Genomic DNA, 288,358 nt, shown 5'->3' with positions numbered 1-288,358 from the left:
ATCGAATAATTCTTTATGATGAAAATACTAGCTCACACCAACCGGATTCATTAATTTTATAAGGAAAGCAGATTATGCTTTACGGAGAGTTTTGAAAAGATTTTATCTTATTTAAGCAACGAGTGATTACATCAGCCGAGTTAACACTGTTAAAGACTGAAAATATATAAACGGCAGGGATCATATTTTTTTCGATTTTGTCGGTCCTAGACCGATTGGGGTCATGAAAGACCGATTGAAAATCCCAAATAGTCGGTCCGAATCTGTTTGCTAAAATTCCCATAAAATCGATTGCAAGTTACACAATATACACGTCAACGCACACCCTAATGACAGTCTTATCTCGATTAGGTGTGATAAACTGATAAATCAATCGCTGCAGTCCAGTCTCTAAACCGGTCTGGACCGGTTTATTGCACGTCCGACCAAGAATAACAAACTTGTGAATAGGGTATTAAAGACGCGTCCGAAATTAATGAGGGTGTTTGAAAATTTCTCAAACTGTAAAAACCGCAAAACAATTAAAGATACTAAAGGCCTGTGATGTACATATCGATCGATTATCGGTATCATTGTGCGTCTATTGATAGTTATTATTGGTATAGAGGCTAAGGTGACAGCGCGCACTGGTATATAATCGGTCTTTGATGTTAATTGACGTGAATGTGAAACAAAACAATTTGTTACGATTGTAATTGCATTAAAAAGAAATGTTTGTAGCTCATATGCGCGAATAAGTAATCTATTTGTTTACTGATGTGTATGTTTATCACACCAAGATATTTCTTATAGACCTTAAATCTTAGATTTATCGTCATTTTCATTGTAAAATGGCACAACGCAAGATTGTTGCGTGGTTACAAACTCAATTGAAACCGAATGAAAACCGGAGTAGCGAACCGGTGTAACGTGCATATTCAGTGACTGGGAGTAGCGACCCAAGTTCACATGAGAACCGGTCTGGCAAACCGGATTCTCAAACAGACTGTCGGCTTGAGCAACCGATTAGTCTGCAACTAAGAAATGAAAGTTGCATAAACGAGACTAGAATTGTCGATTCGAATTCCGAAATTATCTCTAGCGGGTGTGGCAATGGTACAGATTCGGCTGTTGTAAGTGCCAACCCATTATCAAAGCGCAAGCGGGACAAGTCCCCTGCGCATGGTTCCAAAAAGGCAAGGCATGACAGTAGTAGTGAAAGTAAAAATTTCACATCTAGTTGGCTGGGCAAATTTAGTTGGCTACAGTATGACAATGGAGCCATGTTGTGCACTATGTGCGTCAAACACAACAACCTGTCCAAATTTACGTCAGGTTCTACCAACTTTCGCAAATCTACATTGAAAGACCACGAGAATAGTAGTGGTCACAAAACGTCCATGCAAATGGAATCAGACATGTTAGCACAAAGGATGTCGTCTGTTGACAAAAGTATGTGCAAAAATGCTGACAACATAAGACTGGCGGTATGTAGATTGATTCGCACAGCGTTTACAGTAGCTAAGTCAAACATGCCTATCGAAAAGTATCCAATACTTTGCGATTTACAAGTCAGCAACGACACGCCTCTTACAAGATCTTTGTACCATGATGCAAATGCTTGCGTGGAGTTCATACAGATAATATCAAACCACATAGACGACACCTTGTTACAAAAAGTGAAAAGTAGCCCTGCTCTCGGTATCATGATTGACGAGAGCACAGACATTGGTTTGGAGAAACACTTGATTGTGTATGTGAACTATTTGCACGATGGAGACATGCACACTAGTTTCCTTACGTTGATAAAACTCAGTGCTGCAGATTCTGGCGTGGTATACAACTCGCGTGTGGGTGTTCTCAAGGCCCGTGGCATAAACCTAGAACGTGTGTATGGGTTTAGCTCTGACGGGGCCGCAGTCATGACCGGAAAACAAAATGGTGTGTCTGTTCGCTTGAAATCGGACAACCCATTCATGCTTGACATGCATTGTGCTGCCCACAGACTGGCATTGAGTAGCCTTGATGCAGCGAAGTCTATAAACGGTATAGAAGTACCTCCTTTCGCTTTTAAACTTAATTACTCACTATGACTTGCTTCCCAAATTTAGGAATTTTTTTTAGTTGTGTGTAATTACTGAATTGTAACATGTACTGCTCAGTTTACACACAATGATGTGATCTAGATCGCAATCGTTAATGTGCTGTCATACTAGGGAACGTCTAGTTATTGAAAGTGGATTATATACTAACAATTTATGAAATGGTATTTTTTAAACAAATTAACTAGGTATTTGGCTGAATATTTTCTAAATTATAAAACTATACTCATACAGGTGTTCTGTGCTGCCAACAGTCTACAAACGCTTTCAGCTTTTGTTTTATATATATAACTGTACTGTGAAATGTACATACGTCAATTGTGTCTCAATTGTTAAAGGGGCCTTTTCACAGATTTCGGCATGTTTTGAAGTTTATCATTAAATGCTTTATATTGATAAATGTAAACATGGGATCTAAAAAGCTCCAGTTAGACATCAAGAATAAAATTTAAAAAAGGAAAAAAGTAGCCCGCAGCAGGGCTCGAACCAGTGACCCCCGGAGTCTGAAGTAAAAACAAATTAGACCGCTCGGCCATCCTGCCAAGTATGTGTGAGAGACGTATTTTATAGTTTATATAAGCAATCTTTGTAATTTCACTAAATTAAACGACAACAACAGAACTCTCCAAATTATTCAATCGTTTCGCGTTGCAACGCTTTATAATTTTCAGGTTTCAATCGTCAAAATATGCATATAATGGCTATATTAGACCATGGTAAATTTTCAGTATTACCGTTTCCTCACAAATATCATAACTTAAACAAAAACTTGATGTTCTAAAACAACTTTTTGTCAATTTTGTCAATTTACCAAAACGTGAAAAGATCCCTTTAATTGGGAGTTCAATATAAACTTATAATACAAAAATAATGTATACTACAGGTTCACGAGTTGGCTACTTTTTAGTGAAGACATTCAACCCTGTTTACGTGATAAAGCTTGTCAGTTCGTTGTTTGCTTATTTGTTGTATGATACGTTTTAAACCAAACACAGTCCTGCGTACTCACGTGTTATATCAGTTACATACGCACATATACGGTTAATGACTTTGCATTAAACTCGTCAAACTTAAAAGTACTGGGGTAAAACGGTTTTAGGTTTAAATAGTGATGCATCATTTGAAACAATGGTGCTGAAGGCAAGACAAAACGTTTAGAACATTAGAAAGCCATACAGTAACTCTTGTGTTAGACGGCAAAATCAATTACTCATTTCGTTTAGCTTATCACAGATCATGTACGAACAATCAAAATAGTGCCATAAATTTAGTAATAATATTGTTACTTTTCGAACCGACAGAAAATATTTTTAATCAGAATTGACAAGTAATCCAAACATTATTCCAGCTCCGATTTAAACCAATTGTTCAAAAGATTTTTTAATCATAGTATTGTGTTAACCGTGCTTAGTAACGTTTTCACATTATAGTGATGTTGATACTAAAAATTATAAAGATTTTTTAAATCATAGTATTGTGTTAACCGTGCTCTGTTACGTATTCACAGTATTGTGATGTTGGTAGTGATGATGGAGGTAGTCTTAAGTAGCTTACTTATAAAAGGTTATGGAGATCCGGATATATTCGGATACTGGATGCGGTTATCCGAATACCAATTTAGGATACGATTCCCATCCCTAATTTTAATGCATTGAAAGCTATGCAAAAGCATATATGAGTACCCATCAACGAGCCTCATCATCCAAGAATATGTCTAGTGACGTTTTCTGCCAGCGCAACTCCAGACCAGCCTGTGCAATGGGGCAGTCTGGTAAGCAGCTAGGCTTACTGCTATTTAGTAACTAAAGATTTCGAAGATTTGCAGGCTGGTCTGAAACTACTATATGGCATAAAACCCATTTTTGCACAACACGAGTAATTGAATATGCTTATCTTTTAAACTGTTTGTGCTTAAGGTTTCCAACACTTTGTCAGATACCAGCCCAGTAAGCGTTGGAGAACGTATGATCATTGACCCCAAAGGTAGGTCTTTTAATTGTGATTTGTTCTGAGAAATGTATTGTCTATAATTTTGCACAGGCTAATCAGGAACGACCCTTTCTGCCCAGACTGGATTTTCGTTTAGAGGAATTCTCTTTTAAACAAAAAAGTGTAGAGAGAAAGTATTGTCCCTGATTAGCCTGTGCGGACTGCACAAGCTAATCTGAGACAACACTTTACGCACATGCATTAGACCCAGTTTTCCAAGAGTGAGACTCATATTGTGCACCTTGTGTTCCGTTGGCCGTAATTAATGTGCAAAGTATTAATGTACCTGTAGATGAACATATAGCACTCTTCTTTTATGTTTTAATTATTTGTTTGTGGCGAAAACCTTGAACAAAAATATTGAAATTTGAAACAATTTTTAAGTCGACTCAATCCTTAATTTTACAACATATACTGATGCGTTAATGTTTGAGATCTATGAAATTTTGAATATTGTGTTAAAGCGCAACACATGATATGAGGTGAATAATCAGGCTAATCAGGGACGACATTTTCCGCGTAAACTGGATTATTGTTTAGAAGGGACTTCTTTTAAACGAAAAATTTCACAAAGGCGGAAAGTGTCGTTTCTGATAAGCCTGCGCCGACTGCATAGGTTTATCATGGACGACACTTTTTGCAAACGTATTATTTCCTTTTTTCGCATTACTGGCTTATTGATTGTTATCATACTTCAGCTTCCCTACACTTCCTGTGGGTAGAGATGACAGACAACGGCTATGTCTACATCTGTGAAACAAAGAACGAGATCACATTGGTTGATTTGAGGAATACACACACCATGAATCTCAATGTGCAGTCAGGTATTGGAAAACTTTCGGTAAACATGAGATATCGGCTTGCTTGCATACATGTTTAAGCACGAGACTAAAATGCGAGGAGTTTGGGTTCTATTCCTACTCCGGGCACATAATGTAAACTAATTATTCTTGTAGGGACATTAAAAATCGTCGTATTAGTGGGTTAACCGATCCATGAATTTAACACAAACAAATTGGAAAATGACCAATGCAATGTTCTATTTTGTTTCTCCCAAAATCAGAAATCCGCAAATTAACATGTCCCCTAAATAGTTATTTAGAGGAATACAAAATTTGCATGCTTGCGAATATAAATGATTTTATAGTATATAATGTAAAAATCCTCCTCCCTGAAATGCAAGTACGGCAGTTGTCAGTTATAAGCATTTGTTCTTGCAATTGGCACTGGTAAAAGAAGTTTATGCAAAAAGTGTGAGAAAGTTAATTGACCGCCACGATGCGATAAAAGTACTGTTGAATTGGCAAAAACTCCAAATAACCAAGAAAAAAATGGTTTGGTGTTATATGTAGCATCTTACAACTTACAAATACTCTGAAACTAAATGTGAAGTTAGTTATGGGTTTGCTATAAGAAAACCCTAAACATGTTAGTGTTTAAATTTTAGCTCCGATTTTATTTCGAGCTACCTTGTCAAATGCTTCGCATAGCAGTGACAATGGTCTTGGGCATGTTTATTCATCCGAGCTTGTCTTGCCTGCAACTTAGTAATTCATTGTGAAATCTTTAAATTGCTTACCTTCATGAGACGTGTGGTGTGTACAGTCTCCCTAGCTCAAAATGCAAGGTCGTTATTAGAGGTTAACGTTAAATTTTGCCATAAAACATCTTGTCTGGACTTAAACGTATCATTCATCATGCAATTGTAAATTCATACACCACAAATCTTCCACGCGAGAGGACGATGCTAAGCATGAAAAATTCGTCTCACTACCTCAAAGGTCACAGTGAAACTTACAAACCAAAGGTTACATTTCACCATATAACAGCTTGTCATCACTTAAACTTAAGTTTTCTGGTTTACCAAATGCCCCGTTCACACTGGTTTGCACTTTGTTCTACCATATTTATTGTTACAAGGAAATGCACGAGACCGGCCTCCAGAGCTCAAGTACAGCAGTGATGTGACAATGATGGCAGGGGACACTGCCGAACTTACCTGCATCTTCACATACTACTCCTCTAGAAGGTACACATCATGCCGTTCTCTATATTACTATTAGTTAAATTTTATGTTAAGTCTTTTGACAAAAATAAGTAAGTTTAATGTTACGATCATTGATAGATCTTAACATAGTATTTTGGTGATTGTTATCAGTGAAAAGCTGGACATTACTTGGATTTTCAAGAACAAAGAAGTGGGTCACGGTTCAACGCTGAGGTTGCCCAAAATCAAGGTTCCTGATCAGAACCAGAACAGAGAAGGGGAATATGTGTGTGAGGCAAAACTGGGTCTACTCCAGACAGTGAGGGGAAAGGTCAATTTGAAATTCATAGGTAAGAGTGTAGGTTGCATACCATTATGTTTCCGAGGCAAAACTGGGTTTGTTGCAACCTGTGAGGGAAAAAGTGAACTTAAAAATCACCGGTAAGAATGTAGGTTACATACCACAATGTGTGTGAGGTAAAACTGGGTCTTCTGAAGTCAGTGAGGGAATGGTCACCTAAAAAATAACAAACAGTGTTGCAGGTAACTCCAGTTTGTGCTTAGGGCAGGACTCGGTCGGATGCTGTGTTGCAAATCAAACAACATATTCCTTGTTATAAATATAACATATTTAGGTATCAGGGACAAAAATAGTTTAAGACAATTTTCATTTTCCCCGACAACGCATGCACTCGTTCTTTAAATATATGTGAAATACAGATTACAAAGTGGCTTATACCACTTAAAATTTATGTTTCAATGATGATATGTTGTTTACTCAGATTATTTATGCCAGTTATCACAAATATGTCATTTTTGTCTCTTGGTGAAATAGCATTTGAATAAGTTGTTGGTAAATGCCCGTGTAATCTCCATTTTAAAAAGAAAGATACGTTCCTTTTTTAGCAAAACAATATGCGTTTGTCTGACATTTTGTGAAGAAATTAAGACTTGTTTAAAAATAAAAATCGCGGAAGAATATGCTCTCAAAATCAATACTAACTGTTTATGCAGTATGGCGGTTTACTGTCATAATCCACGCGCAAAGTTTACAGTGAAAAAAACAACAGTTTTTTTGGGGGACAATGTCTCGTATGAAATTAAAAATTAAATTTCCTTTTTTTCTAGCTTTGCAAATGGAAAAGATATGCTTTTAATGAGAAAGATCCTTACTGTTCAGAAAATACATGTTTTAAGATCACATTAGGACGAGAACTTTTAGAGGAAATGCATTCGTCCTTTCGAGATTTCACTTATAAATAAGAGCGGAAGATGAAAATGTGTGTCTCCTGAATATGTCATTTTTTAAAAACAAAAATCGAATAGAACCATACCAACAAATGAAAATCAACATATAAAAATTTAAATGATATTTGCTTAAAGTGATGTTAGAGCAAGGAAAAGCCCTTATGTATTCTATCCAGTTATCAGAACCCCTAATGCACTGTACTCATTTCAGCTCCCCCGGACTTCCTGCGTTACAAAGCCCCTGTCCTAACGTCTGTCCCCGCGGGTCAAAACGCAGTCTTCCACTGCGGGGCCAACTCTCATGAAGCCTATATGAAGCCACCAGTGTGGATGGTGAACAGCAAACCACTTATAGGTAAGAAAAAATGTGTCGTTTTTTGTTCGCATTTTAGCCGGTTTGCCCTTATCAATGCGAAGATTGTTACGAAATTTCATGTAAGGATTTTGTTAGCTAAAGTGAATACAACATGATAATGATGAGCTTTTGATATCATCTTTCGTCCGTCATTGCGTGTACCTTGTGAACACCAAAGGGGTCACATTTATTGCCTTATCTATATGAAACTTGATCAAAACATGTGTCCGTATGATGTCTGGGCCGAGTGTTTACTTGTGTCACTTTGGGTAAAAAACAACGTCAGTGCTTCTGCAATATATTTTTATTCCCAGTGATGAACACTTTCTTCATCTTAGCATTTTGAAGCCAGAAAGCATCAACTGTTCTTTATGTGTGGGGCCATCTACTTCTAAATTTCTCCAGCGATTGAATAAAAACTTGAAATACTTTAGTACGCCATCAGCTAGAATGGTTCCAGACACAGTTTGCCTTGCCCAGGGATCCATACTTTCCTCAGTCAAAAGCCTCTCAACATGGCATTGGGTTTGGCTGCTTTGCCTGTGGTAAAGAAATTCGGGGTAATTTTCGTCACTTTTGTAAAAAAGCTCCAGTTAAAAACGTCAAAAGCTTTGGTGAACCCAGCGAGTGGAGATGTTTTTTTCCTACTGAGTTATGTTGCTTAAATAGTATGTTCATACGTGGGCATTTTTAAAATAAATAAACATTGTTATGTTGTGACCTTTTGAACTGAAAAACAATGACACTATCTTACATCATAGATGATTCTGTGAATACAGTGTTAGAAATACTTATAGCATTTAGTTTGCTCAGAGTGGCGACAACCGCTGTATTTATAATAAGTACGAGGAGTTGTTAGTTGGAGTGTTTGTTTGACAGCTGCATGCATAGTTTCCAAACGTGTATTGTCAATTATTGACAGTCGTATTCACACACCATTTCTGTTTTGACAAATTGGACATGAAGCTATTTTCCTCATGTAGAAATGCTCATCCAAGTCAACTTGTCTATTGATCTAAAACTTGTTTTTTACTCTCTGTTTTAACATTCCTATATTTCTTGTTAAAGAACCAAGTGATATTATTATGTCACAGGATGCCTTCCCAACTACTTCGACTGTGGTGTAACTCTCCCGGACGGCTATTCCACCTGTATCTCGGACAAGCATGTGTGTGATTCCAATCCGGACTGCCCTAACCAGCAGGACGAATGGACCTGTGGTGGTATGTGCAATGCTCTTTTTGAGCCTTGATTTGGGAATAGTTTGTTTACTATATACGCGTAAAGTGTCATCCCATAAAAGCGAATAAAGTCAACCCAGATTAGTCCATACTGACTGCAAAGGCAAAGCTGGGATTACACTTTACGCACATTATTAAGCGATGTGTCCCCACTCAGCGAGTTTTGAAGGGCTGGTAGCAAGTCCTTATATTACGGAAATTGAAGGTTTAATGAAGGAATTTTCTGAAAATGTATGAAACCAAAAATTATTACTGTGTATTACTGTTTTAAATCTAGCATATACTATAAAATGTTTAATAACATTTTGTCAAATGCAGCCAAGTATATTTTCGCAATAAATGATGTTTATTTAATAGGCACACTATTTTATATGAAGAATAATGTTGCTAGGCCGTTACCCCACCCAGTTGATATTGTACAGCGTAATTTAAACAAAGACTCATTGCCTATGAACTATCTTAATAACGTTAAGTATTTATATTAAACATTAAAGATAAATATCTTATTAATTGATTTAAAGTCATACTCATTGTTTAACCTGTGTATTTGTCAGCTATTTTAACTTATTATTATTGTTCACGCTTGCATCTCATTCACTCAGTAAATCCGCCATTTCGTATTACATTAATTGGTAGATATTGTTATAATAACTGTCGTCTCGTGTCATTGACGTCACGCCCAAAACAGTAAAAGACTTTCAGCTTCGAATACAGATTTTAAGACTTAACATCGGGTTTCAATAGAATAGTTAATTTAATACAAGAATAAGATGCATGTACGAATATTTTATTATTGATTGTATATGCAATTTTGTATATATGATTTTGTTACAACGAAAATAATTATGAAAATGAAATTGAAAGTAAAAGTAGAAATTTTGAATGAACCCTTTGTTTTATTTTGTTATACGGCATTGCAAAGTAATTTAAGGTGTCAAATGTCAAATGAGACTCAACAATATAGAATAGTTAAACAATAAAGTTTTAAGTTTAATAATTATGTTTAAGTACTGAATGGGGGTCCTAGACAGGACATAAACGGCAGATCGTATATATGTGCATGTTTTTCTTTCAGAACCAATAATATGTATTGAGGGTACTAAACTCTGCAAGGGTTGGTGTATCTCTGTGGACAGTGAGTGTCTAGCGGTCAAGCCAACATGTACATACCCAGGATTCCTGTGCAACAACAACAAGTCGTGTCTTCAGGAAAACCAGGTCTGCGATGGCAAAAACAACTGTGGAGATGGCTCGGACGAGTTGGGATGTCGTAAGTGGATTTGTTATGTTGTTGATCATATAAGCCTCGTTCTGGGAAAACCGTGCTTAATGAATGTGCGTATTGTCCCGGAGGTGCCTGTGCTGTCTCCATAGAAAAATCAGGGAAGATACTTTCTGCTTTTATGGAAATTTTTGTTTCAAAGAAGTATCTTCTAAATGAATATTCAGCTAATGTGGAAAGTGTTGACCATGATAAGCATGTGTGGATTGAACAGGCTCATCTGGAACGACACTTTAAGGACATGCAATAAGTCCCGATTTTTAAGAGCGATCTGCATAAATGTAGCCAGCAATGCAAATTTTTGTAAATTGACAGATTTACCAAAAATTGGATGGTTAATGTTTTATTGTGTAGATTAGGATAGTATTGTTCATTTGTTATTTGAAAATTATAAATGGTATGTTTAATCATTGTTTAATGGTTACCATAACAGCGATGTGCTACTGTTTTTAACATTCTTGCATTTATACAACTTAACAATATAAATTAACCAAGACTGTGCTAACTTTGGAAGTTTCGTTATTAACCCATGAAGCTGGCGCGGTCGGTTCCGGTTGAACAGTGAGCGTACAGAGTTGATCATCCCAAACGTGATGATACAGGATATCATGTGTTTCCAGTGCCTCGTACAGAATGAGAATGGTGTGCTCTTTGGGGACGGATGTCTCACTCCTATTGGTTAGTGTATAACTTTGTTATCAACAGTCACCATTGCGTAGAGGCCGGTGGGTCACGGGTTTGATCCCAACTGTTGGAGCGTTATTTAGATCTTCCTTACAGACACCAAAGTACTGGTTCTTCCAACAAAACTTGACTCGAGAGTGTTTCAATAAGCCTTAAGCTTAAGCCACCAAGTGAGTTGCTTTATCTTGTTGTTGTGAAGATTGTTTCTTATCTCACAAGTGAAAATTCTATTGTGTATTCTATGTGTATTGAGCAATTAGAATGCTTGTTTCATTTGAAATTGACGCTGGTTTAACAGACTTAAAGACGAACGGAAGAACAGGACACTTACTGTAGGCCGTCATAATAAAACTTTTAGGCGTACAGAAATAATAAGTGGACTCTTTGGTGGAAATTAAAACATGTTCAAGCTACCTAGAACAAGGCTTTTTTGTTTTGTCTCATCTTAGTGTTTCTAGACTCCCTTTTTACACGTGCTACATTTGGATATGGAACGTGTTTATATTAATTGTTAAGCTAATCTGTATTTTAAAAATCGTTTTAAAATACTGTCAATATGCTTTATTGGTTGCAAAAATGTTAAGGCACAACAATTATATTTGCATGCAAAATAATATATCAAATGTTAAAACATGAACCAAATGAGCATTTTGGTTATTTATTATTGTTCTCTTATCCAATTGACCATGGGTTAATATGAATAGATGTACATAAACAATATCATTGATATTTAATTCACGTACTTAATTTTATATCGGTGCAAATAGCCATTCCTGCGAAGATATAATATGTTCCAACAGATGTTGCTAAGAACGGACGGTGCTAGTATAGACAGCTCTTGTGTATTTTATGTGATTTATTCTAAGGTCAGTGTTCGTCATGACTTAAATCTGGTAAACCTCTCCGATTGTTTATATTAACCGGTTTAAGCCGGTGACACGAGTAGTTTTTTTTATAGATATTTTCATGTTTGGTACGTCTTTATTTTGTAATCGTTGTGATGTTAATACATGTGTCAATAAGGATTTCTATTAGTGATTATACAGTAATAGCGCTCTTAAAACCAAACGTCTAATTGTAGTAATCCGTATAGTTTGTGAGAGTTTGTGAATGTTTAAAATGGTATGCATTGTTTTATTATTTGCTTTTGACTGCTTTATGGATAATGTGTCATGCTTTGGTACGCTATATTTCAACCATAAATGAACCATTGACTTGTAGAGTATCACATATAAACGACGTGTCGCCGGGCAGAGAAAAGTGTGTAGCAAGTCCGGGACTCGAACCTGGGACCTCGCGCTTACAAGGCGAGTGCTCTACCGAGTGAGCTAACCGGACCGCTTACACGCCTCATCACCAATCCCGCCTAAGTTCGGTACCATGACATGCTCCCCTGCAAAGTCTTAATTTGTTCTCGAATTCGAGTCACGGGGAACAGGGTATTACTGAACCCGACGAACCCACGAGTATTTGATTGACATCTTCCATTTAAAACTTACAAAACATACATTTAACATTGTATTTAACATTCCGGCTTTTGTTGTTTTATTCTTAGACACGATTAATATTTCGTAGATTAAACGTACTATGAATTAAGTTTAACGACATATTGTGCAATTTAGTTTGCACTCTCAGCTTGTAATAGTTACTATAGTTACTATCCGATAGCGAAAGCTTTGTTTCTAGTTAATTACAACAGTTTTCGTCAGGTCATGTGGCAACCTTACTCTCCTAAGACTTATTTCAAAGAAATAATCAACTAGACTATTCAATTACTGTACACTATGTTTGGGTTGTTTGCTATTGTAGGAAATCTTCCTCCCTCACTTGGGATGATCGCTGGAGTCTGTGTTGCAGTCCTAGCTGTTTTAGGAGGCATCTTTGCGATTGGAGGCATTTATCGGAAACGGTGCAAGTAAGTAAACTGAACATGAATATTGTGATTGATGAAATTAATAAAAACTTATTATTGATATTATTTATCCCATTAGCATTTCGAACATTTCTTGGGAGCTTCCTGAGAATTAATATTCATAGTATTTGTTAAAATCTTGACAAAACATTAAATACTTCTTATTAATGTAATTCATCAGGGATGTCACCAATGAACCTAGAGTGCAGGTTATTGACGAAGACCATTACAGCGCCATACAAGGTAAATTCAATGCAAAACGAGTTTGGTAAAGCACTGCAGTAGAAATACTTTTTTTATTAGAACTTACTGATGAAATATAGAACACTATTGGGGATATCATCTTAGTGTTCTAAGTATTTAAAATTATGAAAAGTTTCTATGAACATTTTTTCCAAGTAAAGCATCATAAAGAAGTAAAATTTATTTTTAGCATAGGTTAATTGTATAGTTACTAGTTACAACTGCCTATATATCCTACAATCATTATTGATTTCAAAGATATGAACAAGATGAAATAACGACCCTCATACATCAAATTGCGTTGTGTCGTCACACGTCTTACTATGCAAATGCGACGAACAGACAATGCCTCAAGAGGGCAGAGTAATCCGGCTAGATATTGCACTTTGTCATCTTGGTAAAAACTTTAAAGATCACCGGCAGAATTCTGACGTAAATATAACATTTTATAAAGGAATACCATATAATAACATTGAAATTAAAACAAAAAAGTAAAAAAAAATATTAAGAGCTAAAAAACGATGATTCTGATGATCGGTGATTTCCGTAATGCATTCGGCAATTTACGCCGCAAATTTCCCCCGATGACGTAATCGAACACCACTGCGCATGACCCAGAACGACCTCCATTGTTATTTACAGTAACAAAAATTTCGCGAAAACGTCACTGTATACAGGACTCTGTTCATCATTTACTCGCATTTTTTTAATGTTCAATCTACGTTGAGTTTATTACGATTCGAATTGTTACGTGACATTGCGGATCTATATATAATACGTTGGTGCAGTGTGCAGCATTTGAATGCAATGCACGTCTTGAAATGGGAAGAAAGGATTCTTGGCTTCCCAATGAACGATAGTATCAGGCGCAAATGGATTCTAGACGTTAATTTACGACGCATAATTGACGGGACGGTGGTGGACTTTACAACCAGCAAATATTGAAAGTTTTGCATAAAACATTTTAAATAACACGCCTTATTTTATAACAAATTGTCTTAAATAAAACTTCAATTAATAATCACCTCCTGTACGTCGATAATCCAAACTGAGTAGGATAATTCAAACTGAAGAAAAAATGGCGACATAAATAAATACTCCAGTAATTTATTTCTAAGAACACGTTTATTTAAGGTAAGTTGTGACATAATAAACGTTTCTTTTTGAAAAAAAAAGTTATTTGCCAGATACAATGCGCTAATAAACCCATAACAATTAAAAACAATTACGTCGAAATAAAATGAATATGTTTGAAAATTATTGTACAGAGTCCTTTGAATGCCCGAAAGAAATACTAATCCATAACACAACTAACCATTACGTAGAAAAAAATAAACATTGGAGAACTTACCTTAGATGAAACAACCGGCAAATTAGGTTATCGGACAAAAATATATGCTGATATAATTCCACAAAACATAGATGAACAACATCAGCAACTCACTTATGATAATGGCGTTATCAAAGTAATATATAAGTATAATATATAATGAATCAGATCAGTAATGCCTCAAATAATATTCGAAACATCTAATGTGGTGACAAATAAATGAATCAGCGGGGCAAGTGCCAGTTTAACCTGAAGCTTCAACTCGAATCCCTTTAAATCATGTGATTAAATCAAAAAGTACGTGGAATGCAAATTTCGCATGCTTATTTTGCTTCTAATCTCAATTGTATATATATGCAAGTTCCGTTGAAATTGTTTTCATTATAACAAATAAATGAATGTTCATGTTCGTTGAAAGTATTTTTTATATTCCATTAAACACATCGTGTGAGTTTTTGGTTATAAATAGTTTTTTTCAAAGAATAATATCCAACCTGTCTTTGGAAAACATGTTCAATATATCGCAGTTAGTGAATTATCCATTTTGAGTTATTATCCACAGAAATTTTCATATCAGTTTGGATTTATCCATAAACTTTTATAACCGTCCTGCAAACACATGATTTTAACACAGAAACACACTAGGTGTTAAAAGTTAAATTGTAGAGGACATTCATGATATAATTTGGCATATCTCTGTAACAGTTTCGTTCGATCCTTTGTCAATTAACGTGTAAATATTTCAACACATAGGTCGCATTTCATGAAAATTAGCATTTTCCGAAGACAAACTTATCGTTTCTATACAGAAAACTATTAAATCATTGCAAAACTCAAAACGCATGTGTGTGTCAGACATTCATTATCACACGTGTAGAACAATAACGTCCTTATAGTTACTAAATTAGCAGAAATGATAAAATTATCACCTACCTTTCAGTTTCAGTTTCAGTTTCGGCCGACATTTTATTCTTCAGTTTGAATTATCCAACTCAGTTTGGATTATCGACGTACAGGGATGATAATGTGTTGCTTACCTTTTTATTTTGTTAAATGTGCAAAAAAATGGCTCTTTGCTGTTTATTATTCTGCTGTTGCTGATATTGCCCTACTGAAAACAAGTTCATATTAAGAACCGCAAAAGGATAATTTTACCAAATCCATTCAGACGATTTGAAATTGCTTGTTTTGAAATAGAGATGACAAGCTAGAAAAAGTGTTAACACGCACCCCACCCCCCCCCCCAAAAAAAAAAATGATCCAAAATAGATTTAGGATATAATATGATATGTAGTTTGTAAGTATAGATCATAGATAATATGTCTTATTTTAATTATTTTAATATACGGTTGTTACAATTAAAGTCTCTTACACTTGTGGTCGGTGTTTTTCACGGGTTATAGTATGTTTGTAAGAGGTGTGAAATGTGTTATATAAAACGAACACTAATTAAAATGGCCAAACATTAATCCATTAAAGTTAATTGGTATGATAATTAATCGGTTGTACTTTGATGTTTGTCACTGCACTGATAATGGTGTAAAAGATGTTGACGTATTGCGAGGATCAACATAAAAACATGTTTTATTGCTATTATGACAACAAAGTTATATTTATCATACAAGTTTGTGTTTCAATTTTTATTAAAGTAGACAATTCGTGGATGTTAACTGTCATCTTATGACAGCATAATAATGAGTGCAACATTAAATCAGCCAATTTCATGTATTAAGTTCATTCAATTTGGTGGTTTCTTGACAAAATAAGTAGGTCACTAAAGTGCCTGTACTGGTGCAAATCACCATGTCAACAAGGCATGGAAGTTGCACCAAATTGGTAGAATTTGGTGTATTACCACCTTACAGCTGCCATAAATCAAGCTGGTGTAATAAAATAGTCGGTCTTGTTTGTATCTGAAGTCATGTTATCAGTGATCTGCTGTTATCAATTTCATCTGCACAGACAGTAATAAAACAAGCAGATACTCTGTCTGCAGTAATCATTGTAACAGAATATACAACATACTGCACCAGCAGGAAAGTATTGACAACTAGATTTGAAATGAAATGCAAAATAAATATATTTTGACATGGTATTTGTTATGTATTTTTCATGAATCTGATTGGTTAATGTTCAATCATGTGTATAATAGCCACGCCCTCTATGTACTTCTGCATGCTCACCACTAGTCATACGATGTAGTATTAAAATAGCCACCAAACGTTCTGCGTTGTTCTCTGTTTATGTTAACCGACAAACACAACGAATTGGCGACGAGGATTATTGATTGAAAACCAGCGTGATTAATATTTCAGGATTTTATCCCTTTCTCAGTAAATGTGCGTAAAAGACTAGTATTATCATAGAATGGCTGGACTCATCGGGAACGTTAACGCATACGCTAGTAATGTTGAGTCATGGCAGAGTTATCAAGAAAGACTCGAACAATATTTCTTAGTAAATGACATTGCTAATGAAAGGAAGGTGGCAGCATTGTTGACGCTAGTTGGAGAAAAAACATACGGATTACTTCGTAACCTTACCGCTCCGAAGAAGCCATCTGAAGAAACCTATAAAACACTGTGTGATCTATTAAGGAATCCCCACTTATCCCCGAAGCCATTGCTTATAGCAGAATGGTTTCGCTTTCATAGAAGGAACCAAGCCATTGGCGAGAGTGTAACAGAAAAAATAAATATGTCGCCGAACTTCGGAAGCTGTCCGAATATTGTGACTTCGGTCCGACATTGAATGATGCTCTTAGGGACAGGTTCGTGTGCGGTATCAAAGACTAAGCAACCCAAAGAAAGCTGTTGTCAATAGAAGAATTGACACTCAACAGGGCAATTGACATCTCCATAGCGATGAAAACCGCAACAAGGGACGCACCTGAGTTGCAAACATCAAACGCCGGAAGCAACGTCAACCGCGTAAAGAAAGCTGCAACCAGACTGCCGAAGAACAAGAAATACACGCACAAATCACGTTCCAGGTCGACCTGTGTTCACTGTGGCAGAACGAACTATCATTCGGCGGATTGCAGGTATAAAAATCCATCCTGTCATAAATGTAATGCCTAAGGACACATAAAGCGCGTATGCCCTGTAACGAAGAATGTCAACGCATTGGAAAATAATGACATTGAGGATGAAAGCAGCGACGTTGAATGCGTGCATTATATGAATTTTGTGAAGAGTGGTGACAAAGGAAGAATCACCATAAAACCGGAAATAAACAACGTAAGCGTGACAATGGAGGTAGACATCGGATCTGCCGTCACGCTGATGTCAAACACTGAATTCCGGAAGTTGTTCGGTCAAATTAAGATGCGACGACCACAGGCAATCCTCAAGACGTATTCTGGAGAAGTTCTCGAGCAGGAGGGGACTGTAATGGTGTCAGTCTCATACAATGGCCAACACAAACATCTGCAGTTGTGTGCTGTGAAAGGTGACGGTCCGAGTTAAAATTGGTTAAAAGAAATACGATTAGACTGGGACAAAATCGTATCCGTCAATCATTTTTCAACGAATGTGCGTCTACAATTTATGCTCAAGAAATACGCCGCTGTCTTCAGTGATGGCATCGGAAAGGTAAAAGACATCAAGGCTTTGTTAACGCTAAAGGAAAATTCCAGACCTAGATTTATGAAAGTCAGAACAGTACAATACTCGCTCAAACCAAAAATTGAAAAAGAATTGGATAACCTTGAGCGCACAACAGTATTTGTTCTTTATGATATAAATCCACCTCGCTTATCACGGCTAATTGTTAAGACCAATTATATACATATATATCAAATAACAGAAATGAGATAATTTTCACTTGGAAGTAAATGGCGATAAAAACGAGATCAATTAAGCATAAATGCAAAATCGGGTTTCAACAAAATGGCCCTGTCCGGATAATAGCAAAAGAAATTTAACAAATAGTATAGACATTCTGGAATAAATGACGCGACATTTGCGTAAGATTCATTCATTTCAAATCAACATTATTTGTTTTGACTACGTTGTTGAAGTGTTAAATTTGAATGGTTAGTTTAGACTTGCAATCGAACATCGATCAATTTCTGGTGATAATTGTATCTGTTTATTATGTGTCATTAATAATTGTCTGATTAAATCATAATTCAATACTTAAAACAATCAAGATAAACCGTCATGAGTGTGTACTAAGGAAACCTACGATATATATGTCGAACTTTACAATGAAAACAGCTGATATAAATTCTTTTGTTATGAACTCAAGAGTGGTGTTTTCATACGTCACTTCCGGTCTGAACAAAAATGTCGACTCGATCGCGAAGCGCAAAAATTCGGCATAGTTATTGGCTGTATACCCGCTAGTTTTAATCGAATAATGACATGGATAAGCATTAAAACATTTTATTTAATGCTTTCCGGTGGTTTATAGAGAAATATCAGTGAATTAAAACTGATAATTTCACTGTTAAAACAGTGAAAATTATCATTGAAAATTATCGATAATTTTCACTGTTTTACCGGAACTATTTTTTTACCCCTTTTAGACCCCCACGCATTCTTCCACCAAGAGCGAGAACTCTTCAATTAATATTTATATCAACATACGGAGTAACTTCCCTTGAACATACATGTACACACTGTCGTCTGTTTTTTAAGCCTTTACCCTGAAACTTAACAATGAATGAAATGCAAAACGATGAAATTAATTTAATGTTCTCGGATATTTTTGATTTGAAGATTATTTTAATGAAAATACAGAACAACTTAATGAGACGTCAAGTTTAGCAGAATAAACAACAGCAACAGTACCAGCAGCAACAAAAGTATCAGCAACACTGTTATCCATAACAGAAACAAACCAAACATATGGGAGGGCTTCAGAAACAATTCCTGCTGGGATACAGTCATCAACAGCCACTGCAGCAGTAACGGCCACAGCAACAACCATGAAACGGCAGTTCCGAGATGTTAATATTGACAATTTACTGAATGAAAATATGAACACCAAAAAGAAAACAGTAAGTGACATGAAACTCTTCACCCAATTTGTTCTTTACAAACAAGACTCAAGAAATGTTGAAAATATTCATGCGCATGAGTTGAACATTTTGATTTGTGAATTCTTGTTGGGTGTCACCAAAAAAGATGGATGTGAGTACGAGCCCACAACGCTGCGAGGCATCATCGACTCATTTGACCGCTATTTAAAACATAATAACAGTAACTTATAACTCATGAATGACAAAGAATTTGCAAATGTCTGGGAAGTGATGAAAAGTAAACAAGAGGCATTAAAAAAACAAGGCTATGGGAATAAACCCAGAGAGGCTGTGGCACTTACAAAAGTGCACATCGAGGCAATGTATTCAGCCCAGACACTAGGAGATTCTAGTCCCAGAGCCTTGATTCATTCGTTGTGGATGATCTGCACAACCCATTTCGGCATGAAGATGGGAAATGAAATACATAAACTCTGCTGGGGGGACGTTACACTTGGTGTTGATTTTGAGTGAGGCGAGGAGTACATCACACTCGATACCGAGCGCCAGACCAAGACCAGAACAGGGGAAAATCCAAGAAATACCATGTAAATTTCTATGTCTGAAACATTGAACTAAATTCATTAAATTATGTATTGCCTTTTAATTCAAGAATTTAATTTAATAGTCATAATTATTAGTGGCTTATAAAATTTAAATGGCGAAATTAATGTAAATGTTACATTCTTATATTTATAAATTATTTTAAATCAACAAAATGGTTAACTTATTATTGATATAATAATTTTTTATGTATTTAAAAAATTATTGCTGACTCATAAGTAACAGAAGAGCAATAAATTAATGATTAATAAATGAACTTAATGATTAATTGTCAAACAAAAGCCATTGATATCATGTTTGTATATGGTTTAAAGCCACTAAGTGGAAACTTTTGAATTCAGTATTACTATTTTATACACAAATAAAGTTTAATTGTGTTAGGTCAGTCAAACCAAGGGCTTATGCAGTCCCCGAAGAGCCCAACAGAGACCCCGTTCATCTGTATAAGCTGTATGCAGACAAACGGCCGGTGGAAATGAGAGGAGATGACAGTTCGTTCTTCCTCACACCGTGCAACAGCACACAGCTAGGCTGGTTCAGGAGGTCAGCAATTGGTATAAACAAGCTGTGCGGCATCATGGCAGAGATGAAGGCGGACGCTGGGATAACAGAGCCCAGAATCACCCCATACAGGTAGAATTAATTAACATTTAACTCATTTGCATATGTATGGTGGCACTAAGCTTACATTAAAACTAAAAAAAATAACTCGTGAAAACAGACTTATTTTGTGTTTCCCCGACTTAATTTTTTGGAGCGCTGATATCACCTTAGTGCCACCGTACATATCTCAAAAAATGAGAAAGTGATCACTTACCTTTAAATTAGCAATTATCACCATTTGTTCAAGATTCCTTATTTTCAGCAGGATGCCTTTCTCCGATTTTCCAGATCCTTGCACTGTATTCTTTTTTGGATGAAGTTTTTTAAAGGGACACAAAGCAATTACAAAAGCTTTATTTTAATTGTAATATGCAATGTTTCCTTTTGATTTTTTTCCAAATGTATAGCCAAGACTATCAATAAAATTACTTTTTTTACAGTGCAAGAAAACACTTTATCCAGACATTAAATGATGAGAACATCCTAGCTCACCAGATCGTACAAAGTTCAGGCCACAAAAATGTCAATAGTCAATAGTCTAAATAACTATAGTGAGAAAAACAAGGATCAATCACAACAGATTTCAAAGATTGTCTTACATTCAAACCAAACTGCTGTTGCAAAGCAGAGTCTTCCTCCGTCTGCAACTGCAACCACGTCAATGAGTGATTTACCGATGGGAAGAGGATTCTTTGTAAACTCAAATTGCCACGACAACGTTACTTTCAATTTTCACAGCTCTGAAATGGGTCTGTCCCACAAGAATGTGTTTAATCGACAAGTGAAATCTCCAACACCAACACCGGATGTTTCGCCTGATTTTCCTGATCAACCACGCTACAAGCGTATTCGCATGATTCCAGACAGTAATAGCGATTAACTAGTTTGTGATAAATTGGCACGAACACTTACTGTTGAATTTTCCTGTTGATTCCATTTAATTGTTAACACTCCTTTCATGTGCATTTTGTTAAAAATGGCGAAGACATTGGTAGCGTTATTTTCGCTATACAAAGACTCCGCCTATTAATACGCCAACATGACATAAACAAATTGTGTCATCATATGATTATTTATTTTTTAAATGATGTTATGGGTGTTTTTTTCTGTTCACTTGATATGTGTTGCATTGTTAATACAAAAAAGTTATTGTTTAACGTTTGTTTTCTTGTGAACTATTTGCAACGCTTATTGTAAAAGCGGTAATGATATTTTGGGGCGCCCAATGGGAAATTGGTTTGAACGGATTGGCAAACGAATAAAAATATTAATTTGTGAGCATAAAATAAAAAGAAAATTTGTTGGATTGGGTGGAATATCCATTTTAATTCGCTCGAGATCATAGAAAAATATATTTTCTATGACCACTCGTGAATGAAAATCGATATTCCACCCAATCCAACAAATATCTCTATATAATCTCACATAAAATTGGTATATTTAAGGTTTTTAAAACTGCTGCCGGTGATCTTTAAATCCAAAATTCTTATCAAAATTCATATGAAAGATATTTTATTTGTTTTCCCGACCAAATTGCCAATCCAATTCCGTTAACATTACAGAGTAAATACGATTCCGTTAACATAACAGAGTAAATAGATAAAACATGAAAAACCTATAGGCATTCATTTAAGAGCATTTATTTTTCACCGTGCATGTTCAGTTTAACGAACATGATCATCCTTGATTAAGTTTACCTAAACACATCTGCTGCGTGTCTTATTCTAATGTATGAGACGTTTGTAAGTCGTTTTCATTAAGTGCTACCTATATAAGGGGTTACATACGGTTGTACTAGATGTGACTCTGTCGTGTGTGTTTTTAATTATGTCGTTACAATGGCTTGGTGAGTGGTGGGAAGTTGTCAACAAATATCGACAATTTTTAGTTACCACGACTTATTAAGTTGTTCTCATGAGTAAATAAGTCGTGGGAAATAGTAACTTGGTCCGTGTAATGGCGTAAATTAAATCATGTCAATATCGCATCTGTGCCAACGTAGCTACTTTCGATGAAAAGTATAGTAAGAAAAGGAACAACTTTAGTAGTAGAAATCTAAAGATTTTCAAATACCATTATAATGGACAGGTCCTAGCCATGCTATTTCAAGAGATTGTACTGAAAAAAAACCATATATTGTCTTTCTATTTCTACCCAGTTTTTACAGAAAGGGTATATGTTGGTTTTTTTATTTGGATGTTTCTTAAATGGAAGTGTTATTGAAAAAATACAATATAGGAGCATTAAGTATAAATGGAGTAACTGTGTATCTGTATGCCGTAAATCGTTAAGCTTATCAGTAGAGGCTGGAGTCGATAACAACACATTAATTTTGAATTTCACGGCCCATTATGATTGTTATCCAACAAGGCGCTGATGTGCTAATTTCTATACCAAATGACTACGCATCAATTGGACAATAGTACGGGCATAAGCGTCTTACAAAAAAAAAATATTTAAAGCGATTGTATGATCATTGAAAAAAAAGAAGAAAATCATAACGTAAATGAGGGAGTTTTCCATATTTTAAAATTATAACATATGTATGATGCATCTGTACTACCCCTTAATAAAAGCTTTATTTTCTTTATGTTTGAGGTCAAAGTCTTTTATAAGATTTTATATATAAATTTTTGATTTCTAGTTTACTCTGTAATACCACGAATATACTCCCGTATTTAACCTATTGTGCAATCACGTGTGTAAGTTATTTGTTCCATTGATTTATTTTTTCAGACGCTTCTTTTGTGGTAGAGCAAGCCGAAGGAAGGCCGGCATATACGTCGTTGGGTGAAAGGCACGACGGTAGTCGTCCATATGCAGAGGCATCTTTCAATGACGTTGAAATATAAGTGTTCATACATGCTTAGTAAACATAAAGCAGAGAACAATTTAGAACTTATGATAAATTGACATTTACAATTATTTGTTATACATTTAAAGAGTCAGGGAATCCAGTACAATCACCAAAATAAATATTATCCATGTTTCGCACTGTCCCATATGATTTCAGAAGAATATAAAATTATGCATGCTTGAAAGCAAAAACAGTGCACACAGCAGCAAGTGGAAGGATATCATCAGCCACTCTACGACCAAGGGTGCACATATCAGCGAAACTGACGTGCTTCGAAACATTTCTTGTTCATACTTCAAACCGTTTGTTTAATGGATTCTGTCTACCATTTTAATACATGATACATGCAGGCGAATGACCATCGGTTCTAGAGATCAAGGAGATCAATGAAAACTACATGTGCACTTTTCAAATGTATCATTTGAATATATTAATATATTCATAAAACTTACCATTGGGGATAAAAGTTTAGTTACATTAAGATAAAAATGCAAGGCGAATAAGTTTACAATTTAAAATGATTAAAAAATCGCCTGTTAACAAAACATATATATTAACGATTTTGTATTCGTACATCTGCTTTTTATGCCCCCGGATCGAATGATCGGGGTTATATTGTTTTTGGCCTGCCTGTCTGTCATTGTGTGTGTCTTCGTGTCTGTGACAAAACTTTAACCTTGGTCATAACTTTTTCAATATTGAAGATATCAACTTGATATTTGGCATGCATGTGTATCTCATGGAGCTGAACATTTAGAGTGGTTTAAGGTCAATGTGAAGGTCATCCGTCAAGGTCAAAGGTCAAATATATGGCTTCAAAGCGGGAAATAGGGGGCATTGTATTTCATAATCACAGCTATTGTTTAAACTAAAATAAAACATATTTTGTTTTAAATAACGAACTTAATGAATTAAAATGTTTAAACGTCGAACAACAATGCGTAGCCTATGCCTTTTTATTAGATATACTATGATTTAAATTTATATAGCGTTTCGATAATTTTGAATAATATTATTATTTGTTTACATACGATTACAAGAATTGAATATGGTATTTAATAAACTTTATATATCACTTTATTATATTATTGTGGTTCTTTTCTGAAATCGCATGACATTGACCTCAATGATTAACGTTATGATCTATGACGAGAATGTAAGGTAAACATTTCTTTTTGTTTCACCTTAGCTCAGAGTATTACAATTGTATTGCTTTTGCTTGCAATCAGTAAGTTGTTAAATGGGAGTTTCATTTAAATGTTTTCCTGAATTATTTTTTATTTAAATTATGGTGCTATGGAATTATTATTCATTTGAACGTTAGTACTTGGCCAAGATCGATAGATGTTTGGTTTAATCCATAATTCATTGAAGTAAACGTTACAATGCGTTTCTATTAAAGTCGTTGAGGTTATCGCAATTATGTGTCCTATCTCAATAAAATACTTATGGCAGTGTGTTTATAGACATACAAATGACACCAGATATGATAAGATTTCTGACTAGCGGGAGCACTGAAGTTTCACATAAAACAAGCCAACGTATATGATATTACTCTGACGGAAATATGTTTACATGTTGTTCATGTTCAAGGGTATACATTTTGTTAACTAATTTTCTTTAATGGGTCCTTCAGGTTAAAACAGATAATTAAACTGAATATTTTACCTGAAGTCCGCTACTTGGTTAGATAACTGGAACAAGTGGAACCCAAGATTTTATCAGAACAAGTATTATAATGCTAGCAGGTCACTGCTCGTTTATTCTTTGTGCGCTCATTCAATATATTGTACCATAAACATCTTAGTTATCCCGAACGGAAATATGTTCTCTGTCAAAATCTGTGGACCCTAAGCACCTTTGTATGTTTACCTAAGTTTATGTTTATATGGGCTCCTTTTGTATCTTGTCAAGCCCATAAACGATGCAGTCAATGCATGTTCAGACCTATTAAGCTGTGTACATGATTTCCATTCCATAAAAAACATATCTAGACAGTCGTACGCTCGACTATCCTGGCTGGGAAAAAAATATGTTTTCGTTGTTGTAATTAGCAGATAAGGATGTAAAAGTATATATTCTTAAAACAAATTTCACATTCCTTTCTGTACCCCGATTTTACATTTTATAAAATGGAAATTTAGAAAACCGTCCATGAAAATAGTTTATACTAGAACAATCAATATTTAATAATATCAACTATAAACCTAACGTTTTAGTACGTACAAGTCTACATCACCTGAATGCGCGTTAGCCCTGCTGAAAACTGCAGTTTTAGTTATCTGAATTATATGTATGATATTATTATATCACCATTCTCTATGAGCACGGATGGCCGAGTGGTCTAATCGTTAGACTTTGACTCCAGGGGTCAGTGGTTCAAGCCCAGTTGAGTGTTGTTCTCTGTCTTGAATTTTATTCTTGTTTTTTACTAGAGCTTTTTAAATCCTATGTTTACATTTATGAATTTAAAGCATTAAATGACAAACTTCAATACATAACAAAATCTATGAAAATGTCCGTTAAGAAATGATGGATATACGCTCAAATCAAATATTTGTGTGTTTTATATCTGATCGATGATTAAACTGAAGCTTACTCATTAAATACTTATTACATACTAATTAAATACTAGCCAAACTTTACAAAAGAAAACACGAGCAAATTCAGACCCTTAAAAACATAAAGAAAATCGTTACATGATCCAGATATAAACACACAATCAAGAATACTCCTGCTTCGCTGTAATGTTTTTATATTTAATATTTTATGCACCCATAAAAAAGATCGATTAAACTGCATCAAATTCACTGTATACCACTAACTAAGACTTCAACTGATTAATTTGCACAATTGGTCTTTATTCAAACCGATGAATCATATAATTCAAACATCTTTAGTTCATACATTGACATCAATATATGTATCGAACTGTTATGGCAATTGGTCATTGGCATTGAAGAAAGGACCTACTAATTGTATATTATGAGAATACATACTGCTCCAGCAGTTGGAGTTTCACCTCTTTATACTGATATTATTCTAAGTTATTCTTTATTTAATCATAGAGTAGGAGTAATACAGCTAGGTTTATAATTTAATGAAATATAGTTAAGACAACACGATTTTGTGTTATTAAACATATTACAAATCACATTATAATCACAGTGATGTACGCATATGACCGGTTTCACTGTTTGAACATTATCGCGTCAGTCACAAACACGTTTTTATATCTCAAACACGTCTTTACCTTGAAAAGCTTTTGTTTTGTGACACTATCAATACTACTAGCACGATTCCGGAACTGGTCAGAAGAGATGGGAGCGCTATTCATCGTCAGAGCATGAACCAGAGCCGCATGAAGAAACTGGTAATACTCCTGAAGAGCGATAACAATAACAATTACTATTTATAATTGATGAAAGAATAGACCTAAAACATGTGTATTCACTTTAATAACTATACACACGTTAATGAATGCACAGTCCAAACAAACAAAGGGGACATTAATTATACATTGATAATGAAAGAAACTATTATAAATTCAAGGAGAAAGAAAAAAAGCAAAATTATTTTTCAATTGTAGAATGACAAATGTGTTTCACTGCGTCCCCCTACCGCGGTCTGGACCCAGTTAACCCTGTTCCTCCTCATATTCAGTACACATCCGTGTATCTACACGGCTCCCTCCGCCTTGCCCTCGTGTATCAGAATGTCCAGTGCTATGTACGTACCTGTACGGTCTATACCGGCTATGAGTGAGATCAAACATGAATGACTAAGCATTTGTTCATAAATACTTTTTAATTATTTTATGTTGTAAGTTCTATCAATATTTGTCGTTGCCAATTTGTAACTGGATCCTTAATAGTCTTGTAAACAATTCACAAATCCAAAATCCAAATTTTTTAATTTTTTTTTAATTTTTTTTTGCAATTTTTTTCCGTAGAATATTACATTCATATGTAGACAATACAATACATACATACAAAGCTTTTCAGGTAGTAGTGTACAGCTACTTGATGGGTACATTCATATTACTGGCGTACATTCAACATACATTCATATACAAATCTAGTTGTGTTATACTAGAAGTAGTTTACAACAGCAAAAAACACACGCAACAACAAAACAAGCTTGTTACATATAACATTACTTAATGTTGATTATATGTATGTATATTAATTATAATAAAAAGTATTGCACATTAGAAAATTTATTTGTAAGTGCTGAATTGTATTATATAAGAATATTGATTATGCAGATATTAGTACAAAACTTGCAGGATAAATATTTTTATATTATCAGTTATTTAACTATTTGTAATGTCGTTATATGAGATGTCAGTAAATATTTTAACAAGGGACCAGATTCTAAATTCTTATTCTGATTTAATTGTATTTTTGTAAATTTCAAAAGCGTGCTTCATACTATTTACGAGTCCATACTTTGAAGGGATTCTGTTTTTTCTCTGACAATGAAAAATATATCGTTTAAACTCTAGGCATACTATGTTTAAATCGTTCATTTTTGGATTAATAATTCCAAGGACTAGATTCTGACATGTGATATAAATAGGTATGCTTGGTCTACTTTACGAATAATCTCAGCAACAAATTTAATAATTTCTTGGGTAAATGGACAGTACCAGAACAAGTGCGTTATATCTTCAACTTCAGTGTTACAAACAGTACATAGATTATTTGCTACAATTTTCATTTTGAACATAAGGGATTTTGTCCCCAATATTCTGTGGACTATTCTGCATTGGAGCCATCTGACATATACTTCCTTAGTTAGATTGAATACGAGTGGATGTACTTTTTTCCATTCAATATTAAAAAATTCTGTGTTCCATTTTGTATGACAAGTTGGAATCTCATTGTTTTGAATTAATATTTTATAAATATGTTTCTTTTCTTTTGGGCTGGTTATTTTTTTTAATGTAAGTTTGTAATATAGGTCCTTGAGATTTTTTGTTAAAATGTTGCAGGTCTTCAAATTTGTCAATATATTTCTTTATTGTATTTTTTAATCCTTGGTACAGCAGGAAATTTACATTTGTTCCAACCTGTGTATCCAAAGATTCTTTGGAAATATAGTTTCTTTCTACCATAATATCTCTTACAAATCGGTTGCCTCTTTCATATAGACATTTAATATAGATATAGCTTTTGTTTATTGTAAAATTATGATTATAAAATAGAGGCATATCCAGAATATTGGCAGCTTTTCAACGTACAATATATAGTTTTTTAAAACATCGAGCCAAAATTTATTTTTCAGGTGTAGACATATTTTGTCGGCATACATTTTACCAGTGTTGGATATTGTCCTAAGATCTATTAACGATTTTGCCAATGAATAGCAATTTCCTTCGCCTGACATTATTCTCTTAATCCATGTTATTTTCATGTATTTTTCAAAGGAACATATATCAATCATATTTAATCCACCTTCGTTATAGATTGTCTTTGATTTTATTTGTAATACAGTTTAAGTAATTATATTAACTGAACGACACAATCTAAAAAACTACTACACAGCTTATGTAATGTTACTACCTTCATACTCCTCGTTGATATTAACCAAACACAATATGTATCCCCCACCAATTTGTTCGCGTCTCAGATTTCGAAAACAATACAACTCGTTCATCTTAAGCATTGGTGTATAAAGTATTATACGAATAAAATGTTAGATTAAGCGTTTTTCAATTTTGTAAATAATCTCTTAAGTAATATAAATATATCTTTCTTTCTGCGAATAACACGATTTGTTCTCAAAATGTTAATATCGGATACGAAAACGTCCTAAAAAAATTGCCAGATAAGTTTAAACTATATTTGAACGCAACAACTTCACGTTTGAATGGCATTTTATAGATAAATACATGCCCGTGTACGAAGCGGATATTTTGAATAGAGGATCATTTACTACACGGAAGTTTATATTCAACCACGCATTGTAATACTGATTTTCTTTTGACCCGTGGTACAAATTTAGCTTTGTATAATAAATTGAGAAATTTTTAATGTGTCATATTTCAACAGATCTCACACCAATTAAACATTTAAACACTCATGCATTTTATATTTTATTGTACGGGTTAATGAACTACAGTAACAACACAACTTTTAACAGATAGCATCTTGTTGTTTGTGGTTTGGGTGTATTATGTATATGGTCCAGTTGGACATGTTATAACTGAGGACCTTAATTTCATTCAAAATTAAAACCTAAGAAATGTTATTTCACTTCGCAAGGGCCCTAAGTATAGACTGCCTATTCCTGTTGATTTTGATGACTGCTTTAAGAAAATCTCAACATCTTTGCAGGAATATTGTACTAAATGGTGCAGGTATGAATTTTTTGAAATTACTGCACTCAATGAATGGAGACCAAAGTATTATGTTTGTCCACGAATAAGATACATGTTTTTAATACAAATCCTTTGGCATTACCACATTCACCTAAATTTAATTAACAAAGTCTCTGTAAATTGCTTGACGACTAACAATCTAAATTCATCATAGTTCCTGCAGATAAGGCAGCTAATAATGTTATAAAAACGAGTGTTTTATGTTCAAACTATTTCACAAGATTTTTCACAAACTACATCATATTGTGATTACAATAAGCAACCTAATGAAATTATTGCCGACCATATTATCGAATGCAAAAAATAAATGTAATAGTTAATATTACAGACAAGAAATTGTATTACTTTAAAGGTTACCTAACTTACATAAAACGCCATATAAAAGTCGTTTTATCGCTGATTCAGTGTCTTGAACCACCAAGCAATTATCAGTGTATCTAACATCTGCATTGAGTGTAATTAGTTATCATATAGCTAAATAGTGTGATAAAGGTTATGAAAATAGTAATATTAACCTAGTTGGGTCAATAAAAACTCCTTAAAACTTATTGATAATATTAAAAAGAAAAAATATAAGGTGTCACAAGTAGGCACTTATGATTTTTCTACACTATATAAAACGCTTCCTCACACTTTAATAAATTCCAAACTTCTTTCTTTGATTGAAAAAAACAATTGCTAGAGAGAAGTGATTGTTTCTTTCTTTTAACACTAAAAAGCCTTTGTTAACTAATCAGATATTAGATAAATACAACATTTGGACTTGTCTTGACATTTGTGCAGCACTTACTTTTCTTCTGGATAACTTGTTCGTTTAATTTAATTGTAAAATATTAAAACAAATCATCGGCGTTCCTATAGGTACTAATTGTGCGCCACTTATAATTGATCTTTTTTATATTTTTATGAAAGCGATTTTATGTTAGAATTATCTAAAACTCAGCAACTAGATTTGATTCAACGTTTTAACCTAACTTGTAGGTACATTGATGACATACTTAATTTAGATAACCCATTCTTTGACAAATATATTCACATAATCTACCCGAACGAACTAGTCTTAAATAGATCGTGTCAATCCAATACAGATTCTGCGTATTTAGACTTACATCTTACTATTAATAATAATATGATTAAGACAAGTTTATACGACAAACGAGACGACTTTGACTTTGAAATTGTGAATGTTCAGTTCATAAATGGTAACATCCCTAAAGGCCCATCCAAATGGTATTTACGTTTCGCAGTTGGTACGTTATGCAAGAGCATGTTCGTGTATTAAAGATTTTAATGATCGTGATCGTATATTGACGAGGAAATTGCTAAAACAAGTTTTTTTGTAGCATAACCTACGAAGTGAATTCGTTAAATTTCACTCAAAGTATGGTGATTTAATTTCAAAATATAATGCTTCTTTAAAATGGCATCTAACTAATGGAATTTCCCAACCATCATTGTATGGTGATGTTTTGAAGCGTATTCGCAAATTAAAATATCTGAAAGAAAAATGTTTATATTAAACTTTTCAATTTAATTAACTCAAAGGATATGATGTAAAAGTATTTAAAAACAAATGCTTGTTGGTTTTCAATTTACTATATCGTTCTCCTCTTAAAATTTGGAATAATTAATCGAATGACCATTTTATATGCTTGATTCTTATATATTTAATCACCTAAGCTGGTTTTATTGGTAATTCGATTTTACAGTACTACCCCGTGCATATTGTTATTTTCTATTTTAAAGTACTGCCCCTGGATTGTTTTCACGTCATCGTGTCATCGCTTCTCAATTGCGTAATACGATACACTTGCACTGTTCTTGGCTACATTGATTTTTTTGACGTCATCGCTTCTATATTGCTTCATACGACACACTTTCAATGTTTTAGTCTATATGCATAGGTCATCGGGTTTTAAGCGTTAAATGTTATTAATAGTTTATCTCTGAAGGGCGTTGTTTGTTTATTTTTTTTTATTTTTTAGCAGTCACATAAACTGTACAATACAGTCAACACCCGATTACTCGAAGTCGCGGGGACCTACAAGAAGACTTTAAGCAAACCGAAAAAGTTTCCTAATACACTTTTGTTACATTCAATTGTCTGCAGTTTTCGAATCTTTAGTGGCTAACCTCCGTACTACTTACTACATTTACATGAATTTTATATATATATTTAATATATTTATTAATAAATAATTAAAACAGTTATACCATCAACAGACACATGTAACACTAGTCATAAATACTAAATAGAATTAAAATTAAAATACGTGTCACAAAATATGAAATGGATCGCCATATTTTTACGAAACATAATTACAGGTAAGAATCAGAGCAAAGACATAAACATGCATACGCTCTTTCAATTTAATTATAAAACGCGATTTTGCACAATAAATATAACATGTAAAACATGTTCACATCGCGCAAAGATCACACCGTGCAATTATTGGTTACTTGTTCATGAATGATAAGGTATTATATATGTACCTGTATTGTAATACGCGTTTATGTAGTACATTACATGTATTTTACTCCAAGTGATTAACGTTCTCAACAACTGTAAACTCGATTTACGCGTGACACTAATCAAACTCACCTTATTGTTTAACAAATTTAAACAAAGCTCACAATAAAATAATATGTGGAGATTGTTAAAGGGACTTAAAACATTTCAATCCATCGAAAAATCCGACCCTCGCGAATTAGAGCAAAAACGACACGAAATAATATGAGCATACTCAAAAATGAAAATTGGTCTTTCAGTGAGACTTTGAGCCAAGCAAGTTCGTAAGAAGTTATTTTACAGGTAAGACAGACATTTTCGTGTTGTGACTTTTGTGTTTAAAAACATTTTTCTTGTCGTTATCTATACAAACTGTTTGTGTCAAATTAAGGATTGTGTTAGTTCTTCAAACATAAAAGTAATATTGTGATTGCAAGGGACTTGTTCATAGTTTTGTCAAATTACGATTTTTATTATCATCGTCGTATATTATATTCAACATATTTTGTAGTCTATGCATTATGTTTAAACAAGCGAATTAACACTACTGACTAAGAATATTGTTAAATATATTGGTTCATTAACTCATAATCATAATTCGAAAATAATGAAGAAGTTGTATTGCTTTCCCTCGATTACTTGGCTAACCCTTGAAATACTAACTGAGCGTTTGTTATTCGCCAATAAATATTAAATTCAGCGCGGCGCAGTGGTTGCTCGATCGCTTTTGATTCAATAGCTTATACTACTTATAACGTCATAGATTTGTCAGTAAACGTATTTAATGATTTTTTTTCTAAAGACAATCTGTTAACAGGTCACTTTAATTTACAAATTGTTAAGTTTCCGTTTATCACATACAATAACACATTACGAAGCTGTCAGCGCCAGATACTGTGTTTCAATTTTCAGAAAATGAAACGCTCTTTTGCAAAACTATGTCATTTATTACACAGCTTGGGAAGCCAATTCTAAAAATAGCATGTAAAAAGAAATACTAACAAAAGTATACTGCATTTATAGTGAATTTAGAAACTCAATATTTGCTGTAGCAATGTGAGCTTTATGTCACTGCGAAGAGATCTTCACGAACGTGTTTGATCTTCGCAACAATTGATGATCCAAATATTTCAGAGTCTATTTTTAGATAACTCATTGGAAAAACCCAGTAATTTCCCCACGGATTTAATCGACATTCTCAGTTCGCTTCTGAATACATTAGTCAATGTGCGTTTCTGCATGCAGAAAAATCGGTTGAAGGTTAGTAATTATTTAGAGTTTAATTTTGAATTTTACATCATTTTATTAAATACCAAGTTGTATTTGTGAAAATGAACGTCATACTAGCCATAATAAACAATTCATCTGAATTTAATAACCTGATGTCAGTTTACTTGTTTATGTAGTTGTGAATGTATACTTTGTTTATTGAATATGTTTTATATGAACTATTTACTAGAAATATCTATGTTTCAAATCTTACATTACATAATAAGCGTCTGCAAGAAAACGCGTTGAGTCGAAAATATACTAAGCATATAAAACGATTGTATTTGTATATAACGGAAACGAGATATGCTAAAGTGGTTTCGATTTCAACTAATATCTTTAAGCATATGTATTTCTTTTGAAATGCGTATTCATTAAAAGAGAATAGATTCTTTGCGGTTGAATGCGTATATAGGTAATCATACATGCAGATAAAGTTTATGCTTGTAGAGATATACATTTTTCATTTGAAGTGTATGTTATAGATATGTTCATAAAAAGTGTAATGTCATTTGATATGCATGTTTTCACAGGAAGTGAATGCTTCTAAAGATACACCTACAAACACACCTACAAAGATATGGGCTATATTATTATGCATGCACACTCTTGAATGCCAAAATGTGTATTCATCTAAAGATACTTATGTTTTCATATGATATCAATACATAAATATGCACTGTATTCATATAATACGTTTGATTACATATATATTCACTTGTATATACTAGGAATTGTATGCTTATAATAAAGCTTTACCTATATTCATAGCAAGGTAAATTGTAATCAAATATTCATGCACTCAAAAAATGTATAACTATCAAATGTGGCCTTTCTAAGATTTTTGGCCAAAGTGGGAAACTTGTCAAAATGGAGTTATTCACATTTGCATAACCCTCAAACCCGTACAAAAGTATGTGTGCAATATTAATCAATTTAAGGTGACACCGAAGGCTTCTTAAAACCCACCAAAACACAAACGAGTGAATGTTCACGACCTTTTACATGTTAATAAGCTAAGAAACTTAATTTCAGTGATCTGAACTTGCATACATGAACCAATAATGTATTGTTTTGTTTAAGTGCTACAGTGTATATAACTTATAAATTATGAAACAATATTTAAATGATAAATTTACTATTGGTTTCCTTGGAAACATAATGCAAAGCATAGATCAATTACATTCTAGGTTTAAATGGATTTCAATCTTTAAAACAGAACATCGTCCAATAGCATCAAGACAAAAATAATCTCATTTTTAGCAAACTTGTTGCAGATGTAAACATTGAAGGAAAACCTTTAAAAATATATAGGTTTTTTTTGCTGAAAGAAAGATAATTTGGAGTACAATGGGATCAGAGATAACAGTTGAAATTCAAAAACTAAGAACACATTAACAAAAATTTAACATCTAACTTCCAAACTCTTACAAGATATGTCAAAGCATGTATCTTATTTTACAAATCATAATCAGTGATCGATACAAGTTTACCGCATGTGTTAATTTGTTAACCTATTTAAATTAAATAATTCTCAATAATATTATTAAAAACAATACCAAATTATTCAAAATTAATATTAGCATCCTCCAAAAGCTTAGATAGAAAAGTCGATTCGTTTCGAAACAGTTAAATGGAACAAAGAAATACAGAATTCCAAAACAAAAAGTGTAAGCCTATTTTAAACTCCATGTTTTGAAAAAAAAATTTTTTTCCATGTTATGATCTTATTGTCAGCTTTTCATGTATGTTAAGGTAGTGTGTATAAGAGTTATTAATCTTAAACACTAATTTACATGACAATCACAACAACATGACAAAACTTAATCTTTGAGTTTCCAGGGTAAACTTTAAAAAAAATAGAAAAAGTAGTTTATAGCATAATGTGAAAATTTTGATTATGTAATGGAATTAAACATAGTTGGTAATGAATAACAATGTGTAGAAATAACAATTATACCTGTGATTGTCCGTGATTGGTCTTGAAAATACTGATAATGAATGTTAAGCTGTTAATACATATAGTAGTTATCAGTCACATATTGGTTGTTGCTTTAGTACATTGGTAATGTGATGGGACTTGCGTAGTTAGCTTTTGTTATCTAATTCTTCATGTCGATATCACTTGAATCGAGCAGGTACGCGAAACTTTTCCCTGCGGTCTGGTATAAAGTGACCCATTAAAACTTCCCCTTAACTAAGTCGCAGATGACTAAAACTCTGTTTCACTAAGATTATGCTTGGACTGCCTAATATTATTTTGTTTTTGAACATATAAAAATAATCAGGTATTAAATTGTCATGAAAATAAACAAAATACAAAAACAGTATACTGCAATTATTATATTAAAAGGTGATCAACAAGATGGACAAACTAAAAGTTTAAATCATGGGGGTTTATTTCGTCAATGAACAAATTGTGTAACAGCTAAAAACACAGTTTTTATATTGTCAAAAGTAGAAACATGTTAACAATTTAAAAATCTTAATAAGTTCAAGTAAAACATACGCAACGACGATTTCTCGAGGTTTGTTTGCAAACTAATTAACCAATAACTTAAAATGAAGGTTCTGTATATAATACAGTAAACTATCATTTATAACGCAAATTTGGGCTCCTTATATAGAGATGATTGCCGATTATGTCATTGAATGGATTGAATGCATAATACATAATGCATTGTGATATTGGCAAGATGAACTAGTTTACCTCGAGAGCCAAAGGACGTGCCTACTGAAACGTACTAGCGGGTTTAAATGTGCACCAAATAAAATATGTGTTTACAGTGCGAGTTCACGGTACACTTATTCAGCCATTAACTGACAATCGGCTTATGGGACCACCTGTGTCAAGTGCTAAGGGGTATCTCAAGCCATCTCAACACAGTTTATAGTGCCATTAAGTCTTACGCCGTGTACTCATTTTGGTATTGCAATAAATTAAATCTCATCATCATCAAAAGAATTGATTGTTGTTTAAATAATTTAAGTCAAATCGCAAACAAACATGCAGAAATTACAATATAAAGAAGTGAAACCCCGGCTGCTGGAGCAAGCATTGCAAATCAAACCAATCGACACATACATATCGATTGTTTAAAATCACTTTATACCTATTGCTACCTTTTGCGTTTTAACATATTGTTGCAAACATAGATAAATAGTGTGCAGTGTTTTTTTTTTAAAGGAAGAAATATAATATAATGAATTTTAAATCTAGGCACAACACTCATGATCTAGCAAGCCGTGTCTTTTCAATTTCCTATTTAACATTGAGAACACCGTTTAAAATGTATTTTAAACAGTTATTTAGCCTTACAGAAGCCCTTTATTACAATTTCATATCATTAAAAACATTTAATGTGGTTTCCTTTTAAATCATACATGTTTTCAATGCGTAATATTTTTGAGGTATTAAATCAAATGTTTACGCACTAAAATGAAATACAAAAAAATCATGCAGACCAATACAAACCACTGATACATGTAAACAAGTGTGTGTGTGTTATTACTTAAGCTATCAATACGAAATCGTGTTGTATTAAGAAAATCAGCACAATAGCAAGAATCATCTACATTGTATCATTTTACTTCCATTGCCATCATATCTTTTCTTCATTTTAAAAAAGAATTTGAACTACTTCATAGTAAACATATACAGTGTCATTGACACCTACACTGAGTGTATCAATTGCAATATCATCAAACTTTCTCATTATAATTTGTGATTTCATTGTTAACAAATTAGGTGGTAGAGTGGAACAACACGCCGATGAACACATGCTGTACGTCTCAACAAATTAGTGGAATGTCAAAAAAATAACCTTCATTTAGAGGATTTACGTATACAATTTTTTTTATCTAACGTGTGTTTTCGTTTTGAAAATACTTTCGATTTAAACGAAAATTTTGCTAAACTACTATTACAAAGTAATTCTGATTAAAAGCAAAACATTAACTTGTTCAAAGATGAGAAGATTCCAAATTAAATGATAGAGCTCCAGATAAGGGTTTGTGAAATAGTAACGGTAGTGCCACTGACAGAAAGGAAAAGAGTAACGCTTAAAATCAATAAGTACCTGTACTATCATATCCAAAAATGCAGGTAGTACTGTACTACCCGTGTTCTTTGATATTGAAGGGTGTATAACTGTTTATGAAAATATTGTATAATTCAAACCTTCATAGGCCCAAACTGTGTTTAATTTACAAGGTTTAGCAGCAATACGGCAAATTTCACAATTTAACCGTAAAACGTCTTATTTTTTCTCGGTGACAAGCCAATCATATTTGGTTTTTCAATATTCCACAGTTTTTGTTTGGATCCGTTTCCCATCGTGTTTTCTAACGTTTTTAGCCACCGATGCAATCAAATCGTTTAATATCGGGGCAACAATGTATTTTTCTGGGTTTACAGATTGAATGTCAGAATGTTTAGACGACCGTATGTAGCCATTATATGACAACAAAGTGTTTTTTAACCGCTTTCGGCTAAGCGAGCCTTCCCTTGCAGCGCAAACATTTTGTTTTTGGTGGGTTTACGAGTTATCGGAAATCACGTGACAGAATAGACAATAAGACCGGAACCAGTCTACAACTTTTCGGTAATTTAAATTAACAAAAAGCGCCGTAAGGTAAGATACCAACAAATCGCGACGCGCTGACGCGGACGTTTCGGTACGGCCAGATTTGTTTTCGTAAATGCGTAAAAGGGATATTAAAGTCGTAATTGTACGTCCAGTTTATAAAAATAAACGCGTAAAACTACATTAAAAAGCCATACTTACGGCTGTACGGCCCTTATCTGGAGCTCTGCTAAAATGATTAAAATATTTAAATCGGTATCAACAGGTGTCATAGAAATGAGTTTGGATAAATACTAACAGTGGCTTACTTCGGTTACAGTGATCATACACTCTTCTTTAAAAGGGCCGTTTTAACTTTACGTGCTAACTTCCCTCAACTAGGATGCAATTATTTAAACTTAATTGAGTGTAGATAATTTTACATTATTTCAAGTGACGTTCTCTCAGAAAGAGTCATGACGAAATTCTCAACAAACGACACAGGCTGACTTTTAATTGTCAGTGCTGTATTTTCAACTTGCAAAATGGTTAGTATTTACATGTGTGCAAGAAGTCACATCGATGGTTCGTAATAGAAGTTTTTTATGCATTTGATTCTATCACAATATTGGATAAAACAAAAAGTCTGTATTTACCATCACTTATATATCCCATCGTATAAATAACCTTAGCTTAAGTATACGTTACGCATATTCCAATTTACTTGCTAACATTATTCAAATATGGCCAATAATTTATTTATATGTACTGTGTAACATAGTTAAATAGACAACCCTTATAGACTGTCTGTTCGTAATAGCGTCTTTTCGAAATAGGACAAACATCCAGGTATTAAAGACTTCTTTTAAACCATTGTGCAAGTCTTCTATTTTTCTTATAGTAGTTGTTCATAATGATTTTAAAATTAACTGTTAACTGTATAGATATATGATCTGACTTGTTTAAAGAGCTTGTAAAATATTGAAGTCGACAAAGCTGTTCAGTCATTTATTTGTTAAAATATAACAATAGCATGATTATTAATTCCCAGATGATTTCAAGTACAGTCGGTTGATATGGCACTGCATCAAGTTACCAACTCCGAAGTGAGGCACTGGACGAAAGGATGTCTGGCAATTCGCCTTTTAAAAGATGGATTAACATCATATGTGAAATCTGAAATTGAACACCAATATGCTGTTGTGGTCAAGACAATCAAAACAAGAAGCAAAATATCAGCGTTTTCTTGTTCGAGTTGCAATATCCAAAACCTTTTGCCATACCATGCTTGCTCAGAAAGAGAAACTCAGTCGTGTTTTCAAAAACCTTCAAATATGTGCAATTGCGCTAAGAAACATGGCAAGCGCAAATGCCCACAAGGAGGTGCGTGCAGCCTTATGTATGATTATACTATTAAGGAGCACTTTCATTCATCACCAACATTTCAAAACTCCGACTTGAGGAAGTGGTCCACCAATAATTGGGAGTATGCAAAGTGCTTCATATCTGGATCTGGTAAATTTGGAGTCACAGATGTGTTCGATACTGACTCTGCAGGGTTGCTTAGCATTTGCTTGAACAACCATTCAATACGCTCACAGTTTGAAGTTAGTATTCTAGAACAGGTAGGTAAAGTTGAAACACGATTATATTCTTGAATTTATTTTAATACATATGAATCAATATTCAAACTCATTGCACCATAATATGTCAAAGTTATGACAATAAAACAACAGTTGTTTTAAGCAAATAAATACAAAGACAAAAAAGCAATACACAGTCATCAAAAGGAAAAAAAAACTCATTATAGTTTAACATTCGTTATCAGATATGTAAGGGATCTATGTACATGCCTAAATAGTGAATAATCGATTTTTAAGACGAATTCTTGACCGCCATTCGACCTTTATAACAGTTAAGGTGATAATATAGTATTTATTAATGTAAATTTTGATTGCATTTTGTGGTGTCCTGTTTAAGATTTCATTATCAGTCTCAGTGTTGGCGTTTAACATCTGTGTATTATACGATATTGTCTCATATTGCTATAAGCGCAATTTTCAACTCACGTGTTTTGCAGGCTATACAAGTAAGAAATGACATATTCCATTCGGGCTCACATCAGCTGCAAAATGACGTTGTACAGGGATACATAGACATGTTTTTGGCAGTACTGAGACAGCCACCACTACTATGTAACCATGAAGCAAAAGACGCTGTTATGAAGCTTGCTTCGGTACCCATTTTACAAATAAATAATTTAACCTCATACTGTATTATACAATGACATATAAAAACAACAAAACACACTGTGCATTCAACATTGTAATGGCATTTTGGTAAATTAGACATGCCTTACACAATATTTGTTTCGATATTTATTTTATTATTCTTAATTAAAACAAAATTCAGTCACAATGATCTTAATTTGTTGCGATTTTATACTAAAAAAGGAAGTTGTAATTATAGTCTAACCATCCGTTAGTAGGTGGGTATCTTGGATGCGTATGTCCTTTGGCCAGTTTTTGTACCACTCTTTGACTTTTAAATGTTTGGTAGGGTATTAGTAGGATTCTGGTTATGTCACAATAGCTTAACTATATGTCGTGAATAATTTCTATGCTCCTTGGTGGAAGGTAAGCTTTTTAATTAAAGAGCAGGGGTTATGTAACTTATCTATGCCTTTGATGATTATTTCGAATTACTATTCACCATTAAATGAATATTTAAAGAGTTGATGTCTTACGCTCTTACGTGAAATTTCAAGGTCAACATTTTAATTCCTGATCCGAGTTTTGTTTATTTCCGCTTTAAATTAAAGTTATCATTATTTGCCTTCATCCCGATGTATTACATTTAAGCAATAGGTTCGTTAAATAAGGCATTTATATCAGTCTTTATCCGGCGTTCGTTATCGTATGTCGTGCGGTTTTAGTTGTCAACTTTTAGCTTATTGCAACTCAAGAGATCAATGTTTCGTCTGAATCTCAATGACACTTCATTCAGAATAGGTTGTACGATATGAGTGGTTTAAAACTAGGGCGCCAATGCAAATATTAGATAAACCTTGTTATCACATTTACGGCTAAATCACGATGGCAATTTTACGTAATGCATTATCAAGGCTAAGTTAGAATTGGGTTTAGTTAAGTTGTTCATAAGGCCACGCTGTAAAATCTTGTCAACACTACAGAACGCACATTGATGGCACGTTGATACAATGTTTATACCTACTATCTAGTACAATTTCGAATCTGGGTCTCAGTTAAATAAATATAAGGTCACCATGTCAAAAACACTCTGGAGACTGGCGATTTGGCTATATCTTAATGCAACTTGTTCAGCATTTTTCTTCACAGTTTCAATGTATATTTTGACACTCGGTCAGATAACAAACTTGGTCATCAGGTCAAATCTTTGAACAACCTGATACATAATGTAAATGTCTGATTGTGTCCCTAAGTACGATGAACTAAATTCTGCTTGCATTTCGTGATAATTACTAAGCAAAGTTAAAAACTGGATCAGGTTGGGTCATAAACAAGGTCGCCAAGCCTAATATTCAACACTCTATTTACCACTTTAACTCTGAATAAGTATTATCATGGCCTTCGTGTTTATTCTATAAATTGTTATTTTTGTATTTGAAAAATACTTTTGAGGTACGACTGTTGTATTGGATTTGACGTTCGTTTTTTTTACATATTCGAGCTTTACCTAGAAGAGACAGGAGTTATGTGATGTTAACCGCTCATCACGATATATTGTAATTACATGTGAAATATCGGGTGAATGTGTTATTATCCCAGTATTACTAAATATATAGCTATTTACATTCATTTCAAGACTATCGGATTGGAAAAAAATGATTTATATCCTTGTAATTATACTGTTTGTTCTAGAGTTGCTGTATTCTTTAATTAATTTGCTTTTGTACACAGATGCGCGAACCAAGATTTTGTGATTGCTTTGAGGGACACCGTGCTTATGCACAAAGAAACTTTGACAATAGTCGTTGCCGAAATAAATGAAATTATCAAATCGTTGGATGAGATTGGACAAGGTCCACAACCCTCCATAACAGTGTCAAATGATAAGGTTTTGTGCCATGAAGACCAGAAAACAATGAAATCTTTTAACGACAGACTTGCGATACTATATGCCATTGAACAGAAGCATACCAAAATGTTGGAAGAGCATCGAAGCCATGCTGCCGAAATTCAGGCTAGCGTAGACAGTATAACCACTGAAATTCAACATCTTCACAAAAAGCTCGAAGATCAAGGCGCAACCCTGACATCTGTTAATCAAGTGAGTGTTTTAGTTGGTATTGCGATTTAACTTTAATAAGTGATAATTATTTATAGATTCTTACTTCATTGTATAATATATGTCCATATTCCAGTTGTAGCTTTTCTAGAATATTCAAACGTCCGTCTGTATGTGTCTGGAGATTAGAACTAAACAATAGTGTCACAACAATTGACAGTTATAACTACATGATTACGTGCGTCTTGTCATGTTAAATGACGCTTATTTAAAAAAAATATACCTACAACTTCAAGCAAAGATAGTTGTTTTGTCCATTGGAATTCAAGAGATTCATTACTCTCTAGCTACACATTAATTGGTGTTATTTCCTTTCTCCAACTTAACATAAACGTGTCTGTTTTTATCGGTGTTTTATTTTCATGACGTATAGATGGCTATGACGCCGGACTCAATTTTCTGTCATTTGAGATTTGTTTTTCAGACGGAATGCATAGCACAAGATATTACTGTAACCACATACTGTTTGGAATAAGTTACGTTTGTTGGTTTTCTTTTAACGGTCATATCATTAGTTAACAAAGCACATTCTTTCTAACATTTAAACTATAATAATCAATAAAACTAATAAAACTATATATCAGCTTTGCTTCGTATAATGAATATTTCTGATCGACAGAAATTACATAATGTGTACGTGTCATATTACCATTACAACTAGTAGTAATACTTTTTTACTGTTTAAAATAATACGAATGATAGTGATACAAATTCAAATTAAAGTATAGTGAACTATTGCAACTGTTATATGGGTTTTAAGCAGAATGAATCTTTTTCACTTCTGTAAATGTTTATAATTGTTATATAAACGGGCATTATAATGTTGATATATAATACCTTCTGTACAGGTTACAAAGTAAAGTTCTCATAACACAAATTTATAAATACGTCTGTGTAACAAAATTAAGTTATTACATATTAGTAAAATAGGTACATAAATTAGTTAGTTTATATCTGATAATGAGACTATGACATGCTTTCCAATACTAAGGATAACACAAAAAGCAAGCCCTTATTTCAAATGTTGTCGATTGTGATGCAATTACTGCCAACAAAAACCTGTTTTTATTTTAATAATTGAAAAAGTGTTTTTTTCATCTATTGAAGAAGAGCTCCAAATTAACTGGCTGTGCATAGACATATGTGGAAGTATATTAGGCAATATTGATACAACTTTGCTTTGGTTAACAGGAAAGGTTACATAATTGAACATGGGGATAAATTTACGATCCCATGACATTTTATATGTTTAATAAATTCACATTGATCAATTCGTTGCAAAACGGAGCATTGTTGTAGAATATCGGAATGTATCAATATGAACAATTATTACATTTTTATAAAAAGTATATTTTTGTATTATATAGATGTTCACAATCGTGACAAATTTAACTGTATGTATTTGATTAAATGATCAGTTAAAGATTTGTTAAATAAGCCTGTTGTTTCTTTTACTTATATAAGTTTCTACCATAGATAGTGCAGCTTTTATCAAAATATTAACAAACGATACTTGCATTTAACATTAAATTTCAATGTCTCATTTCTCGTCTAATACAATTTGAGAAATTCGATTGTTATTCGGGATTTATACTATAATGTCATCGTTATAAAATACTTATTTGGCATAAATTTTTATAAACCAAAATTGTATTAACACAGTTTGAATAACAAACCTATATAGTATATCCAATAACAAATTGGATTTCTAATTTTAACTGGTTTATGTTGTGTGAATACACAATGATATCTAAATTATACCTTTTTTGTCTTATGTTGGTTTCTATCTGTATTTTCCTTATTATTTAATGGTATCTGTGATCTTGTTACTTAGCTATCTTTGTATTGTGTCATCTTTGAAAATTGAATATCGGTTAAAGATCCATAAACACTGCCCAATTATATTATGCTATATAGAAACTTCCATAAAAAAGTGTCATACGAATGATAATTACAATTGGAAGCCCCTAAAATAAGTAACATTTGTGTAAAAACGTTTAACATACCAACATTCAGTAACTTTTTAGCATCTCAAAATCATTTCACGATTTCATTTGTTTCGTTTTACGGATTATCTCAAGTCAGCGTCGGATTCGTTCGGTTTGCATTAATTTGTATAATTTATTTTTTGGAAGTCAGGTATAATTAAATATACAAAGCAATACATTAAACGCTGTTCTTACTGATAAACATATGAAAAATAATAATTGTAATCGAAAGAATGACCTTTGAAATGTTAAAGGGACCGTCAACCGCGTTTGACGAAACAATAAAAGTTTCAAAATACCGTATTTTTTAACAATCATTAGTTTATATTGATTAAAATATCACTTCTGGTGTATTACATTACTTGAAAAAAGTTCATATTTTCAGTATATTCGGTAATAAAATTTCGCGATGTGAAATCGAAAGTACATCGGGAAAATAGGTTGCATAACGATATACACACTATAAATAACGCAAGTAGATTCATCATTTTATATATAAAATATATACAATTCACTACGCATGCACAATTTGCATTCCTGGGTTTGCCACGTGACGATAATGCTCGTAAATGTTCGGATATCGTCGCGGGAAATTGAATTGGAATATATTATCAATAAAAAAATGCATTTTTTATTTCGTTAAGCCAATATAACCAGGCCACTTGGCTTTGAAATTTTAGTTATTGCTTCAAGGCACAGTGATTTATATTGGTTTGCTTTATTTTACGACGTTTTCGTTGATTGTGAGTGTTAATGGATCTATAACAATGTTCAATTGTGAATTTACTTGGTATATTAAATGAACTGTACTATTGTTATAACGTAAGCTTCGTTATCAATAACCGTTTTTTTGTTTTAACTAACAAATTGTAACGCCTTAATATCCATTTACAATATATTGTTTGAAGTATGTATCGTTCTTTATCGTTATGTTAAAGCTAAATGTGTTGATTCTATCTAAAATTAATTTCTTAAATGGATATTTTAACTTCCGCAGGTGCCTTAAAAAACTTATGTTGTCATTATTGCTTTCCTGTTCAACAAAACATTACGCTTTGTTATAATGAAATATTTTGCGGTTGTTTGTTATATATAACTATATTGTGTAATTATATGACTACACATTTCACAATATTTCAACATTAATGACAATCAATTAGTATTTATTGCTCATCGCTAAATAAATTAGGAAATATATTTAATATTTTGCGTATAACGGCATTAAAATGAATAAAGTTAACCGCTGAATAGACATCTGTTTTATGTTTCAGAACACAACAGAAACAAATGCAAACGTAAAAATTATCGCACAAGGTTTGTTTATTTTCTACTGGTCGTGTTGAGAAAAAACACAACCAAACTTCACACTCATTACTCTCCAAAAGGCGCATGCTGTATAATATTTAATATTTTGTGTTTTGAACCAAGTCACAATTGCTTGAGACTTTCATTATATTTGATGTATTTTTCTTATCGCAAAGAGGACATTTTAATTAATATTTTTCAAACAAAATAACATAGAACAACATAAAAGTAATGTTTAAGAATGATACCTGCTTAAGATACTAGAATCTACTAAAGTAATTATGCATCTGTCTTTAAATTACGTGTATGCATTTTTTAGATTTAAAAGATTTGAAAGACCTTATGGAACAAATAAATGCACGGGAGAGGAATACGGTACCTATTCCAGGTATTGTTGCTACACCTTAACAAAGCTACGTTGATTGGCATAGGTTTTATCTATAAGAAAAAGAAGCGATAATAAAGATGTTGTGAGTAACGCAATGCAGTTTACGATATCAAAATATTGACGTTTGTGAAAATATGTGGTTTACTGTTTTAGTCCTTCGAATGGAAGTTTCCTCACAGAATATCAGCAACGACGACGCCAGGAAGTTTCATCAAATTGTTGTAGATGGCTCAAATATAAATGTAGGTGATGAGCAATGGAGGAGAATCGTGAAAGAATTTCAGATCGCAAAAAATGGCATCGCAAATGGTATATATTTACATTACTAATGAATGAAATTACGGAACAGTTGAAAATCTGTGTTAATACAATTATGTTTTAAGGCTCAGGTTAAGTGGTATCCGTATAAAAGAGTCAGAATGATGTATCATTATGACTGTTGACTTATATGTTTCAATCATTTTTTCAACCATATGAAAGAGAGTGGTGTCAATTCACGGGAAGTTACCGAAACGAGATTCGAGTGCATTGCTATGTATATTCAATGTTGGACATTGAATGGCATCTTGAAACTGTGCGAAGACTGTCTTTCGGGAAAGCTTTCCGAGATCTTCAAGCCTGTCGAAAGAGAGCTCAGAAAAATAGAAGGGTTCCGTTTCGTTACTCTTGACGCAATTATATACAAGAACGACCTTGTTCGTTGTATGCAAATAATAGGTAAGTTATATGAACTGTATGTTTTTAAAATGCACAGTTTCAAAGCATGTACAAAAGAAATACGTTTAACGAGTAGAAGACAGTTCAATTTAGCAATCACATAGCATAGTCAAGTCCATTTTTTGAAAACCCGGCATACTCCTTGAAATATATCACATGGTTAACCATATTATCAACTGAATTACCGTGTTTCGCGGATACTTCCTTCATTACGGATATTGTTATCGAAGACAACGCGCTGGTAATATACATGATTTCAGAACTAGTTTTATAACACATTTAATGAAATGTCAACTCTTCTCATAAAAGAATAATATTATTGTAACAAATGTATTTTTGTGTTCTATAGACGATAAAGAAAACAAAGTGTAAAATATTTTGGAAGAATTGTAGATTGTGCCTAAAACGCCTAAATCGTTACATACAAACCTTGAGTAACAAAAACATATTGTGATACGATCTATAATTGCATATACAAACCGCGAAAACGTTATTTATGTTTCGGCGTAGATTACAAGCGATAATTGTATGCAAAGGGGTTATTTACTGCCAGTCGAAATCTGTAAATAATAAAGCGTCATGGAACGCAAACTTACAACAGCGGTTTAATATAAAGCAATAGCTCTTTGAAATAAAAATTTGCATATATACTAAGTTGATAGAAAGTTAAGGGCACATGTCTTTGAGACCATTTCTGAGGCTTTATTAGTTCTATGTATTGGTTGAAGCGAGATAACACGTAGTCAATCTTCTTTGTCACGTAACTGTACGTTAAAGAAGCGTATTAGATCAATTTTAACTTCGACGCCTAGTGTCTTCTTTCAAAAACAAATTTGTGTTTGTAAGCATGTCACACTCACTGATACTACATAATTTCTGAGATATGTAGAATGATGTAAAACCATCTGAATGTGTTTTTTAATTACAGTAAGACGGATACAGCGCGTTTCTAAAGAGCAGTACGATTCTGATGATACGCATCTACAATTTACCAAATTTGAATCATCAGACACGAAAATATCGTCGAATGAAAACAAAGGTATGCTTTCGATTGATTTGTAAACATAAGAATCATGATTAAATTATGCACATATCGTTTTGAAGTATTATTTGCCCTTTTATTATCGTCGTTTAATCGCATGTTGATATTTTAAATCCATTGTGTTATACAGACGGGGATGAAAACCATGACAAATATAGTAATACAAAAGTAACTTATAGTAACCGAAACACACGAAGAAGAGTTATATTCCGCCGATGGCAAAGATGCGCTACTAGAAATGGCATCGGATGCAGAATTTAAAACTCAAAAGACGCCGTCAGATAATAAAGATAATAAAGATATCAGATGTAACTTTTCAATGAGATAAATGTCATGTTTATAAAATAAAACAACATCCACTATGCAGATAGCCGTAAACTTGTCTGAAGATACCCTAACTCGAGCTGGTGCAAATATAGAAGCAATAAAATTATTTTAATTATTTCGGGTTGTGTAAACCACTATTTGATTTGATTTTTCTGCATTTTATCTGAACGAATGCAATTTCAGTTAGTCGCAGTTCTGTGCACAGCTCTTTTGACGACTCGCTGTCATGGGCCCCCACGAGTACAACTGCGCGTACTTCCACAGACAGGTAGTTACTGAGAATACAGAAAACGCAAATTGTATCATTTAGTGTGTGTTTGAACAATTTTGACTTTAAAAGTCATTGTGTATATAGTTTATTGTAATGTATAAGGTACTGATATTTTTACTACAACAAAATACTAGCGGGACATAATTTCTCCCATAATATTTTTTTGGGAGTCTCTTTATTGCTTTAGATTGACCGATGGTTTATATCAGTGAATCCGTTCTGATAATCATTCAAAAATATTTATAAAAAAAACAATCTGAACATTTATGTCAACATGAAGTAGGGGTTTTATTGCAAATATAGTTTTATTTCATAATATTATTTCATTTTTTAACTGCTCTCGATTTATTCTGTTTAATTTGTAGAATCGTATCGATCATCAACCACGTTGCCTTTATATAGTTTTAAACGTTTTCTTGTTTAAAAAATTAAGTTGTATATACACGTCAATGTGTATATGTTTAATTTTCAAAGTATAACATTTGAACGATCTAACAAATCAACAACCAAATGTAATTTAATTTTTTACTTGACTGAATGGCAAATGTTGATTTTGTTGACAACATAACGTAGTTTTATTTCCGATTTTCAATTAACCATTTGTAGCATTCGGCTGTTTTGTGTTTGTAGACAACAGGCAATCACAAGCGATGTGAATGATGACAACTGTTTGCAATCAGTGGTAGAAAACCTCGGACACGAGTTTGAGGTATTTTTTCTCATGGTTTTAAAAGAATGAAAGTCGATTGGTTGCATGGTTTGTTATAGATGTGTTATTATGTATCACACTTGCCGTTTCTACATAATGTGGATATTAACTATTGACGAAACAACCATTTAGAATACATTTTGCTGATCAGTATGGAATAGTCTATTAATATTGTTTGTTAGCCTGCAACCTTTACATGAACGTATTTAACATATTGTACAAGAAATAACTATGTTAAAAGCAGAATGTAGAGCTCGGTTGGAACCAATTTCAATAAATTAATTGTTTGTAGGTGTTTTCGGATGAGAACACGTGCATAGTTTTGAAGACGCCGCATACTGTTGAGTCGTCCGGGAAAATATTTTGTCCACACATCGGTTTTCGAAATTCGCACCCAGGTAAAACAAAGTTCAGCGCGCGAATTTAAAGGGATTGTACAATCTTGTGCTAAGACTATTATTTTTATGACCATTTCTTGCCAGTGAATTCAAAAAATTATAATTGTTGAAAAATGTACATTTTCCGAAAAAAGTTATAAGCCAGAAACGTTTAACAATATTAATACGTTCCTATGCAGAGCAGTAGTTCATACATTACGCCTAAAAAATTCGATAGAAAAGAAAGAATACATGTACAAATGTTCACGTTTTATGCAACCGCGGTATTTGAACATACAATGCATGTCTATGTTCGTACGTACATAATTTTCCTCTTTATTCAGGCGTTTAAAAAAGATAAGTATCGTGTGGTGACGGTGTGTTGAATCAGACAACCGCACACCTTACATATAGGCAAACTTTAGTTGAGCCGGGCTGTTTTTTTGATCAGTTGTTAAAACTTTCAAAAGGATCTCCTAGATGGACCCATTGTATACGGTGTTTTGAGGGTCAAACGTCGATCATATGACTCAAAAAGCCTGGCAAATACTTTAAGCCATGTAAGCATACAATATATTTCGTGTTTTAGTTGAAGTTTGGCGAAACACAATTATTAAAACGTGCATGTAGTTGACATGTCTGAAGCACATATCAAATATACATGTTATTTGGCATGTAAAGCAAGTCCATTTTCTTCAAATTGACGTGGTCAAAAGAATGCTGCCACTTGTAATTTGTTAAGTCTGCTTGGAAGTCAGTTAGTCTGTTATTTTTATGTCTAGGTTGACATGAGGTCGATTCGCTTACGGAATAAAGACACTGGTACAAACTTCCGACTGATCAACGTTCATAAGGAGACATGGGCCACTGAAAAACCATTGACGAATGCCTTTGAATGGGTCAATGCCAGTGTAATCAACAACCCAGTAGACTGGAATACGTATAACGTTATGGTACGTGCTGCTTGATACATTTATAAGAACATGCATCTCTAAATAAATGGTAAATGCATGTTATTCTGATCTTATTACACGAACGGATGTAATTTCAGGTTGAGTTCAACACGGATGTTTATGGTAATTATTTTGTGGACATTGACTTTGACCTCGGTTACTACTGTGCGCATCAACGTATAACAGTCGAACCGCCAAGAGCTGCTACCATTCATGATATTAAAGAGTCATTTGAAAAGTTGAATTGTGAACGGTGGCAAAGAGGAAATACAGATCTTGTGGAATTATCTCCCAGGTGATGTCTTAAGAATATTAACCTGTATCGTACTGTCGATTATTTTTTTCTTGATTCTTCGTATTTGAGAAAATTCTTCATGACTCGAAAACAGTAGGAACATGAAAAATTGTTAAAACACTGCTGTGGGACAAAGTGTCATTAGAATGTAACTAAGGTTGTCGTTACGTTGCTCTTTAGTCTGTTATATGAGAACCAATAAATTCGGCAAAATATCATTCAATCGGGTGAAGCAAACTGCTCTAGAGTTATGCTGTGTAAACTGGTGATTTTTTTAAATAATACACACTCAACTCAGAGTCCATATAAATCACGATTTGTTTTAAGTGCTGGCCATACCAAGAAAAACAATTCTACAGCAAACTAGAAGTTGCAAAAATAAAACGTGTGTACACGTGAAACACAAGATTTGTTTCCTTTCCATTTTACTCTGTCAAGCTGGATGTCCACAAAATTGTTTTTTGCGATTTATCGTAAATTACTGAAGATACTTTAATGGTAATTGCTACATTTGTTAAATTTATTTTTATTATGATGCATGCATTTTTTCAACAAGGGAAGAATAAGTCGCTGTTTCTTAAATTAATTTGAAGTTGTTATCACTATAACATTGCATAGGGTCCAGAAACTTGTTAGAGGTTGTTAGTCTGACTGTCTGTGTGTCAATCCTATTCTTTGTTTAGCAGTCCATCCGCAAAAGTGTAATTACTTGAAAAGGACAAGAAATTTAAACATGAAACATACATATTAAAAGAAAGTAACTCGAGAGCGCTTATATAAGCCGTAGGCTTTCGATGCAATCGAGCTAAAATAAATAGGTTTAAACTAAAAGAAAGTAACGAATTATACAGGATCCTTCCTATCCGTATATATCAAATGTCAGGTTAGGTTCATAACATGTATTCAAGAAACAGTAAAATCAAAGCCATGCTAGAAGAAAAAAACATTTTGCACTAAGAGTTCAATCGTCCGATGAATATTAAAACGAAATCATAATATTGATGTGCCTATTGGATATTGGTTGAAATATTACAAGTGTAGACAAAGGCCAATATTAAGGTTATGCACAATTTGATAAGGTTTTTCTCATGGCAGGTAGGGAACTATTGCTTTGCGGCAAATGATGTCAAAGAGTTGTGTAAAATAATTTTACCATATTTACCTTAATTCCCCTTTTTCACTTGCTCATTCCACCGGAAAGAATAATGCTATTTTATACGTAAGGTACATATTCCTTGATTATAATGATCGAATCGTCTTGTTTCATTTACAGCTCAGATGAAGAGAAATTGAACCGAAGATTGCTTGAGTCCTACCCTTTACGCAATGTAATGACGTTGCAGACAGACGTGTGGTATCGTCCGCAAGATTCGCACAATATCCAGTCTTACAAAGATAGGATGCACACTTTTCTATATGCGGAGGAAGTAGCCCAGATGAAAATTGTGTCCAGGTATAACATTTTAGCATTTAGTCATTATAATAGTCCGTTTTACTGCAGAAACATTATATGCGAATACAGTTACCATACATTAAATATAAAGTTCAACTGGCAACATTTTGTAATTGTGCTTATTATACCAAAAACAAACTCAATGATGTAAAATATGCAGATGCAAATATTATTTGAAGTAAAAAAACATTATATGAATTGTTCGAAATGCTTATGTAAGAGAAAAAGAAAGAAAACGTATATTTTTGCCACAGAATGAACGTTATTTGCAACATGACACCGACAGACCTGCTTGAAAGTATTGGCAATTTTCCAACAATGCACGCTACAGAAGGACAGCTGTTTGCAAGAATTCATCTGGAAAATGATCTGTCGATTGATTCAGCAGTCGGTCGGTTGGTTTTGCAAATAGAATCCGTCTGGTTGAAGGGCCTGAATGAAAGTAGTGGGATTGATACAAAACGGGTCTGTTAAATATTAGCGTGTTTGTACAGAATTCGCATGATCATTTATTTTACAAATGTGCATCGTACATGGATTACCCATCAAATATTGCGTCTGACTTTACAAAAAAAAGCAGCTTAGATTACGTTATGTGCTCAACTGTTTCATAGTATGATTTGCCAGACTAACTTTTAACAATCCATGCAGAAATTGTGAATATCCTATAAAAACAAATAGCATCAAAGTGGTTATATATATTTAATTAATCATTTTAGAATTATTTTCAGTTATGTATGTATTTATCAATTATGTTTTTAATCATTTATGTATTCATTTATTTCCGACTATTTATGAAATGTCATAATGTTCTGCTTCTCATCACTTATTTGTCTTAACATATACATGTTTATCGATGAAATCACTGTTGCGAACCATCTTAAAGATTTATCAAGCTCGTCTTCCTGCAAAACACTTTCAAATTAACAAATAGAAGATACATTAACTTGCTTGAATACAGGTGTACGAATCATCAATCAGTCACATTGAACATGATGTTATTACTGTTCGACTGTCACAGACATGCGTTCGTGAATTAAAGCTGTTAAATGGCAGAAAGTGTCGTGTTGAGGTTTGCAAATTTGATATTATTTTCAGTTGTAATGGTATAATTACAATTGATTTTCATGATGTTTTAGAAAAGGCAATTGACCTAAGAACATTTCTTACATTATCTGAATTTGCGGAAATGTTAAATATAAGTGTTAAAATACTCATGTAACGTTTGGGTTGTGTACAAGTTGCCTGTAATATTTCATAATAAAGAGTTTGTTCATTGATTTAGTATGTTTCCAGTAGCGTGGTTGCTTCTTGAAGCTTAAACTTAATTTACTTTAGATACAAATGCAGCTGAATCGACAGGCATTTTGCGAAATGCACCATGCTGTGGACAACATGGAGTCCGCGTCCTTTGTTTACCCACTGGAACTGGAGCCCGTGTTACCAGACGAGTGTGATGGGCAAGTCATTTTCGTCGTTTTTTGCTTAAATCCTAATTTAGAAAAACTTTAGTGTTTACGTTATTTTTGCATATGTAACAATTTTTAATCATAGTATTGTGTAGTGTTTCACTGTATGTTTCGTTCGATCTGTGACATTTAAAATGCATCTTCTTTCAATACGAACAACGAACTCCTGTCGTAAGCAATTGTGCTTTAATTGAAAAATGGGCTAACCCAACTGTTTCACTTGCCTTATATTTTAAACAGTCATGTCGTTTATTTATCCCGTTGCGAATTTATTTGGGTCTTGAAGAATTTCCTTTTTTTTTGCTTTTTGAGTAACTTCAACATTCGGTTATCTTTATTTAGTTTAAGGAAATTGTCAATTGACGGCTATGGGATTAAGCCTTGCAACGAATATCAATTCGCCACCATCAGAACAATTGCCAGACCAAAAATTGAAGGTGAACCACCGATATTAATCGTCGGACCATTTGGAACGGGAAAAACCTATACGATCGCTCAAGCAGCCATATTCACGTTGCAACAACCAAATACCCGGATATTGATATGCACACATTCCAACAGGTGTTTTTTATTGGTTTTTGCTGGTTTTCTTTATTGTTACGATTAACGATCCAATATATCCACAGACTTTAAGATTTAAATAGGAATAAACTATTGACATACTTTTGGGTATATTTTTAGTTAAGGTATTTTAATCTAATTATTCAACCTTTATATACGTGCAGGTTTCAGCAGGAAAGGGACTAATTTCAATGTGTTTTCTCTTGCTATGTATTTGATTTCGTTTCAGTGAGGCCGATTTGTACGTTACTAAATACTTCCATCCTTTGTATATGGAGGGTAATAAAGATACCAAACCTCTCAGAGTATACTATGAGAAACGATGGCCAGAAAGCGTCTCCCAAATTGTGCAAAAATACTGCTTAATGAAATATAAAGCATTCCGGTAAGAAAAACACTGAACAAGTTGTAAGATTTCTGACAGATTTACGAAGTTAATATAATCGGATTGCAAATAAAGTGAATGCCAACGTTCCCGATTTGTTGTATCTATACAAATCGGAGTATTAGCTCAGAAACCATTAGAATGTTTGAACAATCATGCACATGAACTTGAAAAGTATCGTGTTTTATTTTTATATTGTGCAACCATATACATCACCCTCACACCATTTGTACAAATGTATAGCCGGCCTGCGAGTTATTCGACTGATTGTTAAAGAGCTAGCATGCTCAGTATTCATTGCGATTATCTCTAAGCAGTTCGTAATACAAAGTTTGTAAGTGCTTTGGAGATAACTGCATCTGATCATGTGTTTTCAACTTTGATTTTTAGTCAACCCACAAAAGAGGAAATTGACGAACACCGTATAATTATCACAACACTTAGATCGTCAAAACTAGTATCCAGACTTGCTTCCAAGGGTTAGTTATACACGTGTATTATGTAGCATAAAATATTGTATTTGTTTTGACTCTTTTCCTCACCATATATTTAAAATAATTTCATCTCCTTTGCATCAAAAGCCTAAGGCTTATTGAAACGCTCTAGCGTTTGTTCCCTGAGAAGAGTCAGTAATTTATGTCTTTTGAGCAGATCTTAAGAATGCTTCCACAGATGGGATCGAACCTATGAACTCTCGGTCGCCTGGCGGACACATTATTCACAACGCTACATAATCGTATCATCACTTTTAGTAGAATACTGAATACACAGAGTTTGCGGTAACGCTGCCGATATATTAAGCGATTCTAAATGACAATTATGCCAGCTGAATACTATATAAGTAAGTACGTGCTACACGTAGGCGATATCATCATTTAAAAAAATGAGAAACCCCACTTGAGCATTACATTGTTTTGATACGATGTGTTCACCTGGGTACATTTAAAAACAATGCCCGTTGTATAGAAATATCTTATGCGCACTCGTTCAGTTTTATGATTTATAAACATTTTTCTTCAATTTGCTTAATAACTGTTGACTATGATAGGTATATTCACTCACATCATGCTAGACGAAGCGGCTCAAGTTCTCGAAACGGAGCTTCTGATACCATTGTCGCTTGCCGGTCCGGGTACCAAAGTTGTATTAGCCGGAGACCCGATGCAGGTACCTTACCCTTGAAAATTAGTATTTATATTTAAAATAGTGGTCGTTTCAAGTTTAAGGTTTTATTATACTGGTATTTGTTGCAACAGTAATACACTTTGTTTTTCTCATGTGTTACTAGCAAACAGTTTTTTTATAACAAATTGCACGAAGATCTCAAAAGAACAACAAAAGTCAAGGGCGCTGTCCTCAGAAAGTTCTGGTTCCAATCACAGACTACTGTAACTGCACCGGATACATATATGTCAAAAACTCGAAATCAAAAACACATTTAAAAATGAAATAAATGTAATTGAAATTTTAATATTTGGAAAGGCTTCTGGCCCGAACGAATGAAAGTCAAGTTCTGAAACCAAATGTAGTTAAGATATCGAGTTCAACAAATATTTGCAATACTTTTTAGTAGGGGGCATACGAAAGACTCTTGAGGAACACCAGTTGTCAGATATGATTTTGTGTTAACTTACAAAACACATTCATTAACAATAAAGCTTTTACAATATAATTGCCTACATATAATACTATATAAATAAAGGTATACATGTACAAGTTGCGGTTAGAAAGGTCTCATCGTGATTGATGAATTAAATTATTATTTGTTTATAACTTTTACTTACTATAGAGGAGGAAATAAAACTATATAAAAATAATGCCAATCCCAAGTATATAGTGCATAACAATACCGGATATGTGCACTGTACAGTCGCACCCTCCGTGCAAAGGCTGTTATACTAGAACAGTAACATGATGCAGTATGCAACAAGGGAATGCTGATAAAAGAACGTATACAGTTTTTTACTCTTGAGCATTGGTCTTATTCACCCCCTTATTTAAAAAACCTTATTTATCAATAAGTCTAGTTTTGATTAGTATATGTATGGCCGCTATTTTCATCTTGTTATATGTTTGACCGTCACTCGCATAATTCGTCAACAGTTGTGATATTTTATTTATTACGCCGATTTTAATTGATGAAAGAAGATAAAATCTGTACTGAAAATGTTAATCTTGTGTATTTCTTTAAAACGTTATCGACCTAGTTATCTATACAACGGACACAGATTTGTTGATTAATTTAGGCACATAATATTTCTTTGTAATGCCGTGTCTATGGATTTTTTTATCGTTTTCTCGTGTAGTTCCCCATTTATAAAATTAAGACTTTAATACGGACGCAACAAGAATATCCAACCGTTTGAGTCTGCTTTTTGTTCTGTCTTTATACATATTGAATAATGAGCAGTGTCGTTTCATTAATTTCGAAGCGTTGTCTACTTCACAGTGTGTTTTCTATTAAAAATATCCCGTGTAAAGAAGTTGATTCCAAGGTACTTGTTTTTTGTTGTATAGAAATATATATTTGCATTTGCGAAGCATGTTCCTTTTTCATGAGTTACTTGTATTGAGGTTTATTTATATGTGAATCTATGAATAAAGCCAGTTGTGAGTTACCCACCGACGAGTTCAGAGTTATTACATGGTGTCAGAAATCTATTAAAAATCGGCGCAATCAGGCGATTGCATGACAATAGTACGTTGCAAATCTGTTGTTAAAGGTTCATTTTATACAACAGCGAAATGGCTTCGAAGGGAATCACGCCATTACCGGAATTTAACCCGTCAGAAAGGGCATCAAGTTGGGAAGACTACAAACGGGACTTCATAATTCATTTGGTCGCGCTAGGTCTGGACGACAAGCCTGGAAAAAGAAAGGTTGGTGTCCTACTTGCCAACATGGGAGAGAGAGTGCGTAAAAATTTACGATTCGTTCTCGTGGGCGCCGGAAAGTTGTTGCCAATCAGAATGCTAGAATCGCGGCAGTGCCAGCCGAGGATAAATATCATCTTGAAACAGTTTTCACAAAATTTGACAGACATTTCGGAGTGCATAATTACCGTAACATTAAAAGACAAGATGTTCCTCAACACAAAGCGTGGTAACCTGTCAATAATGGATTACATTTCAGAATTAAAAAGAAAAGCCGAACACTGTCAATATGGGGAACAAAAAGAAGGGTTAATATTAGACATGATCATTGATGGCGTGAATGACACAAAGTGTAGTGAAAAGCTAATGGAGATACCGGCTACACAACTTACCATCGAACGTGTCGTGCAGGTTTGTAGGCAAATAGAATTGACCACATCTCACATCAAATCACTGGGCGAAAGCCCTCACGTAAACATCGCTAGAACGCATCAAAACCATCATAAGCAACAAAAATACTGTGCCAAGTGTTGCAGAAAACATGAAGTAAGGAAATGTCTCGCTATCAAAAACAGTGTGACAATTGCGGTGAGTTTGGCCATTTCAAGGCATCCAAATTATGTCATGCAGTCGGTGGGGCATCGCATCAACAAAAGGGGATATCACACAGAGGGGCACGTGGCTATGGACGCAGACTGCGTCATCGCGGAAGTGATCGGGGAATCCACCGTGGATATCGGGGCCGTGGAGGTCAACGACGTGTCAACTACACAGAAGCCCAGGAAGACCAGGTCGAGGGAAATGTTTAACCAGTTTGAACATGCGGATGAGAACGACATATTTATCGCAACATCGAGTGAAGATAATCATGAATGGTCCGCTAACTTGAAAATAGGGTGTAAAACGGTAAAATTTGAAATCGACAGTGGCGCAATGTGCAGTGTCATGTCATATGGAACAGCGAAGCTATTTGAAAAGGTTGCACCAATCACAAGGAGTGATGTTATTATTAACGGTGTCAATGGACCAGCAGTGAAGGCGCTAGGAATGATTACATTGCTGTGCGAGCATACAAATATCAAGCGTTCGGTTAATTTCCAGCTTATGAACACTCCAAGGGGCATAAACTTGCTTATATGGGGATGTTTCAGTTGATTGTGGGCTGATCATGAGAATACACACCGCAAGACTTGAAATAGAATCTATCATTGAGAAATATAGTGACGTCCTTGGGGAAGAGATTGGGTGTATACCGGGCGAGTACGAGATTAAAATCGATAAGTCAATAGAACCAGTAGTTCATGCACCAAGACCGGTTCCAGTCGCGATTCGTGAACAATTTCAAGCTGAACTAAAACACTTAGAGAAATGCAACATTATTGCTAAAGTAACAGAACCTACGCAATTGGTCAGAAGTTTATATGCATATGCATTGACCCCACAGATTTAAACCGCGCAATCCGAAGAGATCATTATCCAATGAACAGTTTTGATGATGTTGCCACAAGATTGAATGGGAGTAAATACTTTACAACGCTAGACGCAAAATGGGTTATTACTAAATAAAATTAACTGCAAAGAGCTCGAAGCTCACAGCGTTTAATACTCCGTTCGGCAGGTACCGATACTTGCGCATGCCGATGAGCGTGAAGTGTTCAAGTGAAGTGTTCCAACGGTCCATGGAACAGAACTTTGGTAACATTGACGGGGTAGAAATAATTGTTGACGACATTTTTGATTCATGGTAGAACACTGGAAGAACATAACAGGCGTTTGGAAACGGTGCTTCAAAAGGCACGTTCAATTAATCTGAAGATCAATAAGAAAAAGTGTATGTTTGCACAGCCGGAGGTGGACTATGTAGGTCACAAACTGACTGGAGACGGAATTGAACCGACAGATCAAAGAGTGAAGGCGATAGCAGACAGAGAGAGCCAGAAAGCTTCAGTGAGCTGGAAACTAAGTTAGGCATGTTATCGTATGTGTCTAAGTTAATCCCAAATCTCAATGAGTTGAATGCACCACTGCGCGATATGAAAAGGCTAGAAACGTGGAGTTGGGATGACGAAGCGAAGCGCGCGTTCAATAAAATAAATGAAGCTCTTGTTTCAACAAAAGTACTTCAATACTACGACTTGAAAAAACCTGTCACACTCACAGTAAACGCATCAATTAGAGGCCTGGGAGCCGCGATAATCCAACAGGACCGTGTTGCGGAATATGCGTCACGTGCGCTCACACCGATAGAGCAACGGTACGCTCAAATCGAAAAAGAAATGCTAGCCGTTGTATATGGCTGTGAAAAATTTCACAAACTGCTATATGGCCGAAATACTTTCCTAGTGGAATCTGATCACATACCGTTGGAGTCGATTCTAAAGAAAGAAATACATACAGCTCCGCTAAGGATTCAACGAATGATTTTGAAGCTTTAACCATATGACTTCAACCTCGTGAACAAAAGCGGCAAGGACATGGGTCTAGCAGACTGCCTCAGCAAGATGAGAAAATCAAGATGAGAAAACTATCGATGAAAGAGCTGATGGTTTTGAAGCTCGACACGCTGTCGTGTTCAAACCATGACAAATTTGCACGCGCAACACAAGCGGATGAACAATTCCAAGTACTGGCAAAGGTTATCATTCGAGGATGGCCAGAAACGAAGTGCGAAGCTCCAGTTGAAGCCGTTCCATTTTGGGATTACCGCGATGAAATATCAATCTACAATAGAGTTGGCGTGTTTAATGCATCGCAAGATGAGCTAAAAGGAGCCAATGATCATCCAACCAGTACCTGAGCTACCCTGGAGCAAAGTTGGAATGGACTTATGCGAACTAGAGGGTAACAATTACCTAATCATTGTAGACTACTTCTCGAACTTCATTGAAGTAGCACCATTGCAAAGAGACACTCGAACGAGCACCATCTTAAAACACATTAAGCAAAACGTGGCTCGTTATGGAATCATGGACTCAATCATCTCGGACAACGGTCCACAGTTCACCAGTGCTGAATTCCGAGAATTCATCGAAAAATATGGCATCACCCATATTACGTCGTCGCCTTTGCACCAATAAACAAACGGCCTTGCTGAAAAGGCTGTACAAACCGTGAAAAATCTAATTAAATTGTGTAGCAAAACAGGGGACGATATCTACTTAGCCCTGTTAGAACTAAGAAACACACCACGCGATAACATCGGATCACCAATGCAATGTTTGATGGGTCGACGCGCAAAAACACTAATACATATGAAACAAACATTGCGACAACCAGAAACAACCAGTGAAAATGTCGCACCGAAGTTGTTAGAATTTCGTGAAAAGCAAAAATTCTACTACGACCAACATGCGAAGAGCAAGGACAATCTTCAGCCAGGAGACGCAGTAAGAATTAAAACCACATCTGGCTGAAAACCGGCAGAGTATGTGAAACCGTCCGAATACCCGCGATCACATATCGTTAAGGCAGGCAAATCGGGGCGCGAATATCGCCGAAACACGGACATGCTAATGAAAACCAAGGAAAAACCACACATTATCACCACAAACAATAACGTGTACATTACCGGCACCCACAGCGCCAACAGAGACGGTAGCAGAACAACCATCAACCACTCCAAATCACAAAAACAGTGCTAGTGCGAGATCGAGCGAAACTCGAGACAAACCGGGGAAAGAGAGTGTACAAGACACTGTTAGAAAGAAAACGAGGTCAGGAAGAGAAGTTCACAAACCGATACGGTTAAATGACTATGTTTAAGATGTGAAGTGCAAAACATGTGTCATATGACTGCCTTATTGTAGTGCATAATAAACTTATTAATAAACTGTTTAATAACTATCATTCGGTAATATTGGTATTTGTATAAGTAAGATATATCGTGGTAGTAAATGCATAATGTTCTTGGAACTGTACTATCATAACGAGAAAGAAACAGTTTGTACACATTTATTTTTATCATATCAAACTCTTGGTTAATGTTTAAAGATTCAGTGCCTTCAGCGCTTTGATTTTTCTCCAAACAACAAAATGTTCATGAAATGTTCACAAAAATCCAATACTTAATTATTTTTGGGTGTATCTACTTTCTAGTTTGTTTTGGGTGTAAACATAGTTTGTTATCATATCCCAGTTGAAACCCGACATTCACTGTATCTGGCATTTGTCATTTTGTCCTGAACAAGCTTGAATCCGAGATAACAGATACAATTTTTTGGAAAGTTAGCAAACATGTATTTTAGTGAATAATTTTGTCGTACATGTTGTTTTATTGTTAATTTGATTTTATGAAGTTCAATTGCATATTTAATATAAAAGAAGTTCTTCATTACTTAAAATGCATTTTATTCATACGGAATATTCTATTTTCAATAACTATTTAACACTCACAGGTTTGAAAGAAATTCCCACTATAATTTTATAAAAAAAAGAGTTTATAATGTGTTACTACAGGTTATGTAATTTGCTTTCTTTCATAAACCTATTCGCATATGTAACGATAGAGTAGTTGATGTATCATGTGTTTATAATCTAAAAAAAAAGAAAAAAGAAAAGGGGATGTCATGTATTGTAATGTAAGGGACACAACTCGTATTGTCTTGTTAAAGCATGCAGTCATGAGTTACTTGTATTGAGGTTTATATATATATGTGAATCTATGAATAAAGCCAGGTGTGAGTTATCCACCGACGAGTTCAGAGTTATTACAATAGCCTTGGTTTGGTTTAATTCATTTTTAAATTTCCGCGTGTTTTAGTAAGTATTTTTGAAAAATTGTTTGTAGCGCTGTTTTAGAGTTTGCGAAAAGTGTTTTTATCATAGGCATATATTATAGGAAATTGCTGTAGTTCGTCAAGAGTTAATAAGTCGTTATTGTCTTCGTTGATGTGTGCATTATGCAATTTACGAACATAATACAGCCATTTTGAACTAGAGTCTTTTACACTTTGTTTTCTAAGGATGGGTTCGGACAATTTTAGATACATTTAAGAATTGATTGCAGAACGCTATACATTTTTTTAGACGTTTATCCCTATTAATGGTACTTGTAATGGCATTAATGGTACTTTTCGGACATTAAAATAAATAAACAACATTGTATTTTAGTACTTCTGATCATTTAAAAATTACTTGAAAGATTGTAAGTAAGCATTGTTTTCTTGAATATACCGTTAAGCCTTTGGTACCGTTTAATTTCTCCCTGCGCTTAGTGTTGAGTTTAAGCTTTCTGTCGTATCCCCTTCTTCGACCAGGAAACGGTTTCTGCGAAATTAATGGACTACGTAACTTTTCTTTTTACAATGTGCTTCAATTTTCTATTTTACCGTTCATCAACGGGAAAGTTGCATTTTAAGTAACTCACTGTTCTAATATACTTTATGGCAATCTTAGACGCATTTTCCAAATATTATGAAACTGTATTTTTTTACCGCATCAGTACGCCCGTATAAAAACAGAAAGACAAAATGCTTAGCATGAGCGTTTGGCAAAAGTCTCGATGTTTACCTTTAAAGCATACTCAACATGTAAAATGTGTGTATATAAATAATGTTTAAACAAATACCAGAATGTTTTATTCGCCCACAATGAAGACGTATAATGGAGGACCTTATTCGGTCTAGCGCGGTCAGTTTGTCGCTTGGTGGATCTGTCTGCCCGAATGAAACAGTATACTTTTGTGGAGCGGTGTATTTAAACATTACTTTAATAAAACACATATTATTAGCAGATGTGTAACACACTTGAGCCGTTCCAAACCATTTCAGTTATTCGCTCTTGAATATATCCAATATTGCGATACATATGTATACGTTCTAGATATAAACGTTCTAAGTGATAAAAGAATATGTGTTTAATACATTTAAACAAATAATTACAGATTGGACCTGAAGTTTATTCGAAGCTTGGGAGAAAGGAGAACTTCAATGTGTCGATGCTGGAAAGACTTGATTTGACATATGCCTTTAACACGCAATATAAAGTCAAACTGTGTCAAAACTACAGAACAACTAGTGCTATTATCGACTTCATGTCTGAGTTGTTTTATGACTGTCAACTTGAGGCTACTGAAAATCCACCACCTCATCCGGACGTACATGCGTTGGCGTTCTACGTAGCGAGAGGAGAGGATGCCTCTCTGGAGATTATGAACGACGGTTACTATAATGTTGCAGAGGTAACAGTTTCTACCTATATGAGCAAAATGTAAAAAAGTTATATGTGTTTAACGTATTGCCACTTGACAGGAAATTAGTACATATTGCTGAATCGCGGACATAAAAATGCTTTTTATGAAGAATAGTTGTTCAGATAGTTCGAAAACATAAACAATCTTGTATGTAATATATATTACGGATATAACAATGCGACGGAGGAAAGCATAACAACATAATTCAACTAAAGATGTTATGCGTTGCCTACTTTTCACGAATGAACACAAATGTTTTAGATTATGTAATGTCGTAATTGGATCACTTTAAATCAATACATAAATGATATAATAAACATATAGTAGTTCATTAACGATTACGTTAAATCTCATCGGTGGAAATCATTGATTGTCAAAACAATTCATATTTAAGGTGAAGGAAATTGTAGAAAGAGTGGAGGAACTAAAACGGACTTGGCCGGAACGTCACTGGGGTCGCTATGATCAAAGCAAGATATGTGTTATAGCTCCTTACCGTGCCCAGGTACACATTGCAGATTCTATGGTCATATCTCGAACATTTTGTATTTGTTTCGCCGTAACATATGAAGAACATATGAAACAGAAAAGTGCGCTAAATAGAAAAAAGGCGATATATAAAGGTCACTTTCTGACCTTGTGTGAAAACAAGGATTTTCTTCAGACGTAGAGGAATTTTCACTTTGATCTCATTTGAGTATTTGGTTTTGATAATTGCAATTGATGGTCATGATTAATAGTATTCGAAATAAGATCTTGTACTATGAAAATGTAACATTCAATTTGTACTTAAACATATTTCAGATTTTGTATTTACGAAGCGAATTGAAGGAGAGAGGTTTTTCTAAAGTGAACGTAGAGCGCGTAAACAACGTTCAAGGCAAGTATATGTATGCCTCGTATCGGGAAAACGTATGGGATTACAGTGGCGTCTCAGATGTATCTTTGCTGTCCGGATATCCCAGTCTAATTTGAGTCGATATTTTATACAGATGCATAAAACTCCGTTTTCGCATTGACAATAAAGTAACGCCGACAGTTGTTTATATATAGATGTTTGTATAGCAATGTTATATGAAAACGAGAGAAAACATCCAGTGTCTATATTTATTAGGCAAGGAGTTTAAAGTCACTATCATCAGCACGGTACGGACTCGAAAGGAGGGTATGGAAGATGTTGAACATGTAGACCTTGCATTCCTTTCAAACCCGAAGTTCTTGGTCACTGCAATGACACGAGCTCAGTCCCAAGTGATCGTTGTTGGGGAACCCGTAACATTGAGTGTGATAGGAGAATGCAGGTTTGATATACTGTTTTATGTCCATGTTTATTTTGCGAGTTACGTGGGTTAATAGTGTATATTTTTGTATTCCGATAATATTCTTTTAATAAATTAAGTAACCTAAAAATGTATTTTGTAATCGATATCATACCAAATGATCATTATAGTAATAGAAATCCTTTGACTGATATACTGGCGTATACCTCTTATATCACATGATAATGATGTTAATACAATACATTTCATAATACAAGAACGCAACTATTTATAAACAACAAAGACTGTTATATGCATGTATTTGCATTGTTTATGATGTACAATATTATAGTGTGTGTATATGTGTGTTTCATTAAGGGACATTTGGAAGAGATTTATTGAAGTGTGTCACGAACATGGCAGTTTCCATGGTCTGGAATGGGAAGAGTATCGTCGACAATGTTTCAGTGCAGAATCGAAGTTAAACCCAGAAGCTCCGGAGTTTGTTCCACGAGTTTGTATTGATTAAGATTCACAATAACATATAAAGAAGTGAAACTCCAGCTGCTGGAGCAGTATTGAATTTTCATTAAAAACAATTAGTTGGTCCTTTATTTAAGGCAAGTGACCGATTGCCCAAACAGTACAAAACAGCACAATACAGCACAATACAAACCAACAAAAAATAATAAAAACACAATTCCGCTACCAGCCTCTGAAGGCTGAAAATATAACAACATCGACGATATGTACGGGGATACACGCTACTGCGTCCACGCAGCACACATCAAACTGTTGTGCAATGCAATATAAAGAAGTGAAACTCCAGCTGCTGGACCAGTATTGAATTTTCATTAAAAACAATAGGTTGGTCCTTTATTTAAGGCAAGTGACCGATTGCCCAAACAGTACAAAACAGCACAATACAGCACAATACAAACCAACAAAAAATAATTAAAACACAATACCGCTACCGGCCTCTGAAGACTGAAAATATAACAACATCGAATATATGTACGGGGATACACGCTACTGCATCCACGCAGCACACATCAAACTGTTGTGCAATGCATTATAAAGAAGTGAAACTTTAACCTGTAATTCGGAAAAAAAAGAAACATTATCTAATGCGCAGTTTAAGAAACAAATGTTGCGTTTCCCAGTGCCCAGCTTTAATTCTTGCGAAAAAGCGAATAGTGTCAAGCCTAACCATGTATGTTTTTAAGTCAAGGCCACAGTGGACACTTGCGCATAAATCCATACATGGGTATAGTGAAAGATTCCATTTGATGATATTATCGTCACTTTGACATCATAAAATTAAAAGTTGGAATCAACTTAATATATCATAATCTGTAAAAGAGCACCTTTAATTATAAAACTAACACACTTTCATTCATGCAATTCTGAACATATTTTTATTCTCGAACGTGTCAATCTAAACCAGCGGGAATTTCTTAAAGCAATGAGATAACTCTCAATTGCGCATATTGAAATTTAATAATAATTTTAAAACGTTATTAATCGCAATCGTCTTGAATCAAATGTTTTCAAATAGAAATCAAATCGATGCAATTAAATTTCAAATATCTTTGAACAATGAAATGTTCCTTTCAAGATACACAACACGGGCCTATTGGATAACTCATGTAACTCACTAGTTTCCCAAAATCATGTGTGCGTGTGTGTTTTGAAATTATTTGTCATGTCTACTAATGAAACATAAGCCCTAATCATAAAGTGACTAGTTTCCTAATCAAAACCCCTCAAACATGTTTTGTGCGAAAGTTGTGAAGTCTTGGATGTCCGGTTTCAGTTAATATAAATGCTGTAACTACCAGTTACATTAAGTTACAGACACACATACGTACATATACAAGTCAAGGTCAGAAATGTCACATTTTACAGTGTACGTAGGCATACAGTCAAATAAAGTGTGGTTTAGTTAGATAGAGAGTGGTCATAAATTACTGGTATAAGCTAAATGAATTAGACTTGCTGGTATAAATCAACTTCTTATTGTATTCAATATAATATTTCTTTAAGTATATGTTCTCCCAAGATATGTAAACTATGAACTTAAAATGTATACGAAGATACTCATTTTAAACGTCCTAACCTGCAAACATTTACAGGATGCTGTTCATGTATATATGTGAAATGATTTGTCACTGTTCATTATCATTTGAAGTAAACACTGCGATTCTATAAACTTGCTTCGTGTTTTTTCTGTTACTGTGTTGTCTGTGTCAATAGTATTCATTCAAAATTGTGTTTCTACATTGACCTATAATAATGCAATGTATTTTGCATATGGGAACATGAATATCACAAGGTATAGCATAACGTTTTTTGTGCTATAAGAAATATTTAAATTTATGTAACCTGTGTGGAAGGTTTTAATAAGTATAGAGTAGCGCTTTTTATCGTCAAACGCAACAATTGGTTAAGTATGCAACAGTTGTAGCGACAGATGTTGGTGCTAGATGTAATGGTAAAATCAAACCAAGAATGAGCATAGGTTTAGTAGGAATGTTATGAAATTGTCCCGTATTGAAGATGACCCTACGCAACAAAGCAAGTATAATCCTATAACTATGGGTTTCAATGTAGAACAAATTGCCGGTCATGCAGTTTAAAATCTGGATGGACTGAACATGGACATAGGTTCAAGTTTTTTAGAAAATATAGGAAAAAAGGAAACAGAACAATCAAGTTATCCAAACACTTGTCAGTTTATATTTAAAGGTTAAGTCAATTTAGGTCAAGGTCAAACAAGGTTGGGCTAATATTTGAACGCTGTCTAAAACAAATAAGCAAATAGTACAAACAATTGAAACACTGTAAAAGGTACATGTATACATTAGGAAAAGGCCTTGCTCAGTTAAACAATCACCATCTTAGCGCTACTGTAAACATTAGTTTTGTAACATTCATTTTTTTCAATGAATAATGAAGAATTATGCCGACATTAAATCTAATCTACAATAATACGCTGTGATAAAGGGTCAATCATGTTTTAGATTTTTTTGTTTGTGCAACAAAAACCAGTCCTGATTATTGTTTTCAATCAGTATTAAGTAATAACAGATGGAGAAGTATTTATAACATACTCCTTTAATATGTTATTGGGCCAATGTATGTATAGGCAGTGTAATAAAAATAAAGTCATGGGATTTAATTTGTTCTATAACATCAAAAAACTTACTCCGCACATGAAGTAAATTTCGACTACCGATACCGCTCTATGTTGACGTCTATTTTAGTTTAAACATATTTATTGGTTCAGACCAATACATTACAATAGTCATGTGAATATCAAGAAGTAATTAAACCGCTTATTTAAGTCCTCATCCATGCTGTAGAAAATGCAATATGGATTGTTAAGGATGCTATTGTAAATCTAAACCATTAGTATATACAAAAGAAGGAAGTTCATATTATCACACACTTATGTAGGGTCAAAACCACTGTCAATATGTCAAGCGTTTAGTTGCTGCAATGAAGCCTTGGACACGCTGAAATATGGGTTGTGTTCAGGTGATAGCCAGTCATCCCCAAATAATAGATTGTTTAGCGTCAATGGGCATGGCAGATTTTTAAGACATCAAAATTTTGGCACTGCAATAAATAGTGGGGTGGCGTTTCTTCTGTATCATCGTAGCAAAGAGGACTATTAGAGATGTTTCTAAGGTGGTACTCATAATTTAATGTGCTACAACCTTGAAGTAGTCGGCAGTGGTGGAATTGCGATTTTCGATGGCCGATATTATAAAGATTTGGCAATCTTGTGTATTGTCTGTGTGTGAGTTTATGTTTAAATGCAGTTACCACAGTGGCGTTTCGTGTAGGCGATGGAAGAGAATTCTATAACCGGATAATTGTGGGCAAAAATGACGACCCGTACAGCTGAGTCTTCGTGAATATTGCCGGTTTATCGTAATTACCAAGAAGCGAATATGCGCGATCGGACTGTACGGGTATAAGGTTGAAAAGGTATGATGGGGTCGGATTGTTCTTCATTTTAAAAAGGAGAATTTACTTATGTTTTGTTCTTCTGTCAGCAAGGGATTCAAATTTAAGATCCACTTGGAGACGGTCAAGGCTACACAATGTGGTAAAGCCAGTTACGATCCTTGCAGCCTCGTTTTGGAAAGCTTTTATTTCGTTACTCAGTTCATTAGAGACATTGTTCCACAAGACATCGACATACTCCAAGAGGATAAATGAAAGATACATGCGCTCTAGACTTTTGCGAGAAAAAATACTTTAAGGATCGGAGGATGCCGATTCGCTTCCAATATAAAAAAGTGAAACTCCAGCTGCTGGAGCAGTATTGAATTCTTATTATAAACAATTAGTTGGTCCTTTATTTAAGGCAAGTGACCGATTGCCCAAACAGTACCAAAAAGGACAATACAAAACAACATAAACACATATAAGAATAAAGCTGGGGACACCGCCATGGGACGGTTAATGCAAAGCATTGGGGGTTTAAACCGGTTGTAGAGCGCTAAATCCACACTTGGCTCAGCAATATTCATGATGCATTTACGTGTAAATAAAATTTAACCTCATAGCATTGTAACTCAAATTAAACACTTATTAAACGGAATTAAAACGCATTCAATTTAATTACCATTTAATTACTCAATAGTATGAAAGATACCAGAGTAACAGAGTTAAAACTTTTTGAGGAACCATGAAATGAAACTACGAACAAGTATCAACTACACTCCTTCTTTATAGAAAAAGATTTTAGAAAATAGCGTCATGAAGTTAATTTTTCAGATCATCATCGCGCACATACGGGAAGAAGCAGCAATAATGGGTGTAAAAGATCCATATTTCATAGCTTGGTTGTTTATGTGACTGCAAATAAATTAATCAAACAAGAAACGCCTGTTAGAGAGAAAATATAATTAAAATTGAACGTTTTAAACTCAATGACCTATGCATGTAGATTAAAAAAGTTAAACTATGTGGTATGAAGCATTATAAAAGCGATGACGTCACAAAAATCAATGTAGCCAGGAACAGAGAGAGAGTATCATATGAAGTAATTGACAAGCGAAGACACGATGACGTGAACAAAATCCAGGGGCAGATGCGTCAAAGATGCGTTTGGGACCTGACTTGCGTGACTGGAACGTCGTTCATAAAAAGGTCAGGGTGCTGGTGTATATTGCGTTTTCTTGAACATAGGAGAGATCCTGTTTTTATGCCCCCGGTATGGTGGCATATAGCAGTTGAACTGTCCGTCAGTCCGTCTGTCAGTCTGTCGGTCTGTCTGTCAGTATGTGCGTCCGTCCGAAAACTTTAACATTAGCCATAACTTTTGCAATATTGAAGCAACTTGATATTTGGCATACATATGTATCTCATGAAGCTGCACATTTTGAGTGGTGAAAGGTCAAGGTCAGGATCAGCCTAAAAGGTCTAGGATCGAAAATACAAATCCAAGGGAAGTAATAAGCTTTAAATGGAGATAATTATCTGACCTATCAAATTATATTTGTTTTAATAAATCAAAGCGGCGCAGTAGGGGGAATTGTGTTTCTGACAAACACATCGTGGTAAAAAGTCAAGGTCATCCTCAAATGTCTAAGGTAAAAATTACAAATCCAAGGGAAGCTTTTAAGGGAGATAATGATAATATATAATGATATGAAACCAGACAACAGAAGCATAATCAAATGACATTTTATGGTCAAGCCAAGCACACAATGATACTTTTGGCATAAATTATCTTAGGTACTTTAAGGTTACCGTTGAATCTACAGTCATGGTAGTGGCTTAAAAGTATTTGCTACTAAAATAGAGATTTGTTAGAGACAATTATTTTCAAGGGAAGTAATTTATATAATTATAAATCTCAGAGTATATATTTCCTTACGAAGAATTTAAGTCCTTTTCACGGTTACTGAACAGATTTTTTATTTTGATTATTTATAACTTAAATGATTGATTAGTCAAATTATTTTTTTAAATGATATAACTATCATTTCTTGCCTGTACTAATTTGTGATTGTAAGGTTTCATTACTAACCTGTGGACTTATGTCCATAGATACATGATGAACCACATGCCTTGGTAGTCAGTGATGTCTGACTTGGTAAATTTTTACTGTCTACAACTCTGTCAGTCCTTCTGTCAGTGGTCCGTCCGAAAACTTTAACATTGGCCATAACTTTTGCAATATTGAAGATAGCTACTTGATATTTGGCATGCATGTGTATCTCATGAAGCTCCACATTTTCAGTGGTGAAAGGTTAAGGTCATCCTTCAATGTCAAGGGGAAAAAAGCAAAATCCAAGGAAAGTAATAAGTTTTAAAGGGAGATGATTTCTATACCAAATGATAAATAGAAATTTTATTTCAAAGCGGCGCAGTAGATGGGAATTGTGTTTCTGACGAACACATCTCTTGTTGATGGATTAAAAGAGACCAACCAGGTATTGGACCGGAAATAATTCGCGACAGATCGGTGTTCAAATCGTGAGCAGACATTTAAGGATTTTCAACAATTATATAAAGACTCGTGTCGTTAGCAAACAAGCGTATGTTGGCTCTGATATCATTAACGATGTCGTTGATATATATCAAAAAGAGCAGTGAACCTAAAATGGATACTTGTGAGACACCGACATTAACAGACGACCAGGAAGAGGATCTATTCGCAAAGACAACCCGTTGTTTCCAGCCGGAGAGGTAGGAAGAAAACCAGCCAAGAAGAGAGCCACTTATGCCGAATGCTTTCGATATATCGCAAAAAACTGCTCGGACCTCTTTACATCATCCACAGCCTTAGCGATGTCGTCATACAGATACGTTAGCTGGTTAATGGTTAAGTTGGCCTTCACAAATTCGGATTGGAAGGGTGTGATATTGTTGTTTGTGATACGGTAGTTGTAAATGTGTTTGTTGACACAACGCCCCTTGAGTATTCCTATGCAACTCAGAAGGGAGATTGGCAGATACTTTGACGGTTGGGAGGGGTCAGCTTTCTTAAATATGGGCGTGACATTAGCAAGTTTCCAAGATGAAGGGAAATTTGAGTTGACTAAAAGCTTGTTGAAAAGTATACATAGTGGGGTAGCAAATTCGTTGCATCCCACTTTTAATAGTTTTGGGCTGATTAAATCCGGACCACTGGTCTAAGATGGGTCGAAGACAGAAATCACATCTTTAACATCTTGTTTAGAAATTATTGTTAAAGAAAACATACATATATTATTGGACGAGTATAGCACACGTTGGTGCAGAAATTAAAATACGGATGTTCGTGCGCTTAACCATGGGAGCAATCAATTTTGCTTATGGCAGTAAACAGGATTTTTTATATCAGTACTCTTATTTCTTCATTGCATAAATCTAATTCTGTATTTTTGTCGTTGCTGTAAAACTACACAGTATAATTAGCCTCTTTCTGCGAAACACACCAATCGCAGGAGCTTTAAGAATACTTACGAGAAAGTCATATTTCTTGCACTCTGAACTTACGCACAATGTTCCCTTAATATCTACACAGTTTGATCTTAAAGAGACAGGAATGGTGCATTTTATCTGACCTTACTTTGTATATCCTTTATAAATGAACAAAGTTTCGTTAAACAAACACTGATTAAGCTATACGCAGTTAAATACAATATTTTCTGCGCAAACAAAAAGGCATTACCAATAACTCCAAACATATAAAAAAAAGAGACCGGCTCATCGACCTTTAACTTTCTCTTAGTGTTCTCTGTTAGAATTGTAATCCTTTAAATAGGTGTGAATTTATTCTTTACACATACAATATAACAAAAGGCAATACCTATATAAATACTGAGGAGAAAGTTATCACCCTTTTTTCGGTATTTTTGCTTAAATCAATAATCATAAGAAGGATCATTTGTACCTTAAAACTATAAACAACGTACATGTGTATTAAGTTCAAATAAAAACAACAATATCGACCATTATCTTCTATCTGACTGGCATAATCCATCAAGCATGGAATGAGACTTTAAGGACAAACCTTATGTCATAAAAGTTAGACTAGATCTTATTAAATCTGCGTACTATTGATGCAGTTCTGATACAAATAAAACAATGATGCTGTCTCTTAAAAAAGGTTCTATTCAGACATATGGATAATAGTTAATTCCGGCATTGACAGTAATTGTGGTAACATCAATAAAGAAATAATTTCCTTCTCTAAGTTATATACGTAGTCTTTTCCATAAAGCGAACTCAGTACTTTTGATATCTGATTTATTATATTATATTTGATGATATAATGAAATTTAAATATTACGTTTTTGTGTTTTGTGTGGGTTTTATGCAGTTTAGTGTTGAAAACAAGTAAAAGTTGTTCATAAATAGAAATCATACAGAGATTTATACAGAGAAAATTGGTAAAGATAGTGAGTATTTAGTTGCTTGTAAATTTCTGTTTTAGTATTCCTATTGTTTAAAAAAAACGTTTTCATTTACATAAAAGAGGCAATGCAAAGAAAACTGGTTTACTACTGCAATTAAAATTGATAATTTGTACATAAATGCACGTTGCCAAACATATTCAGTAAATATAATATCATCAAACATGAGACATTGATCAAACCGCAAAAGGCAAGTAGTCAGATATAAAACTAGAAGGACTCCAACATATCGATGGTCCCCATTCAAAATGCCGTACCTAAATTGTTGACCATTTGTGATTTTTGCACTGTGTAGGGCGGGATATCAGTGCTCACATGCCCAAAAATCTGCGAACCGCCTAACCAATCAGAACACGCAAAACCGGCCATATGATAAAATGCCGAACTGTGATTGTGGAAATAAAAAAATGCAACAATGCGAAGCTGAACACTCAAAAATGCGAAGCTGAATATTATTGTAAAATTCAACGCCGAATAATTTTTAACTTCGGCTTTTTGCATATAGTTAAGAAAATGAAAAGATAACCTCATTGAAAGTTGTGTTTTTTGTTAGTTCGTCATTTTAAATGGGGATCATCGATATGATTTCGGACAAACACGAAGAATTGAGAGCAGACATCACGAAGGCTGAATGCGCTATCATGCTTTTTTATGACATTTTTCGGCCTATGAATAAAAAGAATACTCACAATTATGACGTCAACATGCAAACTTAAAAAGGGCCAAACAACCTCTATAATGAAGTGAGTTGAATGCATAAACTACTATCTAATTATATATAGCAAAGTGGATACGTTCTTTCATGCCCTTATAAGATGTTGAACCCGTTGATCACTTTTTGTCCCCTACCGGTGAAACCGGAGGGGACTTATGGTTTGCGCTCTGTCTGTCAGTCAGTCTGTCTGTCACACTTGTCTGGATCCTGTGATAACTTTAAAAGTTCTTCAAATTTTTTCATGAAACTTGAAACATGATAGATATGGAGATTATGTACGTCATTTCCTCTTGTTCCTACGCCAAGAATTCTGGTTGATATGGCAACAAATATATATAAAAAATCTGACAATGGTGGAGTTTCACCGGAAGTGGACCATATTACTTGGCAATCTCTTGTTTAAAACAACATAGTCCCTTTTATTGTAATTATATTTTATTGCAATGGAAGTGTGGACCACAACAGAATATGAACATTTCTCTTAATTAAGCCTTTTGCATTGAATTGTCAGCCTCGAACGTGCTCGCGTGAGAGATTATGTTCTAAATGAATAGACCTTGAGCTGCATTATGACCCTGCTCCGAGGGGAGAATTTTCAAGGTTATTTTATTCTTTACGCTCTAGGTAGTTGGCATTCCCTGGCAAAAGTTTGCAAGATTCTGTTGGGGTTTTACAGAGTTATGGGACTTTGAAACGCATACCCCTTATTTTGCCTTTTTACTCTTTTCAATTTGAAATACTGCTGCTATTTACTATTTTAAAGCAATATTGTTGCTAAATAACTGATGCACGAACATATTCTATCAAATTTAGACATGTGTGAATGACAAAGCTACCTACATAGTGTATCTTTGATACACACAAATTGTAAATATCAACTATTTTTACAAAAAGTTACGTCCCTTTGTTTGGATCAGTTCATTTTATTGAATTTCTACAGACGAAACCAAAGTTTTGACTTTCAAAATGTCATGAAATTGTAAATGGAATTTATTTCTTAATTATTTGATCAGTTTTGGTAAATCAGAAATAGATCTTAATGTATTTTTTAATGATTTATAATTTAGCCGAAATATGATGTTCTATCAACTGTTATGTTTTCATACTGCAGGAAAGGGATTTGTACTGCAAGGAATGCAAGTAAATTTATCACACCTCAGGCTCTGTTGATAAATGTGCTCAATTGGCTCTATATATTTGTTCCAAGGGTTAATATTATGTTCACATTTATATAGCTCTCTCTGTTTATTATGTATCCAAGAAAATGTCATTGCTGTTTCTCCTTGAAATAATACAGACAGCACATTCCAGAGCAATTTTCATTTGAACTTAAACTGTGAATAAGAGAGAAGGAAAATAATATGTGCAAAAGTTAACAAAATATTTTAATAATATACAATAACATAATTAAAAAGTTTATATATATATATATATATATATATATATATATATATATATATATATATATATATATATATATATATATATATATAATGTTGCAAGTAAATTATATACAGTCAGAAGAGTAATTCTACTAGAACTATCGAAATCCTTGCTACATGTACTATTTAATTCTTTATACGGCTTTCAATAAAGAAAATGTTCAATTAAATAAATCTAGGTTTCTAGGTATAGTGTGCCTTTTACAAATGAAGTGTAATAGTATTCAAATAGTACTAGTGCCTGTAAAGTGCCAGAAATTCTCTCAATTGTCTCTTTTCAGAAACTTATTAGGGAAAAGCCTATTAGCCTAAAACTATCATAGAACTTGAAATCTAGCCAAAGGATGCATAAGGGGGGAAATATGTATTGTTCATTTTGAAAGTACAATAAAGCAAGAGGTGCATTTACTAACAGATTATAGTTTTCAAAAACTTAAAGATGTAGCAAAAACAAGGTCGACATACAACTCCTCAAAACATAGACCAGAAGACTTTACTAGTAATCTGCCCGCACAATTGGATTTTGAAAAACATGGACTTCACAGGTGAAGTTACCAGTTGTTCACCAATCCAAAGCGGGTACATTCATTACCTAATGATGATAACAATCAGCCCTCTGCATAAAAGTACATGCGTACATGCTTAGATGCTACCAGAAGCTCTGTTCTGTTTCCAGTCGATAGTTGCATTTTTGTGACAAAAGTATTATCAAAGTTAAGGGCTTCAAGCAAAATTTAAGTAAATATGTTACAAAATGTGCTGAAGAATCAGTTTAGCTATCAGCGATTCAAAAGTTTGATAAACGGATGATTTGTAAAGTTCAGGATCAAAACTCCCGCAAAGCAATTTACCATAATGCTTTCAGAGGAAATTATACGAGATCTTGGACTCGCTATGCAAGTCATGAAGGCTCAGAAGCAAGCATTTAACAATCAGTGCACACTGAAGCTTTCAAGTACATATGTAATTATGCTGAAGAGCATATTGTACTCTGACATCATGTGGAACGGCTAACAACGATAAAGGAAATACATGTATACCTCAGCTACATTCTCAAACACCACCCTTCTTGATACAATGAAAAATATAAAACCTATAAACTCAAAGATTAGCAGTCAAAACATTTTCAAAACCCATTTGATGTGGAGGATGGAATGGATGAGTTGTATTGTTTATCACCTGGTGGTCCTGCTTAACCAAAAGCAGCTGCCAACATAATCATTGATGGCACCGCAGTACTACACAGCCTGGTATCAGTGCCTGATACCTTTGAAGAAGTAGCCAAGATGGTTTTTGGTTACCTTCCAAAGTGTGGTCGTGATTTTGTCACAGATACCGATCATGAAACTGCAGTCAAATCATCACCATCATTTCTATTGTCAGGTGCAAAAACAATAACGCCCTGGAAGTGGAAAAGTTTTCTTTCACACGATTTTAACAAAACACAGCTTCTTAAATTACTATTTGAACAATGGAGCACTGACAAATATGCAGAACAACTTTAGGATCGCCAAATGTATTATGTTCTTGGTGAACGATACTGTCTGCTTACAAGATATGACGGACTGATAACTGAGGTACTTCCAGACGAATCTCTGATTTCCTCTCAAGAGGAAGCTAATAAAGAATTATTTTGCACTCCATGCACAAAAAAAGAATTTAAACCGGACACCAAAACTATAATTGTGAGAACACCCGATACAGATGTATAAGTGCTTCTTATTGGGTATTGGAGACAAAGTGGGTGTTCAATCCTATTTGACACGGAAACTGAAAACACACGCAGACTCATCAACATAGAAAAAATGTAAAAGCAAAGGGAAATGACTTTTATTCAGTGTTACACACAACTCACAGCTTTACTGGATGCGATTCTGTGAGCGCATTTGTGAGAAGGTCGAAAGTAGATCCAGTAAATCTTCTCAAGAAAAATACAGACTTAATGCGTACCTATGCCAGGTTTGGTGAAAGACAGGAGCGTAGTGATGACTTGTTAGTGGAAATAGAGTATTTTGTATGTTATATGTATTGAAAGCAAAATTACTCAGATGTAAATAAGCTTGGTTCTGAAACATTCTGTAAGAGAAGTGAGATCAAAGGTTATACTCTGAACTCATGCTACACTATTGACTTAAGTGTGCTACCTCAATGTTAAGCAACACTTAACATACACACCAGACGTGCTAATTACCAAACATATATTTGGTTACACGGCTATGAAAGATATCCCTGCATGTCTTATGTTCAAACTAGTGTCTGAAAACTTGGTGAAAACGGCATGAAAATTACTAATATGTGTGGACTGATAGTGAGATTTTCCCTAGTGAGCTAGTGGACATACTCTGAACTAAATTGAAGGATGAAAAAACCAATCTGAATGAGGATGAAAATGATGAGAGTATTGAAATTAACAATTTGCATGATGAAGTATTTGATGATCAGTGATATAACTCCAGTATCCTAACTATGAAAAAAAAATGGCAAATCGTTTGTTACACTTTGATTTGAAAGTATGAAATAATATTAAAAGTTATAATAATCATTATTATGGTTATTGTTATTATAACAACAAGAGCACCGCATAACGGGTGCCAACGCTTGGCTGTGGGTGCAGTTTTGTACGTGGAAGTACTTTGATTTTAGAGCCTATGTTAAAGGGGCCTTTTCACAGATTTTGGCATTTTTTTAACTTATTCATTAAATGCTTTATATTGATAAATGTAAACATTGGATCGTAAAAGCTCCAGTGAAAATCAAGAAAAAAAATAAAAAAAGGAAAAGAACATTGCCCGGAGCAGGTTTCGAACCAGTGACCCCTGGAGTCCTGCCAGAGTCCTGAAGTAAAAACGCTTTAGCCTACTGAGCTATTCCGCCGAGTACACATTCATGACGTATTTTATACCTTATATAAGCAATCTTCGTAGTTTCACAAAATTTAACGACAAAAACAGAACTCTCCAAATTATTCAATCGTTTCGCGTTGCAACGCTTTATAATTTTTTTTTTAAATCGTCAAAAGATGCATATAATGGCTATATTAGAGCATGGTTAATGATCAGTATTACTGTTTCCTCACAAATATCATAACTAAAACGAAAACTTACGAATCTGAAACAACTTTGAACGTTGTAGGTGGAAGCACTTGGATTTTAGAGCCGATGTTAAGGTTTTTGCACGACGCGGACTGCGGACGCCGGACGGCGGACATCGAGATGGCTATGACAATACCTCGATGTTTCTCCGAAATCAGCGGAGCATAAAATAATAATCATCTTAATAATAATAGTAACTATATCCAAGATGGTACAATTATCAGGTTATAAAAATTATTCTAAGTTGAGTACTAATCGGTCTATTATTTACCTGAGAGATGAATTCCTATGTATGTTATCTCTTTATCATCATTATTATTATCACTATTATTGTTGTTATTATTATCATGATTGATAATTGTTACATTGATTATTGTCATTATTTTACCAAGTTTGTCGGCATATTGTTTGATATAATAATGTGATTATGATCTGAAATAATATGTTTGACACACAATAAGTATGTTAAAGGAATATGTATGTAAATCATATACAAATATGTGTAAAATATATATGTGTCATATATATTTTAATAGAAAATATTATCAGATAAACATAAGAGAAAGGCTTTGAATGATTACAATCTTTTTTTATTGAGGAAAGTTAAAATAAGCTGTTTTCTTACATAGTTTGCTTTTTGTATTAAATGTGATCTAAAAGAAATATTAAAAAATGTTTTACACTCATATATTTTTAAGTTAAATTTCTCCGTAACGCCCCGCTTGCCAATTTCAAACAATGTGTCATGAGACTCGGGGGATATAGAGGATTAAAAAAATAGGGTCTACACAATTCCCCCAGGGGGGGGGGGGGGGGGGGCAAAAGTGTTATTTGCTCACGGCCTAAAAGCAGTGCTATGTTGTACATGAAACATCTTAAAGTGATCTTAAGATGTTTGCCTTGTTATTCTATTCAATTGTTTCAGTACGGTCTACTTTGAATTCTGCCAAATGAGCTTAAGAAGATTTTACAATAGACTACAATGCAAGTGAGGCTAATGATATTGCCGAGTTTACAGCTACAATAATAGCCCTTGCTATCATTAACGGCATTTCGATAATTTTTCTAAGCATTGTGCTAGTGATGTATTTCAGGTAAAGCTTTTTTTTAATCAATAGCAAATCATAAATGCTGATATTAATACTGTTTTGAAAGCATTAATTCATCGAAAGTATAAAATATTTTTTTGCACTCACGAATAAACAAGAAACGGAAAACAACTGTGGGGCGTGTTACATCCTGATGTGTTTTTTACCCATTACCTTTGAAAGAAAACGTTGGTCTTGAATATCTATGACTTTTATATTCGGATACATGTTAGCATTCATGACGGGACAATGATTAATATATATTTTACTTAAAGAAACCCACATTCCGTTGAGCATATTTGAAGCAGCGCCAGACATATGTCCGTTTTTATCATAAATCGTCCTATACTTGATCGACAATGCAATAAAAGATGGAATATAAGCTAAACTGTCTTAATTTTAGATGCACTTAAGTACAATTATGTGATAACCATATTTAGACAAATAACACGTATTTGTAATATAAAATAAGAGAGAACGGCATAAAAAGAGCACTAAACGAAGATGACAGCTACACAAGAATAGGCACAGGTATGGATTATTTAAGTGTTTGTTTTTGCAGAACATTCATAGCATAAACGAATTGATCAAATGCATACAGGACTTGTATGCATTAGTGTGTGAAATCCTCAGCATGATTACCGTATCATTTCTTTAACAAGGAAAAACAATATAGACGTCATTGATAATACAAAACATATAAATTGATATTGAATAGTTTACAACAAATTGTCACCAATGTCCAAATCGACTTTGTTTGTTTTGGATGGAAAACTTAAGGAATGATGAATTTTGAAGCGATATTGTATATGTTAAGGTTTTGATAGAATATATATATATTCGATTTTAATATTTAATTATTAATAAGAAGTCAACTAGATTTACAAGATCTATATCAATGAGTGAATCAGAATTGAACTGGGAAAATAAGTCTGTTGCTGATGCCTGATATTACAAAACGTTATGTGCATGTATATCATGGACAAAATGGTGTCATTTAATTGAAGCGAAGAAACTTGAGTTTTCTTTCTTCGTTAAGTCAATGAACAAAACTGAAAACTTTGAAAGTATTTGAAATTTTAACGATATTTAAGTACAAAATATAAAACATTTGTAATCGTAGACATATTACCAAAACCTTCAATAAAGTTTGCTTTTGCGCAATTTTGACACCACTTCATGAAGTTAGTAATACATATAAAAAAAAACTTGTTCCTTGGTTTATCTTCTATCATATTCGTGTTGAATGATATTGGGATCATGTCATCGAATTTTTTTTGCGCCGATTGTCTTTCGAAAGACATGTCTTGTTTAGTGTATAAGAACTTAATATTGAACAGGAATCATGTTTAGTCAAGTAGGGTATTTCCCTACCAGAATCATGTTTAGTCAAGTTCGGAATGCACACGAGGTCTTGTTTAAATTTTAATTTGACGCGAAAATTATAGTTGCAGTACTTCTGCTTCATGAAATGCACATTTGGACACCATATTCTGTTTGTCTGTTTACGCGTAGATCGAACAGAAAATCGATCAAAAGCTTAAATGTCATTTCAGATATTAAAAGAGAACATTTTGAAAATTAAGATGACTGTCATTTGATGAATACCATATTGTATATTGAAAGACTGAAATCTGTACTAAAACAAGTTTAATGGTAATTGAAATAAAAAAGCATGTTTTCTCATACTGTAAAAAAATGCAGTTACATCAGTTTCCTTTCAGACTTTGGTATAGAGCTTTTCAGTATTAAACGTTCTGAAATTAGTCTACATAACGAATCAAAATCCATCTGCTCGTACTTATTACTTTCATAATTGAATAAGTATTGCATCGTATTGTTATAAATACAGAAAACATGACTGAATCTACTGCGGCAAGATCAAATAACAACCAGTTGACTGATACAAGAGACATTCACACATATGTCGAACTGAACTAGACTTGTTTTGTGGAACAATACATCTGTAATTATGCAATAGCAAGGAAGTTATCAATAAGTATCAACGAGTATTCGCGTAGAAATAAATAGTTAACCATTCGATAAGTGTCATAAGTGTTTGTATTATCGTTGTATGGAGCCATACATACACTGTGCAAATATAGGTTTTGTGTTATGCATGTGTAATACGACGCTGTTCGAAAAAGACATGATAAAACAAACGTAAACGGGAACATTTTTTTTTATGAAAAGTAACGTAAATGAGGACGACGTAAAAATAGGCAATTGTAACATTATTTTACTTAATATAGATATGTACCGGACGGCTAGCTTTAGTGTCAGAGCGCTTCACTACTAATTCGCTGATCGTTGGTTCGATTAGCGGCCCAGGCATAAACATTGAGTTGGCATTGATCATGAAATATTTTATACGGCGAGATATCCCCTTTTCTGATTCAATTTAGTACTGGTAAACAAGCTTATCCAGGAAAAGTGTGACTTGGTTAACTGACTGTCGTGATAAGCCTGAATAGTTCAACACAATACATCAATAGTATTGACGTAAACAGCCGAAAAGCATAATAAAACATGTACACTATGTACAGTGTATTTACTTTATCAATGTCTAAACGATTCTTTTATTGTGCTCAAGTGTTCCTACCATGCTGGTTAATAGCCCGTTCCTCTGAAATCCGTAATGTTAAATACAGATTATTCAAATAGAAAGTAATTTTGTAAGTATTTAATGACAATGCGTGTATGAAGCAGATGTCAAGTAGCGGGTGATGATACCATAAAGGTACACCAGACCCTTTGTTTAGCTATTAAAATGAGCAAAATATATTTCTACGCAAGATTCAATAATATTTTATGTATATAATATCTAGTAGAGTTAGCACGTAAAATATACTATAGGCTAATTAAAATCATAATATATCAGTAGTGGCGAGTATTGAGACCATTCTCACAAGGTTTTCAATTCATACGCATACATTATTTGTGTAATCGAATAATAAACTGATGACAAACAACTTAATTATTCGCTTCATGGTAAGTGGATGTTCGGTGAATATATGAATGATTAAGTATACATGCATTAATTCTAAATACTGCACAATCAGTTTATTTAGTAATAACGCTAGAACCATTTCCCAAGCAAATCTTTTTCAAAGGTTTCTTAATTCTTTTACATATACATCGGTTACCTTTTGATCATTTTTATCATAGTGTTCTTTCTTTAAGTATCCATCAGATATTGCTAATCATGCGATTGTTGTCATTTTTATAGAGCGCATATATCTCTTCTCCGTCTTTTTATTTTGGATAAAGCGGTAGTCCACTAGAAGGAGTTAATAAAAAAAACATTCAGGATTAATGGTCAGCATTGACCGCCTCTCCTTCAGGCTTTATTTGTATGATCGATATAAATGTTAGAACCCATATATAGGATCTGGCTTGAGTTTTCGTATCATATTTTATTAAACGAGTTCAGAAATTGTGTTAGTAAGCGAGCATTTTGCGAGCTTACTAACGAATTTCCTGGACGAGTTTATTGAAATATTGTATGATATGACAGCAAGTGTCAGATCTTTTTTAATCACATGCTTTTAAATGAGCAAATTAAAAACAATATTTACGCAAACATAATGATAAATCCCGAATGTTGTTTACATTTCGTGACGTCATTTTACGTTGCAACGTCATTTCAGCAAAATAACAAAATGCGATTGGTCAATAAACGAAAACTAAGCTAATGAAAACGCTTAAAAAGTATGTCACACATGTGTAAGATAAAAATATATGTAATGGTTATATTACGTGGGAAACAGGGTATGACATGTGATAAAAATATTTGTCATGATTTGATTGTATCAAACTGTTGTGTTTGTTTATCTCGTTGAAATATTAAGAGATTTTACGATATGAATTGCGAGTATATTTATAATACGTTGTTTAAACCGCAACACCCGCTTCCTAATGAATATTTTGGATGGAAGTTAGCTTTGTACAGACACTTGAAATGTAGGATCAATAATTACAGAGAGGCTTGATATCATTCATGTCCTAAAATAGGTGTAAATAGATGTAATATAATTACTTGACGGCATAGTTTGCAGGCTTTTAAGCAACATATTACGAAAACAAAACGTATCATGTGTATAGCAGATCATGCATTTATATCACACAATGTAAAGTCATCGAACGTGATTTGTGTGATATATTATGTCTTCATGTGTGCTCAACCATCTGATTACTTACGAAATGGAGACTACTTCCAATATACTATCAACACGTTTTGGTCCGCCTTACAACGTAGCTTAGACTGTTTAATGTTGGTACATATCACACAAATTTTGCAACCAAACTTCTTGAGCGTAAATTGAGTACGCAACTTCCCATATTTTTGGAAATCTTTGCTTTGAAACATGCATCATGAACGGTCTAGATTGTACATGTTACAGATGATATCAAGCGTGTTTCATAAAGTGCGAATACTAAATGTCAGCTAGAGAACTGGACTATTTCGGGTAAGATATTCATATGTCATTTGTATTATTGATAACATAATGTAGATAGTGACATTACAAAATATTTATTTATTTATTTATTTAAACGTACTTAGTACTTTAAAATAACTTGCATTTTTAATATTTAATATTTCGCAAAAGATATCCATATTTCATTAAAATTATTGACACATAATGATATTGACTTTGGCTTATATAATTACATTTAATTGGTTCTGTAAATATTATTTTAGTTCCTGTTCAAACTTACAGCGTAGTTGTTCTGTTAAATGTTGCCACATGAAGCTATTTGATTATGAACCAACACTAAAGCCTTCTTAATACAACACAATTACAAAAACGATTTATATTCCCGTAAAAACCCATTCAATCTAAACGCAAGGCAACTGTTAAAATGTGAAAAAAAATATTCTGAAAAGCTAAAAATATTCTGAAAAGCACAAGGAATATGTTAACGGTGTCATATATTCCTGTAATAAAAGGATGTATTGTTTCGCTAGCTGCTAATTGGATCAATAGCTGTGTGATTGCTTCTGTCTTAGATGTAGTTGACAAAGCTGAGCTCGTCGTATACTGTCGATGTTCCATATGAGAAACTACACTTTAAACGAATACCATACGCAAATTAACATCAGTTCTATAATGTGCGATAGATTTCTCATGAAACAACAAATCGTGGTTTCGCCACGGAAACCAGTATCTCTACCGGATTAATGCTAAACATTCCCTTGAGCTTCACTGATAACTAGTATGTTCTTAGTAAACTCATAAGTACACATGCGTTATTGTAAACAATATTAATGATTCAATGTATTCGAAATGGATAAATCCTGACTTTTAAATTGCAATGAGTTAATGCATTACATTGAAACAAGTATCATACTATAACAGTAAATATGTGTTCGAAAGAAAATTTCTTCTTTCTGTAACCCAGCTAGAAAAATCCCCGACCATACTGGGGATCGAACCCGGTACCTCAAACAGTTTAAAACAGACGAATCAAAGAGTCATAAACATAAGTACATGTATATATGTGAAGAATTTTCAAAATCAGAATTTTAATCAGTACAATTAATCTATTTAACGCAAAAGTCGAGGGCGTCTTTTACTGCTGTGGGAGGACCAGACCACAGTGAGTTTTTAACATTATCAAGTACTAACGACAACAGTTAAGTGTCGTTGTATTGACACCAGAATAATATTTCATATTCGGGCGTATGGTACTGCTACTAGAAACGGTTTCCAACACCGTTTAGGAGCCTGCCGCATCGAACCACAACGGCTTCAGTTTCGGGCATACGGCTCGAATTCATTATTGGAAAAACTACGGTATCTTCGGGCATTCGGCTCGAACCTCATCAAATCATCGAACCTCAACGTCTTCGGTTTCGGGCATACAGCTCGAATTCGTTATTGGGACAACTACGGGTTCTTCGGACCTTCGGCTCGATTTCATTATTGGGACAATCACGATATATTCGGGCATACACCTCGTCGAGACCACTGTGACATCAGACTACGGACATTACATGACATTCCTAACATAATCTCGGATCAGTGCATTTACATTGAGAGTGTTGACAGAGTATTTCCAGTGTTAACCTTACATTGACAGAACTTTTATGATTGTGTTAGTGGCCATCAAGTATCCTCGAGTTGTTCGTGTCAACAGAGCGTGAGTACGAATGTTTATAAGATATATCTTAAAATAGCAGTGACCTGCGTTTCCTTATAAAATAAAAGATAAAAAAAATGTTTCATTACTGTCTTTTACTGCAATTTTAAGTATACCAAAATTGAGCGATAGTATAAGTAAGAATGAAATCACTGCATGTTTAATTATAGCATAATTAATTAATAGGTTGAGGATTCATAATCTTTATTCTTTCTCTTTGAAACTATGTAGTAATTGTTTCACTAATATCTGCTAACAGTTCATTATCCCTCATAGTTATTGCATCTTTGTAATAAGATCTAACCGCTCGATATATTCTATATTTGTTCCTATATTCTTTGCACACATTTTCACTTTGTCGTAGTTCGAACGTATATTTCGTTTACATTATCCCGAAACGTTCACTATTCAAATTCTCCTATTTACGCGTTTACTACTGTGACAAACTGAATTTTAGCCGCGTAAAGTTCATGTATGTAATGTGTTGTTGTTTTGGACAATTGTTTCATATTTTCGGTAGTTTGTGTATAAATAGTGTGTAAGTGTATACTTATTGTTTTAAATTTTAAGAGCATATTGAACTTAAGTTCTCGCATTGAATTTGAATTTTATTTGTCTATTTCTTGATATTTTCCTTACCCTCGTGTAGACGATACCGGTCTCTGATTAGTTGACTTCAAGGATACATGAATGCGTAATTAACGCCCGAATATGTAACGCTCATTCTGATTGGTAGTCTTAATTGTATGCATAATGTGACGTATACATCATTGAATAGTAACTGAACTGTAGCTACAACAACAACAATACTGACATTTATTGTTCGAGGTTGAAATTTATCGTTCCATTTGCTAGTTTTAGTGATACTTTGAGTATAAATAGATGATTGATTATAGTATAACTGTTTCGGTACAATAGTTTCCTAACAGTTACAATACTTGATAATTGACGATTAGCTTACCTTTACAGGTTTATTGGGAAACATAACTTTGCATATTTTAGATTAGCGTGCTTTCGGTTTGGCATAGGTTACAAGTACTTTCGCTTTGAAAAAAACACGTCATTATTCAGTTGTAAATTAAATTAACTTGATAAATATTGAGATTGCATTTGTTGATAATCTAAATACAATCATTCATTTAATTGGGCATATATATATTGATACTTTGTTTGTCTTACACTGATAATTGTACAAAATAAATTAAAGCTTTTCATTAATTATTTGAGTTGAAAATAATAACAGTATTGAAGCAAATTTAATTAAGGTTAACTTAAGGTTCACCTGGGTCCAATACTTATTAATTAAGCATTCTTTGGTTAAAATTAGTTTGAGATTGAAACTTGTATATTTGGATATAGATTTTAGTTTAATAAATTAAATTGAAATAATTCTTTGTCTGAAATACTGCAATAGTACGCTTCATATTATAACAATTGTTATAACAGTTAAGCTATATTACTAATTTATTTGAACTTTTGTTGCAAACTTTCATCTGAATAATTTGTACTTGAATTCAAATTTAAACATTCATTGATTTAAATTGAATTTATTTATTAAAGAATATTTATGACGGAATTTGTTCTTATTAATTAATTTAATATAGCATCATCATTTGAACTTTAACTTAAATTTTGAAAATAAATACTTGTCATTCTTATTACGTTTTACTTAGTACTTAGTTTGTTTAGTTGCCATATGAATTCTTAATTGGATTTTTACTTGATGCAGACTTAACACAAGAGTGTTGAATTTGACATTGATTTTACACATATGCGTTATAACTGATAGACATTGCTGGTATTGATTCTCCGAGTTTAGTGTTTGATGTCGTTCAATTGATAATTGACTTTGATGTTTTATTGTTCATCGTGGTCATTACCTTTGAATTTGACCTGGCTAAAACTTTAAATTATTTTAATTGATTTTTGAAATTATTGGTCTTTGTCTATTAAGACTTGCTTTTGGTGTTCGTTAAATTAAATTGATTTAATTTAATAGTTAATTAATACCATAGTTCCATAGTAGTTGAGTTGAAATAAAGAATAATAGAAGTCCTTTCTATGATTTGGACTTGTTATATTTTATAATATTTTTATTAATATTTTATTATATGATTTGTCAATTTATTTTAATTTTGTAACAGTGTTAACACATGATTAATTGGTGTGGTTACTGACACCAAGTGTGTGAAACAGTGCAGTGTTGAATTGAATCTTGAAGTATTGAGTCAAGATGAAATATTATTGTGATAATTAATTCAAGGTTAATTATTAGTGTGATGTTTGTTTCAAGCTGAAATATTAGTGCGATGTTCAAGTACAAATGGAATTTTGAATTATTATGAATTTAACTTTTGACATTTGAAGCACATAGTACTGTGACTTTGTTGAAGTGAAAAGTGATATACCCACTTGAAGTATAAAGTGAAAGTGACATTGATTTTACTACAACCAAACATTAATCATGGCTGACCAGCAGCCACAGGAATCAGTAATATCAGAAAATGAGAAACAAATGTTACAGCTTTTACGCTCATTCAAAATTGAGGAACCAACACAGATAGCACAGCTACTCGTTAACGGAACGAAGAAGGAACCTGAACACCCTGCATAAAAGGATATAGACTCGGGATTTAATTTTAAACATCATGCTTATCCAAAACTGTAAGTTTTTTTATGGGGAAGATGGTAAACGAGAAACCTCTTAGGAATGTTTTAAATATGAGATTGAATGTATCTCCAATAGTAAGACATATTCTGAGGAACAGATACTGTTTGGTATAAGGCGTTCGGTAAAGGGTGCTGCTGCAGACAAAATAAGAAGATTGGGATCAGGAGCAACTCTAAGAAAAGTGCTTGAGAAATTAGAGAGTTCATATGGGATTGTTGACACACAGGGTAGCATAATGAGACGATTTTACACTTGTGAACAGAAACCAAATGAATCAGTTGAAGTTTTCGCCTCCCGAATTGAATACCTGTTTGACAAGGGAGTTGAACTTGGAAATTGGCGATTATCTGATACACATTTGATGAAAGAGATATTGTACGCTGGACTTGGGAAGGATTTAAAACAGATGTGTGCCCACTTATGTGATGAGAAGAAAGATTATGATAAATTCAAACGTGAGGTGCGTAAGATAGAGCTTGACCAGGAAAAAGAGAGGACTGAGAAGAAGCCATGCAAACCTGCAGTGAATATGTCAATACAAGAAGATGAAACAGTGAAGCTTTTGAAACAGCTCAATGATAGGATGGGCAGAATAGAACAGCAACAACAAGAGCGCCAATCTCACCAATTTTATATGCCTAGACACCATGATGTTCATGCACCGACATATGAACCACGAGGTGGTTTCAGAGGAAGATACCAAGGACGAGGTTCTATACAATGAGGCTATCGCGGAATGAATAGAGGCTTCAGAGGTCAAGGCGTTTATAGACAGTCACGTCCACTGGGCTCCAACACATTTTCTCCAACTTGTTTTATTTGTAACAAAAAGGGACACTTTTAGTACAACTGCCCTTCCATACTTGAACAACTTGTTTGTTCCAACTGCAAGGAAAAGGGTCACATTAAACGAGACTGCCCAAACTTCTAAGTGCCCATGTTGGGGGATCGAACCCGAGCACTCGAGAAAATGATCCCAAATTAATTGGAGAAACAAATGAAGTTAATATCATTGTTGGATATAAACCGTCTAGAGCTTTATTGGATACCGGAAGTGTAGTAAGCTAAGTCTCACAGACATTTTACCAAGAACATCTTTCTTCTATATCAAATCTTCAACCAGTTGGAAATATTCTGAACATTGAATGCGCTGATGGAGAAAATCTACCATATATAGGATACATCGAGACTGATATTACTGTTGAAGAGGAACTGTCTGACTCTAAATCTTTACCCTGCTAAATAGATTAGCAGTTGTGAAATGTGCTGCAACACAGAAGATAAGTATCTACCCAAATCAATCCATGTATATTGTGGGATATACTGATCTTTTCTCGCAAAATAGCTTAAATTTTGACAACAAAACAGTTAAGAGCAAAAATATATTGTACAAAGCTAGAAAAGTAATAATGTCATATATTATTGTAACAGCTGGTAATGTTGTTTCACTCTCAGTTTTTTTCTTTTCTCTTAGCTTCAGTTATTATAGGTTGGTTCGTCGTGTATTGTCGATGTTTTATGCGATATATGCCATCTTAAGTGAAACTGTACACGAACGCACATCAATAAGAAAATGTTCTCTAGATTTCTCATGTGACATCAAATACTGTTTGTGTCACGGAAATTGATCAATTCTAACTTAACGATAGGAATGAGTAAATGAATTTTACAGTACATTCATGTTTCCTGATATAATTATTCACGTGTTTTGAACACATACTTGTATCTTTCTTATCTTCTTATTTTCGATGGAATAACCGCTCTTCTGTAATGCAAAAGCACCAGAATGATTCGATGTTAATATGATTTTGTTAATGATAATATAGACGTTAGTATACATGATAGAGATCTGGCCATAACACTCATAGGTTTTTGTTTGTAAATGCAATACCTTGCCAAACAACTTTTTACAGAGCCCTACCTTCAAACGGAGAAGCACATGATTCGACTCTACAGTTTAGCGAGTAGTTTCCCCTGACATACACATTAACATGTTATTTTAATCATGTCGAACTTAAACAGTGAACGATTGTACTATTTATAGTCAGCGGATACATTTTTACTTGTAAAGTCGATGCTTATTTTCTGTTCAGCTAGAAATAAAAAAACGTTAGTAGTCGGAGTCCAGTTAATAGACTATTATACTTTAAAAAGTAGCATGTATGTATCTACAGCACGAACTTACTGAAACATCGTTCGTTAAAGTTGTTTGTCAAACCTTTCTTGCTTTTTGACGTTCGAACTCTGAACGCTGAAATTCAACAATATTCTCAAACACATGGGACCAATTGAGCAGCTAAACATCGTTATACTTTTTAAACATCTGTTTACTTATCAGCGATTTGCTATGCAACTTATTGTTCTACTTGTTAAATTAACCCGTGCAATAAAAACTAAGCTGCTGTTTTAATGTTTAATTGGTGGAAGATATTTGTTGAAATATCACACATGGGTAATGTCTCTCAAATTCGTGTTTACACCTAAGTTTGTAGCATGCACATAGGTCGGGTCAAAAGAATATCAGTATCGAAATGCATGGTTAAATTTAAACTTCCGTGTAGTAAACGATCCTCTATTCAAAATTACCGCTTTGTACATAAGCATGTTTTCATCAATAGAAAGCCATTCAAACGTGTAGCTGGTGCGTTAAAATATAGTTTTCAATAAACTGACAAAATGGTTTATGACATGTTCGTATGCGATATAAACATTTCGATAACAAATAACTGTTGTTGTTGGCAGGACTATTAATATATTTATATGAATAAAGAATGAAGTGGTGTTTACATACGTTAGAAAAGTTTTAGGTGTATGCGCTTTATCTTACTTAAGATTATTAAAGTGATTTATATAATGATATTTAAGATGAGAGTGTTGAGTTGTTTTCTAAATCCGAGACACGAACAATGGTGCAGGATATATATTGTGTTTGTGTTAATCTCCATGTGCCGTATTTTCTCTCAAGGTAATGGTATTCTATGCGCTGTGTATATTTAAAAACAAAATCGTTTATTGAGCATCATTAACACAACTGATAAAATCGCTAGATTATATATATAAGTTTATAAAAAAGTATGTTTGTAACAATTACGTCATCATTTTCTGTATAGCTTGTAGTACGACTGACAGTAGTTAGTACCAATCAAATTAAGATATTGTTTGTTTTACATCATTTTGCTTTAACACGGTGATGTTTAATGTTGTTTTTTATTTTATATTTTAATAGAACAACAATGTTCCGAATCATGTCTTACTTGTGGTCAAGGAAACAATTGCGCTAGCTGTGCTGATGGATACTATTTGATTGACAACCACTCCTCGTGTTCTCTTTGCACACATCAGAATTGTTTGAGGTGTACCAATGAAGTTTTATGTACTTTGTGTAAAACAGGTCACTACACAATTACATGTGCAAATCCATGTAATATTGGATGTAAAAACAACACGTGCGATTTCGCAGATGGTAAGTGCTCTTGCATTGACGGATATTATGGCCCATATTGTTCGGAGAAATGTTCGGTTGATTGCACTGATACATGTGATAAAGGCAATGGGTCTTGTCAATGTAATCCAGGATACCATGGTGATACATGTAAACTGAAGTGTCTAAGTAGATGCTTAAACTGTGATAATGGATATAGTTGCTCAGCATGCCCACCTGGCAAATATGGCCGATTGTGTGCTTTGTCATGTGAATATAACTGTAGTGGCACATGTGATATCATAACCGGTTATTGCAAAGCATGTCCTGCCACGTGTGTAGCATGTGACAGTTCGCGTGAGAAATGCTACGGCTGCATATCAGGACATAATGGAGATAAGTGCGAATATACATGCCCTGTGCAATGTGCAACAAAATGCGATCAATACAAAGGCCAATGTCAAGATACGTGTCCTCATCAGTGTGACACGTGTATAAACCGCACGTCTTGCACACGATGCATGAGAGGTAACTTTGGTCAAATATGCGAACAGAAATGCCCTAATACGTGCGACAACTTTACATGCGACATACATTCAGGAGCATGCCATAAGTGTATAAACAATACATTATACGGTAAGTCATGCAATGTGTCATGCAGCTCAACATGTAAGAACAACGAATGTTTGCAAGACAGTGGAGCGTGTACCGGTGGTTGCATTCCCGGTTATTACGGTCTTCTCTGCGATCGAAGATGTCCTGAAATGTGTTTAAGATCTTCAAACAACACAACCGCTTTGTGCGATATAGATGGAAATTGTATCGGTGGCTGTGTAAAAGGATTCGAAGGGAATAAATGTGGTAATAACACGAATTATTGTTATAGTTCATATAATAGTATTGGCATATTATCGATGGGTTACACATGACCAATGGAGCTTTAACATATATATGCATTGAATGTTATATTAAGAAACACCCGCATGTCGGTAAAGTTAAAAGCCACTTAAGATTAATGTACGAACCTTGCATGCTTTTACAAAGTCAGTGTCCAAAAAAATATCATTAAATTTAAAATAAATATATATACGTCACCTCGACTATGTGTAAATTGCTTGTTTTTTTAGTCATATCAACATTTATAAAGTTAAGTTAAACGCAGATGTGAATGTAAGTGCTCCTGGTGGAGATGACAACAAGAGGCACCAACCTGCTGCCATTGAAGGTGACAATACGAGTAATCCACCTGTAGCTATCATTGCCGGTGCAGCAGCAGGGGGCGTGGTACTGATCATACTCATCTTGGTTATTGTGGTCGTTCTTAAAATAAGGTAATTCATGTACCATTAAACTTTAAACGTTTGGTACTTCTGGTGTGCGGAATGTTTTATTCCACAAATACAGATGATAATTAGTTAGAACTTATCTGTATGAGTTGAAGCGGTACGTTGTTAAACACACTATATATTCCATGTTTGTTTAACAATCTTTAACCATATAACTTGTACTTTGTTTTACTTCTTAGCTACGTAATTGTTGTCACCTATTTCGCTATTGGACCGAGGTATATTAAAAGTGTACAATACGCAACTGATTGAAAAGACTTCATGTTACTTTTTGCTGAAGAGGTGCAAATAACCGTCATCCCAACCTTACTATAAACTGCATTGTAGATTCGTTTTGTCATCATATGATGTTATTTCATACAATTTTAAGAAATTAACAATAACAAATCTCGGTTTATTTTATTCATCAGCATTAAATAATAAGCTTGTATTTTTTAAATCTACTTAGGCGACCGAAAGATAGAGAATCTCCAGGGAATGTGTACGAAAATAGCGTATTTGATGGAAGAGCGGCTCCTGACACAGCCATAGGTAGTTTACAAATGTTGCTGAAATGTTATTTAGAAAATAATAAGACTATTGTAAAAAAGCTAAAATCGTTTCAATTCGAAACTAATTAAAATGTGTTTAATCATAGCACACTTATTGCAGTACAATATATTATAAAAAAAGTGAAACACCAGCTGCTGTAGCCACATCAAACCTATGTTTTATCCATACTTTTGCCATTAAGGTATGCTATCTTGTAAGGAAACATGATTATAAGCATTTTTCTTGTCACTGTCATTACCATTATGCTATATTATATTGATGCATTCTAATAATCGACCCAAAAGCAATCACAGGAAAAACCTGACGAATCTGATTATTATATAATTATTTATGATTTTTGAAACAATGGTTTTTGTATAACTATTATGTTAATTGTGCAGCTCTAGCAGACGGACTTCAACCGAGGACGTCAGACTACAGTTACCTGGACAATCAGTCGGATATCTCTCATACATATTCACCCCTGGCAACTAACGCTGCTGGCATAATACCGGATACGTTACATACATATACAAATATTGATTCCAATGCTATGGGCGACAAACCAGATGTGTCGAATACACATACTTAACTGGCTGAAAAAGCTGTTTGAATAAGGAGAATTTACTCATTGAATATATCCATTAAACCCATTCTATAGAACAAGTGACAGGTCAAGAAGGCATGCCTTGTCTTAGTTTGTTCTTTCTTTTGCATATCATTTTAATAATATACTTTGTACTGTTTATATTATACTTTATTAATAATGCAACAAGTTATAAAAAAAGTAGTGAACCGACCTATATTAGTAATGTGTGGTGTACTAGTGGTGTAGTGGATTGTGAGTCTAGGTAGATAACCTAGATCATTATGCAATAGTATTTGGTTATAAACAGACGATGTATACAATGTCAAGAATGTCTTACTTTCAAAAATATAAATAAATGATACACAGGATTTGTTGGTTTACATTCTATTCGTTTAAACCCCTAGTACTTGTTACCCATTGTAACTCGCCTTATAACGATTTGCTAGGGTTGAGGTTATGTGAGCGATCTTTCTCCAAAGTCTTCAAAGATCTTCCGTAGAACGTGTACAATGTCTACCGAATCACTAAGTGTAATGAGATTGAACGTAGCAGATGTGACCGTTAGGGTGTTTGATTTATAAGTGTCGTTTATAATTTACCTTAAACATTAAATATGGACGTGAACAGTTTCAGCGAAATCTCTACATAATGCACGTTTTAGATGTAACCATCATATTATTATTAGATGGTCCTCGGCAATTATACGGAAACTGATTCGAAACATATTATATCATCCTTACAAATATAACTTTCATTATATCCTCGGAAACAGAAGATGATTCTCGTCCGAAAATCACAAAATTATGGCATTCAATTAAAACAAATCACCTTATTGGGTCATATCTTATTGTTGTTTATTCTCTCCGGGATAATAATACAAAGTTTTATTTAGGTTCAAATGATTATATTTTATTAGTACATCAAGAATACAAACATAACATAGTTGACGTCATATTTGAATTTTCTCTGTAAACAAGACTGATTTAAGTAGCGTTTACGTTAAACAGCGTTTACGTTCAACAGAAATTGATTGCTTCCTGACAGATTTAAATTACGGATAACAACAAATGAATAGCCTTTAGCAGGCTTGTTAAAAAAAACTTCTGTTATTTAATGACAGGAATTACATTTCTCAGAACTTTACAGTAGAGGAGGTTATCAAACAAATCGTGCCAATTATTGTTAAAGTAGAAAATGTCAGAAATTAATAATTATTATCATCTTGATGTTCACAATTTCACAACTCTGGTCAGAATAACTGGATATATGGCAATCTGGTCCCTCGGTTTTCATGTAGATAATGACAATTTATTTTCTCCCTTTTAATATAACAAACATGTGCTGTTCGTGGGAATTCCAGTGTGCGTTAACCCATGAGGGCTAATACAAAAGTTGTTATTTCGAATCATTCTGAAGAAATAATCCGATGCAATATTCGTATTGGTCATTCAACAGAACTGTTTTATTTGATTATGAACTTACTAGCAACACTTGCATTTGCCAACACCGTCTGGTCTTAAGTCCACTCTTGTGGTCGCCCTTTATTCCAACCTTGTGATTAGTAAAACTGATTATTTATTGAACATATTGTATTATTGTATAACTATTATGAAATGTGTGTATTAGTGCAATAATTGAGTCATGGATTTCATTCATATTTCATAGTATCGCATGTTGTGTTCTGTTTGTAAAAATAGTGTAGTTATTTTGTTTAGGTCTTTCCGTCATATGGCTATTTTGGTCAACGTCAACAAAAGCATTGAGTTAAAATGATATGATGTTAAATTTTATTTACACTTAAATGTACCATTCATATTGCTGGGCAAAGTGTGAGGTTGAGCGATCTAAAACCGGTTTAAACCCCCAATGTTTGGCATAGACCGTTCCAAGGCGGTGACCCAGCTTTATTCTTATATGTGTTTATGTTGTTTTGTATTGTGCTGTTTTGTACTGTTTGGGGAATCGGTCACTTGCCTTAAATAAAGGACCAACTAATTGTTTATAATAAGAATTCAATACTGCTTCGGAAGCTGGAGTTTCACTTCTTAAATATTAAGAAAAAAACAGCCATGGAAAATCATGAGCATCCAATACAATGTCAGTAATTACAACAACACTATTTTAATTGTGCAGTTCATTTGTGTTCAACTAGTTGAATTATGTACATTATCGATCAGGGCAACAATAAGTAATAGCTTAACTTTTTTTTCCAGGTATTACATATGTGCACATAACTTAGTCATAACATGAAGACAACTTATTTTCAAACGTGAACATTTGATATGATGATCTTATGGATGAAAAAGATGATATATAAGGTTTATGTGTCTCATCATTTAAAGCGAGACTATACGATTTTTATATGTTTTAAATTGTAATATATTGATAAAAATATATTACAATAACACAAAATAGGCAAGATAAATTATACATTGAAGACGAAATTCATAAAATGCAGCAAAGACAAATAAGCGCCCCGAGCCGATTGTGACGAAGATAGTTCATACATATTTCCCTACAGTTACCGAAGCATTCGTCTTTTTATAAGGATCGGAGTTAGTGTTCGTGTGTCGTATGAATAGATATCGTTGCAGCAATTTTAAATGAACCGTTAAACTAAATTTAGATTAACATCATACATGCATGATATGCATGCTGGCGAATTCGACTGTACAGACAATTTCGATTTCAGAATTAAATCTCTGGCTTATTTCGCATTTTTGACACATGTTCTTCTTAACTATAATTTTAATTTATATTGAACTATATGTTTAATAAATTTGTTTACACATTTTATATAAATTCATAAATATTTGACAAAATATACGATTTTTATATGTGCTGAATTGTAAAATATTGATACAAATATGTTATCATAACATACAATATGCAAGAAAAATGATACATTTAAGACGAATTTCATAAAATCCAGCAAATACAAATTAGCGCCCCGAGCCGATTGTGACGAAGATAATTCGTAATTATTTTCCTACAATAACCGATGCATTCGTCTTTTTAGTAAGTGTTCGTGTGTCGTATGAATCGATATCGCTGCAGGAATTTTAAATGAACCGTTAAACTTAATTAAGATTCACATCGTACATACATGATATAATGCTGGCGAATTCGGCTGTACAGCCTTTTTCGATTTCAGAATTAAATATCTGGCTTATTTAGCATTTTTCGACACATGTTCTTCTTAACTTTTATTTTAGTTTATATTGAAATATATGTATAATAAGTTTTTTACACATTTTATATTGATTAATACATATTTGACAAGATCGTATATACCCGCTTTAAAAAGTTAATTTTGATTATTGTTTAAATAAATTTAAAATCTGATTTGGAAATTTCAAACCATTTTTTGCAGTCATGTCATTTTGATTTTAACATTCACAATTCACATTCCTTTAATCAGGCATTATTAAGTTATGCCTATCAGCGATAACAGCGGCATTGTAATGCTTATGTTAAGACAATTTGACCTAAATATAAACATTTCGTGAATAGCCTTAAGGACATTTGTTTCATTTTACTAATGTTTCAAACTGCGGAATCATATATAAACATGGTAAAAAACATATGTGTTATATTATATTAGTAAGCGTGTATATTTTTATTAACGTTTTTGTTGCAAAGATAATGAAATGTTCCTCTGAATAAGTTTCTTAGCCATTAAATAAATTATCAATAGTTTTAATTATTATTGCAATCGACTCAATATTTAAAAGACAAATGATATGAAACTTTTAGTTTAAGAAATACAACTTTGTTTATCGCTAAATTATACATACATTCAAATCAGCCAAACGGTAAAGTGAACAATAACTCTGTTAAAGTTTCACTTTTGAATGTAAGGTCTCTATGATAAGTTGGGACGAATTGAATCGTTCTGGTCCAATTCTTAATTCTCCTGAGCCTACCGTTCGTCATTCCTCTTTGCCCGTCCGTCTGAAGAAAATTAAAATGAAATTAAATTTCAATTGCTGTCCACATTTACATAAATCTGAAAATTATTTACGATATTTTCCCCTTTTCCTCACAATATAACAAAATGTGTTATTGTGAAACTCTCAAAAATTAAAAATTCACAAGATTGTATCATGTGATTGTGTGTACGGTACATGTTGGAGTATAGGTCTGTAAGTCTATTGTTTCCTCTATTTATCCGTCCGCCTGTTTGTTCATGTGCAAAAACTGCACAAATATATCAGATTAATCGGAATCCTTCTTTTTATCATACATATAAACGTATATAAAGGGCGATATGAAGATCATCCGCGGTGTATAATTTTTCACCAGAGGTCAAAGTCAGGTCACTGTAAATGAAAACGTATTGTAATTACTCCATACGTACATAAACGTTTATATATAATCAAAATTGATATACACACTATACTGTATGTGTGTCTTTTACCTGTCCTTCTATCCTTTCCTCTAGTAATCAGTTGGTCCGTCCATAAAAACTAATATAAGGAATTAAGTTCATAAGATAATTATGATCATAAAGCTAGGTATAAATGATGAAAAGATTATGCATAACCATTTATTTCTTCAGAGGTTATATTTCCGGTATCAAAGCCATGTAGAGTATGTGAACACATATAATTACACACATGTGCATAAAGTGTAAATATAATGAATTGTTTTAGTGAAATGTACTTATTGATAATGTATTACTATAGTGTAAATACCATAGTGCAAACCATCCTTGCTTTGCGGTCTTCAAAATCTGGGAATGATACACATACGTCGTTTACTACTGGTATACATCAATATTAAACAGATAGCTGTCATACCTGGTGCACATTCTGCGATCAATTAACTGACCATCGGAATATATCTGCTTAATTGAAGTTGACGCTTCCTACATATCTTTTGGATGTATGTTAGCTTCGAGAAGAAACTTGAAATATAAGATCCGTTGTAACAGAGGCGCTTGCAATCATTCGTGTCCTAATCCATGTGCAAATTGGTGTTTTATAATTTAAGGCATGCCTTGCAGGTCTTTAAGGACAATATTATGAACATAAAACGTGTCCACTGCATAGAAAACCGTGCATTTTTGGCACACAATTTTTACTCTTCGAATGTGATGATTGTGGTAAACACACTTGTGCCCAACCAACTGATGACTTACAAAATCGACGTAACTTTGACTGTCAAATTTTTGCACACCAACAAAACATTCACAGTCAACTTATCTGGGCATGAATTGAGTACGCAACTTTAAATATTTTGAAACTATTTGCTTGAAGACATGCAGCCACAACTGTCCTGATTGTTCGTGTTGCAAATACACTTAAGATTATACTCATGGTCGAGCACTGGAAAGTAATCGCCAAAGATGATTTCAAGTGGGTTTCCTTAATGCGGACAATATCAACAGCAGCAGCTCGCGAAACGCATGTTCGCTTGTACTGCGATATACGTGAATGATACATTCGGAAACATGTTTAACTGTATTTTTAGTTGTGGTTTTTATTATCATTTATAATTAAAGATTTCTTCGTGGAAGATACCTTAATTACTTTTATTGATAACATAACGTATATATTGGCAACGATTTCTTTATATAACATGTACGTTTCACGCATGAAACATTATTTTACCATTTGCTCTAGTGAAAAGAGATTTTGTTCTATTCAGCTTAATGAGCTGACAAAATACGTGTTCAAAATCGACGGAAACGATATATAATCTCGTAATATATTTAAATGCCGACCACCAGAAAACTGTAAATATATCTTGTAAAATGGCACGAAACATTTTAGTCCAGTGTCGCATACGCATGTTACATTGGTCCATTTAGTGAATGTTAGAAATGCTAGATATGACAACTTTATAGAAAACTGTACAATAAAGCACATCAACAATATATTGTTTTTTCATGATAGACAAAATACTGGTTTTGCAACGGAAAACAAGCGCCTCTACAGGCCTAACGGGCAATTGATCTGAACTGATAACCAGTGGGTTCAAACTTAAATCTTAAGTACACAAACGTTACTTTAAAATCTTATAAATGGTATATTGTATTACAAATTGATGAATTCCGACTTAAAACGAGAAACGAGTTATAGAACTTCATATAACGGTATCCTGTTATTTTTGTTTAACCATGCTTTCCATGAATAATTGTATTTTTGTTATATAAAGCTTTCGACCCTAAGCCGCGATATTGTAATGCAAATGCAACTAAGTGATAAGATGTTGATATGATGATGATGCTAACTGAAAAGCAAACAAGGTTTTTATACATGAAAAACATCTGGCCATTTAACTTACAGGTTCAGGTTTGAAAATACAATCGCTTGCCTACAAGCTAGTAACATGGCTCTATCTTGAAACTGGGGAGGCATGTGACACATTCTTGATGGTACTTCTATGTTGAGCAAATGGCCCTATGCACACACAGCATTACACGTCATTTGAACCAAATACGACTAATACAATTGAACGATTTTACTATCAATAGCAAAGCCGACGTTAATATTATGTTCGACTGTTCGACTATTTAATTATTTAAAACAAAATAAGCTCCAGAAGCCAAGCAATCTCGCTGGAACATTATCCGCTTGTTGGTCAATTCTGTCCCATATGATTTCTAAATGTACTACGTTAGATCCACGAGTGCCAATGCAACAAGCAATCATTTGATTCCAACAATATATATAGAATATAATGTGAGTTCTGGATAAAGATCAAGTTTATCATGCGAGGCTTACGCTTGCGAAAACACGGTTCGAGCCGAGCATGATAAACTTGATCTCTATCCAAAACTCACATTATATACTATTTTTCTATTATTTCCTCCTTTTTCCATTAATAATTATCAAATATCGCATTTTTGACGATTTTTTCCCGTTATTGACATAAACAGAATCTCCATTTTATAGAAAAAGCCTAATCCGATCTAAAAATAGCGATAGTATAAAGCTAAAGTTTATACTGTCGTTGTTATACTATCGATTGTAATCTGGTAATAGGATAAACCTATTTACCCGATCATGTTCGTGATATTTTTTGACAAGTGGTATGTATATTATCATGTTCAATTGTATGTGATATGAATATAAAGCCAGTTGTTATTTGTTGTTGGCATAAGTGTTATTACTGAACTTCAATTAACAGATGCCCTAGCATATCAATCGATGTGAAAAGTTCAGATGGGTTATAAGTGTACGTTTTAAACTTCCGTGTAGTATTCGACCCTCTATATCCGTTTTGGACATAAACCTGTATGCTCTATTGAAACCTATTCACATATTTAGTTGGTGCGTTTAAAACTAGTTTTGGTTGAACTGACAAAATGGTTTATAACATGCTTTTATTCGCATGAGTTATAGAAATACATTAATAAAGTAGACGTTAGGTGTGGTTCGACAATGTACACGCCGTATGCGTTTCATCTAACATTGTATTAATTTGGTAAACTATATAACAATGTTTAAAAAGAGCGTGCTGTGTTGTGTTCGAAATTCTAGAGACGAACAATGGCGGAAGATATATCTTGTGTTTGTGTTAATCTCAATGAGGAATATTGTGTCTGACGGTACTGACATACTGTTTGTTGTTTTTTAATATTATTGTTCATTTAGCATCATATATTACACGGCATTACACATACTATCATTAGGTTATAAAAATCGGTACAATGCTTATAATTGTTTGTTACCAATTGTAATAAACGAACGACATTAATTACGTTGTATCTATGTAAAAACACATGTCGATGGTTTACAGCATATTGTGTATAAACAGTGATGTTTAATGTCTATTTTATATTTTTATAGCGCAGCCTTGTTCAGAGTCATGTGGCACATGTGATACAAACAACAAATGCACTAGCTGTGTTAATGGATACTTTCCGACCAACAATCAATGTGCTCCTTGTACATACCCGTATTGTTTAACGTGTACAGACTCATCTGCATGTACTTCGTGCAAGCCCGGTAAATATGGTTTAACATGTACTAATCAATGTGGCCTTAACGGCCTTGGATGTAAAAACGACACGTGCGGTTTCGAGGGAAAGTGCTCTTGCATTGATGGATATTATAACTTATATTGTACGGGGAAATGTTCGAATAATTGCATTGATACATGTGATAAAGGTAACGGGTCATGCCAATGTAAACCAGGATACTTTGGCGAAACATGCCAACAGCATTGTGACAGTGGATGCTTAGAATGTAAACATGATGCAGATACTTGCTCAGCATGCCAACCTGGAAAATACGGCAATGTTTGTCAGTTGCACTGTAAACCTGAGTGTAATGGCACATGTCATATCTCAACCGGTAATTGCCTATCATGCCCTGCCAAGTGTGAAGCATGTGACAGTTCGCTTGAGAAATGCTACGGATGTATATCAGGATATTATGGAGAAAAATGCGAATATAAATGCCCTTTGCAGTGTTTAACAAAATGCGATCAATACAACGGTCAATGTCAAGATACGTGTCCTTATCAGTGTGACACGTGCATGAACCGCACGTCTTGCACACGATGCATGAGAGGCCACTATGGTCAAATATGCGAACAGAAATGTCCCAATACGTGCGACAACTTAACATGCGACATACATTCAGGAGCATGCCACAAATGTATAAACAATACATTCTACGGTAATTCTTGCAATGTGTCATGCAGTTCAAACTGTAACAACAACGAATGTTTGCAAGACAGTGGTGTGTGTATCAGCGGTTGCATTTACGGTTATTATGGTCTTCTCTGCGATCGAAGATGTCCTGGAATGTGTTTAAGATCTGCAGACAACACAACTGCTGTGTGCGATATAGATGGAAATTGTATCGGTGGCTGTGTAAAAGGATTCGAAGGGAATAAATGTGGTAATAACACGAATTATTGTTATAGTTCATATAATAGTATTGGCATATTATCGATGGGTTACACATGACCAATGGAGCTTTAACATATATATGCATTGAATGTTATATTAAGAAACACCCGCATGTCGGTAAAGTTAAAAGCCACTTAAGATTAATGTACGAACCTTGCATGCTTTTACAAAGTCAGTGTCCAAAAAAATATCATTAAATTTAAAATAAATATATATACGTCCCCTCGACTATGTGTAAATTGCTTGTTTTTTTAGTCATATCAACATTTATAAAGTTAAGTTAAACGCAGATGTGAATGTAAGTGCTCCTGGTGGAGATGACAACAAGAGGCACCAACCTGCTGCCATTGAAGGTGACAATACGAGTAATCCACCTGTAGCTATCATTGCCGGTGCAGCAGCAGGGGGCGTGGTACTGATCATACTCATCTTGGTTATTGTGGTCGTTCTTAAAATAAGGTAATTCATGTACCATTAAACTTTAAACGTTTGGTACTTCTGGTGTGCGGAATGTTTTATTCCACAAATACAGATGATAATTAGTTAGAACTTATCTGTATGAGTTGAAGCGGTACGTTGTCAAACACACTATATATTCCATGTTTGTTTAACAATCTTTAACCATATAACTTGTACTTTGTTTTACTTCTTAGCTACGTAATTGTTGTCACCTATTTCGCTATTGGACCGAGGTATATTAAAAGTGTACAATACGCAACTGATTGAAAAGACTTCATGTTACTTTTTGCTGAAGAGGTGCAAATAACCGTCATCCCAACCTTACTATAAACTGCATTGTAGATTCGTTTTGTCATCATATGATGTTATTTCATACAATTTTAAGAAATTAACAATAACAAATCTCGGTTTATTTTATTCATCAGCATTAAATAATAAGCTTGTATTTTTTAAATCTACTTAGGCGACCGAAAGATAGAGAATCTCCAGGGAATGTGTACGAAAATAGCGTATTTGATGGAAGAGCGGCTCCTGACACAGCCATAGGTAGTTTACAAATGTTGCTGAAATGTTATTTAGAAAATAATAAGACTATTGTAAAAAAGCTAAAATCGTTTCAATTCGAAACTAATTAAAATGTGTTTAATCATAGCACACTTATTGCAGTACAATATATTATAAAAAAGTGAAACTCCAGCTGCTGGAGCCACATCAAACCTATGTTTTATCCATACTTTTGCCATTCAGGTATGCTATCTTGTAAGGAAACATGATTATAAGCATTTTTCTTGTCACTGTCATTACCATTATGCTATATTATATTGATGCATTCTAATAATCGACCCAAAAGCAATCACAGGAAAAACCTGACGAATCTGATTATTATATAATTATTTATGATTTTTGAAACAATGGTTTTTGTATAACTATTATGTTAATTGTGCAGCTCTAGCAGACGGACTTCAACCGAGGACGTCAGACTACAGTTACCTGGACAATCAGTCGGATATCTCTCATACATATTCACCCCTGGCAACTAACGCTGCTGGCATAATACCGGATACGTTACATACATATACAAATCTTGATTCCAATGCTATGGGCGACAAACCAGATGTGTCGAATACACAAACTTAACTGGCTGACAAAGCTGTTTGAATACGGAGAATTTACTCATTGAATATGTCCAGTTAACCCATTCTAAAGATCAAGTGACAGGTCAAGAAGGCATGCCTTGTCTCAGTTTGTTCTTTCTTTTGCACATCATTTTAATAATAAACTTTGTACTGTTTATATTATTTTTATTAATAATGCAACAGGTTATAAAAAAGTAGTGAACCGACCTACATTAGTAATGTGTGGTGTACTAGTTGTGTAGTGGATTGTGAGTCTTGGTAGATAAACTAGATCATTATGCAAAATTATTTGGTTATAAACAGACGATGTTTACAATGTCAAGAATGTCTTACTTTCAAAAATATAAATAAATGATACACAGGATTTGTTGGTTTACATTCTATTCGTTTAAACCCGTATAAATTGTTATCCATGGTAACTCGCCTTATAACGATTTGCTAGAGTTGAGGTTATGTGAGCGATCTTTCTCCAAAGTCTTCAACGATCTTCCGTAGAACGTGTACAATGTCTACCGAATCACTAAGTGTAATGGGATTGAACGTAGCAGATGTGAACGTTAGGGTGTATGATTTATAAGTGTCGTTTATAATTTACCTTAAGCATTAAATATGGACGTGAACAGTTTCAGCGAAATCTCTGTATAATGCACGTTTTAGATGTAACCATCATATTATGATTAGATGGTCCTCGGCAATTATACGGAAACTGATTCGAAACATATTATATCATCCTTACAAATATAACTTTCATTATATCCTCGGAAACAGAAGATGATTCTCGTCCAAAAATCACAAAATTATGGCATTCAATTAATACAAATAACCTTATTGGGGACATACCTTATTGTTGTTTATTCTCTCCGGGATAATAATACAAAGTTTTATTTAGGTTCAAATGATTATATTTTATTAGTACATCAAGAATACAAACATAACATAGTTGACGTCAGATTTGAATGTTCTCTGTTAACAAGACTGATTTAGAGTAAGTAGCGTTTACGTTCAACAGAAATGGATTGCTTCCTGACAGATTTAATTTACGGATAACAACAAACGAATAGCCTTTAGCAGGCTTATTTAAAAAATCTGTTATTTAATGACAGGAATTACATTTCTCAGAATTTTACAGTAGAGGAGGTTATCAAACAAATCGTGTCATTTATTGTAAAAGTAGAAAATTTCAGAAATTAATAATAATTATGAGTTTGATGTTCACAAGTTCACAACTCTGGTCAGAATAACTGGATATAGGACATACGGGTACATCGGCTTTCATGTAGATCATGCCAATTTATTTTCTCCCTCTTTATATAACATACATGTACTGTTCGTGGGAATTCCAGTGTGCGTTAACCCATGAGGGCTAATACAAAAGCTGTTATTTTGAATCATTCTGAAGAAATAATCCGATGCAATATTCTTATTGGTCATTCAACAGAACTGTTTTATTTGATTATGAACTTACTAGCAACACTTGCATTGTCCAACACCGTCTGGTCTTATGTCCACTCTTGTGGTCGCCATTTATGCCAACCTTGTGATTAGCAAAACTGTTTATTTATTGAACATTTTGTATTATTGTATAACTATTATAAAATGTCTGTGTATTAGTGCAATAATTGAGTCATGCATTTCATTCATATTTCATAGTACCGCATGTTGTGTTCTGTTTGTAAAAATATTGTAGTTATTTTGTTTAGGTCTTTCCGTCATATGGCTATTGTGGGCAACGTCAATAAAAGCATTGAGTTACAATGATATGATGTTAAATTTTATTTACACTTAAATGTACCATGCATATTGCTGGGCAAAATGTGAGGTTGAGCGCTCTAAAACCGGTTTTAACCCCCAATGTTTTCTATTGACCGTTCCAAGGCGGTGACCCCAGCTTTACTCTTATATGTGTTTATGTTGTATTGTATTGTGCTTTTTTGTACTGTTTGGGGAATCGGTCACTTTCCTTAAATAAAGGACCAACTAATTGTTTATAATAAGAATTCAATACTGCTCCGAAAGCTGGAGTTTCACTTCTTTATTAAGAAAACAACAGCCATGGAAAATCATGAGCATCCAATACAATGTCAGTAATTACAAAAACACTATTTTAATTGTGCAGTTCATTTGAGTCCAACTTGTTGAATTATGTACATTATCGATCAGGGCAACAATTAGTAATAGCTAAACATTTTTTTCCAAGTATTACATATGTGCACATAACTAAGTCATAACATGAAGACAACTTATTTTCAAACGTGAACATTTGATATGATGATCTTATGGATGAAAAAGGGAGTATATGAGGTTTATGTGTCTCATCATTTAAAGCGAGACTATACGATTTTTAAATGTGTTAAATTGTAATATATTGATTACAATATGTTACAATAACACAAAATAGGCAAGAAAAATTTTACATTGAAGACGAATTTCATAAAATGCAGCAAAGACAAATAATCGCCCCGAGCCGATTGTGACGAAGATATTCGTACATATTTCCCTACCGTTACCGAAGCATTCGTCTTTTTATTAGGATCGGAGTTATTGTTCGTGTGTCGTATGAATAGATATCGTTGCAGCAATTTTAAATGAACCGTTAAACTAAATTTAGATTCACATCGTACATGCATGATATACATGCTGGCGAATTCGACTATACAGACATTTTCGATTTCAGAATTAAATCTCTGGCTTATTTCGCATTTTTGACATATGTTATTCTTAACTACGATTTTAATTTATATTGAACTATATGATCAATAAGTTTGTTTACACATTTTATATAAATTCATAAATATTTGACAAAATCGTATAGTCTCGCTTTAAAAAGTTAATTTTGATTATTGTTTAAATAAATTTAAAATCTGATTTGGAAATTTCAAATCATTTCTTTGCAGTCATGTCAATTGTCAATTTGATATTAGCATTCACAATTCCCATTCCTTTAATCAGGCATTATAAAGTTTTGCCTATCAGCGATAACAACGGCATTGTAAAGCTTGTGTTAAGACAATTTGACCTAAATAAAAACATTTCGTGAATAGCCTTAAGGATATTTTTTCATTTTACTAATGTTTCAAACTGCGGAATCATATATAAACATGGTAAAAAACAGATGTGTTTTATTATATCAGTAAGCGTGTATATTTTTATTAACGTTTTTGTTGCAAAGATAATGAAATGTTCCGCTGAATGAGTTTCATAGCAATTAAATAAATTATCAATCGTTTTAATTATTGCAATCGACTCAATATTTAAAAGACAAATGATATGAAACTTTTAGTTTAAGAAATGACACTTTGTTTATCGCTAAATTATACATACATTCAAATCAGCCAAACGTTTAAGTGAACAATAACTTTGTTAAAGTTTCACTTCTGAATATAAGGTATCTATGATAAGTTGGGACGAATTGAATCGTTCTGGTCCAATTCTGAATTCTCCTGAGCCTACCGTTCGTCATATCTCTTTGCCCGTCCGTCTGAAGAAACTTAAAATGAAATTAAATTTCAGTTGCTGTCCAAATTTACATAAATCTGAAAATTATTTACGATATTTTCCCCTTTTTCTCACAATATAACAAAATGTGTTATTGCGAAACTCTCAAAAATTAAAAATTCACAAGATTGTATCATGAGATTGTGTGTACGGTACATGTTGGAGTATAGGTCTGTAGGTCTATTGTTTCCTCTATTTATCCGTCCGCCTGTTTGTTCATGTGCAAAAACTGCACAAATATATCAGATTAATCGGAATCCTTCTTTTTATCATACATATACACGTATATAAAGGGCTATATGAAGATCATCCGCGGTGTATAATTTTTCACCAGAGGTCAAAGTCAGGTCACTGTAAATGAAAACGTATTGTAATTACTCCATACGTACATAAACGTTTATATATATTCAAAATTGATATACACACTATACTGTATGTGTTCCTTTTATCTGTCCTTCTATCTTTTCCTCTAGTAATCAGGTGGTCCGTCCATAAAAGCTAATATAAGGAATTAAGTTCATAAGATAATTATGATCATAAAGCTAGGTATAAATGATGAAAAGATTATGCATAATCATTTATTTCTTCAGATGTTATGTTTCCGGTATCAAAGCCATGTAGAGTATGTGAATAAAATATAATTACACACATGTGAATAAAGTGTAAATAGAATGAAATGTTTAAGTGAAATGTACGTATTAAGAATGTATTACTATAGCGTAAATACCATAGCGCAAACCATCCTTGCTTTGCGGTCTTCAAAATCTGGGAATGATACACATACGTCGTTTACTACTGGTATACATAAATATTAAACAGATAGCTGTCATACCTGGTGCACATTCTGCGATCAATCAACTGACCACCGGAATATATCTGCTTAATTGTAGTTAACACTTCCTACATATCTTTTTGGATGTATGTTAGCTTCGAGAAGAAACTTGAAATATAGGATCCGTTGTAACAGAGGCGCTTGCAATCATTCGTGTCCTAATCCATGTGCAAAATTGGTATACTATAATTTATAGAAGGCATGCCTTGCAGGTCTTTAAGGACAATATTATGAACATAAAACGTGTTCTCTGCATAGAAAACCGTGCATTTATAGACACAATTTTAACTCTTCGAATGTGATGTTTGTGGTAAACTCACTTGTGCCCAAAAAACTGATGACTTACAAAATCGACACTGTTTTACATAAACTATAAACACGTTATTGTCCCTCTTGCAATGTATCGCGTACCTTTGAGTGTCAAATGTTTGTACACCAACACAACATTCACAGCCAACCTATCTGGGCATGAATTGAGTATGCAACTTTAAATATTTTGAAACTATTTGCTTTGAGACATGCAGCCACAACTGTCCTGATTGCTCATGTTGCAAATACACTTGAGATTGTACTCATCGGCGAGCACTGGAAAGTAATCGCCAAAGATGATATCAAGTGGGTTTCATTAATGAGGACAATATCAACAGCAGCAGCTCGCGAAACGCATTTTCGCTTGTACTGCGATATACGTGAATGATACATTCGGGAACATGTTTAACTGTATTTTTAGTTGTGGTTTTTATTATCATTAAAATTTAATATATGTTTAAGTTTAACATGTAACATTTCTTCGTGGAAGATACCTTAATTACTTTTATTGTTAACATAACGTAGATATTGGCAATTATATAACATGTACGTTTCACGCGTGAAACATTATTTTACCGTTTGCTCTAGTGTAAAGTGATTTTTTTCTATTCAACTTAATGACCTGACAAAATACGTGTTCAAAAAAGCGACGGAAATGATATATAATCTCGTAATATATTTAAATGCCGACCACCAGAAAACTGTAAAAATATCTTGTAAAACGGCACAAAACATTTTATTCCAGTGTCGCATACGCATGTTACATTAGTCCATTTAGTGAATTTTGGAAATGTTAGATATGACACCTTTATAGAAAACTGTACAATAATGCACATTAACAACATATTGTTTTTTCATGATAAACCAAATACTGGTTTTGCAACGGAAAACAAGCGCATCTACAGGCCTAACGGGCAATTGATCTGAACGGATCACCAGTGTGTTCAAACTTAAGTACACAAACGTTACTTTTAAATTTTATTAATGGTATATTGTATTAAAAATTGATGAATTCCGACTTAAAACGAGAAACGAGTTATAGAACTTCATATAACGGTATCCTGTTATTTTTGTTTAACCATGCTTTCCATGAATAATTGTATTATTGTTATGTAAAGCTTTCGACCCAAAACTGCGATATTGTAATGCAAATGCAACTAAGTGATAAGATGTTGATATGATGATGCTAATTGAAAAGAAAACAAGGTTTTTAATACATGAAAAAAATCTGGCCATTTAACTTACAGGTTCAGGTTTGAAAATACAATCGCTTGCCTACAAACTGGTAACATGGCTCTATCTTGAAACTGGGGACGCATGTGACACATTATTGGTGGTACTTCTCTGTTGAGCAAATGGCCCTACGCACACACAGCATTACATGTCATTTGAACCAAATACGACTGATACAATTGAACGATTTTACTATCAATAGCAAAGCCGACGTAAATATTATGTTCGATTATTCGACTATTAAATTATTTAAAACAAATAAACTCCAGAAGCCAAGCAATCTCACTGGAACATTGTCCGCTTGTTGGTCAATTCTGTGCCATATGATTTCTAAATGTACTACGTTAGATCCACGATTGCCAATGCAACAAGCAATCATTTGATTTCAACAATATATATAGAATATAATGTGAGTTTTGATAAAGATCAAGTTTATCATGCGAGGCTTACGCTTGCGCAAACACGGTTCGAGCCGAGCATGATAGACTTGATCTCTATCCAAAACTCACATTATATACTATTTTTCTATTATTTCCTCCTTTTTCCATTAATAATTATCAAATATTGCATTTTTTGACGATTATATCCCGTTATTGACATAAACAGAATCTCCGTTTTATAGAAAAACCCTAATCCGATCTAAAAATAGCGATAGTATAAAGCTAAAGTTTATACTATCGTTGTTATACTATCGATTGTAATCTGGTAATAGGATAAACCTATTTACCCGATCATGTTCGTGATATTTTTTGACAAGTGGTATGTATATTATCATGTTCAATTGTATGTGATATGAATATAAAGCCAGTTGTTATTTGTTGTTGGCATAAGTGTTATTACTGAACTTCAATTAACAGATGCCCTAGCATATCAATCGATGTGAAAAGTTCAGATGGGTTATAAGTGTACGTTTTAAACTTCCGTGTAGTATTCGACCATCTATATCCGTTTTGGACATAAACCTGTATGCTCTATTGAAACCTATTCACATATTTAGTTGGTGCGTTTAAAACTAGTTTAGGTTGAACTGACAAAATGGTTTATAACATGCTTTTATTCGCATGAGTTATAGAAATACATTAATAAAGTAGACGTTAGGTGTGGTTCGACAATGTACACGCCGTATGCGTTTCATCTAACATTGTATTAATTTGGTAAACTATATAACAATGTTTAAAAAGAGCGTGCTGTGTTGTGTTCGAAATTCTAGAGACGAACAATGGCGGAAGATATATCTTGTGTTTGTGTTAATCTCAATGAGGAATATTGTGTCTGACGGTACTGACATACTGTTTGTTGTGATAGTTTTGTTCATTTAGCATCATATATTACACGGCATTACACATACTATAATTAGGTTATAAAAATCGGTACAATGCTTATAATTGTTTGTTACCAATTGTAATAAACGAACGACATTAATTACGTTGTATCTATGTAAAAACACATGTCGATGGTTTACAGCATATTGTGTATATACAGTGATGTTTAATGTCTATTTTATATTTTTATAGCGCAGCCTTGTTCAGAGTCATGTGGCACATGTGATACAAACAACAAATGCACTAGCTGTGTTAATGGATACTTTCCGACCAACAATCAATGTGCTCCTTGTACATACCCGTATTGTTTAACGTGTACAGACTCATCTGCATGTACTTCGTGCAAGCCCGGTAAATATGGTTTAACGTGTGCTGATCAATGTGGCCTTAACGGCCTTGGATGTATAAACGACACGTGCGATTTCGATGGAAAGTGCTCTTGCATTGATGGATATTATAGCTCACATTGTACGAGGAAATGTTCGAATCATTGCATTGATACATGTGATAAAGGTAATGGGTCATGCCAATGTAAACCAGAATACTTTGGCGAAACATGCCAAAATGATTGTTACAGTGGATGCTTAGAATGTAAACAAGCACTTACTTGCTCAGCATGCCAACCTGGAAAATACGGCAATCTTTGTCAGTTGCACTGTAAACCTGAGTGTAATGGCACATGTCATATCTCAACCGGTAATTGCCTATCATGTCCTGCCAAGTGTGAAGAATGTGACATTTCGCTTGAGAAATGCAACGGATGTATATCAGGATATTATGGAGAAAAATGCGAATATAATTGCCCTTCGCAATGTTTAACAAAATGCGATCAATACAACGGTCAATGTCAAGATACGTGTCCTCATCAGTGTGACACGTGCATGAACCGCACGTCTTGCACACGATGCATGAGAGGTCACTATGGTCAAATGTGCGAACAGAAATGTCCCAATACGTGCGACAACTTAACATGCGAAATACATTCAGGAGCATGCCACAAATGTATAAACAATACATTCTACGGTAATTCTTGCAATGTTTCATGCAGTTCAAACTGTAACAACAACGAATGTTTGCAAGACAGTGGTGCGTGTATCAGTGGTTGCATTTACGGTTATTATGGTCTTCTCTGCGATCGAAGATGTCCTGGAATGTGTTTAAGATCTGCAGACAACACAACTGCTGTGTGCGATATAGATGGGAATTGTATCGGGGGCTGTGGAAATGGATTCGAAGGGGGAAAATGTGGTAATAACACGAATTATTGATTTAGTTTATATAAAATTATTGGTATATTATCGATGGGTTACACATTGCCAATGACGCTTTAGCATATATATGCATTGAATGTTATATTAAGAAACACCCGCATGTCGGTCAAGGTAAAACTCACTTAAAATTAATGTACGAACCTTGAATGTTTTTACAAAGTCAGTCTCCAAAAGAATATCATTAAATGTGAAAATAAATATATATACGTCAAATCGACTATGTGTAAATTGCTTGTTTTTTTAGTCATATCAACATTTATATAGTTAAGTTAAACGCAGATGTGAATGTAAGTGCTCCTGGTGGAGATGACAACAAGAGGCACCAACCTGCTGCCATTGAAGGTGACAATACGAGTAATCCACCTGTAGCTATCATTGCCGGGGCAGCAGGAGGGGGCGTGGCACTGATCATACTCATAGTGGTTATTGTGGTCGTTTTAAGACGGAGGTATTTGTAATTCGTCATTAACCTTTACACATTTGTTCTTTTAAATGTACAATGTGCACCAATATGTGCATAAAGACGCGTGCGTTAGTGTTCATTAATATATTTGTTCGATATTTTGTAATCATCGTTGAACCTATATAATATATGTTTAAAAACAACGTTCGAATGTTTTGCAATGAAACAGACGAAAGGCAGACAGTGAACCCCATACAGGCTGTTCCAACGACTATCACACGGTAGATGAAATTGAGAAACATGTCGCTAAACAAGGTATTTTATTTAAACTACATGATAGTGAATAACGCATGATATTCTAATGCATTATCAATAATGTTAACGTAAATCAATACAATTCACATCGGTAAGATAAATGTGCAATTAATGATAGGACAAAACCTCCTTAGCGAACCAAATAAAGGATATTATACTGTTTCTAAGAAGGAAGTTGGTGCTTGTAAACTGTTTAATAAGAACGATGTCATACCGTTAGGTTCATAAATAAGAAATACGCAGGCTTTTTTAAATACCAAGGAAAGTTATGACAATGTTTATACCTGTATACATATTCACATTGAAATATACATTGGTCTATAGATCCGTAGCAGTAGTAGCATTATACGTTTCAAATATTATACTACATCTTGTTTATATTTATGATAGATTCTATTATTATAAAAACAAGATAAACCAGCCTCAGGAAAAGCTGATTCTACTAATAAATCAAAGAGCAGCGGTGATGTTCCAAAGTCGAAAGCTTCTGTTGCACTTGACACCGAAGAAAGTGTACTGGAAATAGGTATTGCGTTTTGTTTTGTATTAAAGACCAAACCGTAAATATGAGAGAAGCGCTTACATAGACATGCCTTTTATTTAGATCAACAATGCAATTATTTGTAAGCATTGGTTGCATATATGCCTAATGGATTAATAATACTTTTCAAAGGAATATATTATATCCCATATATGAGCTCACTCTTATCTCTTAATTAAATTCGCGATGCTTAAAAAAAGACCAAACAGGTTTCTTTAGTTTTTTTAAACGGTGGTACATTATTCTTAAACTCGAAAGGTAAATAAGTATTAAGCAAGCATTTAGGTAGTATGTTTTGCAATTCATACCATAACGCATACAAATGATATTCATTATGAATGCATTTAAGGTAGCGCACCTCTAATGGGCACATATCCAAATATAATCTAATTAATTATTTTCTTAATAAGCATCATTTCACTGAACTACATGCAAATTTGTAGGCAGACTTTCCATGCTTTTTAAAAAAATATACCGATTTTTTCAAAACCACCCCCACGCTCGGCTTTTGTCCAGTTTATTTTCACCCCTGGGGTATATAAACGTTCCATAATTCATTAAAATTTCCAAATATGGGCATGCAGTTGGTGTGTACAGATGCTGTAAAGGTGTTTAAAGTTTAAACAAGATGAAATGAGTATTCTTTTACAGACATTTATTTTTTACACATTTTTATCTATGGAAGAGCGCCATGAAATGTAAGTGATTTCAGCCAAGTAAAAATTGGGTCGGTTAAAAACAAAGTGTCATAAAATTCAAAATAGTATCATTTAAGTCATATTTTAAACTTAGTTTTTATAGAAACACGAAACACTATATACAGCAAAAATACCAAGAACTAGACAGATTAACCGTTTACTTTTTGAAATAAAAATAAAAATGCAACATGCATGGTTCGTATTTTCAACAGTAAATCACCCAATTTTGCCATAACGTTGTTTTAATTTTAATAATTGAAGAATGTGCATAAAAATTGCAACATATTTAACAATAAATATAGCTTATATGCCATATTAAATCAAATTACGTTAGAAAATAAATAAAACGCGTCGCAAAAAAAGTATACGTCGTCGGCAGGATTCGAACCTGCGCGGGAATATCCCAAAAGATTTCTTGTCTATCGCCTTAACCACTAAGCTACGGCACCTAATAGTAGGCTCTTCAACCTTCAAAGAAATCGCGGGAAATCATTAGAGGTGCGCTACCTTAATGACAATGAAAGTTGTTTGCCACTGATATCATACGTTTTTTTCCATTTTAAATGTGTTCCAAATGTTGTAATTACTGTTTAACATAATTGTTTTTTTGGCAGGCTTTGTCAAACGATCGCGTATACGGGACATTTACAGTGCTATTTTAATTTTATTGCATTATACAATTATTCTTTCATATACACCAAAAACTGTTATATCATTCAAACAAATTGTCATTTTATATATAATTGACAAAATTAATGTTCGATGTTTATGTGTTCTTGTGAAAACAGTTGAACCAATATTTGAATAAAGAATTACTCATATTAATATCTATAGTAAATAGTAGAATATGTTCAAGCGTGACTTAAATTATAGTTTTAAAATCTAAACCAAATGCGACTTAATGTCGAAATACATATAACAATGACGGGAAATGCTTTCTTGGAAGCCAAAGCAGATTTAAACTCACAATCGGTTTCTTTCAATCAATTGCAAAAAGGTCCGAATTTCCGTTTTATGTAAGCGAGTCTGAGTGTGTATTCATTGATTGAAGATGTTACTTCCGAATATCCGAATTGAGACAGTTTTAGTAGCGTGTGGGCTGATGAAACATTGAGCTTAAGTGTCTTCATCAATTAACAAGAACAATGATATAGGCAATCAAGTCGCGAACGTATAAATAAAGAAATAGCGTAAACAGTTAAAACATTTGCCTTTACGATTCGCTTTGTTGATTGTTTTTATATATGACACTTTCTGCAGTTGGTATATTCAAGTTTCTTTACATATCACACAACAATGAATTTCCCAAACAATGTGCATCGAATAATCTTGTTTTAGCTTCACGCTACATTCATTATAAACGTCTCAAACATTGATACATTGGGATAAACACTTGTCTGTGGAAGTAACTTATCATAACGCAATAAATAAAACGGTAATATTCCGACAATTGACCAGTCGCCAGCTGTCAATTAAACTCACGAAATAATCAATCAGATTTCGTTTATTGCGGCCACATGGTCCGACAAACAAAGACTGTCGGAGTAATGGATAAAGCATTTTATGAAAACACAACTTAGTGGGCGGAGCGATCTCGCATTTGGCGACTGGTCAATTTAAAGGGGCCTTTTCACAGATTTTGGCATTTTTTAACTTATTCATTAAATGCTTTATATCGATAAATGTAAACATTGGATCGTAAAAGCTCCAGTAAAAAATCAAGAATAAAATTTAAAAAAGGAAAAAAACATTGCCCGGACCAGGTTTCGAACCAGTGACCCCTGGAGTCCTGCCAGAGACCTGAAGTAAAAACGCTTTTGCCTACTGAGCTATTCCGCCGATTACACTAGTTGATGTATTTTATACCTTATATAAGCAATCTTCGTAGTTTCACAAAATTTAACGACAAAAACAGAACCTCCAAATTATTCAATCGTTTCGCGTTGCAACGCTTTAAAATTTTTAGGTTTTAAAATCGTCAAAAGATGCATTTAATGGCTATATTAGACCATGGTAAATGTTCAGTATTACTGTTTCCTCACAAATATCAAATTTGCGAATCTGAAACAACTTTTTTCAATTTTGTCAATTTACCAAAGCGTGAAAAGATCCCTTTAAGGGTGTAAATGAAGTAACGACAGGGCCGTGCACATGACATTTAGACTTGGTGCGGGAGGGGTTGCCTCTTCCTAATAGAGTTTGATTTATTAGGCAGTGTTCAAGGTGAATTTTAATGAGTATAAAAAACTTATTTTGTGCTATATATTTATGGTTTATAACAAGTAAATCAGCACCTTTCTTAAGTCTAAAGCTTTAACCATTGGTGCGAAATTCACACACATGTTTAAAGCTTTATATTTCAGAATGTATGATGTTTTATGAAGAATGAAAAGCAACCTTTGAAAATCAAAAACCTTTATTTAGAAATGTAACATAAAGTATGACTCTAGAGGAGGTTTGGTTTCAAAGAGAAAATACTATTATGGTTTTATGTCAGTAACTAATCTTATAGTATTTTCTTTTTGAATTCAAACCTCCTCTAAAGTTTCAAAGTAAATTCATAATAAATTGTTTATCATCTACAATACAGTTCTCACAGAAATGTATCATAAAGTATGACGCTAGAGGAGGTTTGATTTCAAAGAAAAAATACTCTTATGGTTATATGACAGTCGAACCTCTGTATCAGTTCCATCCATTCGCTGTTTTTCTTTCCTTGGCCAATCAAAAGGCGTGTTACACCAACCATCGATAGATGAAGCATTGAGCACAACGGGTAATTGAGAGATAGGGGATGTGTGTACAGGGTGATAAGAAAACATAGCCTAGGGGCTGATCTCCGCTGGCGAGTAAATTAGCGCTAATCCCCTTGTGAAGCAGGGGCAATAAAACACATCTGCGCATTTGTATCGCGGGGAAGTGTTCTATGGGCCCCTTCATGTGAGAATAATTTGCAGTAGGCCCATTATTTAACAAATCATAACTCGATAGCAAGCTGGGGGGGGCGGGCTCCGGGGCCAAGTGCCTGGGTACGGGCCTGAATTATAGGCTTCTTAAATTACCGAATGTACAGTCGAGATCACCAAGGTTGCGGAATTTGTTCAACTACTCTTATCAGGATCCATTCATATCATTATATATCTTACGACGTTTTGTTTTACTTAATTATGTCATCAAATGCTTTTTCCTCAGACGAAGATGATAGGCGGATTCTTGCAAAACACCAGGGTAACCCGAACAAGCATGCACAACAGGAAGAGAATGTCTACTACATAGGACTGGATGATATTAAGAAAAGAAAGATTGCTGTCGACCAATTGATGGATTTTGTTAAATCCAAACCTTTTGAATATTTTGAAGAAGAATTTGATGTAATTTTTTATTTGCAAAGTTCGTAACTTTATATCTCAGATTACTGACGCATCATATGTCAATATAATTTCGAAAAGTAAACGACAACATCAAAACAGAAATGTAAATAGCTTTAATGAAATGTCTTTCGATATGAGTACTCAAACAACGAGGGTGTTTCTATATGCATAATGATATAAAGTTCCAATTAATTTCCATCTTAACCTTATCCATTTATACATTTACAAACTGTTCAATATATTTTATGCTGCTATGTATAAGTCACGTCATTTCTATTCCACCTGGTTTTAGAAATTCCCCTACGGGCTAACCAGAAGCTATGACGTGGCAAGGCGAACGGAAAACTTGGTTAAAAACAGATATCAGGGCATTTATGCATGTAAGTCGGTGTCTGTCAGTGCAGTTTATGAAACAATAAAGGTTACGTATTAACCCATTAATGCCTAGTGGACTCTCCCATCCTTCTAAATTGGATCAATTTATTTCCAAAATTACGGATGTATAGTATATAGGTTTTTCTATATTTAGCATATTTCTTACAAAAATTCCTTTATGACAACAGCGTAGACACAGATGAGACGCCGCATGATGCGGCGTCTCCTCTGGGTCTACGCTGTTTGCAAAGGCCCTTTTTCTGGACGCTAGGCATGAATGGGTTAAGTAAAGACATTTTGTTATTAAACAAAAATAACGTATACAGTATTACTATTTACATGCATGCACATTGTTTTCACATAATTTAATTATTACTTGATGATTAAATAGTAACACAAACACAAACTATACTGATTCGCGTCTTCTATTTACTCAATATTTGAAAAAGCAATCAAACGTTTAAAACTTCCTACATGGTGTATACATAAACCTACACGGTAATTTAAAAATTCAACTACTACAAAATACCCTTTTTCAACCACTTACTACACTCGCAGATGGGATTATATTGCTCCTGTTCAATGCGTTTAACGTTGATTTACTACATGACGACAAGTCGGAATGCAGTATTGGATTTCCAAACAGAGATGTGTATGCTTGACTGGTTTCAGATGACGAGACAAGAGTAGAAGTAAAGGGAGGCGGCTCGGATTACATCAATGCAAACTTTATTGACGTGAGTTGAAAACTACATGAACCTTCGCCGTAAAATGTTAACTTCCGAACCTTGTCAATAAAAGACAATTCGTTACCGCAAATATTTTTATGATTTAATATGTAATGAAATTGTAATAGTTCATTTCATGCCAAGTCTCGCATAGTAATTGAAAAATACATAGGTTTATGATCTTGCAGAAATTATCTTATATCATAAAACATAAATCATGCATAATTTATATTTTCACATCCTGTGCGAAATAAGAAAATTAACACAGCGTGACGTTGTCGCAATTCGTGTAACGATGCTATAAGTTTAAACGATGCTATAATTTTATGCTCAAATGTATCTATGTGATTTAAGATTGTATACGTTCACCACTAGGTCCAAAATGTTTATATTTCACTTCTTTACATTGTAATTGCTTTATTTCAGGGTTACAAGAAGAGGAAGGCATATATTGCCTCGCTTGGTAAGTAAACACAATGTCGCATAAGTAGAATAGAATTGTATTGCGCACCATATGATAGCTATATATTATGTTTACAGCACATATTCACTTGCATTCTGTCCCTTTCGCAAGTACAGTTTGAATTATTAATGTTTCTGCCTCCTTATGCCAATAAAATATTATTATACTATACGTGTCGTAATGATTTTATTCGCATGTTAACCTTTTTGACTCCCAGTTATTTTATAAAGGTAACATCCACGTATATTGTAAGTAATCTTATCACTCTTGACGATCAACAACATCGACTAAAATATATGAGCCGTGCTCTGTGAAATTGGGGTTGCGTAAGGTGTCGTGTCAGATTAGCCTGTGCAACTCGCACAGGCTAATCAGGGACGACACTTTCCATGTGTCTGATATTTTTCATTTCAAGACAGTCTCTTCTTATAAAAAAATGACGTTTAGGCGAAAGTGTCGTCCCTGATTAGCCTGTGCGGACTGCATAGGCTAATCGGGGACAACGCAAAACCCCTTTTTCACAGAACACGGCCCAATTATATATTTCCTAAGCTTTCTGAAAACAAGCCTCATCGATGCTATTTGATTATTACCTGATAAATTTGCATGTTTTTAACGTTCAGTTTATTTCATAAATTCTCCAGGCCCAATGGCGAAGCAGATGGGAGACTTCAGTGTATTCTGGAACATGATCTGGCAACAGAAGGTCGAAACTGTCGTCATGGTTACCAATCTGGACGAAGAGGGGGTAAGTAGATGTCACATTTGGTACAAATGTAAATGTGTCTTGAAAATCCCCACATGCTCGATCATTGTTAAACTTTATCGAAAATATATCCTGTACAATTTTTTTCATATTCATTTTCGATATATATAATTCACATGTATCAGTGGTACTATTGTATATATCATTTGAGATATTGATATTCTGTTTTGGTGACGAATAGGCCCATCGGGTCGTGTGAAAAACTAATTTGCATAATATATTAATATGTTGTTTTGATATATTGCATATGTCACTAAAATAAAAAATGTACTTACTTACTTACTTACTATACAACAATATTAGGAAAAGAATTGAACTGTTTAAGAAAAAAAAAGAATGTTTATTTGTTAAAATCACTTTTTTTACACATATACTTAAATATATATGTTATGTCTTGATTCAGGAGTTGTTTTGCGTCAATTCAGGAACTGTAGCACGTTACATACAAGCTATTTTAGTATTTAAAATATTTTTTACAAAAATTATTTATATTAACTTAGATTCGTTTCTTAATCTTAATCGTATTTTTAAAAAGAACAAGCATGCATATGTGATTGCAGATGACAAAGTGTGAGAAATATTGGCCAGAAATAGGTGCAACAAAGCTTTATGGGCAGGTGTCTGTTCATATGATGACTGAAGAGGTGTTTGCTGAGTTTACCCTACGTACCTTAAAAATAGCAAAGGTAATGAAACATGAATATGGAAATTAAGATCAGGTAATGATATTTATTCATAAACCATCGGCATTTATATTTCAAACGAGTACATACACATACACAATCATAGAGTAGTTAAGGTAAATACAAGGTAGAATATTGAAAAGTTAAACACACGAACGGATACAATAGAAGGTATACACAATTGTGTTCTCCTTACTGCCATTCACATTTATAATACAATACGTGAATAGACTGTGCTGTTAATGTAATAAATGTAAAAACGTTGATTGATAACTGACGAACAGCAGACAGACACTTTTTCAAGCTTAGAACTCAAAATAGATTAAAGCTTCTTTTTTTTAAATTTACACAAAGTTTTATCCGCTTACTAATGAAGTTATAGTTTTTGTTTTATCTTCTTCGAAAGAATTATCGTTAGCGTTCGCGCAAAACAATAGCTTAAGTATTGAGAAATCGATATCGACATCGTTTAACTACCTTTATTATTATACCGTAATACGAATATGCAAATAATCGTTGCATTATCAGGGTAAGAGCAACCGGACCCTTCATCACCTGCATTTCACTGCCTGGCCTGATAGAGGGATTCCAGAGGACGTAACAGCGATCCTGGAGCTCAGATATAGGGTGTTGAAGCAACAAAAACAGTTGGAAGGTCCTATTCTCGTTCATTGCAGGTATATAATAATATTGGTTTGCGATTCCGCCGTTTTATATGTGTCAACATAACGGTAGAAATGGATTTGTGTTTTGTTTCCAGGACTATTTAGTGTCCAGTAACACATTTGTAACGAAAAATATTGATAGACCTAAAACATAAAAAAATAAATAAGTACTTGTGAAAAAAATGTAATTCATAATCCTTTTTTCGATATAGACCATCAAATTGATGGGAAATAATATTAACACAGCGTGGTGAAATGGTATGTCTTGTTTTATCAGACTTCATTGCCGGTATACGCCGAATTCAAATGCGAAATACGTTTCCATATAAAGTGCACTTACACATTGATATAATGAATCTTGTTTGGTTTCACTTCAGTCACTATGAAGGCCGCACGGGGACGAATACCATTTATAATGCGTATTTGATCTCACTTCAGTGCTGGTATAGGTCGAACGGGGACTTACATTGCCCTGGACATTCTTGTACACGAAGGCGAGGCAGAAGGAGCCGTGGAGATACACGGATGTGTGCTGAACATGCGGAGGAACAGGGTCAACATGGTGCAGACAGCGGTACTGGGAAATAATATTATATTTATGTGAAATTAAACTATTAAAAATTACTTATTATTTAAGCCTCGACTAATTTATGATGTACATCCACTTTTCGTTCATGCCAGAGGACTAAATATGTACATGAAATATAGGATCTGGCACGGGTTGTCATATCATACCATATTTTATATAACGGGTTCAGGAATTTTGACGTTGCAACGTCATTTCAGTAAATAACAAAAGGCGATTGGTCAATAAACGAAAACTAAGCCAATGAAAACGCTTAAAAATGGTGTATTACACATGTGTAATATAAAAAAATGAAATGGTTGTATTACATGGGAAACAGGGTATAGCATGTGATAAATAAATGGATGTACGTATATGATGTACATTGATGTGCGATGCTAGGAAATACATTTGTATTTACATATACTTATTTAGAGATTACCACTGAACCAAATATACTGATTTCATCTCATTCAAACAGGTTTAAACACTTCAGTTTTATTCATTATTATGTGTTCGATACGATTATCAACACTACCGATACCTCGCCTTAAACCCACACACCTTATTTTGGCATAGTAAATTTAAGTATAAATAAGAAACATATTGTATCTATGCCAATGAGAATATACATAATGGTTACAAGGTAGAAATCCGTCTTTTTGCGCTTTAAAACTTAAACATAATCACGTTTGTCGAAATGGACGTAAACGTCTAGAAATCCTACTTTCAGTTTTAAAAGCTCTACCGTTTGAAAAATAATAAATTACTTGCTAACTTGGCTATAGATTTCATGACAATTTTGCACACTTTCAAATTGAGTCTTTATGTATTGATTAACATGTATTTCATTTCAAAGTCAGAGGCAAGGTGTGTGACTTTAAACTGAAGTCTTCATTACCTTGTGCAGCTAACTATTTCCGTTTCTATGTTTTTCTTAATTGTATTAAAGTGACCGTCGTCACTCTGTTTGCAATTAGGAGCAATACGAGTTTCTACACAAGGCACTAGCGCATGCTCTGACGATGGAGAGCGCCCCGATCTCTGTTCACCAGTTCCAAATGCACGCTACTAGTATGGATCAAAGCGCCAAGCAAAAGCTATTCAAGGTATATACTATTTTATATATAAAAATCATACTTTGGAAAGCCGTATGTATAACCATATGTGTAGTTCAAAAAGTAAACTTTTAATTTGAACAGTACACGGATGACATGTGATTCGTTAAGTCATAATGGGTTAAATACTGAATACGAGTATATTACATTGCAGCAACTTGTCTCTTTTGCCAACAATTTATCAAACGCTGAGATGAAAGCCGTAAAACGCAACACAACTCTGACAAACAAAAACAGAGAGGGTGCCGATATCCCAAGTAAGGATTATGACGCTTATGATATGTATGTTATAAAACATCGAACCTCTTATTTAAATACATAAATAAACACGCACAGAGATATGTTTAAAGTTTTAAAACGTTCCTCTGAATCTGTTTAGGCGACGAAAACCGACCCCGCCTCTATCTGCCAGGACGTTCTGACACAAGTGACTATATCAATGCCGTCTACATGGACGTATGTATACTAACAGTTTTACCACGGAATATGTTACCATTCGAGAAGTACAAACGCGAGCATATCAATTATAAACATATAAAATCAAATAATTAAAGGTGTTTGAATACCAGAAAAGGATGATGTGCAGGACACGATTGTTCGGTTTCTATGTAACACTTAAAAAACGTACAAACGTCTTTTTTCCGAATTATGATTAAGCGACAGTAAAAACCCCTGGATTATTTATTTCTTTTATGCATCTAAATATGTTGTTTTCCTGTGTTACAATATCATTAGAAAGTAATCGGCACAGGTCCACATTATTCGTTCGTGTATACGCAATCGACCATTTGGATATCATTAGCCCATTGAATGTTAACAATAAGTTTCATTGAAAATTCTTCCGAACTTTCAGTATTTCTATTTTGAACAGCATCTTAATGGTTTGTAATCACTCATTGTAGAGTTTCAAGGTCAAACGCCGGCATATAGCGACCCAGTCCCCGTTATCCGGCACCGTTCAAGACTTCCTTACACTGATCTTTCAAGAGAACTGCACGGTGATAGTGAGCTTCCACGATCTCATAACTGACAAGGTACTGTATTATTTTACTTATTGTTCATACATTTTCAATTACTTTTTGTAAAAGGATTTTCATTTCAATTCTTAATTATATAGTAACTGCTAGGGTGAATGGTTAAGACTTTAACCTGTTTAACATCCCCATTTGTGTTTTTGACCTTCAAGGGCTTGGGACCCAATTATAAATAAGTTTTGTGTTTTAGAAGAAATATGTTCTTTACTTTATGTTTTTTTGTGCATTTTCTTTTGCAAAAAGATTTACTCATAGAGAATAACATTATGCTATTATGACATTAACAAAATTCCATATTTTGATAATAAAAAAGGGATTTATTATATTAGTATATTTAAAGTATACACAATATATGTCCATAAGAAATTATAACGCTCGTTTACTGTTTTACATACTAACTGTGTGACGATTCTATTATAGAACCGTGAGCTCATGTGATCATATTGATCGTACTGTAGGTTGGAGTCTTCTATCCGGCGGACAATCAGGTGTTGGTGGTTGGGGACTTCGAGGTGACAACTGACAGGAAAGTTGACAAGAGAGACAACTGGGTGCTGCGCACGCTTTCACTTAAATACAAGAAAGTAAGAATATAAATTCCATGAGCTTGAACGAAATCAAATATAAAACGAGTAACATATGTTCTTTTGAAGATGAGTGTTTGTTTTCTAGTTTGTTTTGTCCAGTCTTTTATAATCCTGTGATCACTTTCATTAAGGCAAGGACTTCATAATTGTGACAGGGGTTTCTCTCCTTACGATGAATCTAGCTTTAAAGATAATGTTTATAAAATAGTTTACATACAATAAACTATGCAGTTATAAATTATTCATGAAACTTTAATGTGTGTAACAATACCCAAATTTCACACAGATGAAAATAAAAAAAAATACCAATATGTACAACATATTTTACACTCACTATTCATTGATGGGATGAAAACAATTTGCGTTCCAAGATAAGCGCTTTGAAGAGACTTCCGAGGCAGTTAACTAAGTTAAATAAGTCCAAGTTTTCATTTAGGACGGCAGGGAGAAAGCCGTGACCCACATCCAGTACACTGACTGGCTACAGGGTAGCAATGTACCAACATCTCCGGCAAGTTTTATCCATGTCACCCAGTTTGTTGGGCAACTTGCAGATGCTTCGAGTGGACCAATTGTTCTACATTGCTTGTATGGCAAACGTTTTTCATCTGAAAATTAATCATGCCTAGTACGATTAATGCCATTCATTGAAGAAGTGTACTTTAATATATTGATGTTATAGTGCTTTTTGCCTTGTTATCGACTATTTTGTACCGACATGTTTTTACATGTTTTATAATATTTGCATGAGAAAAGTTATCACATAATTCTGTTGTCGTTGAACTTCTGATGAAACTTGTTATAAATAAATTATCGTTATAAAACATCAATCATTAGTGTAAGTTTCGAATGTGTTTACCCAAATTAAGTAACTCTTCAAGATACCGCAATGTGTTTTTATATCCACATGCATGCATACGTTTGGAACTATGTTGTTGTATTGCTTGCTTGTTTGCAGAGACGGCGCGAAACACTGCGGACTGTTCTGTACGGTGTCTAACTTACTTGAGAAGATAGAACTGGAACAGGAAGTCAGTGTGGTGAACGAAGTCAGGAGGGTACAAACAAGGAGGAGGAAGGCCATTGCAAATATAGTAGGTTATCTACAATGTCTAAATGCCGTAAAGTATATTAGACCGTGAACGTCAAAGATGGTTACAATGTGTTAAGCGATAAAACAATCATAGGGGTTCATTGATTAGCGTTCTGGTATAAATATCATATTTAACCATTTTTGTAATATTAAATGCGCTTTAACGTATTTGATTTTAAATGATTTAAGATCAATTTAAAAAATGTTGGATTAATTAAGTACTTCATCGTTAAACATGGCAAAATTGTGTGTAAATTTATAGATGACTGATGATTAAAAAGTGCACTAAAACATATATTAAACACAGTGGAACTAAGTGTTGTCTTTTTCAGGAACAGTTCAACTTCTGTTACGAGTGCGTCCTGCAACAGATTGGTTCCTAAAATACTTATTCAAACGTTGGAGTGAAGTGAATCACACTATTGCACTGATTAAACAACTTGCGGATTCTCCAATAAAGAATATAGTTTCGATGACCTTCTGTGACACGTTTTATGACAGCAGCTGTAACTGCCTAGAATGTGTTTTCAAAAATGTAGATTTAACACATTATGTATGCATGTTCAGAACAACAAAATAGCATTTCGGACTTAGAAACATATATTTAAAACACAGTTTTTTTTTCATAATCATATATTAAAATCGGAAAAATAATAAAGCGTTTTTATGTCGGTCTAAATCAAGAATATGTTTATTTGTAAACTATATACTTTAAATTTCCAATTTAAAAAACCTGGGTGGTGTTTTTTAGCCTGATGTCCCGGGTTCCAACCCCTATTAAGGCAAACGTTGTATGATTTTCGTTTGCTTTGTTGTAATAATTCTGTAAAACTTTTTCAAATATTATAGTTTTGTTGGTACATGCACTTACTATTTTTAATACGACAATCTGTAAATAAGTCTCTGATATTTAAAAGCTTGATATTATATTTATTTTACTACCACGTATTGTAAATATTTTAGTTCACCAATTATATTTTTACACATATATTATTTTTTGTAACTTCATTTTAGTATTTCCATTGTGAACATATTATATATATTTTTTCTGTGCAATTTAAAATGAGTATATTTGTTTCACGACGCTTTTCGATAATAAGTATGGTACCTAGCATATATGAAGACTATTGTTGAAGTGAGAAAAACATCTTTGAATCAGTGTGGAGTCTATTAATTATTTAAAGGTAACAACAATCGAAATGCATTTCACATTTTCATAAAGGTATAGGCAAAGAAACAAAAACAACAAGGACAAACAAAGCAAAGAGTGTGTGTTGTTGAAAGATTGGATTTTATAAGACTATTGGTGGTATGTGAAAAATAGTTAAATTAGTTACGATTGCATTCATAATTTAAAAGTAAACGGGATTGAATAGCATAACACAAGTACACGTACGTATTAAGACACAATAACAAGATTAAACATGAATAAAACAATGAGTGTGTTGCATTTAGGTAGTTGTAATAATTGTGCATAAAATGCGCTGAGCGTATCAAATATATATGCGTGGTTCTGTGTTCTCTCGATTATTTCGTCGCGATCAATTGTATCATTCCAAACAAAATACAAAAGCATCTATATGTGGCTTGTGTGTTCATTTTTGCGTTCAAACGTAAAATATTTAGCCATTACAAGAATACCACTGCGTTTATTACGTGTGCCTTGTTGGAATCAGTTCTGGTTAATTAACAGAATGAAATAATTCCAGAATGTATTGTTATGTGTTTTCGCTTTTCTTACATTTTGTAAATAAAGTCGTTAGTGTCCATCCAAAACGTTAGAATGTCTTGACAATCTCAGAACACATGTAAATTTGTTTCAGAATACATAACTCATATCACATACAATTGACGGAACTAGATTGAGTTGTTGGAGGTCGATATTGTTTGATAAAATACCCATGAATTTTTTATATTTGAAAGTTTGGTGACAACAGTTCATTTGATTGATTTGCTGAAGGTGGCTTTTTGGTTAATGTCTGAATTAGAGCGTGTCTTTATCAAATTATTCGAAATCGTAAGGATTGTGTATTAGTTTGCGTGATTTATAAACAACTTTGCTAAGTTTTTTTTGTTAAGCATGTAGTGTGGTTTCGCATAACCGAGCTATTTTTTATTGAATTCATGTTTCCACTCAACAGATATGACAATTTTAATGTATTTTATTTAGTCTGTTTTATTTATTGACTTAAAGATTTCTTTTATCTTGAAAAGTGTAAAATTATATTTTTATATGGTGTATATGTATTCAATGTATGTATTACCTTTTTTCAAACCATGTTTAATAACGAAATGTGCATTATCTCTTTTCAAACATGAATTATTCTAAATTATTTGTTTCTGCATTGGTAGTCCGCCTTCTTCCGAAGAGACGCTCAGCCAACAACACAGAATTGTTTTAAGAACTCGGATTTTATGTTAAGATCTTTTTCTTCCTGTCATGACAAATTGATTCAAAAAATAATTTTCCGCCATAATTACTAACCCAATTGTTATCTATTCTAATTGATTAAAATTTTGGTTGAAATAATAAACAATTTGTCTTTTAGCGATTTTAGTATATGTCAATATATAATATTTTGAACCCATCCTCGTCATAATTTTGTACGATGTTTGTTTTCTTAATGGCAACCGTATATTTTTGTATTGTCCCAACGAAACGCGAAACATACCGATTGTATTTTTAGATTGATTTAAAAACAATCCTGGATAAACAAGCTTGAATTATAGAAAATATTCAAAACTGTAATTGTTTCAATGAACGATAGCTGCCAACGCGTCCTTGTATTTAAACAAGTTTTCAAAGCATGATTATTTTATTTATATTCGTTAACATTACTTTTACTGGTGTGTTGATAAATCCTTTCCCTGAAGCTGAGGCATGATTAGAGCTCCATATGAATTGTTTGAGTTTGCAAAACTCATTTGACAATGTTTAAGGATGTTATATATTTATTTCTATTTAATGTTTGTCGGGATATTAATTCAAACTATTAATTGACTTCATGATTTGCATTTATGTTTCAAACGATATGCATGATTCGTCTGTTATAAAACAGGCCATATCAGAAAAAAAGAGACCGTTTTGTTCCACATTATTTGTTTCAATGCGACTAATAAAAATGTTCGGCGTTAAAGGATCGCCTTGTCCTACCCCATTTTTACACTAAAAAACGAAAAATGCCTTTTATTTGTAACGCATGATTTTGCATTTTTTATAGAATAACAGAACACATTGAAAAGAATATTTATTAAACCCGACATGCATAAGGCATTTAAACCTAAATTCATGATCGATACTGTCATGTCAACTATTAAAATCCGGAAAAAATGAGACCGATTGCGTAAGTTTCACTATTTTTGTTTCAATAATTTAATTTCAAAGTCTTTGCCATTCGCCTATATATATTTACATTTTTAATTCGAGTTGATTTCTACTGATTATATAACTTATATGAAAAATATATTTTGTTGCTTTTTGTAATTAGCGTTTAAAATTGAAACGGTCCTCCAGTTATCATGCAGATGGTGTATTTTCTGTTTCTTGTGTAGTAAAGTAAATATGCTTTGTTTTTGCTTATCTTTTAATTTTATTTGGTTATTGGTATCTAAAGAAAAAAATTAAGGTAGCTTACAACATATTGCTTATTATATGTCGAAATACCTTATACAATACTTTTTTCTACACAACATTTATGAATATATCATGTAATAAAAATGTACAACAAGAAGCTAATTGGCATTTATTATTATTTTATTTATTTATTTATTTATTTGATACTTGAGACACGTATTGCTGTAAATAAGTTAAAATAAAAACTGTAATATTATGAAACACTTATTTTCTACATCACCTTTTTCTATTCGCATAATCTTTATTCGATGTTGAACCTTCAAATAAATATTTCCGATCATACATTTCAACAATGTGCTTACTTCCTTGTGTACAGCGTTAAGCGCAAAATAACTGCAACACGTACATGCCTTAAAGTGTCAGTATTTTCATAGTTTTATGTATCGATCTGTTTACAGTTATTCGTACGACAATCAATGAACAGTAAATAATATTTACAAAAATACGACTCCAATATCCGAATAAACTCGTAGACCGGTATATTAAAACAAAAACAAAAATGATGTGGTAAACTTATTTATAAAAGTCGAAACTATATTTAATATAGTCAAGCTTATCGTTGAAAACTATCTAATTGCAGGATTGGCTTGAAATTATAGTCTGATAGAGAACAACATCAGCCTATAACATATGTAATACACGATAAATCAACAATGCATGCTCATGACTATGTAGACACATGGGTAATTGTTCGTTCCGAAATTGAAAGTCTTTGTGGTTACATCAATATTGATATAATTTCCTTTAAATGCAAGATACGCAGTCTTTTCTAATGAAGCAAACGCATTGGTAGTGTTTTCTTATTCAATATTAATATTAGAAGTTTAAATAAATTGTAAGTGTTCACTAAATGTTTTGGTGTTTTAGTAAAACTAATTCTTTAAAACAAACATTTACGAAGTTACGTGATTGCTGGAGATATACAGTACAAGTTCGACGTGTACCCAACAGAATGTATACCCGGATTTATTCAGAGACATATGGTAAAGAAAATAAGTGTTTTGTATTTTGTACATTTCAGAGCAAGTTTTATGCATTCCCCTTTAAGGGACAGTCATAACACAATAAATGGATTCCGTCTGCCCTTTACGTATATCATACAAAATTAGAAATTTAATAGAAACAAATAAGCGAACTGTTAAAACAAAGCCCAAGCGGGCATCAACTATTGAAACACCATGAAAATCAAGTAGACATCGCTTAATCGAATTGCGTTATCATACTTTATATAAAACTCTGTCCAACGTATAGGTATGTAGAATACTTAAATCTATCGAGACAATTTGTAAAAATAAAAAGGGCCAAGCTAACAGGCCCAATATAAAAAAGTGATTTGTATCTCACAATGCATAAGCTTATGTCATGATATAGTGAAGTCTATAAGTTAGTTATTATCCCTTCTAATTTAATGGAAGTGTTTTGATGAGCAAAATACCTACAATATCTAAAATATCTAAACATTGCCTGAAATCAAGTATCGACTTAGCCTTCTGAATTGTATTGTGAGTGTCATACGCGCTCTCGTTACAGATTCAGTTCTAAATGCTGCAGCGTAGTGATGTACATGAAACATCTGCTTGGTTCCGTTCAAATAGTCTTTGGCTTATTTCTCTTCTTGTTTTATAATATTAAATCAGTACGGCCTTGGTTAAATTCTGCTTAATGAGCTTAATAAAATCATACCATTTTGTAGACTCAATGGCGAGTGAAGCTGAAGATATTGCTAAGTTCACGGCTACAGTAATAGCCGTTGCTATCACCATCGGCGTTGCGATAACATTTCTAAGCATTGTATTATTGGTGTATTTCAGGTAAAGCTATTTTAAATCATTTATTGAAAGCAATAATACTCATAAGAGCGTATTCTTGGCAGTATTGATTCATCGAAATGAAAACATAACGACTCTTGAATAAATGAGATACAGATACATTTTGGAGCATGTTACATACTGTCGTTCTTCTTACCTACTTACCTTCAAACGAAAACTTTTGCGTAATGGATCTATGTTAGCATTCAAGACAGTCATTCGCAGAAATTGTTGATTTAGAATCATTCGAATTATTGACTCCCACACTCGGATACGCCTATTTTATATTGCCCCATACTTGAACAAAGATAAATTGATCAACTAAATATTGATTAAAATAACTTTATTAATTTAAGAAAGACTTAAAATACAAACCTTTGAATACTACACATCAATTAAGTGCACATATTTTTCATATATAGGATGAGAGAAAACGGAGTAAAAAGAGCAGTCAAAGAGGATGACAGCTACACTAGAATTGACAGTGGTATGGAGAATTTATTCATGTTTGCGTTTTGTATAAGATTCATATGATAAACGAATGTTGTTGTGGTCTTGGGTTGTGGGGGGAAGCCGGAGTACTCGGAGGAAACCAAACCTGTCCGGTATGGTGACCACCTACAAAATTCACATGCTGCCGGGAACGGGACTCGAACCCGGGTCGCTTTGGTGGAGAAACGAAATTACCTACCACTGCGCTAATTATTATTATTATTAGTAGTAGTATTATTGTAGTATAGATAAGTAATCCAATAAATGTACACGTGTTATACCAGTGAGTAATTCAGACCAATTTTGGTATTCATCCACTTAAAACTATAATTGCTTAATTTTGTGACGATTTTTTTTAAATGACTTTCCGGTTAATCTGTCTAACTATGTCTGATATTGCTTTCGCTCATTTGTCACTGTATATCAATAAATGGATTTTGATAAACATATCGAGGACTGAACGGAACACTCTTGTAACTTTTTCTAAAATCAGTGTTTAACAATTTCAGTCACATTTTCCATTGATACATATGCCTTAATGATACAATGACTATATTGCTATTAACAAACAATTAAAATGTTGTGTGCAACACCAATAGTGATAAACAGTTACATGCAAATTTTCTACTTTGTATCTTCTTATAATTGTTTCAAAGTGGACAAGTGTTAATCATGATGAGTTTTGAGTAATTTTTCGGATAATGATGTCATAAATATAATGCTGGAATTTAAAATATAGGAAAGGTTATATTTTGTTATTCAACACATTCAAAAATAGCAAATAAACCAAACTGAAATCTAATACAGTTTAAGGTCAGTCAGTTAAAAAAAAACGTATTTAAATTCTGGTTATCACTTATTTTCTTTAAATTTTATAAAGACACTAATTCACGCAGATATGAAATTTTTACCCATACTATATAAAGGAGATAAAACAATGTCATGTAATCCCTCTGTATAGAACTGAACAGTATTACTCATTCAAAAATGTGTCTATATAACCAACAAATATATATCAGCTCGTACTTATTACTTTCAAAATGATGCTAATGTTGTACCTGATGATGTTACTTACAGATAACGTGACTGAAGCTACTTCGGCGAGATCGAATTACAACCAATTGGCTGAAACAAGAGACATTCATACATATATCGAGCTGAACTAGAATTATTTTGTGGTACACTGAATCTGTATTTCTGCAAAAGCAAGGAAGTTATCAATAAGAAGAATGCAGGCAGTATACAATGTTTGTTTCAACGAGTATCAATGCAGCCACAACTTGTTGAAACCTTCGATATTTTCCATTACTTTTTGCGACAAAGATTATACTTTTATGGAGTATACATAACACTGCGCAAATATGAGTTTCCTTGTATGTAGGTGTAATACGATGCTGTTGTAAAAAGGCAATTATAATCAAACAAACGGGAAATATTTTATTTTATAAAGTAACTGCACTCAGTACGAAGTACAACTAGGCAATAGAAACATCGCTCATGAAAAGCTTAAGGACTGCCGTGATATGACATAAACACTGTTGGACACAGCAAAAGAAAAATCCAGCAAACACCTATAGATCCATGCAAAACATTAATAGTAAAATCGTAACAAGCCGAAAAACAGAATGGACACAAATACAATAAATTATAAATGACAAAATATGAGGATATAGCAGGTCCTTTCATAATAAGTCAGCGGGTAGACGCTCAGGGTCGCAGTTCAGAAGATTGTATGCAACTTTGCCGAAAACGTAATGAGGGTATAAAGGGTTAATATAACGTTTACGCCGCGTTACTCAAGACACACCTTCCTCCCATCATATACTAACAATAACAAATAGACCGATGATTTATAAGTTCCTTAATTTATTAAATATTTTTTTCAAAACTACGGTCAATGCGATAGGTTCAATAAAACAACGCAGGTTAATGGTATTCGCGTTTTTTTTCGTTTGTGCCTGACCCATGCACGTAGTGTCAAGAAACGGCAAACCAGAACAGGCAGGCATTGGACACGTTCTCGCTGAGGCTATTTAATTAGTGCAATCTTCTTACACGCAATAACTAAAATATTGAAATATTTTACCACCACAGTCAGATTATACAATTCCTATAGCAAAACGTATGTTATTATTTCTAAATATGTAGTTCAATGCGACCAATACGGGACGGCCCTACATAATATAACAACACCCTCCCCGTCTTTACGTAATATGGATAGCCTGCATATAAACAACGAAAATTAATCGAATCTCACACTATAGGAAATATTATAATGTATAAATAATTCACACAGCTTCGTTTCGATATTAATGTATTATAATAACTCATAAATAATTGACAAAAAGAGCCTAGTGCATGCGCAGTACATTGATATGAATAATTACAAGAGATTGCAGTTGAACAAAGGCAGATTTAAGAATCAATGTATTAGCAAATACATCCAGAACGATGGAACAAAGCAAAACATTACGCAATTGGTTTGTTTATTGTAATACTCAAATTTAGCTACTATTTTTAACAAGCTTTGAAAACTAGATAGGGTGTCCTCGTTAACTTTGGATAATTTCCTTCAATTTAAAAAAAACAACACCTTCCATTCAATTTAAAAAAAATGTTTAGATTGATGCAACCTCCAGATAAAAACTGTTTTTCTTCAATCTTCAGCAAAATAATTGAATTTAGTATATTATTACCTTTGTCTTTAATAACATAATTTATAAATATGTTGTTAAACCACTTCATAAATATGTTGTATGCTGTAAAAAAAGGGGGGAAGAACAGATCCTTCATGCTTATGTATCAAGCGATAATTTGTGAGGAACCCTTTCGATTCATGAATACCTCAGATTTATCTCTAAAAAGTGGTAATAAGAAAATTTAAAAACAAGTATCACAACATCCATGCTATAGATACGGTGGCATAGAGGTGACATTCACTTTTCTTTTTTTTAAATTGCTCTCCTCTTTTTCTAGAAAAAGAGGAGTGCAAAACTAAATAAAAGCAGCGTGCAATTAAAAAAAAGAGCGGTGCTTCTCTTGTTTTAAATTGCTCTCCTCTTTTTTCTATCTCGTGGCCACGAGTTAGCTATGTCGTGGCCACGAGATATAAAAAAGAGGAGTGCACAACTAAATAAAAGCGGCGTACAATAAAAAAAGAGCGGTGCAGAAAAAACGGCAGAGTGCATTAAATAAAAGAGGAGAGCATTTTCGTCAGCTCGAGATCCCGACATAGCTAACTCGTGGCCACGAGTTAGTCGGCCAATCAAAGTGTGCGTAACATGTGTAAATATTCTGTACGCATATATTCTGGTTCCCAGCTTCCACTGTAAACAAATAGAAGCCTGGCATTGGCGGAATCATGGTCGACGCGATGATAATGGTGAGTTAACCAAATATTTACAAATGTGGCTCGTCGGGGTATCATTCATTTTTCAATCGAAATGCATATATTTCATTCTGTAAACGTTCTTCCTTTTTTTCGAGTTCTTCCGCATATTAGAGTTAATTAATGTTCCATAACCTGAGTATGTTTCGGACAAGTACACAGATAGTGTAATTTCGGATGTTTGAGTAAATTTTTAACATACTGTATTTGTGATGTATTTTTGAGTAGTGTGACAAATATGAAAGCATTGCGGTGTTGTTATCTTTGATTAACAGTAGTAATGCATTTTTATGTATTCATGCCTTTTTCCAGGTTCACCACAGTCAGAATTTCAGACATGCTTTTCCCAGATTAGCAAAATGCTTCTAAATATCTTTTCTAAACTCCATTAAAAATGGTTCGTGGTTTTCAAGAAAAAGTTATTCATAATTCATAATTCAAATCATTAATCATATTTCAGAGTAATTGAGTGTAAGTCTGGCCCAGATCACACATACAGTGCCTGTGCCCAAAAAACTCAAGTACCCCGCATAAACGAGGAAGCAAGAGGGCAATATCAACTCCCACAAGAAAAACACCTAAACATGAACATAAAAGGATTAAACTGGTGATTATTTTTCACTTTCTAGTACTACTTTCTTTTCTATAATAATTCAATTGTATTTTTATAATTGTGAAATCTCTTCAACCAATTGTAAAATTTGTTGAAAACACAATATATCACTTATTAAGTACCAACATTTGGTATATATCACTTATTAAGTACCAACACTTGGTATATATACTATGGATTTAATATTTGTTAAACATAGGCTTGCTTAATAGAACACTGTCTTGTTGTGTGTATATAATATTTTTGCCATTAATATTAAGTTCTTTGCATTAGGACATGGGCTAAAATTTTAATTCAAAGATCAAATAAACCACTCTTCATTCATATAAACTATTTTGGCACAAGCCCATCAATCCTTTTTTAAGCACTAAATTAAACACTCAAATTTTCATGTTTCATCACTGATCTAGGATGAAAAAACCAGACACAACAAATGGTCAATCGAAGGGAAATCTTTTCTGAAAGAATACAGTCAGAAATTAAGAAAAGATGGCGAGTCAGAACACAGTTTCTGGAACATTTGTGCAATTGCCATGAGCAACATGTTTGGTGGAAAAAAACAGAACAGGTACATAATGATTCTTAAACAGTAATAACATTAGTATATTGTCCTTATTTTGCTGGCAGAGCACTCAATTTTATATTCAGGTATGATACAATTTCATATGAACCATGCTTATTAAATTGAATTTAGAAAACAATCATTACCATATGTCATAAGCTGTACATATGTACACAACAGAAACAGTGGGAGATGATAAATGTAGTAAAGGGGTGGGTGATTTTATAAAATAAAAAATCTAAAATGGCTATCAATCAGATATTTTGTTTTTGTAAAATATATGACTAATTTTTAGTCAATTTAAACAAATAATTTTTTTGAAATGACTACTAATAATGTATAAAACACTTTTTAAGAAGTCCATGATATAGAAACATAGATTATTTATGTTTGCTAAAATAACATTATATTGTCATTTCTTTTAAAGAAAAAAAAAGATTTATCAAGCAATATTATCATATATTATGATTTCTGTTTTGTTTTTTTATTTTACTTTTTTTTTGCTTCAATCAGGTTCCAGCTCTACAAGAGAAGTTGTAGGGCATATATCGTCTTCTTCATTGAGAGGAAGTATCGTTGTAGAACTTTTAAATGAAATTGAATATGCAGCAAAAGAATGCTACAACAAGGACAGTGTTTTAGCCTAAAAGGATTTCTGTGACCTGGCTGAATTTAAATGGCATGAACTCATTGATGAACTATTAGAGCAACAGCCACTGCTAGCTGATATTCTCTTGGCTGTGTCTCAACCAACCTCTAAGATAGGGAATACAAAATCTGTTCAGAGACTAATACTGGTCATATCTGCTGTGTTTGGAATGTTGATGAATACAGGATACCAGGAGTTGTCGTTACAACTCGTTAGTTCAAAAGATAATCGCAATGACTTTAGCTAAAGAACAAACATGCCCAAAATTACATTTAGTTTCTACTGTGTTTCTTTTTTTCTTCAAATGTTTTGTTTAAGCCCAAAAACACAAAATATAACTTAACACCTTGTTTATAGAATGGAATATTGTAAAGTGTGCAATTTATATTTAATCATTTTATGAGTAACTCAAGAGAAAATTTCATTAAAGAGTTGCCAAACTCAGCTGTGAATGAATGTTTGTTTTATAAAATATTCAATGTTTGTATTTTAAATATAGCTTTATATGTTTTAAATATTTCACAATATCTAAATACACATACAGTAAAAAACATACCAGGTATTATAAAAAATCTTTCTTAGCCAGAAATTAGCAATATACATGTATAGTTTCTTGCAATTTGATAAAAAAAAACAGTATTAAACATTAAATTGTGTACTATTTTCTTAACCTCAAGTTTGTGAAATTGGGCATTTTAATGTTTATGTTACTGCTCATGACACATGTTTTGTTTGGAAATTAAATAAATCTTTTGGAACATCTATTTAATAGCGCTGACCAAGGCTCTTAAGGTCCTTGATGTTTTAGCTCACCTGAGCTCAGATGAGCTCATAGAATCGATGAATGTCTGTTGTCCGTCCTTCTTCTTTTAACTCCCCTTTAGGGGGTTTTTCTGCTCATAGATCGAGAAACTTGGTCAGGATGATTGTTTGGAGGAATTGTAGGTCAAGTTCAAAGACGGGTCATCAGGGGTCAAAAACTAGGTCACTATGCCATTGACAAATATTGGCTACCTGTTCTAAGGTGAGCGATATAGGGCCATTATGGCCCTTTTGTTTTAATTCTACCCTTAACACAATCAGGAATAAGTTTACAAATCTTGCAAAAAAAAATATTCTTATTTCTTGTCCATTTCGTTTCAATTTTTGAATAATTGTAGTTCTATATGTAATTAGAACACCATTTAAATTTCATTAATATGCCTTACGTAAAAATGTGTTAAATTTGATGTCAAAAGTGAATTTCCCAGCAGGATTCTCAGGGTATGTAATTCTTAACTAATAAATAATTTTTAGCCTTATATAGAAGCAAAAGAAATTGGTCTTGTCTGTAGCCGGGGTTTGAGTTTATAACGCAACCTGGGTTTTACGTTCCAAGCTTTTAATACTATAAAGTATAAATGATGTAAATGATGGCCTGAAACATGAATACAAATTATGTTATAATTAACAAATGACAATTATAATAACAATTTAAATAATTCATTGTAATACATAATAATATGCAATACAATACAATAACAATTCAAGAAAATGCAATTATAAAAACATAGAATACAGCACTCACCAGTGACCTCAAGACTTATTGTAGAAAGTGGCAATTGGAAAAAAGCCTACTACCTCTCACAAGGTTTTACAAACAAGTGACCAAATGTTGAGTTATGATTTAAAATTATATAGATGACTATGAAATCATCTCACAATAAAAGCATGCACTGTTAGTAATTAAACTCACTCATACATCACAAAGTATCTCTCACACTGAACTTCTCTCAGTCGTGATTGGGTTAGTATTGTTAAAAGGATTAGTGTCAGAGTGAATAACCTGTTACATACTCCCTCTGTTGGAAAAAATGGCTCCTGACATTTTAAATATAGAACACAAAAATTTAAATAACATCCTACCATAGTAAACCCCTTGACTATACCAGCAATTGAACATTACTGTAGTACACTCTCCACTAGAGTAGACAGTGTTTACAAGGTGCGTGGGAAAATTCCTGACCTATATTTAAATACATCTGTTCAATCAGCTGATGGCTGACCTACTTGTCAGTCCAATGTAAACAGAATGGAGCTCTATAATTATGCACAGTGAAAATATGCAAAATTATTTAACTTAGAATGTTGACTCTAAGTATATACAATAATTGAAATAAAAATTGATAGATCTAAATAATACATTTACTTAAAACAGTCTTAATTTACTGATCAAGGTATTGATCAATATATACTGCTATTTATACAGTGACAACTGTTAACATAATTTTCTGTATGAAACAGTATTACTTTTATACACTACATTTAGTGATTAAGAGTAATTGAAAATATACACAAGATGAAAATTCAACCAATAACATTCACCAGGTTTATATTTTATTAAACCATTGAAGTATGGAAGATATGAACCTGGAAAAGCAAAACTAATTCAAAACACTTCAAAATATTATAAAATCTGTTGAATTCAAATCTAAAATGCATTCCCATATGGGTTTTGTTATGTATAATTTAGTTACACAAAGTAAATAATTGGCGTGACCCATTCTCCATATCTATTTGGAGGTTGCCTAAGCCTTTTAGGTCGGCCAACTGATTCCTGTTGCGTTGTTGGATATAAATTTAAACATTGGACTTAAAAATCTCCAGTAGAAAACAACAAGAATACAATTAAAACAAGAACAAAAAAACCGCCTTGCGGGTGCAGACCGCTTATCTATTTTCTTTTTAAAAGTGAATGGACTCTCAATTTCAATCACAAAGGAGGGAGGGGTGGAGTGAAGAGGGGTGTATAGTGTGGGGGTGTGGTCATTTATTACATTATCTTCCAAAAATGCGGAAAAAAATGAAAACAAAAAAAAATCGGGGGGGGGGGGGTGGGTGGGAGGGCATTCTTGGGTGCGATGGTTGGACGGTATTTCAAAAATAAAAAAATAAAAATAAATATTTGTGTTTTTTTTGGGGGGGGGGATGGGGTGGGGGGGTATAGTGTGAGGGTGTGGTAGTCATTTGTGAGATGATCTTTAAAAAAAAATTGGGGGGCGGGATTCCGGGGGGGCGTGGGGATGGTTTTGGTGAAGTCTATTGTGGTATGTCAGGTAAGAGTTGTTTTGTCAAAGTATCAATCAAATCTAATCATAAATAAAGAAGTTATGGCAGTTTTAGCAAAATCTAATAATTTGGCCTTGAGAGTCAAGGTAATTCAAAGGTCAAGGTAAAATTCAACTTGCCAGGTACAGTAACCTCATGATAGCATGAAAGTATTTGAAGTTTGAAAGCAATAGCCTTGATACTTTAGAAGTAAAGTGGATCGAAACACAAAATTTAACCATATATTCAAAGTTACTAAGTCAAAAAAGGGCCATAATTCTGTAAAAATAGACAACCATAGTTATGCAACTTGTCCTTTTACATTCCCCTTATGATAGTTTGCGAGTGTTCCAAGTATGAAAGCAATATCTATGATACTTTAGGGGTACAGTGGACCAAAACACAAAACTTATCCAAATTTTCAAATTTCTAAGTATAAAGGGCCCATAATTCTGTCCAAATGCCAGTCAGAGTTACATAACTTTGCCTGCACAGTCCCCTTATGATAGTTAGTAAGTGTTGCAAGTATGAAAGCAATAGCTTTGATACTTGATGAATAAAATGGACCTAAACACAAAACTTAACCAAAATTTTCAATTTCTAAGTATAAAAAAGGCACATAATTCTGTCAAAATGCACGCCAGAGTTATCTTACTTTGTCTGCCCAGTCCCCTTATGATAGTAAGTAAGTGTACCAAGTTTGAATGCAATAGCATTGATACTTTCTGAGAAAAGTGGACCTTAACGCAAAACTTAACGGGACGCCGAGGCCGATGCCGACGCCGACGCCAAGGTGATGACAATGGCTCATAATTTTTTTTCAAAAAATAGATGAGCTAAAAAGGAAAAAAAGTAAGCCTCAACTGGACTCGAACCACTGACCCCTGAGGTCCTGGAGTAAAAAGTCTCCCGCCTAGACCACTCGAACAACCATGCTCATGCTATGAGCGGATGTATTTTTTTAATGAAATAAACAATCCTCTTAGTTTCCCAAACTATAACGACAACAGAACTTTCCAAATTATTCAATTGTTTCGCTTTGCATCGTATTACCATTTCCTCACAAATATCATTGCTAAAACGAAAATTTGCAAATATGAAACATTTTTATTTCCCCCACTATAGTAGTGGGCGACATATTGTTTTTGCCCTGTCTGTTGGTCTGTTGGTTGGTCTGTTGGTTGGTTGGTTTGCGCCAACTTTAACATTTGCAATAACTTTTGCAATATTGAAGATAGGAACTTGATATTTGGCATGCATATGTGTCTCACGGAGCTGCACATTTTGAGTGGTGAAAAGTCAAGGTCATCCTTCAAGGTCAAAGGTCAAATATATGGGTCAAAATCGCTCATTTAATGTACACTTTTGCAGTATTTCAATATTCAAGATAGCAACTTGATATTTGGGATGCATGTGTATCTCATGGAGCTGCACAATTTGAGTGGTGAAAGGTCAAGGTCATCCTTCAAGGTCAGATGTCAAATATATGTGGCCAAAATCGCTCATTTTATGAGTACTTTTGCAATATTGAAGATAGCAACATAGTATTTGGCATGCATGTGTATCTCATGGAGCTGCACATATTTAGTGGTGAAAGGTCAAGGTCATCCTTCAAGGTCAAATATATGGGTCAAAATTGCTCATGTAATGTCACTTCTGCAATATTGAAGCTAGCAATTTTATATTTGAAATGCATGTGTATCTCATGGAGCTGCACATTTTGAGTGGTGGAGGGTCAAGGTCATCCTACAAGGTCAAACATCATATAGGGGGACATTGTGTTTCACAAACACATCTTGTTTGAATTTGTTTTTCAATTTACCAAAACGAAGAGGCCCCTTTAAGGTCAGCCTTATAAAAGATAAATTGCTCTGCTACACAGCAGATGTCATAAATAAGAAATAAAAAAATGTACCTCGTGACTGTTAGTTTGTTATTATTTGTTTATACTTCGGTTATGTTTATTTGTTATTTATCCTTAAAGTATTATAGAACTTCAAAAACCAAACACACTGAATTAGTTAAAAATGAAAGTTATTGCTTCAATCTTGTTTTAATATTACTTACATTTAATGACAATCACCTTTTGACCAAATTGTAGAGAAAAACCAATGGAATTTTTCTTAAATGAAGCAAAAACAAGTATAAGATTTTTCATTGGCTAATTCATTCTACAACTTTCTGAAATGTGATGTTTCTATGAGCCTTTAAACTAATTGTTCCTATAGTAAGTTAAGCGCACCGACTTGAAACAGGTGTTGTAAATTATGAATTATTCACTATATACATTTGTATATAATGTATCCTTATATAATTTCACTTAACAGAATGCCTTTCAGGTAAATGGAAATATATGAAGTATTACCTAAATGTGTTTGGTTTAGCTTTTCAAACCCATTTAGTTGATTTATTTAAGGTAATATTTAAAAAAAATCAAATGAATTATATACAAAAATGAAAATGTTTGATCATTGTAGGTGTATGACAGACTTCAACCTTTGGGTGTCACTCTGAGCCATTCAGGCATGTTGTATACAATGGAACAGATATCGGGACATTTTAATACTGAATTAATTGATTCCATTGCCAGTGGACAGAAATTCAGAATTGTTGGGGACAACATTAACTTTCATTTAGGTTTAAGCACTGTCCCAACAAGAGCTGTCTAAGGATAGTGCCCTCGACTATTCGAGTGCTTGGCAGCATAACGTAAGCCATCATGGGGAAATATTGAAATTATTCATTAAGGTCAAGGTAATAGTTCAGGTATATTTTCCACAACCTATTGGACATTTGTAAAGACATAAAACAAACTAATAAGATTTTATTTAAAGTTTGATTGCAATTGCTTGGGTGGGAAGTTTGGACGGTCCTTCAAAAATAAAGTAAATAAATATATTTATATATATTTTTAACCATGTTTCAAAGAAAAAAAATATTCTGTTTTGGGTTGGGTGGGGGTTGAGAGGGGGGTTTAATGCGGGGTGTGGTCATTTATTAGATGATCTTTCAAAAATAAACAATGGGGGGGGGCAGGGATTCTGGGTTGGGGCATGTGGTATTGTTTGGGTGGAATCCATTGTGGTATTCAGGTAAGTGTTGTTTTGTCAAAGTACTAATGAAATCTGATCATAAATAAAGATGAAATGGCAATTTAACTTAAATTTACTATTGACCTTCACAGTCAAGGTCCTTCAAAGGTCAAGGTCAAATTGAACTTGGCAGGTACAGTACCCTCATGATAGTAAGAAAATATTTGAAATTTGAAAGCAATAGCTTTGATACATTAGAAGTCAAGTGGATCTAAACACAAAATTTAACAAAATACTCAGTTACTAAGATAAAAAAGGGCCATAATTCTTACAAAATGCTTGATACAGTTGTCTGCTCTTGTTTATAGATTGGGGTCATGTTGTTAAAGTTTGCAAAATATGAAAGCAATATGTTAAGGTACATTGAAAATATTTGAGGTGGTACGCAAACTTTAACATAGATTTATCAATAATATGCATATTCTAAGTGGAAAAAGGGCCATAATTATAACAAAATGCTTGATAGAGTTGTCTGCTCTTGTTTTTAGGTTGGGGTCATGTTGGTAAAGAAGTATGCACAATATGAAAGCAATATGTCAATGGACATTGAAAACGGGAACGCCGACGCCGGGGTGGGTAGGATAGCTCCACTATATATATTTCATATATAATAGTCGAGCTAAAAATCCGGTAAAGAAGATTAACACAGAAGAACTGCACACATGGATTTCTCAGAACCAAATAAAGTGTTATTACGAAATTGGACGTTAAAAAATAGGGTTACATTATGATGCTTAATAGTTCTGAACTTTTTATTCAAATTACATAGAATGTTTGAATTTTAAAAACATTGTTTTAGACAATGAATTTTTATTACTAAAAAAGTCAATAATTTATAAGTAAGTTCTTTTTAAGGTAGATTTAATCATTTTTCAACCAAAATAAGCATAGCAGCACAATTAAGAACAGAACAGAAGAGAACTTTATTAGGTAACTTATACTACATGGTATATCGTTACAAACAAATGTTAATTTATAAACATAAATCACGCAACTCCCGTACCATTCTCACACATTTTCACCCATACGCACTATCCTCAGAAACACACAAAAATACACACACACTCACACTAGCATATGCATTAATTCAACATAGAATATACATTTTCATCAAACATAAATGATAAATAAATCAATCCAATCAAATATATTTAAGATATTTAAAATATTCGAGGATAGACTTTCATAAAAAGATGTGAAAATTCAATTAATCAAAGAATCTTGTAATAATAATATGTATGCTTTGAGTTAGGTGACAGTTTACTAAAATCATATTTTATCCCCAATTCATTATTACACAAATCACAACAAATTGAAAACTGTTAGTTTCCTTAGTTTCAAAACCAAAATACTGGTTAAATAAAGTTCTTCGGCAGATAGTTGAGTTTCCACAATAGTCCCTCATTTCTCTGGTCATATGTGCAGATGCAAGGACTGATTTGTTAAAGAAGAGAATGACCAGGGCATCAACCTGGCTTCTTCCTGCTCTGCCGATCTCTTGTATGTAAGCTGCAAATATAATATGTGTATATATATATATATATATATATATATATATATATATATATATATATATATATATATATATATATATATATATATAAATGAAGATGTACATTTTGCTAAAAATATTAGGAAAATTGTTTCTAGTTTTAGGAAAACTTTGTTAATAGGTAATAAACAGCTCCAGAAAAAAGGATGATTTGCGTCATGTTTGAGCTGAGAGAACAGATTAGAACTTAAAGCACAAAATAAAGTTGTATAAGCTCAGGTCAGTTTGTTTGCATCAGCAGATCAAAACTTCATTATCTATTATCGTGTTTGTGCTCAATGCTAAATTCTGTGCTCATTGCTCAAACTGCAAATAGTTTTGTTGACTTTTATATCTAATATTGGAGCTTAATTATGCTTACATTATGACCAATGTTGTTTAATTCTGTGTTCGCAATCAGAGACGTAGATAACAAAGTATCTGTCGCAATGCATCTGTAACTGACTGGCTGTTGATAACCTGAAAAAGAAAAAAGCAGTGTAGTGTAAGGGCTAGTTTAAATAATTAGACCTTGGTTACACAGGATTATCATCCCACCAAGGAAAATTACAAGCATCTGGATTTAAGCTCGCTCGGCAGGCATGCTAGAATAATGGTCATCACAGGTTTTAGTCCTGCATGTGCCATAATCTCTTTCTCTTGTGTACTATGACTATGTAAATTGCTTAGCAGTTAAATTTAAAATTTTAAAAAAATTACCGATTATTTACGATAATAATTATTTTAACTCAGCTCTCTCAGCCATCTTAGCAAAAATTGCAAGTACAATAGGACAATGTAAATAGTTCTATTAGAATGAGCAGTGGCTTGTTAAATGTTTGTTATAAATGAGCATTGATAAAACAATCAAATTAAATGGATGTACAAATACATTATCGATTTTAAACAGAAAAAATTGTATTATGTCAGCCAAAAATGTACATATCATTGGTAAAAATAAGGAGTTTGACGGTACTATTACTCAAAATAATTAATGTTATCCGAAATTACATTTTCCATTTATTTATCCGAAAACTATTCAACTTATGAAGAATGAAAAATCTCATACAAAATCAATCGTTTCGTGAAAATGAGTCATACCATTGAAATACTTAATTATAATACTGATCAAGAGATAAATAATTTGCACAACGAACCACCTTTTAAAATTTGCTAGTTAACTTACTATTGCCATCGCCTCCGCTATAACTTCGTCTGTACCTGCTGACTCTCAAAGGGGCAGGTAATCCAGAATAAACCTTAAATGGACATAACAAACAATTTGATTGGCTGAGCTAAGTCGGGATCTCGAGATGACGAAAATGCTCTCCTTTTCTGTTTAATGCACTCTGCCTTTTTTTTCTGCAGCGCTCTTTTTTTAATTGTACGCCGCTTTTATTTAGTTTTGCACTCCTCTTTTTTCTATTTCGTGGCCACGACATAGCTAACTCGTGGCCACGAGATAGAAAAAAGAGGAGAGCAATTTAAAACAAGAGAAGCACCGCTCTTTTTTTTAATTGCACGCCGCTTTTATTAAGTTTTGCACCCCTCTTTTCTAGAAAAAAGAGGAGAGCAATTTAAAAAAAGAGAAGTGAATGTCACCTCTATGCCACCGTATATAGACGTGTTGGGAATGTTGTCCTTTTATCGTGAATGTCTCTCTGCTAGACGTATTTTGACGGATGCCTACCGGTTCTCGCGAGTCAGACTAATAAAATCAAAGTACCGACAGTACTGGTGTGACGATGCTTTTGAAAAGGATGGATATAAAAGCATCAATTTAAGTTTATCTAAATCACCACAATTGTGTATTTGGGTACACAAATTATGCCCAAAAAAAATTGGGTACGAACAAAAATTCAGTTACGCGAAAAACATAGGGTAGGAAAAAATATTGGGTAGGAAAATAAAGTTGGGTAGGAAAATAAATTTGGGTACGAAAAAACATTTGGGGGTACGGGAAAGTAGTACCCGTGGGGAACTTGACCCATTCAGCGAATCTGGGAGGCGGGTTACATTCTTGATCAAATATAACAAGAAATATCTTTTAAAATATAGTCAACGTGTTTTTTCTGTACCACTTGTCTCAAAAACGTTCTGTTACAGTAAAACATTTGTGGGTTATAACATTACGTTTAAGCAGATATATTCAAAACTTGACATGCTCTTTAATTACACCATGCTCTTTAATTTCATATATCATACCAAACTTTATATTTCGGTGTTTCCTTTCCTAAGTTAATGATAATTGTGTACGGATGTTATTTCACATGCCCATGTGTATGAACATATAATTTTTCTCTTTTGATTATTGTTTTTTCTCTAATTCAATACGCTTAGGCATGTTTGTTCGTTAAGTACGACAATACGTTTATGATGATTCCCGAAAGAAGGTATGAGCACATAGTCGTAAGAGCACTTGAATACGTGAGTTCGCCCATGAACACGTGGTAAGGTTACATAAATCTCTGCGATAAGACCTAATTTGTGTTTAAAACAGCAAACAATATCCAACAAACGAATGAATTATCAAACATAGTATGTGCAGTGATGTGGCTCTGTAATTTCTGTTTGAAAAGTTTATTAAATATGTAAAACGTAAAAGCACGCATAAAAGCGGATTTCATAGATATCGTACGGCTATTATGCTGTTTATATACCATATTTGCTATAACGTTTACAAATGGCAGGTTCGAAATAATCGTTTTCTTTACACTCATGATCGCGTTGAACGTTAATTGTACACGTTATCATTCGCAATTTATTTACAAAATCACGACAAATGTCAAATACAATACAGAAAATGCTTAGTTGTTTCATTGATCTATAAAAATATAATGGATTGAATATAACTGATTTAAAATTAATGTTTTCAAACTATTATTAAATCTTTTCCCCAGAATATGCTGTCCTATTTATAGCTGAGCTTCCTTTACCTTTATCAATGATAATCAGCGAGGTATGCCGATTAGAAAAATTGAGCTATCTCAATCGGACTGGCTCGGTCTTTTACATAGGTCGCCATTGTGATTTTTTTTCATGGTATGATAACTTAGACGAGCTGCTTCGCAGCATCGTCAAACATAGATTTTCTTTCCATATAAATATGTTTAAAACTGAGTTATAGATTTTGCAAACTTGACACACGCTCCTAAAGAACGAATGAAGTACGAATCTTAATCTACATTTAACCAGAGACGTATGCACAAATACTCGCGTATTTGTTTGTTTACATCTTGCTTGAAACTGGTAATCATATCATTAAATATAGAATAGTAAGTATAATATAGAAATGCCTTGGTTTTATATTGAATTGGTAAGGGGTCATTATGGTCGTTCTCGTCATTTTGATATTCTAAACATTGCAAGGTTCAAACTTTTGAATTACGTCTCAACTATTTTATTGTATGATGATGTTTTATTTATGTTTACAGTGTTATACACAACGATCAGTATATTTAAATACTTGATAAAGACGTCAATGATATTACATTTATGTCATTTTTAAATTATAAGTGCAGGCTTATCCTTCTGCCAATTTATGTTTTATAAACTTTTATATAATCAACTAACGATATGCAAATGACACATGCTAGCCGATGAAGGATACTACGATTTCGGAGAGGTATTATATTTAAAAAAAACATTTTATCCAACACACTCAACACAAAATAAATGAACCAATTCATTCTTTAACATGCAAAATCTTCGAGAACGGACAGCAAATCCAATGATGACCGCGAACGCAACACAGGATGATCTTCCTCACTAATTAGCCTTCTGTCTTTGATCTTAAGATGTCGTATATGTTCTGTCTTAATGCTTAGACGCTTAAATTGTTTCATTGCAAAATTACACGACATGTGTCTCAATCATCGTAAAAATAATGCTGATAAACTATTAACTGTGCACCAATTTAATGTTAGAGATGTTCATGAAAATATTTTGTTATGCATCTATTTCTATATAAAATGCATGACTCTTATGGTGGTCAATTAATTTAAAAAGTATGCATGTTTAATTGTGTTCTTATAATGAGATCATTATTGACTTACTTAGTATTTATCACAATGTCTTCCTGACGCTGTAACACACATACAATAATCGTCGTTGTTGTTGTTGGGCACGCGCATTGTCTGGATCGTGATTCTCGAAGTGAACAGTGTTTAAATATGTTCGGTTGTATTATTTACTTAAATATTGTGCATTGCAATCTCTATTTAATGGATATGTACAGTGAGCTTGTAAAATACACATAATTGACGTCAGCAGCAGTTCAGTATTAACATGCGGATTTAAAGTAATCTAAACATCCGTGTAGTAACCATTTCTCTGTCTCATACATCCTTCTCATTCATGTATAAAATGAGTGTAAGCCACTTAAACGTGTAGGTGGTGCGTCTCAAGATTGTACTGGCAAACGGTTTAGGCAGTTCTTAACGTGTTCAACCATTTGCCAAAATAGGTGATTAACAAAATACTATCATAATTAATGCTGAGAGTGTGTATGTAGATACTTTCTACAATCCGCGTAGCATAATCGTTTGATATATCATTGGATTAGTAAAATAATTTATATTAAACGACTTAATATGGGTTTGCGATTTTCGATTCCAAATCTAAAACACAAACCATCGTGTCTAATATGTATGGTGTTCGTTTTTATCTTCATTACGCAGAGTGTGGTGCAAGGTAATGAAATTTATATGGACCGTGCTCTGTGAAAAAGGGGTTTGATGCATGTGCGTAACAGTGTCGTCCCAGATTAGTCTTTGCAGGCACAGGCTAATGAGGGACGATCCTTTCCGCTTGTATGGTATTTTTAGTTTAAAAAAGTATCTTGTTAGCAAAAACGATGTTTAGGCGGAAAGTGTCGTCCCTGATTAGCCTGTGCGGACTGTACTTGCTAATCTTGGACGACACTTTACGCGCATACATTTAGCTCCCTTTTCACAGAACACGGCTCATATCTTGTATTTCTTAAATATCCACGTACCGTTAGCACCTTTCATTAAATTAATACAATTAAAATTACAAGCCGAATTGTTTTTGTTCGTTTACAATTAAATAAGCTTTGTTGATTTAGCTAGGTATGTTCAAAGCTAGTAATACTTATAATATATGCAGTATTATAGATAACATGTCTCTAGAATTTTATTTCATATTTTAACAGCCCAAACTTGTCTTGAGGAATGTCTTACCTGTGATAAAACAGACAGGTGCACGAGCTGTAAGGACGGATACTATCTGCATAAACCTAAACGTTTGTGTTTTCCTTGTACAAACTAGGCATGTCTGACGTGTACAGATAGAATTAAATGCTCTTCCTGTAAGCCAGGTACATTTGGCATTACGTGTGAAAATCAATGTAACCTTGAATGTAAAAACAACACGTGTAATTACGGAGATGGAACGTGCTCTTGCATTGATGGGTATTATGGCCCAAATTGTTCGGAGAAATGTTCTCAGTCTTGCTCTGATGCATGTGATGGAAGTGGGTCATGCCTATGTAAACCCGGATACTTTGGCGATACATGTCGATCTAAGTATTACAGTGGATGCTTAGACTGTGATAATCCATTTAACTGCACATTATGTTCAACTAATAGACATGGAATCCAATGTGAAAAAGAATGCTCTCAGTACTGTTCTACTGAATGTAACCTCTACGACGGTCACTGTAATAACTGTTACATTGGATGGTTTGGAATCTACTGTGACAACAGTTGTCCTGTGCACTGCGCGAACGGGTGTGATTCTATGGGAAAATGTTCGGGATGTGTGCCGGGATTCTATGGAGATTTTTGCAACATACAATGTTCAAGTAATTGTATAGGAGGATGTAATCAACGTACCGGGGTATGTTTAGTCTGTGTAACAGGATTTGAAGGAAGATTTTGCGAAGTATTACCTGATAAGATAGTTTCAACGCAGATTGTTTCACTGTCTGGTGTTGGAATCGCAGAATGGGCGATTGCTTCTGTCCTGGCCTTAGTCGTCGTGCTTGGACTTGTAGTGTTTTGCCGAAGACGGGTTAAGTAAGTTCAAAACGGAAGTGTGTTCTTCGTTGAAAGCTTATACATGTTCATTGACGTGATCATTTATCATATTTTGGAAAGTATTTTAAGAGTACATTTAATAAAGCATTGATAAGATCTAATTGCCTTAACTATGCTGCAAATGGTCTTAAATTATTTAAGACAATTATTGGCCAATATTATACAAGTCACTTAACAAGATAATAATAATGTTTTTGCAGAACGGCACAAGAAGTAAATAAGAAACCGGAATGGACAGACGACAGGTATTACAATGTGAAATCCATGAAAGGTCAGTTGCGTGTATTTGATCGAAAAATTAAATATATTAACAATTTTAACAAACAGCATACATTTTACAAAAACACCTTTTCCTCACAATAACGATACGTTTGAATATTAGTTTGGTTTATTCAATATATAAAATAGACATACAGTCCAGGAGTATACATGATCAAAACATAGTAACATATATAAAGGCGTGGCATGTGATCAGTATTGAATTTCATAAGTCGTTTAATAAAGTATCAATACATGAAAAGGTCTAGGGTAAGAATTTGTTTTAATATGTCAACTTAAAGTGTACTAATGTCTGAACGATTCACAGAATATAATTGGAAACATTTTACTGAGTTGAACTTTATAGATGCTGTTTCTGTCAGCATACGTCCGGACTCCACGCCAAACTACAGTTGCCTTGATGATACGGACATCTCTCACACGTATTCTGCCTTGGACAAAAACGCGGCTTAGTCAGTTCAACCGGAGCTTCATTGTTGAATGTGAAATTTCATGGGTTTTTTTACAGCGCAAAAAATGAATATTTGAATCAATATGGACCACTTGTGTTGTTCTGGCTCAGTATGTATTATATTGGAATAACGCAACTGCAAAAACATCATCAGGTTGAAATTATTACAACCATATTCGCTTGTCATTCACGACGCTACTTTAAAATGTACCAAGCGCGCAGAACACGATTTTTACTTTGTTTAAGTGAAATGTTAACATATTGACAACATGTTATACGGCAAAATCTATTATATTCTCAACTGTATTCATCACACAAGAACTGACTATAAAACATACCAAAGCCTCTATTACGAGTTTATATAAACAAATAATACAAAAATTACAATATGAGAGTCAGGAACTGCCTGATAAGCTATTAAGTAATGTTGTATTTTAGATGGAAAAAGACATGTGGTAGTTTTTTAGTATTTCGTTTAAATTCAATAAAATTGTAGAAACTTTATTCAACAACTTACAAATTTATATATTATTGTTAAAGCAGGAGGTCCATTTCTTGTTAAAAACTTGGATAAAACCTCTCATTGAATAAGTATTCTTTCTTTCATCAAACAACGTTTTATCGAAGGCCTCAAAGACCAACATCAATCCAATGAAACGAAACTATCTTTCTATACTGCTTTTTACAGAATTCAGCTTAAATAAAAAGATTTAGGCTAAATTCATATATAATAATTTTATTTTGCCTGATAGAGTGTTCTTATATACAATAGTTTTATTTCCGTTGCTTCAGTTTTATGATATATTAATCGGATTTTGGTAGGACGGTCTGCGGTTTAGTGATACGACAGCAACGGTTTATTTGATGGTCGATATCCTGTATGGAGTCATTGGTAAACATCTGGCCATATAGACCGATTATGGATGTGCGTGTTTGTAAATCAAAATCACATTAACGCTTTAAATACAATCGGATTTGTGTGGTGTGAAAGTCGTCAAGGAAGGGCTACATCAACAGAATAATGGGGCGTAGGTATCCGGTGGATCATATCAGTACCTAACAGACGTATGAATACGATAGATATTGGATCAAATAAACATCCCACATAAACCTACGTAAAGGTTTGTAGATATAATAATGATAATTATTTGATCATGTAAACATAGTAAGTACGCACGTGTTTGTAGATTTGATAACTTGTCGTGCCCTTCAGAGAGCAGGAAGAGCTTCTTCAGTTTGAGCCATTTTCTCGCTTAACACACAGCACAGCGTGTTAGTCATTTACGCTTAAAACACTTGCCGAATATACAAACTACTTGATTTTCAACTATGTTTACAAACAAACAACAGGCTCCTGTTTTGTCAAAGAACTTACGACAAAGTTACGTCTGAATGTTAAGTTTACAACAAATAAATGTGTATGATCAACATGTTTCTATAATACAGGATGAATGAAATATTGTATTGAAATAAAAATAAATACTTCAATGGGTGAATATTTGATTAGGTCCCATTTACTGTCCATATTCAACAATTATCTAAATGGTAGACATTAACAGAGATAAGTTTCATAATTACAATGTTAAATAATATGTAAACAGTATTGGATAAGAGTTCTTAGCAGATCACACGCTTAAAGCAGTTTTATGCTTTGTCGAAGCAACTAACCCCCATGTATTTTAGTAACGGTGTGTTGTCCGAATTCTTAAAGGGAATTTTCTTGATTGTTTTATAAAAGAATGTCAAACGAAAATATAAAAAAAACCAACCATATGGAGCTATTTTTATATTTAAACTTAACTTAATAACAGTTACATTTAGTAGCTTTATATGCAGACTATTTATAAATGGTCAGTTATGGCTCTGTCCATAATTTTTCAAGTCGACACCGTTACGGAGAAAAGTTCATCTATCGCACGGGAATGATACGTGGATACAACTTTTTCCGAAAAGTAAACATTCTTTCAACCTTTTACGTCATAATTAAGCAATGAACAGAGCGCGAAAAACGTGAAAATCATCAAAAAGTAAGTAAAATATTGAACGTACTTGTATTCGGTGTCAACACCGTTCTTCCATTTTCTTTGATATTTCTACTTCCTGTTCTTTTATGATTTTCAAATATTATGTATTCTTAGATGCCACAAAATAATGTGTGCGTAATGTGTTTTTGCGACAAGTAGCATGCTGTATGTGGATGATCAAATGCCTGAATGTCATCACCGTTACAGTCCACACCGTTACGCTGAATGAGTAACGGTGATTACAACATCGTAACGGTGTGCACAAATATATACACACATTTTGGTGTGAATAAACTTCGTTTTCATGTCGCCGATTGTTTTTCAAACAACATCGCAAATTTTACATGGAATTTATAAGACAAAAATGGAGAATTAATACAATTGGAATCAGTTCTGTCAGAATTCCCGAATGTCATCACCGTTACGTTCCACACCGTTACGCTGAATGAGAAACGGTGTTGACAACATCGTAACGGTGTGGAGAAATTTATACATATGATGCGAATAAAGTTGGTATTCATATCGCCGATTGTCTTTCAAACAACATCACAAATTTTACATGGAACTTACTTTCTAGTAAAAAAACACGATGCGAATAAACAAGAATATGAAAGTATAAGTCCTCACCGTTACAAATATGACAACACCGTTACGCCGCATTAAAAAGAAGACTTTTATATACATTAAGATTCAACAAAAACTGCAAACGTGTTTTAACATTATAAAGTCTTCAAAAAGCTGTCTGATGAAAGAAGAATTTAGTATATAAACATATACCTAAACATTTCATAGAAATTCTTAAAGTTTTTAAACGTAATTGAAATGTGTAATTACACCGTTACGCACTTAATGCTCTGATAAAGTGACTGACGATTTGGAATTGATGTAATAGCCACTCATGATCACTTTATACAATGAAACAACGCCAAAAAATTCATTTAAATTAAGTTGAAATAAAATAATGTTATCAAACAAGTATTTATGTCCGTAACGGTGTTCTCTTCACAGCTTTTAACGTGCGTCAAATAAGCCTTCATAATCGCGATCTGGGTCACATAAGGTCGTGCCCAGCTTAGGTTGACGTCCGTCTGACATGTACCTAACTGATAAACGGTCTGTCGACACTGCTTTACTAATTGTGTTTTTGAATATTTTTTATTAAGAATGGAACCTAATCAAATTTTCACCCCAATAAACTTAAGCTTAAAATGTGTGCTCAGCGATTATACATTTGTATTGTGTGGTAATTCATTTTATATGTGATTGTCAATGAAAAAGACCCGTGATTTTCGTTGTGTTTTGTTTTGGACCAAATAAACTTTCCAAGAGCATATCAACTAAGGTGGTAAAGAAATACTTTATAAAATTAATAATTGATTATAATTATGTTAGTAGAACTCCTCACGCAGCATAATTGGAAGCAGCGTGAATCCGATTGCAAATAATCGTGTTGTTATGAATTATGAGCAACTTGCGAACAACTGATTAGTGACACGGGCATTTAATGGAATTCCTACTATTAATAAGCGACTTGCTAAATAATTATTTGGCTACACGGGCCTTAAATGGCCAATGAATAAATAGCTATTCGTTGACAGCGTGGAATATACAAACTGTTCGTTCATACTGAACGAGTAAATATGCTCAGCCAAACGTGCCACACAAATTATGGTACAAAAACTTAATAGCAATAATATATCACAATCTTATTTATGCTTGTATCGCAGAATAAACCTATGAGCAGGGCGCGTCGACCGATGCTTTTATATGCTTGTTGCCGTTCTACGCCGGGAGGCTGAAATGTACTTGACAATCCAACTTGTTCTGCATCTAGTCGGGTCAATATACACATTGACCCCCAAATAATTGCTACAAAAGGTATTTTAACTGATCCTGGTAGGGTTGCAAGTACTTTATAACATAAAAAAGTTAACCGAAATCGGACTTCCGGAAAGTTGTTTTTATTGCGTTATTATGTGTCGCCCTTTTTCCATGGCAAACGATGAAGCAAAGAGCCACCATCAAGTAAGTAAAAATCTGTTTCAGGAATACAGTTCATCACAGTCTCACTTGCTGTGTTTGCAGCATGATCTCTTACTGCTTGTATGATCTGAGGCTTGTTCTTTGCTTCAAAGAGTGCAGGAGGATGGGGGCTTAGTTCACACGGCAATACGTCTTCAGGGGGGATATATCCAGATTTTGACAATACCAGGAAACGCTGGAACAGAAGCAATCTGAACAGCGGACCCATGTCCAAGAGCTTTGGCTCTGTCTTTTCTCTTGAATTATTAAACCAAGGCCCACACTTCTATGATATCTCTAAAGATATTGTTCCTGAAATGCATGAACATTCACATCTGACCCAGCGACTATCCCATTGACAATATTTCTCAGAGTAGGTCCAGCTATGTAGGGTGAGCAGGTTGTATTCTTTGTCTGAATTGTATCGAGATCAGAACCATCTCTTTTGATACACGCCTCAGTTGAGTCTTTGTGTTGTGGACTTGTAGTATAAGCCAGGTCTGTGAAATCCTGCATCGCACTGTTGTACTTGGATGTTACATGTGCAGATAAGATACAAGGGTTATGCATTTTCTCTGTCATCCCACTGCCGCGAGTTAGACCACCTCTTAAAGGGACAGTCAACCATAGTGACGACAAAAGGAAAGTTCCAAATTATCGTATTTTTATAATAATAAGTTTATATTGATTAAAATATCACGACTGGTATATTACATTACTTAAAAAAAGTTGTTAAGTTTTCATATTCATAAACTTGTAATTGTAAATAAATACAGTATTTAAATTATTTTCTTTCGTCAATCTGTTTGACGGCCCTTTTAGGAGACCACATCAGTGTTTTCTCAGTGACAAGATCCCTACTTACTGTAGCCCAGCGCAGCACTGATTGCTCCTGCAAACAACGTGAACACGATCAATGAACTTTCGATAAACGTCTTGGGGCGTTTCCTTCTAGGCTGCTCATTTGCTGAAGATAGTAATAAGCAGATCGCAGGTAATTGAAGTGCCCAGCTGCAGCAAAGACAGATGCAAAAATCGGACACTGCCTGCAAATGCATCTGTTACCACCAAGAACTATCTGCCTTGAGCAACACCTTGCCTTGCTAATTATCAGCAGTTAATAATGCCATAATGATCTGACTTGACTTTTAGATTTGGGCAAGCTTATGTTGTTCTTCTCTGTAGCCCTCTCCAGTTTGATCTAAATCTCAGAATATTTAGCGTCGTCTCGCCTCTTGATGGGGAGAGTACAACCCCTCGGCCTGATTTAGCATTTTATCCCATTTTCACCGCGACATTGACGGTATAACACGTTGTGGGATATACTTGTCTGTCTTCAACACTGTGGAATATACCTGTCGCGTGCACGGACTACTTTTCAAATGACGTCATGCGATATGCGCTAAAATTAGGTCGATATTGTTTGATTCATCGATCGACTTTTAAGGTCATCCATTCGAAGAAAATGTGCATATTTTGCAGAAAAAATATATATGACATATTCATCAAAAGAAATGTTGAAATAAAATATAAAATTACACGAATTTTGTTATGTTATTTTTTATTTATATAAAAAAATACATTTTGTACGGCCCTGCTCAGTTTGTAGTAAAAAGTTGTCTGCTACAAAATTTATTGAAAAATAAATAAATAAGGATACACATTGAAATAAACAGGATTTGTAAGTAAAATGTCTGAAAACACATATGGTTTCAATATTGTTTGGGATGATTTAAGTGAAGAACAAGTTAAACCAGTTGAAATGACTTATGAACAGTTTAAAAACGAATTTGGTTTTGATGCAGCTGAAATTGTTGATGAGTTTACACCTTGTGCAGATCCCATGCTCAATAACTTAGCAGGTGGCCAACCTTTAATTAATGATCAAAGTTTTGAAACAAATGAAACTCCAAATTCCAGTCTTGAAAGTCCCTTGGTTCAAAATGAATTTAAAGACATAAATGTTTCTGATGTTCAACAATTCATCAAAAATGAAGAAAATAAAAACACGGCCAAAAAAACTTTGAACGACACCAACAAGTTCAAACGTTTCCTTGCATCGCGTGGCGAATACAGAGAAATGCACCATATTGAAGTTGATGTTCTTGACGACTACATTTCCACCTTCATATTATCACTTCAAAAATCCAATAGCACCGAGTATGAGCCCACTAGTATTCGAGGCATCCTTGGCAGTCTTGACAGAAAACTGAAGAGGCATCGTTTTCCATACTCGATAATGGCTGGCAGTGGGCCCCAATTTTCTCTGACTAGACAGACCTATAATGCCAAGAAAAAAAGCTTAAAGAAACAGGTAATCCATAATGCCATAAATGTTCAGACAAAAAATTGTGGGTACCCACACTCAAACTTCCAGGATTTTTTCCAATAAGCATTACAGTACTGTAGTATAAGTAAAAAAGTAATATACCCTAACCCATCTGATTTTATTGTTTTTTAAGCCTTGAGCGAGAAAATATTAAAATTAGTAATAAACAACTGTGACAATTATGATCATTGTTTATGTTATAATAAAAATGCAGCAGTTGATGATGGGTACATTACATGTAGCACATAATGTACAATTAAATAAATCAAAACAAAATGTGTATGTTATTTTTCTGTATTCATGTGTCAATTTATGTAAACAAAGCCCCCTTAAGATGTGTTAACATTAATTTTATTTTACCTATGTTTTTTCTTCTTTAATTAGGCACCCATAAAAGGTACCTTCGAAATAAAAAAAGATTAATTTTCCCAATTCCCAGATGAAAAATTCCCAAAAATTAAGATTAGCGTGCGGGTATGAAAAAATACAAATATTTTTTTCAAAATAAACAAAGAGCTGTTTTACTGTTGTTGACCTTTAAAAAAAGAAGAAACAAACAAGCAATTTAAACTTTTTACATAAGGGTAAAGGGAACAGGCCATGTGAAGCAGCACCACTAACCGATGGAGAGCTTGAAGTCATGTGGCAGAAAGGTGTCCTTGGATCTCACAGCCCAACAGCGCTGGTGAACACTCTTTGGCTCAACAACTGTCTGCACTTTGGCCTAAGAGGCACTAAAGAGCAGTACAATCTAAGGTAATAAAGTTGAAGTTGTCCACAATCTGAAAAATGAAGAAATCATTTAAATAGCCATAAATAAAATAGTTATTAACATTATAAACCAGGTGTTGATTTGTTTTGATAACGTTTCAAGCACAAATATGCCATGCATTTGTTTGCAACACTTAAATTTTCCTTAATTTACCCGCCATTTATAAACAAGAAATATGTTTAAAAAATTGAATTTACTATTTATAAACGCAATAATGGCCAAAATAATTTGTTTTTCACAACTAAAATCAAATTTTAGTACTTAAACTATTCTAGTTTTTCCCCATTGACACCAAACCTACCATATTGAGATGTTAGGGTCTTTTTTTTCAAAATTGCAAACTGATGTTAATTTTTAACACAATTAATTGCAAATTATACAGATGGGGTGACATTACATTGAAAGCTGCTGTTGATGGAACAGAATATTTGGACTATAACGAACGGCAGACAAAAACCAGAACGGGTGAAAATGTGGCAGATGTGCGAAGAGTGACACCTAAGATGTTTTCAACTGGAAAAAATGATTTGAGAAACCCTGTTGAAATTTATAAACTGTATTCGCAGAAGCGGCCCACTGGTTTTTCGGGACCCGAAGACCCTTTCTTTTTGGCACCGAACACAGTTTTTGGAAAAGATGCTTCCGGGACTAGTGGTGAGGGAGAGGTTACTTGGTTTATCAGACAAAGGGTTGGGATGAACAAAATGGGAAAAATGTTGAAAACAATGGCAAATGATGCTGGATTACAAGGGAACAAACGATTAACAAACCACTCTACCCGGAAACATCTTGTTCAAAAACTGAGGGAGCACAATGTCCCACCAACGGATATTATGGCAATAACTGGGCATAAAAATGTGCAGTCGATTATTAATTATTCTTGTGTCAGTGAAGAGCAACAAAAAAAATGCTCAAACATACTTGCCTGTCACACTCCACGTGCAAATAACATCAGCAGCTCTACCGCCTCTACATCTCGTATAGCCCATACTGCTACCTCTACCACAGACAGTTGTGATTCCTTCCCTCAAACGTCCAACTGCCCCGAGATGCAAAATGTCAATACACCCCACAACCCGATCAGCTTCCAACAGCAATTTGCTAGCTCGCTTCAATCACAATTTTCCGGAGCAACATTTCACATTGCCAACTTCCATGTTCACAACTACTTTACTCGCAACGAACACGACAATACACATAAATAAATCCACAATGAACGAATCACTGCCAAGCATCACATTTTTATTCTTCTTGATTCCTCCACTTTTTTGAAAATGTGACCAGTAAAGGTCATGACCGCATATGTTACACGCGTGTTGCGCATTGCTATATAATTAGAAATGTTCAATATCACTACGCATATGTATTACTAGTATATTTCATTTTTGTTAATTTTGAAGTGTTTTGTTATAGCAAGTGTTTTTGTTAAAGGTATTAAATTATTTGAAATATTCGTAAACAATAAATATTGTTGATATTTCTATTATCGTTTATTTCTTTACATAATTCTAGAACTATTTTTTTGAATTTTACAGGTGTTAGCAGTTCATAACAAACAAAAACAAACAATCGTTCGCTGTGTTTCATTGTTTTTGAAGTTTCCAAACATGCCACGTTTGTTTATTATTTATCTTTTTTAGTAAAACTTCGATGGGATAAATAGAATACTAGGATTAGCGTTGAATACAGAGAAGTTTATGTTGCTCGGCTCGAACACCGAAAGCGCTCGCCAAGGCTCGCGCTCCCGGCGTTCTAAGCCTCGCAACATAAACTTCTCTGTATTCAACGCTAACCTAGTATTCTCTATATCTTAATCACAGGATCTAACGTGGTCATTTCGGATATGAGCTTGCTGTGTAGGTACATCTCAACTGTAATCGGCATATAGTTCCGAATCAGGATTGCAAAGGTACCCTCCCAATATTTCTCTCAAACACGTAATAGTTAGCTGATCCTCACTGTTTAGTTCTAGGTGAGAAATCGTCTTCTAAAATGCTTGATACTTTTCTTTATCTTTATGACTACCACAATAAAGAAATTTGAGTGGACAGTCGCATAGTTATTATCATTCATAGGTTTTGGTGGCAACCTTGAAAAAATAAATCCGGTGGTCCAATTTTGGTAAACTTTTGATATGTTATAAAGGACATTCTACCCTAGCAGGATCAGTTACAATACCTTTTGTAGCAATTGTTTTTTTGTGTTTTTTTTCTTTTTTTTTGGGGGGGGGGTTATCACATCTCAACCGACTACTCGCTTACTCGGTGTGTATGGAAAATACACCATGGGCATGATGTAGGAGGCGAGTCAATTATTTATGAAAGGTATTTTCTGCGTGTTTAATGAAAAGTAATACTAGATGCAAGAATTGACAATTCATGTTTAAAGCATATATCGAAAAGTTAGATTTAATAAAATATGCACGTAATTGTGTAACAGTATCGTCAAGTCATTTTATGAAAACGTTGTTCATTTAAATCTATGACAATGTATTTGGATGAATGGAGAGCTAAACTTGATAGAAATGTTGTTCGAAATGGTAATAAATTAACAACATAAATTGTTGAAAAACGATTATAAAACGGAGCATTATTGTAAAATATTTTTGCTCCGTAAGCATAAGACTGCACTTGCTAAATTCAGAATTGGAGTAGCATCAATAAAGCTTGAAAATGGTAGATGTGAAAATATTTCTGTTGACTGAAGCATATGTAAAACTGCGGTCGAAAGTGAAAAACGTGTATAACTATCATGGAACGCATATGAACATATTAGATCTCAATTGGTGGAGAAAGCAAATAGTCTGATGACAGAATTTGTGAATCTAGGTGATGAGGATAAGCTTATATATATTCTCTCCAACAATGATATTGTTAAACTTACAGCCAAAACCTGTCACAATACTCTTCAACTTCGCTATAAAATTATGTATATATAGCAACTGCATACATTAGTATTGCTTTTAGTGTGCTTTAATGTAAATTAATGTTCTAGGTGGGAGATGAGTACACACCGTTCAACCGTTCAAGTTGACTTAGTCACTCTTAAATCCAAAGTTTTTAGTGTATCCACAAATTCCCTGTTTATTTTTTTATATACTATCTATTAAACTTATGTACAGAACCATCATTCAGATAGCATTAATAAAATGGTGTGCTTGTAATTTCCGACCTAGAATGTAAACTGTTCTAATACTTAAGAATTGTATTGTATAAAAGACCTAAATTTACCTTTTAAATTTTATAATTAATGTTTTATCTCTGTGCTTGAGTGTAACCACTGACCAGTTCGTAGATGGTCTGGCAAAAGGCCATATATGACTTTGTAAGACATTTTTTTTTACCATGCGCAATAGTGCTTTATTTTCATTTTCAGTATATTTTTTGGTTAATTTCTTAGGGCAAATTTGAAGGCGAGGTCAGTGGGTGGCGTTCAAAATTTTATTATGTAATAGTCTTCAACTGTACTGTGCTATTTGTGACTTAGTCCCATAACTCTAAGACTGTACAAAGGTGTTTTAACTGATTTCCAGACTTTAGTGGAAACTAGAGCTTCGTCACAGACGTGACGAATACCCCCACTACCGAATTGACACAGAATATTTTGCATGTTGTCTTCACAAAAAATCAGCGGACACCATGCTCAATGTTTAAAACGCACTAAGTGACCCCGTGACATAGTTTTTGACCCGGCATGGCCCATGTTCGAACTTGACCTACACATCATCTAGATACAACTTCAGACCAAGTGTGGTGAAGATCGGATGAAAACTACATGAATTAGAGAGCGGACACCATGCTCAATGTTTAAAACGCACTAAGTGACCACGTGACCTCGTTTTTGACCCGGCATGACCCATATTTGAACTTGACCTAAACATCATCTTGATACAACATCTTACCAAGTTTGGTGAAGAGCATATGAAAACAACTTGAATTAGAGAGCGGGCACTTAATACGGACCTACAGACAAACCGACCGATAGACAAGATCATTCCTATATACCCCCCCCCTAAACTTCGTTTGTGGGGGTATAACGTTATGGTATTAGGAAGAGATGTAACTCTGTAGTTAATGTTACAGTTTCTGCAATTTGAAATCAGGGGTTAGCTCCATTTCATTTCACTATAAGTACATGATGATTCTTCTGTTGATATTTATTCTAGTCTCTTATAACTCGATACTTCCGAGTGTCAGCATTTTATTATTATCCTTATGTTTTATTGTATGTTTTGAGTGTATATATGCTGATGAGACTGTAATAAACTAATAAACCTATCTAAATATACATGCCTTTACATCAGTCAATTTAGTTACAAACGCGCATGTACCATCCAATTCACTAGCCTGATGGCCATCAGCCCGGTTTAAAACTAGTCCAAATAAACGGACTCCAAGAGCCTTTGATAATTTTTGCTATGGCGACTCTGGCAGTCCATATACACCCCTTCATGATAAACATGAATGCAGTTCAACGCAGCGAACCCGTGCGCTTCACTAAACAGACGTCGTTCGAGACAAATTTAGGAAAATAATGAATAAACTTCATAAACATGTTAAATTACCTGAATGGCAACCTTTGGATGTTATCCTTTGCATGCATCCTATAAAAACACGACGATGTTTCAACACACTTTTCTCGCTGACATGTTTATGTTTAAATTTTAAAACAGTGTATTCTGTATCGAATAGCACATCGTTATCGACTTTAAAGGCTGGAGCACATAACCCAACGTGCAAAATATTGGTGTACTGCGACCTAACCAATATTGGGTCAATTTTCTAATATGGCGGATACAGCGTACAAAACAAAATCTAAGTCAATAAAATCAATTATGTCTTGCTTTAATGGTACCATTTGGATGAGTTTGTGGTTTAGATAGGTAAACTTTAATAAGTTCTTGCAGTTTCAGTATTCCTTAACCCTTGCATTGTTGATAAGAGAGAGCGCATTGCAACTCTAAGCAGCCCACTGGGCTATAAACATTATGTACTATTGCTGTAATTTTAATACGTTTTAAAAAATGGGATGCCGCGTAACCCTCACATATCTTTTCATTGAAAACTATATATGAGAAGTAGCAGTATCCGGATAAATCTGATATTACACACAAACAGGTGGATAAATAGAGGAAGGGATTAAAATACATTCCTGTATCCCAACTAGAATCGTATACACAGTTTCATCATACAATCTTATGAATTTCAGAGTTATTACAAAAGTTCATTTTGTTTTATATTGAGAAACAGTGGATAAAGATCTCATAAACAGTCGCAGATTGATCTTTACGAAGATAACAATTTTCATATATTTTAATATCTTCAGTAATTTTAGAAATTTTGCAGGGTTTTTCAGACGGAGGCGCAGAGATATATGACGAACCGAAGGTTGTAGGACACAAATGAACTGCATTTTAACTAAAGAGTTGCTGTAATGACTGACATTTAAAAAACTGGCGGGAAGCGATGATCCTCTTCTCCTGACCTGATTCAAAATTTCCAGAAATGTATTTTTTGTGATCGTCGAAGTCAAAATGATGAGAAATATTACTTTATGGTATTTTAAACTTGCATGAGTTGTGATGCAATATTCGACCTGCTTTTAGTGATAACCTCAGATTTATAAGTATAAGCCTTAAATAAAAGCAAGTGGGTTTTGAATAAACTTACACATAATAGCATTGTCATTGATTGTTATTATCCGTAAATAAAGTCTGGCAGATGGTAATCAGTTTCTGTTGAACTTCAGCACTTCTTTAAATTTTACTTAGTCTGAAAGCGACCTTTTCACAGATTTCAGCATGTATTGAAGTTTGTCAATGAATGCTTTATATTTATAAAAATAAACATTGGATCCAAAATTCTTCAGTACAAAAACAAAACAACATTAAAAAAAGAAAAAAGCAACCTTCAACTGGACTCGAACCACTGACCCCTGGAGTTAAAGTCTATCGCGTAGACCACTCGGCCATCAATGAGTATACATTTAGCGGTGTTTTTTTATAGTTTTTATAAGCAACCCTTGTAGTGTCACTAAATATAACGACAACTATAGAACTCTCGGAATTTTCTTATCGTTTTGCGTTGCAACGCTTTATACTTTTCAGATTTTTTAATCGTCAAAAGATGCATATAATGTCTATATTAGACCATGGTAAATGTTCAGTATTACCGTCTCCTCAAAAATATCATAACTGCAACGAAAATTTGCGTATCTGAAACATTTTTATATTTTTTTCAATTTACCAAAACGTGAAATGGCCCCTTTAATAAGGCTGGTAAACAGGTCACATTCTAATGCAGAATATGTTGTCTGAGTTTTTATTTTCTGATGAAGACAACTGAAATATAATCATTTGAACATAAAGTGCTTTTGTATGACCATCCCTGAAAGTATAAGCAGCAATAAATGATACTCCCAGAAGGGCATTTATATTCATTAAATGCCATTAATTTGTCATATTTTTACGAGAGTGGTCTTATGTTTCTGATTATAATGAAATCTGACACATCATTTATAATTGTTAAGATTGTAAAATCACGGTCTATCAGTCTCCATATAATACGCCGAGGACCATCTAATCGTTATATGTTGGCTTAATATAAACACTACATTATAATGAGACCTTACTGGAACGTTTAACGTCCATAATAAATGCATAGTACACATTAAAACATTATGCAATCAAAGTTGAAAAAAATTGCAAAAAGTTAATTTCTGCTTATTTTTTTCAAATTGTAATCGGTGGTTAAGAAGTTATTGTAATCGTGCGACATACGATTGTTGAAGATGCCCAAAAACTGTCGCTCACATAACCTCAACAGTTGCACTTCAGGCAACTAAAGTAAAAAAAGGAATATAATGATCACCAACAAAATATGAGAATCATGAGTATCATCTGTTTGTTTGTTGTAGTTAGAAATTATTGTCATCGTAATATCTTTTGTTAGAAACAAAACACATTTCTTAATAAACTCATTTGTCTAAGCATCACAATCCCCTAAAGCACTTGCCCTACACACCTAACTCATGAAGCTGGTTGCACTATGTTTTATAATGTGCTGTTTCTTTTATAAAAAAAATATATACAGTAAATACTATATGAATAATGTGCAAAAGAAAGTACGACAAAGAAGAGGCGTGCCTTCTTGACATGTCACTTGCACAATAGAGTTAATAGCTTTGTGTTATGAATTCATTCTTCGTAATCAAACAACATTGGTAGCCAGTGATGTTTATGTATTCTTCTCATCTGATTTCCCGCCCATAGCATTCTTATCTAGGTATGTATATCTGGTGTTATTCCAGCAGCGTTAGTTGCCAAAGATGAATATGTATGAGACATGTCCGGCTTGTCGTCCAAGTAACTGTAATCTGACGTCACCTTTGTAAGTTCGCCAGTTGGAGCTGCAACAATCGCATAATGATGCAAAATAAAGATTACAAAATAATCAATCAAAAGAGAATAATTAAATAACAAATTCATGACTTGAAAATAAAAAGTGCATGTCTTTTTGTGACATTGTGCTTATTTTTGTTGTGGCTTGTACTTAACTTATTGTTCTATGATTAAACAATCTTTATTAGTTTTCAAATTCAAACTATTTTACATGTTTACAATACGGTTTTCTTTATTTTCTTAAGAACATTTCAAAAACATTTTTAAACAACCTATACCTGTGTCATGAGCTGATTTTCCATCGAATGCGGTATTTTCGTAAACATTCCGCGGCGATTCGCGATATTGAGGCCGCCTTTATTGATGGAACAACAATACATTTTTTAATTCAGTTAAAAAAAACAAGAGTTGCATTTGTAAATATTTCTAACAGTATACTATAACAGAAAAGGATGAAATATCAATTCTATAATGCAGTTAATGGTTGGATATTATGCTACATAGCGGCACTATTTTAGCAAACGTATTTATTTAAAGTCATATTTTTATCTGTTTAGTTTTACACACGAGGCAAGTAACAACAGTTACAAATCTAAGTATTTGATGTTTTTAATATATAAATAGTTAACGATGGTTACAAGACATCGACAATATAGTGTGTAAGACAGTGTACCAAAACGGATCATACAATTGGAACTAACAAAACAAAACCTCTGTGCATGGAAAAATACATAACGTTCGCAAGAAAGACCAAAGGCCTTAAATTTAATAACGAATTACAATACCTCATTTTTAGAACCACCACAATAACCACTACGATTATGATAAGTGCCACGCCCCCTCCTGCTGCCCCGGCAATGATAGCTACATGTGGATCATTCCTTTGGTCGTCTTCACTAAGTGCAGTTTCACTCATATCTGCGTAATATATTCACTTCATGGATGCGTTGGTTTGCCGCACAATACAGTATTTACAAGCAAATTACATATAATGGTGAATATTACACATATATGTGTATGTTTATATATAAAATGTAGAATAAACTTACTTGGATAAACATGCAAAGTGTATAAATAAATCGTGCGCGTGCGTTTTTCCACAAAAGACGCGCGCGGTTTATTTTCTAGATATAAAATACAATTTAATCATATTCTAAAGACCAATGCTTGTGGCCATATGAGGCACATTGACGAAATGCAAATACAAATATATTATATATTACATGAAGTCGTGAACTTACCACATTGTTTTCCTGTGAACCCTTGCACACATCCATCGAAACAACTGCCACCTATATCGCACAAAGCGGTTGTGTTGTCAGAAGATCTTGAGCACTTTGCAGGGCACGTCTGTTCGCACAGAAAACCGTAATAACCGGGAATGCAACCACTGGTGCAAGAACCACTATCTTGGGAACATTCGTTGTACTTGCAGTTTGAACTGCATGACACATTGCACGATCCACCGTAGTAGTTATTGTTTAGACATTTGTGGCATGCTCCTGTATGTTGGTAACACGATATGTTGTCGCACGTATCAGGGCATGTATGGTGACTTATTTGACCATAGAAACCTCGTTTACATTGTGTGAAATGCGTGCCGTTTAAACACGTTTCACACTGGATAGGGCACGGATCATTGCAGAAGTTGGCAGGACAACTTTTTTCGCAATAGTCTCCATAGTATCCCACAACACATTGAGAACATTTCCCTGCAGCATCGCAATTCCCAATGCAATTGGAATGACAGCTGTCATTACAATATTTACCAGACTGACCCGACGGGCAGCTCACACATTGACCGTTATATGGATCGCAATTTTTTTAACATTGCGAAGGGCATTTATGTTCACATACTTTTCCATAATATCCCGATATACAGCCGTAGCATTTATCTTTTATACTGTCACATGCTACACAGTTGGCGGGACATGATATGCAATTGCCACCGGTTATGATATGACATGTGCCATTACAGTCAGGTGTACAGTACAATTGACAAAATTGGCCGTATCTTCCAGGTGGGCATGCTAAACACGCTGTATCATCACAGTCTAGACATCCAGTGAAACACTTAAATCGACATGCATCACCAAAGTATCCGGGTTTACATCGACATGACCCATTGCCTTTATCACATGTATCAGAGCAATACTCCGAACATTTCAGCGAACAAAATGGGCCATAATATCCATCAATGCAAGAGAACATACCATTAAATAAATCGCACGATTTGTTTTTACATCCAATGTTACAATTATTTGAACATAAAGTACCCCATTTACCTTGCTTACACGAACTACAACTATATAGATCGGCACAAGTCAGGCAGTCAGTGGTCGTACACAGAACACACGTTTGGCTGTTAAATATATAGTATCCATCCACATAGTTTGTGCATTTGTGGTTTGTACCACAGGTAAGACATGGGGTAGAACAAGTTTGTGCTAGTAAAATGTAAAAATAAATTTATTAAAAATATTAAGGCTCGTGCTGTTAAAATGTAACATAAATGATCTTACTTATCACCATTTATAACCAATATGCTAAACACAGACTGTTTTATTACTTTATTGGTATAACTTAAAATCTGTCAGCAGTATAACACGTTGTTAAAAAATGATTCACTTTTTTATTGTATGATGAGTTTATTTTTAGTGCAGAAATATTAATGATGCTAAATGAACAACCCTTTGTTAGATATAAACAGCTTATAGAAAAATGCCATTACCTTCAGACAAAATGGAAATAATGGAGATAAACCCAAACACAATATATATCCTCCACCACTGGTCGTGTCTCGGATTTCGAAAACAACACATCTTTGCATACGCCTATGAACGTTTTCGAACGTTATGTAAATTACCACTCTAACTCGTATTTATATAAAAAGTTGTATACTCTTACGAATGATAACATGTGAATGCAATATTTATCAAGTAGTAAAACGTTAATCCAGAAAACGAAAACACCCAAATTGTTAATTCTAACCATACTTTAAAGCACCGACTTAACGGTTGATTGACTTTCTATATATGCATTCATGCCCGTGTATAAGATGATATTTTGAATAGTTGGTCGTTTACTACAAGGAAGTGTAAATTCCATCACGCATTGAAATCGTGATTTTTTTGTGTGTATGTTACAAATGTAGGCGTTTATATGAATTTGAGATACAATGTCAGGAATCATATTTGTGGTATATTGATACATGGTCCAAGGGAGATAAATCTTGTGAGTATGCTGCAATAGAACTGTAATAGTTATCTACCAAATGACGTAAGCTACTCTTCAATAAGAAGTTATTGTTGGTATGATTATGATGAAATGAATACACTAAATAAAACCATTGAAACAGAGTAATGACTTGTGTCTGCGTTTATCCTGTGTTGTAAGGACACCACAAATTGGCGACGAGGACGAAACGAATCTACAATGTTCAGTGCATCCTAAGAACTAACTGTCAAGCGGTAAATACGTGCAATGGCGACGTACGGCCGAATTAATGAATTCGACGAACAGACTGAAGATTGGGGTCAGTACATTGAACGTTTAGGCCATTACTTCGTAGCAAACGAAATTGACGATAATGGAAAGAAACGGACCATATTTCTATCAGTTTGCGGTAGTAAAATCTACAAACTCATGTGTGATCTGCTGTCACCAGCCAAACCTGGTGATAAAACATTCGCTCAACTGGCTGAAATTGTCAAAAACCATTTACAACCCAAGCCATCCGAAATCGTACAAAGATACAAGTTCCACAGTTGTTTCAGAACGAGTGACCAATCAGTATCAACCTATGGTGCTCATTTATGTCATCTTTCTGCTGACTGTAACTTTGGAGACACTTTAGAGCCTATGTTACGAGACAGATTGGTTTGTGGGGTAAACAATGACCGGATTCAGCGACGGTTACTGGCTGAGCGTGAATTAACTTTTGAAAGGGCATTAACAATAGCTCAGGGAATGGAACGGGCAAAGCAGAGTGCTGCAGATCTACAGAAAAATGAGAAATTGGGTGCAAATAGTCATTCTGTAAATAAGGTCAAACATGACAAACATTCCAACTATTCAAAGAAGCAGACTCCTCCATTGAAAGAGTGTTGGAGATGTGGGGGGAAGAAACATACTCCTCAAGAGTGTTTCTTTAAAGACAGTGAATGTTATATTTGCAAGAAAAAGGGGCATCTCAAGAAGAAATGTAAAGAAGCACAAGAAGGTACTTCATCAAAGAACAAAAGTAGTTCAAGATACAAAAAGAAATCAAAGCATCTGTACTTAGATGGAAAAGAAGACAATAGTTCAGACAATGAGTATACCTTTTATAGAATGAATTCAAATAAAAGAGAGAAACCCATAGTTGTGAATTTTCTGTTAAATGGCATATCAGTCCCCATGGAAATAGATACGGGAGCTTCCAAGTCAGTCATATCGCGAAAGACGTTAAAGAACATAGACGGGAAAATGAAGCCAACTCATGTTAAGTTAAGGACATACACGGGGGAAGAGATACCAATCGTGGGCGAAACCATGATACGATTATCCAGCGAAAACCAAACGCGCGATTTTACAGCGATCGTTGTCGAAGGCGATGGTCCAGATTTGGTCGGAAGAGACTGGCTTCAATCTATACAACTGAACTGGCATAGTATTTTTAAAACGCTCGAAAGTACTGATGAAAACGATTTAATTCGTGATTTTGAAGGCATTTTCGACGGCGAAAGAGGTACTTACCAGGGAATTAAAGCTAAGATAATACTTAAAGATGGGGCACAGGCCAAATACTTTAAGGCAAGAGCGGTACCGTACGCACTTAAAGAAAAAATTGGTAAGGAACTGGATAAGTTAGAGACAGAAGGTACAATAAGGAAAGTACAATACTCAGAATGGGCAGCTCCAATAGTGCCAATAGTGAAAGAAGATGGAAGTATCAGGATATGCGGGGATTATAAAGTAACCATAAATCCTGCGGCACAATTGGACAATTACCCCATTCCAAAGACTGAAGATTTATTCGCGAACTTGAAAGGAAAATACTTTTCCAAGTTAGATCTCAGTAACGCGTACCAGCAGATTGAATTAGATGAAAATTCAAGACAATACACTACAATCAATACTCACCAAGGACTTTACGAGTACAATAGACTTTGCTATGGAATATCTTCAAGTCCAGGAATATTCCAAAGAGTTATGGATAACATTGTACAAGGGCTAGAAGGAGTAAGGGTGAGAGTAGATGACATTTTAGTAGCGGGAAATACTGTGCATGAGCACAACACAAGAGTACGCGAGGTTTTTAAGAGACTTCAAGAAGCAGGAATGAAACTGAAGAAAAGTAAATGCATCTTCATGGGTAAAGAAGTGATATATCTTGGACATAAAATATCAGAATCAGGGGTTGAACCACTTAAAGAGAAAATTCAAGCATGGGAAGCAATGGAAAGACCCACTGACAAGAAAGAGCTACAGAGCTTTTTAGGGTTGATAAACTATTATTCGAGATTTCTACAAAATATCTCGACAGTGTTAGCGCCAATGTACTTACTTCTTCAAAAAGGAGAACCATTCACCTGGGGCAAACAACAAGAAGAGTCGTGGATTAAGTCTAAAAAACTATTAGTTGAATCAGACCTTCTAGTGCATTATGATCAAAGTAAGGAAGTCATACTTACATGTGATGCGTCACAATATGGAGTGGGAGCGGTATTATCTCACAAAATGGAAGATGGTTCGGAACGACCGATTGCTTTCGCGTCCAGAACATTAACAAAGAGTGAAAAGAATTATAGCCAGATAGAGAAAGAAGGACTAGCTATTATTTTTGGGGTTAAAAAATTCCATCAGTACTTGTATGCAAACAAACAGTTTTGTATCATTACGGATCATAAGCCTTTGTTAGGATTGTTCAAAGAGGGCAAAGGGACATCAATGATGGCTTCGGCAAGAATCGTTCGTTGGTCATTAATATTAAGTGCCTACAACTACATCCTTGTGCATAAGCCTGGATCATGCATAGGGCATGCAGATAGTCTGAGTAGATTTCCGCTAAAAACGGAAAATAAGGAACCACCAGTACCAGGGGAGACGATTCTGTTAATGAACTTCCTGGAAACAAGTCCCGTGACTTCAAAACAGATTAGACAATGGACAGCTAGTGATCCTGTTTTGAGTAAGGTGAAAACATACATTCTGCAAGGTTGGCCATTTGATATTGACAATGACTATAAGCCATACTTTAACCGTCAAAGTGAACTGAGTGTGGTTAGTGACTGCATACTTTGGGGAACAAGGGTAATCGTACCACCACAAGGTCGTGAAATGTTACTAAATGAACTACATGATGGACATATTGGCATGAGCAAGATGAAAGCACTAGGACGTTCATATCTATGGTGGCCAAATATGGACAAAAACATCGAACTTAAAGTAAAAGAGTGTCATACTTGCCAGATCAACAGTAAGACTGAAACCAAAGGACCATTACATTCATGGGATTGGCCTGGAAGACCATGGTCAAGAGTTCATATCGATTATGCTGGACCGTTCATGGGGAAAATGTTTCTCGTGATTATCGATGCGCATTCGAAATGGATGGACGTATATCCAACTTCAACAGCGACATCAGAGGCAACTACCGAGTTGTTACGACAATCATTCGCTACAAATGGATTACCAGATGTCATCGTTTCGGACAATGGAAGTTGTTTTACCAGTGACGAATTTCAAAAATTCATGACGCTTAATGGTATAAAACACATTACATCTGCGCCATATCATCCATCAACCAATGGATTAGCGGAACGAGCGGTTCAAACATTCAAAAATGGAATGAAAAAGCAAGGAGCAGGTTCGATACAAACGAAAGTATCAAGATTCTTATTCCATTATAGAACAACATGTCAATCTACAACTGGACAAACACCTGCAGAGCTGCTGCTTAATCGGAAGCTGAAAACTCGTTTGGATTTAATTCAACCAAATCTCAGAGAAAGGGTAGAGAGGAAGCAGTGCCAACAACAAATTAACCATCCCTGCAAGAGTAAAAGTGAATTTCAAGAAGGTGATCATGTGTATGTTAAGAATTACGGTGTTCATGGTGATAAGTGGTTAAAAGGTCATGTAATTGAGAAAAATGGTTCAGTGTCATTTAAAGTAAAGTTGAATGGTCAAAATGTGGTAAAAAGGCACATAGATCAGATGAAAAAGTGCTACGAAAATGAATCAAGTGAAAATGAGTGGGAAAAGAATGTTCCTTTTCACATTGATGAGTTGGAAAAACAACGCGATCAAGTGATTATTCAGGACCAAGAGACTCCCAAGGAGAACACTGAAATGGTAACCGACCAAACACAAACAGTCGAGAAGTCTGCCAGACCAATCAGAGAACGAAGGAGACCTGTCAAACTGAAAGACTATGTGTAGACAAGAGCTGTTTGTTATACAATGTTTTCAAACTTTGTGTTAACTGAAGTAATAATGTTTTAAGTTACTATTTGTTTAAGACAATTAGAACAAGGATAGTTCTGCTTAGAAATCCTAACTGTTTCCAAATGTTGATTTATAGTTTCAATATAAAAAGTTAGTTTCTGGTTTTCAAAAGTAAACTTATGAAAAATCTAAGGAGGAGGATATGTGGTATATTGATACATGGTCCAAGGGAGATAAATCTTGTGAGTATGCTGCAATAGAACTGTAATAGTTATCTACCAAATGACGTAAGCTACTCTTCAATAAGAAGTTATTGTTGGTATGATTATGATGAAATGAATACACTAAATAAAACCATTGAAACAGAGTAATGACTTGTTTCTGCGTTTATCCTGTGTTGTAAGGACACCACAATATTTCAATCAATAAGACTACAATAAGAAAAATTAAACAATCGAACCTTCCGGTATTTTCTAAAACTGCACTAAACAACATTTTAGTTTTTCAATCTATAAATTCGACCTCTAGATCGCAAATCTCTTGAAAATTTGTACGAAAATATCACATTTGATGAAATAGCGCCTCGTGGCAAAGGTATACATTGTTTTAAAAAAAGTTGCTGCTATGTTATCAAAAAAAGAATAAATTATGTAAATTTAAAATCGTTTCCATTTAAAAACTAATAAAATGCGTGTACTCGGAGCACAAAGATAAAGTACAAACCATAACAGACATATTGTTATACCATACTTTAACCATTTATATATGCCATAATGATCGTAAAAATGATGATAAATCATTGTACGCGTCACAGAGACTAATACCATTATACATAATAATGGATTAATTGTGATAATAAGCTTCAAAAGCAACCGCAGAAAAAAAGACACACATCTATAAATAGACATGCACTTTTTATTCCCAAGACATGATTTCGCTGTTATATTATTCTTAAGTGATTAATCAATCAACTTTTGCAGCTTCAACAGACGGACTTCAAACATCCACTTTAGAAAACAGTTATCTGGACGACAATCTCGAAATGTCTCCAATATATTCATCCTTGGTAACCAACACTGCTGGCATAATACCGGATACGTTTCATACATATACATACCTTGATTACAATACCATGGACAACAAATTACCAATGATGATTGAACAAGGAGTATGGCTTCAATAAGGAAGATAATTCTTTTCATTTTACAAGTAACCGGTCGATAAAGCATGTCTTGCCTGTGTTCTTACTCACTATTGAACGGCTATAAATATAATTCTAACTGAATGTGAATGATCCAACAAGTTATTTAAACAAATGCAGCATGCTATATGAGTTATGCATTAGTAATAGTGGAATGGAGCATTGTTAGCCTAATATGTACTTGTTTGATTAGATTATTATGAAATATCATTTAATAATAAAGAGACGATCTATAGCATGTCAAGAATCTTCAACAATTAAAAAGCCGATACACAAAACTCGCTTATTTTGTTGGTGTGCGTTTAATACGTTCACTTGTGTAATATGTTTTTGGATGTCGCATTATCACACAGTGCTCGGGATTAGCTTATTTATACGACCTCTGTCCGCCGTCGTCGTCGATCGAACGTCGCACGATTACTAATCTATGAAGTTTAATTCGATTTCGATAGCAGGGGAAACCGTATGTATGTAAGTTATCTTTGTCCGCGGTCTTCGTCGATCGTCTGTCGTACGTTAACTAATCCTCAAAGTTTAATTCGCTTTCGACAGCAGGGATAACCCGTATGTTGTATTTATTTTTTAGCGTAATCGCATAACTTAATCAACCGTGGTAAACATTTATTATGGAAGTGAACACGTATTCTTCTAATATACTGAAGATCGTCAGTTCTTGAAAGTTAATATCGATCCCTTTAATGAATATGGCGTAGTTTGCACGTGCTTTCACCAATGTAATAAAAGTCAATAGAGGTTCAAACAAATCATTTTCAATATTTTTTATCACGAATAAAACATCATATATGAAACTTCACATTTGAATATAACGTGTTTACTAGCCGCATTTAAATGAAGATGCTTACATTAAGTATAATTTCAGGTTATTGATTGTTTCCTTCAAGATTGTGTTCACTGTGGACGAATAAATGGTTAACTCAGCCTCGGTAAATTGATAAAAGCATAGACCGAGCAGAATGTTCTATACTTATATAAAATGTCATTTGCATGTAAAGCGCGCATACAATTGTTTATAAAAATAGTTCCGATTTGAAATCCTTTGTGTAATTCAATACATATTCACAGTATACCATTGCTAACTATTATTTGTAAGCCTGTCTAAACCCACATGCTTGTATTTAAGGCTAGTACTTGTTTTTCTAATTACTTTAAAATTAAAGGAGGTAATCATTTACAGCGTGCGTGATATTGTATCACTCGTCATACTGGTAGCTAATATTACAAAACAAATGCTGGCATCATAATGACCTTGATTTTCACAAGAGATAACTCTGGACTGAATTTCTCGTCAATTACCATTTTTATTTTTATTTTAAACGGAAGGGAAATACTGATTTGATTGGTTTGACACTTAAATCGTGCCTTCAAAGCTTCTGTCAAACATGTTTATGTATACATTCATTAACAATTTTATAATTTAGACTATAACATTTAATAAGCTGATTGAAATAAGGACATTGCGTCTCGCTTGTGTATTAAAATGATAGTAACTAATAACACTAGTACTATTGTGCAGTTCATAAGTTTTCTATTTGTCAATTATTCACATTGTCGTTCATTGCAGCTAATAATAATAGCCACACATTTTTAAAGCATTATATATGTAAGCCCTAGCATTCCGATCACATATTTGCTGTTTTTAAACATTTGATCGGATGTACGAATCATATTACGTGTAGCGAAAAGTTATTGGATTTGCATTCCATAGTGGTAACCTAAGATATGATCAAATGTGTTCAGACGGTGCAAAAATATAGTAAAGATGCTCGAGAACCGGGTTTTCACTAGTATTGAGATATACGTTAAGTGAAACGTTTAAAAACATTAATTGTATTTACTCGTGATTTTGTTTCAGGTTCGCACCGATACAATATTAATTGCAATTTAAAATATCTGTATGTTCAATATGCTTGATAACGGGAAATGCTTACGTAATTGATATTATAATTGATAACATAATGTAGATATTTGCAATGATTGATATAAATAGTTACAGGGTTAGTTTCTGACCCGATACGGGATATACGGTATATCCCGTATCGGGTCAGTAACTAACCCTATAACGGTTATATCACGCCAACTACTTTCCATCTCATCAAATTAACAAGGACAATGTCCTTTTATAATAAGTATTATCGAAAATATGGCCCATATAGTTAACTGACACCATATAGAATATATGAGGTCAGCATGTGAAGTCACCATATAGAATATATGGGATCAGCATGTGACGTCAAACAGCCAATGAGAGAAGAGTATTTTGTAGATGACGTGATATATGGTACGCAGAAGACACTATTTTACTTTTTGTTCAAGTGAAGAAGATAGTTCTGTTTAGTGTTGCAACATTAAGCAACCATTGGATTTAGCCCGCTAAATTAACAGCGAGGATAATATTGTAACTTTTCATAATTTATGTTCGTGTTACAGTCTCTTATATTATTTCACTTCTTTGTGTAGGGATCGCTGGCTGGGTTACGGTATATACCCTTGCTTTCGTTGTCATCGCCTGGTTTGTCGTGTATTGTAAATGTTCCATGCAACAAATCAAATAACACCTTTAGCAAAAATTGCAAAAGAATGCACACCACTTAGACAGAGTTCTTTATATTTCTAATGAATAGAATATAAATACTGAAATTTTAGTTAAATCGATAAATTCTGACTGGAATCGAGTTAAAGCATTGTACTGTTAAGTATGTTATCCGGATAAAATTATTTAAGTATGTTTTCGATGATAAATCTGCCTAATTATCCGATTTTGATTGATCTAACGTTAATAATGAAATGAAAAGCAACGGCATGTTGGAATTTTGAAATTATATTGCTAAACAATATACAAATATATCGTTGTTATTTATTTTAAAGTATTTGGTCATATTAACATGTAGGTTCATGTGTGTAAAGGCAATCTTCATTTGCAATTTGAAATTTTTACTTGTCTGCGATACTCATTAAATCCCTTTGTTATTTTTTGTGGATTATTGTGACTGTAGTGCTATTAATATTTACAATAAAGTCGATGTTATGTGTTAATGTGTTTTGGTGTTCGATTTATTAAAATATGATGATCTGCAATCTCTCTGAAATTCTATATCTAGCTTAATGTGTAACTTAAATCAACATTTAAATGCGTGGTAAAATTTTAACTTCCGTGTATAAACCGATCCTCTTCACAATATCGACTTTGTAAATTGGCATGTTTGCATCTATTGAAACCCATTCACACGTTAAGTTAGTGTGTTAAAATAAAGTTTAAATTTAAGATACAAAACGGTTATGGATGTGTTCGTATCTTGATATTAACGTTCGATTGAATGATAACATATTGCATTCAAATAGTGTTGTTTCGTAGGATTAATAACAATTTATATAAATAACTTTAATAGTGGTAATTTACACATGTTCGACAACGTACGTGGTGACAGCATTATAAAATTAGATTAGTAGAGTTATTTACATAAAAATGTCTAAGATGAGCGTTCTGTGTCGTGTTGAAAATCTGAGGAACGAACTATGGTGGAGAATATATATTACGTTTGTCTTAATCACCACTATGCGTATTTTGTCAGAAGGTACTGACATTCTGTTAGTTGAGAATATTTAAAAAAGTATCGTTCATTAAGTGTCATTAATGCATTACAAATTTACCATTAAAATATAAACGCGTAAATTGTTTCGTTTCCAACAAATATAATACTTTTAATTAACAACTTGTAATACGGCCGTAAGTAGTTAATTAATACCAATAAAATAGACATATTATGTGCATTTCCGTATATTGTTTACAAGGGTGATGATTAATGTTTTTATAATATATTTTGTATCATTTTTAAGATTTTTATTTTTATATTTTACTAGCACAAATTTGTTCAACCCCGTGTCTAGACTGTGGTACAGACAAAAAATGCACTAGCTGTGTGGATGGATACTATCTGTATAACAAACACACGTGTGTTCCGTGTACGATACCTGGCTGTCTTACGTGCCCCGATCAATTTAGTTGTAGTTCGTGTAAGCAAGGTAAATGGGGTACTTCGTGTTTAAATGAATGTAACATTGGATGTAAAAACAACTCGTGCGATTTCTTTAATGGTACGTGCTCTTGCATTGATGGATATTATGGCTCATTTTGTTCGCATAAATGTTCGGAGTATTGCTCTGATACATGTGATAAAGGCAATGGGTCATGTAAATGTAAACCAGGGTACTATGGCGATACTTGCCGATCTAAGTGTATAACTGGATGTCTGGACTGTAGTAATGAAACAGCGTGTTCAGCATGCCCACCTGGCAGATACGGCCAATTTTGTCAATTGTACTGTACACCTGACTGTAATGGCACATGTCATATCATAACCGGTGGCAATTGCAAATCATGTCCCGCCAACTGTGTAGCATGTGGCAGTCTGAATGATAAATGCTACGGCTGTATATCGGGATATTATGGAAAAGTATGTGAACATAAATGCCCTTCGCAATGTTCAAAAAATTGCGATCCATATAACGGTCAATGTGTGAGCTGCCCGTCGGGTCAGTCTGATATATATTGTAATGACAGCTGTCATTCCAATTGCATTGGGAATTGCGATGCTGCAGGGAAATGTTCTCAATGTGTTGTGGGATACTATGGAGACTATTGCGATAAAAGTTGTCCTGCCAACTGCGATGGCCAATGCGATATGCTCAGTGGGGAATGTTTAAAATGTGTTCCAGGTTATCATGATCGAATATGTTCCAGCACGTGTCCTGTTATGTGTAACACGTGTTTGAACGGCACGTATTGCACACAATGCAAGAGGGGAAAGTACGGTCAAATTTGTCAAGACCCATGCCCTAATACATGCAACAACTTTACGTGTGACATACGTTCAGGAGAATGCCACAAATGTATAAACAATACTTTATTCAGTGGGTGGTGCAATGTTTCATGCAGTACCAATTGTAAGAACAACATATGCAATCAAACAAACGGTGGATGTGGTGAATGCCTGACTTCAAAAGTATTCGGCATGAAATGTTCCCAAAATTGTAGCGAAGGTTGTGTTGAAAACGAATGCTATCGAGACAGTGGTGCGTGTACCAAAGGTTGCGTAAACGGATTCACAGGGCACAAATGTGGTAAGTACACGACTTCTTGTTATAGTTCATAAAACGTGTTGGTATTTGGTAAATTGGTTCTACGCCAAACGAGCTTCAGAATATGAATTTATTTATCTTTTATTAGAAAACAACACTTTCATTTTAAAACTGACGAACAGTATCTATTTATGAACATTGCTTTTGTTCAAATTCAGTTAATAAAACATTTACGAATAAATTAAAGAATACATACAAATATATGCATTGATCATGATGTTTAAGTTCCTTTCAATAGTGTTGTTTAAGTTCCTTTCAATAGTGTTTTGTGCGGCAAAACCACACCTCCATGAAGTTTATGTATTGCGCAGATGTGAATGTAACTCGTGGAGACGAAAACACCAGTGACCCACCTGTAGCTATCATTGCCGGTGCAGCAGGAGGGGGCGTGTCACTCATCATTTTGATAGTCTTTATTGTTGTCTTTCTAAAACTGAGGTATTGTTCATTCGTCATTGATCTGTATACTTTTAATAATTCCGATGTACACTATGTATAATTTCACGCATTAAGATGCGTGCTGTAGAGTTTATTAATGTTTTGGTTCGAAACTGCCTGTATGTTCTTAAGCGACGCGTTGTGAACACACTATATAGCCGATTTGTTGTAGCAATCTGTTAATATCACATTTATTTAAAATACAAACGTAAGTTTGAATGGTTTGCACAGACGAAAGGCAGACAGTGAACTTCATTCGGATTATTCCAACGACTATCACACCGTAGATGAAGTAGTGAAACCTGTGGCTAAACAAGGTATTTTAGTAAAAATACGTTACATTGTTTAACTCTTTCTTTGTTCGTGCATTAATGATAATTGTAATAAATAAATTTAAAAAAAAACATTGGCAAATGTGCAATAAATAATTGAACAGCATCTTAATAGCGAATCCAATTGTATAAGACAATTATACTTTGTGAAACCGGCAGTTATTGTTTGTTAAACTGTTTAGTTAGAACAGTGGTCAATCCATTAGGCGTATGAATAGGAAAGTGATTGCAACGTTCATTATCGTAAACATGAAAATAGACATCTGTGCATTGATCCGTAGCAGTTTTGACATCTATGTATGTCAAACTATTCCATATATAATACTGCATCAAGTTTATATTTATGATCGAGTCTATGCTTTGTTTTTCATAAAACCAGATAAACCACCCTCAGAAAAAGTTCGTTCTACTAATAATGAAACTAGCAACAAAAAGGAAAGGCAAAGCAGAAACAGCGGTGATGTTCCAAAGTCGAATACATCTGTTGCAATTGAAACCGATGAAAGCGTACTGGAAATAGGTATTGATTTTTTTGTGTTGAACGAATTGATTAATATTGTATTTCTTCTTTAAAGATATAACCGTGCAAATAATTGGAGCTTCATAAACAGGAATTTTTCTTAGATTAACAATGCAATCATGTGTAGGCATAAGGTATATATGAGCCTAATGGATTACAAATATTTTTAAAGAAATATAAGCTATCCACTATCCATGAGCTTACTGTTATCTCCTACGTCGTTATGCTTTATACCACATAAATTTCTTTTTAAAGACGGTGATGTTTGTCTCAAGCTCCAGTAATTTACAACTTTTGAACACGAGTATGTTTTACAAATATTACACAAACAAATAAAAAGCATAATGAAAGCATTCAATGCCAATGAGTTTTTCTCCATAATTTCATAAAATCGGTTAAAATCTTAATGCTGAACATTTTGCATTTTGTTTTGAATTTATCGTTTCAAATGTCGTTGTTTTATGTTCATCATATTGCTTTGTTTTTTTACGGCTTTGTCGCATTGTTTGACAAAATATCACCTATACATAAAGGACGTTTTAAAATATTACTTGAATTCTATTTTATTTTACCTTTATCTGTGCATCGGAAACAAAAACTGAATTGTACTGATGGCACAATTTTTTTTTTAATATGTAATTGACATAAGCGGAATGTTCAATGTTTTGTTGTTTTAATGTGCTTAATGTCAAAATCCACTTTTCAACGAAACGAAACGCCTTATTGAAAGCGTTATCAGATTATCACAATGTGTTTCCTTTAATAGCACATTTCCGGAAATACGTGTTGATTTAGCGAGCTGAAATTAGCATACGGTTATTTAAGATGTTGATTTAAGATATTGCTTCCGTTTTTTAAGTATCGTGTAGGATGATTTGAGATTGTTTATGTAAAAGATGTACATAATAATGCAAGAGCGGCAATTAAGTAGCGAACTTATAAAGAAAGAAAACAGTTCAATCATATACCTTTAACATTCATTTGGGAAATTTTCGTAAACAAAAATAAAATGAGGTTGATATATTCTCGTTTGTTTTCCGGCAACAATTAATCCATATTTCTGCAATAATATGCATCACACAAAGAAGGTTAATCTAAACTCGTAATAAACACATTGAATACATGTTCATATTGGAATACAAGCTTTGATGTTTCAAATAATTATCATAACGCGCAGAATACTGTCGAAATATGTATATATGATTAAGGATTTAAATACAGTTACTAAATGCTAATAAGTTCAATAGTATTCTCCAGCTTACTACCAAACTTGTACTATTTCTTTGAACGACGTGGTCTTTGTTCAACTACCCTTTTATTAGAATAGATCTCTGTATAAAAGTGTTTCATATGACGTTTTTGTACATAACTATATCATTGACTGCTTTTTCCTCAGACGATGATGATAGGCGTATTCTTGCCAAACACCAGGGTAACCCGAACAAGCATGCACAACAGGAAGAGAATGTCTACTACATAGGACTGGAGGATATTAAGAAAAGAAAGATTGATGTCGATCAATTGATGGATTTTGTCTCATCTAAGCCGTTTGAATATTTTGAAGAAGAATTTGATGTAATTTTTTCAATGCGAATTTCATAACTTTATATCTCAAATAACTGACGCATCATATGTCAATATAATTTCGAAAAGTAAACGACAGCATCAAAACAGAAATGTAAATAGCTTTAATGAAATAAGTACTCAAACAACGTGGGTGTTTCTATATGTAGAATGATATAAAGTTCCAATTAATTTCCATCTTCATCTGATCCATTTATACATTTACAAAATGTTCAATATATTATGCTGCTATGTATAAGTAACGTCATTTCTATTCCACCTGGTTTTAGAAATTCCCCTACGGGCTAACCAGAAGCTATGACGTGGCAAGGCGAACGGAAAACTTGGGTAAAAACAGATATCAGGGCATTTATGCATGTAAGTCGGTGTCTGTCAGTGCAGTTTATGAAACAATTAAGGTTACGTATTAACCCATTAATGCCTAGTGGACTCTTCCATCCTTCTGAATTGGATCAATTTATTTCCAAAATTACGGATGTATAGTATATGTTTTTCTATATTTAGCATATTTCTTACAGAAATTCCTTTATGTAAACAGCGTAGAGACAGATGAGACGCCGTATGATGCGGCGTCTCACCTGGGTCTACGCTGTTTGCAAAGGCCCTTTTTCTGGACGCTAGGCATAAATGGGTTAAGTAAAGGTTAAGTAAAGGCATTTTACTATTAAACAAAAATAACGTATACAGTATTACTATTTACATGCATGCACATTGTTTTCACACAATTTAATTATTTCTTGATGATTAAATAGTAACACAAACACAAACTATACTGATTCGCGCCTTCGTTTTACTCTATATTTGAAAAAGCAATTAAACGTTTAAAACTTCCTACATGGTTTGTACATAAACCTACACGGTAATTTACAAATTCAACTACTACAAAATACCCTTTTTCAACCACTTACTACACTCGCAGATGGGATTATATTGCTCCTATTAAATGCGTTTAACATTGATTTTCTACATGAAGACAAGTCGGAATGCAGTATTAGATTTCCGAACAGATATTTGTATGCTTGACTGGTTTCAGATGACGAGACAAGAGTAGAGGTAAACGGAGGCGACTCGGATTACATCAATGCAAACTTTATTGACGTGAGTTAAAAACTACCTGAACCTTCGCCGTAAAATGTTAACTTCCGAACCTTGTCACTGAAAGACAATTCGTTACTGCAAATATTTTTATGATTTAATATGTAATGACATTTTTATAGTTCATTTTATGCCAAGTCTTGCATAGTAATTGAAGAATGCATAAGTTTATGATCTAGCAGAAATTATCCTATATCACAAAACATAAATCATGCATAATTTATGTTTTAACATCCTGTTCGAAATAAGAAAATTAACCCAGCGTGACGTTGTCGCAATTCGTGTAACGATGCTATAATTTTAAACGATGCTATAATTTTAAGCTCAAATGTCTCTATGTGTTTAAGATTGTATACCTTCACCACTAGGTCCAAAATGTTTATATTTCACTTCGTTACATTGTAATTGCTTTATTTCAGGGTTACAAGAAGAGGAATGCATATATTGCCTCGCTTGGTAAGTAAACACAATGACGCATAAGTAGAATAGAATTGTATTGCGCACCATATCAAAGCTATATATTATGTTTACAGCACATATTTACTTGCATTCTGTCCCTTTCGCAAGTACATTTTGAATTATTAATGTTTCTGCCTCCTTCGGCCAATAAAATACCACTATACTATACGTGTCGTAATAATTTTATTCGCATGTAAACCTTTTTGACCCCCAATTATTTTATATAGTTTACATCCACCTATATTGTAAGTAATTTTATCACTCTTGACGATCAACAACATCGACTAAAATATATTAGCCATGCTCTGTGTAATGGTGGTTGCGTAAAGTGTCGTTAAGATTAGCCTGTGCAACTCGCACAGGCTAATCAGGGACGACACTTTCCAATTGTGTGGTATTTTTCATTTCAAGAAAGTCTCTTCTTATCAAAAAATACAGTTTAGGCGAAAGTGTCGTCCCTGATTAGCCTGTGCGGACTGCATAGGCTAATCGGAGACAACGCTTTACGCACATGCATTTAACCCCTTTTTCACAGATCACGGCCCAATTATATATTTCCTAAGCTTTCTGAAAACAAGCCTCATCGATGCTATATGATTATTACCTGATAAATTTGCATGTTTTTAACGTTCAGTTAATTTCATAAATTCTCCAGGCCCAATGGCGAAGCAGATGGGAGACTTCAGTGTATTCTGGAACATGATCTGGCAACAGAAGGTCGAAACTGTCGTCATGGTTACCAATCTGGACGAAGAGGGGGTAAGTAGATGTCACATTTGGTACAAAAGTAAATGTGTCTTGAAAATACCTACATGCTCGATCATTGTTACACTTTATCGAAAATATATCCCGTACAATTGTTTTTTCATATTCATACTCGTAATATATAATTCACATGTATCAATGGTACTATTGAATATATCATTTGAGATATTCTGTTTTGGTGACGAATAGGCCCATCACTAATTTGCATTAATTTGCTAAAATAAACAATTTACTTGCGTACTATACAGCAATATTAGGAAAAGAATTGAACTGTTTAAGAAAAATATTAGAATGTTTATTTGTTAAAATCACTTTCTTTTACACATATACTTAAATATATATGTTATGTCTTCATTCAGGAGTTGTTTTGCGTCAATTAAGGACTGTAGCACGTTACATACAAGCTATTTTAGTATTTGAAATATTGTTTACAAATTTTTTTTGAATTAACTTAAAATCGTTTCTTAATCTTAATCGTATTTTAAAAAAAGAACAAGCATGCACATGTGATTGCAGAAGACAAAGTGTGAGAAATATTGGCCAGAAATAGGTGCAACAAAGCTTTATGGGCAGGTGTCTGTCCATATGATGACTGAAGAGGTGTTTGCTGAGTTTACCCGACGTACCTTAAAAATAGCAAAGGTAATGAAACATGAATATGGAAAATAAGATCAGGTAATGATATTTATTTATAAAACATCGGCATTTATATTTTAAACGAGTGCATACACATACACAATCATGGAGTACTTAAGGTAAATACAAGGTAGAATATTGAAAAGTTAAACACACGAACGGATACAATTGAAGGCATACACAATTTTGTTCTCCTTACTGCCATTCACATTTTAAATACAATACGTGAATAGACTGTGCTGTTAATGTAATAAATGCAAAAACGTTTATTGATAACTGACGAACAGCAGACAGACAATTTTTCAAGCTTATAATAACAACTCAAAATAGATTAAAGCTTCTTTTTTTTAATTTACACATAGTTTTATCCGCTTACTAATGAAGTTAAAGTTTCTGTTTTATCTTCTTCGAATGAATTATCGTTAGCGTTCGCGCAAAACAATAACTTAAGTATTGAGAAATCGATATCGACATCGTTTAACTACCTTTATTATTAAACCGTAATTCGAATATGCAAATAGTCGTTGCATTACCAGGGTAAGAGCATCCGGACCCTTCATCACCTGCATTTCACTGCCTGGCCTGATAAAGGGATTCCAGAGGACGTAACAGCTATCCTGGAGCTACGACATAGGGTGCTGAAGCAACAAAAACAGTTGGAAGGTCCTATTCTCGTTCATTGCAGGTATATAATAATATTGGTTTGCGATTCGGCCGGTTTATATGTGTCAACATAACGGTAGAAATGGATTTGTGTATTGTTTCCAGGGCTATTAGTGTCCAGTAACACATTTGTAACGACAAATATTGATAGACCTAAAACATAAAAAAAATAAGAACTTGTGAACAAAATGTAATTCATAATCCTTTTTCGATAAAGACCATCAAATTGATGGGAAATAATATTAACACGGCGTGGTGAAATGGTATGTCTTGTTTTATCAGACTTCATTGCCGTTATACGCCGAATTCAAATGCGAAATACGTTTCCATATAAAGTGCACTTACCCATTGATATAATGAATCTTGTTTGGTTTCTCTTCAGTAACTGTGAAGGCCGCACGGGGACGAATACCATTTATAATGCGTATTTGATCTCACTTCAGTGCTGGTATAGGTCGAACGGGGACTTACATTGCCCTGGACATTCTTGTACACGAAGGCGAGGCAGAAGGAGCCGTGGAGATACAAGGATGTGTACTGAACATGCGGAGGAACAGGGTCAACATGGTGCAGACAGCGGTACTGGGAAATAATGTTATATTTATGTGAAATTAAACTATTAAAAATTACTAAAAGTTATTTTAGCCTCGACCAATTTATGCTGTACATCCCCTTTTCGTTCATGCCAGAGGACTAAATATGTACATGAAATATAGGATCTGGCACGAGTTGTCATATCATACCATATTTTATATAACGGGTTCAGGAATTTTGACGTTGCAACGTCATTTCAGTAAATAACAAATGGCGATTGGTCAATAAACGAAAACTAAGCCAATGAACACGCTTTAAAATGGTGTATTACACATGTGTAATATAAAAAAATGAAATGGTTGCATTACATGGGAAACAGGGTATAGCAAGTGATAAATGGATGTACGTATATGATGTACATTGATGTGCGATGCTAGGAAATACATTTGTATTTACATATACAAATATAGAGATTACTTCTGAACCATATATACTGATTTCATCTCATTCAAACAGGTTTAAACACTTCAGTTTTATTCATTATTATGTGTTCGATACGATTATTAACACTACCGACACCTCGCCTTAAACCCACACACCTTATTTTGGCATAGTAAATTTTAGTATAAATAAGAAACATATTGTATCTATGCCAATGAGAATATATATAATGGTTACAAGGTAGAAATCAGTCTTTTTGCGCTTTAAAACTTAAACATAATCACGTTTGTCGAAATGGACGTAAACGTCTAGAAATCCTACTTTCAGTTTTAAAAGCTGTACCGTTTGAAAAATAATAAATTACTTGCTAACTTGGCTATAGATTTCATGACATTTTGTACACTTTCAAATTGCGTCTTTATGTATTGATTAACATTTATTTCATTTTAAAGTCAGAGGCAAGGTGTGTGGCTTTAAACTGAAGTCTTCATTACCTTGTGCAGCTAACTATTTCTGTTTCTATGTTTTTCTTAATTGTATTAAAGTGACCGTCGTCACTCTATTTGCAATTAGGAGCAATACGAGTTTCTACACAAGGCTCTAGCGCATGCTCTGACGATGGAGAGCGCCCCGATGTCTGTTCACCAGTTCCAAATGCACGCTACTAGTATGGATCAAAGCGCCAAGCAAAAGCTATTCAAGGTATATACTATTTTATATATAAAAATCATACTTTGGAAAGCCGTATGTATAACCATGTGTGTAGTTCAAAAAGTAGCTTTTTATTTGAACAGTACACGGATGACATGTGATTCGTTAAGTCATAATGTGTTAAATCATAAAACATAATTTGAAATATATATTTTCCAATTCTTAAAGAACATTTTACATCCAACTGATTACTAGTATATTACGTTGCAGCAACTTGTCTCTTTTGCCAACAATTTATCAAACGCTGAGATGAAAGCCCTGAAACGCAACACAACTCTTACAAACAAAAACAGAGAGGGTGCCGATATCCCAAGTAAGTATTATGGCGCTTATGATATGTTTGTTATTAAACATCGAACCTCTAATTTAAATATATAAATAAACATGCACAGTGATATGTTTAAAGTTTTAAAACGTTCATCTGAATCTGTCTAGGCGTCGAAAACCGACCCCGCCTCTATCTGCCAGGACGTTCTGACACAAGTGACTATATCAATGCCGTCTACATGGACGTATGTATACTAACATTTAAGGTGTTTGAATACCAGAAAAGGATGATATGCAGGACACGATTGTTCGGTTTCTACGTTACACTTAAAAAACGTACAAACGTCTTTTTTTCGAATATTGATTAAGCGACAGTAAAAACCCCTGGATAATTTATTTCTTTTATGCATCTAAATATGTTGTTTTCCTGTGTTACAATATCATTAGAAAGTAATCGGCACAGGTCCAAATTATTCATTCGCGTATACGCAATCGACCATTTGCATATCATTAAAGCCCATTGAATGTTAACAATAAGTTTCCTTGAAAATTCGTCCGAACTTTCAGTATTTCTATTTTGAACAACATCTTAATGGTTCGTAATCACTCATTGTAGAGTTTCAAGGTCAAACGCCGGTATATCGCGGCCCAGTCCCCGTTATCCGGCACCGTTCAAGACTTCCTTACACTGATCTTTCAAGAGAACTGCACGGTGATAGTGAGCTTCCACGATCTCATAACTGACAAGGTACTGTATTATTTTACTTATTGTTCATACACTTTCAATTACTTTTTGTAAAATGATTTTTATTTCAATTCTTAATTATATAGTGAGTGCTAGGGTGAATGGTCGAATTTAACCTGTTTAACATCCCCATTTGTGTTTTTGACATTCAAGGGCGGTGACCCAATTATAAATAAGTTTTGTGTTTTAGAAGAAATATGTTCTTTACTTTTTAAGTTATGAAATGTGTTATGTTTTTTGTGCATTTTCTTTAGCAAAAAGATTTACTCATAGAGAATAACATTGCTATTATGACATGAATAGAATTCCATATTTTGATAATAAAAATGGGATTTATTATATTAGTATATTTCAAGTATACAAAATATATGTCCATAAGAAATTCTAACGCTCGTTTACTGTTTTACATACTGTGTGATGATTCTATTATAGAACCGTAAGCTCATGTGATGATATTGGTCGTTCTGTAGGTTGGAGTCTTCTATCCCGCGGACAATCAGGTGTTGGTGGTTGGGGACTTCGAGGTGACAACTGACAGGAAAGTTGACAAGAGAGACAACTGGGTGCTGCGCATGCTTTCACTGAAATATAAGAAAGTACGAATATAAATTCCATTAGCTTGAACCAAATCAAATATAAAACGAGTAACATATGTTCTTTTGAAGATGAGTGTTTGTTTTCTAGTTTGTTTTCCCCAGTCTTTTATAATCCTGTGATCACTTTCATTAAGGCAAGGTCTTCATAATTGTGACAGGGGTTTCTATCCTTGCGATGAATCTAGATTTAAAGATAATGTTTATAAAACAATTTACATACAATAAACTATGCAGTTATAAATTATTCATGAAATTTAAATGTGTGTAACAATACCCAAATTTCACACAGATGAAAATTAAAAAATTACCAATATGTACAACATATTTTACACTCACTATTTATTGATGGGATAAAAAACAATTTGCGTTCCAAGATAAAAAGCTTTGAAGAGACTTCCGAGGCAGTTAACTAAGTTAAATAAGTCCAATGTTTTCATTTAGGACGGCAGGGTGAAAGCCGTGACCCACATCCAGTACACTGACTGGCCACAGGGTAGCAATGTACCAACAACTCCGGCAAGTTTTATCCATGTCATCCAGTTTGTTGGGCAACTTGCAGATGCTTCGAGTGGACCAATTGTTCTACATTGCTTGTATGGCAAACGTTTTTCATCTGAAAATTAATCATGCATAGTACGATTAATGCCATTCATTGAAGAAGTGTACTCGAATATATTGATGTTATAGGTCTATTTGCCGTGTTATCGACTATTTTGTAAAGTACCGACATGTTTTTACATGTTTTATAATATTTGCACGAGAAAAGATATCACATAACTATTTTGTCGTTGAACTTCTGATGAAACTTGTTATAAATAATGTATCATTATAAAACATCAAAAATTAGTGTAAGTTTTGAATGTGTTTTCCAAAACTTAAGTAACTCTTCACAATACCACAATGTGTTTTTATATCCACATGCATGCATACGTTTGGAACTATGTTGTTTCATTGCTTGCTTGTTTGCAGAGACGGCGCGAAACACTGCGGACTGTTCTGTACGGTGTCTAACTTACTTGAGAAGATGGAAATGGAACAGGAAGTCAGTGTGGTGAACGAGGTCAGGAGGGTACAAACAAGGAGGACGAAGGCCATTGCAAACATGGTAGGTTATCTACAATGTCTGAATGCCGTTAAGTATATTAGACCGTGAACGTCAAAGATGGTTACAATGTGTTTAGCGATAAACCAATAATAGGGGTTCATTGATTAGCGTTCTGGTATAAATATCATATTTAATCATTTTTGTAATATTAAATGCGCTTTAACGTATTTAAATTGAAATGATTTAAGATCAATTTAAAAAAATGTTGGATTAATTAAGTACTTCATCGTTAAAAATGGCAAAATTGTGTGTAAATTTATAGATAACTGATGATTAAATAGTGCACTAAAACATATATTAAACACAGTGGAATTAAGTGTTGTCTTTTTCAGGAACAGTTCAACTTCTGTTACGAGTGCGTCCTGCAACAGATTGGTTCCTCAAATACTTATTCAAACGTTGGAGTGAAGTGAATCACACTATTGCACTGATTAAACAAGTTGCGGATTCTCCAATAAAGAATATAGTTTCGATGACCTTCTGTGACACGTTTTATGACAGCAGCTGTAACTGCCTAGAATGTGTTTTCAAAAATGTAGATTTAACACATTATGTATGCATGTTCAGAACAACAAAATAGCAATTCTGACTTATAAACATATATTTAAAACACAATTTTTTTCATAGTACATGCACTTACTTTTTTTTAATACGACAATCTGTAAATAAGTCTCTGGTATGTAAAAGCTTAACATTATATTTATTTTACTGCCACGAATGGTAAATATTTTAGTTTACTAATTATATTTTTACACATATATTATTTTTTGTAACTTCATTTTAGTATTTCCATTGTGAACATATTATATATGTTTTTTCTGTGCAATTTAAAATGAGTATATTTGTTTCACGACGCTTTTCGATAATAAGTATGGTACCTAGCATATATGAAGACTATTGTTGATGTGAGAAAAACATCTTCAAATCAGTGTGGAGTCTATTAATTATTTAAAGGTAACAACAATCGAAATGCATTTCACATTTTCATAAAGGTATAGGCAAAGAAACAAAAACAACACGGACAAACAAAGCAAAGAGTGTGTGTTGTTGAAAGATTGGATTTTATAAGACTATTGGTGGTATGTGAAAAATAGTTAAATTAGTTACGATTTCATTCATAATTTAAAAGTAAACGGGATTGAATAGCATAACACAAGTACACGTACGTATTAAGACACAATAACAAGATTAAACATGAATAAAACAATGAGTGTGTTGCATTTAGGTAGTTGTAATAATTTTGCATAAAATGCGCTGAGCGCGTATCAAATATATATGCGTGGTTCTGTGTTCTCTCGATTATTTCGTCGCGATCAATTGTATCATTCCAAACAAAATACAAAAGCATCTATATGTGGCTTGTGTGTTCCTTTTTGCGTTCAAACGTAAAATATTCAGCCATTACAAGAATACCACTGCGTTTATTACGTGTGCCTTGTTGGAATCAGTTTTGGTTCATTAACAGAATGAAATAATTCCAGAATGTATTGTTATGTGTTTTCGCTTTTCTTACATTTTGTAAATAAAGTCGTTAATGTCCATTCAAAACGTTAGAATGTCTTGACAAGCTCAGAACACATGTATATTTGTTTCAGAATACATTACTCATATCACATACAATTGACGGAACTTGATTGAATTATTGGAGGTCGATATTGTTTGATAAAATACCCATGAAGTTTTTATATTTAAAAGTTTTGTGACAGCAGTTCATTTGATTGGTTTGCTGAAGGTGGCTTTTTGGTTAATGTCTGAATTAGAGAGCGTGTCTTTATCAAATTATTCGAAATCGTAATGATTGTGTATTAGTTTGCGTGATTTATAAACAACTTTGCTAATTTTTTTTTGTTAAGCATGTAGTGTGGTTTCGCATAACCGAGCTCTTTTTTATTGAATTCATGTTTCCACTCAACAGGTATTACAATTTTAATGTATTTTATTTAGTCTGTTTTATCTATTGACTTAAAGATTTCTTTTATGTTGAAAAGTGTAAAATTATATTTTTATATGGTGTATATGTATTCAATGTATTTATTACCTTTTTTCAAACCATGTTTAATAACGAAATGTGCATTATCTCTTTTCAAACATGAATTATTTTAAATTATTTGTTTATGCATTGGAAGTCCGCCTTCTTCCGAAGAGACGCTCAGCCAACAACACAGAATTGTTTTAAGAACTCGGATTTTATGTTAAGATCTTTTTCTTCCTGTCATGACAAATTGATTCAAAAAATAACTTTCCGCCATAATTACTAACTCAATTGTTATCTATTCTAATTGATTTAAATTTTGGTTGAAATAATAAACAATTTATCTTTTAGTGATTTTAGTATATGTCAATATGTAACATTTTTGAACCCATCCTCGTCATAATTTTGTACGATTTTTGTTTTCTTAATGGCAACCGTATATTTTAGTTTTTTTTGTCACAACGAAACGCGAAACATACCGATTGTATTTTTAGTTGCATTTAAAATACATAATGGATAAACAAGCTTGAATTAAAGAAAATAATCAAAACTGTAATTGTTCCAATTAACGATAGCTGCCAACGCGTCCTTGTATTTAAACAAGTTTTCAAAGCATGATTATTTTATTTATATTCGTTAACATTACTTTTACTGGTGTGTTGATAAATCCTTTCCCTGAAGCTGAGGCATGATTAGAGCTCCATATCAATTGTTTAAGTTTGCAAAACTCATTTGTCAGTGTTTAAGGATGTTATATATTTATTTCTATTTAATGTTCGTCGGGATATTAATTCAAACTATTACTTGACTTCATGATTTGCATTTATGTTTCAAGCGATATGCATGATTCGTCTGTTATAAAACAGGCCATATCAGAAAAAAAGAGACTGTTTTGTTCCACATTATTTGTTTCAATGCGACTAATAAAAATGGTCGGCGTTAAAAGATCGCCTTGTCCTCCCCCATTTTTACACTAAAAAACAAAAAAATGCCTTTTATTTGTAACGCATGATTTTGCTTTTTTTTTAAGAATAACAGAACCCATTGAAAAGTATATTTATTCAACCCGACATGCATAAGGTATTTAAACCTAAATTCATGATCGAGACTGTCAAGTCAACTATTAAAATCCGGAAAAAATGAGACCGGTTGCGTAAGTTTCACTATTTTTGTTTCAATAATTTAATTTCAACGTCTTTGCTATTCGCCTATGTTTATTTACTTTTTAAATTCGAGTTGATTTCTACTGATTATATAACTTATATTAAAAATATATTTTGTTGCTTTTTGTAATTAGCGTTTAAAATTGAAACGGTTATCATGCAGATGGTGTCTTTTCTGTTTCTTGGGTTATTCAATTAATATGCTTTGTTTTTGCTTATCTTTTAATTTTATTTGGCAATTGGTATCTAAAGAAAAAATTAAGGTAGCTTACAACATATTGCTTATTATATGTCGAAATACATTATACTATACTTTTTACTACACAACATTTATGAATATATCATGTAATAAAAATTTACAACAAGAAGCTAATTTGCATTTATTATTATTTTATTTATTTATTTATTTGATACTTGAGACACGTATTGCTATTAATAATTTTAAATAAAAACTGTAATATTATGAAACACTAATTTTCTACATCACCTTTTTCTATTCGCATAATCTTTATTCGATGTTGAACCTTCAAATAAATATTTCCGAGCATACATTTCAAACATGTGCTTACTTCCTGTACAGTGTTAAGCGCAAAATAACTGCAACAAGTACATGCCTTAAAGTGTCAGTACTTTCATAGTTTTATTTATCAATTTGTTAACATTTACTCGTACGACAATCAATGAGCAGTAAATAATATTTACAAAAATACGACTCCAATATCCGAATAAACTCGTAAACCGGTGTATTAAAACCACAAAAAATGATGTGGTAAACTTTAAAAAATAAATATTTATAAAAGTCGAAACTATATTTAGTATTGTCAAGCTTATCGTTGAAAACTATCTAATTGCAGGATTGGTTTGAAATTATAGTCTGATAGAGAACAACATCAGCCTATAACATATGTAATACACGATAAATCAACAATGCATGCTCATGACTATGTAGACACATGGGTAATTGTTCGTTCCGAAATTGAAAGTCTTTGTGGTTACATCAATAATGATATAATTTCCTTTAAATGCAAGATACGCAGTCTTTTCTAATGAAGCGAACGCATAAGTAGTGTTTTCTTATTCAATATTAATATTAGAAGTTTAAATAAATTGTACGTGTTCGCTAAATGTTTTGGTGTTTTAGTAAAACTAATTCTTAAAACAAACATTTACGAAGTTACGTGATTGCTGGAGATATACAGTACAAGTTCGACGTGTACCCAACGGAATGTATACCCGGATTTATACAGAGGCATATGGTAAAGAAAATAAGTGTTTTGTATTTTGTACATTTCAGAGCAAGTTTTATGCATTACCTTTAAGGGACAGTCATAACACAATAAATGGATTCCGTCTGCCCTTTTCTTATATCATACAAAATAAGAAATTTAATAGAAACTACTAAGCGAACTGTAAAAACAAAGCCCAAGCGGGCATCAAACTAATGCCCAATACAAAAAAAGTGATTTGTATCTCACAATGCATAAGCTTCTGTCATGATAAATTGAGGTTTATACGTTCGTTATTATCCCTTCTAATTTAATGGAAGTGTTTTGACGAGCAAAATACATACAATATCTAAAATATCTAAACATGGCCTGAAATCAAGTATCGACTTAGCCTTCTGAATTGTATTGTGAGTGTCAAACGCGCTCTCTTTACAGATTTAGTTCTAAATGATGCAGCGTAGTGATGTACATGAAACATCTGCTTGGTTCCGTTCAAATCGTCTTTGGCTTATTTCTCTTCTTGTTTTATTATATTAAATCAGTACGGCCTTGGTTAAATTCTGCTTAATGAGCTTAATAAAATCATACCATTTTGTAGACTCAATGGCGAGTGAAGCTGATGATATTGCTAAGTTTACGGCTACAGTAATAGCCGTTGCTATCACCATCGGCGTTGCGATAACATTTCTGAGCATTGTATTATTGGTGTATTTCAGGTAAAGCTATTTTAAATCATTTATTGAAAGCAATAATACTCATAAGAGCGTATTCTTGGCAGTACTACTTCATCGAAATGAAAAACATAACGACTCTTGAATAAATGAGATACAGATACATTTTGGAGCGTGTTACATACTGTCGTTCTTCGTTCCTACATACCTGTAAACGAAAACGTTTGCGTTTTGGATCTATGTTAGCAATCAAGACAGTCATTCGCAGAAATTGTTGATTTAGAATCATTCGAATTATTGACGCCCACACTCGGATAAGCCTATTTTATATTGCCCCATACTTGAACAAAAATAAATTGATCAACTAAATTTTGATTAAATTAACTTTATTAATTTAAGAAAGACTTAAAATACAAACCTTTGAATACTACACATCAATTAAGTGCACATATTTTTCATATATAGGATGAGAGAAAACGGAGGAAAAAGAGCAGTCAAAGAGGATAACAGCTACACTAGAATTGACAGTGGTATGGAGAATTTATTCATGTTTGCGTTTTGTATAAGATTCATGTGATAAACGAGTATTGCTGTGGTCTTGGGTTGTGGGGGGAAGCCGGAGTACCCGGAGTAAACCAAACCTGTCCGGTATGGTGACCACCTACAAAATTCACATGCTGCCGGGAACATTACTCGAACCCGGGTCGCTTTGGTGGAGAAACGAAATTACCAACCACTGCGCTAGCGGGATAGCCAATGATTATTGTATTTTTGTATAATTGTATTTTTATTATTATTATTATTATTATTATTATTATTATTATTAATATTATTATTATTATTATTATTGTATTATAGATGAGCAATCCAATAAATGTACGCGTGTTATACCAGTGAGTAATTCAGACCAATTTTGGTATTCATCCACTTAAAACTATAATTGCTTAATTTTGTGACGATTTTTTTTTATGACTTTCTGGTTAATCTGTCTAACTATGTCCAATATTGATTTCGCTCATTTGTCACTGTATATCAAATAATGGAATATGATAAACATATCGAGGACTGAACGGAACACTCTTGTAACTTTTTCTAAAATCATTGTTTAACAATTTCAGTCATATTTTCCATTGAAATTTATTGCATATGCCTAAATGATATAATGACCATATTGCTATTAACAAACAATTAAAATGTTGTGTGCAACACCAATAGTGATAAACAGTTACATTCAAATTTTCTATTTTGTATCTTCTTATTATTGTTTCAAAGTGGACAAGTGTTAATCATGATGAGTTTTGAGTAATTTTTCGGATAATGATGTCATAAATATGATGCTGGTATTTAAAATATAGTAAAGGTTATATTTTGTTATTCAACACATTCAAAAATAGCAAATAAACCAAACTGAAATCTAATACAGTTTAAGGTCAGTCAGTTTAAAAAAACGTATTTGAATTCTGGTTATCACTTATTTTCTTTAAACTTTATAAAGACACTAATTCACGCAAATCAGAAATGTTTACCCTTGCTATAAAAAGGAGATTAAACAATGTCATGTAATCCCTCTGTATAGAACTGGACAGTATTACTAATTCAAAAATGTGTCTATATAACCAACAAATATACATCAGCTCGTACTTATTAAACTCAAAATGATGCTTATGTTGTACCTGATGATGTAACTTACAGATAACCTGACTGAAGCTACTTCGGCGAGATCGAATTACAACCAATTGGCTGACACAAGAGACATTCATACATATGTCGAGCTGAACTAGAATTATTTTGTGGTACACTGAATCTGTATTTCTGCAAAAGCAAGGAAGTTATCAATAAGAAGAATGCAGACAGTATACAATGTTTGTTTCAACGAGTATTAATGCAGCCACAACTTGTTTAAACCTTCGATATTTTCCATTACTTTTTGCGGCAAAGATTATACTTTTATGGAGTATACATAACACTGGGCAAACATGAGTTTCCTTGTATGTAGGTGTAATACGATGCTGTTGTAAAGAGGCAATTATGATCAAACAAAGGGGAAATATTTTTTTTATTAAAAGTAACTGCATTCAGCACGAAGTACAACTAGGCAATAGAAACATCGCTCATTAAAAGCTTTAGGACTGCCGTGATATGACATAAACACTGTTGGACACAGCAAAAGAAAAATCCAGCAAACACATATAGATTCGTGCAAAACATTAATAGTAAAATCGTAACAAGCCGAAAAACAGAATGGACAAAAAATACAATAAAATTATATATGACACAATACGAGGATATAGTAGGTCCTTCCATCTTAGATCAGCAGGTAGACGTTCAGTGTCAGAACAGAACAGAACAGAACATTTTATTTAAGACTTGTACAAGTACATCGTCTTCAATACATATACATATATAATACATAAAACAACATGACATAGCATTAAGTGAAAGGGTTATACAAACTTATTAGTTAAACAATACATTATCGAGAATTTATTCGGTGATGAACTGTGTTTCAGTTATTAACAAAATTGTGTGTGTTTCTGTAGTTTAGAGCGTCCTTAACAAACTTACAAAGATTATTTATATCTGTCTTATTACATGAGGTCAAACGTTGTGTAAATAAAAATACAGAAGGTTTAACATAGTAATATTGTTTAATATATTTCTTTCTTATTACAGTATAACACTTGCATACAATGACAAAATGGTACTCGTCCTCAATATCACTAGAATTGCAAAAGGTACAATATCTTTCTTCTCTAGTGTCACAGTTCAGAAGATTGTATGCAACTTTGCCGAAAACGTAATGAGGGTATACATGGTTAATATAACGTATACGCCGTTATATAATTATATAACGTTACTATTACATAACGTTACTCAAGACACACCTTCCTCCCATCATAAAATATGAAAAACAAATAGACCAACGATTTATAAGTTCTTAATTTATTAAATTATTTTTCTCAAACTACGGTCAATGCGATAGGTTCAATTAACACATCGCAGGTTAATGGTATTCGCTTATATTTCGTTTGTGCCTGACCCATGCACGTAGAGTCAAGGAACGGTAATCCAGAATAGGCAGGCATTTGACACGTTCTCGCTGAGTCTGTTTAGTAAGTGCCCTCGCCTTACATGCAATAATTGAAATATTGAACTGTTTTACCAGTTTACAAGTCAGATTATACACTTCCAATGGCAAACACATGTAATTATGCTATTTCTAAGCATGAAGTTCAATGCGACCATACGCCACGGCCCTACATTACGTAACAACCACCTCCCGTCTGTACACAATATGGCTAGCCTGCATATAAACTACGAAAATAATACAAAACCCTATTTACACCTACTTCTACTACTCGAATGCACCAGTGTTGATTTTGACATCTTATCAGCGATAATCGGCAAATTATTGATTTTATATAGGTCGCTTATTGCTATTGATAGATGTGTCGCACTGAAATAAAAGCCAATTGCGGCCCAATCAAGTCAAAAGATACTGTCTATTATACCATATGAGGTTAAACGACCTGTCAAAACACAGATTTTGTATATAAAACACATTAAATGATTATCGATACACATTGATGGTTCAAATAAATAAATTGTCCTTTTCGACTGATTATAAGATAATATTTCGTACATATTGCATCAATATAAATTTAAAGTAAATTGGTGATTGGTCCCTCTCATTATACCCTCCCGTTTGCGAACTATCATCTCGTTCATTGATGGCAGCAGTTATCAAAACAATGATTTATACAGGAAAGTCATCTGCACTAAACCAAAACTGCACTTAACCAAAACTGCGACTTTGGCCATGTACTTATTACGTATAACTTATATTTTTAGCAGTATCTTTGCTTAAAAATAGAATATTCGAATATGAATTTCGGATTCGAATATTCGGCCGATTCTCGAATATTCGGTCCCATCTCTAGAAAATATCAATCGAAATCTCACACTTTACGAAAAATTACAATGTATAATTAATTCACAGTTTCCTTTCGATATTAATGTATTATAATAACTCATAAAGAGTTAAAGAGCCTAGTGCACGCTCAGTATATTGACATGAATAATAACAAGAGATTGCAGTTTAACAAAGGCAAATTCAAGAAGTCAAACTCTTACATTAAGGGCGAATATAAGCTGATAAAAATGGTGTGTGTTAGCGAATACATCCAGAAAGATGGCGCGAAACATTACGCATTTCGATTGTTTATTGTAATGCTCAAATTGTGCTTCTAAAATCTTTAACTATTTTTAACAAGCTTGGAAAACTTGATAGGGTGTTCTAGGTTAGTTTGGATAATATCCTTCAATTAAAAAAATTTGGAGATTGATGCAACCTCTAGATAAAAACGTCTTCAGCAAAATAATTGCATTTTAGATAATAACATTCGTCTTTAATAATGTTTTAATCACACGTGTGTAAATATGTTGTTCAAACACTTCATAAATATTGTGTATGCTGCTGAAAAACAGAAACAAACAGATTCTTCGTTGCATCTTTTCGAATGCTAGCAATGACCATATTATTGATCATAGAATTGTATTGATCATCATCATTTCCTTGACCGGTCGGGCTGTTGGTGGGAGTGGGAATGGGGGACGACAGGTATGATGTGTGCTGCTGAGTAATTCATCCATGGGAAGAGATGTCCACTCTTTCAGATTGTCCATCCAGCTTTTCTTCTAACGGCATCGAATTCGAATTCGACGTCACATTAGCAAATGTTCAGGACCGAATATGCCTTCCTTAAATTTCATGTGTAGCGGTTCATATGATTAAAGAAATATAAAATTATTTAAACTGAAATATAGATTTTGCCAACTAGACGCACGCTCCTAAAGTACGAATCTTAATCTACGTTAAACAGAGACGTATGCACAAATGCTCACGTATTAGTATTTACCATCTTGCTTGACACCGGTACTCATATCATTAAATGTATTAAATAAAAATGCCTTGGTTTTATATTGAATTGGTATTGAATCGTGTATCAACTATATTATTTTATGATGATGTTTAATGTATAACATTTTATGCACACCTAAATTTTTTTATGTCATTGTACGCTTTTGATTACTGGGGTGGAGTGTAACCCAAACGTTAATTGTTGCTATTTTTAATTGTCCAATCATATTGAGTTATAGAATCACGTGAGCTCTTGTACCAATGAAAATCGATCCTGGCCATACTTGTTTTTGAATTCCTTCTACACAGTAACGTCGTTATTATCGACACAAATTTCAACACCCACGGAAAAAAACATGATATATTTTCACTGTCTTTCTTTATGGCATTTTGCAATAAATGCCCTTTTTCCATTATGTCATTATAGGAAAAAAACATGATATATTTTCACTGTCTTTCTTTATGGCATTTTGCAATAAATGCCGTTTTTCAATCAGTCGTATAGTGTTTCTTCTTTCCTTTATGACATACGAGTCCGGCCGGTCTAAGACCTCTTCATTACTTATTAGGACAATACATAAATGTTTACAGTGTTATGCACAACGATTTAATATATTTAAACACTTTATAAAGACATCAATGATATTGCATTTATGGCATGTATTTCAGTAATAACTACAGGCTTATCTTTCGGTCGATTTATGTTTCATATATTCAACTAACTATATAAAAATGACACATCCTACCCGATGAAGGATACTTCGATTTCGAACAGGTATTATATTGAAAAAATATAACACACTCAACACACACAACAAAAAATAAATGAACCAATGTATTCTTTAACATGCACAATCTTCGAGAACGGACAGCAAATCCAATGATGACCGCGAAAGCAACACAGGATAATCTTCCTAACTAATTAGCCTTCTGTGTCTGATCTTAAGATGCGGTACATTTTCTGCCTTATGCTTAGAAGCCAAAACAGTTTAGTAACATAAAACAAGATTATACGACATATGTCGCAAACATCACAATAATATTGCTGATAAAAAAATAACTGTGCACCAAATTAATTTTAGAGATTGTTCATTTAAAAAATCTGTATCTATTTCTATATTAGATGCATGCATCTTACTATGGTTAATTAACTTAAAGGGGCCTTTTCACAGATTTTGGCATTTTTTAAACTTATTCATTAAATGCTTTATATTGATAAATGTAAACATTGGATCAAAAAAGCTCCAGTAAAAAATCAAAAAAAAAATTTAAAAAAGGAAAAGAACATTGCCCGGAGCAGGTTTCGAACCAGTGACCCCTGGAGTCCTGCCAGAGTCCTGAAGTAAAAATGCTTTAGCCTACTGAGCTATTCCGCCGAGTACACATTCTTGACGTATTTTATACCTTATATAAGCAATCTTCGTAGTTTCACAAAATTTAACGACAAAAACAGAACTCTCCAAATTATTCAATCGTTTCGCGTTGCAACGCTTTATAATTTTTAGGTTTTAAAATCGTCAAAAGATGCATATAATGGCTATATTAGAGCATGGTTAATGTTCAGTATTACTGTTTCCTCACAAATATCATAACTAAAACGAAAACTTACGAATCTGAAACAACTTTTTTCAATTTTGTCAATTTACCAAAGCGTGAAAAGATCCCTTTAAATAGTATGCATATTTAACTGTTTTCTTATTATGAGCTTATATATGCGTCTGATATAAACCGCATACCTTTAATAACGTAACTATTATTGTCCCCTACCGGTTTAACCTTAACCTATTGGTCTGCGCTCTGTGTATCTGTCTGTCTGTCAGTCCGTCACACTTTTGTGGATCATGGGATAACTTTAAAAGTTCTTCATATTTTTTAATGAAACTTGAAACATAAATAGATGGCAACATAGTCATTATGCACGTCATTTCATTTTGTTCCTACGTCAAAAATTCTGGTTGCTATGGCAACAAATATATATTAAAAAATCTGACAATGGCGGAGCCGGTAGGGGACATATATTGCTTGGCAATATTCTTGTTTATTATAGTTTCTTTCTTTGGCTACCACGCACAGACAATAATCGTGTTTGTTGTTGTTGGACACATTGTCGGGACCATTATGGTCGAAGTGAAACGTGTTGAAATATGTTTGGTGTATTATTTGATGAAATAGTGTGCATTACAATCGCTATCAAATGCCGATGTACATTGAAACTTATAAAATACACATATTTTCTGTCATTACAATTCAGTATTAACATGCTGATTAAAAGCAATCTAAACATCCGTGTAGTAACAATTTCCCCTAGTCAAATACATCCTCCTCGTTCATGTATAAATTTAATGTAAGCCATTTAAACCTGAAGGTGGTGCGTTTTAAGATTGTACTGACAAACGGTTTAGGCAGTTATTAACTTGTTTGACCATTTGTCAAATTAAATCATAATCAAAAGAATATCATAATGAATGCTGATGGTGTAAATACTTTCTTCAATCGGCGTGGCATAATCGTTAATTAACAGTGGACTTATATATAATTTATATACAACGATTTAATATGGCTTTTCGAGTTTCGATGCAATATCTAAAACACGAAAAATCGTGTCGAATATTTGTGGTGATCGTTTGTATCTCCATTATGCAGAGTGTATCTCAAGGTAATGAAATGTATATGAGCCGTGCTTTGTAAAAAAAGGATTCAATGCATGTGCGTAAAGTGTTGTCCCAGATTAGCCTGTGCAGTCAACACAGGCTAACCAGGAACGACATTTTCCGCTTTTATGATAGTTTTGCTTTAAACAAGTATATTGTTACCATAAAATCAAGTTTAAACGGAAAGTGTCGTTCCTGGTTAGCCTGTGAGGACTGCACAGGCTAATCTGGGAAGACACTTGACGCACATGCATTAAGCCCCCTTTTCACATAACACGACTCATATCTTGTATTTCTTAAATATTAACGTTAGCACCATTCATTAAATTGATACAATTAAAATTACAAGCCGAATTGTTTTGTTCGTTTAAAATTAAATAAGCTCAATTTGTTGCTGTATCTAGGTATGTTATAATCTTATAATACTTTAAATATGTGCAGTATAATAGATAATAAGTCTCGTAAATTTTATTTCACATTTTAACAGCGCAAACGTGTCCCGAGGAATGTCTTACCTGTGATAAAAGAGACAGGTGCGAACGCTGTAAGGACGGATACTATCTGCAAAAACTAATACGCTGGTGTGTTCCTTGTACAAACGAGGCATGCCTGACGTGTTCAGATAGAAGTGAATGCACTTCCTGTAGGCCAGGTACATTTGGCATTACGTGTGAAAATAAATGTAAACTTGAATGTAAAAACAACACGTGTAATTACGGAGATGGAACGTGCTCTTGCATTGATGGGTATTATGGCCCAAATTGTTCGGAGAAATGTTCTGAGTCTTGCTATAATGCATGTTATAAAAGTGGGTTATGCCTATGTAAACCCGGATACTATGGCGATACATGTCGATCTAAGTGTTACAGTGGATGCTTAGGCTGTGATAATCCATTTAACTGCACATTATGTTCAACTAATAGACATGGAATCCAATGTGAAAAAGAATGCTCTCAGAACTGCTCTTCTGGATGTAACCTCTACGACGGTCACTGTAATAACTGTTACATTGGATGGTTTGGAATCTACTGTGACAACAGGTGTTCTGTGCACTGCGCAAACGAGTGTGATTCTATGGGAAAATGTTCGGGATGTGTGTCGGGATACTATGGAGATTTTTGCAACATACAATGTTCAAGTAATTGTATAGGAGGATGTAATCAAAGTACCGGGGAAAGTTTGGTCTGTGTAACAGGATTTGAGGGAAGGTTTTGCGAAGTTATACCTGATAAGAAAGTTTCAACGCAGATTGTTTCACTGTCTGGTGTTGGAATCGCAGGATGGGAGATTGCTTCTGTCCTGGCCTTAGTCGTCGTGCTTGGACTTGTAGTGTTTTGCCGAAGACGGGTTAAGTAAGTTCAAAACGGAAGTGTGTTCTTCGTTGAAAGCTTGTACATGTTCATTTACGTGATCATTTATCATATTTTGGAAGATATTTTAAAAGTACATTTAATAAAGCATTGATAAGATCTAATTGCCTTAACTATGCTGCAAATGGTCTTAACTTATTAAAGACAATTATTGGCCAATATTATACAAGTCACTTAACAAGATAATAATAATGTTTTTGCAGAACGGCACAAGAAGTAAATAAGAAACCGGAATGGACAGACGACAGGTATTACAATGTGAAATCCATGAAAGGTCAGTTGCGTGTATTTGATCGAAAAATTAAATATATTAACAATTTTAACAAACAGCCTACATTTTACAAAAACACCTTTTCCTCACAATAACGAGACGTTTGAATATTAGTTTGGTTTATTCAATATATAAAATAGACATACAGTCCAGGAGTATACATGATCAAAACATAGTAACATATATAAAGGGGTGGCATGTGATAAGTATTGAATTTCATAAGTTGTTTAATAAAGTATAAATACATGAAAAGGTCTAGGACAAGAATTTGTTTTAATATGTCAACTTAAAGTGTACTAATGTCTGAACGATTCACAGAATATAATTGGAAACATTTCACTGAGTTGAACTTTGTAGGTGCTGTTTCTGTCAGCATACGTCCGGACTCCACGCCATACTAGAGTTGCCTTGATGATACGGACATCTCTCACACGTATTCTGCCTTGGACAAAAACGCGGCTTAGTCAGTTCAACCGGAGCTTCATTGTTGAATGTGAAATTTCATGTTTTTTTTACAGCGCAAAACATGAATATTTCAATCAATATGGACCACTTGTGGTGTTCTGGCTCAGTATGTAATATATTGGAATAATGCAACTGTAAAAACATCATCAGGTTGAAATTATTACAACCATATTCGCTTGTCATTCACGATGCTACTTTAAAATGTACCAAGCGCGCAGAACACGATTTTTACTTTGTTTAAGTCAAATGTTAACATATTGACAACATGTTATACGGCAAAATCTATTATTTTCTCAACTGTATTCATCACACAAGAAATAACTATAAAACATGCCAAAGCCTCTATTACGAGTTTATATAAACAAATAATACAATAATTACAATATGAGAGACAGGAACTGCATGATAAGCTATTAAGTAATGTTGTATTTAAGATGGAAAAAGACATGTGGTAGTTTTTTAGCATTTTGTTTAATTCAATAAAATTGTAGAAACAACTTATAAATCTATATATTATTGTTCAAGCAGGAGATCCATTTTTTGTTAAAAACTTGGATAAAACCTCTCATTGAATAAGTATTCTTTCCTTCATCAAACAACGTTTTATCGAAGGCCTGAAAGACCAACATCAACCCAATGAAACGAAACTATCTTTCTATACTGCTTTTTACAGAATTCAGCTTAAATAAAACGATTTAGGCTAAATTCATATGTAATAATTATATTTTGCCTGATAGAGTGTTCTTATATACAATAGTTTTATTTCCGTTGCTTCAGTTTTATGATATATTAATCGGATTTTGGTAGGACGGTCTGCGGTTTAGTGATAAGACGGCAACGGTTTATTTGATGGTCGATATCCTGTATGGAGTCATTGGCAAACATCTGGCCATATAGACCGATTAAGAATGTGAGTGTTTGTAAATCAATATCACATTAACGCTTTAAATACAATCGGATTTGTGTGGTGTGAAAGTCGTCAAGGAAGGGCTACATCAACAGAATAATGGGGCGTAGGTATCCGGTGGATCATATCAGTACCTAACAGACGTATGAATACGATAGATATTGGATCAAATAAACATCCCACATAAACCTACGTAAAGGTTTGTTAATATAATAGTGATAATTATTTGATCATGTAAACATAGTAAGTACGCACGTGTTTGTAGATATGTTTACTTGTCGTGCCCTTCAGCGAGCAGGAAGAGCTTCTTCAGTTTGAACCATTTTCTCGCTTAACACACAGCACAGCGTGTTAGTCATTTACGCTTTAAACACTTGCCGAATATACAAACTACTTGATTTTCAACTATTTTTTACGAACAAACACCAGGCTCCTGTTTTGTCAAAGAACTTACGACAAAGTTACGCTTGAATGTTAAGTATACAACAAATAAATGTGTATGATCAACATGTTTCTTTAATACAGGATGTGTGAAATATTGTATTGAAATGAAAATAAATACGTCAATAAACTTATACTTAAAATGTGTGCTCAGCGATTATCCATTTGTATTGTATGGTAATTCATTTTATATGTGATGTTCAATGAAAAAGACCCGTGATTTTCGATGTGTTTTGTTTTGGACCAAAGAAACTTTCCAAGAGCATATCAACTAAGGTGGTACAGAAATACTTTGTAAAATTAATAATTTATTATATTTATGTTAGTAGAACTCCTCACGCAGTATAGTTGGAAGCAGCATGAATCCGATTGCAAATAATCGTGTTGTTATGACTTATTAGCAACTTGCGAACAATTGATTAGTGACACGGGCATTTAATGGAATTCCTATTATTAATAAGCGACTTGCTAAATAATTATTTGGCTACACGGGCCTTAAATGGCCAATGAATAAATAGCTATTCGTTGACAGCGTGTAATATACAAACTGTACGTTCATATTGAACGAGTAAATATGCTCAGCCGAACGTGCCACACAAATTATGGTACAAAAACTTAATAGCAATCACAATCTTATTTATGCTTGTATCGCAGAATAAACCTATGAGCAGGGCGCGTCAACATATGCTTTTATATGATTGTTGCCTTTCTACGCCGGGTGGCTGAAATGTACTTGATAATCCGACTTGTTCTGCATCTAGTCGGGTCAATTACATATTGACAATATTTCTCAGAGTAGGTTCAGCTATGTAGGGTGAGCAGGTTGTATTCTTTGTCTGAATTGTATCGAGATCAGAAGCATCTCTTTTGATGCACGCCTCAGTTGAGTCTTTGTGTTGTGGACTTGTAGTATAAGCCAGGTCTGTGAAATCCTGCAACGCACTGTTGTACTTGAATGTTACATGTGGAAATAGGGTACAAGGGTTCTGCATTTCCTCGGTCATCCCACTGCCGCGAGTTAGACCACCTCTTAAAGGGACAGTCAACCAGATTGACGAAAAAAGGAAAGTTCCAAATTACCGTATGTTTTATAATAATTAGTTTATATTGATTAAAATATCACGACTGGTATATGACATTACTGGGAAAAAGTTTTTACGTTTTCATATTCATAAACTTGTAATTGTAAAAAAAATACGGTATTTAATTTATTGTTTTTTCGTCAATCTGTTTGACGGCCCCTTAAGGAGACCACATCAGTGTTTTCTCAGTGACAAGATCCCTACTTTCTGCAGCCCAGCGCAGCACTGATTGCTCCTGCAAACAACGTGAACACGATCAATGAACTTTCGATAAACGTCTTGGGGCGTTTCCTCTATGCTGCTCATTTGCTGAAGATAGTAATAAGCAGATCGCAGGTAATTGAAGTGCCCAGCTGCAGCAAATACAGATACAAAAATCGGACACTGCCTGCAAATGCATCTGTCACCACCTAGTACTATCTGCCTTGAGCAACACCTTGCCTTGCTAATCATAAGCAGTTAATAATGCCATAATGAACTGACTTGACTTTTAGATTTGGGCAAGCTTATGTTGTTCTTCTCTGTAGCCCTCTCCAGTTTGATCTAAATCTCAGAATATTTAGCGTCGTCTCGCCTCTTGACGGGGAGAGTACAACCCCTCGGCCTGATTCAGCATTTTCTTAATCACAGGATCTAACGTGGTCATTTCGGATATGAGCTTGCTGTGTAGGTACATCTCAACTGTAATAGGCATATAGTTCCGAATCAGGATTGCAATGCATCGTATAAAAACACGACGATGTTTCAACACACTTTTCTCGCTGACATGTTTATGTTTAAATTTTAAAACAGTGTATTCTGTATCGAATACCACATAGTTATCGACTTTATAGGCTGGAGAACATAAACCGACTTGCAAAATATTTGTGTACTGCGACCTAACCAATATTGGGTCAATTTTCCAATATCGCGGATACAGCATACAAAACAAAATCTAAGTCAATAAAATCAATTATTTCTTGCTTTAATGGTACCATTTGGATGAGTTTGTGGTTTAGATAGGTAAACTTTAATGAGTTCTTGCAGTTTCAGTATTCCTTAACCCTTGCATTGTTGATAACATTTTGCACCCATGGACAAGAGAGAGCGCATTGCAACTCTAAGCATCCCACTGGGCTATAAAGCTTAGAGTTGAGTTGAATTATTGCAACTAGGTTAAAACCATTCGTATTCATGCAGTAATTGCTCATTTTTACCATGAGCGGTGTCTTTTTTGTCACAAGTTAACTTCTGTTCCGATTTTAAATGCCTTTCTTCACGGAGTGGAAACATTGCGACCATAACGCTTGTGTTATGTGCGTAAAATATCGCAATGCAGCTTCCGTTGTGGTGGCAAAATTCAATAAATAGATGCAAACGGTAAGTACGGTTTTGTTTTATACGTTTCCCGAAGACAAAGAGACATACATTTAAAAATCGGGGAATGCTATTCAATACGATTATTAATATTGTTTACTATTCTGGCAAAATCATTGAGAACAATCCAATATCCTAACCTCAAGGACTTTACAAAGGTTGGTTCATGTGATGTTGACAATGAAAAAGTATTTTTTTATGATATTATATTTTTGTACAGAAAATCCCATTTTATATTCGTTTTTATAATAACTATGCTCGACTACAAACAATATCGTTTGAAACTATTGCCGGGAACCAGCGAGTAATGGCGGCTTTCTTTAAGCGCTCGTCAAAATAAGTGATCATTTATTAAATAAAGCCATAAAACATTTTGCGATAGTGCGTTTGAGTGTCTGTGCAACCCGGGATAAATGATGTTACGAACCACAAAAGACAGCTTGGCATGGATTGGAACTAAAGGCGTTTTATGACACGGTAACTTTTGAATATAAATGTATTGGGTGCGGCCATATTGCTTTTACCTGATGTTTACCTGCGTTACCTGCGTTGTACACAGTTTGTGACCTCAAGTGTAACGGTACAATGTAAAGGCCACCCACGCTCGACAAACCAATGTATACTGGGCAAAATTAGCGAGATAATAAAGTGATTTGGACAATGACAACTGAAGAAAAGAAACGTAAAAATGGCATAAACTCTACTGGTAGTATCAGTGAAATTGATTTGCAAGAATCACCATCACAAAACAAACAACAAGAACAAACTCCAAAACCTCAAAAATTTCGAAAGGCAAAAATGCCAAAAGTTGGAGAGACAAATTGGAAATCAGAGTATAACGTGTCCTCTGAAATAAATGACAAGAAATCGCAACTAAAAGACATTAATCATAAGTTAGCAAATGTAGCATCAACGGTCGATAGGTCTATTGAAGAATTAAATTCCAAAATTAAACAACTTATAGAAAAAGACGACGCACGAATTAAAAATACCATGAGAGAACTATTATCTGGCATGAAAGACGATATAGTGATTTCACTTTCAAAACAGATCGAAGTGCTTGAATCGAGATTATTTGAACGAGAAATAGAAAATGATAAACTTAAACAGGAAGTCAAAGACCTGAACAAGAAACTCGAAGATTAAGAAGAAGTCAATTCCAAACTGGCTAATTCAATCGCCAAGAACGAATCTGAAAGGAGAAATATTGAGAATGAGGCAAATCAATATAGCCGAAACAACCATTTAATAATTAGCGGAATTTTGCATATTGAAGAAATCGTTGAGGGAAGAAAACAAATCAAGAGGTTTGAAACCGCTGAAGAAACAACCAAATACATGGTTGAAACGCTGAACACCAAACTGGGCTGCCGGATAGACACAAGCGATATCGACATCGCACATCGTTTGGAGAAAGGACCAGACGGTAAGAAGGACATTATAGTGCGTTTCCAGTCGAGGTTACTGCGAAGCTCAGTGCTAAAACAAGGTCGTGTTCTCCGCCAATCAGGCATATTTGTTAAAGAAGACCTCACTCCTCTGAACTTAGAGGTCTTCATGAGTGTCAAACGAAAAATGTCTGACGAAGTGTCCAGTGTATGGACCCGTAATGGGGTTATCTTCTTCAAAAACGCACAGGAACAGGTCACCCGCGTCGTCTATGAGGACTATCAGACCTGGTTAGACCTGCCCTGGCCGAAACGAACAACACAATAACGACGGTCAGTACCGTCATTATCTATCACTGAACAGTATAGACTTGTGAATGATTTAAACTGTGCTATCATGCGTAACAGAACTTATAAATGGATGTAATTATAACAGCTCTCGTATCATCATAATTTTCAAAAGTGGTTAAATACAATCACGAAATAAACGCATTTTTTGTGTTGTCGCCTTTTTGTAGACAAGGTTAACAAAGAATAGCACAAATGATAAATATTGATTTCACGTAAATAAATATTACAATAATAAGCGGTTAACAAAATCAACGTTTGTATTGTGAATAAGCATAACATGACAAAATAAGTAATAATACGTTTGATAATATTTATTGTTAACAACTTCTTATGTAAAGTGCTTACATCAGGGAAAACTATATAGAGAACATAATAGAGCAATAAATAAGAATATTTATAAATATTATATAAATGTTACATTAAGTATTCTAATTATTGTATACTGATGGCTACACCAATGATACATCAAGCTCGAGATGTTTACATAGTGTATTTTGTATAATATATGTAATAGTGTAATTAAACTGTAAAATAATAAAACTATATAGATAACATCAACTATAAGCAATAAATATGAATATTTATAAATATCATATACATGATTCACTAAATAGACTTATTATTTTATAGTGATATATACAACAATAATTAATTTAGATCACAATGTTTATATGTTGTATTTTTGTATGTTTTTGTATAGTGTAATTAAATTGTAAAATAAAAAAACTATATAGAGAACATCAACTATAAGCAATAAATAAAAATATTTATAAATATCATATACATGTTACTCTAAATAGACTTATTATTTTATAGTGATATATACAACAATAATTAATTTAGATCACAATGTTAAATATATTGTATGTTTGCATATACATGTATTTTTAAATAGTGTAATTCAACTGTAAAATAATAAATAAAGTATTCAAATAATAATAATAATAATTAAACTGTAAAATAATAAATAAGAATTCAAATAATAATATTAAATATATACATCACATTAATATATCTAAATTTGGTGTCTCATTTTGCTTCTATACCCATGTATTTACGATGCTAATATTTCAATTATAGTACATGTTCTAGACACTGTATACTATTCTTGCAAATATTTGTCAATATACTGCCTTTTCACGGTATTGTTTGTAATAAGATCGAAAGTGAAGCATGCAATTATTTGTTGTTGCAATTACTTTTATACCTATGTTTCTACTTTTTTTAGGGCAGAATTGTTACATGCAATGTTTCCAACTTTCTCTTAAATATATCTCTCGATGTTACCTGTGTTGAATTCCTAAACCGCATCTCTTTTTTTCGTTTTCGCAAAAGAGACAAACTAAGGAAAATGATATAGTATATTTAACAATTTGTAGAATTTGTTTGTTTGTTTGTTTTATTTGTGCATACATGTCAAGCAATTTACAATTCAATGCAATCAAGGCAATAAGTAACGTATAGATTGCATTATTATCATATTCAGAAACATGCATTACATGAATGGTGCCATTTATCACAGATCCAAATAAGATTACGACATGATGTATACACAGGATAACCCGTAAAGCTTAGACATGTAAACATGAAAAAGCTTATTTCCAACGGGGTCCCTGGATTTAGTCGAACAGATCTTATAAGTGACTATAAATATATTGTTTTTTTCAGTTCTTAATATAAAATCGGCATGATCCTACACATGATTTCTTCTACAAATTAAGTGAATCTTTCAAAAGTTGACATGATAATACACTGACACGAATAAAAAACATAAAAATAATGAATTACATAAAATAAAACAAATCTAAAAGTAAAAATACATGGAATTCTCGTCTACCTTCATATCATTTAATAGATGTGTCTTAACAAGTTTCTTAAAAGTAAATTTCGATTCGATGGACTTTATATTATCGGGTAATGCATTCCAATCCGTAATACCATTGTAGTAAAATGAAGAACTAGTAAAGCCATCAACTTGAGGTACATAAAAATTAAATCGGGATCTATTCCCATACTGATGGACATCTGTACATTTGACAAAATTGTCTTTCATATAGCTTGGACATTTATTGTAGAAAATCTTATGGATGTGGTTAAGCCGAAGTTGCTTGCCTCTTTGTTCAACGTTCAATAAACCAAGTTCTTCAAAATGCGATACAACAAGTGATGTCCTACAATGGGAATTGTTAATAAAACGAACCATTTTATTTTGGACTATTTGTAACTTGTGCTTAAGCTGTTTCGTGAGTCCACAATACCACGAAGAGGATACATAATCTAAATGACATTGTATTAAAGAATTACATAAGCTTTTTCTAAGACTTTTATTTAAAAAATCACGTTGTCTATATAAAAATTTAAGTCTAGAGTTAACCTTCTTGACGATATTATTTACAATAGAAGTACCGGACAAATCAGCATCTAGAATAGAACCAAGATATTTTACATACGTCTGAGATTTAATAACATGATCATTACATTGTATATGAAAATTGTCCACCTTGGTGAGTTTACGTTTCGAACCAAAAAGAATACATTCTGTTTTGCCTAGATGGAGGGATAGCTTATTGTCAATTAACCATTTACTACAGGACTCGAGTTCTTTGCCTAAAACTTGACTGATGGTACTTGGATCTTTATGTGAATACAAAATAGCACTGTCATCAGCATAGAGTATTAATTTACAGTTGGATGATATACTTGTTATCATATCATTAACGTAGGTCAAGAACAAAAGAGGACCCAGTATACTCCCTTGGGGAACACCACACACTACCGATTTGAAATCCGATTTAGCGGCATAAACATGTACAGACTGCGTCCTATCAGCTAGGTACGAGCGAAACCACTCCACAGACTCCATTCCCATCGCACGAAGCTTCCGACACAGAATGTCATGATCTACAGTGTCGAATGCCTTCTGTAGATCTAACATAATCATACCAGTAAACAAGCCATTAGAGGTTTGTCCACGTATATGATCAGACAGGTGAATAAAACAGGAGTCAGTGGAGTGATTCCCCCTGAATCCACTCTGATACTCATACAACAGACCGTTCTTCACTAAAAAGGATTCCAACTGGTTGTATACAGCTCTCTCTAATATTTTTGAAACAATGGACAAGATACTAACCGGTCTATAATTAGAAACCACGGACCTATTGTCTTTCTTAAACAGTGGTTTTACCTTAGCATTTTTAAATCAGTGGGAACTATCTCCATAAGTTTCTTCTATTGGAAGATCCATTCCCACGGGGATCCGCACATACTGTGTTTTTTTATACCAGCCCTTTATTAAGTACCATTCGTACTAAATAGTGTAGTTACGTTGTACATATTTTCTTTTATGGTGTATGTTCTGGCTACACTATCCTTACAAACAGTTGTCAAATACATTGCATTTTCAACAAACGTAAAGTGGTATATTTGCGATGCACTTTTCTTTTTTATATTTACTGAATTTGTTCTGGCAACACTATCAGTAAAAAAGTTGTCTAATATATTGCCTTCCGCCTTTTTGTTTCTGTCTTGTTCCAATCTATTAAAGGCAAAAAGGAAACATACATAAATTTGTTGTCCCGCTTTGCTTCTATACCCATTGATTTACAATGATAATATTTGTTTTAATGGTTCTTTTTCACGTTCTTTTTTAAGGCAAAAGGGAAGCATACATAAATGTGTTGTCTCATTTTGCTTCTATATTCATGTATGTATGTATTTACGATGATATTATTTCATTTATAGTACATGTCCTAGTAATACTATCCTGGAAAACATTTGTCAATGCATAGCCTTCCACGGTATCGTTTGAAACACTTACGATAAAGATATGTAAATATTCGCAGTGCAGTGCAAACTGAAATTCTAGTTAATTTAAAAGATAAGATAATCTTTACACTGCACTAAATATTGCAATTATTTTTTATCAAATATAATCCCTTTATATGATATAATTGTAAGAATTTATTACAATACACAAAACCTTCCAATGTTAATCTTTATTCATTTAATCACTGTTAATATAATAAGATGTGAACTAAATTTATGCAATGCACTGCATATTGTAATAATATAGATGATTTAGTTCATTTTCTTGTATTAACACTCGGTATGTTTTCCAGCTGCATATCTTATGTCGATATAGCTATACATTGTCACAAATTGTATAAAATGTGTTTATAGAGCAAATCCATGCTTAGGCTGTCTGATTAAATTGTCAGGTATTGTTTTTGTACATATAATGTTTTTTTGTTGTCTCCTTTTAATCTATATAGGGTTGCATAGAGAAAAAAATACGTTCTCACGGATGATTTTGTTAAGCATAATACAATGTATTGTTTACGAAACATCCATTGCCGAGACTTGGGATATGAATTTTTGCAAACAGAGTACTCATCTGACCCATAACTCCATTACGCTTAACCTATTGTTTAGGATGAATAGCTCTTCTCTATTTTTTAAAATGAAACAAACCGGACTTGCCATTAATTTGTCATATTTTTACGAGAGTGGTCTTATGTTTCTGAGGAATTATAATAATATCTGACACATCATCTATAATTGTTAAGATGGTAAGATCGTGGTCTATCCGTCTCCATATAATACGCCGAGGACCATTTAACCGTTATATGTTGGCTTAATATAAACACTACATTATAATGAGACCTTACTGGAACTTTTAACGCCCATTATAAATGCATAGTACACATTAAAACATTATGTAATCAAAGTTGCAAAAAATATTGCCAAAGGTTAATTTCTGCTTATTTTTTTCTAATTGTAATCGGTGGTTAAGAAGTTATTGTAATCGTGAGACATAAGATTGTTGAAGTTGCCCAAAAACTGTCGCTCACATAACCTCAACAGTTGCACTTCAGGTAACTAAAGCAAAAAAAACGAATATAATGATCACCAACAAAATAAGGGAATCGTGGGTATCATCTATTTGTTTGTTGTAGTTAGAAATTCTTGTCATCGTAATATCGTTTGTTAGAAACAAACCACATTTCTTAATAACCTCATTTGTCTAAGCATCACAATACCCTCAAGCACTTGCCCTACACACCTAACTCATGAAGCTGGTTGCACTATGTTTTATCATGTGTTGTTTCTTTTATAAAGAAAAATATATACAGTAAATACTATATGATTACAATAATGTGTAAAAGAAAGTACGACAAAGAAGAGAATATGCCTTCTTGACATGTCACTTGTTCAATAGAGTTAATAGCATTGTGTTATGAATTCATTCTCCGTAATCAAACAACATTGGTAGCCAGTGATGTATATGTATTCTTTTCATCTGATTTCCCGCCCATAGCATTCTTATCTATGTATGTATATGTGTGTGATGTATCTGGTATTATTCCAGCAGCGTTAGTTGCCAAAGATGAATATGTATGGGACATGTCCGGCTTGTCGTCCAAGTAACTGTAGTCTGACTTCACCTTTGTAAGTTCGCCTGCTGGAGCTGCAACAATCGCATAATGATGCAAAATAAAGATTAAAAAAGTAATCTATCAATATAGAATAATTAAATAACAAATTCATGACTTGAAAATAAAAAGTGCATGTCTTTTTGTGACAGTGTGCTTATTTTTGTTGTGGCTTGTACTTATTGTTCTATGATTAAACATTTTTTATTAGTTTTCAAATTCAAACTATTTTACATGTTGACAGTACGGTTTTCTTTATTTTGTTAAGAACATTTCAACAACATTCTTAAACAATCTATACCTGTGTCATGAGCCGATATTCCATCGAATGCGGTATTTTCGTACACATTCCGCGGAGATTCGCGATATTGAGGTCGCCTTTATTGATGGAACAACAATATCTTTTTTAATTCAGTTAAAAAACAACAAGAGTTGCATATAGAAGATAAGTAGTTGTAAATTTTTCTTATAGTATAATATAACATAAAATGATGAAATATCAAATCTATAATGCAGCTAATGGTTGGATGTTATGCTGCATAGCGGCACGTATTTATTTAATTCATATTTTTATCTGTTTAGTTTTACACACGAGGCAAGTAACAACAGTTACAAATCTAAGTATTTGATGTTTTTAATATATAAATAGTTAACGATGGTTACAAGACATCGTCAATATAGTGTGGGAGACAGTATACCAATACGGATCATACAATTTGAACTAATAAAACAAAATTTGTGTGCATGGAAAAATACATAACGTTCGCAAGAAAGATCACAGGCCTTAAATTTAAAAACGAATTACAATACCTCATTTTTAGAATCACCACAATAACCACTTTGATTATGATAAGTGCCAAGCCCCCTCCTGCTGCCCAGGTAATGATAGCTACAGGTGGATCATTCCTTTGGTCGTCTTCACTACGTGCAGTTTCACTCATATCTGCGTAATATATTCACTTCATGGATGCGTTGGTTTGAGGCACAATACAGTATTTACAAGCAATCACATATAATGGTGAATATTACACATATATGTGAATGTTTATATAAAATATGTAGAATAAACTTACTTGGATAAACATGCAAAGTTTATAAATAAATCGTGCGCGTGCGTTTTTCCACAAAAGACGCGCGCGGTTTATTTTCTTCATATAAAATACAATTCAATCATATTCGATAGACCAATGCTCGTGGCCATATGACGCTCATTGACGAAATGCGAATACAATTATATTATATATTACAAGAAGTCGTGAACTTACCACATTGTTTTCCTGTGAACCCTTGCACACATCCATCGAAACAACTGCCCCCTATATTGCACAAAGCGGTGTTGTTGTCAGTAGATCTTGCTTGAGCACTTTGCAGGGCACGTCTGTTCGCACAGAAAACCGTAATAACCGGGAATGCAACCACTGGTGCAAGAACCACTATCTTGGGAACATTCGTTGTACTTGCAGTTTGAACTGAATGACACATTGCACGATCCACCGTATGAGTTATTGTTTAGACATTTGTGGCATGCTCCTGAATGTTTGTAACACGATATGTTGTCGCACGCATCAGGGCATTAAGGGTGACATATTTGACCATAGAAACCTCGTTCACGTTGTGTGCAATGCGTACCGTTCAAACATGTGTCACAGTTGCTAGGACAAACATTATCGCAGAGACCTCCATGATATCCAGATTTACACAGAACGCATGCCCTTGACGATGACATACAAATGTTATCAACACAGTTTTTTGAATACACAGACCCGCAGTTATGACCACACCTGTCTGTAGGGTAATCACTGCAAACACCGGATAATTGATCGCATCCGAGTACACATAACGCAGGTCACCTGTTGGAACAGATTCAACCATAATATCTTGGAATACATTAAAAATAATCCCCACTGAGCCTATCACATTGGCCATCGCAGTTGGCAGCACAGCTGTATTCACAATATAGTCCATAGTATTGAAAACATTTTTCTGTAGCATCGCGATTCCCCATGCAATGGGAAGGACAGCTGTCATTACAATATTTACCAGACTGACCCGACGTGCAGCACACACAGTGACCGTTGTAAGGATCGCAATTTGTTGAACATTGCGAAGGGCATTTATGTTCACATATTTTTCCATAATATCCCGATATACAGCAATAACATTGATCATTAAGGCTGCCAAATGCTGTTCAGTTGACAGGACATGCTTTACAAATGCCGGTTTGGATATGGCATGTGCCATTACAGTCAGCTGTACAGTAAAACTGACAAAATTGGCCGTATCTGCCAGGTAGGCATGCTGAACACGCTGTATCACTACAGTCTATACATCCAGTTTAACACTTTAAACTGCAAGTATCGCCATAGTATCCTGGTTTACATTTGCATGACCCATTGAGATGATCACATGAATCAGAGCAAAAGTCCGAATATTTCTGCGAAAAATACGGGCCATGATATCCGTCAATGCAAAAGCACTTACCATCTCCGACAGTGCACGTGTTGTTTTTACATCCAATTTTACAATCACTATATTGATCTGCACAAGTCAGACAGTCAGTGGTCGTACAAGGAACTCACGTTTGGTTGTTAAACATAAAGTATCCATCCACACAGCTAGTGCATTTGTTTTTTGTACCACAGGTAAGACATGGGGTAGAACAAGTTGGTGCTAGTAAAATGTAAAAATAAAAATTTATAAAAATTATAAAGGCTCGTGCTGTTAAAATGTAACATAAATGATCTTACTCATCACCATTCATAAACAATATGCTAAACACATACTGTTTTATTACTTTATTGGTATAACTTAAAATATGTCAGCAGTATAACAAGTCGTTAAAAAAATGATTATACTTGTTGCAAACGAAAAAAATAACTTTTTTATTGTATGATGAGTTTATTTTTAGTGCAGATATATTAATGATGCTAAATGAACGACCCTTTGTAATCTATAAACAGCTTATAGAAGAATACCATTACCTTCAGACAAAATGGAAATAATGGAGATAAACCCAACCAAAATATATATCCTCCACCACTGTTCGTGTCTCGGATTTCGAAAACAACACATCTTCGCATACGCCTGTGAACGTTTTCGAACGTTATGTAAATTACCACTCTAACTCGTATTTATATAAATAGTTGTATACTCTTACGAATAATAACTTGTGAATGCAATATTTATTAAATAGTAAAACGTTAATCCAGAAAACGAAAACACCCTAATTGTTAATTCTAACCATAGTTTAAAGCACCGACTTAACGGTTGATTGACTTTCTATATATGCATTCATGCCCGTGTATAAGATGATATTTTGAATAGATGCGTCGTTTACTACAAGGAAGTTTAAATTTCACCACGCATTGAAATCGTCATTTTATTTGTGAATGTTACTTCACGAAAGTGTAAATTTCATCACGCATTGAAATCGTGATTTTCTGTGTGTATGTTACAAATGTAGGCGTTTATATGAATTTGAGAGACAATGCCAGGCATCATATTTCAATCAATAAAAATACAATAAGAAAAATTAAACAATCGAACCTTCCGGTATTTTCTAAAACTGCACTAAACAATAATTTAGTTTTTCAATCTATAAATTCGACCTCTAGATTGCAAATCTCTTGAGAATTTGTACGAAAATATCACATTTGATGAAATAGCGCTTCATGGCAAAGGTAAAGATTGTTTTTTAAAAAGTTGCTGCTATGTTATCAAAAAATGAATAAATTTAATAAATCGTTTCCATTTAAAAACTAATTAAATGGCTGTGCTCGGATCCAGAAGATAAAGTACAAACCATAACAGACATATTGTTATACCATACTTTAACCATTTATATAAGCCATAATGATCGTAAAAAGGATTATAAATCATTTTACGCGTTACGGACACTAACACCATTCTACATAATAATGGATTCATTGTTATAATAAGCTTCAAAAGCAACCGCAGAAAAAAAGACACACATCAATAAATAGACATGCACTTTTTATTCCCAAGACATGATTTCGCTGTTATATTATTCTTAAGTGATTGATCAATCAACTTTTGCAGCTTCAACAAACGGACTTCAAACATCCACTTTAGAAAACAGTTACCTGGACGACAATCCCGACATGTCTCCTATATATTTATCCTTGGCATCCAACGCTGCTGGCATAATACCGGATACGTTGCATACGTATACATACCTTGTTTCCAATACCATGGACAACAAACTGCCAATGCTGATTGAACAATGGGTATGGCTTCAATAAGGATGATATTTTTTCCGTTTTACAAGTAACCTGTCGATAAAGCATGTCTTGCCTTTGTTCTTACTCACTATTGAACAGCTATAAATTCATATAATTCTAACTGAATGTGAATGATCCAACAATTTATTTAAACAAATGCAGCATGCTATATGAGTTATGCGTGTAGTAACAGTGGAATGGAGCATTGTTGGCCTAATTTGTAATTGCTTGATTAAATTATTATGAAATATCATTTGATAATAAAGAGACGATCTATAGCATGTCAAGAATGCCTATCTTCAACAAATAAATAGCCGATACACAGAACCCCCTTATTTTGTTGGTGTGCGTTTAATACGTTCACTTGTGTAATATGTTTTTGGATGTCGCATTATCACACAGTGTTCGGGATTAGCGTTATACGATCTCTGTCAGCCGTCTTCGTCGATCGTCCGTCGTACGATTACTAATCTATGAAGTTTAATTCGATTTCGAAAGCAGGGAGAACTGTATGTATGTAAGCTATCTTTGTCCGCGATCTTCGTCGATTGTCTGTCGTACGTTAACTAATCCATGAAGTGTTATTCGCTTTCGACAGCAGGGATAACCCGTATGTAGTATTTATTTTTTAGCGTAATCGCATAACTAAATCAGCCGTGGTAAACATTTATTATGGAAGTGAACACGTTTTCTTGTAATATACTGAAGATCGTCAGTTCATGAAAGTTTATACCGATCCCTTTAATGAATATAGCGTAGTTTGCATGTGCTTTCACCAATGTAATAAGAGTCAATAGAGGTTCAAACAAATCATTTTCAATATTTTTTATTGCGAATAAAACATCATATATGAAACTTCACATTTGAATATAACGTGTTTACTAGCTGCATTAAAATAAAGATACTTACATTAAGTATAAGTTCAGGTTATTGATTGTTTCCTTCAAGATTTTGTTCACTGTGGACAAATGAATGGTTAACTTAGCCTCGGTGAATTGATAAAAGCATAGACCGAGCAGAATGTCCTATACCTATATAAAATGTCATGTGCATGTAAAGCGCGCATACAATTGTTTATCAAAATAGTTCCGATTTGAAATCCTTTGTGTAGTTCAATACATATTCACAGTTTACCATTGCTTACTATTATTTGTAAGCCTGTTTAAACCCACATGCTTGTATTTAAGGCTAGTACTTGTTTTTCTTATTACTTTAAAATTAAAGGAGGTAATCCATTACAGCGTGCGTGATATTGTATCACTCGTCATACACACAGGGACATTTACATTTTTTTGTATTTATAATAAATATATATGCAAGGGATACAACTGTCAAAAAATTTAATTAACACCCTTGTCTGAATAATAGCCCAGATTTAGCAAACGAATGCAATCAACACAAATATGACACTGAATATCGATAGACAACACATTTATCTGATAAAAAAAACTTAACACCCAATGTATTTGAAATAATTTTGGCATGAAACCATACACAAAAAATGTAAACAAAATCAACGTAAAAATGCAAGTCGGACAAAGGTATGCACAATACAATTTCAATAAAAATGGTATTATTCCCCTTCAACTTTCGTAAAATCATAAGCTACCTGTGTTTATTTTAAACATTAACTTCAATGCATTACATCTAACACCGATCGTGCTGTAATTCCAGCCTTTTTAGTTAAGAAATTGACTTACAACAAGTTTCGTTACGTTATTGAAGATTTTCCGGCAGCCATATGCAGACACAAATAATTGTATCGCGATATTTGATTGGATGGGCGATTTTGTTCCAATTATATTAAATACCAAGGTAAGTGTCTCAATATACGTGGAACCAGTAACAAAATGTAAACAAAACACAGCTGATTGTGTATCACGCCCTCTCTCTCTTTTAATATGCACGTGCATTTACCGACGTATAATAACTGAAGCGTATTCCTTGGCAGTCAGAAAATAAAAAAATCTCAAATATGTTCCGTATCACTAACAAAGAAAAGCTACATCAATTAATATCGATATTTCCTTAATTTCGTTCTTTAAATTGTAATTGTACAACTCGTGGTTTGTTTACTATTTGTGGGCGTGTGAATGTTTAAGCCAGGCTACAATTCATTAATTAGTTAATTGTATCAAAATACCGGGAACCATGACTTGATTTCATCGGACCAATCACAGGTTGTTTAACAAACGGTAATGAACATTAATGCGAAGCATTCCGAAGTGTTATGGCTGAGAAGAATTCACCATCATCGTTAATGTAAAACTAGTTTTAACCGTTATTTGAGCAATCAATAGTTATTTAAATTACTGTTTTGCTATTTATCAATACAATGATTGGTTATTTTACGAGTGGTAATTAATTACATACTTTATATGCCACCAAAAACAGGAATTTGTTCAAAAACTCATCATCACGGTGTACATACTTTTGTCCGAGTAAGGAAATGTGTATTTATTTTCAGGAAACTTTCTTTGTTTTATGTATGTACATCGAGTACATACATGTTAAGGTTATGTATTTTATCAGATAAATGTGTTGTCTATCGATATTCCGTGTCATATTTGCGTTGATTGCATTCGTTTGCTAAATATGGGCTATTATTTAGACAAGGGTGTTAATTTTTTTTTTGACAGTTGTATCCCTTGTATATATGTATAGTATATATACAATGTTTTTTAAATGTCCCTGTGGTCATACAGGTAGCTAATATTACAAAACAACTGCTGGCATCATAATGACATTGATTTTCACAAGAGATAACTCTGGACTGAATTTCTCATCAACTACCATTTTTATTTATTTTTAAACGGAAGGAAAATACTGATTGGATTGGTTTGACACCTTAATTGTGTCTTCTAAGCTTCTGTCAAACATGTTTATGTATACATGCATTAACAATTTTATAATTTAGACTATAACATTTAATAAGCTGATTGAAATAGGGACATTGCGTCCCGCTTGTTTATTAAAATGTGATTAACTAATAACACTAGTACTATTGTGCAGTTCATAAGTTTTCTATTTGTCAATTATTCACATTGTCGTTCATTGCAGCTAATAATAATAGCCACACATTTTTAAAGCATTATATATGTCAATATGTGTAAGCCCTAGCATTCCGATCACATATTTGCGAAAGTGACCATTTTGTTGTTTTTAAACATTTGATCGGATGTACGAATCATATTACGTGTAGCGAAAAGGTATTGGGTTTGCATTCCATAGTGGTAACCTAAGATGTGATCAAATGTGTTCAGACGGTGCGAAAATATAGTAAAGACGCTCGAGAACCTGGTTTTCACTTGTATTGAGATATACGTTAAGTGAAACGTTTCAAAACATTTATTGTATTTACTTGTTATTTTGTTTCATGTTCGCACCGATACAATATTAATTGCAATTTAAAATATCTGTATTTTTAATATGTTTGATTACGGGAAATACTTACGTTATTGATTTTATAATTGATTGCATAATGTAGATATTTGCAATGATTGATATAAATAGTTACAGGCTTAGTTACTGACCCGATACGGGATATACGGTATATCCCGTATCGGGTCAGTAACTAACCCTGTAACGGTTAAATCACGCCAACTACTTTCCATCTCATCAAATTAACAAGGACAATGTCATTTTATAATTAGTATTATCGAAAATATGGCCCATATAGTTAACTGACACCATATAGAATATATGGGGTCAGAATGTGAAGTCACCATAAAGAATATATGGGATCAGCATGTGACGTCAAGCAGCCAATGAGAGAAGAGTATTTCGTAGATGACGTGATATATGGTACGCAGAAGAAACTATTTTATTTTTTGTTCAAGTGAAGAAGATAGTTGTTCTGTTTAGTGTTGCAACATTAAGCAACCATTGGCTTTAGCCCGCTAAATTAACAGCAAGGATAATATTGTCACTTTTCATAATTTATGTTCGTGTTATAGTCTCTAATATTATTTCACTCCTTTGTGTAGGGATCGCTGGCTGGGTTACGGTGTATACCCTTGCTTTCGTTGCCATCGCCTGGTTTGTCGTGTATTGTTAATGTTCCATGCAACAAATCAAATAACACCTTTAGTAAAAATTGCAAAAGAATGCACACCACTTAGACAGAGTTTTCTATATTTCTAATGAATAGAATATAAATAATGAAATTTTAGTTAAATCGATAAATTCTGACTAGACTCGAGTTAAAGCATTGTACTGTAAATTATGTTATCCCGATTAAATTATTTAAGTATGTTTTCGATGAAAAATCTGCCTGATTATCCGATTTTGATTGATCTAACGTTAATAATGAAATGAAAAGCAACGGAATGTTTGAATTTTGAAATAATATTGCTAAACAATATGCAAATATATCGTTCTTATTTATTTTACAGTATTTGGTCATATTAACATGTAGGTTCATGTGTGTAAAGGCAATCTTCATTTGCAATTTGCAATTTTTACTTGTCTGCGATACTCATTAAATCCCTTTGTTATTTTTGTGGATTATTGTGACTGTAGTGCTATTAATATTTACAATAAAGTCGATGTTATGTGTTAATGTGTTTTGGTGTTCGATTTATTAAAATATGATGATCTGCAATCTCTCTGAAATTCTATATCTAGCTTAATGTGTAATATACATAGATTGGATGAAACGTATATCAACATTTAAATGCGTGGTAAAATTTAAACTTCCGTGTATAAACCGATTCTCTTTTCACAATATCGACTTTGTAAATTGGCATGTTTGCATCTATTGAAACCCATTCACACGTTAAGTTAGTGTGTTGAAATAAAGTTTAAATTTAACATACAAAACGGTTATGGATGTGTTCGTATCTTGATATTAACGTTCGATTGAATGATAAAATATTGCATTCAAATAGTGTTTTTTCGTAGGATTAATAACAATTTATTTATATAAATAACTTTAAAAGTGGTAATTTACACATGTTCGACAACGCACGTGGCGACAGCGTTATATAAAAAATTAAATTAATAGAGTTATTTACATAAAAATGTCTAAGATGGGCGTTCTGTGAACTATGGTGGAGGATACATATTACGTTTGTCTTAATTACCACTATGCATATTTTGTCTGAAGGTACTGACATTCTGTTAGTTGAGTATATTAAAAAAATTATCGTTCATTAAGTGTCATTAATGCATATCAAAAACACCATTAGAATATAAACACGTAAATTGTTTCGTTTCCAACAAATATAATAGTTTTAATTAACAACTTGTAATACGTCCGTAAGTAGTTAATTAATACCAATAACATAGACTATTATGTGCATTTCCGTATATTATTTACAAGGGTGATGATTAATGTTTTTATAATATATTTTGTATCATTTTTAAGATTTTTATTTTTACATTTTACTAGCACAAATTTGTTCAACCCCGTGTCTAACCTGTGGTACAGACAACAAATGCACTAGCTGTGAGGATGGATACTATCTGTATAACAAACAAACGTGTGTTTTGTGTACGATACCTGGCTGTCTGACGTGCCCCGATCAATATATATGTAGTTCGTGTAAGCAAGGTAAATGGGGTACTTCGTGTTCAATTTCGTGTGGCCTTGGATGCAAAAACAACACGTGTGATTTTGAAGATGGAGAGTGCTCTTGCATTGATGGATATTATGGCTCATATTGTTCGCAGAAATGTTCGGAGTATTGCTCTGATGTATGTGATAAAGGCAATGGGTCATGTCGATGTAAACCCGGGTACTATGGCGATACTTGCAGTTTAAAGTGTTTAACTGCATGTCTAGACTGTGATTATCCATTTAACTGCACATTATGTACAACTAAAAGACATGGAATCAAATGTGAAAAAGAATGCTCTCAGAACTGTTCTACTGGATGTAACCTCTACGACGGTCACTGTAATAACTGTTACATTGGATGGTTTGGAATCTACTGTGAAAACAGGTGTTCTGTGCACTGCGCGAACGGGTGTGATTCTACGGGAAAATGTTCGGGATGTGTGCCGGGATACTATGGAGATTTTTGCAACGAACAGTGTCCGAGTAATTGTATAGGAGGATGTAATCAAAGTACCGGGGTATGTTTGGTCTGTGTAACAGGATTTAAGGGTAGGTTTTGCGAAGTTATACCTGACAAGATAGTTTCAACGCAGATTGTTTCACTGTCTGGTGTTGGAATCGCAGGCTGGGCGATTGCTTCTGTCCTGGCCTTAGTCGTCGTGCTTGGACTTGCAGTGTTTTGCCGAAATAGATATATGTAAGTTCATAACAGAAGTGTGTTTTTTACGTTGAAAGCTTGTACATTAATATTCATTTAGGTGATCATTAATCATATTTTTAAAAGTATTTTAAGAGTACATTTAATAAAGCATTGATAATATATAATTGCCTTAACTATGCTGCAAATGGTCTTAACTTATTAAAGGCAATTATTGACCAATAGTATACAAGTCACTTAACAAGATAATAATAATGTTTCTGCAGAACGGCACAAGAAGTAAATAAGAAACCGGAAGGGACAGACGACATGTATTACAATGTGAAATCCATGAAAGGTCAGTTGCGTGTATTTGATCGAAAAATTAAATATATTAACAATTTTAACAAACAGCATACATTTTACAGAAACACCTTTTCCTCACAATAACGATACGTTTGAATATTAGTTTGGTTTATTCAATACATAAAATAGACATTCAGTCCAGGAGTATACATGATCAAAACATAGTAACATATATAAAAGCGTGGCATGTGATCAGTATTGAATTTCAAAAGTTGTTTAATAAAGAATCAATACATGAAAAGGTCTAGGACAAGAATTTGTTTTAATATGTCAATTTAAAGTGTACTAATGTCTGAACGATTCACAGAATATAATTGGAAACATTTTACTGAGTTGAACTTTATAGATGCTGTTTCTGTCAGCATACGTCCGGACTCCACGCCAAACTACAGTTGCCTTGATGATACGGACATCTCTCACACGTATTCTGCCTTGGACAAAAACGCGGCTAAGTCAGTTCAACCGGAGCTTCATTGTTGAATGTGAAATTTCATGTTTTTTTTACAGCGCAAAACATGAATATTTGAATCAATATGGACGACGTGTGTTGTTCTGCCTCAGTATGTATTATATTGGAATAACGCAACTGCAAAAACATCATCAGGTTGAAATTATTACAACCATATTCGCTTGTCATTCACGATGCTACTTTAAAATGTACCAAGCGCGCAGAACACGATTTTTACTTTGTTTAAGTGAAATGTTAACATATTGACAACATGTTATACGGCAAAATCTATTATATTCTGAACTGTATTCATCGCACAAGAACTGACTATAAAACATGCCAAAGCCTCTATTAAGAGTTAATATAAACAAGTAATACAATAATTACAATATGAGAGCCAGGAACTGCCTGATAAGCTATTAAGTAATGTTGTATTTTAGATGGAAAAATACATGTGGTAGTTTTTTAGCATTTCGTTTAAATTCAATAAAATTGTAGAAACTTTATTCAACAACTTACAAATTTATATATTATTGTTAAAGCAGGAGGTCCATTTCTTGTTAAAAACTTGGATAAAACCTCTCATTGAATAAGTATTCTTTCTTTCATCAAACAACGTTTTATCGAAGGCCTCAAAGACCAACATCAATCCAATGAAACGAAACTATCTTTCTATACTGCTTTTTACAGAATTCAGCTTAAATAAAAAGATTTAGGCTAAATTCATATATAATAATTTTATTTTGCCTGATAGAGTGTTCTTATATACAATAGTTTCATTTCCGTTGCTTCAGATTTATGATATATTAATCGGATTTTGGTAGGACGGTCTGCGGTTTAGTGATAAGACAGCAACGGTTTATTTGATGGTCGATATCCTGTATGGAGTCATTGGTAAACATCTGGCCATATAGACCGATTATGGATGTGCGTGTTTGTAAATCAAAATCACATTAACGCTTTAAATACAATCGGATTTGCGTGGTGTCAAAGTCGTCAAGGAAGCTTCACAGCTTTTTACGTGCGTCAAATAAGCCTTCATAATTGCGATCTGGGTCACATTAGGTCGTGCCCAGCTTAGGTTGACGTCCGTCTGACATGTACCTAACTGATAAACGGTCTGTCGACACTGCTTTACTAATTGTGTTTTTGAATATTTTTTATTAAGAATGGAACCTAATCAAATACTCACCCAAATAAACTTAAGCTTAAAATGTGTGCTCAGCGATTATACATTTGTATTGTGTGGTAATTCATTTTATATGTGATTGTCAATGAAAAAGACCCGTGATTTTTTATTATATTTATGTTAGTAGAACTCCTCACGCAGCATAATTGGAAGCAGCATGAATCCGATTGCAAATAATCGTGTTGTTATGATTTATGAGCAACTTGCGAACAACTGATTAGTGACACGGGCATTTAATGGAATTCCTATTATTAATAAGCGACTTGCTAAATAATTATTTGGCTACACGGGCCTTAAATGGCCAATGAATAAAAAGCTATTCGTTGACAGCGTGGAATATACAAATTGTTCGTTCATACTGAACGAGTAAATATGCTCAGCCGAACGTGCCACACAAATTATGGTACAAAAACTTAATAGCAATAATATATCACAATCTTATTTATGCTTCTATCGCAGAAAAAACCTATGAGCAGGGCGCGTCGACCGATGCTTTTATATGCTTGTTGCCGTTCTACGCCGGGAGGCTGAAATGTACTTGACAATCCAACTTGTTCTGCATCTAGTCGGGTCAATATACACATTGACCCCCCAAATAATTGCTACAAAAGGTATTTTAACTGATCCTGGTAGGGTTGCAAGTACTTTATAACATTAAAAAGTTAACCGAAATCGGATTTCCGGACAGTTGTTTTTATTGCGTTATTATGTGTCGCCCTTTTTCCATGGTAAACGATGAAGCAAAGAGCCACCATCAAGTAAGTAAAAATCTGTTTCAGGAATACAGTTCATCACAGTCTCACTTGCTGTGTTTGCAGCATGATCTCTTACTGCTTGTATGATCTGAGGCTTGTTCTTTGCTTCAAAGAGTGCAGGGGGATGGGGCTTAGTTCACATACGTCTTCAGGGGGAATATATCCAGATTTTGACAATACCAGGAAACGCTGGAACAGAAGCAATCTGAACAGCGGAACCATGTCCAAGAGCTTTGGCTCTGTCTTTTCTCTTGAATTATTAAACCAAGGCCCACACTTCTATGATATCTCTAAAGATATTGTTCCTGAAATGCATGAACATTCACATCTGACCCAGCGACTATCCCATTGACAATATTTCTCAGAGTAGGTCCAGCTATGTAGGATGAGCAGGTTGTATTCTTTGTCTGAATTGTATCGAGATCAGAAGCATCTCTTTTGATGCACGCCACAGTTGAGTATTTGTGTTGTGGACTTGAAGTATAAGCCAGGTCTGTGAAATCCTGCATCGCACTGTTGTACTTGGATGTTACATGTGCAGATAAGATACAAGGGTTATGCATTTCCTCTGTCATCCCACTGCCGCGAGTTAGACCACCTCCTAAAGGGACAGTCAACCATAGTGACGAAAAAAGGAGAGTTCCAAATTACCGTGTTTTTTATAATAATTAGTTTATATTGATTAAAATATCACGACTGGTATTTTGCATTACTTTAAAAAAAGTTGTTAAGTTTTCATATTCATAAACTTGTAATTGTAAATAAATACGGTATTTAAATTATTTTATTTCGTCAATCTGTTTGACGGCCCCTTTAGAAGACCACATCAGTGTTTTCTCAGTGACAAGATCCCTACTTACTGTAGCCCAGCGCAGCACTGATTGCTCCTGCAAACAACGTGAACACGATCAATGAACTTACGATAAACGTCTTGGGGCGTTTCCTTCTAGGCTGCTCATTTGCTGAAGATAGTAATAAGCAGATCGCAGGTAATTGAAGTGCCCAGCTGCAGCAAAGACAGATACAAAAATCGGACACTGCCTGCAAATGCATCTGTCACCACCAAGTACTAACTGCCTTGAGCAACACCTTGCCTTGCTAATTATCAGCAGTTAATAATGCCATAATGAACTGACTTGACTTTTAGATTTGGGCAAGCTTATGTTGTTCTTCTCTGTAGCCCTCTCCAGTTTGATCTAAATCTCAGAATATTTGGCGTCGTCTCGCCTCTTGACGGGGAGAGTACAACCCCTCGGCCTGATTCAGCATTATCTTAATCACCGGATCTAACAGGGTCATTTCAGATATAAGCTTGCTGTGTAGGTACATCTCAACTGTAATTGGCATATAGTTCCGAATAAGGATTGAAAAGGTACCCTCTCATTATTTCTCTCAAACACGTAATAGTTAGCTGATCCTCACTGTTTAATTCTAGGTGAGAAATCGTCTTCTAAAATGCTTGATACTTCTCTTTATCTTTAGGACTATCACAAAGAAGAAATTTGAGTGGACAGCCGCATAGTTATTATCATTCATAGGTTTTGGAGGCAACCTTGAAAAAAAAAATCCGGTGGTCCAATTTTGGTAAACTTTTGATATGTTATAAAGGACATTCTACCCTAGCAGGATCAGTTACAATACCTTTTGTAGCAATTGTTTTGTTTGTTTGTTTTTTCTGGGTTTTTTTGTTTGTTTGTTTTTTTTTTTTTGGGGGGGGGGTATTATTTCATCTTAACCGACTACTCGCTTACTCGGTGTGTATGGAAAATACACCATGGGCATGATGTAGGAGGCGAGTCAATTATTTATTAAAGGTATTTTCTGCATGTTTAATGAAAAGTAATACTAGATGCAAGAATTGGAAATTCATGTTTAAAGCATATATGGAAAAGTTAGATTAAGTAGAATATGCACGTAATTGTGTTACAGTAACGTCAAGTCATTTTGTGAAAAGGTTGTTCATAAATCTAAGTCAATGTATTTGGATGAATGGAGAGCTAAACTTGATAGAAATGTTGGTCGAAATGGTAATAAATTAACAACATAAATTGTTGAAAAAAGATTATAAAACGGAGCCTTATTGTAAAATATTTTTGCTCCGTAAGAATAAGACTGCACTAGCTAAATTCAGAATTGGAGTAGCACCAATAAAGCTTGAAAATGGTTGATGTGAAAAATATTTCTGTTGACAGAAGCATATGTAAAACTGCGGTGGAAAGTGAAAAATATGTATAACTATCATGGAGTGCATATGAACATATTAGATCTCAATTGGTTGAGAAAGCAAATAGTCTGATGACGGAATTTGTGAATCTAGGTGATGAGGATAAGCTTATATATATTCTCTCCAACAATGATATTGTTAAACTTACAGCCAAAACCTGTTACAATATTCTTCAACTTCGCTATAATATTCTGTATATTTAGCAGCTGCATACATTAGTATTGCTTTTAGTGTGCTTTAATGTAAATTAATGTTCTAGGTGGGAGATGAGTACACACCGTTCAAGTCACTCTTATATTTAAAGCTTTTAGTGTATCCACAAATTCCCTGTTTATGTTTTTTGATATACTATCTATTATACTTATGTACTGAACCATCAATCAGATAGCATTAATAAAATGGTGTGCTTGTAATTTCCGACTTAGAATGAAAACTGTTCTAATACTTAAGAATTTTATTGTATAAAAGATTAAAATTTACCTTTTAAATTTTATAATTAATGTTTTATCTCTGTGTTTGAGTGTCACCACTGACCAGTTCGTAGATGGTCTGGCAAAAGGCCATATATGACTTTGTAAGACATTTTTTTACCATGCGCAATAGTGCTTTATTTTCACTTTCAGTATATGTATGGTTAATTTCTTAGGGCAAATTTGAAGACGAGGTCAGTGGGTGGCGTTCAAAATTTTATTATGTAATAGTCTTCAACTGTTCTGTGCTATTTGTGACTTGGTCCCATAACTCTAAGATTGTTGTCTTCACAAAAAATCAGCGGACACCATGCTCAATGTTTAAAACGCACTAAGTGACCCCGTGACTTAGTTTTTGACCCGGCATGGCCCATGTTCGAACTTGGTCTACACATCATCTAGATACAACTTCAGACCAAGTGTGGTGAAGATCGGATGAAAACTATTTGAATTAGAGAGCGGACACCATGCTCAATGTTTAAAACGCACTAAGTGACCCCGTGACCTCGTTTTGACCCGGCATGACCCATATTCGAACTTGACCTAAACATCATCTAGATACAACATCTAACCAAGTTTGGTGAAGATCATATGAAAACAACTTGAATGAAAGAGCGGACACTTAATACGGACCTACAGACAGACCGACCGATAGACAGTTCATTCCTATATACCCCCCCCCCTAAACTTCGTTTGTGGGGGTATAACTTTATGGTATTTGGAAGAGAGGTAACTCTGTAGTTCAGGTTACAGTTTCTGCAATTTAAATTCAGGGGTTAGCTCCCTTTCATTTCACTATAAGTGCATGATGATTCTTCTGTTGATATTTATTCCAGTCTATTATAACTCGATTCTTCCGAGTGACAGCATTTTATTATTATCCTTGTGTTTTATTGTATGTTTTGAGTGTATATATGCTGATGAGACTGTAATAAACTAATAAACCTATACCAAATATACATGCCTTTACATCAGTCAATTTAGTTACAAACGCGCATGTACCATTCAATTCACTAGCCTGATAGCCCTAAGCTGGGTTTAAAACTAGTCCATATAAACGGACTCCCAGAGCCTTTGATAATTTTTACTATGGCGGCTCTGGCAGTCCATATACACCCCTTCATTAACATGGGTGCAGTTCAGCGCAGCGAATCCGTGCGCTTCACTAAACAGACGTCGATCGAGACAAATTGAGGAAAATAATGATTAAACTTCATAAACATGTTAAATTTACCTGAATGGCAACCTTCGGATGTTATCCTTTGCATGCATCCTATAAAAACACGACGATGTTTTTACACACTTTTCTCGCTGACACGTTTATGTTTAAATTTTAAAATAGTGTATTTTGTATCGAATACCACATCGTTATCGACTTTATAGGCTGGAGCACATAACCCGACGTGCAAAATATTGGTGTACTGCGGCCTAACCAATATTGGGTCAATTTTCCAATGTTGGATACAGCGTACAAAACAAAATCTAAGTCAATAAAATCAATTATGTCTTGCTTTAATGGTACCATTTGGATGAGTTTGTGGTTTAGATAGGTAAACTTTAATAAGTTCTTGCAGTTTCAGTATTCCTTAACCCTTTCATTGTTGATAACATTTTGCACCCATGGACAAGAGAGAGCGCATTGCAACTCTAAGCAGCCCACTGGGGTATAAAGCTTAGAGTTGAGTTGAATTATTGCAACTAGGTTTAAAACCATTCGTATTCATGCAGTAATTGCTCGTTTTTACCATGAGCGGTGTCTTTTTTGTCACAAGTTAACTTCTGTTCCGATTTTAAACCAATAGTAATGCCTTTCTTCACGGAGTGGAAACATTGCGACCATAACGCTTGTGTTATGTGCGTAAAATGTCGCAATGCAGCTTCCGTTGTGGTGGCTTATTCAATAAATGGATGCAAACGGTAAGTACGATTTTGTTTTATACGTTTCCCGAAGACAAAGAGACATACATTTAAAAATCGGGGAATGCTATTCGATACGATTATTAATATTGTTTACTATTCTGGAAAAATCATTGAGAACAATCCAATATCCTAACCTCAAGGACTTAACAAAGGTTGGTTCATGTGATGTTGACAGTGAAAATGTATATTTTTACGATAATATATATTTGTGTAGAGAAAATCCCATTTTATATTTGTTTTTATAATAACTATGCTCGACTAAAAACAATATCGTAACCTCTGCTGAGAAAAAATGAATTGTACCCGTTTTTTTGAAAATGTTGTGGTCGCGTGCATATGTTGTGGTCGCAATTTGTTGTTGTTGTGCTGATGCGAAGTAACTTTTATAAGAATAAACGTAAGGGCAGTAATTTAACATTTTTTTATTTAAAAAAAAAAACGTAACAATACAATTATGTTGCACGAAAGCCTCGCTTTACGACCTCTCATAGTAAACATTATTTTTAGTATTGTTTTGTTTTACTGCAGATGGGAATTTTCAAGAGAAGACGAAAGAAAGGATTGTTCCTATCAAGAATCAAACGGATTTCTTACAATACAAAAGTCCATGAAAAACATATTTAAATCGGACGTTAAATACCAGTACGCCTGTTAAAAAGAGTGGTGGAAAACAAACGATTATACCCAAATAGCTGTCAGAAAAAAATATTCTCTGCAGCATTGAAACGGAGTAGAATATTGTCACCAATCCCCAAAATAAGTGGTATTATTACAAAACCCATAAGGCATACAAGCAATTCATATATTGGCAAAGCTAAAAAAGAATAAGCATTTAATTCACTTGAACGATCAAATATTTCATTTATAAGTGATGCCAGTGAAGAAACATACATATACGGTGATGGTGCCCAATTGTTTGAATTGTACTGACTTTACTCGATCTCAATCTACCAAAGTTATGGCTTTCGGGCAAAACAGAATATAAACATCGACAATGAAATGCTATGGCATTAATAAACTCAACTTATAATACGTTAATTTTACATCAGGTCAACTTGATAAATTCATAACATGTACACTGCATTCACCTTTGTATAATTGTATTCGATATATGTGTGTTCACATAGGATTTCTGTGGCTTTGAAATGCAATCTCTGAAGGGGTATGCATTTTGTCATCATTTGATTTAAAGTTTTATTAGTTGATTATATTTAATGTACTTAATACCATTAATCAGTTTTTGTGAATGGACGCAATAATGACTAATGGATATGAAGACAAATTCAAAGCAAACGTGCACTGCAGTGTGTATATATTTGTTATAATTATTATGTAATGATATTATAATTTTGTTATAAAAACTTATGTACTATTGCTGTAATTTTAATACGTTTTGAAAAATGGGATGCCGCGTAACCCTCACATATCTTTTCATTGAAAACTATATATGAGAAGTAGCAGTATCCGGATAAATCTGATATTACACACAAACAGGTGGATAAATAGAGGAAGGGATTAAAATACATTCCTGTATCCCAACTAGAATCGTATACACAGTTTCATCATACAATCTTATGAATTTCAGAGTTATTACAAAAGTTCATTTTGTTTTATATTGAGAAACAGTGGATAAAGATCTCATAAACAGCCGCAGATTGATCTTTACGAAGATAACAAGTTTCATATATCTTAATATCTTCAGTAATTTTAGAAATTTTGCAGGGTTTTTCAGACGGAGGCGCAGAATTATATGACGAACCGAAGGTTGTAGGACACAAATGGACTGCATTTTAACTAAAGAGTTGCTGTAATGACTGACATTTAAAAAACTGGCGGGAAGCGATGATCCTCTTCTCCTGACCTGATTCAAAATTTCCAGAAATGTATTTTTTGTAATCGTCGAAGTCAAAATGATGAGAAATATTACTTTATGGTATTTTAAACTTGCATGAGTTGTGATGCAATATTCGACCTGCTTTTAGTGATATCCTCAGATTTATAAGTATAAGCCTTAAATAAAAGCAAGTGGGTTTTGAATAAACTTACACATAATAGCATTGTCATTGATTGTTATTATCCGTAAATAAAGTCTGGCAGATGGTAATCAGTTTCTGTTGAACTTCAGCACTTCTTTAAATTTTACTTAGTCTGAAAGCGACCTTTTCACAGATTTCGGCATGTATTGAAGTTTGTCAATGAATGCTTTATATTTACAAAAATAAACATTGGATCCAAAAATCTTCAGTACAAAAACAAAACAACATTAAAAAAAGAAAAAAGCAACCTTCAACTGGACTCGAACCACTGACCCCTGGAGTTAAAGTCTATCGCGTAGACCACTCGGCCATCAATGAGTATACATTTAGCGGTGTTTTTTTATAGTTTTTATAAGCAACCCTTGTAGTATCACTAAATATAACGACAACTATAGAACTCTCGGAATTTTCTTATCGTTTTGCGTTGCAACGCTTTATACTTTTCAGATTTTTTAATCGTCAAAAGATGCATATAATGTCTATATTAGACCATGGTAAATGTTCAGTATTACCGTCTCCTTAAAAATATCATAACTGCAACGAAAATTTGCGTATCTGAAACATTTTTATTTTTTTTTCAATTTACCAAAACGTGAAATGGCCCCTTTAATAAGGCTGGTAAACAGGTCACATTCTAATGCAGAATATGTTGTCTGAGTTTTTATTTTCTGATGAAGACAACTGAAATATAATCATTTGAACATAAAGTGCTTTTGTATGACCATCCCTGAAAGTATAAGCAGCAATAAATGATACTCCCAGAAGGGCATTTATATTCATTAAATGCCATTAATTTGTCATATTTTTACGAGAGTGGTCTTATGTTTCTGATTATAATGAAATCTGACACATCATTTATAATTGTTAAGATTGTAAAATCACGGTCTATCAGTCTCCATATAATACGCCGAGGACCATCTAATCGTTATATGTTGGCTTAATATAAACACTACATTATAATGAGACCTTACTGGAACGTTTAACGTCCATAATAAATGCATAGTACACATTAAAACATTATGCAATCAAAGTTGAAAAAAATTGCAAAAAGTTAATTTCTGCTTATTTTTTTTCAAATTGTAATCGGTGGTTAAGAAGTTATTGTAATCGTGCGACATACGATTGTTGAAGATGCCCAAAAACTGTCGCTCACATAACCTCAACAGTTGCACTTCAGGCAACTAAAGCAAAAAACGAATATAATGATCACCAACAAAATATGAGAATCATGAGTATCATCTATTTGTTTGTTGTAGTTAGAAATTATTGTCATCGTAATATCGTTTGTTAGAAACAAAACACATTTCTTAATAACCTCATTTGTCTAAGCATCACAATCCCCTAAAGCACTTGCCCTACAGACCTTACTCATGAAGCTGGTTGCACTATGTTTTATAATGTGCTGTTTCTTTTATATAAAAAATATATACAGTAAATACTATATGATTAATGTGCAAAAGAAAGTACGACAAAGAAGAGGAATGCCTTCTTGACATGTCACTTGTTCAATAGAGTTAATAGCATTGTGTTATGAATTCATTCTCCGTAATCAAACAACATTTTTTGGTAGCCAGTGATGTATATGTATTCTTCTCATCTGATTTCCCGCCCATAGCATTCTTATCTAGGTATGTATATCTGGTGTTATTCCAGCAGCGTTAGTTGCCAAAGATGAATATGTATGAGACATGTCCGGCTTGTCGTCCAAGTAACTGTAATCTGACGTCACCTTTGTAAGTTCGCCAGTTGGAGCTGCAACAATCGCATAATGATGCAAAATAAAGATTACAAAATAATCAATTAAAAGAGAATAATTAAATAACAAATTCATGACTTAAAAATAAAAAGAGCATGTCTTTTTGTGACATTGTGCTTATTTTTGTTGTGGCTTGTACTTAACTAATTGTTCTATGATTAAACAATCTTTATTAGTTTTCAAATTCAAACTATTTTACATGTTTACAATACGGTTTTCTTTATTTTCTTAAGAACATTTCAAAAACATTTTTACAACCTATACCTGTGTCATGAGCTGATTTTCCATCGAATGCGGTATTTTCGTAAACATTCCGCGGCGATTCGCGATATTGAGGCCGCCTTTATTGATGGAACAACAATACATTTTTTAATTCAGTTAAAAAAAACAAGAGTTGCATTTGTAAATTTTTCTAACAGTATAATATAACAGAAAAGGATGAAATATCAAATCTATAATGCAGTTAATGGTTAGATATTATGCTACATAGCGGCACTATTTTAGCAAACGTATTTATTTAAAGTCATATTTGTATCTGTTTAGTTTTACACACGAGGCAAGTAACAACAGTTACAAATCTAAGTATTTGATGTTTTTAATATATAAATAGTTAACGATGGTTACAAGACATCGACAATATAGTGTGTAAGACAGTGTACCAAAACGGATCATACAATTGGAACTAACAAAACAAAACCTCTGTGCATGGAAAAATACATAACGTTCGCAAGAAAGACCAAAGGCCTTAAATTTAATAACGAATTACAATACCTCATTTTTAGAACCACCACAATAACCACTACGATTATGATAAGTGCCACGCCCCCTCCTGCTGCCCCGGCAATGATAGCTACATGTGGATCATTCCTTTGGTCGTCTTCACTACGTGCAGTTTCACTCATATCTGCGTAATATATTCACTTCATGGATGCGTTGGTTTGCCGCACAATACAGTATTTACAAGCAAATTACATATAATGGTGAATATTACACATATATGTGTATGTTTATATATAAAATGTAGAATAAACTTACTTGAATAAACATGCAAAGTGTATAAATAAATCGTGCGCGTGAGTTTTTCCACAAAAGACGCGCGCGGTTTATTTTCTAGATATAAAATACAATTCAATCATATTCTAAAGACCAATGATTGTGGCCATATGAGGCACATTGACGAAATGCAAATACAAATATATTATATATTACATGAAGTCGTGAACTTACCACATTGTTTTCCTGTGAACCCTTGCACACATCCATCGAAACAACTGCCACCTATATCGCACAAAGCGGTTGTGTTGTCAGAAGATCTTGAGCACTTTGCAGGGCACGTCTGTTCGCACAGAAAACCGTAATAACCGGGAATGCAACCACTGGTGCAAGAACCACTATCTTGGGAACATTCGTTGTACTTGCAGTTTGAACTGCATGACACATTGCACGATCCACCGTAGTAGTTATTGTTTAGACATTTGTGGCATGCTCCTATATGTTTGTAACACGATATGTTGTCGCACGTATCAGGGCATGTATGGTGACTTATTTGACCATAGAAACCTCGTTTACATTGTGTGCAATGCGTGCCGTTCAAACACGTTTCACACTGGATAGGGCACGGATCATTGCAGAAGTTGGCAGGACAACTTTTTTCGCAATAGTCTCCATAGTATCCCACAACACATTGAGAACATTTCCATGCAGCATCGCAATTCCCAATGCAATTGGAATGACAGCTGTCATTACAATATTTACCAGACTGACCCGACGGGCAGCTCACACATTGACCGTTATATGGATCGCAATTTTTTTAACATTGCGAAGGGCATTTATGTTCACATACTTTTCCATAATATCCCGATATACAGCCGTAGCATTTATCTTTTATACTGTCACATGCTACACAGTTGGCGGGACATGATTTGCAATTCCCACCGGTTATGATATGACATGTGCCATTACAGTCAGGTGTACAGTACAATTGACAAAATTGGCCGTATCTTCCAGGTGGGCATGCTAAACACGCTGTATCATCACAGTCTAGACATCCAGTGAAACACTTAAATCGACATGCATCACCAAAGTATCCGGGTTTAAATCGACATGACCCATTGCCTTTATCACATGTATCAGAGCAATACTCCGAACATTTCAGCGAACAAAATGGGCCATAATATCCATCAATGCAAGAGAACATACCATTAAATAAATCGCACGATTTGTTTTTACATCCAATGTTACAATTATTTGAACATAAAGTACCCCATTTACCTTGCTTACACGAACTACAACTATATAGATCGGCACAAGTCAGGCAGTCAGTGGTCGTACACAGAACACACGTTTGGCTGTTAAATATATAGTAAGTTTGTGCTAGTAAAATGTAAAAATAAAAATTTATAAAAAATATTAAGGCTCGTGCTGTTAAAATGTAACATAAATGATCTTACTTATCACCATTTATAACCAATATGCTAAACACAGACTGTTTTATTACTTTACTTTATTGGTATAACTTAAAATCTGTCAGCAGTATAACACGTTGTTCAAAAATGATTCACTTTTTTATTGTATGATGAGTTTATTTTTAGTGCAGAAATATTAATGATGCTAAATGAACAACCCTTTGTTAGATATAAACAGCTTATAGAAAAATGCCATTACCTTCAGACAAAATGGAAATAATGGAGATAAACCCAAACGCAATATATATCCTCCACCACTGTTCGTGTCTCGGATTTCGAAAACAACACATCTTTGCATACGCCTATGAACGTTTTCGAACGTTATGTAAATTACCACTCTAACTCGTATTTATATAAAAAGTTGTATACTCTTACGAATGATAACATGTGAATGCAATATTTATCAAGTAGTAAAACGTTAATCCAGAAAACGAAAACACCCAAATTGTTAATTCTAACCATACTTTAAAGCACCGACTTAACGGTTGATTGACTTTCTATATATGCATTCATGCCCGTGTATAAGATGATATTTTGAATAGTTGGTCGTTTACTACAAGGAAGTGTAAATTCCATCACGCATTGAAATCGTGATTTTTTTGTGTGTATGTTACAAATGTAGGCGTTTATATGAATTTGAGATACAATGTCAGGCATCATATTTCAATCAATAAGACTACAATAAGAAAAATTAAACAATCGAACCTTCCGGTATTTTCTAAAACTGCACTAAACAACATTTTAGTTTTTCAATCTATAAATTCGACCTCTAGATCGCAAATCTCTTGAAAATTTGTACGAAAATATCACATTTGATGAAATAGCGCCTCGTGGCAAAGGTATACATTGTTTTTAAAAAAGTTGCTGCTATGTTATCAAAAAAACAATAAATTATGTAAATTTAAAATCGTTTCCATTTAAAAACTAATAAAATGCGTGTACTCGGAGCACAAAGATAAAGTACAAACCATAACAGACATATTGTTATACCATACTTTAACCATTTATATATGCCATAATGATCGTAAAAATGATGATAAATCATTGTACGCGTCACAGAGACTAATACCATTATACATAATAATGGATTAATTGTGATAATAAGCTTCAAAAGCAACCGCAGAAAAAAAAGACACACATCTATAAATAGACATGCACTTTTTATTCCCAAGACATGATTTCGCTGTTATATTATTCGTAAGTGATTAATCAATCAACTTTTGCAGCTTCAACAGACGGACTTCAAACATCCACTTTAGAAAACAGTTATCTGGACGACAATCTCGAAATGTCTCCAATATATTCATCCTTGGTAACCAACACTGCTGGCATAATACCGATTACGTTTCATACATATACATACCTTGATTACAATACCATGGACAACAAATTACCAATGATGATTGAACAAGGAGTATGGCTTCAATAAGGAAGATAATTAATTTCATTTTACAAGTAACCGGTCGATAAAGCATGTCTTGCCTGTGTTCTTACTCACTATTGAACGGCTATAAATATAATTCTAACTGAATGTGAATGATCCAACAAGTTATTTAAACAAATGCAGCATGCTATATGAGTTATGCATTAGTAATAGTGGAATGGAGCATTGTTAGCCTAATATGTACTTGTTTGATTAGATTATTATGAAATATCATTTAATAATAAAGAGACGATCTATAGCATGTCAAGAATCTTCAACAGTCAAAAAGCCGATACACAAAACTCCCTTATTTTGTTGGTGTGCGTTTAATACGTTCACTTGTGTAATATGTTTTTGGATGTCGCATTATCACACAGTGCTCGGGATAAGCTTATTTATACGACCTCTGTCCGCCGTCTTCGTCGATCGAACGTCGCACGATTACTAATCTATGAAGTTTAATTCGATTTCGATAGCAGGGGAAACCGTATGTATGTAAGTTATCTTTGTCGCGGTCTTCGTCGATCGTCTGTCGTACGTTAACTAATCCTCAAAGTTTAATTCGCTTTCGACACGGGGATAACCCGTATGTTGTATTTATTTTTTAGCGTAATCGCATAACTTAATCAACCGTGGTAAACATTTATTATGGAAGTGAACACGTATTCTTCTAATATACTGAAGATCGTCAGTTCTTGAAAGTTTATATCGATCCCTTTAATGAATATGGCGTAGTTTGCACGTGCTTTCACCAATGTAATAAAAGTCAATAGAGGTTCAAACAAATCATTTTCAATATTTTTTATCACGAATAAAACATCATATATGAAACTTCACATTTGAATATAACGTGTTTACTAGCCGCATTAAAATGAAGATACTTACATTAAGTATAATTTCAGGTTATTGATTGTTTCCTTCAAGATTGTGTTCACTGTGGACGAATAAATGGTTAACTCAGCCTCGGTAAATTGATAAAAGCATAGACCGAGCAGAATGTTCTATACTTATATAAAATGTCATTTGCATGTAAAGCGCGCATACAATTGTTTATAAAAATAGTTCCGATTTGAAATCCTTTGTGTAGTTCAATACATATTCACAGTATACCATTGCTAACTATTATTTGTAAGCCTGTCTAAACCCACATGCTTGTATTTAAGGCTAGTACTTGTTTTTCTAATTACTTTAAAATTAAAGGAGGTAATCATTTACAGCGTGCGTGATATTGTATCACTCGTCATACTGGTAGCTAATATTACAAAACAAATGCTGGCATCATAATGACCTTGATTTTCACAAGAGATAACTCTGGACTGAATTTCTCGTCAATTACCATTTTTATTTTTATTTTAAACGGAAGGAAAATACTGATTTGATTGGTTTGACACTTAAATCGTGCCTTCAAAGCTTCTGTCAAACATGTTTATGTATACATGCATTAACAATTTTATAATTTAGACTATAACATTTAATAAGCTGATTGAAATAAGGACATTGCGTCCCGCTTGTGTATTAAAATGATAGTAACTAATAACACTAGTACTATTGTGCAGTTCATAAGTTTTCTATTTGTCAATTATTCACATTGTCGTTCATTGCAGCTAATAATAATAGCCACACATTTTAAAGCATTATATATGTAAGCCCTAGCATTCCGATCACATATTTGCTGTTTTTAAACATTTGATCGGATGTACGAATCATATTACGTGTTGCGAAAAGTTATTGGATTTGCATTCCATAGTGGTAACCTACGATATGATCAAATGTGTTCAGACGGTGCAAAAATATAGTAAAGACGCTCGAGAACCTGGTTTTCACTTGTATTGAGATATACGTTAAGTGAAACGTTTAAAAACATTAATTGTATTTACTCGTGATTTTGTTTCAGGTTCGCACCGATACAATATTAATTGCAATTTAAAATATCTGTATGTTCAATATGCTTGATTACGGGAAATGCTTACGTAATTGATATTATAATTGATAACATAATGTAGATATTTGCAATGATTGATATAAATAGTTACAGGGTTAGTTTCTGACCCGATACGGGATATACGGTATATCCCGTATCGGGTCAGTAACTAACCCTATAACGGTTATATCACGCCAACTACTTTCCATCTCATCAAATTAACAAGGACAATGTCCTTTTATAATAAGTATTATCGAAAATATGGCCCATATAGTTAACTGACACCATATAGAATATATGAGGTCAGCATGTGAAGTCACCATATAGAATATATGGGATCAGTATGTGACGTCAAACAGCCAATGAGAGAAGAGTATTTTGTAGATGACGTGATATATGGTACGCAGAAGACACTATTTTACTTTTTGTTCAAGTGAAGAAGATAGTTATGTTTAGTGTTGCAACATTAAGCAACCATTGGCCATTTAGCCCGCTAAATTAACAGCAAGGATAATATTGTCACTTTTCATAATTTATGTTCGTGTTACAGTCTCTAATATTATTTCACTCCTTTGTGTAGGGATCGCTGGCTGGGTTACGGTGTATACCCTTGCTTTCGTTGTCATTGCCTGGTTGTTCGTGTATTGTAATTGTTCCATGCAACAAATCAAATAACACCTTTAGCAAACATTGCAAAAGAATGCACACCACTAAGACAGAGTTCTCTATATTTCTAATAAATAGAATATAAATAATGAAATTTTAGTAAAATCGATAAATTCAGACTGGAATCGAGTTAAAGCATTGTAATGTAAAGTATATATTCCCGATAAAATTATTTAAGTATGTTTTCGATGAAAAATCTGCCTAATTATCCGATTTTGATTGATCTAACGTTAATAATGAAATGAAAAGCAACGAAATGTTGGAATTTTGAAATAATATTGCTAAACAATATGCAAATATATCGTTTTTATTTATTTTACAGTATTTGGTCATATTAACATGTAGGTTTATGTGTGTAAAGGCAATCTTCATTTGCAATTTGAAATTTTTACTTGTCTGCGATACTCATTAAATCCCTTTGTTATTTTTGTGGATTATTGTGACTGTAGTGCTATTAATATTTACAATAAAGTCGATGTTATGTGTTAATGTGTTTTGGTGTTCGATTTATTAAAATATGATGATCTGCAATCTCTCTGAAATTCCATATCTAGCTTAATGTGTAATATACATAGATTAGATGAAACGAATATCAACATTTAACTGCGTGGTAAAATTAAAACTTCCGTGTATAAACCGATTCTCTTTTCACAATATCGACTTTGTAAATTGGCATGTTTGCATCTATTGAAACCCATTCACGCGTTAAGTTAGTGTGTTAAAATAAAGTTTAAATTTAACATACAAAACGGTTATTGATGTGTTCGTATCTTGATATTAACGTTCGATTGAATGATAACATATTGCATTCAAATAGTGTTTTGTCGTAGGATTAATAATGTACGTGGAGACAGCGTTATACAATTAGATTAGAAGAATTATTTACATAAAAATGTCTAAGATGAGCGTTCTGTGTCGTTTTGAAAGTCTGAGGAACGAACTATGGTGGAGGATACATATTACGTTTGTCTTAATTACCACTATGCGTATTTTGTCTGAAGGTAGTGACATTCTGTTAGTTGAGAATATTTAAAATGGTATCGTTCATTAAGTGTCATTAATGCATACCAAATTCACCATCAGAATATAAACACGTAAATTGTTTCGTTTCCAACAAATATAATACTTTTAATTTACAACTTTTAATACGGCCGTACGTAGTTAATTAATACCAATAAAATAGACATATTATGTGCATTTCCGTATATTGTTTACAAGGGTGATGATTAATGTTTTTATAATATATTTTGTATCATTGTAAAGATTTTTATTTTTATATTTTACTAGCACAAACTTGTTCAACCCCGTGTCTAACCTGTGGTACAAACAACAAATGCACTAGCTGTGTGGATGGATACTATCTGTATGACAAACAAACGTGTGTTTTGTGTACGATACCTGGCTGTCTGACGTGCCCCGATCAATATAGTTGTTTTTCGTGTAAGCAAGGTAAATGGGGTACTTCGTGTTTAAATGAATGTAGCATTGGATGCAAAAACAACACGTGTGATTTTGAAGATGGAGAGTGCTCTTGCATTGATGGATATTATGGCTCATATTGTTCGCAGAAATGTTCGGAGTATTGCTCTGATGTATGTGATAAAGGCAATGGGTCATGTCGATGTAAACCCGGATACTTTGGTGATGCATGTCGATTTAAGTGTTTCACTGGATGTCTAGACTGTGATGATACAGCGTGTTTAGCATGCCCACCTGGAAGATACGGCCAATTTTGTCAATTGTACTGTACACCTGACTGTAATGGCACATGTCATATCATAACCGGTGGGAATTGCAAATCATGTCCCGCCAACTGTGTAGCATGTGACAGTATAAAAGATAAATGCTACGGCTGTATATCGGGATATTATGGAAAAGTATGTGAACATAAATGCCCTTCGCAATGTTCAAAAAATTGCGATCCATATAACGGTCAATGTGTGAGCTGCCCGTCGGGTCAGTCTGGTAAATATTGTAATGACAGCTGTCATTCCAATTGCATTGGGAATTGCGATGCTGCATGGAAATGTTCTCAATGTGGTGTGGGATACTATGGAGACTATTGCGATAAAAGTTGTCCTGCCAACTGCGATGGCCAATGCGATATGCTCAGTGGGGAGTGTTTAAAATGTGTTCCAGGTTATCATGATCGAATATGTTCCAGCACGTGTCCTGTTATGTGTAACACGTGTTTGAACGGCACGTATTGCACACAATGCAAGAGGGGAAAGTACGGTCAAATTTGTCAAGACCCATGCCCTAATACATGCAACAACTTTACGTGTGACATACGTTCAGGACAATGCCACAAATGTATAAACAATACTTTATACAGTGGGTGGTGCAATGTTTCATGCAGTTCCAATTGTAAGAACAACATATGCAATCAAACAAACGGTGGATGTGGTGAATGCCTGACTTCAAAAGTATTCGGCATGAAATGTTCCCAAAATTGTAGCGAAGGTTGTGTTGAAAACGAATGCTATCGAGACAGTGGTGCGTGTACCAAAGGTTGCGTAAACGGATTCACAGGGCACAAATGTGGTAAGTACACGACTTCTTGTTATAGTTCATAAAACGTGTTGGTATTTGGTAAATTGGTTCTACGCCAAACGAGCTTCAGAATATGAATTTATTTATCTTTTATTAGAAAACAACACTTTCATTCTAAAACTGACGAACAGTATCTATTTATGAACATTGCTTTTGTTCAAATTCAGTTAATAAAACATTTACGAATAAATTAAAGAATACATACAAATATATGCATTGATCATGATGTTTAAGTTCCTTTCAATAGTGTTGTTTAAGTTCCTTTCAATAGTGTTTTGTGCGGCAAAACCACACCTCCATGAAGTTTATGTATTGCGCAGATGTGAATGTAACTCGTGGAGACGAAAACACCAGTGACCCACCTGTAGCTATCATTGCCGGTGCAGCAGGAGTGGGCGTGTCACTCATCATTTTGATAGTCTTTATTGTTGTCTTTCTAAAACTGAGGTATTGTTCATTTGTCATTGATCTGTATACTTTTAATAATTCCGATGTACACTATGTATAATTTCACGCATTAAGATGCGTGTTGTAGAGTTTATTAATGTTTTGGTTCGAAACTGCCTGTATGTTCTTAAGCGACGCGTTGTGAACACACTATATAGCCTATTTGTTGTAGCAATCTGTTAATATAACATTTATTTAAAATACAAACGTAAGTTTGAATGGTTTGCACAGACGAAAGGCAGACAGTGAACTTCATTCGGATTATTCCAACGACTATCACACCGTAGATGAAGTAGTGAAACCTGTGGCTAAACAAGGTATTTTAGTAAAAATACGTTACATTGTTTAACTCTTTCTTTGTTCGTGCATTAATGATAATTGTAATAAATAAATTTTAAAAAAAACATTGGCAAATGTGCAATAAATAATTGAACAGCATCTTAATAGCGAATCCAATTGTAAAAGACAATTATACTTTGTGAAACCGGCAGTTATTGTTTGTTAAACTGTTTAGTTAGAACAGTGGTCAATTCATTAGGCGTATGAATAGGAAAGTGATTGCAACGTTCATTATCATATACATGAAAATAAACATCTGTGCATTGATCCGTAGCAGTTTTGACATCTATGTATGTCAAACTATTCCATATATAATACTGCATCAAGTTTATATTTATGATCGAGTCTATGCTTTGTTTTTCATAAAACCAGATAAACCACCCTCAGGAAAAGTTCGTTCTACTAATAATGAAACTAGCAACAAAAAGGAAAGGCAAAGCAGAAACAGCGGTGATGTTCCAAAGTCGAATACATCTGTTGCAATTGAAACCGATGAAAGCGTACTGGAAATAGGTATTGATTTTTTGTGTTGAACGAATTGATTAATATTGTATTTCTTCTTTAAAGATATAACCGTGCAAATAATTGGAGCTTCATAAACAGGAATTTTTCTTAACAATGCAATCATGTGTAGGCATAAGGTATATATGAGCCTAATGGATTACAAATATTTTTAAAGAAATATAAGCTATCCACTATCCATGAGCTTACTGTTATCTCCTACGTCGTTATGCTTTATACCACATAAATTTCTTTTTAAAGACGGTGATGTTTGTCTCAAGCTCCAGTAATTTACAACTTTTGAACACGAGTATGTTTTACAAATATTACACAAACAAATAAAAAGCATAATGAAAGCATTCAATGCCAATGAGTTTTTCTCCATAATTTCATAAAATCGGTTAAAATCTTAATGCTGAACATTTTGCATTTTGTTTTGAATTTATCGTTTCAAATGTCGTTGTTTTATGTTCATCATATTGCTTTGTTTTTTTACGGCTTTGTCGCATTGTTTGACAAAATATCACCTATACATAAAGGACGTTTTAAAATATTACTTGAATTCTATTTTATTTTACCTTTATCTGTGCATCGGAAACAAAAACTGAATTGTACTGATGGCACAATTTTTTTTTAATATGTAATTGACATAAGCGGAATGTTCAATGTTTTGTTGTTTTAATGTGCTTAATGTCAAAATCCACTTTTCAACGAAACGAAACGCCTTATTGAAAGCGTTATCAGATTATCACAATGTGTTTCCTTTAATAGCACATTTCCGGAAATTAGCATACGGTTATTTAAGATGTTGATTTAAGATATTGCTTCCGTTTTTTAAGTATCGTGTAGGATGATTTGAGATTGTACATGTAAAAGATGTACATAATAATGCAAGAGCGGCAATTAAGTAGCGAACTTATAAAGAAAGAAAACAGTTAAATCATATACCTTTAACATTCATTTGGGAAATTTTCGTAAACAAAAATAAAATGAGGTTGATATATTCTCGTTTGTTTTCCGGCAACAATTAATCCATATTTCTGCAATAATATGCATCACACAAAGAAGGTTAATCTAAACTCGTAATAAACACATTGAATACATGTTCATATTGGAATACAAGCTTTGATGTTTCAAATAATTATCATAACGCGCAGAATACTGTCGAAATATGTATATATGATTAAGGATTTAAATACAGTTACTAAATGCTTATAAGTTCAATAGTATTCTCCAGCTTACTACCAAACTTGTACTATTTCTTTGAACGACGTGGTCTTTGTTCAACTACCCTTTTATTAGAATAGATCTCTGTATAAAAGTGTTTCATATGACGTTTTTGTACATAACTATATCATTGACTGCTTTTGCCTCAGACGATGATGATAGGCGTATTCTTGCCAAACACCAGGGTAACCCGAACAAGCATGCACAACAGGAAGAGAATGTCTACTACATAGGACTGGAGGATATTAAGAAAAGAAAGATTGATGTCGATCAATTGATGGATTTTGTCTCATCTAAGCCGTTTGAATATTTTGAAGAAGAATTTGATGTAATTTTTTCAATACGAATTTCATAACTTTATATCTCAAATAAATGACGCATCATATGTCAATATAATTTCGAAAAGTAAACGACAGCATCAAAACAGAAATGTAAATAGCTTTAATGAAATAAGTACTCAAACAACGTGGGTGTTTCTATATGTAGAATGATATAAAGTTCCAATTAATTTCCATCTTCATCTGATCCATTTATACATTTACAAAATGTTCAATATATTATGCTGCTATGTATAAGTAACGTCATTTCTATTCCACCTGGTTTTAGAAATTCCCCTACGGGCTAACCAGAAGCTATGACGTGGCAAGGCGAACGGAAAACTTGGGTAAAAACAGATATCAGGGCATTTATGCATGTAAGTCGGTGTCTGTCAGTGCAGTTTATGAAACAATTAAGGTTACGTATTAACCCATTAATGCCTAGTGGACTCTTCCATCCTTCTGAATTGGATCAATTTATTTCCAAAATTACGGATGTATAGTATATGTTTTTCTATATTTAGCATATTTCTTACAGAAATTCCTTTATGTAAACAGCGTAGAGACAGATGAGACGCCGTATGATGCGGCGTCTCCTCTGGGTCTACGCTGTTTGCAAAGGCCCTTTTTCTGGACGCTAGGCATAAATGGGTTAAGTAAAGGTTAAGTAAAGGCATTTTACTATTAAACAAAAATAACGTATACAGTATTACTATTTACATGCATGCACATTGTTTTCACACAATTTAATTATTTCTTGATGATTAAATAGTAACACAAACACAAACTATACTGATTCGCGCCTTCGTTTTACTCTATATTTGAAAAAGCAATCAAACGTTTAAAACTTCCTACATGGTTTGTACATAAACCTACACGGTAATTTACAAATTCAACTACTACAAAATACCCTTTTTCAACCACTTACTACACTCGCAGATGGGATTATATTGCTCCTATTAAATGCGTTTAACATTGATTTTCTACATGAAGACAAGTCGGAATGCAGTATTAGATTTCCGAACAGATATTTGTATGCTTGACTGGTTTCAGATGACGAGACAAGAGTAGAAGTAAACGGAGGCGACTCGGATTACATCAATGCAAACTTTATTGACGTGAGTTAAAAACTACCTGAACCTTCGCCGTAAAATGTTAACTTCCGAACCTTGTCACTGAAAGACAATTCGTTACTGCAAATATTTTTATGATTTAATATGTAATGACATTTTTATAGTTCATTTCATGCCAAGTCTTGCATAGTAATTGAAGAATGCATAAGTTAATGATCTAGCAGAAATTATCCTATATCATAAAACATAAATCATGCATAATTTATGTTTTAACATCCTGTTCGAAATAAGAAAATTAACACAGCGTGACGTTGTCGCAATTCGTGTAACGATGCTATAATTTTAAACGATGCTATAATTTTTTAAGCTCAAATGTCTCTATGTGTTTAAGATTGTATACGTTCACCACTAGGTCCAAAATGTTTATATTTCACTTCGTTACATTGTAATTGCTTTATTTCAGGGTTACAAGAAGAGGAATGCATATATTGCCTCGCTTGGTAAGTAAACACAATGACGCATAAGTAGAATAGAATTGTATTGCGCACCATATCAAAGCTATATATTATGTTTACAGCACATATTTACTTGCATTCTGTCCCTTTCGCAAGTACATTTTGAATTATTAATGTTTCTGCCTCCTTCGGCCAATAAAATACCACTATACTATACGTGTCGTAATAATTTTATTCGCATGTTAACCTTTTTGACCCCCAATTATTTTATATAGTTTACATCCACCTATATTGTAAGTAATTTTATCACTCTTGACGATCAACAACATCGACTAAAATATATTAGCCATGCTCTGTGTAATGGTGGTTGCGTAAAGTGTCGTTAAGATTAGCCTGTGCAACTCGCACAGGCTAATCAGGAACGACACTTTCCAATTGTGTGGTATTTTTCATTTCAAGAAAGTCTCTTCTTATCAAAAAATACAGTTTAGGCGAAAGTGTCGTCCCTGATTAGCCTGTGCGGACTGCATAGGCTAATCGGAGACAACGCTTTACGCACATGCATTTAACCCCTTTTTCACAGAGCACGGCCCAATTATATATTTCCTAAGCTTTCTGAAAACAAGCCTCATCGATGCTATATGATTATTACCTGATAAATTTGCATGTTTTTAACGTTCAGTTAATTTCATAAATTCTCCAGGCCCAATGGCGAAGCAGATGGGAGACTTCAGTGTATTCTGGAACATGATCTGGCAACAGAAGGTCGAAACTGTCGTCATGGTTACCAATCTGGACGAAGAGGGGGTAAGTAGATGTCACATTTGGTACAAAAGTAAATGTGTCTTGAAAATACCTACATGCTCGATCATTGTTACACTTTATCGAAAATATATCCCGTACAATTGTTTTTTCATATTCATACTCGTAATATATAATTCACATGTATCAATGGTACTATTGTATATATCATTTGAGATATTCTGTTTTGGTGACGAATAGGCCCATCACTAATTTGCATAAATTTGCTAAAATAAACAATTTACTTGCGTAATATACAGCAATATTAGGAAAAGAATTGAACTGTTTAAGAAAAAATATTAGAATGTTTATTTGTTAAAATCACTTTCTTTTACACATATACTTAAATATATATGTTATGTCTTCATTCAGGAGTTGTTTTGCGTCAATTAAGGACTGTAGCACGTTACATACAAGCTATTTTAGTATTTGAAATATTTTTTACAATTTTTTTTTGAATTAACTTAAAATCGTTTCTTAATCTTAATCGTATTTTAAAAAAAGAACAAGCATGCACATGTGATTGCAGAAGACAAAGTGTGAGAAATATTGGCCAGAAATAGGTGCAACAAAGCTTTATGGGCAGGTGTCTGTCCATATGATGACTGAAGAGGTGTTTGCTGAGTTTACCCGACGTACCTTAAAAATAGCAAAGGTAATGAAACATGAATATGGAAATTAAGATCAGGTAATGATATTTATTTATAAAACATCGGCATTTATATTTTTAAAACAAGTGCATACACATACACAATCATAAAGTAGTTAAGGTAAATACAAGGTAGAATATTGAAAAGTTAAACACACAAACGGATACAACTGAAGGCCTTCACAATTTTGTTCTCCTTACTGCCATTCACATTTTAAATACAATACAGTAGACTCTGCCAATACCGGACTCTCTGAATACCGGAACTCTCCCGATTCCGGACGGTCGGGCCAGTCCCGTATTTTCTCCTTCTATTTCTTTGTTAAAAAATGTTGAATAAACCGAACTCTCTGAAAACCGGAAACCGGACGGGTATCTCCGTAAATTTTGTCATTTTGAACGCAAAATACATTGAGTACACCGGACGGTCTAAATTCTCAAGATGCCCGAAGCGTGAAAATATCAATACCTAGTCAGCACAGCGAGTGCAGTGTCACATATTTTGCTTGCGCAATTATCGATAATCGGATTAAACATACCATAAAGGTGTCAAGTCGTTACCGCGCTATGGGAGTCCGATTAAGTAATGTAAAACATACGGTGAATGTCTAAAATAGACGTGCGGTAACACCAAAAAGTGATTGACTCGATCGTTTGATTAATTATTTATTATCGCCTATGATAAACAATTTAATTAAAAATTAATGCATGCCGTTGCGACGATCACTTTCTTGTGATGTTCTCGGGTATTTTAAAAGATCTTATAGCCATGTTTTTAACGCTGAAATGGTTGTTTGTTTGTTTGTCAGATAAACTGTTAGAAATATAAATATGACTGTTAAATATCCATCCATCTGTATGCAAATTCATTCTTTGCCGTGTACTAATTTCGAACTCATCTAAAATGTCGCAGCCTCAAGCTAAACGCAGACGCGTATAGCTTACGTTAGAGGATAAGATAAAGCTCATCACGGAATCAACTGCTCAACTAAAACCATCTCAGAGTCATCTTGGACTTTTTCGTGAAATCGTAAACTTCAAGAATTAGAAGGTTTTGAGATTATGAATATCTTAAAAAATAATTATGACGCTGTTTTTTGCTTGTGTGTATGTTTTATGAAATGTGGTACATGTATGTATTGAATAATAAATCGTGTATCTACAACAATCTTATTTGTGTCGTCCCTCGCCTATATGACAAATGCCCCGTACGTACATGTATAAAGCACCACGCTCACTTTGGGATTAATCAAAACAAGTCGGTATGGAATTTTTTTTTGCTTTTAATCGATTAAAAACACATTTTTTAAGAATGAAATTAACATCTTAAGTACCTGCGTACAGGTATCACATGGTACATGTATATGGTTTGTTTTATTATTATGTGATTCTGTACACAATGCATACCATGTATATTTCGGAAATATGAAAACTCTTGGTAAACCGGAACTCTCTGAAAACCGGACGATCAGGCCGGTCCCGAGACCGTCCGGTTTACAGAGAGTCTGCTGTACGTAAATAGACTGTGCTGTTAATGTAATAAATGCAAAAACGTTTATTGATAACTGACGAACAGCAGACAGACAATTTTTCAAGCTTATAATAACAACTCAAAATAGATTAAAGCTTCTTTTTTTTAATTTACACATAGTTTTATCCGCTTACTAATGAAGTTAAAGTTTCTGTTTTATCTTCTTCGAATGAATTATCGTTAGCGTTCGCGCAAAACAATAACTTAAGTATTGAGAAATCGATATCGACATCGTTTAACTACCTTTATTATTATACCGTAATTCGAATATGCAAATAGTCGTTGCATTACCAGGGTAAGAGCATCCGGACCCTTCATCACCTGCATTTCACTGCCTGGCCTGATAAAGGGATTCCAGAGGACGTAACAGCTATCCTGGAGCTACGACATAGGGTGCTGAAGCAACAAAAACAGTTGGAAGGTCCTATTCTCGTTCATTGCAGGTATATAATAATATTGGTTTGCGATTCAGCCGGTTTATATGTGTCAACATAACGGTAGAAATGGATTTGTGTATTGTTTTCAGGACTTTTTAGTGTCCAGTAATACATTTGTAACGACAAATATTGATAGACCTAAAAGATAAAAAAAATAAGTACTTGTGAACAAAATGTAATTCATAATCCTTTTTTCGATATAGACCATCAAATTGATGGGAAATAATATTAACACAGCGTGGTGAAATGGTATGTCTTGTTTTATCAGACTTCATTGCCGGTATACGCCGAATTCAAATGCGAAATACGTTGCCATATAAAGTGCACTTACACATTGATACAATGAATCTTGTTTGGTTTCACTTCAGTAACTGTGAAGGCCGCACGGGGACGAATACCATTTATAATGCGTATTTGATCTCACTTCAGTGCTGGTATAGGTCGAACGGGGACTTACATTGCCCTGGACATTCTTGTACACGAAGGCGAGGCAGAAGGAGCCGTGGAGATACAAGGATGTGTGCTGAACATGCGGAGGAACAGGGTCAACATGGTGCAGACAGCGGTACTGGGAAATAATAATATATTTATATGTGAAATAAAACTATTAAAAATTACTAAAAGTTATTTTAGCCTCGACTAATTTATGCTGTACATCCCCTTTTCATTCATGCCAGAGGACTAAATATGTACATGAAATATAGGATCTGGCACGAGTTGTCATATCATACCATATTTTATAAAACGGAATCAGGAATTTTGATGTTGCAACGTCATTTCAGCAAAATAACAAAAGGCGATTGGTCAATAAACGAAAACTAAGCTAATGAAAACGATTAAAAATGGTATACTACACATGTGTAATATAAAAAAAATGAAATGGTTGTATTACATGGGAAACAGGGTATAGCATGTGATAAATGGATGTACGTATATGATGTACATTGATGTGCAATGCTAGGAAATACATTTGTATTTACATATACATATTTAGAGATTACTTCTGAACCAAATATGCTGATTTCATCTCATTCAAACAGGTTTAGACACTTTAGTTTTATTCATTATTATGTGTTCGATACGATTATCAACACTACCGATACCTCACCTTAAATCCACACACCTTATTTTGGCATAGTAAATTTTAGTATAAATAAGAAACATATTGTATCTATGCCAATGAGAATATATATAATGGTAACAAGGTAGAAATCCGTCTTTTTGCGCCTTAAAACTTAAACATAATCACGGTTGTCGAAATGGACGTAAACGTTTAGAAATCCTACTTTCGGTTTTAAAAGCTGTACCGTTTGAAAAAAAAAATTACTTGCTAACTTGGCTATAGATTTCATGACAAATTTGCACACTTTCAAATTGCGTCTTTATGCATTGATTAACATGTATTTCATTTCAAAGTCAGAGGCAATGTGTGTGGCTTTAAATTGAAGTCTTCATTAACTTGTGCAGCAAACTATTTCCGTTTCTATGTTTTTCTTAATTATATTAAAGTGACCGTCGTCACTCTGTTTGCAATTAGGAGCAATACGAGGTTCTACACAAGGCTCTAGCGCATGCTCTGACGATGGAGAGCGCACCGATCTCTGTTCACCAGTTTCAAAAGCACGCTACTAGTATGGATCAAAGCGCCAAGCAAAAGCTATTCAAGGTATATACTATTTTATATATAAAAATCATACTTTGGAAAGCCGTATGTATAACCATGTGTGTAGTTCAAAAAGTAAACTTTTTATTTGAACAGTATACGGATGACATGTGATTCGTTAAGTCATAATGTGTTCAATCATAAAACATTTGATAGTCTTCACAATAAAATGAAAAAACATAATTTGAAATATAAATTTTCCAATTCTTAAAGAATATTTTACATCCAACTGATTACTAGTATATTACATTGCAGCAACTTGTCTCTTTTGCCAACAATTTATCAAACACTGAGATGAAAGCCCTGAAACGCAACACAACTCTGACAAACAAAAACAGAGAGGGTGCCGATATCCCAAGTAAGTATTATGACGCTTATGATATGTTTGTTATAAAACATCGAACCTCTTATTTAAATATATAAATGAACACGCACAGTGATGTGTTTAAAGTTTTAAAACGTTCCTCTGAATCTGTCTAGGCGACGAAAACCGACCCCGCCTCTATCTGCCAGGACGTTCTGACACAAGTGACTATATCAATGCCGTCTACATTGACGTATGTATACTAACAGTTTTACCATGGAATATGTTACCGTTCGAGAAGTACAAACGCGAGCATATCAATTATACAAATATAAAATCAAATAATGTAAGGTGTTTGAATACCAGTTGCAGGACACGATTGTTCGGTTTCTACGTAACACTTAAAAACGTACAAACGTCTTTTTTTCCGAATATTCATTAAGCGGCAGTAAAAACCCCTGGATTATTTATTTCTGTTATGCATCTAAATATGTTGTTTTCCTGTGTTACAATATCATTAGAAAGTAATCGGCACAGGTCCAAATTATTCATTCGTGTATACACAATCGACCATTTGTATGCATCTAAATATGTTGTTTTCCTGTGTTACAATATCATTAGAAAGTAATCGGCACAGGTCCAAACTATTCATTCGTGTATACGCAATCGACCATTTGCATATCATTAAAGCCCATTGAATGTTTACAATAAGTTTCCTTGAAAATTCGTCCGAACTTTCAGTATTTCTATTTTGAACAGCATCTTAATGGTTCGTAATCACTCATTGTAGAGTTTCAAGGTCAAACGCCGGTATATCGCGGCCCAGTCCCCGTTATTCGGCACCGTTCAAGACTTCCTTACACTGATCTTTCAAGAGAACTGCACGGTGATAGTGAGCTTCCACGATATCATAACTGACAAGGTTCTGTATTATTTTTCTTATTGTTCATACACTTTCAATTACTTTTTGTAAAATGATTTTCATTTCGATTCTTAATTATATAGTAAGTGCTAGGGTGAATGGTTAAAACTTTTACCTGTTTAACATCCCCATTTGTGTTTTTGACATTCAAGGGCGGCGACCCAATTATAAATAAGCTGTGTGTTTTAGAAGAAATATGTTCTTTACTTTTTGTGTTATGAAATTTGTTATGTTTTTTTGTGTTAGCATTTTCTTTTGCAAAAGGATTTACTCATAGAGAATAACATTGCTATTATGACATGAATAGAATTCCATATTTTGATAATAAAAAAGGGATTTATTATATTAGTATATTTCAAGTATACAAAATATATGTCCATAAGAAATTATAACGCTCGTTTACTGTTTAACATACTTACTGTGTGACGATTCTATCATAGAACCGTAAGCTCATGTGATGATATTGGTCGTACTGTAGGTTGGAGTCTTCTATCCGGCGGACAATCAGGTGTTGGTGGTTGGGGACTTCGAAATGACAACTGACAGGAAAGTTGACAAGAGAGACAACTGGGTGCTGCGCACGCTTTCACTTAAATACAAGAAAGTACGAATATAAATTCCATGAGCTTGAACAAATTCAAATATAAAACGAGTAACATATGTTCTTTTGAAGATGAGTGTTTGTTTTCTAGTTTGTTTTGTCCAGTCTTTTATAATCCTGTGATCACTTTCATTAAGGCAAGGACTTCATAATTGTGACAGGGGTTTCTCTCCTTACGATGAATCTAGCTTTAAAGATAATGTTTATAAAACAGTTTACATACAATAAAATATGCAGTTATAAATTATTCATGGCATTTAAATGTGTGTAACAATACCCAAATTTCACACAGATGAAAATTAAACAATTACCAATATGTCCAACATATTTTACACTCACTATTTATTTATGGGATGAAAACAATTTGCGTTCCAAGATAAAGAGCTTTGAAGAGACTTCAGAGGCAGTTAACTAAGTTAAATAAGTCCAATGTTTTCATTTAGGACGGCAGGGAGAAAGCCGTGACCCACATCCAGTACACTGACTGGCACCAGGGTAGCAATGTACCAACATCTCCGGCAAGTTTTATCCATGTCATCCAGTTTGTTGGGCAACGTGCAGATGCTTCGAGTGTACCAATTGTTCTACATTGCTTGTATGGCAAACGTTTTTCATCTGAAAATTTATCATGCATAGTACGATTAATGCCATTCATTGAAGAAGTGTACTCGAATATATTGATGTTATAGGTCTATTTGCCGTGTTATCGACTATTTTGTAAAGTACCGACATGTTTTTACATGTTTTTTTTAATATTTGCATAAGAAAAGACATCACATAACTATTTTGTCGTTGAACTTCTGATGAAACTTGTTATAAATAAAGTATCATTATAAAACATCAAACATTAGTGTAAGTTTTGAATGTGTTTTCCCAAACTTAAGTAACTCTTCACAATACCACAATGTGTTTTTATATCCACATGCATGCATACGTTTGGAACTATGTTGTTGTATTGCTTGCTTGTTTGCAGAGACGGCGCGAAACACTGCGGACTGTTCTGTACGGTGTCTAACTTACTTGAGAAGATGGAAATGGAACAGGAAGTCAGTGTGGTGAACGAGGTCAGGAGGGTACAAACAAGGAGGAGGAAGGCCATTGCAAACATGGTAGGTTATCTACAATGTCTGAATGCCGTTAAGTATATTAGACCGTGAACGTCAAAGATGGTTACAATGTGTTTAGCGATAAACCAATAATAGGGGTTCATTGATTAGCGTTCTGGTATAAATATCATATTTAATCATTTTTGTAATATTACATGCGCTTTAACGTATTTTAATTTAAATGATTTAAGATCAATTAAAAAAATGTTGGATTAATTAAGTACTTCATCGTTAAACATGGCAAAATTGTGTGTAAATTTATAGATGACTGATGATAAAATAGTGCACTAAAACATATATTAAACACGGTGGAATTAAGTGTTGTCTTTTTCAGGAACAGTTCAACTTCTGTTACGAGTGCGTCCTGCAACAGATTGGTTCCTCAAATACTTATTCAAACGTTGGAGTGAAGTGAATCACACTATTGCACTGATTAAACAAGTTGCGGATTCTCCAATAAAGAATATAGTTTCGATGACCTTCTGTGACACGTTTTATGACAGCAGCTGTAACTTCCTAGAATGTGTTTTCAAAAATGTAGATTTAACACATTATGTATGCATGTTCAGAACAACAAAATAGCAATTCTAACTAAGAAACATATATTTAAAACACAATTTTTTTCATAGTACATGCACTTATTTTTTTTTAATACGACAATCTGTAAATAAGTCTCTGGTATGTAAAAGCTTAACATTATATTTATTTTACTGCCACGAATGGTAAATATTTTAGTTTACTAATTATATTTTTACACATATATTATTTTTTGTAACTTCATTTTAGTATTTCCATTGTGAACATATTATATATGTTTTTTCTGTGCAATTTAAAATGAGTATATTTGTTTCACGACGCTTTTCGATAATAAGTATGGTACCTAGCATATATGAAGACTATTGTTGATGTGAGAAAAACATTTTCAAATCAGTGTGGAGTCTATTAATGATTTAAAGGTAACAACAATCGAAATGCATTTCACATTTTCATAAAGGTATAGGCAAAGAAACAAAAACAACAAGGACAAACAAAGCAAAGAGTGTGTGTTGTTGAAAGATTGGATTTTATAAGACTATTGGTGGTATGTGAAAAATAGTTAAATTAGTTACGATTTCATTCATAATTTAAAAGTAAACGGGATTGAATAGCATAACACAAGTACACGTACGTATTAAGACACAATAACAAGATTAAACGTGAATAAAACAATGAGTGTGTTGCATTTAGGTAGTTGTAATAATTTTGCATAAAATGCGCTGAGCGCGTATCAAATATATATGCGTGGTTCTGTGTTCTCTCGATTATTTCGTCGTGATCAATTGTATCATTCCAAACAAAATACAAAAGCATCTATATGTGGCTTGTGTGTTCCTTTTTGCGTTCAAACGTAAAATATTCAGCCATTACAAGAATACCACTGCGTTTATTACGTGTGCCTTGTTGGAATCAGTTTTGGTTCATTAACAGAATGAAATAATTCCAGAATATATTGTTATGTGTTTTCGCTTTTCTTACATTTTGTAAATAAAGTCGTTAATGTCCATCCAAAACGTAAGAATGTCTTGACAATCTCAGAACACATGTAAATTTGTTTCAGAATACATAACTCATATCACATACAATTGACGGAACTAGATTGAGTTGTTGGAGGTCGATATTGTTTGATAAAATACCCATGATTTTTTTTTATTTGAAAGTTTGGTGACAACAGTTCATTTGATTGGTTTGCTGAAGGTGGCTTTTTGGTTAATGTCTGAATTAGAAAGCGTGTCTTTATCAAATTATTCGAAATCGTAAGAATTGTGTATTAGTTTGCGTGATTTATAAACAACTTTGCTAAGTTTTTTTTGTTAAGCATGTAGTGTGGTTTCGCATAACCGAGCTATTTTTTATTGAATTCATGTTTCCACTCAACAGGTATGACAATTTTAATGTATTTTATTTAGTCTGTTTTATTTATTGACTTAAAGATTTCTTTTATCTTGAAAAGTGTAAAATTATATTTTTATATGGTGTATATGTATTAAATGTATTTATTACCTTTTTTCAAACCATGTTTAATAACGAAATGTGCATTATCTCTTTTCAAACATGAATTATTCTAAATTATTTGTTTCTGCATTGGTAGTCCGCCTTCTTCCGAAGAGACGCTCAGCCAACAACACAGAATTGTTTTAAGAACTCGGATTTTATGTTAAGATCTTTTTCTTCCTGTCATGACAAATTGATTCAAAAAATAACTTTCCGCCATAATTACTAACCCAATTGTTATCTATTCTAATTGATTTAAATTTTAGTTGAAATAATAAACATTTTTGAACCCATCCTCGTCATAATTGTGTACGATTTTTGTTTTCTAAATGGCAACCGTATATTTTAGTTTTTTTGTCCCAACGAAACGCGAAACATACCGATTGTATTTTTAGATGGATTTAAAAAACATAATGAATAAACAAGCTTGGATTATAGAAAATAATCAAAACTGTAATTGTTCCAATTTATGATAGCTGCCAACGCGTCCTTGCATTTAAACAAGTTTTCAAAGCAAGATTATTTTATTTATATTCGTTAACATTACTTTTACTGGTGTGTTGATAAATCCTTTCCCTGAAGCTGAGGCGTGGTTAGAGCTCTATATGAATTGTTTGAGTTTGAAAAAACTCATTTGTCAATGTTTAAGGATGTTATATATTTATTTCTATTTAATGTTTGTCGGGATATTAATTCAAATTATTAATTGACTTCATGATTTGCATTTATGTTTCAAACGATATGCATGATTCGTCTGTTATAAAACAGGCCATATCAGAAAAAAAGAGACCGTTTTGTTCCACATTATTTGTTTCAATGCGACTAATAAAAATGGTCGGCGTTAAAGGATCGCCTTGTCCTACCCCATTTTTTACACTAAAAAACGAAAAATGCCTTTTATTTGTAACGCATGATTTTGCATTTTTTATAGAATAACAGAACACATTGAAAAGAATATTTATTAAACCCGACATGCATAAGGCATTTAAACCTAAATTCATGATCGATACTGTCATGTCAACTATTAAAATCCGGAAAAAATGAGACCGATTGCGTAAGTTTCACTATTTTTGTTTCAATAATTTAATTTCAAAGTCTTTGCTATTCGCCTATATATATTTACATTTTTAATTCGAGTTGATTTCTACTGATTATATAACTTATATGAAAAATATATTTTGTTGCTTTTTGTAATTAGCTTTTAAAATTGAAACGGTCCTCCAGTTATCATGCAGATGGTGTATTTTCTGTTTCTTGGGTAGTTAAGTTAATATGCTTTGTTTTTGCTTATCTTTTAATTTGATTTGGTTATTGGTATCTAAAGAAAAAAATTAAGGTAGCTTACAACATATTGCTTATTATATGTCGAAATACCTTATACTATACTTTTTACTACACAACATTTATGAATATATCATGTAATAAAAATGTACAACAAGAAGCTAATTTGCATTTATTATTATTTTATTTATTTATTTATTTATTTATTTGATACTTGAGACACGTATTGCTGTTAATAAGTTAAAATAAAAACTGTAATATTATGAAACACTACTTTTCTACATCACTTTTTTCTATTCGCATAATCTTTATTCGATGTTGAACCTTCAAATAAATATTTCCGATCATACATTTCAAACATGTGCTTACTTCCTTGTGTACAGTGTTAAGCGCAAAATAACTGCAACACGTACATGCCTTAAAGTGTCAGTATTTGCATAGTTTTATGTATCGATTTGTTTACAGTTATTCTTACGACAATCAATGAGCAGTAAATAATATTTACAAAAATACGACTCCAATATCCGAATAAACTCGTAAACCGGTATATTAAAACCAAAAAAAAAATGATGTGGTAAACTTTAAAAAATAAATATTTATAAAAGTCGAAACTATATTTAGAATAGTCAAGCTTATCGTTGAAAACTAATTGCAGAATTGGTTTAAAATTATAGTCTGATAGAGAACAATATCGGTCTATAACATATGTAATACACGATAAATCAACAATGCATGCTCATGACTATGTAGACACATGGGTAATTGTTCGTTCCGAAATTGAAAGTCTTTGTGGTTACATCAATAATGATATAATTTCCTTTAAATGCAAGATACGCAGTCTTTTCTAATGAAGCGAACGCATTAGTAGTGTTTTCTTATTCAATATTAATATTAGAAGTTTAAATAAATTGTACGTATTCACTAAATATTTTGGTGTTTTAGTAAAACGGAGATATACAGTACAAGTTTGACGTGTACCCAACAGAATGTATACCCGGATTTATACAGAGACATATGGTAAAGAAAATACGTGTTTTGTATTTTGTACATTTCAGAGCAAGTGTTATGCATTCCCCTTTAGGGACAGTCATAACACAATAAATGGATTCCGTCTGCCCTTTACTTATATCATACAAAAAAAGAAACTTTATAGAAACAAATAAGCGAACTGTAAAAACAAAGCCCAAGCGGGCATCAAACTAATGAAACACCATGAAAATCAAGTAAACATCGCTTAATCGAACAGCGTTGTCAAAATTTATATAAAACTCTGTCCAACGTATGGGTATGTAGAATACTTAAATCTATCAAGACAAATTGTAAAAATAAAAAGGGCCAAGCTAACACGCCCAATACAAAAAAGTGATTTGTATCTCACAATGCATAAGCTTCTGTCATGATATAGTGAGGTTTATAAGTTCGTTATTATCCCTTCTAATTTAATGGAAATGTTTGACGAGCAAAATACCTACAATATCTAAAATATCTAAACATTGCCTGAAATCAAGTATCGACTTAGCCTTCTGAATTGTGAGTGTCAAACGCGCTCTCGTAAAAGATTCAGTTCTAAATGCCGCAGCGTAGTGATGTACATGAAACATCTGCTTGGTTCCGTTCAAATCGTCTTTGGCTTATTTCTCTTCTTGTTTTATTATATTAAATCAGTACGGCCTTGGCTAAATTCTGCTTAATGAGCTTAATAAAATCATACCATTTTGTAGACTCAATGGCGAGTGAAGTTGATGATATTGCTAAGTTTACGGCTGCAGTAATAGCCATTGCTAGCACCATCGGCGTTGCGATAACATTTCTGAGCATTGTATTATTGGTGTATTTCAGGTAAAGCTATTTTAAATCATTTATTGAAAGCAAAAATACTCATAAGAGCGTATTCTTGGCAGTATTGATTCATCGAAATGAAAACATAACGACTCTTGAATAAATGAGATACAGATACATTTTGGAGCGTGTTACATACTGTCGTTCTTCTTACCTACATACCTGTAAACGAAAACGTTTGCGTTTTGGATCTATGTTGGCAATCAAGACAGTCATTCGCAGAAATTGTTGATTTAGAATCATTCGAATTATTGATGCCCACACTCGGATGGATAAGCCTATTTTATATTGCCCCATACTTGAACAAAGATAAATTTATCAACTAAATATTGATTAAATTAATTTTATTAATTTAAGAAAGATTAAAAATACAAACCTTTGAATACTACACATCAATTAAGTGCAAATATTTTTCATATATAGGATGAGAGAAAACGGAGGAAAAAGATAGTCAAAGAGGATGACAGCTACACTAGAATTGACAGTGGTATGGGGAATTTATTCATGTTTGCGTTTTGTATAAGATTTATGTGATAAACGAATATTGCTGTGGTCTTGGGTTGTGGGGAGGGGGGGGAAGCCGGAGTACCCGGAGTAAACCAAACCTGTCCGGTATGGTGACCACCTACAAAATTCACATGCTGCCGGGAACGGGCTCGAACCCGGGTCGCTTTGGTGGAGAAACGAAATTACCAACCACTGCGCTAGCGGGATAGCCAATGATTATTGTATTATTGTAACTATCTAACTATGTCCAATATTGCTTTCGCTCATTTGTCACTGTATATCAATTAATGGAATATGATAAACATATCGAGGACTGAACGGAACACTCTTGTAACTTTTGCTAAAATCATTGTTTAACAAGTTCAGTCACATTTTCCATTGATGCATATGCCTTAATGATACAATGACCATATTGCTATTAACAAACAATTAAAATGTTGTGTGCAACACCAATAGTGATAAACAGTTACATGCAAATTTTCTATTTTGTATCTTCTTATTATTGTTTCAAAGTGGCCAAGTGTTAATCATGATAAGTTTTGAGTAATTTTTCGGATAATGATGTCATAAATATGATGATGGAATTTAAAATATAGGAAAGGTTATATTTTGTTATTCAACACATTCAAAAATAGCAAATAAACCAAACTGAAATCTAATACAGTTAAAGGTCAGTCAGTTTAAAGAAACGTATTTGAATTCTGGTTATCACATTTTTTCTTTAAACTTTATAAAGACACAAATTATTCACGCAGATAAGAAATTTTTACCCAAACTATAAAAAGGAGATAAAATAATGTCATGAAATCCCTCTGTATAGAACTGGACAGTATTACTCATTCAAAAATGTGTCTATACAACCAACAAATATATATCAGCTCGTCCTTATTACTTTCAAAATGATGCTAATGTTGTACCTGATGATGTTACTTACAGATAACCTGACTGAAGCTACTTCGGCGGGATCGAATTACAACCAATTGGCTGACACAAGAGACATTCATACATATGTCGAGCTGAACTAGAATTATTTTGTGGTACACTGAATCTGTTTTTCTGCAAAAGCAAGGAAGTAATCAATAAGAAGAATGCAGGCAGTATACAATGTTTGTTTCAACGAGTATCAATGCAGCCACAACTTGTTTAAACCTTCGATATTTTTCATTACTTTTTGCGACAAAGATTAAACTGTTATGGAGTATACATAACACTGCACAAACATGAGTTTTCTTGTATGTAGGTGTAATACGATGCTGTTGTAAAAAGGCAATTATGATCAAACAAAGGGGAAATATTTTATTTAATAAAAGTAACTGCACGCAGTACGAAGTACAACTAGGCAATAGAAACATCGCTCATGAAAAGCTTAAGGACTGCCGTGATATGACATAAACACTGTTGGACACAGCAAAAGAAAAATCCAGCAAACACCTATAGATCCATGCAAAACATTAATAGTAAAATCGTAACAAGCCGAAAAACAGAATGGACAAAAAATACAATAAATTATAAATGACAAAATATGAGGATATAGCAGGTCCTTCAATCTTAAGTCAGCGGGTAGACGCTCAGGGTCGCAGTTAAGAAGATTGTGTGCAACTTTGCCGAAAACGTTATGAGGGTATAAAGGGTTAATATAACGTTTACGCCGCGTTACTCAAGACACACCTTCCTCCCATCAAAAACTAACAACAACAAATAGACCGATGATTTATAAGTTTCTTAATTTATTAAATATTTTTTTCTAAAACTACGGTCAATGCGATAGGTTCAATTAAAACAACGCAGGTTAATGGTATTCGCTTATTTTTTGTTTGTGCCTGACCCATGCACGCAGTGTAAAGAAACGGCAATCCAGAATAGGCAGGCATTGGACACGTTCTCGCTGAGGCTATTTAATTAGTGTCATCTTCTTACACGCAATAACTAAAATATTGAAATATTTTACCACCAAAGTCAGATTATACAATTCCGATAGCGAATCGTATGTTATTATGCCGTTTCTAAATATGTAGTTAAATGCGACCAATACGGGACGCCCCTACATTACATAACAACACCCTCCCCGTCTTTACGAATATGGATAGCCTGCATATAAACAACGAAAATATCAATCGAATCTCAGACAATACGAAATAGTATAATGTATAAATAATTCACACAGCTTCGTTTCGATATTAATGTATTATAATTACTCATAAATAATTGACAAAAAGAGCCTAGTACATGCGCAGTACATTGATTTATCCCATCATCAGACATGCATTGTCGAAATAAACCCCTGTGGAATAAATTTCCCTCTATTTCGGCAGTGCTGAAGTAGAGCTGTCCGGCGCGGCGGACTGTTATGTGAGGAGGATGGTCATATTACTCGGAATCAACTATTAAGTAATCAGTTTTAGTAAAATCGAATCAGATTAAACAAAACAAACAATTTGATACCAAGATGTAATATATTTGAAACACAAAATGCAACACAAACAGCAAAAAAACAACATTGTTTACAAATATTAAGTGCGCATCCTCATGACGTCATTATTAAGAGGGACTACTTTTTGTATCACGGTTCAGTAGTTAGCAATTGTTTACCTTGTGTATGACTTTTCTTGTCAATGAATGGCTAAAAATCAACACAATACAATAATAAAATATATTATTTTCATTTAATTGGAAATAAATTGTTCATAAATAAATATTTAAAATATATGAAATGTTTCTTTTTTATTTCATGTATTTTATTAAATAAGTCAGCAGAAAATCAAGTCGTCTGCTTAAGTCTTAAATGTAAATTGTGGTTGAAATAATGAAATAATACACAATCAAGAATTAAAATAAAACTGCAGCAAAACATATTTCATCAAATAAAATAAATTTTGACAACAATGTTCAACCAAGAAACAGGTGATTTTGATGTAGTATGTGATGGTTTGTTTTCAAATGCTGTGGAATTAAGTTTGGAAGACTTTGAGCAAAAATATGGAATAAATGCACTTCAATTTGATGAGGATTTAACTGAGAATAGTGCCCCTGAGTCAAATTGTGATGATCAAAATAACACAAATGTTACAGTTCAAAATGAAGCCAAACATCTCAACCAGTCAATTCCAAATGAATTTAAAAACATAGAGCTTTCTGAAGTCCGACAGTACATCACAAAAGAAGAAAACAAAAACACAGCAAAAAAAACATTAAATGACACAAAAAAGTTCCAGAGGTTTCTACTGACAAAGGATGAGACCAGGGAAATGCATCAGTTGGATGTCGATTTCCTTGACGAGCAAATTGCAACTTTCATTCTATCCCTGCAACGCGAAGATGGCACAGAGTTTGAGCCGACAAGAATCCGGGCCATCATCAGTAGCCTGGACCGGAAGCTGAAAAGACACAAATACCCTTTAAGCATTATGAATGAGAAAGGGCCACAATTTTCTCTGACAAGAGAAACCTACAATGCTGAAAAGAAAAGCCTGAAAAAGCAGGTAAAAATAACTTTCTTTTTAAAGATGGAAATGCATAATTTTGTTAAATATTTATCAATTTGTATTAAATGTGTAAAAAACATATTATACATATATTTAAAATTAATATAAATTAAAATAAAATATAAGAAGAACATGTGTCGAAAAAATGCGTAGCCAGATATTTAATTCTGAAGTCGAAAATGTCTGTACAGTCGAATTCGCCAGTACCTGTGTCATGCATGTACGCTGTGAATCTACATTTAGTTTTACAAATCATTTTAATTTCCTGCAATGATATTGTTCACACCACACAAGAACACTAACTGCAATCATATGCATTTGGTTTATTGTAGGAAATTATGTACGAAAAATCTTCCGTTTCAATCGGCTCGGGGGGCTTAGTTTGGCTTTGCTGCATTTTATGAAATTTGTCTTCAATGCATAATTGTTCTTGCCTATTTTGTGTTATTGTAACAAGGCTCGTGGTTCAGATTTTCTAAGCCTCGCAAAATAAACTTCGCTTTATTCGGCACCGACCTAGTATTCTATATATGAATTATATCAAGAGATTGCAGTTGAACAAAGGCAGATTTAAGAATCAATGTATTAGCAAATACATCCAGAACGATGGAACAAAGCAAAACATTACGCAATTGGTTTGTTTATTGTAATGCTCAAATTTAGCTACTATTTTTAACAAGCTTTGAAAACTAGATAGGGTGTCCTGGTTAAGTTTGGATAATTGTCTTCAATTTAAAAAAAAACACTTTCCATTCAATTTTTAAAAAATGTTAAGATTGATGCAACCTCCAGATAAAAACTTCAATCATCAGCAAAATAATTGAATTTAGATGATTATTACCTTTGTCTTTAATAACTTTATAAATATGTTGTTCAAACATAAATATGTTATATGCTGTAAAAAGGGGGGAAGAAACAGATCCTTCATGCTTATGTGTCAAGCGATAATTTGTGAGGAACCCTTTCGATTCATGAATACCTCAGATTTATCTCTAAAAAGTGGTAATAAGAAGATTTAAAAACAAGCACCTCAACATCCATGCTATAGACGTGTTGGGAATGTTGTCCTTTTATCGTGAATGTCTCTGCTAGACGTATTTTGACGGATGCCTACCGGTTCTCGCGAGTCAGATTAATAAAATCAAAGTACCGACAGTACTGGTGTGACAATGCTTTTGAAAAGGATGGATATAAAAGCATCAATTTAAGTTTATCTACATCACCACAATTGTGTATGTGGGTACGAAAATTTTGTGCACGAAAAAATGTGTACGAAAATTTTGGGTACAAAAATTATGCAAAAAAAAATTGGGTACGAACAAAAATTTGGTTACGCAAAAAAACATTGGGTAGGAACAAATATTGGGTAGGAAAATAAAGTTGGTAGGAAAATAAATTTGGGTACGAAAAAACATTTGGGGGTACGGGGAAGTAGTACCCGTGGGGAAATTGACCCATCAGCGAATCTGGGAGGTGGGTTACATTCTTGATTAAATATAACAAGAAATATCTTTTAAAATATAGTCGACGTGTATTTTCTGAACCACTTATCTTAAAAAACGTTCTGTTACAGTAAAACATGTGTGGGTTATAACATTACGTTTCAGCAGATATATTCAAAACTTGACATGCTCACCATGCTCTTTAATTTCACAAGTATATCATACCAAACTTTATATTTCGGTGTTTCCTTTCCTAAGTTAATGATAATTGTGTATGGATGTGATATCACATGCCCATGTGTATGAACATGTATTTTTTTCTCTTTTGATGATTGTTTTTTCTCTAATTCAATAAGCTTAGGCATGTTTGTTAGTTAAGTACGACAATACTTTTATGATGATTCCCGAAAGTAGGTATGAGCACATAGTCGTAAGAGCACTTGAATACGTGAGTTCGCCCATGAACACATGGTAAGGTTAACTAAATCTCTGCGATATGAACTTATATGTGTTTAAAACAGCAAACAATATCCAACAAACGAATGAATTATCAAACATAGTATGTGCACTGATGTGGCTCTGTAATTTATGTTTGAAAAGATTATTAAATATGCAAAATGAGAAAGCACGCATAAAAGCGAGTTTCATAGATACCGAAAGGCTATTATGTTGTTTATATACCATATTCGCTATAACGTTTACAAATGGCAGGTTCGAAATAATTCGTTTTCTTTACACTCATGATCGCGTTAAACGTTAATTATACACGTTTTCATTCGCAATTCATTTACAAAATCACGACAAATGTCAAATTCAATACAGAAATTGCATAGTTGTTTCATTGATCTATAAACATATAATGGATTGAATATAACTGATTTAAAATTAATGTTTTCAAACTATTATTAAATCTTTTTCCCAGAATATGCTCTCCTATTTATAGCGGAGCTTCCTTTACCTTTATCAATGATAATCAACGAGGTATGCCGATTAGAAAAATCGAGCTATCTCAATCGGACTGGCTCTGTCTTTTATATAGGTCGCCATTGTGATTTGTTTTCCATGGTATGATAACTTAGACGAGCTGCTTCGCAGCATCGTCAAACACAGATTTTATTTCCATATAAATATGTTTTAAACTGAGTTATAAATTTTGCAAACTTGACACACCCTCCTTAAGAACGAATGGAGTACGAATCTTAATCTACATTTAAACAGAGACGTATGCACAAAATCTCGCGTATTTGTTTGTTTACATCTTGCTTGAAACGGGTAATCATATCATTAAATATAGAATAGTAAGTATAAAATAGAAATCCCTTGGTTTTATATTGAATTGGTAAGGGGGCATTATGGCCGTTCTCGTCATTTTGATATTCTAAATATTGCAAGGTTCAAACTTTTGAATTACGTCTCAACTATTTTATTGTATGATGATATTTAATTTATGTTTACAGTGTTATGCACAACGATAAGTATATTTAAAACTTGATAAAGACGTCAATGATATTACATTTATGTCATTTTTTTAAATTATAAGTGCATGCTTATCCTTCTGCCGATTTATGTTTTATAAACTTTTATATATTAAACTAACGATATACAAATGACACATGCTACCCGATGAAGGATACTACGATTTCGGAGAGGTATTATATTGACAAAAAATTTTTATCCAACACACTCAACACAAAATAAATGAACCAATTCATTCTTTAACATGCAAAATCTTCGAGAACGGACAGCAACTCAAATGATGACCGCGAACGCAACACATGATGATCTTCCTCACTAATTAGCCTTCTGTCTCTGATCTTAAGATGTGGTATATGTTCTGTCTTAATGCTTAGACGCTTAAATTGTTTCATTGCAAAATTACACGACATGTGTCGCAATTATCGTAATAATAATGCTGATAAACTATTAACTGTGCAACAATTTAATGTTAGAGATGTTCATGAAAATATTTTGTTATGTATCTATTTCTATATAAAATGCATGACTCTTATGGTGGTAAATTAATTTAAAAAGTATGCATGTTTAATTGTGTTCTTATAACGAGATCATAATTTACTTACTTAGTATTTATTACAATGTCTTCCTGACGCTGTAACACACATATAATAATCGGTGCGCGCATTGTCTGGATCGTGATTCTCGAAGTGAACAGTGTTTAAATATGTTTGGTTGTTTTATTTACTGAAAAATTGTGCATTGCAATCTCTATTTAATGGATATGAACAGTGAGCTTGTAAAATACACATAATTGACGTCAGCAGCAGTTCAGTATTAACGTGCGGATTTAAAGTCATCTAAACATCCGTGTAGTAACTATTTCTCTGCCCCATACATCCTCCTCGTTCATGTTTAAAATGAGTGTAAGCCACTTAAACGTGTAGGTGGTGCGTCTCAAGATTGTACTGACAAACGGTTAAGGCAGTTATTAACGTGTTCAACCATTTGTCAAAATAGGTGATAAACAAAATACTGTCATAATTAATGCTAAGGGTGTGTATGTATATACTTTCTACAATCCGCGTAGCATAATCGTTTGATATATCATTAGATTAGTAAAATACTTTATATTAAACGACTTAATATGGGTTTGCGATTTTTGATTCAAGATCTAAAACACAAACCATCGTGTCTTATATGTATGGGTTTCGTTTTTATCTTCATTACGCAGAGTGTGGTTCAAGGTAATGAAATTTATATGGACCTTGCTCTGTGAAAAAGGGGTTTGATGCACGTGTGTAAAAGTGTCGTCCCAGATTAGTCTTTGCAGGCACAGGCTAATGAGGGACGATCATTTCCGCTTGTATGGTATTTTTAGTTTTAAAAAGTCTCTTGTAAGCAAAAACCATGTTTAGGCGGAAAGTGTCGTCCCTGATTAGCCTGTGCGGACTGTACATGCTAATCTTGGACGACACTTGACGCACATACATTTAGCTCCTTTTTCACAGAACACGGCTCATATCTTGTATTTCTTAAATATCCACGTACCGTTAGCACCTTTCATTAAATTAATTCAATTAAAATTACAAGCCGAATTGTTTTTTGTTCGTTTACAATTAAATAAGCTTTGTTGATTTAGCAAGGTATGTTCAAAGCTCATAATACTTATAATATATGCAGTATTATAGATAACATGTATCTTGAATTTTATTTCATATTTTAACAGCCCAAACTTGTCTTGAGGAATGTCTTACCTGTGATAAAACAGAAAGGTGCACGTGCTGTAAGGACGGATACTATCTGCATACACCAAAACGTTTGTGTTTTCCTTGTACACACGAGGCATGTCTGACGTGTACATATAGAATTAAATGCTCTTCCTGTAAGCCAGGTACATTTGGCATTACGTATGAAAATCAATGTAACCTTCAATGTAAAAACAACACGTGTAATTACGGAGATGGAACGTGCTCTTGCATTAATGAGTATTATGGCCCAAATTGTTCGGAGAAATGTTCTGAGTCTTGCTCTGATGCATGTGATACAAGTGGGTAATGCCTATGTAAACCCGAATACTATGGTGATACATGTCGATCTAAGTGTTACAATGGATGCTTAGACTGTGATAATCCATTTAACTGCACATTATCACATTTAACTGCACATTATGTTCAACTAATAGACATGGAGTCCAATGTGAAAGAGAATGCTCTCAGAACTGTTCTACTGGATGTAACCTCTACGACGGTCACTGTAATAATTGTTACATTGGATGGTTTGGAATCTACTGTGACAACAGTTGTTCTGTGCACTGCGCGAACGGGTGTGATTCTATGGGAAAATGTTCGGGATGTGTGCCGGGATACTATGGAGATTTTTGCAACGAACCATGTCCAAGTAATTGTATAGGAGGATGTAATCAAACTACCGGGGTATGTTATTGTATAGGAGAATGTAATTAAACTACCGGGGTATGTTTGGTCTGTGTAACAGGATTTGAGGGAAGGTTTTGCGAAGCTGACAAGATAGTTTCAACGCAGATTGTTTCACTGTCTGGTGTTGGAATCGCAGACTGGGCGATTGCTTCTGTCCTGGCCTTAGTCGTCGTGCTTGGACTTGCAGTGTTTTGCCGAAGACGTGTTATGTAAGTTCAAAACGGAAGTGTGTTCTTCGCTGAAAGCTTTTACATCAATGTTCATTTACGTGATCATTAATCATAATTTAATAGTACATTTAGTAAAGAATTGATAAGATATAATTGCCTTAACTATGCTGCAAATAGTCTTAACTTATTAAGGACAATTATTGACCAATATTATACAAGTCACTTAACAAGAAAATAATGTTTTTGCAGAACGGAACAAGAAGTAAATAAGAAAACGGAAGGGGCAAACGACAGGTATTACAATGTGAAATCCATGAAAGGTTAGTTGCATGTATTTGATCTAAAATTTAAATATATTAACAATTTTAACAAACAGCATACATTTTACAAAAACACCTTTTCCTCACAATAACGATACGCTTGAATATTGGTTTGGTTTTTTCAATATATAAAATAGACATTCAGTCCAGGAGTATACATGATCAAAACATAGTTACATATATAAAGGTGTAGCATGTGATCAGTATTGAATTTCATAAGGTCTAGGGCAATATTTGTTTAATATGTCAACTTAAAGTGTTCTTTTGTCTTAACGATTCACAGAATATAATTGAGCACATTTCACTGGGTTGATCTTTTTATGTGCTGTTTCTTTAAGCATACGTCCGGACTCCGCGCCATACTACAGTTGCCTTGATGATACGGGCATCTCTCATACATATTCTGCCTTGGACAACAACGCGCTTTAGGCAGATCAACCGGAGCTTAATTGTTGAATGTGAAATCAGTTTTTGTTACAGAGCAAAATAATAATATTTGTATAAATATGGACCGCTTGTGGTGTTTTGGCACATTATTTATTGTATCGGAATAACGCAACTTCAAAAACATCACCAGGGAGAAATTATTATCACCATTCACTTGTCATTCGCGATGCTACTAAAAATGTACCAAGCGCACGGAAAGATTTTTACGTAGTTTAAGTGAAATTTAAACATATTGACAACTACATATTGACAATTGTTATACGGAAAAAGATTATGATCTGTATTCAGCACACATAAAAGAACTGACTATAAAACATGTCAAAACCTCTAATACGAATGTATATAAACAAATAATACAATAATTACAATATCACGGTCGTTTATCACGCGCGCCACCTCTTTTTTGAGAAGCATACATAAATGAGCAAATGCTACTTCCGAGGTGGCGCTCGGGCCCTGATGTTTTGACATTTAACGGATAATTGTACAGGGTGACGCGCGTGATTAACAGCCGTGAATATGAGAGCCAGGAACTGTCTGGTAAGCGATTAAGTAATGTAGTATTTTTTATGGAAAATATATGTAGCAATTGTTTAGCATTTCGTTCAAATTGATAAATTGATATATTATCGTAAATGCAGAAGGTCAAATAAATGTAAACATCTTTAAAAGAATCCTTAAATTCTCTTAGAATTGAATAAGTATTCTTTCCTTAATCAGACAATGCTTCATCAAAGGCCTTAAAGACCAAAAACAATTCAATGAAACGAAATCATCTCTCATACTGCTGTTTACATAATTAGCTTAAATTAAAATATTTAGGCTAAATTCATATGTAATAATTGTATTTCACCTGATATAGTGTTCTTATATACAATAGGTATATTTCCGCTGCTTCAGTTTTATGATATATATAAATCAGATTTTTGTAAAAAGTATTCGGTTTAGTGATCAGACAGCGACGGTTTATTTGATGGTCGATATCCTGTATCCATTACTAAACATCTGGCCATATAGACCGATTAAAAATGTGTGTGTTTGTAAATTGAAATCACATTAACGCTTTAAATACAATCTTTAGCGTATCATAATAAAATTAGCTATACGTGTCCACTGTATGCTTTTATATTTTCCATAATCGGATGTGTGTGTGTGTGTGTGTGTGAAAGTCGATAAGGAAGGGATACATAAACAGAATAATGGGTCGTTGGTATCCGGTTGATCATATCATAACTACGTATGAATACGATAGATATTTGATAAAATAAGCATCCCTAATAAACATTCGTAAATTTTTGTAGATATAATAATGATAATTATTTGATCATGAAAACATCGTAAGTACGCACGTGTTTGTAGATATGATTACTTGCCGCGCCCATAGGCAAGCAGATTGAGCTTCTTCAGTTAGAGCCATTTTCTCGCTTAACACACAGCACAGCGTGTTATTCATTCACGACTAAAACACTTGTCGAATATATAAAGTACTTGATTTATAACTATGTTTACGAACAAACACCAGGCTCCTGTTTTGCCAAATAACTTACGACAAAGTTACGCATAAAGTTAAACCATTTACCACTTAAAAACGTATTTTGATGCATGTGTAGTCCCTTAGAAAGTTAATTTAATTTAAAGACTTTTCTTGCTAAATCAAGTTTTACAGGCTATAATTCCAAACCTGAGATACTGATGAGCAGCAAATAGCATAAAACCTGAACAGAATGCGAGTTACTCGCAGGCTGTTCTGGATTTATGCTGGTTGCACATCCATTTTCACTTTGCTTCCTATTGGTGAAAGTGTCATGTTTACAACAAATAAATGTTTATGATCAACATGTTTCTAAAATACAGGATGTGTGAAATAGTGTATTGAAATAAAAATAAATACTTCAATAAACTAATACTGTAAATGTGTGCTCAACGATTATACATTTGTATTTTATGGTAATTCATTTTGTTCGTGATGTTTAATAAAAGAGACCCATGATTTTCGATGTGTTTTTGTTTTGGACCACAGAAATTGTCCTTGAGCATTTCAACTGAGATGGAACAGAAATACGTGTTCAATTAATCATTGATTAAACATGTATTTATGTTAGCAGAACTCCTCACGCATCATGAGTTTGGGACGAAGCATGATACTAATTGCAAATAAACGTGTGCTTATGATTTTTGCGAACAATTGATTAGTGACACGGGCATTTAATGGAATTCCAATTATTAATAAGCGACTTGCCAACAATTAATTGGCTACATGGGCTTTTAATGGCCAATACATAAATAACTATCATTCGAGGAACGCTTGGATTATACAAACTGCACTTTCATACTGAACGAGTTAATATGCTCAGCCGAATGTCTAGTCGACAAACTATAGTACGAAAAAATAATATAAATGATATATGACATCCTTATTTATTCTTTTATGCATGCATCGCAGAATAAACTTAAGAGCATGGCGTTTCGACCTAGGCTTTTATATGTTATTGCCTATCTACTCCGTGAGGCTGAGATGTACTTGACAATCCGACTTTAACATCTAGTCGGGTCAATATACACTTTGACCCTCCCCTTACCCCCAAAAAAACAATACATTGCTACAACAGGTAATTTAAATGATCTTGGTAGGTTTGAAGGTACTTTATAACATCAAAAGTTTACCGAAATCGGACCTCCGGAAAGTGTTTTTTAAGATGGTCGCCAGGATGTCCGCAAAAAACCTATATGTGTTCATAACTGTGTAATTATCCACTCTAACTTGATGATCTTGGTGTCTATACCAAGGTTTCGCGGTCAAAAAACACACATAGATCATCCGACATTGTGTTAGTTTATTACATTACACAGAAATCAAACATGGCGTCCAAAAATAGCCACCGCCACAATAAGAAGGACCACAAATCCATATAGTTTGATTCAAAGGTGATGATTGTTATGTCAAACGCCATAGTTTTGGAGACACGGAACATTTTGATTGCATTGTTGATATCCCTAAGCAGTTGAATAATCATGAAATCCAATGTATGACATTCACCTTTGTCCATAACATTTGTCTCAGAGCGTTAAACTGCCGGTGTATTTTTCCTCGTCCTCAGTACAGACCTCTCGTGAATTGTTTTGATTGTAACCGTGTTCCGATTGACAAGGGCCACAGCGCAGGTGAGTCAATAGCGTCTGTAGCTGCATCGAGATGATTTACATCCTACAGAACAGTTACAATAGATTATTATCAGTAGTTCTTCAGGTGCAGCATTGTGTTGGGCCATGATTGGAATTAATTGTTCGTTTTCCTCTTGTTTGCATTTGTAGCACGTAATATTTCGGAAAAGATATGCTTCTGACATTCAAATTATTGATAACATTATGATTTAGGTTTTAGCAAATATAATTAAATGTAATTGGTACTCGAACAAGCAGAACACCCTCAATCTGCGCAGAAAGCGTTTTTTTTTCATAACATTTTATTTGAACAGTATTGTTAATTCCTGTTCATACGTACAGCATAGTTCTGTTAAGTGTTGCAACAGGAAGCAACTTGGTTATGAACCAACAATAAAGCCTTCAAAATTCATGTTCAAAATTCACAAAATATCTATATTCAAATAAAACAAAGCATTCATTCTGAACAGAAGAAAACTCTTAAAACTGAAACCAAAATTTTGAAAACCACAAAAATATATTAACACTTTCATATATTTCTGATATACCTGCTAATTTTATTTACCTTCAGCTGTTGGGATCGCTAGCTGGATGATTGGTTCTGTCTAAGATTTAGTCGCAAAAGCTGGGATCGTCGTATACTGTCGATGTTTCATATGATAAACAACACGTTAAGTGGAAACCATACAATCATGCACATCATTTTAAGAATGTGCTATAGATGACATGAAACACTAAATAGTTGTTCTGAACGGAAACAAGCATCGCTACATGACTAAAGCTAAAATGCCATTGAGCTACACTGATAATTATTATTTTCAAAGTAAACAAAGTTCAAAAGCAATATGGTAACCTATTATGAATGATTCAATGTATTCGAAATCGATAAATCCTGACTTTAAAATAAAGTTAATGCATTGCACTGAATTAGTATCCTAATATAATATTTAACTATGTCATCGATCTATAATTTTGTCTTAATAATATTTTTTTTTGTATGGAAGAATCGAAATTGTGTTATGAAACCGGAACGGAATGATTGAATGTTTATATACATGGTTATGTTTGTAATGCAATCGCTTGCCTAGCATCTAGTTACAGAGATCTACATTTATCCTGAGTAGCACAAGCTCAGTATGACCCTACAAAGCAAAACGAGTAATTTGAATCATTATCGAATAAAACACCGAGCGATTTTATTATTAATAGTCAGGTGATACATAAGCGCTTCTTGCCAGTCATGTCCTAGTACATTGATTAAATTTATGTTATACAAAAAATGGAAAGCATGGCTAGCATGATTTTAATGAACTAGTATGAACATAAAACGTACCCCTTGTAAAGCGAACCATGCATTTATAGCACACAATGTAAAGCCCTCGAATGTGATTTTTGTTGCAAACTATGTCAGCATTTGTGCCAAACAATATGATGACCTTCAAAATTGACACTATATTTTCCTACTTGTAACGCCTTTGTAACGCCTGTATGTATCTAATCAACACTTACATCCATCCAAAATATATTTAGGAAGCTTCGACTTCAATTAAGCAGATATATTCCGGTGGCCAGTGAAATGATCGCAGTTAACTGATCAGGTTTGACAACTCACTTAAATCGATCTCAATGTACCATAATTAGCTTTAAAGCTGAACAGAAGATAAACATCGACATTGAAAATGCTATGGCATTAATCAACTCGAGTACTCAACTTATAATATTACAAATTTATTATTATAGCTTCATGTATGAAAATATTTTGAATTTGTGGGGACAGTAGTCTAGTGGTAAGATGCTGGTCAAGGGATCGGAAGGTCCCTGGATCGAATCCCGCCAAATTGAATGTCACTGGATTTTTCTGAGCAAAAAATTAATCCCACGCTTGCTCCTCTCCACCCAGGTGTATAAATGGGTAACTGTGAGGGAAATAAGCCAATGAGCCGTGGCTGCCTTGTGCGCCATATGTTTACGGACGACTCAGATCCCAATGATCTGGGGGTTAATGTCGAAGTCGGCTGAACATCTATATCGAAGCAGACTATAAACCGCACCTTTAACTTTAACTTTGAAAAGTAGCGGAATTGAGATTAATCTGATATATTTCGCGAACTATTTTACTTTTGTTAATACACAGACGGAATGATAAAGGACGGAAGAGATTGAAATACATACATATATTCCAACTAGTACCGTTCACACAAATTGATGTTAAAATCTTATGAATTTTAGAGTTATTACAATGGTACATTTGATTTTTCTTTGAGAAACAGTGGATAGAGATAATGATAAAGATCTCATAACATTCGCAGACTGAGCTTTATTAAGATAACAATTTTAACATCTTCAGTAATTTTAAAAATTGTGCAGGTTTTTTTTCAGACGGATGGACAGAGAGATAAGGCGAACCGTAGGTTTATGTGAAACCAAAAGTGGACCAGAAGGTTTAATTCCGTCCAAACACATTCTGAAACTTGTATACATTGTATCTGTAAGTGCACCTCAAACTGAGTTATTGCTTACTTTCCCATTTAGCTGATGCATGTATAATAAAGAAATATACAAAATATGAAAAATGAATAATGTATTTCTATTGCCATGAAAACATCGCAATAATTAATACACTTGTTTATTGTTTTAATTGATGGGAAACTCATTCAATCGAATATTTTATCTTGAGAAAAAATTGACAATACAAATTAACAAGCGTTTTATATAATGCACGACTTCTGTAATGTTTGCAAATTTTCCATACGATTTAACACTGCGAAATATGTGTAAGTATATGTTTAAAGAGAATAAATGGCATTGCGGCTACTCACGAATTGTTTTATATAGGTAACATTGTTCCTTAAAATTAGCATTACCATTCCACTGTTATCGCTGCTGACAGGAATATTTATCTTTAGCAAGTGTTTTAATGAAAATAATACTGGTAGTATGCCTGCTTAAGTGCACTGCATTGTAAAGCTTAAAACCAATTAGATGCAAAAATTGGTTGGCCCATTTCTAAGTACACTTCCGAATCAAATGCATTTGCACATACCATCGTTATCATTTGAACTTATAAACCTCTTATACCAACTGTATTTTTTATAAGTCTCTCATTTTCGAGGTCAAATTCTCACTTTTGAAAATCTGTTTCCTCCATTTTAAAGATGTGATCAAATAAATAGTTATTGTGTCGCTATTACTACATAGCGAAGTTATATGTTATTAAGTAATAAGAGGTCTAAACGAATATAATGATCACCAACAAAATAAGAGAACCCTGTGTATCAACTATGTGTTTGTTAAAGTTAGAAATGTGTGTCATCGTATGTATCGTTTGTTAAAAACAAAATATCGTTTTTTTAATAAACTAATTTGTCTAAGCCAAACAATGCACTAGTCCTTCACACCTTACCCATAAAGTTGGTTGCATTATGTTTTATAATGTGTTGATTCCTTTATAAAAAATAATATATACAGTAAAGACTGTATGATTACAAGAATTTGCAAAATAAAGTACGAAAAATACAAGGCTTGTCTTCTTGACATGTCACTTGTTCAATAGATAGAGTTAATAGCACGTGTGTTATGAATTCATTCCCCGTAATCAAACAACATTGGTAGCCAGTGATGTATATGTATTCATCTCATCGTATGTTCCGCTTATAACATTGCAATCTAGGAACGTATATGTTTGTGACGTATCTGGTATTATGCCAGCAGCGTTAGTTGCCACAGATGAATATGTATTAGACCTGTCAGGCTTGTCGTCTAAGTAACTGTAGTCTGACGTACCCTTTTGAAGTCCGCCTGTTGGATCTGCAACCTTTGCATAATGGTGCAAAATAAAGATTTCAAAAATTATCAATACAGATTAATTAAGTAACAAATTTATGTCTTGAAAATAAAAATGGCATGTCTTTGTTTGATAGTTGTCATATTTGTGCTGCGGTTAATTTTGGGGATTATCACAACAATTATTCACTATACTATACAATGGAGGAAATGACAGTGACGCGTACATTTATTTACAATCATTTTTACAATCATTATGGCATTCAGAAATGGTAAACGTATGATATCAACTTATGTTTGTGTTAGTTGGTACTTAAATAATTTTTTTATGATTAAACACATTTTTATAAGTTTTCAAAATCAAACTATTTTACTTTTTACAACTCGGTTTTCTTTATTTTCTTAATAACATTGCAACAGTTTTTTTTAACAACCTATACCTGTGCCATGAGCCGATATTCCATCAAATGCAGTATTTTCGTACACATTCTGAGCAGATTCGCGATCTTGATGATGCCTTGATAGATTGAACAACAATATCATTTTTAATTCAGATTAAGAAAATACCAAGAGTGTCAATTGTTAATTTATCAAATAATATAATATTACATAAAATTATGAAAACTTTAATCAATAATCAAGTTAATGGTAGGATGTGATACTGTATATTTGCACTGTTTCAGCAAACTTATTATTTAAAGTCATATTTTTATCTGTGTAGTCTTCCACAATTTTAGCAATGTTTCGTTTTGAGTAAGAGCAAAATAACAGCAATAACAACTCTAAGTATATGACTTTTTAATATATATAATATTTAACAATGGTTATAATACATCGACAATACAGAGTGTGTTTGACACTGTACCAATACGGATTATTCAATTGGAATTATTAAAACAAAATATGTGTGCATGGAATAATACATATCGTTAAAGAAAGATAAAGGGCCTTAAATTTAATTAATTAATGACGAATTAAAATACCTCAATTTTAGAACCACCACAATAACCACTATGATTATTATAAGTGCCAAGCCCCCTCCTGCTGCCCAGGCAATGACAGCTACGGGAGGATGATTCCTTTGGTCGTTTTCACTAAGTGCAGTTTCACTCATATCTGCGTAATATATCAACTTCGTGGATGCGTTGGTTTGCCGCACAATACAGTATTTACAAGCAACTTACATATAATTGTGAATATTATACAAAGTTTATAAATAAATCTTGTCCGTGCGCTTTTTCATAAAAGACGCGCGTGGTTTATTTTCTTCATATAAAACACAATGCAATCATATTCCAAAAACCAATGCTCGTGGTCATATGAGGCTCATTGACGAAATGCAAATACAAGTATATTATAAATCGCAAGAAGTCGGGAACTTACCACATTTTTCTCCTGTGAATCCTTTCACAAATCCATCAATATAACTGCTACCTATATCGCACAAAGCGGTTGTGTTGTCTGTAGATCTTGAGCACTTTTTAGGGCATCTAAGACCGTAATAACCGGGAATGCAACCTCTAATGCAAGAACCACTGTCTTGCAAACATTCGTTGTACTTGCAGTTTGAACTGCATGACAAATTGCACGATCCACCGAATGATGTACTGTTAAAACATGCGTGGCATTCTCCTTAATGTATGTCATACGTTAAGTTTTCACACGTATCAGAGCTTGTGTGTTGACACATTTTACCGTAGTAATCTTTTTTGCATTGTGTGCAATAAGTGCCGTTCAAGCACCTGTCACAGTTGCTAGGACAAACATTATTGCAGAAATCTCCATGATGGCCAGATTTACACAAAACGCATGTCATTGACGATGACATTCAAACGTTATCAACACATATTTCTGAATACATAGACCCGCAGTTTTGATCACACCTGTCTGTAGGACAATCACTGCAAACACCGGATAATTGATCACATCCGAAAACACATAATGCAGGACACATGCTGGAACAGATGCGACCATAATATTTTGGACGACATTTAGAACAATTCCCACTGAGCCTATCACATTGACCATTGCTGTTGACAGGACAACTTATTTCACAATTGTCTCCAAAGTATCCCGCCTTGCATTGAAAACATTTCCCCGTGGAACTGCAATTGCCCATGCAATTTGCAGGACAGCTGTCATTACAATATTTACCAGACTGACCCGACGTGCAGCTCACACAGTGACCGTTGTATGGATCGCAATTTGTTGAACATTGCGAAGGGCATTTATGGTAACATATTTTTCCATAGTATCCCAAAATACAGCCACAGTATTTTTCATTTAAACTGTGACGTGCTAAACAGTTGGCGGGACATGATTTGCAATTACCGGTTTCGATATGACATGTGCCATTACAGTCAGGTGTGCAGTACAACTGACAATATTGGCCGTATCTGCCAGGTGGGCATGCTGTACACGCTGTATAATCACAGTCTAGACATCCAGTGATACACTTTGATTGGCAAGTATCGTCAAAGTATCCTGGTTCGCATTGGCACGACCCATTGCCTTGATCACATGCATCAGTGCAATACTACGAACATTTCTGCGAACAATATTGGCCATAATATCCGTCCATGCAAAAGCAATTACCATCTCCGACATTACACGTGTTGTTTTTACATCCTATGTTACATTCATTTGAACACGAAGAGCCCCATTTAGCTGGAATACACAAAATACATCTATATTCATCTGCACACGATAGACAGCCAGATATTGTACACGGAACACACGTTTGGCTGATAAACATAAAGTATCCATCCACACAGCTTGTGCATTTGTTGTCTGGTCCACAGGTAAGACACGGGGTTGAACAAGTTTGTGCTAGTAAAATGAATAAAAAAAAATCATAAACATTATAAAGACTCGTGCTGTTCAAATGTAAAATAAATGATCTTACTCATCACCATTTATAAACATCATGCCAAAACACATACTGTGTTATTATTCTATTGGTATAACTTAAATTCTGTTAGCAGTATTACAAGCTGTTAAATAAAATGATTATACTTGATGCAAACGAATAAATTAATTGTGTTATTGTATAATGAGTATATGTTTAATGCAGAATTATTAATGATGCTAGATGAACGATTCTGTGTTAGATATAAACAGCTTATAGAAGAATTCCATTACCTTCAGACAAAATAGAAATAATGGAGATAAACCCGGATTTCGAAAACAACACATCTTAGCATATTCCTGTGAACGATTTCGAACGTTTTGTAAATAACCACTTTAACTCGTATTTATATAACTATTTGCTATTTGTATACTCTTACCAATAATAACATTTGAATGCAATTTTTATCACAAAGCTTTAACGTTAATATAGAAAAAACGAAAACCCCCTGATTCATTTAAATAGTTGATATTAACCATATTTAAACGCAGCGACTTAACGTTTGATTGACTTACTGTATATGCATTCATGCCCATGTATAAGGTGATATTTTGAATAGATGGTCGTTTACTACACGGAAGTTTAGATTTCACCACGCATTGAGATCATGATTTTCTTTGTGTATGTTACTACACGGAAGTGTTAATTTCACCACTCATTGAAATCGCGATTTTCTTTGTGTATGCTGCAAATTTATGCGTTCATATGAATTTGAGGGACATTGCAATGCATCATATTTCAATCAATAAGAATACAATAAGAAAAACTAAACAACTGAACCTTTCGGTATAACCTTAAACTGCACTAAACAATATTTTTGTCTTTCAATCTATAAAGGCGACCTCTAGATCGCCTATCTCTTGGGAATTTGTACAAAAATATTGCATTTGATGAAATAGCGGCTCATGACACAGGTATAGGCTGTTTAAAAAAGTTGCTGCTATTTTATTAAGAAAACAAAATATGTTTGTGAAACACTATGTCCCCCCATATGTTTGATCTTTGACCTTGAAGGATGACTTTAACCTTGACCTTTTACAACTCAATATGTGCAACTCTATGAGATACACATGCAGGCCCAATATCGAGTTGCTATCTTCAATATTGCAAACGTTATGGACAATGTTAAAGTTTGACGCAAACAAACCAACAAACAGACATGGCAAAAATAATATATCCCCCAGTATAGACTGGGGGACATAATAAATAAACACCGTTTTGTTAAAGGTACAATCGTTTCTATTTTAAAAATAATTAAAAGTGTTCACTCGTATCAAAATAAGTTAAATACAAACCACATAAAAACATATGTTCATACCATAATTTAACCATTTAGATATTCCATAATGATCGTAAAAATGATTATAAATCATTGTACACGTCACTAACATTACCACCATTCTTTATAATTATTAATCAATTGTTTTAATAAGCTTCAAAAGAAACCGTAGAACAAATATGACACACATCACGGAAATTACATGCCCTTTGTATTCCAAAAGACATGGTTTCGTTATTTTATGATTCTGCATTGTTTGATACTTTTTAAATCTTGAATTATATCATTATTATGCAAATATTGGAGCTTCAAAAAACGGACTTCAAACGTTAACATTAGATTACAGTTACCTGGACGAAAATCCCAAAATGTCTCATATATATAATCATCCTTGGCAACCAACACTGCTGGCATTGACCGATCCATAATTTTCATACATACCTTTATTCCAATACCATGGACAACGAACTACCAATGCTGTTTAAACAAGGAGAATGACTTAATTAAAAATTATATCCTTTCCGTTTGACAAGTGACATGTCGATAAAGCATGCATTGTATTTTGTTCTTACTCACTATCGCACAGCTAAAAATTCATATAGTTCTAACTGAATGTAAATGATCCTATTAGTTATACTAAAATTGCCACATGCTATTTGAGTTTTGTGTGTAGTAACAGTTGAGTGGGGCATTGTTAGTTTAATATGAACATTAATTAATTTGATTAAATTATTATGAAATATTATTTTATAATACCATGCCAAGAATTTCTATATTCAACAATTAAAGAGCTGATACACAGGACTCCCTTATTTTGTTGATATGCTTTTCATACGTTCATTTGTATTATAATTTTTTGGAAGTCACATTTAAACGATGTGTTTGGTTTGAGCTTATGTAGGCTATCTTTGTCCACCGACTTCGTCTATTGTCCGTCGTACGTTTACTGAACCACAAAGTTTTATTCGATTTTGATAGCAGGGGTGAACTGTATGTATGTAAGCGATCTTTGTCCGCCGTCTTCGTCGATCGTCTGTCATACGTTTACTAATCCACGAAGTTTAATTCGATTTCGATAGCAGGGATGAACCGTATGCAGTATTTTTTTAGGTTTAATCTCATAATTAAGTCAAACGTGGTAAACATTGGTTCTGGAAGGGAAAACGTCCTCTTCTAACATACTGAAGATAAAGCCAACATATAATAATTAGATGATCGTCGACAAATCATACACATGACTGTTTCTAAATTAAGGCTGTGGTTACCATGGGAACTGATAGGAAAACTAACGCGCCGCCACCGAAATACGCAGCATTTCATGCTCGTTGGTAAAATATAAGCGCTTTGTTTATACTCGTATTTACCAAATGTCTAAAAAAAACTTTACCAATTTCAAATGAAGTTTTTTTCTTTAATTAACCAATATTTTACATTTGTCTTTTTCAAGAGTCGTATTAA

At 33.7% G+C, this 288,358-nt stretch overlaps 7 protein-coding genes and 2 long non-coding RNA genes across 11 annotated transcripts in view; all 9 read left to right on the top strand.

Moving 5' to 3' along the window:
- The first annotated feature begins 19,674 nt into the window (after positions 1-19,674).
- LOC127857457 (uncharacterized) lies at positions 19,675-21,425 on the top strand. Its single transcript, XM_052393851.1, has 3 exons — positions 19,675-19,926; positions 20,324-20,575; positions 21,284-21,425. Coding segments are annotated over exons 1-3 (396 nt in total). The 5' UTR covers positions 19,675-19,924.
- Positions 21,426-33,889: 12,464 nt separating this feature from the next.
- On the top strand, positions 33,890-40,417 carry LOC127857456 (uncharacterized). The gene is made up of 3 exons (XM_052393850.1): positions 33,890-33,980; positions 39,182-39,755; positions 40,211-40,417. Exons 2-3 carry the CDS (start codon positions 39,207-39,209, stop codon positions 40,415-40,417), a joined length of 756 nt encoding a protein of 251 aa, XP_052249810.1. The 5' UTR covers positions 33,890-33,980; positions 39,182-39,206.
- Positions 40,418-42,075: 1,658 nt separating this feature from the next.
- Positions 42,076-45,765, top strand: LOC127858117 (uncharacterized). The gene is made up of 2 exons (XR_008038756.1): positions 42,076-42,441; positions 45,719-45,765. It is a non-coding gene; the product is annotated as an uncharacterized LOC127858117 (long non-coding RNA).
- A 1,054-nt stretch (positions 45,766-46,819) lies between these two features.
- Positions 46,820-67,234, top strand: LOC127858116 (probable helicase with zinc finger domain). Of its 2 annotated transcripts, XM_052395011.1 has the most exons (21): positions 46,820-46,857; positions 47,786-47,896; positions 48,030-48,207; positions 48,410-48,494; positions 49,128-49,206; positions 49,499-49,604; positions 50,366-50,536; positions 50,635-50,831; positions 52,105-52,284; positions 52,539-52,749; positions 53,246-53,356; positions 53,623-53,744; positions 54,102-54,314; positions 54,544-54,699; positions 55,090-55,178; positions 55,748-55,866; positions 63,455-63,751; positions 64,158-64,268; positions 64,568-64,643; positions 64,878-65,064; positions 65,401-67,234. In XM_052395011.1, the coding sequence occupies exons 7-21, from the start codon at positions 50,372-50,374 to the stop codon at positions 65,549-65,551; spliced, it is 2,385 nt and encodes a 794-aa protein (XP_052250971.1). In that variant the 5' UTR covers positions 46,820-46,857; positions 47,786-47,896; positions 48,030-48,207; positions 48,410-48,494; positions 49,128-49,206; positions 49,499-49,604; positions 50,366-50,371; the 3' UTR covers positions 65,552-67,234. The 2 variants fall into 2 exon arrangements, with proteins under 2 accessions (XP_052250971.1, XP_052250972.1); XM_052395012.1 differs by lacking the exons at positions 46,820-46,857; positions 47,786-47,896; positions 48,030-48,207; ... (3 more) ...; positions 50,366-50,536; positions 50,635-50,831 and adding an exon at positions 51,174-51,329.
- Positions 67,235-114,046: 46,812 nt separating this feature from the next.
- Positions 114,047-194,968, top strand: LOC127857009 (receptor-type tyrosine-protein phosphatase kappa-like). The gene is made up of 18 exons (XM_052393263.1): positions 114,047-114,128; positions 114,541-114,654; positions 118,560-118,738; positions 119,031-119,118; positions 119,786-119,850; positions 120,268-120,304; positions 120,949-121,052; positions 121,631-121,756; positions 122,282-122,430; positions 122,857-122,992; positions 123,964-124,092; positions 124,256-124,358; positions 124,481-124,557; positions 125,004-125,135; positions 125,594-125,719; positions 126,159-126,310; positions 191,551-191,686; positions 192,019-194,968. Exons 3-18 carry the CDS (start codon positions 118,688-118,690, stop codon positions 192,097-192,099), a joined length of 1,692 nt encoding a protein of 563 aa, XP_052249223.1. The 5' UTR covers positions 114,047-114,128; positions 114,541-114,654; positions 118,560-118,687; the 3' UTR covers positions 192,100-194,968.
- On the top strand, positions 151,586-153,047 carry LOC127857015 (uncharacterized). The gene is made up of 3 exons (XR_008038281.1): positions 151,586-151,709; positions 151,931-152,001; positions 152,356-153,047. It is a non-coding gene; the product is annotated as an uncharacterized LOC127857015 (long non-coding RNA).
- An 895-nt stretch (positions 194,969-195,863) lies between the features above and the next one.
- LOC127857014 (uncharacterized) lies at positions 195,864-199,352 on the top strand. The gene is made up of 4 exons (XM_052393270.1): positions 195,864-196,077; positions 196,646-196,763; positions 197,184-197,248; positions 198,411-199,352. The coding sequence occupies exons 1-4, from the start codon at positions 196,047-196,049 to the stop codon at positions 198,497-198,499; spliced, it is 303 nt and encodes a 100-aa protein (XP_052249230.1). The 5' UTR covers positions 195,864-196,046; the 3' UTR covers positions 198,500-199,352.
- A 5,746-nt stretch (positions 199,353-205,098) lies between these two features.
- On the top strand, positions 205,099-228,956 carry LOC127857012 (uncharacterized). 2 transcript variants are annotated; one of them, XM_052393267.1, is made up of 3 exons: positions 205,099-205,642; positions 205,864-205,934; positions 228,507-228,956. In XM_052393267.1, the coding sequence occupies exons 1-3, from the start codon at positions 205,365-205,367 to the stop codon at positions 228,638-228,640; spliced, it is 483 nt and encodes a 160-aa protein (XP_052249227.1). In that variant the 5' UTR covers positions 205,099-205,364; the 3' UTR covers positions 228,641-228,956. The 2 variants fall into 2 exon arrangements, with proteins under 2 accessions (XP_052249227.1, XP_052249228.1); XM_052393268.1 differs by lacking the exon at positions 228,507-228,956 and adding an exon at positions 206,289-206,812.
- An 18,290-nt stretch (positions 228,957-247,246) lies between these two features.
- LOC127857007 (receptor-type tyrosine-protein phosphatase T-like) overlaps positions 247,247-288,358 on the top strand; it is a 137,721-nt gene continuing 96,609 nt past the window's right edge. Inside the window, exons 1-12 of the mRNA XM_052393262.1 lie at positions 247,247-247,977; positions 248,307-248,433; positions 248,665-248,750; positions 249,145-249,285; positions 250,650-250,828; positions 251,107-251,194; positions 251,871-251,935; positions 252,354-252,390; positions 253,049-253,152; positions 253,676-253,801; positions 255,621-255,769; positions 256,193-256,328. Coding sequence (XP_052249222.1) covers positions 247,539-247,977; positions 248,307-248,433; positions 248,665-248,750; positions 249,145-249,285; positions 250,650-250,828; positions 251,107-251,194; positions 251,871-251,935; positions 252,354-252,390; positions 253,049-253,152; positions 253,676-253,801; positions 255,621-255,769; positions 256,193-256,328 — 1,677 coding nt within the window. The 5' untranslated portion in view covers positions 247,247-247,538. The remainder of the gene's footprint in view (positions 247,978-248,306; positions 248,434-248,664; positions 248,751-249,144; positions 249,286-250,649; positions 250,829-251,106; positions 251,195-251,870; positions 251,936-252,353; positions 252,391-253,048; positions 253,153-253,675; positions 253,802-255,620; positions 255,770-256,192; positions 256,329-288,358) is intronic.

This window comes from Dreissena polymorpha, chromosome 14, assembly GCF_020536995.1.
Source record: "Dreissena polymorpha isolate Duluth1 chromosome 14, UMN_Dpol_1.0, whole genome shotgun sequence".
NCBI classification, from domain to species: domain Eukaryota; kingdom Metazoa; phylum Mollusca; class Bivalvia; order Myida; family Dreissenidae; genus Dreissena; species Dreissena polymorpha.
This window is presented reverse-complemented; position numbering and strand designations above follow the sequence as displayed.

Excerpts from the sequence above, each read along its gene's own strand:
- LOC127857014 (XM_052393270.1), top strand. The coding sequence starts at position 196,047 with ATGTATACCCGGATTTATACAGAGGCATATG. Across the intron at positions 196,764-197,183 it reads GTATTATTGGTGTATTTCAG|GATGAGAGAAAACGGAGGAA; the intron begins GTAAAGCTATTT and ends TTTCATATATAG. Across the intron at positions 197,249-198,410 it reads CTACACTAGAATTGACAGTG|ATAACCTGACTGAAGCTACT; the intron begins GTATGGAGAATT and ends TGTAACTTACAG.
- LOC127857012 (XM_052393267.1), top strand. The coding sequence starts at position 205,365 with ATGGGAAAATGTTCGGGATGTGTGTCGGGATACTATGGAGATTTTTGC. Across the intron at positions 205,643-205,863 it reads TTTTGCCGAAGACGGGTTAA|AACGGCACAAGAAGTAAATA; the intron begins GTAAGTTCAAAA and ends ATGTTTTTGCAG. Across the intron at positions 205,935-228,506 it reads CAATGTGAAATCCATGAAAG|ATGCTGTTTCTGTCAGCATA; the intron begins GTCAGTTGCGTG and ends TGAACTTTATAG.
- LOC127858116 (XM_052395011.1), top strand. The coding sequence starts at position 50,372 with ATGAGGTCGATTCGCTTACGGAATAAAGACACTGGTACAAACTTCCGA. Across the intron at positions 52,750-53,245 it reads GTGGGATTGATACAAAACGG|GTGTACGAATCATCAATCAG; the intron begins GTCTGTTAAATA and ends GCTTGAATACAG. Across the intron at positions 54,315-54,543 it reads ATATGCACACATTCCAACAG|TGAGGCCGATTTGTACGTTA; the intron begins GTGTTTTTTATT and ends ATTTCGTTTCAG.
- LOC127857456 (XM_052393850.1), top strand. The coding sequence starts at position 39,207 with ATGGCACTGCATCAAGTTACCAACTCCGAAGTGAGGCACTGGACGAAA. Across the intron at positions 39,756-40,210 it reads AAGTTAGTATTCTAGAACAG|GCTATACAAGTAAGAAATGA; the intron begins GTAGGTAAAGTT and ends CGTGTTTTGCAG.
- LOC127857009 (XM_052393263.1), top strand. The coding sequence starts at position 118,688 with ATGGATTTTGTTAAATCCAAACCTTTTGAATATTTTGAAGAAGAATTT. Across the intron at positions 119,851-120,267 it reads TCAATGCAAACTTTATTGAC|GGTTACAAGAAGAGGAAGGC; the intron begins GTGAGTTGAAAA and ends GCTTTATTTCAG. Across the intron at positions 122,993-123,963 it reads TCAACATGGTGCAGACAGCG|GAGCAATACGAGTTTCTACA; the intron begins GTACTGGGAAAT and ends GTTTGCAATTAG.
- LOC127857457 (XM_052393851.1), top strand. Across the intron at positions 20,576-21,283 it reads CCCAGAATCACCCCATACAG|CTCTGAAATGGGTCTGTCCC; the intron begins GTAGAATTAATT and ends CAATTTTCACAG.